The 288,358-nt window shown below is 39.1% G+C and overlaps 7 protein-coding genes and 5 long non-coding RNA genes across 31 annotated transcripts in view; 9 read left to right on the top strand and 3 right to left on the bottom strand.

The window, feature by feature from the left end:
* The window catches only part of LOC310734542, a 152,446-nt gene extending 139,492 nt beyond the window's left edge, over positions 1 to 12,954 (top strand). The window contains exon 3 of the long non-coding RNA XR_014536065.1: positions 12,934 to 12,954. This is a non-coding gene — a long non-coding RNA (uncharacterized lncRNA). The remainder of the gene's footprint in view (positions 1 to 12,933) is intronic.
* The window catches only part of rnf157 (ring finger protein 157), a 33,691-nt gene extending 7,067 nt beyond the window's left edge, over positions 1 to 26,624 (bottom strand). For 4 of the 5 annotated variants that reach the window (XR_014536042.1, XM_083556503.1, XM_083556505.1 and 1 more), the window contains exons 1-17: positions 25,344 to 25,948; positions 21,705 to 21,823; positions 14,630 to 14,718; positions 14,393 to 14,539; positions 13,730 to 13,847; positions 11,831 to 11,897; positions 11,693 to 11,736; positions 11,553 to 11,600; positions 11,173 to 11,244; positions 10,886 to 11,045; positions 10,130 to 10,242; positions 7,565 to 7,800; positions 7,172 to 7,289; positions 6,831 to 6,939; positions 6,558 to 6,739; positions 5,229 to 5,294; positions 5,082 to 5,130 (exon numbers count right to left, since the gene is read on the bottom strand). Coding sequence is in view for 4 of the 5 variants with exons in the window: in XM_083556503.1 (XP_083412629.1) it covers positions 5,082 to 5,130; positions 5,229 to 5,294; positions 6,558 to 6,739; positions 6,831 to 6,939; positions 7,172 to 7,289; positions 7,565 to 7,800; positions 10,130 to 10,242; positions 10,886 to 11,045; positions 11,173 to 11,244; positions 11,553 to 11,600; positions 11,693 to 11,736; positions 11,831 to 11,897; positions 13,730 to 13,847; positions 14,393 to 14,539; positions 14,630 to 14,718; positions 21,705 to 21,823; positions 25,344 to 25,431 (1,825 nt within the window). In the remaining variant the exon portion in view is untranslated. Of the gene's footprint in view, positions 1 to 5,081; positions 5,131 to 5,228; positions 5,295 to 6,557; positions 6,740 to 6,830; positions 6,940 to 7,171; positions 7,290 to 7,564; positions 7,801 to 10,129; positions 10,243 to 10,885; positions 11,046 to 11,172; positions 11,245 to 11,552; positions 11,601 to 11,692; positions 11,737 to 11,830; positions 11,898 to 13,729; positions 13,848 to 14,392; positions 14,540 to 14,629; positions 14,719 to 21,704; positions 21,824 to 25,343 lie in introns of all 5 variants that reach the window. The other variant, XM_083556502.1, reaches the window with a different exon arrangement.
* A 6,451-nt stretch (positions 26,625 to 33,075) lies between these two features.
* srsf2a (serine and arginine rich splicing factor 2a) lies at positions 33,076 to 36,443 on the top strand. Of its 4 annotated transcripts, none has more exons than XR_014536049.1 (4): positions 33,076 to 33,593; positions 34,198 to 34,510; positions 35,528 to 35,622; positions 36,129 to 36,443. XR_014536049.1 is itself a non-coding variant. In XM_083556655.1 (3 exons), the coding sequence occupies exons 1-2, from the start codon at positions 33,259 to 33,261 to the stop codon at positions 34,496 to 34,498; spliced, it is 636 nt and encodes a 211-aa protein (XP_083412781.1). In that variant the 5' UTR covers positions 33,076 to 33,258; the 3' UTR covers positions 34,499 to 34,510; positions 35,528 to 36,443. The 4 variants fall into 4 exon arrangements, 2 of the variants coding, with proteins under 2 accessions (XP_083412781.1, XP_083412780.1); XR_014536050.1 differs by having other exon boundaries at positions 33,078 to 33,614; XM_083556655.1 differs by having other exon boundaries at positions 35,528 to 36,443.
* Positions 36,444 to 39,902: 3,459 nt separating this feature from the next.
* On the top strand, positions 39,903 to 56,965 carry mxra7 (matrix-remodelling associated 7). Its single transcript, XM_083556663.1, has 4 exons — positions 39,903 to 40,362; positions 41,561 to 41,717; positions 54,726 to 54,834; positions 55,271 to 56,965. The coding sequence occupies exons 1-4, from the start codon at positions 40,186 to 40,188 to the stop codon at positions 55,383 to 55,385; spliced, it is 558 nt and encodes a 185-aa protein (XP_083412789.1). The 5' UTR covers positions 39,903 to 40,185; the 3' UTR covers positions 55,386 to 56,965.
* A 3,142-nt stretch (positions 56,966 to 60,107) lies between these two features.
* On the top strand, positions 60,108 to 73,467 carry LOC310734487 (alpha-N-acetylgalactosaminide alpha-2,6-sialyltransferase 2-like). Its single transcript, XM_083556605.1, has 9 exons — positions 60,108 to 60,247; positions 60,376 to 60,685; positions 60,880 to 61,042; positions 61,255 to 61,423; positions 61,572 to 61,710; positions 65,590 to 65,693; positions 65,899 to 65,982; positions 71,026 to 71,125; positions 72,666 to 73,467. Exons 1-9 carry the CDS (start codon positions 60,153 to 60,155, stop codon positions 72,855 to 72,857), a joined length of 1,356 nt encoding a protein of 451 aa, XP_083412731.1. The 5' UTR covers positions 60,108 to 60,152; the 3' UTR covers positions 72,858 to 73,467.
* A 4,850-nt stretch (positions 73,468 to 78,317) lies between these two features.
* On the top strand, positions 78,318 to 147,787 carry caskin2 (CASK interacting protein 2). 11 transcript variants are annotated; one of them, XM_083556436.1, is made up of 22 exons: positions 78,318 to 78,540; positions 79,631 to 79,956; positions 102,170 to 102,221; positions 105,118 to 105,215; positions 106,624 to 106,769; positions 107,895 to 107,990; positions 113,380 to 113,492; positions 121,736 to 121,844; positions 122,355 to 122,463; positions 124,480 to 124,571; positions 129,238 to 129,355; positions 132,025 to 132,195; positions 133,244 to 133,333; positions 134,365 to 134,498; positions 134,741 to 134,813; positions 136,998 to 137,086; positions 137,909 to 138,019; positions 138,209 to 138,310; positions 138,456 to 138,594; positions 139,794 to 141,359; positions 141,447 to 141,672; positions 143,800 to 147,787. In XM_083556436.1, exons 2-22 carry the CDS (start codon positions 79,863 to 79,865, stop codon positions 143,894 to 143,896), a joined length of 3,825 nt encoding a protein of 1,274 aa, XP_083412562.1. In that variant the 5' UTR covers positions 78,318 to 78,540; positions 79,631 to 79,862; the 3' UTR covers positions 143,897 to 147,787. The 11 variants fall into 11 exon arrangements, 10 of the variants coding, with proteins under 10 accessions (XP_083412562.1, XP_083412563.1, XP_083412559.1 ...); XM_083556437.1 differs by having other exon boundaries at positions 124,477 to 124,571; positions 141,450 to 141,672; XM_083556433.1 differs by having other exon boundaries at positions 124,477 to 124,571.
* A 148-nt stretch (positions 147,788 to 147,935) lies between these two features.
* On the bottom strand, positions 147,936 to 150,610 carry LOC310734555. Its single transcript, XR_014536078.1, has 2 exons — positions 150,366 to 150,610; positions 147,936 to 150,203 (listed from the first exon to the last, which is right to left on the bottom strand). It is a non-coding gene; the product is annotated as an uncharacterized lncRNA (long non-coding RNA).
* Positions 150,611 to 152,153: 1,543 nt separating this feature from the next.
* On the bottom strand, positions 152,154 to 199,973 carry LOC310734433 (NACHT, LRR and PYD domains-containing protein 3-like). 2 transcript variants are annotated; one of them, XM_083556453.1, is made up of 12 exons: positions 199,948 to 199,973; positions 172,517 to 172,662; positions 169,636 to 169,784; positions 169,455 to 169,562; positions 169,162 to 169,311; positions 165,061 to 166,971; positions 160,129 to 160,302; positions 156,292 to 156,465; positions 154,298 to 154,471; positions 153,765 to 153,811; positions 152,977 to 153,622; positions 152,154 to 152,221 (listed from the first exon to the last, which is right to left on the bottom strand). In XM_083556453.1, the coding sequence occupies exons 3-11, from the start codon at positions 169,704 to 169,706 to the stop codon at positions 153,096 to 153,098; spliced, it is 3,336 nt and encodes a 1,111-aa protein (XP_083412579.1). In that variant the 5' UTR covers positions 169,707 to 169,784; positions 172,517 to 172,662; positions 199,948 to 199,973; the 3' UTR covers positions 152,154 to 152,221; positions 152,977 to 153,095. The 2 variants fall into 2 exon arrangements, with proteins under 2 accessions (XP_083412579.1, XP_083412578.1); XM_083556452.1 differs by lacking the exon at positions 199,948 to 199,973 and adding an exon at positions 175,780 to 175,890.
* Positions 199,974 to 209,101: 9,128 nt separating this feature from the next.
* LOC310734512 (T-cell ecto-ADP-ribosyltransferase 1-like) lies at positions 209,102 to 211,942 on the top strand. The gene is given in 4 exon segments (XM_083556645.1): positions 209,102 to 209,256; positions 211,034 to 211,124; positions 211,220 to 211,738; positions 211,742 to 211,942. Coding segments are annotated over 4 exon segments (774 nt in total). The 5' UTR covers positions 209,102 to 209,200; the 3' UTR covers positions 211,850 to 211,942.
* Positions 211,943 to 244,088: 32,146 nt separating this feature from the next.
* On the top strand, positions 244,089 to 259,787 carry LOC310734540. Its single transcript, XR_014536063.1, has 3 exons — positions 244,089 to 244,265; positions 258,104 to 258,194; positions 258,280 to 259,787. It is a non-coding gene; the product is annotated as an uncharacterized lncRNA (long non-coding RNA).
* A 3,673-nt stretch (positions 259,788 to 263,460) lies between these two features.
* LOC310734394 lies at positions 263,461 to 265,932 on the top strand. Its single transcript, XR_014536037.1, has 3 exons — positions 263,461 to 263,621; positions 264,235 to 264,323; positions 264,412 to 265,932. It is a non-coding gene; the product is annotated as an uncharacterized lncRNA (long non-coding RNA).
* Positions 265,933 to 266,086: 154 nt separating this feature from the next.
* On the top strand, positions 266,087 to 272,198 carry LOC310734554. Of its 2 annotated transcripts, none has more exons than XR_014536076.1 (3): positions 266,087 to 266,155; positions 271,943 to 272,033; positions 272,122 to 272,198. It is a non-coding gene; the product is annotated as an uncharacterized lncRNA (long non-coding RNA). The 2 variants fall into 2 exon arrangements; XR_014536077.1 differs by lacking the exon at positions 266,087 to 266,155 and adding an exon at positions 271,215 to 271,305.
* Positions 272,199 to 288,358: the final 16,160 nt, after the last annotated feature.

The raw sequence follows: 288,358 nt of genomic DNA, 5'->3' as shown, positions 1-288,358 counted from the left end.
AAAGCAACAACATGCAGGATGCTCAGGGGAGACGCACTCATGGGTCTCTTGTATATAGGTCTCTAAAAATGTTTGAATCTCTAACAAGTGTTTGCCTTTTTCCAGCCTTAATATTAGGTTTTTCCCCCATTAAAGCACTTGTATTTAAAATGAGAAACACATCTTTATAACTATATAAGAAATATCTGGCAACCTAGGAGATGTTAAGAGCATGCAGACTATTTGCACAAGCTGAAATATAAGGGACTTGGGTACATATTGAAGCACCTTTTAGACTAAGCCACCATTTCTGAATACAGCCCTTGGAAACAATTTGGCTTCAGGTTGGGTGGGAACGTAAAACAATCCAAAGTAGGGACAAAATGGAATGCTTATCCAACTGACAATAAATCCTACACCATTGTACTGCATGCTTGTTGAGAAAGTGACTGAGCAGCATTCTTTGTAGTCGTCACCAGCACAATAATAAGCCATAAGATCTTGGCATTACATTTTATTTGCACTATTATAGCTCGCAAAATTTTATATTATATATTTTTACATCATTTAAAATATACACCGATCAGGCACAATATTATGACTATAACATTTTTAGCGATGACGTGATTAACACTGATTATCTCTTCATCATGGCACATGTTAGTGGGTGGATTTATTTATTAGGCAGCAAAAGAACATTTTGTCCTGAAAGTTGACATGTTAGAAGCAGGAAAAATGGGTGAGCGTAAGGATTTAAGCGAGTTTGAAAATGGGGTCAAATTGTGAGGTCTAGACATCTGGGTCAGAGCATCTCCAAAAATGCAGCTCTTTGTAGGATGTTTCTGGTCTGCAGTGCTCAGTATCTATCAAAAGTTCTCCAAGGAAGGAATAGTGGTGAACCAGCGACAGGGTCGTGAGCAGCCGAGGCTCATTGATGCATGTGGGGAGTGAAGGATGGTCGGTGTGGTCCGATCCAACAGACGAGTTCCTGTAGCTCAAACCGCTGAAGAAGTAAATTTTGGTCAGGACTGTTTGCAAAAGGGCACAATATAAGGCTGGTGGTCATAATATAATATAATAAAATACTACTACTGACGTATAAAGCACTTAACGGTCTCGCACCGCAGTATCTGAGTGAACTTCTGTACCAGTTTGATCCTCCACGCCTACTTAGATCAAAAGGTGCTGGCTATCTGTTGGTTCCTCAAATAACGAAGACTACAGCAGGGGGCAGATCTTTCTTTTATAAAGCCCCACAGTTATGGAACAGCCTTCCTATCAGTGTTCGGGACTCAGACACAGTGTCAGTGTTCAAGTCGAGGTTAAAAACGTATTTATTTAGTCAAGCCTTTGATCAGTAGATTTTTTTCTTAGGTAAAGGCTCAGATTTGGAGGGATCATGAATATAGAGTGTTTGGTGAACTGGGATATTTGTATGCTGTCGTCCCCTCACATTCACGCGTTCACTCAGGTTTGTTGATGGTGGTGTGGTGGGTCGTCTCTTATCCCAGAGATCCCTCATGTCTGTGTTACCTTCTGGTTCTCCCTTTTAGTTATGCTGCCATAGCCAGTCTTGCCGGAGTCCAAACTGCACAGTGACATTAACTTTCATACAACAATAAGGACACTTAATAATCCATATCCTTCTCTTCCTGTCACCCTCTCTTTCTCTCTCTCTCTCTATCTCTCTCTCTCTCTCTCTCTCTCTCTCTCTTGGTTGAGTTAAACATGCTCCTGAGGCTCCAGTGACCACTGTTCCTGCCCCTCTCCCCTCCGTGGATCTTCCCACTTCGTCCAGGCCTGCATCTGGATAGTGTTCTCTTCGACTGGAGGTCACTCTGTGCAGCTTGGGACGGTTTCTTATCAATGCCTTGGGTGGTTCCATGAAATTCCGTCGTAAGAACGGGCGCTTTGAGGATGGATTGGACTGTAGTTAATGTCAACAGTCTGCTACACTGACTCAGGATACAGTTTGCTTCTGATCATCATCACTGTACCCCGCAACATTGTATATCTGCTTTAAATGGACATTCGGTGCAACCCAGATGAGGATGGGTTCCCTCTTGAGTCTGGTTCATCTCAAGGTTTCTTCCTTATGCCATCTCGGGGAGTTTTTCCTTGCCACAGTTGCTCATCAGGGACAAACTTACTTACAAAGAACATATTTACTTTTAATCACCACATTATCTGTGTAAAGCTGCTTTGAGACAATGTTCATTGTTAAAAGCGCAATACAAATAAAAATAAATTGAATTGAATAATTTTATGCCTGATCGGTGTATAAACTAAATTATAATTTTTTTAAAAAGGAGGCAGATAATAAAAGATTAGATTAATACAGATAATAAATATTTACACTATATGGACAAAAGTATGTAGGACACCTGACTTTTCCATCCATATGTGGTTTTTCATCAAACCTACACCATAATGTTGGAAGCACACACTTAGTAACACCCTAGTAGCTGGAGTACAAATCTCTACAAGCTAAATCTAGTATCCAGTAAAGCATGGTGATGGTAGGATCATTTTAAATGACCTCTACACAATTATTAGCTGTAAGTTGCATAAATCATTAGAGCAACTCTATGCTTCATATTTAGTATCCACTCAGCCATTTGTTATCACTTCTTATATGTGTCAGTTCTTCAGGTAATAACTGAGTCATGCATTTATGACAAAACAGTGACCCTTTTAGTCTCGTTAGGCAACGATCTCATAATAAGTATGTAGTCGATTATATAATACAAATAAAGTATGTAAATACATTTGGGAAAAAAATCCCCACAGTCAGTTTGTTTGTGACCAGAAAATCAGAGTGCAAATGGGATACTCAAGCAATGACAATGCACATGCACACAATTAGAGACCATGATGTCACTCAGGCATGCATCCCTAAAAATCAGCATGCGAACAACGCTATTGCAGCAGGTGCAGGTCTTCAGGTGTCTCATAACAAATCAGATATCAATTTGGTGAAATCAGAATGTGACTTAGGCCACATCGTGTATTGGTCCATTATCTTAGTTCTCTACTAGTGCAACAGTAAAAATATTTTCCCTATAGGTAAGTCAGTGTGAGCTTGAAACCCTGTGGTCAACACAATCTATTGTGTCCAGGAAAGCAAATGAACATGTTCCTTTCTTTCCCATGTCAAAGCAACAGTCGCCAGTGGAATTTCTAATAGGCTACTTGATGTGGAAATGATGTCTGGGAGGATTACAAGGAGACAAAATTAACTGGAAGCTTATAAGCTGTCTATATTTATGAACAAAATCTGAGTGTTCTAGTACTGAAAACATCACAATTTCCACTATAGGATGATTATAAATGTACAGAAATTTCTTTCTGGGAACGAATCAGCTTGAGCACATCGTATTTGTAATGACCAATCACAGGCTTGGTCATGTAGTGTGTTTATTTACAAAGTTTACCCAGCTGTCCTGTGCAACATTTTTACAAATGAAGGCTCTGCATTTCCATTTGCACCACAGTTACATCAAACTATTGTCTGTGTAATTTTTAACAGATTGTTGCTTGTCAGACTGCATGAACATAATCCCTGTGTCACACTGTAGGATCTCAGTTGTCATAACGTCACTGTATTACAGTCGCACACAAGAAAAAGACTCAAAGTTTTACGTCATCAATCCGTGACACTTTCAGACACGCGTTCCTTCACTAATGGTAGCTAGCAGCAAACAATTTTGGACGTTAAGATGCCGTGTGTGGAGAAATTCTTGGCTGGGCAAAAGAGAACATTATGGACGTCCAATTCTACAGAGCGTCATTTTTCCCTGAATGGGTTTGAAGTTGTCAAGCTAAGTGGGTCATCAGGTCCGGCGCTCCTTTTGGTTCGTTGCTGGAGACGTCGCACTGCAAGAAAGTGTCTGAAATCTACTGACGTTGCAAGAATTTCATCGGAGAACAAAGAAATTACGCAGCGGAAATTAATCGGCTGTTGGTCAATAAATCTTTTAGGATTGTCTAAATTTGTCTCAAAATTTCAGTGTGCACATGGCTTAAGACGTTTGGAAGATACTTGGGTTAAAAAAGAACTGCCATGGTATATTATTCTAGTATCTTTAATAAAATGTATTTAGTACCTTATATGAGGACAAGGACAGTAATAGTGAGGAGAGCTAAGGGGCCGTCAACATATTACGATACGTTTAATTACATTCACAGCATTTTGCACCTTGTCTAGAGCGACTTACATTGCTCTCATTTATACAACTGAGCAGCTATAGGGGTTAAGGGCCTTACTCAGGGGCCCAGAAGTGGCAGCTTGGTGTGGCTGGGATTTGAATTCATGACTTTGGTATCCAAAGAACTATGCTGTAACCACTAAACTACCACCTCCCCTCAGTGTGTACCAGGCTTTAGATATTCAGTGCATGACAAGGTTATTAGTCTTTATTTTGGTTGGTAGGAATAACTATTAGATGGGAATGGATAATGATCACAGCTGGGAAAAGATACTTATGTTAAAAAAAATCTGCTACTGCAAATTTTTCTAGTACATTTTAAAAAATTGTGGTAATTTATATGAAGACAAGTAATAGTGGGAAGAGCTAAGGGGCCGTCTACAAATTACTATACGTTTTACATTACTCAATGTAAGGAACAGTACACTAGGAACGATTAGATCATTCATTCAATATTTGCATTGGTTATTACAAAGTATAGTATAATCTCAGGTGCACGGTTAATGCACACATAATTCTTCAGTTTGAACATGCTTTCTCTCCAAATATTTTCACACCAATCATGCGATTATTCATGATTGGTGTGATAGGCAACCACAGCACGGCCGCATTCTGAGCACACAATTCATCCCGTGTAACACACAAAACACCGCCAGCATGCGATAAAAACAAAAAAAATCATCAGCGCATGCTAAGGCAATGAACACATGCAGGGAATCACACAGAGAGGTGATTAAGCTCTTATCACAAGCCACGTCTAAATTTTCAGTGGGTGCTCACTAAATAATGTGTAAAAAGAATAATGTGCCATGAAAATAATGCTCTCTCTCTCTTTCTCTCTCTTTCTCTCCTTATCATGAATATAAATCAGTCTCAAGCAGTGCTCAGGTTTACCCTGGTCTTTAGTAGGAGATGCACAGTCCTCCTCAGTGACATCGTTTCCCTGAAGATGATAAAGATATCGTTAAACACAGAGCTGGTGATGAACTAAAAGTAAACTGCACGATCCAACTGGATGATTGGATTTAATTCGGGCCTCACCTCGGAATCCTGCTCTTCAACCACGGCTACCATGAAACTGTGGTCATGTGACTCACTGGGGGTTTTCTGGCGGTAAAATGGAAAGGAAATGATTTCAGTTTCATGATTTCTGAAACAACTACTAAAAGTTTCCTTTCCTCTTGAGGTTCAATACAGTCCCTGCAATCAGTATTAAAATGGCAAGACTAATGTTGTTTTTGCTAGACATTGAAGACATCTGGGTTTGAGATCATAAAATAAACTTGATACAAGAGCACACACACTTTACCGTCTGTTTGAACTCACCTGTTTTTCAAGTGATCAGAAATATTGGAACAAATATTGGGACTAAGAGGTGTTGCCTGGTTTGTTTATACAGGTAAAAGCTCTAAATATCCGCTCATGTTTTAAAGCCCAGGTTTCATGCATGAAGGCTGTATTTAGTATTACAATAAAGGGGAAACCAACAGAAAGACCAGTGAGCTGTCTAAAGGAGAAATATCCATGCTGAAGTTTGAAAAAGCGAGAAAATCCATCAGAGCCATTGTTGAACATCGAAAGCTGAAAATCTGATCCTGTCATCTCATATTCAATTCTTGATCTCAAAATGTTATGTGTTCAGTGTAAAACACACAAAACCTATTTAGCCAGATTAAAAAAAAAAAAAAAAAAAAAAAAATTAAAGACAGACAAACAAGTGGATAGATACATAAATAAAGAGAGAAAAAAATGGACAGATGGACAAAAAAGTAGATAGATAGATAGATAGAGAGAGAGAGAGAGAGAGAGAGAGAGAGAGAGAGAGAGACACATAGTAAAACGTGTAGCCAGACACACACACAAAAAAACCAAAAAAAAAACAGGCAAACAAATAGAGATAAACGGGTAGATCCATAAGTAATAGGAAAGAGAGATAAACAGACAGACAGACAGACAGACAGACAGACAGACAGACAGACAGACAGACAGACAGACAGGGTTAGGGTTAGACAGACACACAGACACACACACAGACAGACACACAGACAAATTGTACATAGCAAAACCTGTGTAGCCAAAAGAAAACAGAGTAGAAGAACATAAACAGATAGACAGACAAACAAGTGAATAGTTAGATAGACAGATCAATAGAAAGAAAAGAGACAGACAAAAGAGGCAGACAGTCAAAGGGTATACAGACAGACAAGCACAAAATCACAGAATCATCCTATATGAAGTGTGTAATGTTTAAAGTATTTGTTGTTGGCAGTGGTTTTATTGCCCTTCCACTGGGTGGTATTCCTCCTCAGTGTTGGCAAGTCTGCATATAATACATCAGTCTTCTGATAAATGAAGATTTAGCAGTCTCACCTCGCCCTCCTGCTGGGAAGCCGGTCGGCTCTCTGGTGTGTTCTGGTGGCGTTTGTCCCCCTCTGCCCCCGGCAGGTACGAGCCAGACATGGAGGAGAGTGTGTCAGTACTGATTCGTGAGTTCTGACTCTGTGAAGACGCCATGGACATGACAGACTGAGCCAAACTGCTGCTTACTGGATCTATGGGAGAAAGCAGAGGTGTGCTGAGGTTGAGTTTAGCGTGTGTGATGTTATTTAGTGTGTAGCAAATCTGAGTTGTGTTTGATCCTACCCTCAGGGGAGGTGATGGTGGAGGACAGCGGGGTGCCGCTACACGAGGACTGCTCTATCGCTCCGCATGAAGACAAGGTGAGATTGTCGCTATCAGGGGTCATGCCACACTGAAATGAAACAAATAATAGCTAGGCAAAATGTCAAGACAAAATGTAAACACTGATTTTCTGATTTGCTTCATTTGGAGTATGATTTGTTTTTATAGTGCAGCTGAATGTCATAGTTGTGATGCCTCTTGACATGAAGCGTTTTTTTCTCTTAACCCCCTCAACATCATGTTCATGTTTGCAAGCAAAGTAAACAGTGTCTCATTCCTCTTAAATCACAGCAGTTGTGTACCTCTTGCTGCTCCACAGGCAGTTTCCTCCTGCACACCTGAGCCTCTGACTCACTGCACGACTTCTCATCCTCCTCCTCAGGCAGCACCGATGAATTCTGGGAATTCTGGGAGAGAGACCTACAGGAGAAGCAGATTCATAAAAATAGATATACATATGGACCATGGACATAATAGATAGATAAAAATTAGATTAGACAGACAGATTGTAGAAAACAGACAGACAGACAGACAGACAGACAGACAGACAGACAGACAGACAGACAGACAGACAGACAGACAGACAGACAGACAGACAGACAGACAGACAGACAGACAGACAGACAGATAGATAGATAGATAGATAGATAGATAGATAGATAGATAGATAGATAGATAGATAGTACATGACTCACTTGGAGCTGCTCTTCTTGACCTTGAGGCCTTGGCTGGAGTTGATGGAGTGCTCCAAGTGAGAAAGCGAGTGTGTGACCGTGTGATGACTCGAGGTGCCGTACGCAGGCAGAGTTCCAGAGATGTGAGCTTTGGTCAGGCCGTGCAGTGCCGGAGCGCAGGGTGAGGGGTTCAGAGGGCCGTTCAGAGCCTCTAAAAGAGACACGGCCTCGAATCCCTGGGGAATGTTTTCAGCCGCCTGAAACAGAGGAGCAGCAGCTGTAACATACACAACATTAACCCCAGGTACTACACTTACTCTTCATTTTACAGTTTTTCTCAATTGCTTTGGAGCGTGGCTCAGATCAGAAATGAAATTCTCAAAACTACTTGTTCAACCTCCACATCATTTAGTCACTTGTGCACATCATAAAAGGCAATTTCTCATTAGTTTTATCAAATTGCGAATGCTTTGTTACCGTCACGCTTTGATGAAGGGTCGGAAACCAGAATACGAATAGGACATTTATTAGCCTTGGAAAACAAACAGAAGCTAGGAAGCAGCATGTACCGGAAAACAGGTATATTCCGAAACAAAGGTAGTCCAGGGATGATCGCCAGAATGAACCGTAGATCAGACGGTGAGTGAATGAGGAGGGGGACTTATAAGGGACGGTGAAGATTGGAGACAGGTGAAGGTGATTAGTATGAAGGCGAGGAGCTGCGAGTGTGCCGAATGCTGAGAGGGGGTCAGCCCAAAACATCTGGGCATCAGTTCATTGCATTTGTCATTGAATGCAAAATGGTTAAACCAGTTGTCATCATTTGTCATCTAAAATTTCTATTCAACTTTTTTTTTTTGTAAATGTGACTTGAATTGATAAATTGTGCAGATGAATCGCGAATGTCAGTAATGAAGGCAAGTGAACGGCAGCAGATCAACTAATAATCAACTAGTTCTCTAAACCAGGTCAAAGCTAAATCTCGTGAACAGACAGAGCAAAACACAGAATTACAGTTTCTAAAAATGGATGAACATTTAGGAAATTAACACCATTACAGTACAGTAAAAGTGTGAATCCTGTCCGGTCTTTAGCAATCAATATAAATCAAATATGCAATCAAATAAATACATTTGTGCTGATGAAATTCATAGATGCCACACAGAAGAAATTCAGCCCTGTGCATTTTCAATCACTGTGATCCAAAATGTAGTTTACCTCAGGAAATACTGAAACTGTGCCGTCATACTGACAACATGACCATGTTTGTGAACAATGACAAATTACATTTTCATTCTGATAGCAATGAGATGTTCATCGACACAAATACTTACTTTTGAGAGATAAACTAATGATTTTAAACTGCTGATTTTATTCATTAAGTGCTAGCAGTGATTCAGTGTAAGTGTTTAACCAGGTTGTTCAACAATATTTTGGAAGGTGAGAAGATGCCTGAGGAATGGAGAAGAAGTGTGCTGGTACTGATCTTTAAGAATAAGGGAGATGTGCAGACCTGCAGTAACTACAGGGGAATAAAGTTGATCAGTCACACCATGAAGTTATGGGAAAGAGTAGTGGAAGTCAGGCTGAGAGAAGAGGGGACCATCTGTGAGCAACAGACACATTATTTTCTTTGAGAATGTTGATGGAGAAGTATAGAGAAGGTCAAAAGGAGTTGCATTGTATGTTTGTGGATTTAGAGAAAGCATACGACAGGGTGGAGAGAGGAGTTGTGAAATTGTATGAGGAAGTCAGGTGTGTCAGTGTGCAGTACGGTTCAAGGTAGAGGTTTGACTGCATCAAGGATCGGCTCTGAGCCCTTTCCTGTTTGCAGTGGTGATGGACAGGTTGACGGATGAGGTCAGACAGGTGTCTCCGTGGACTATGATGTTTGCAGATGATATTGTGATTTGTGGTTAGAGTACTGAGCAGGTTAAGAAGAGCCTGGAGAGGTGGAGATATGGGCTGGAGAGACGGGGAATGAAAGTCAATAGGAGTAAAACAGAGTACATGTGTGTGAATGAGAGGGAGGGCAGTGGAGTGGTGTGGTTACAGGGAGAAGAGGTGGAAAAGGTGGAGAAGTTTAGGTACCTGGAGTCAACAGTGCAAAGTAATGGAGAGTGTGTTAGAGAAGTGAAGAAAAGAGTGCAGGCAGGGTGGAGTGGGGGGAGAAGAGTGATAGCAGGAGTGATTTGTGATAGAAGAGTATCTGTGAGTGTGAAAGGGAAAGTTTATAGGACTGTGGTGAGACCTGAGATGTTGTATGGTTTAGAGACAGTGGCATTAAGTCAGCGCATGTAGGATGTTTTTGGAGACAAGGTGAGGGAGGCGAGATTGAGATGGTTTGGACATGTGCAAAGGAGGGACATGGGGTATATATCGGTAGGAGAATGCTGAGGATGGAGCCACCTGGAAGGAGGAAAAGAGGAAGATCAAGGAGGAGGTTTATGAATGTGCTGAGGGAAGACATGCAGGTAGTTGGGTTAAAAGAGGCAGATGTAGAGGACAGGGGGGCATGTAGCGACCCCTAATGGGAGAAGCCGAAAGAAGAAGAAGAAGAAGAAGTGTGCAAAAAGATTTAATTACCGAATGTTCTTCAGAGTCTGAGGACTGGGAGGTGATAGTTGGGTTAAAGCCGGTAGTGGAGACGGGACTTAGCTTTCTTCTCAAGGCTCGGATCTGCAGCAGAGCTCGAAATGCTGCGGAAGGCAAAGAAGTACAAACTGCACAGAATCAATTCAGGTCAGTTATTGTTGCTCTGTTATTCTTACATGTTATGTCTATAAAGAAGGGTTAGTTTAGAGTTTAACAGTCTAAGAGGCACAGTTTCAGGCCAGACCACTCAGGTCAGTGGTTCTTGTGAAAATGCAAGAAATAGGTTAAAAAACATGCACGACATGCAAAGGTTTAATTAATAACTGCAAAGAAAAATCCATTATGTAAATCTGAAATACATTTTATCTCCTCAAAGAAGATAACCAATAGGAAAATATCCTCAAGGCAAAAAAACCCCCAAACAAACAGACTTCTGTGAAACTGGGTAACTAAAATACACCCAAGGTGTACACACAAGTAGTAGCAATAACACTAATAAAAGACAACGTGTGGTCAACCCCCAATAATTCGTGAATTTTTGGAACTCGTGTAAGGTCTTAGAACGTAACCGGGGGAGTTCCGGGGGACCCCTGTGTGTATATATATATATATATATATATATATATATATATATATATATATATATATATATATATATATATATATATATATAATGTCATACGAGGGGTTGAACGTCCCTCGTATATAAACGTAAACGTAAAGAAGACACAAAAGACACGTCCTTACGCAGACGGCAGATTGGACAGCAGTTGGCTTGGTAGCGCAGAGTGTCTGCGCAGGTGTTGCACAGGCACAGGTGTCTGCAAGGAAGGATGAGTGTGTCGCGTACATCAGACAGACACACCACACACTCCGCACTGTTGTCGCTGATCTCATCGTCAGCTACCTGTTGGACCATAGTCCACATTTTACCTTCTAACCAGTGGATAGATCTCTTGATATTCATGTGATACATAACATGACTAGAAAATATACTAATCCAAAGGATGTTTAACAAAAAAAAAAATACTTACTTTAGATTCCTGGCTGTTGTATTTGTTTTCTATGCCATAAATCTCCTGAAGTAGGTAGCTAACACCATCCACCTGAAATACCATCCAATACTATTAGAGAAGCGTTTTTTTTTTTTCACATAGTTTCAGATTTATGTGCAAAATGTAGAAATTCTTGTACAAGTTACATTCATGAGAGCATAGTTACGATGTTATTATTGACAATATCGAGCTGTTGAACAGAAACATTTACTTGTTAGGAAATGTTTCTATCTCGTAACAAATACGAAGCCAGGTTGCATTAGGCTAGTGAAGAAAATCGCAGTATATATGATGTCTGGCTGTATAATCTAAACAAAAGCTGTAGATGTGTAAGATAATTACACAGTCTGAGCTCTTACCACTTGCTTTTGCTTCAAAGGTTTCACACAGTAGCTGCCATCCGTGTGCTATAAAAAGAGGTACAAGTCATCGGATATGATTTGATTGTGTTTGACTTAAAATGAAATTTTTAGAACATTTAACATGAATCGTGAGATACCTTCTCGAAAGTGGCGAGGAGAATGTGAGCATGTCCTAAATGTTCTGTAGAAAAATGCATGAGCATCCAGAAGAATTCAGATCGGTGTGCAAATGTGAGGCTTTAATATAAAGATAATTAGTAGCAAACTTGACTTACCGTCTCCTTCATCCACCACCGCCTGCACCACCATGGGGAAAACCTCTTTATCCATGTCGAATAAAAGCTGAAAGATAGCACATCCCACACATCACATACACCACCTACGCCACACATATCATTGAACCAAATGCTTTGAGAATGGGATTCTAACAAAGGTTCAAAAAATAAATGCAAAGTTAACACCAGAAGGCACTCAGTCCTTCAAGCAAACTAATTGACTCTCAATAGTTTTGTAGCCAACTTCTTTAATCTCTATCTCATACTGAAAAAGAAAAAATAAATAAACAGAAAACAGTTTCCTGAACTGCATTTAACTACCACTGACTTGTGCAATAAGAATCATGTCATGAGTGCAAAGTCATAATCAAAATTATTATATGACTAACACTGTTACTATCACTGTAATGTTTTTTTTTTTTTTTATAAATTACAGCATTGTTGTAATCGTTTTCTATAGAAACAACTAATTCACAGAGAATTGAGTGAGGTATGAATGTTGAAGTATCATCTAAAACGAATTTTCTTTTAAATGTGCTGTTATTCAATGATAAAAAAAAAAAAAAAAAAAAAACGTTAGGTAACAGTAACTCAGTGGTCCTCATATTGTGAAATCCATTTTAAACGGCACTAATTTTATCAACACGCGATTACTGCACCAATCTTTTTGACCATTTTTATTAAAAATAAATAAATTTAAAAGCGGTGAAATTAAAACCATTTAGCGCAACACACGTTTTCACGATGTCCTTTCTTTACTCAGATATAAAAAAAATAAACTCCACCGAAAATGATTTTGAATCACTAAACATTTGTTTTACTGATGCGCCAAGTCTCAAATCAGCACATCCGGCAATTAAAACCGTCCGTGTGGAAACATAGCAAAAGTTCTGTTTTGTGTCCTGATGATTTACATAATTTAAAACACCATAATTTAAAACCTTTACAAGAGTATTTTTACGAGGTGCCCTGTCATCCGAAAATGTCTTGTGTAAGGAAATCGCTCAGTGCAAAGAAAGAGAAGTACATTTTTTTTTTCATGTGTCTAATAGACATAAACGAGTTATTTGAAAAACATCAATGACCTTTGAAAAATTGTCTAGATTTCATGCTCTATGTTGAGTTTCACTAATAATAAACATACTTTTGTATAAAGCATCCATATTTGTTCATATATATATATATATATATATATATATATATATATATATATATATATATATATATATATATATATATATATATATATATATATACATATACACACACACACACACACACACACACACACACACACACACACACACACACACACACACACAGTTTATGCAAATACATGAACTAGCACCTTTTCCACTGTTTGTTTTATGCCTTTGTTTATTTAAAACTAAAGTGTGCTACAATTTCTCTCAACAGAGTTTTAGGCTGATGGTATCCTAAGTCTGAAACCTAGTGAATCAGTTTTAATTTATCATTGATAAAGACTCAAAACACTTTTGTATGTTGCTCTGGATAAGAGCATCTACAAAATCCTTGAGAATTCTTAACAGCAAATGTAATGTCATCCCTGTCCTGCACCTTCTTTACACATTTACTGCCGAAAGCAAGGGAGGGTGTATTGGCCACCATCCAAACGCTGTAAACCTACACTAAATGTTGTTAAACATGGAAGGAGTCTCCAGTGTCAGGATATTAGAACAGTCAAGACATTTTCACAGTAGAGAGTAAACCACAAAGCATATACATACGGTGTATACACAGTTTATTTCATACACTCTATGACATGTAATGAATTCAATACAATTGTACATGGATTTTTGTGTGATAATGCCCTCCTTACATTGTGTGAAAATGTCCTCCTCACACCTTAAGGACAAGAAACCTTGATAAAAACCTTACCTCCTCGTCTGACCACTCGGACAAGTTGACAGAATGCGAGGGAAGGCAGAACTGCTGGCAGACGCCTCTCTTAAAATGCACCGTCTCCGATTTCAGAGAGCTGTCCTGTGGCAGGTATCTGTCAATATACAACAAAAGCAGATTCGACCATCAGCTTATTATTAGATTAAATCCTTACGAGAAAACAACACGAGAATTTTAAATTGCTGAAAATGTGTAAAATGTGCTTTTAGAATTTCTTGGGTCGATTAAAACTGCAGCTGATTACAGCATGCACTACCGCAACCTTGCTGTATCTGTACACACCATATCTGTTTCTTCTTTCTATACTTTTTTTAAGGTAAAGTTACTTGTCACATGTACATTACAGCACATTGAAATCCTTTCTTTGTTTATCCCAGAGATGTTAGGAAACTGGGGTCAGAATGCAGGGTCAGCCGTGGTACAGCGGCCCTGCAGCACAGAGAGTTAAGGGCAGCTTAGCAATTCTAGGGCTGGAACCTCTGACCTTCCGATCAATAACCCAGAGACTTAACCACTAAATCTATCCATCCATCCATTCATCCATCTATTCCCAGGTTATCATTGGTTCATATACTGAATAATTGTGCTGATGTTATTAAGGTCAACCATAATCTTTTACTCTCTACTCATTTTACTCACACTGGCACACCATTGTGGAATTCCTCAATAGCTTGGTAGTAAATAGTGATGGCAACTTGTGTATCAGCATCGAAGGTAAACTCAATGTTGTAGCAACTGCGACTCTTTCCAGCCTCCTGCCCGGGCAACTTCATGTCTTCGCTACATCTGTAAATGAAATCCCAGTGTTTTTAAATCACAAAAAGAGGACAAATTGATAATTAAATAAAAAAAACGCAATGTGGTTAGAAGTCTCACCTGACCAATCGGAGAGTATCTTTTCGTATGTTGACCAGACTTCGGAGGGTCTTTACTGGTTCGTGAGGCGGTGGGGCGGTGTATGGGAACTAAAGAGAGAAAAAATAATGAAACATAATAGATGCTGCTTAAACGGTCAAGAAAAGATAGTATCCAATGACCAGTCTCCTACTATCTCTTGTGTTCACAATAATGATGTCTAAGTATGGAAGTAAAAAAACAACAACCAAAGTTCCTTTAAGCCATCTTGTGCCTGTTCCCCTTAAAATGAAATCAAAATGGGATTTTTCATAGCTTAGTGGTTAAGACATTGAACTTTGGCTCTAATGGTTGTGAGTTCAACTCCCAGCCACACTAAGCTGCCACTCCTTGGCCCCTGAGGAAGGCCCTTAACCCCATAGCTGCTGCTCAGTTGTAAGAATGAGATAAATGTAAGTTGCTCTGGATAAGGGCCTCTCCTAAATGTCATAAATGTAAAGTCAAATAAAAATGTATAGTGAATTCTGTTATGAACAAAGCTACATAAAAGATCCCATAGATGAACATGGGAAGTGGTATCTTAATAATTACGATCAGGAGGTTGTGATTTCAAATCCCAGCACCACAAAATGGCCATTGCTGAGCCCTTGAGCAAAGCCCGTAAACTTCAAGTGCTCAGTAATATAAATGAGGCAATTATAAGTTGCTGTGGATAAGGCCATCCGCCAAATGGCATGAATGTAAACGCTGTAAAAACTTTAGTTGTCGAGTGCTATTAAGACTTGAGTCAAAAATGCCAGTTCAACTCTCTCGTAAAAAACACTGATGCGTACATTATTTTCCCTCCATCTCAGGAGGGCTGCTCACTGATCAATAAACATGTTAATGGACAGAAGCTTCCATTCTGTGCACTCTTAATTCGACAGATTCATCGAGCTTATCCATCCATGTCATCCAGAGAACTATCCAGATCATCCATTTTGTCACATTAACGCAAGGAATCTGATAGTGTGAGGGAAGATGCAAGTGCGGACCATGTATTAGAAGGGCAAATACACAAATCATTGAAAAAAAACGAAGTATGAAAGCAGGGAATGTAGACATAACAAGAAAAATAAAATCTGGTAAACAGTGGGAGGCCAAAAAATGAAATAACTGCAGTAAACTGTGAGCATGGATGGATGGATGGATGGATGGATGGATGGATGGATGGATGGATGAATGCATGGATAATATTAGGCAGGTGGTCATAATGTTATACCTAATCACTGTGTATATATTAGGGCTGTTAATTATTCAAATATTTAATTGTGATTCAAAAACATTTTTACTTGTTCTAAATGTACCTTAAATTAATACTAGTTTTTTAATACTCTATTAACAAGAGCATGAACAAATATGGATGCTTTCTGCAAATGTATGTTTATTATTAGTGAAACCAAAGTCAACATAGAGCATGAACACTAAATATTCTTGTAAATGTTTTAAGTGATTATGGTGTTTAAATTGACGAATCTTGTCAGGACACCAAACAGAACTTTTGCTTTGTTTCCACACGGACGGATTTAATTGCCGGTTGTGTGCATGATGGCGGATTTTGGAGCTTGATTTGTTACTTGGCGAATCAGTAAAACAAATGTTTAGTGATTAAAAATAATTTTCTAGTGGAGTGTATTTTTTTTTTATATATCTGGATAAAGAAAGGATGTGATGAATAAAAATTACTCTTTTCTCTATACTTATTTCTATTTTTTAATAAAAACACTCAATCAAATGTAAATTTACATTCATTCATTCATTCATTCATTTTCTCCCGCTTATCCGTAATTCAGGTCGCGGGGGCAGCAGTCTAAGCAGGCCCCCGCCTCCGACTGCTGCCGAATCCTCATAGCACCGTCCCAAATTTACAATAAATGTTAACGTGTTAATTTTGACAGCCCTACTATATATATATATATATATATATATATATATATATATCCATCCATCCATCCATTTTCTCCCGCTTATCCGTAATTCGGGTCGCGGGGGCAGCAGTCTAAGCAGGCCCCCGCCTTCGACTGCTGCCCAATCCTCACAGCACCGTCCCTTACGGTCCCTCCTGCAGGTGGTGAGCCCACGGGAAGTATATATATATATATATATATATATATATATATATATATATATATATATATATATATATATATATATATATATATATATATATATATATATTCTGTTTATAACTTCTTTTTTTTATTATAATTGTTATTATTTATTTATTTATTTATTTATTTATTTATTTATTTATTTATTTATTTATTTGTGTAAAGATATATATAGACAAAAGTATTGGGTCACCTGACATTTCCTGCTATATGTGGTTCTTTTCCAAACTGTTACCATAAAGCTGGAGGCATTTAAGTGTACAGGACGTCTTTAGATGCACTATAATACAATTTTGCATTCACTTGAACTTGGAAACCCAAACCTGTTCCAGCATGGTGATGCTCCTATGCACAAAGTGAGCTCCTTAAAGATCTGGTTTACATGCTTTGGAGAGGAAGATCTTGAGTGGCCTGCTATAGAGCTCTGATCTTATCCCTACTGAACATCTTTAGGATGAATGTGAACGCTGACTGCACCCCAGGTCTCCTCACCTACATCAGTACATCAGTTGTTCCAGGTCCTGCCTTTCATAACACCCTTGTGGCTGATGAACACAAATATCCATAAACACAATCCAAAATCTAGTGGAACATCTTCCCAGAAGAGTGGAGGGAATCATAAGAGTGAATTGGACTAAATGTGGAATGCAATGTTTAAAAATCACATACCGTACTTATGACAAGGTAATATATTTAAAAATATGACACATTTAAAGAACCTGGTAAAATATTTGTTTATAAAATTTGCATATATTATCTTTGCAGTGTGATTTTATGGTAATGCTTGGAGTTTTCATCAACATGTAACTAAAATAGCCTTTAAAGAATGGCTGTCAATTCATTTTTTATTTAACTATAACCTGTACTTTAACCCCTGCAAACTTTGTGTTACTGTTTGAAGGAGCAGTTTGTTCCCTTTTCCCAGAATAAAACATTAATTGAAATTGTGGGAAAAACCCATTTCTTATGATAGTTTGCTGTTGGATGAAGCTAATTGAGTGGAGCTTATCTATGTGCTAGTAAAATTTATATTTATATTCCTGACACTAGTCGATTCCTTTGTATGACTTTACTGTATGTCAGTTTTTTTTAAATGTTTGTTAGAAATTATACAAGTAATAGGTTTAATATAATAAAAATCAGCTAATTTATCAGCATATCACTTCTTTGAATCTGGCTCGAAATTTTCTTTACCTCTTGTTCCAGGTCCGTCTTGGCTACATGCCTGGATCTTGGCTAAAATGTCTGTCCTGTTATACTGTTAGTGCTCAAAGTATTTATTTAACATAAGGTTACTTTCTCATGTTCCTCATTTGCATAGCCTGTGTGACTCAGTTCTGTTTTTCCCATATTACAAAAGTTCTGTTGTTCTTTTTTTGTTTGCACAACTTTACATGCTTTCTTTGTATGTCGCAGTATTGACCTATAGTAGCCTGGGGGTTTAATATCATACACACATACACACATCGCTCGATGCATCTTCCCCATTTAAACAGAACAACTGACTAATATAGATCTGCTGAATACATTTCAGAATGGTTTTGTAGATTGGTTGGTTAGATTTAATGGTGCTGCAATGGGCTTTTGTGTTCCTTTACACACTATATGTACAAAAGTATTGGGACAGTCCGAAGTGGTTCTCCAAACTTAACACAGAATTAGTCACATGACTATATAGAATGGTTTTGGATGTGTTAGCATGAAATTGACAATTCACTTGAAATAGGAGACCCCAAGCATGACAATGCCCATGTGCTTAAACCCAGCTCCATGATGATTTACATGGGTTGGAGTGGAAGATCTCCTGCTATAGAGCTCTGATCTCAACCCTATCGAACATGGAATGAGATGTTCCAAAGCAGATACCAATATTATGGTCAGGTTTTTCCAAACTTTTACACACACAAAAAACAAACAAATTATATACGCTCACCGGCCACTTTATTAGGTACACTTTACTTGTACCGGGTTGGACCCTCTTTTGCCCTCAGAACTGCCTTAATCCTTCATGGCATAGATTCAACAAGGTACTGGAAATATTCCTCAGAGATTTTGGTCCATATTGACATGATAGAATCACGCAGTTGCTGCAGATTTGTCGGCTGCACATACATGATGCGAATCTCCCATTCCACCACATCCCAAAGGTGACATGGCGTGTTATCCTGCTGGAAGTAGCCATCAGAAGATGGGTACACTGTGGTCATAAAGGGATGGACATGGTCAGCAACAATACTCAGGTAGGCTATGGCGTTGACACGATGCTCAATTGGTACTAATGGGCCCAAAGTGTGCCAAGAAAATATCCCCCACACCATTACACCACCACCACCAGCCTGAACTGTTGATACAAGGCAGGATGGATCCATGCTTTCATGTTGTTGACGCCAAATTCTGACCCTACCATCCGAATGTCGCAGCAGAAATCGAGACTCATCAGACCAGGCAACGTTTTTCCAATCTTCTATTGTCCAATTTTGGTGAGCCTGTGTTTCCTCAGTTTCCTGTTCTTAGCTGTCAGGAGTGGCACCCGGTGTGGTCTTCTGCTGCTGTAGCCCATCCGCCTTAAGGTTCAACGTGTTGTGCATTCAGAGATGCTCTTCTGCATACCTCGGTTGTAACGAGTGGTTATTTCAGTTACTGTTGCCTTTCTATCAACTCGAACCAGTCTGGCCATTCTCCTCTGACCTGTGGCATCAACAAGGCATTTGTGCCCACAGAACTGCCACTCACTGGATATTTTCTCTTTTTCTGACTATTCTCTGTAAACCCTAGAGATGGTTGTGCATGAAAATCCCAGTAGATCAGCAGTTTCTGAAATACTCAGACCAGCCTGTCTGGCACCAACAACCATGCCAGGTTCGAAGTCACTTAAATCACCTTTCTTCCCTATTCTGACACTCGGTTTGAACTGCAGCAGATCGTCTTGACCATGTCTACATGCCTAAATGCATTAAGTTGCTGATTGGCTGATTAGACATTTGCGTTAACGAGCAGTTGGACAGGTGTACCTAACAAAGTGGCCGGTAAATGTATATAAAAAACAATCCACATTGTTTAGCTGCTGTCTTTAGACTTTTTATGAACCACTATATGGTGCTGGTTTCCCATATACTGAATAAGCTTATTCTTCAAATAAAAGGAAAGTTGAATAGTGAATCACTAGTGCCAATTTAATTTAAATGTAATCTTAATCCACAGCCTGGAAACTGTAACAGAGTAGCAGATATTTTTAGAGCTGGGTTGTGGAACTGATGAAATGATCACCTACTCATTTCATTTCAACACGCTAGTATTGTGGATAAAGTAGGATGTTGCTGTAATAGAGGTGAAAAAATTGGAATCTAGTTATTAAATATGAATTTAGTAGACGAAAAATCCCCTTTTTTACATTTCTACTTCAGTAGAAGTACAAAAGTACTTTTGTTGGGGAAGTTGTAGCTCAGTGGTTAATGCTGTGGGTTACTGATCGGTAGGTTGGGGGTTCAAGCCCCATTACTGCCAAGCTGCCACTGTTAGGCCCTTAATCCTCTTTGCTCCAAGGGTGATGTATCAGGGCTAACCCTGTGCTCTGACCTTAGCTCCCTAACAAGCTGGGATATACGAAGAAAGAATTTTAATGTGCTGTAGTGCACCCCAACTTTTTTTGCGCCACGGACCGGTTAAATGTCGGACAATATTTTCACGGACCGGCCTGTAAGGTGTGGCGAATAAATACCGGCATAAAAAGTGGTATTTTCTAAATGTAATAATAAACGTGAATCCACTGTGTTGATGTTTGTTTATTTTGCTCGCTTGGGGGTTTGAATTTAGTGGTAATGTATTATGTGTTAGCGGCCGGAGCAGCCCCTTTAAGAAGGTAGTGGATGGAGGTAAGACATGTGACCGAGTCATCATTACATTCATCAAGAGTGAGTCATAGTCAGATGTGGCGGAGAGAATCCAGTAATTTTCCAAAATAAAACATCGTTCAGAATCAGATAATAAATAAAACAGAAATAATGTAAGTTATGTATTCTTTCTGTGCGGCCCGGTACCTATTGACCCACGGACCGGTGCCAGTCCGCGGCCCTGGGTTGGGACCACTGATGTAGTGTACATCTATGTGACAAGTAGAAGTCTCATTCTTTCTTCCTTTTTATCAAATAGTCAAATATCAAAAGAAGTCATTTTGAGAAGTATATGCATTTTAAACATACAGTAAACAGAATATGGTTTTCTATAGTTACAGACACACAGTGAGGGAACACTTACACCATGCAAACTATCACACTAATTGTTGTGCTCAGTAGCTCCTGGTTCTATAACCACAAATGACTGTATAAGACTGTAGAAAGATCATTACTCATAATCTTACATTCCAGTGCTCATGTTAGTTCTCACTCTCCAGTGTTCTGTATTATTTAAAGACTATAATCACACTCTTGATGTCACGCAAATGAGGATGGGTTCCCCTTTTGAGTCTGGTTCCTCTCAAGGTTTCTTCCTCATAACATCTAAGGGAGTTTTTCCTTACCACAGTCAGTAGCAGCTCAGTTTGGTGGTGCTCATGACCTTCTAGCCCAAAGTCCAAACCCTTAACCTGTAAGTTACCACTTCCCATAGTAATCCCCAAGGATCTAGTATTCCCAATTCATTACACATGGCAGTGGGACTGTAATGTAAAACTCACAGTTCTGAACTTTATTCTTTTAATTTATAATCAGTACTGACTCACATTTCCACATTTACTGATATTCATAATAAAACATTGAAGCAACGATGTCCAGAAAAGCAGGCAATGAAATCCGGCACAATGCGAGGCCTTTTCCTTTCGCATGAATATGAAATAGAGAAACGGATTTAACCGTATTACACTCTTTATGTCCATTATTATTTTATTTCTTTAAATGAAATGAACCACCTGCTGTATTGCATCTCGGTTAGGTCATTATTGAGCGTCTTACTGTGACTGGTCTGTTTCCCAGGAAGTTGAGATCTGTATTCTCTCCAAACAAGTACCCCTCTGGGTGGGTCGAATCGAACTTTTCTCCTCCCATGATGAAATGGCTGGCAAAGTAGCTTCCTGAACACAAAAAAAAAAACAAAAAAAAAACACAGCAAACACACAATGAATAAAACCTCTTTAAATATAGGCAAATTTCCCACATCCAACAAAATACAGCAAGAGGCAATTTTCAAAAGAAATTCTTTTACCTACATTTTTATTTTAATATTTTAAGATACAATACAATCTTTTTTTTAACCTAGTTTTAAATGAACTCAACTGCAAATTGAATACATTTTTTTTGTTGCAACACGCTGGTGTATATAATAAAGGGTGTGATAAAAATCAGGAATGAATATTACAAATAATCCATTAGATATATTATCTGTATCTGTAATAGAGTAAAAGTTTGCGGACATCTGATTATAAGATTCGTATGAACATTCCACATTCCATCCATTCTTCTGGAAAGATGTTCCACTAGATTTTGTGGAGTCAGCATTCACATTCATGTTCAGTTGGGTTGAGGTCAGAGTTCTAAGATCAAGCCCCCTAGTTCTTCGTGGTAAGTCTGGAGAATCACATCAATACTTTTGTCTATAGAGTATGTATATGAATTAAATATAATACAAACCATTTACGAACAAATTAACAACACACACTATGACTTGCCGTTTCTGCAAATAAACAACAAGGTTTTCACTGACAAACTAATCAAATAGTAACACAGAACAGGTGAACACAAACAGATAAATGTGTTTTGTCTCTTAGCATATCTACATTTCAAACATTGTGACAGAAAACTCGATTAGAAATTTTGATATCAAAACAACTTTTTGATATCAAACTTTAATAATTTACTCTCCTCATTGCACTCATACCATATTTCAGCTCGTCTGACTAAACATTGGTTGATATATTGATATAGATGATATTGATTCATGTGCAAAATGCATAACTCTGAGGAAATGAGGACGACATATTTATTCGACATATTTATTGACACTGCAGGCTGGGCTTGTGTCTAGCCTTAATCTCTGTATGTCAGTATGTCCTAGAGAAACAAAACCATCCGTATGAGTTTTAAGGGAACGTAGTAATAGGATTATTAAGAGTTTAATTTCCGATTCACCATCTGCCACTACTGTGGTGGCTAATTTATCAGAAAAATATCAACTTTAGCAATAAGAATAAGATCCCCAAGTATGAAAAGTATTTTTCTACAGAAAAAAAGCTGTGAAGTCTTATTTTTTATATTTTTGCACCAACATTACCTTCCGAACCTTGTAACCTAATGGTGGCATGAGCTACCTCTACCTATCAAAAAAGAATTTCAATGGGATGTTTCTTGTGTTGAACTTACCAGTAATGAGAATAAGCACATGGGAACGGAATAGTAACTAAAAATAAAATGATTGAAATGTATTAATGTCAACTGTATTTCTGTTAATTTTATATTATAATTATTGTGCTTTGAACATACTTGGATTTACTATGGGAAGTTGTAGCCGACTGGAGAACATGTACGACTTCTGATCGGAAGATCACAGGTTCAAATCTCAGCACCATTAAGCTGCCATTGTTGGGCCCTTGAGCAGGGCCCTTAACCCTCAATTGCTCAGCTGTATAACTGAGATAACTGTAAATCGCTCTGGATAACGTCTGCAAAATGCCATAAAAAAAAAAGATGAAGGTACTTTTTACAGCACCAGCTTGGCGATACTGGGGCTTGAACTGGCAACTTTCCGGTCAGTAACCCGGAGCCTGAGCCTGAAAGATGGCAATGACTCATCCAGTGTATAAATAAGAATAATGTTGTGACTTGTGTTCACATTCCTCAATGGGGAACAAATACAATTGATTTTAAGATGTACGAGCACCATCCTGAGGAACAACAAAAATAGTAGATGTTCCTACATTTTCTCCAAATTTTTTTTTTTAGATGATAAATTTACATATAGATCTTCTTTAAAAAAATAAAAAGACAAATTCTTCAACTCAGACACAGATGAATAAGATGAAGAAATTGAGTGATGGGATACTGTAAATACAGGATAAAGAATGAGCTGCCATCGAGAAGAACAAAGAGACGGATGGATAAGCAGGTAAAATGCATCACACCCCAGTGGAATATGTCTGGTAGACACTAATTCACATCTTTTTATTATAAATATGACATTTAATGTCGGGTGTATACCTAGTAATCACTCCTTAGACTAGCTAACATGACAGATCCTTTGATTTTATTGATGTAAATCAGCAGTGTACTACAGCATGCAGAAACCATGCATGCTCTAGTAACATAGTCTACACACCAGCGTGATTCAGACATGACCTTCCGACCTTCATGTGCGCCGTGACACACTGCACTTCTGTGATAATTTTGAGTAATAGCGATGGCATGAAATCAGAAGTGGGGTGACCTTATCGTTTGTATGCGGAGTATTATACACCCACACCCCGCCACAGTGCGATGTGTTACTACTGAATATCTGCATGGTTTCTAAGTGAGAGAACGTTTCCTATTAAAGGCAACTGAAACGTGCCTTTCTGTCTCAATCCGAATAAGAGTGGTGAGGTACGGTGTGGTGTGATGTGATGCGGTGCGGTGCGGTGCGGTGCGGTACGGCGTGGTATGGTGGTAGCATGGGGAGGGGGTAGCAGGGCTGGTGGTGGGTGGATGTAGGGGTTGGGGGGGGGGGTATTGTCACAATATCAAACTTCCAAATGATTATTTCTGGTATGGAGCCTTTCAATATCATTCTTCTGGCTCTATCTTAATTTATTATTTTTATTTTTATTTTTATTTTTATTAATTTTTTTTATTATTATTATTATGATTATTATTACTAATAATTATCATTATATTATATAAATAAATAATATTAATAATTATGATGATTAGTAGTTGTAGTATATACATTTAGTTTAATAGTATTCTCATCATTAGTGTTTTTTAATTCATTTATTCTTAATTTAAAAAAAACATTGTCATTGAAAGCCAGTTCTGCCGAATACTATAATATAGAAATATGCATAATTTATTATCAATTATAAAATAATAATAATAATAATAATTTAAATGGCATTGTAGGTCAAAACGTAGTTATAATTTTAAATATAAATATATATTCTCCTATTACTAGTGTACTGATAATGAAAACATAATAATAATAATAATAATAATAATAATAATAATAATAATAATAATAATTGCTTTACACAAATTATATTTTTCTTTTGAAATATGTCTTCTTATATATGAGTGAAATGCAAAAAAAAAAAAAACTGAATGAAAAAAGTTCAAATAGAGTATAGAGATAATTGTTTACATAGAGAGGTTGCATATGTTTGCATATGTTAATCAAAATTATTTGAGACAATAAGAGGATAAAAAATTACAATAAGTGGACCTGAATTGATGAATTCATGAATGAAGAACAATGAATGATACCTGAAATGTTGTTTTCGTGTATATGTATAGATTATAAATATATAGATGTGTAAAAAAAAACCATGACATTTATACATTAGAATTTAAAAAATTACTTATTATTATAATAATAAATGGAAAATGCAATATATGTTTGCTCCTCACCACTTTTGGGTGGGTATCTGTAGACTGAGTTGGATGGGATATCCACCTCCTCCACTCCAGCATTCTGTCTGCTGGTTAGAGCTCCCATTTCTCAGCATTCAGATGGAAGCCCAGCCTCACTTCTCTTCTATCTTCTGCCTTCAGAAAGAAAGGCTACACCTCTGATGATTTATGAGATTCTGAAGTGTTCGTGGGACTGGAGGCGTCCTGAGCGCTTCCTCTGCGATCTTCAGTCCCTGGATCGAGTCCTGTCCCAAACTCCCTTGTCTCTGTCTCTTTTCGTCTCTTCGCTGTCCTTTAGCTATCTCTTGGTGTGCAAATGCATGGCTCAGTCCGGCTGCTGCGGCAGAACAAAAGCCGCTTCTCGTTAACGGGGATGGGATTCCTGGGATCAGCTGGTTCTTCTGTCCATGGTGATGCTGAGGCTTTTATCCGAGCGCTGTCTCCAAGCCCTAATGGCCGCTTCTTCTTCTTCTTCTTCTTCTTCTTATGACGTCACACCGTAGAGCCGACCTTCCCAAATCTGTAGAGCACTGCAGTGCAGCCAAGCCGCACACACACACACACACACACACACACGCGCGCTCACACGCACACACGCGCGCACATCCATTCATTATTACACTGTACCAATTTTCCATCTGTTCTTGACAGTTTTATCTCTTATACAGAGTTATTTCTAAAGGACACTGTATGAGCAAAAGTATGTGGAGAGTTGACCAGCACATCCAGATTGCTGAACATCCCATTCCAATATGGGATATGCTGTAAAAATAAGCTCCACTCTTCTGAGAAGGCTTCTTTAGAAGGTTTGGGGATATTTTTCAGAGGCTGTAAGGATTTGCAATCATTCAGCGACAAGACCAGGCAGTATTGTTGATTGAGGAGGTTTGAGGTGCAGTTCATTCCATTGGGGTTGATGGGCAGGATCTGGGCAGGAAACTTGAGTTCTTCCAGTCCAGCCCTAACACAGTGTGTGCATAGGGTTCATTTTCATGTTGGAACAGGTTTGGGCTCGGCTGTTAGGTCCAGCGGAGGGATGATCCAGCATACAAAAACCAAATCCGTCCATGTGGGTTTGATTTTCAGGTGTCCACTAACTTTTGACTTTTAAGTGTATATCTGCAAATATTCTTTTGTTCATTTGTAAGAGCCATGATGGATTTCAACAAGCTGGGCATCACTCGGCACAAAGAGAGAATACATATAAATAAATAAATAATTTAAATATATGCTTTATACACATGATACTGGTGATCTAGCAGGGTTTGGACGGGACCTCTGAAAATGTATAAAGTTGAATAATTTGTGTTTCTGAGCTAAAGGAGGATCATCAGGTTCATAAATTGGCCTGTGTTCAGTAAAGCATGAGCATGTAAATGAACTGCATTTATGCATATATGAAAGTAATGATATAAGCCATATAGTAAATAATATTACTCTGATATTTATTCTACTATATTAATATCAGAGGGTTTTTTTACGCAGTTTATTATTAGTAAAATTAGTAAACATCAACAGTTTACATTTTTTAAATAATTTTAAATAAAATGACTGCTTGGTTAAATAATATTTAAAAGAATATGTTAAAATATTTTATAAAAAATTTTATATAATTAATTAAATGGATGCGATACATTTTTTGATTACATTAATTAAATTGAATAATCAATTAAATTGGCACAAATTAAATTGTTTAAATAAAATGAAATAAATGTTATTAAATAATTTACAATTGTTAGACCCCGTTTGGGTGATACAGATGTGTATGTAAGTGTGTGTGTTTTACATTTAATATTTAATTTTCTAAAGATATGATCCACTTAAATGTACTACTTATTTCAGCAACTTTAACAAATGTCTTCATTCCTTCCATCCTTCATTCAATGACTCCCTGAAATTCCGGAAGGATCAATAGCGCAAGTTACCAGGAAGTGATCGATTTTAAAAATGTTTAATTATGCACACATAAAAAGGATTGCATTTGGTACAGTGCCACTCATCTCCCCTTCATTACCCAGGAATCATTATTTTTACATGATGCACCCACAATAAGTCATGTTCTATTAACTCTTAAATGTTTCTCTGTTTTTATTTATGATGGAGAGTACGAGGTCCTAAATTTGCCTGAAAATCTGAATAGGGGATGTCTATAGTAAACAATGATTTGATGATACGAATCAAATCTTGGCTGGCTCAGGCTTACCAGGGTGGGCAAAAAAAAAAAAGAGTCCGCACTGCAGTGTTTGTCAGTAGCAATGTCAAAAACAAGCGCTGAATTAAATGGAACCTGCTGTCCCACTTCACTGTAATGCTATTCATAATTTGATTCCACACAGCATCTTAATGAGCATAATGCTGTGAATGGGTAAAATGTATTTACTGAAAGCAGGGATACAGTACTAGCATTATGGTTACTCATGGGGATATTATAGCAGCTTTATTAATGGCAATATTAAATATGGGGAACTGGAAGCCCAGTGGTTAATGCTCTGGGTTACTAATTGTAAGGTCAAGGGTTTAAGCCCCAGTATTGTCAAGCTGTAATTGTTGGGCCCTAAAGCAAAGAACCCTTTGTATCATGGCTGACCCTGTGCTCTGACCCCAACTTCCTAACATTGCTATGACAAATAAAAAAAGGATTTATTTTTATACCTTTTGTAGCTCTAGTTCCCTTTTAGGAACTCGAGCTGCATCGAAAATGCTTTGGGAACGCCTCGCGTTTTTCGCGCTCTGAATCATGTGTAAAATCCGGCCAATAGGCAGTCGTGACGGGCAACGTCACGTAAACCAGGAAGCTACAAAATGGGTGAGCGATGGCAGCGACATTAGCTTCTGTTTGTTCAGGTAAGTGCTTTGTGTGTGAATCTGTGCAAGGAATGGCTAAGAAGCAGACAAACGTTCGCATGTGTGTCCCTCCTTGCCCCTGTTTTATTACTGGACACACACATGAGCATTGTGTTGTTTACTTGGGAGTAGAGCATGCTCAATCGGCTATTGAGAGAGACGATAGTCCTTGCTGTAGCCGCATGGCTATCCACACTCTACACTCCCGGAGATCACTCTTTGAGGAGAGTGATCTCCCTTGTGGCTCAGGTCCCACTCTTGCTTGAGGCGAAGCCCAAAAGCCCAAATCGAAGGGGTCAGCCAAGCTGAGGGTGGTCCTCTCCTCGAACAAACGGGCAGTGGTGCAGCAGCCCTGACAATCTAAGCGCCCTATTTCGGGAAGGGGCGGTTTACACCTCATTATACGGTACCTGTACCTCCTCAAAACCACCAGGAGGCCAGACTGTTAACTCTCTCACAAGAGGTGCCTCAGAGCGCAGTCTCCCTCCACCAGGTGACTCCTTCCATCCCCACCGGGGATGAAGGGGGCCCGGGCCTGCTCAGGAAGCATTCACGGCTGCAAGAGGGCCTGGTTCCCCGATCAGACTTCTTGGCAGATAGGGAGGCAAGGCTGTTAACTCTCCAACAAGATATGCCTCAGAGTGCAGCCTCCCTCCTGCAAGTGTCTCCCTCCATTTCTGCCCGAAAGATCGGTGCGAATGGAGGAGACCCGCCACCTCTAAGGAGGCCCCAACGGCTGTAGGGCAGTGCTCCAGCCGCTCTGGGAGGGTCAGAGACCAGACTCCAGAGGCTGGTTCCCCTAAGAGATTTCCTGGCAGCTTGGAAAGGCCTGCCAGACGTATCTCGGAGGGTCCTGCACACAGTAGAGAGTTATAGTTATCGACCTGTTATAGACCTGATGTCAATTAACTTGATTAGTTGCTAGATGTTCTTCCAGCTGAATATTTTCACAATTTCTAGCTTTTTTAGCCCTTTGTGCCCCTGTGTAGCAGGCATCAAATTTGAAATTAGCTCATTTTATCAAGTCAAGTCAAGTTTATTTCTATAGCGCTTTTCACAACAGACATTGTCTCAAAGCAGCTTTACAGAAATCAACAGTCAAGGTGAATGGTATGCATTTATTCCTGATGAGCAAGACTGTGCATAAAAGTGTAAAATTTCTCAGTTTTAAAAACATTTATTATGTTCTCGATGTTATATCGTGAATAATTTATTGATTTGAAAGTCTTTTAGTTTTCATTTTATTTAAATAAATAAAAACGTTTCCCAACATTTCTGGAATTCAGGTTGTATATCTTTTTACCTTTAATCTAGATTCACCCTCTATGTAAGTAATTAAACACTGAGGCACAACAGGTTGGTATGAGGCAGCTAAGCAAAATCACTCTAAAAGCCCATCCCCTGGTTATATATTACATTTTTATTTGTATAGACTTTTTAACAATGGACATTGTCTCAAAGCAGCTTTACACAAATAAATTGGTGACAAATATATTTAAATGTATGAATCAGTCTACAGAAGTTTATCCCTAATTAATGAGCCAGTGGTGACAGTGGCATGGAAAACTCCCTGAGATTGCATAAGGAAAAAACCTTGAAAAACCTCAAAAGTGAACCCATCTTTATCTGGGTGGCACAGAATGTTCATTTGTTACAGTTTCATCTTTGTTGAATGCTTGAAGGACAAAAACCTTTTATGGTGATTGTAGTCATAAGCCATTGTAACAGTCTGTTTATATTAATTACAGTCCAAATCCATATTTTTGGATCAGCGAGTGGTCTTCAATTAAAAAGCCCTTCATCCAGCAAGTAATGCATCGGGGATAAATCAGGCAGGTCCAGAAAGGGTAACAGGGTAAAAATGTTATCTATATGTATTTATAATCGCTTTCAATTTTGTGGAACATCTGGAAGTTTTAATCCACTTGTTATTTTAGAGCACATTTAACAATGGACAAAAACATGCACACATACTAATTTACACAGTTTTCTAAGCTAATCAGGTGGCAGCAGCGGCTGAAGTAATAAAATTATGCAGATACAGGACAAGAGCTTGAGGTAATGCTAAACACTTTCAAACACGTCTCTGGTGGTGCAGCCCCTCAAGCCAAAACTTCCAAGCAACACCCGGGGCCCAAACGCAGGTAGGCTTTCATGGGTTAGATAGCAGAGCAATGGCATTTTGGCCCAGAGATATTCTAGAGTTTACAGCCGCAAAGAAAAACTCTCTGAGATGATAAGTGCAAAATTTCTTGCGGCAATTGTAACCCGAAGCATAGCATTAACGTATTAATTTAATTTCAGTGTTTTTTCTAGCTGTCCATGTCCATGGAAACGTAGTAAATGGTTCTCAATTATTGAGATCTACATTAATCTCCATAAATCTGGTTGGATCAGGCAGGTCTGAGCAGAAGAGGTTCAGATCAACGAAAGTGCAGGCAAACACCGATTATTAGGCAAGTTAGTTCCTGTTATTACTACTACAGTAGTCAATTTGGTAAGACCAAAACCTACACTTGAAAGGTGTGGAAAACTCCTTCTATAATAAATAAGTAAATATCTCCTGCCAGAAAACATCACCATATTAACAATCATTTATTAAAACATTTTTTTTTTTTTTTTATCTCTTTACTTCAATGCAATGGTTTTGCTCATCGTCCACCATACAGTGGTGGACACTCCATACACCTCCATTTCAGATTAGATTAGATTAGATTAAGCTTTATTGTCATTGTACAGAACCAATTAAATGCAGTTTCTTACCAGAAGTGCATAAGTGGCCATTTATAATAAATAGCAGTAAGGTAAATAGGGTATGAGGTACACACACACACACACACACACATATATATATATATATATATATATATATATATATATATATATATATATATATATATTGCTGGTAAATCGTTGGGCAGTTTTTCACCACCCTCTGAAGGGCTTTATGGTTCTGAAGCAGTGCAGCTGCTGTACCACACTGAGAGGCAGTTAGTGAGGATGCTCTCAATGGCACAGTGGTAAAAGTTCTCCAGTATCCTGTAGCTCAGAAAAATACAGGCACTGTTGTGCCTTTCCGATCAGGATAGAAGAGTTTAGAGACCAGGTGAGATCCTCAGAAATGTGGACTCCAAGGAACTTGGGCTGGGTACATGCTCAACAGCAGCTCTGTTAAAGTGAATGGGAGCATTAGCGTGATTGCCAGCTCGTCTAAAATCCATAATGACCTCCTTTGTCTTCTTAGTGCTGAGTTCTAGGTTATTGTCCCCACATCATGCTACTAGGTGCTGGATCTCCTCCCTGTAAGCCGTCTCTTCGTTATCTGTGATCAGGCCTACCACCGTGGTGTCATCTGCGAAATTAACAATGCTGTTTGAGCCATAGTCATAGGAGAAAAGGGACAATAGAAGAGGAGACAATACACATCCCTGAGGAGCCCCAGTGCTGAGAGCCAGAATGCCATCCTTCTGCCATTTAACCCACAAAAAATGCTTTTGGACCCCGATGTTGCTTGGACATTCTACGCGAAGGGGCTGCATTTGTTTTCATCAGGGTACAGTTAACACTTCAACAACGTCACCTTTGTACATCATTGTGGATAAGGGCGTCTGCTAAATGCCATAAATGTAAATGCAAAAAGTAAATGAAAATATGATGAATGAATATTCTGTGTTTTGGATGATGATGTATTCCCTTTTGAGACTCGTCTCAGGGTTTCTTATTAATAATATCTTATCATATTATATCATCATATTATCCAACTCCACCACCATCAAGTTTGCTGACGACACTGTTGTGGTGGGCCTGATCTCCAACAACCACAAGACGGCCTAACTACAGGAGATTAAAAACCTGTAGAGATGGTGCGAGGAAAACAATCTTCTCCTGAACATCAGCAAGACTAACAAGTTGATAGTGGACTTCAGCACAAAGCAAGAGCGGTCATACCAACTGCTAAACATCAACAGGACCCCAGTGGAAAGAATGGACAGTTTCCGGTACCTAGGTGTCCACATCATCAGGACCTGTCTTAATCCTGTCACATCAACACCTTGATGAAGAGGGCCCAGCAGCGTCTGGAGCATCTGAGACGCTTAAGGGGCTTTAATCTACCCTCTCAGGTGCTAAGGAACATTTACACTTGCACTATATCCCACTAAATTACTTTAACCTGTACTCTGTCGATATCTGCCTTACTCATCCATCCCTTTCTGGAATTCATGTACATACATATCTTTTTCTATACTTCTATACTAATTATATACTATTCTTTTTTTTGTATTTAATAGTTTTTTTATCCTTATATTCAATTTCGTTTTTTTCACGTCTAAATGTTGTACATTCGAATAAAGCATTTCGCTGCATGTCGTACTCTGTATGAATGTGAATGTGACTAATAAAATTGGAATTTTAATTAATATCTCTTCCTTGCTGCCTTCATCTGTGAGACATTTTGGTTTTGCTTGGACATTTTACCCTGTGGGGCCGTGTGTATGAAGGTGTTCAGCAATCACCTCAAGATCTTGTCATAAATCAGCATGATTTTATGTATTATCCTGCTGCAGCCTGATTTTTTAAAAACTGCATAAAATATTTATAATGCACATATTCATGTCCATATTTAAATATCCATTCAATACTTAATTTAAGGTCAGTTCAATTAAAATATTTTTGAATGCATATGATTATAAAGATGGAATGAAATTAACAACAGAATTGTGCATTGAAAAAATATTTTTACACACAATTTTTAACAAAACCAAATTTCAATAGTAAAAAAAAAATTATAATACGACTATTTGTTTATTTATTTATAATACCTTTTAAAGATAGTAATTACGTCACTAGTAATACCGCCATAAAAAAGAAACCACTTCCGCTTACTGCTTAGCCTCGCCCCGGAAGTGTGTTTGCCGCCATTTTAGGTTTAGGCGGGCGGCGTGTTCAGATCGTTTGGTTTCGTCTTGAGGTCCGGGTGTTTTTTTCTTCCCTCCACGTCTTTGTTCTTTTCAATATAATTCTACTGCAGCCTTATTTTTTATTATATAGAATAATCTGAGCAGCGGAGATGAGTTACGGTAGACCTCCGCCTGACGTCGAGGGCATGACCTCGCTGAAAGTGGACAACCTGACCTACCGAACCTCGCCCGAGACTCTGCGGCGCGTCTTCGAGAAGTACGGCCGCGTCGGCGACGTCTACATCCCGCGCGACCGCTACACGAAGGAGAGCCGCGGCTTCGCCTTCGTGCGGTTCCACGACAAGCGCGACGCCGAGGACGCAATGGACGCCATGGACGGCGCGCTGCTCGACGGCCGCGAGCTCCGCGTGCAGATGGCGCGCTACGGACGCCCGCCGGACTCGCACTACGGCCGCCGCGGTGGACCGCCGCGCCGCTACAGCGGGTACGGGCGCAGGAGTCGCAGGTCGGTGCCTTTATTTAAAAAAAAAAAAACGCAATTAGCAGCCATCGTTGCGTGTCGCCTAATCACTAAATCCCGTACAACACAAATGGCCGCCTGTCGAACATGGCGTGTTAACATGAATCATATCCAAACCCCGACTTAATGTGCACAAAGTAACTTTTATACACGCGAAAACTAACTTATCTTGATCTTGTTATTTTGGTCACGGTTGCATATGTTTCGTGTGACGTGTTAAAAGACGGCCTAGTAAACAAACTCGAGCCTCGGGTTTTCCTGAGAACGCGGCCCCGCAACAGAGCGCTGTTCAGTCGGTGTTCGGGAAACTCCCAGCGCGGTGCTGCTGCGGCCTACAAGGCCGAACCAGACGCGATTTTTCTTGCAAAGCAGCTAATCATTAGCTAGCCTGGAGTCAGTGCTCGGCAATCACGTGTTTCAAAACGTGTATTAGCTTTATTTGTCACATTTTATAAAATATTTGTACCTTTTCAGGCTTGGAAGCAATATTCGCGGCATGTATTATACACGTATGTATTATTTCCCTCAGGGTTTTGAACATACTAACATGTTGGTTTGTTTTCTTCAGTCGCAGCCCACGACGCAGGAGGCACAGCCGTTCCCGCAGCAGGAGTCGCTCTCGCTCCAGAAGCAGATCCCGCTACAGCCGGTCCAGATCCAGGTCTTACTCTCGGTCTCGCTCCCGCTCTAAGACCCGCACACCCCGCAGGAGCAAATCCAAATCTCCCTCCAGGTCCAGATCTAAGACCAAGTCTCCTTCTAGGAGTCGCAGCCCCCACTCGAATAGAGCGTCCAAATCCAAGTCGAGGTCCCGGTCCAGGAGCAGACCCAAATCTCCAGAGGCTAATGGAACCACCCAGGAGTCGTGAACCCGAGTCCAGGTAAACATGCATGACCACTTGGTCTTTTTGTTGTGGGTGATAAATCCTGACCCGGATATTGCATTGGTTCGCTTGAGGTTTAACACTGCCACTAACTGTGTTCACTCATAAATCAAGTTTTTTGCACAAACCTGGGAAATTCAATTTTAGACCCAGATATGAAACTTGTAATGTATGGCCAATTTTATGTACCAACGTTTGTTTAAAAAAAAAAAACAGGCCATTAAAGGGACAATAACCTAATTTGCATATGCATATATATGCACATATGTTTGTGTATATATAAATAATATAAATAAATAAAGCTTTACAACCGGAACCCGGTTTCATCGCTTCGGGAGGCAAACGCCGTAAGTATTTCTATCATTTGCAAGCAATAGATTGTGGGTGGTAAAACGTTTTTACCTTAATGTGGAATTCTTTCCTCCAAGCTGCTGATTCCTGTATGCAAAAGAGGAGTTTGGGGGCAGTTTGAGAGCAGTTAGTGTGTGGTCCGACCGTTGGCTGCCTGCTGCTGCTTGGCGGTTGCTATGGAGCAGGTCGGTCTCATTGAGTGTTGAGGTGGTGTTGAGGTACGTTCGAAGGATGACGGACCGAGGCCTTTTTCCATCTTCCTTGTCACACGAAAGCAGGACAGAACAATAAAAAAAAAGAAGGCGGGATGCTTTCTCAAAGCCCGTTCAAGGTTTTTCCCTCTACAGTGAATACTTCTATTTGTTGACGTCTTTTTAAAGTTGCTTTCAGAAACGCATCCCCCTTCCTCCGTTGACGGAACGTCATTCCGTTGAGGTTGCTAAACACCAGTTTATGATTAACTTAAGTCGAGCAACTCCACACTGTTGCTCACTAGACAAGGTTTTTTTTAATTGAAGGTGGTCAAAAAGTGATTAGTCAGCATCTGCTGCTTTTTTTTTCCCCAGAAATAGTAGGAAGTATACAAGCTCCAATGTGCTTGTATACTGAATTATCATCTGCCCTGATTTTCTTGAAAGCTCACTCACTCTTTTCTTCTCCTAGATGATGTCAGATGAATGAGTCTTCATTCCGAGGATCACACCGAAAGGAAAAGTCCCATCTGAGGATTTCTAAATATCATCTTATCAGACCAAAAGGTTGTTGCAAACTCGGTCTACATCTTTTTAAAACTTTTTTTTTTTTCGCCGTTGTTCAGTTGACCAGAAATTTCTGTACCGTCTTTTCAAGTGTGTGTGCGTGATCCATTTAATTGAATATTTGCGCTCAAGTGAGATTCTTAGGTGGAAAGTTTTTTTTCCCTTCTCAATTTTTTTTTTTGCTAGTTTGTTTGCATTTGTTTAGTAACTTCATGTAAGTAATCTCCCAGCCAATAAAGTAAGTTCATTTTATTCAATTCATTACGTCTTTTTTTTTTCCTTTAACATGTCTGTAATGTAGCAAATTCTTTCATCTCTGTACACAAACTTTGGCCCCGCACATGTTTATCCCCAACACGTGTCTCATCCCAAAAAAAAAAATTGGACAAATGCTTAAAGCAAAATCCACCGAATTTGGATATCTTATTTCCTTTGTGTGTGTTGCCTACTAATTTGGCATATCTGTGATTTTTCTAATGCTCTCCCTTGTATCTTTTGTGCACTAGGCGCAGTTGCGCAGCAGTTGAGTATTGCTGGTTAGCTGTTAAGGTGGCGTGTTGCAGTGCAGAGTGCTTGGCTGTTTCCAGTATTCTCCTGATTGCTCCCGTGTAACGCCCTTGATTTGACGGTTTTAAGCGCTGCAGCAGAATGACCTGCGCGGGTCCTTCCTGCAAACCTTTCGTTCGATTAAATTACGCATTGGGAGGTAGTGCACCAACATTATCACGTTTTCAATAGCAGCATTTGTTCTCTGTGGATACGTACACAGCTGTAAGCTTCATGTGAATGCTAATAAACTTCTTTTTCTTTTTGTGCTAAAACTTTGTGCTTGTCATTTTTTTTCTCATTAATGCACAACTTCTGGATTCTGGTAAGTATATTGGATTGACTTCTGTATCGTTGAATGAAAGGTGTAGTAGGAAGTAATGGACAAAGTACACAAAGCAGGTACTGAATTTATTACAGCTATAGGGTTCCTGTTTTATCACAGGACATGCTGAACTCGGTTTATGTGAAAAAATTTAACTTGGCACACCGATCTATTAATAGAATGAGTTAAACACTGATATCTTAAATTATCATGAGCTCAAAACCTTTTCAACAACTTAAAATAGCGCAATGAGGCCACAGGTATTGTGGCAAGTTTGAGTCAGTACTTTCTCCCATCTTTTATTCTCAAAATGTTCTGCCCAATGCTGAACTGTGTTCGTGATGAGTAGATCCACCAAGCGCCAATGGCGGTTCCAGTCTGAATGATTCTGGAGGTGAACCAAACCATGACCCATCACCTCCCTCATTTATTAGTTACAGCTTTTAAATCCTCTTTGCTTCAGCTTCCATCACTGAATAAGAAACATTCTCAGAAGTCCACAAATCTCAGATCTCAATTTTTATGTAGAAATGTCTCAATGCGTTGGTTGCACAAGTGCCGTTTCGTGCGATTTTTATCCAGCTAATTGTAAGATACATCTATATTGTTATAATGACTTTTAAATGAGACTTTAAGCTGCACTGGAGCTTCTCCTCAGTGAATTTAATTTGGTATCTATTCAGTACAATCATAGAAAAACTTCACTTCAGTTAAAGGAAACCAAATCAATGTGCTGTTTAGGGTGTTTGATAGCATAACTACCTACTCATTGTCTTTTTCCTCTTGTGTGTTGATACATTGTTGTATATACTTTTGTTTCTACTTTTATACATTTGCACATTGCTGCTGTAACATATTTCCCCACTGTGGGATGAATAAAGGTTTATCTTTTAACCTAAGTGATGTACAGTTATTAGACTTTCATTAAATGCATTAGCTAATAAAAAAATGGGATGAGTGGAAGAGCTGTATACACACCTTTATCTTTTGCACTTCTTTCCTATATATTATTTTTTTTCTAAATTGGGCTCCTGAGGGTTTAGAATAAATTTTTTCATAATTGTAATTTGGATTCAGCTCTCCTTACTAATGTGACGTCACCCGAAACCCCGCCTCTACATTCTGGGTGTATGAGTGACCAACTTCATTCACAGTGACATGAGATACCAATTGGTTTTGCAAATGAGTGGTAATAAACAAAAATAAAAAATCACGATTGATTTTTTCTCTCTTCAAAGCCAGTTTAAAACCGCACACGCTCTACCCTGATTGGTGGATCGTTGCGTGTTTGACCAGTTATTTTTTTCCCGCTCATAAATAAATGAGGATCGAATTATTTTTGCAAAATTTAGTAGAGTAAAAAGTAAGATATTTGACTTTGAAATGTAGTGAAGTGAAAGCAAAAAACGAAATTACTTGAGTAAAGTACAGATACGTGTAAAAACTTATGTACATTAACGAAGTACATTTATTTTGTTATTGTCCACCATTAAGTAGTAGGTAAGAAGTTATCATGCAACATTGGGCTTTTTAGTTATGGAGGGTTAAATAAGTGATGTCTAGACTTGTAAAGTATTTATAAAATGACTGGCAGAAGGTGTAACCAATCACATGCGGTTCAGACCTAAAGTCATGTTTATGAAATTCTTAGCAATTTTTGGTGTGAGGGAAAATCTTTTACTTTTCGATGCACACAGTGTTAACATTCAGAAATTATTGCCCAATTTTCACTTTAATGGAAAACAAGTCTGTCAATGGGCTATATTGGTTTTATAATAAATGTAGAATAACTTGTTTTGTGTAATATTTCCACAGTGTAGAGGTGGCAAAAGTACACACATCCTTTACTTAAGTAGAAGTACAAATACTCATGTTTTAAGTACTGATTATTGTTTTTGTTTCTCAAGTAAAAGTAAAGACGTTTGGGCTCTGACATGAACTCAAGTAAAAGTAGTTATTACTTCTACCTGTTTTAGTGTCACGTTGGTAACTGGATCTCACGTCATATAAATATTGGGGCTGTCAATCGATTTAAATATTTAATCGCAACTTAATCGCACATATCTGTTTTCTATCTAAATGTACCATATATTAATACTTCATGTTTTCAATACTTTAAGCAACATGGAGAAATATGGACGCTTAATGCAAATGTTTGTTTATTATTACTGAATCCGAATTCAATATAAAGCATTAAAAAGTTTTTGTAAATATTTTATAGTAATAATGGTGATTTAAATGAGGTAAATCATCAGGACTCCAAACGGAACCTTTGCTATGTTTCCACACGGACAGTTAATGAGGTGATACCGATGAAACTGCAACTCTTCAAGTCAAGAAGCTTTTGTCATAATCATACCGATTTATGGTATAAATAATACTGATTTATGAAATCATACCGATTAAATAATCAGAATATTTTTATTTAATGTGAATGTGGTTTATTTAAAAAAGACATTTTAAGATTTATATACATATATTTATTATGTCTGTGAGGTAAATATTCACTGAGATTTATTTATTGAAAGTTGTATACAACACACACCATGCATCACACACTTTCAATGGTGTTCTGCCTGAATCAATCCACCTCTTAATACCATCATTTTTTAGATTAATACCACCAACCTCTACGGTTATAGAAACCATCAAGACTGTATGAATACAAAGTGTAAACAAAATAAATACAATTCAAGAAGTCTCCATTTTTCATCTGCACCGTCCAAATACATCATCTCTAGCAGAAGCATAAATATGAACCTTGGGTTTTTAGTGCATTTCTGTGCATTTTGGTTTTCCTGGGGATTTGACATGAAGGCAGATTGTGCGTGTTTGTACAAATTCTACAGGAAATAAATCGCAAAAGTATAAAAAGTTCATGCAAAAGCTTAACCACTGTTTTGAACTGTTTTGGCCGACCTTTTCTGACGATGTTCAGCTTTTCTTTAAAAAAGTATTGTATAAATCTCCTTTTAAGTGTATTTGTGACCAAATCAATTTCTCCAGGAAAGATGCAGCTCTACCTCTGCCATGTTAATCTGTATTCCATGTGACTCTCGAGAAACAATTTAGAGAGGGGAAATTTATCTACATCACAAATTTGTCACAAATTAATGGTCACTTTCTAAATAATTCAAGTACAACGCATCTACTATTAAATATATCTAAATAAATAGGGTTTTACAGATGCAAGTGTTCAGAAACAATGCATTGCTATACAAATTCCAACTTGTCATGCTTTTTTAAATCAATGCATCACACCGCTATCTTTTATGTCGATGCCCTGATGTAAATCTTAAAATAGCTAATGTATATAGGTTGGGTTTACAAATATATAATTATTATTATTGTTGTTGTTGTTGTTATGAAGGATGCAATGCAGCCTGCGCAGTAAGGCGCACATCCTGCGCAAGCGCCGCGCATTATTGAAGCACACAAGCGCCTGGTAGGATTTAGGATTACATCCCGAAGCTGTAGTTTACATTTGCAAGAAGGTAATCGAGCGAAAAACCTCTGTATATCACCATCAGGGGGTTCATCGTTTTCTTCTTTACAAGGACAAACATATAGACTTTCAAATGCCATATTTGCAATTCGTGGCCATCCATAGATCACTGATCTAAAAAGACAAAAACAAAGCCTTATACAACCCCAGGCTTCTCTCCAGCTGTAGAAGTTTCCTGGTGGATTTAATGGACGCCTCCATGGACATGTGGGTCATCCTGCTTTCTGTTTTTTCCACCATCATTGCTGGGTTTCTCACAGCTGTTTTATTTAAAGGAAATCAATCAGGGTGGGGAAAAACAAGATCAGGAGAGGCGTTTCCAGCTTGCAAAGAGAAACAGGAGACCACCACCACCATCTCCAAGGTAAGGTGACTTCAGCAAGTGTTTATAAAGTGCCTGTGCATCCAAAGTAGTCCTGTTTGCATGCTTAAGGTTTGAGAATGAATGTTGGAAAAGTGTTCTCCTGATGCATGCACTCTGTAGGGTTTTTTTTTTTTTTTTTTTTTTTACAAGCATCTTATAAAGATAAGGTCCCACCCTGGTTAATAACAAAACCCACTTCCTTTATTCTGGGACCTGTTTATCTACTCTAACCTGTAAAATGGCACACAAGGAGACAGAAATTCTGATTTAGACATTGAATAATTGTTTGTCCATGCCAAGGCAAAGTATCTTCATTTATAAGGTTTTTATTATTATTATTATTATTATTAATCATTTGCATACGAGCTTGTGCACTTTCAGATTAACTTCACCCATCTGTATTGATATTGAAGGTATTTACATTTCTGCTTCCTATAATCTCCAAAAAAGGATCCTCTTGGATGTCCATTTCTTAACCTATAATGTCCATCAAGATGATGTTTAAAACGTGCAATGCAATGCCTGGGTATTTTACTCCTATTGAACGTAGGGCCAAAAAAGATGCACTATTCCACAACACCAAGACACGATTTTAGTAAAAAAGCTGTTGATTTGTAAGGGTTTTATTTCCTAAAATACAAATCAAATTGTACACCCTGAACATTAACCTTCAACACAACGAGGTCTTCAACGCGCCAGAAGGAAACGAAGATCAAACAAGTCGGTTAACCAAAAAGATACGGAAAATAAAAGCGATCTTCAAAAACGAGTCTTTAGTTCAATTCAATTCAATTCGTCACAAAGTAGAAGAACAATTAGTATTCAATAGACAAATATAATTAAAATCCATCATTTTAGATAAAGTAATAATAAATATTTAGAGCTGTGATTTGATGGTTTATTTTTCAACAAATTTTTCTTCTCGAAGTTTTGAGGCCAGCGGTATTAAAAAGTTGTTCACAGCGATTACATAAATGATATTGGTAACATTCTTTGTCCATTAACATGTAGTGGATTAAAATAAGCATCTACTGTAGGTATGTAGTTGATTTTCGATACTCATTAAAACTCATTAAAAGTAGCCAAACAATGACTTTGCGTACAGTAACGAAGTACATTTACTCAAATGTTTATGCCACTAGTAGCCTTAATACAAGGTTTCCATGTTTTTGATCTATGAACACATGATGTGTGTTAGAAAGCACCCACAGGACATGGAATCTCCCGAGACGAATCCGATCGTGCAGCACAGACAAATGAAGACCTGCAGGATGAACCATGTGCAAGAGAGATGGTTGAGGCGGAATGCAATCAAACCGAGTCAAAGATGGACGAGTCTTTATATTATTCTGAAGGTAAATATGTCTCAAAGTCTAGAGGTGAATTAAATATGCATGAGACCTGAACCTTGGGGTAATCAGTTTCTGGAAGATAGGATCGTGAGGGACCCGAAAAGTGATTTTTATGCATTTTGGTTTTGTAGAAATTCTGAATTTTAAAGTTCTACAAGGCATCGCTCACAATCATACAATCGATAAAATAAAAACAAAAAGAAATTCTGAATTTTAAGATGCTGTAAGGCATCACTCGAAAATGGTTCCTCAATGTATACGAATGTAGCATATAAAAACATCCCCTCGACGTCCAACCAATAAAAAATAAAATGTACCAGGTGTCTATGAGAAAAAAATGGTATTTGTCAATATAATTTGCTGAACAGCTACAATACACTTTAATTCAGAAAAACACTTTAATTTACATGTACATGTAATGAATACACATACACACCTCCATTTTACGTAGTTCTGACTTGCGTCATGTTTGACTTTCGGCTTAGAATTTTTTTTACTTTTGACTGTCAATTCCTGAGGCTTTACATCAGTTATTATTATTAGTTTTATATATATATATATAAGTAGCTTAAAAACATAAAAAATAAAAACAATTATTCAACAATAAATGTTACGGTGTGTTACAAAGTAATGATTTGTAATGTAAAAAAAAACAAAAGATCATTAACAAGGTTAAAAAAAGTTAAAATAAATTAATAAAAACATCCCCATAGTTCGGGGAGTGGTGGCTCCAGCGGTTAAGGCGCTGGGTTGCCGATCGGAAGGTCGGGGGTTCGAGCCCCGGTATCGCTAAGCTGCCACTCTTGGGCCCTTGAGCAAGGCCCTTAACCCTCTATGCTCCAGGGGTCCCTTACGAGGGAACTATCAAGGTCCGTGACGTGGGGCCGCCTTCCCGTGGGCTCACCACCTGCAGGAGGGACCGTAAGGGACGGTGCTGTGAGGATTGGGCAGCAGTCGAAGGCGGGGGCCTGCTTAGACTGCTGCCCCCGCGACCCGGAATACGGATAAGCGGGAGAAAATGGATGGATGGATGGATGGATCCCCATAGTTCCTGTGTTGTGGTTAATGGCAGTTTATTCATTCTTGTGTTTCTGTAGTTATTCGTAACACATTCTGTTGCCTGTGTTAAATTTGTGACTTTAATGTTTATCCATAAGACTACGAAAAAAAGATTTCATACTGCTAATGGTTCATCATTCTAGCTCAATTAAAAAGTGTTTACGTTTATTGAAAATACGGTAAAAGTACACTTTTTGTTATCTCAAATCTGGGATTTAAACTCGTGACCATTGGAGATAAACTTCAATGCCTTAACCACTAAGATATCACCTGTGTTTGATTAAAATGGCTTAGTGTATTAGTGACATCAGGGTGAGTGTATTTGTAGTTCTTTTTTTTTTTTCCCATTCGATTAAATTCTAATAAAGAACGCAGGTGAAATCTGAGCCTGATTACGGCACGATCGTTAACGGCGGAGTGGTTCACGTATGTTGATCCTTTAGGATTTTCGCACGTGATGGTCTCAAGGTTACACAGCAGTGTAGAAAAACAAAAAAAAACAAATCGACAACGTGAGCAGCAGTTCGGAGGTCAAAGGAGGATAGCCAGACTGAGTCAGGCTGACAGGAAGACTTCAGTGACCACTTATTACGACTGATGCGATATGAAAAGCATCTTCCGAAGATGTTTAGGATATACTGATTTTAATATGTAGACCGATATAGTGGATGTGAAGAAGTGAAACTTCACGTAAAGTCGGTTGCTATGGTGAGTAATCCCTCACGGTTTTCTTCCTGCGAACATTTTCACACCTGAGAGACATCTGCATTTCTCACCTTTGCCACCCATCTCACTTTCTCATCCCCCCCCTGCTGATTAAAAGCACTTTTCTTATTGGTTGTTACTCTGAAACCTGACTGCTGCTTTTCAAACCTGATCCTATAAATAAATGAACAGTGTATATATATATATATATATATATATATATATATATATATATATATATATATATATATATATATATATATATATATATGTATATGTATATGTATGTGGGACTAACAACAGCGAGGTATTGAAAGTAGATGGTGCTGCAGCTCCATTTACACATTCCACACACTGGTCGTTGTGCAACACTTAGCAAGTAAAGAACTTTCACTGTCATGCTAATACAGCACACGCCTAGAAAAATGCAGCAAGACTTACAATGATTAGGTGTGTGAACGGTTAAATTGAGGACCTGTTTGAAAGTCTTACAGCTTTTTCTAAAGAAAAGAAAAAAACTATTCACTTGTTTCAAGGATTTGGCTCGAATACAAAACAAACCCCCTCCAGATTCATTCCTTGTGCACTGATGCATAGAGATGTTATTGGTGTTACAGGCACCGGCCTCTGTAACTTACTGGGTATTCTTCCTCGCCATCTGGGGTGTTTTCCTTTCCAGTCCAGTGCAGATACCATTAGAGGTTAGTGGAGTTCACAGATAGCTATCGTACTTGCCGATAACCAATTAATCAGCCGTTTTTTTAAAATGGATACTGAAATAAATAAAAAAATAATAACACAAAGAGTACTGAATCATGAATATGTTAATTATATTAATAAATATTGAGGGAAAAATTTATTAAACTGAAACAAAAAAGTAACACTCCAAATAAAAAAACAGTTCCATCCTAAAATAAATAATAATATTAATTAAAATACACGTTTAAACAGCACGTGGTGTCAGGGGTAATTGTGGAACGGGATGTTTTAAAAACCACACACCAATCTTATGGTCTTGTGTCTACAAACTGTAGTTTTACAGTCCAAGTTTTAATTGCCACACACTACATATTTACCCCGGACAAGAACATTGTGTATCCCAAAGGATAAAGATTGTAATTGGACAGGATTGGACCACAGAGGTTTAGGGGCCTTGCTCAAGGTCCCCAAGAGTGGCAGCTTGGTGATAATAGGACTTCAACACCTGACCTACTGATTAGTAATCCAGAGCCTTAACCAGTGAGCTACTTGATTGGCCTTTTCTTCTCTAGAATTCCCAACTCGGGTTTCTTTTGTTTTTGTTATAATGAAGTTTCAGTCATTTCTTTTTTTATCTGAGATAATTCTCTAATCGATAGTCGTCGTTTGGTTTCCTGACACAAGTGTAACACCAGAAGCGTAGTTCTCTGTAGTTATGGAGATGGGATGGTATGGATTCTTCAGCTTGAGAACCCGAAGTGAAGTGGATGAAGTGTTAAAGTAGAGATACAGTAGGAAAAATACGACTCCAGTAAAAGTGCTCCTTTTAAACTTTCACTTGAGTAACAAGACTCAGTTGATGTGAAAAGACTCTAATGTGACTCTCAGCACATTGATCTATTAATAGAATAAAATTAATGAGTCAAACACTGATTGATTTCTATTACAATTATCATGAGCCCAAAACCTTCTTTTGAACTTCTTAAAAAAAAAATCGCAAAAATGAGGCCACAGGTGTTGTGGCGAGTTCGAGTCTGGAGTTTCTTTCATTATTTATTCCTCTCAAAATGTTCTGCTTGGAATTAAACTGATGATGAATTGTATGTTCGACACTTTGATTGGTCGCTTGCTGCTTGTTTGACCAGTTACGTTTTAATTCGTTTATAAATAAAAAGGAACGGATGATTTAGCAAAATCTAGTTGAGTAAAACGTAAGATATCTGACTTTTTAAAATGTAGCGAATTTAAAGTAAAAGTCTCCCCAAATGGAAATACTTCAGTAAAGTACACATAAGCCACTTAAGTACAGAAACAAATGACGTTACTGTCCACCGCTGCTGATGTGTGAGCAGTTTGAGTATTTTAACACACCTATGATGTCTGACAAATCCACATCAGGAACAATTAGAAAACCCTACAAACCCTGACAATTTGACGTAAACATTGCATGTTGAATATTTAGGCTGTAAATATTTCCCATGTAAATAACGTAATTCCTGAGTAAAGGGATCTATGTGTGTTTTTTCTCCAAACCAATTGTTTTGTCTCACCTGGATGGATTTCTACAAAAAAAAAAAAACTGATGCTGGAATCATGAAGGAAACTGTTATACATTTTAGTTATTATAACCATATAACCAGTGTTCACTTGAATACATTTTTATAATCACATTATCTTGTGTGCTTTAGTGCTGAAATGATTCCTAGAGTAATTTGAATCCAAAAATGCATCATGGCGAATCAATTGCTTAAGTTATCTATAGAAACTGTGTTTCCCCACGGATCATTATTACTGACGGTGAAGTATTATTACACATAAATAAAAAAAAAAGAAATATAAATACTTTTGAAGAAATATTTTCCTCTCCAACAACTTTTTTTTTCCTGCTTTTTTGATAAGTGTTTAAGTTTTTGGGTTTGAGTTTCCTTTATGTACAGCATGCTTTTATTTGTATATATTAAATGTTTTTTTTGTCACAGACATACCCATTAGGGATGTTAAGATTCATCGATTCACATCGAATCGATGTGTTGCATCAATTTAAAAAGGTGTGCATGGGAAACAAGTTGGCATTTTTATCGCGGTGCATTGTTTTTAACATATTTGCATCAGTAAAACCAATTTATTTATATATAATTATTAGAAGAGGTGCTGTACTTTTATTATTTAGAAAGTGACCAATAATTTGTGACCAATATTTGATATTTTATATATATTATATGGACCAAGGCGTGTACAGAGAGTCCATACAATACAGATTTACATGGCAGAGGTAGAGGTGCAACTTCCCTGAACTGGAACATTTGAAAAAATCTGGTTTTATTGAATACATTTTTTGCACTACAAAGACCTGTTTGTGAAAGGGGTCATGAAAGCACTTAAGAAGATTGATGATTTGCTGTCTGTCTGAACCGAAGAAATAAAAGTAAACTATCTGTACCATATTACATTGCATAACATTATATTATATTTAATAATATTCAATGGAATGTGCAGTAGAAATGTATATAGAGTTTTATATATATATATATATATATATATATATATATATATATATATATATATATATATATATATATATATATAAAAATTTTTTATATATATATATATATAAACACCTTGTTTTTTTGCAAGTTCTCCCACTTAGAAATCATGGAGGGGTCTGAAATTGTCATCGTAGGTGCACGTCCACTGTGAGAGACATAATCTAAAAAAAAAGATCCAGAAATCACAATGTATGATTTTTAACTATTTATTTGTATGATACAGCTGCAAATAAGTATTTGAACACCTGAGAAAGTCAATGTTTAATATTTGGTACAGTAGCATTTGTTTGCAATTACAGAGGTCAAATGTTTCCTGTAGTTTTTCACCAGGTTTGCACACACTGCAGGAGGGATTATGGCCCACTGCTCCACACAGATCTTCTCTAGATCAGTCAGGTTTCTTGCCTGTCACTGAGAAACACGGAGTTTGAGCTCCCTCCAAAGATTCTCTATTGGGTTTAGGTCTGGAGACTGGCTAGGCCATGCCAGAACCTTGATATGCTTCTTACAGAAGTATGCTTCTTACTTTCCCCGTAGCCCTTTCCAGCCTTGTGGAGGTGTACAATTTTACTTGCAAAATAGCAGGGTGTTCAAATACTTATTTTCCTCACTGTAAATGCAGATTAACAAGAATGTCACAGTGTCCTGTGCAGTAAAATGTGTTTAAAGAGCTATAATGGCTGATTGCCATCTGTTGCAAAGTAACGCTTTTATGATTTCTATCTTCTAAAATAATTACTGTAATTTCCGGACTATTAAACGCACCCAAATATAAGCAGCACCCACCGAATTTTACAAGGATGTTTATTTTGAACATAAATAAGCCGCACCTGTCTATAAGCCGCATGTCTACACTGAAACTAATACATTTTACACAGGCTTTAATGAAAGACCGTGTCTGTTACGCGGCTTGTATCTAAACAGTAGCCTACCAAGAAAGTCATCATTCACTGTCTTCCTCCTTCCTTTCACAACTATTTCTCTCGAGAGTTTATCTTTTGGCATCGTCGTGCATTTAAAAATTACCATCGGTGAAGCTTTTCTCCCGATGCCGTGCAGCTCAGAACACAGGTGAAGTGCGTTTTCATGCCCGGTTGTTTTCGGCGTGACGAATGATTCGCATTTCCTGTAGACAGTCCGAGTGAGCGGCAGGTCAAACTTCAGAGGAACATCATCCATATTTATGATGTGGTGCGGCCCGATTCAGTGAAAGCGCATCTGATTTAATATAAAAGGGTTTCATTGGTTCACCTGAACCCGTTCGGCAATTTCATTGGTCTACTATTATTGGGGTTCAGTTTTTTTAGCTTGAAGTTTGTGAAAACAGGAAAATCCATAAATTAGCTGCTTCGTTGTTTTAGCCGTGGGGTTCAAAACGTGGGAAAAAAGTAGCGACTTATAGTCCGGAAAATACGGTAATTTGTCCTCTGGTCCTCAGATCGTACTTGCAAGTGCTCGTGTCTTACATTATTCAGGAAAACGTTGTCCTCTGTGTAAAATTATGGCCATAATATAAAAATTGGTATAGTAAATAATATGTTTAGCTTTGTGAACAAAGTCAACGCAAGGTCTAGATCAGACTAGTGAACTCCTGCTGACATATTGGACCGCGAGTTTTAATTTAACAAGCTGTAGACGAGCTGATCTACTATGTAGACGTGCTGATTACAAAGACGTTTGTAAAAACGTTTTTGAAAAAAATTCTTAGGGAATTTATTTCTAAGAAAAATCGTTTTGTTTTTATTATACATAACACGACAGTAGTGAGCGATACTGCCAAATTTTCTATTATTTTCCTCGCAATTCCGAGAGAAAAAAAGTCAAAAAGTCGGAATTGTGCATACTTTTTTGTTTATGTGGCAGAAACGGGCTTTAAATAGATTCTTCTTCTTTCGGCTTCTCACATTAGGGGGCGCCACAGTGGATCATCCGTCTCTATACCCCTGTCCTCTACATCTACCTCTTTCAAACCAACTACCTGCATGTCTTCCCTCACCACATAAACCGCCTCCTTGGCCTTCCTCTTTTCCTCCTTTCTGGTGGCTCCATCCTCAGCATTCTCCTACTGATATCACCCATGTCCCTCCTCTGCACATGTCCAAAGCATCTCAATCTCCAAAACGACCTACATGCACTGTCCCTCTAATAAACTAATTTCTCAACCTGTCCACTTTGTCCACGTCCAACGAAAACCTCAACATCTTAAGCTCTGCTACCTCCAGCTCCACCTCCAGTCTTTAACTCAATGCCACTGTCTCTAAACCATACAACATCTCAGGTCTCACCACAGTCCCTATAAACTTTCCCTTTCACTCTTGCAGATACTCTTCTATCACAAATCATTCCTGCTATCACTCTTCTCCACCCACTCCACCCTGCCTGCACTCTTTTCTTCACTTTTCTAACCCTCTCTCTTTATTGTACTGTGGAGCCCAGGTACCTAAACTTCTTCCATCTTCTCCACCTCTTCTCCCTGCAACAGCACCACTCCACTGCCCTCCCTCTCATTCACACACATGTACTCTGTCTGACTCCTACTGACTGTCCTTCCCCTTCTCTTCAGCAGATACCTCCACCTCTCCAGGCTCTTCTCAACCTGCTCCCTACTCTCACCACAAATCACAATATCATCCGCAAACATCATAGTCCATGGAGACTCCTGTCTGACCTCGTCCTTCAACCTGTCCATCACCACTACAAACAGGAAAGGGCTCAGACCGGATCCTTGATGCAGTCCAACCTCCATCTTAAACCAGTCTGTCATTTGTACTGCACACTTCACTGCTGTCACACTGTCCTCATACATGTCCTGCACCACCTTTACATACTTCTCTGACACTCCTGACTTCCTCATACAATACCACAACTCCTCTCTCCACCCTGTCATACGCTTTCTCTAAATCCACACACACACACACAATGCAACTCCTTCTGACCTTCTCTATACATCTCCATCAACATTCTCAAAGCAAATAATGCATCTGTGGTGCTCTTCCTCAGCATGAAACCACACTGCTGCTCACAGATGGTCACCTCTTCTCTCAGCTTGGCTTCCACTTCTCTTTCCCATAACTTCATGGTGTGACTGATCAACTTTATTCCACTGTACTGCACGTCTGCACATCTCCCTTATTCTTAAAGATCAGTACCAGCACACTCCTTCTCTATTCCTCAGGCATCTTCTCCCCTTCCAAAATCCTGTTAAACAATCTTGTTAAAAACTCCAAGGCCATCTCTTCTAAACATCTCCATGCCTCTACTGGTATGTCATCTGGTCCAGCCGACTTTCCACTCTTCATTCTCTTAATCGCTGCTCTCACTTCCTCCTTACTGATCCTATCCACTTCCTGCTTTACCATCTCCACACCATCCAACCTTCTCTCTCTCATTTTCCTTGTTCGTCAGCTGCTCAAAATACTCCCTCCATCTTCTTAACACACACTCCTCACTAGTCAACACATTTCCATCTCCATCCTTTATTGCTTTAACTTGCAGCACATCCACAGGTCCCTCTGCCTGGCCAATAATAATAAATCCTTTTCTCCTTCCTTAGTGTCCAACCTCTCATACATCTCTTCATATATATTTTCCTTGGCTTTCGCCACTTCACACACATCACATCACAGTCTTTCTCTTTCAGTTTCCACAATCTTATTCTTCTTTCAGTCCTCACTCTCCTCCTCTTCACCTCCAAAACCATCCTACAGACCACCATCCGATGCTGTCTAGCTACACTGTCACCTGCCAACACCTTACAGTCTCCAATCTCCTTCAGGTTGCATCTCCTACATAGAACGTAGTCCACCTGTGTGCACCCTTTCTCCACTCTTATACGTCACCCTATGATCCTTCTTCTTTAAATACGTATTCACCACTGCCATTTCCATCCTTTTAGCAAAAGCTACCACCATCTGCCTTTCCACATTCCTCTCCTTAAAACCATACCTACCCATCAACTCCTCATCACCTCTGTTACCTTCACCTATATGCCCATTGAAATTTAAAGGTAGGAGATGTAGGTAAGACATGTGACCGAGGGAGGCATTTTGACATGCATCAAGAGTGAGTCATAGACAGATGTAGCGGAGAGAATCCGGTAATTTTCCAAAATAAAACATTGCTCAGAATCAGATAATAAATAAAACGAAAATAATGTAAGTTATGTATTCTTTCTGTGCGACCCGGTACCTATTTTTACCATTGCATCTTATTGCATGGAATCGCATTGTGTTAAATCGAAACGGAATCGGATCGAACTGCATCCTATTGGGGTGTATCGCATCACATCGGTAATCACATATGTATCTTTTAATGTATCGTATCATTGGCTACGCATCGAGATGCGAATCGCTTCGGCCTCAGTTTGGAAGATATACACGTCCCAAATGACCGTAAACATTAAACCATGCAGTGAAATGCATTTTTATTTTAATAACGGAAAAATTTGAAGTTTATAAATAGAAACAAGGAATAAGGTAGAAAATAATGTGCAGTAAAAATATATTATAGAGTTATAAAAAATGGAAATCAAATACAGAGTAATTATAGCAGTATTGACAGTATTTTATCATTTTTTTTTATTTTTTTTTATTTTTTATTTTTTTTACTAATTGAATAAGAATGCAATTTTGAAATGTATTTGCTTTGGATTGGAAGGTCATGGGTTCAAATCCTTGCCACTGCTGGGTCCCTTAATCCTCTATTGTTCAGCTGTATAACTGAGATAACAAGAAGTCTCTCTGGATTAGAGCTTGTGCCAAATGTCCTAAATGTAAAAAAACGAACAAAAAAAAACAGTGTGACTTGCAGTTATCTCTGCTCAGAAATTGAGGGTTAAGGGCCTTGCTCAAGGGTCCAGAAGTGGCAGTTTGGTGGAAGTCTTACGCTCAACTCGATGTGTAATGGGATGTTAATCAAAGCGGATAAATGAACATTCATTGGACGGGTTCTCTTTTTGAGTCTGGATCCTCTCAGAGTTTCTTCCTCATGCCATCTCAGGGAGTTTTCCCACAGTCACCACTGGCTTACTCATTAGGGACATTCTTTATACAACTTTATAACCAATTTATAAATGCTTTCAGCTGATGTCCATTGGTAAAGCGCTCTACAAATAAAAATGTAGTGTAAATATATACAGCGACAATGGTGTAAAAGACGCCCAAAGGAACAGCTACAGTTGGCATCTGTTTATACATAAATGCAGATTAATGTCACCGTGTCCTGTGCAGTAAAATGTGTTTAAAGAGCTATAATGGCTGATTGCCATCTGTTGCAAAGTAACGCTATTATGATTTCTATCTTCCAAAATAAATACCCTAAATTCCGGACAGCTACAGTTGGCATCTGTTTATACATAAATGCAGATTAACAAGAATGTCACTGTGTTCTGTGCAGTAAAATGTGTTTAAAGAGCTATAATGGCTGATTGCCATCTGTTGCAAAGTAACGCTATTATGATTTCTATCTTCTAAAATAAATACCGTAAATTCCGGACTATTAAGCGCACCCAAATATAAGCCTGTTTTGAAATAAATATAAGCAAATATAAGTCTGTCACTGAATTTAACAAAGATTTTTATTTTGAACATAAACACGCCGCACCTGTTTATAAGCCGCAGGTGTCTACACTGAAACTAATGAACTTTACACAGGCTTTAATGAAAGACAGTGTTTGTTACACGGCTTGTATCTAAACAGTAGTCTACCAAGAAAGTCATTGTTCACTGTCTTCCTGCTTTCTTTCACAACTATTTTCTCGAGGGTTTTTCATTTGGCATCGTCGTGCATTTAAAAATCATCATCGGTGAAGTTTTTCTCCCGATGCCGTGCAGCTCAGAACACAGGTGAAGTGCGTTTTTTCATGCTCGGTTGTTTTCAGCGTGACGAATGATTCGCATTTCCTGTAGACAGTCCGAGTGAGCGGCAGGTCAAACGTCAGAGGAACATCATACATATTTATGATGTGGTGCGGCCCAATTCAGTGGGAGCGCATCTGATTCAATATAAAGAATTTCATTGGTTCACCTGAACCTGTTCGGCAATTTCATTGGTCTAATGTTATGGGTCTCAGTTTTTTTAGCTTGAAGTTTGTGAAACCGGGAAAAACCCAGGAAATATCCATAAATTAGCCGCTTCGTTGTTTAAGCCGTGGGGTTCAAAGTGTGGGAAAAAAGTAGCGACTTATAGTCCGGAAAATACGGTAAATGGTCCCCAATTTGTCCTCTGGTCCTCAGATCGTACTTGCAAGTGCTCGTGTCTTACATTATTCAGGAAAACGTTGTCCTCTGTGTGAAATTATGGCCATAATATAAAAATTGGTATAGTAAATAATATGTTTAGCTTTGTGAACAAAGTCAACACAAGGTCTAGATCAGACTAGTGAACTCCTGCTGACATATTGGACCGCGAGTTTTAATTTAACAAGCTGTAGACGACCGTGTCTGGTTAAGCGCATCATACAGGGCGTGTTGCTTCAAGTTGTTATAAAAAGAAACAAAAGAAAACCCAAAAAGCAAATACAACTTGCACAAACATCAGTGCAATTGGAACAGACAATTTTTTTTCGTGCTGATTACAGACGTTTGTAAAAAGGTTTTTGAAAAAAATTCTTAGGGAATTTATTTCTAAGAAAAATCATTTTGTTTTTATTATACATAACACGACAGTAGTGAGCGATACTGCCAAATCTTTTATATAAATAATGTTTATAAAATGTACAAATATTCAATTTATATACAATTTATTTATTTTCTTTAGCAATTCCTCAATATGATTTGTACGAACGTGAAAGATTTGATCGTTCGATGACATTAATCATCATTAATCGTCATAGGAGAATTTGCTTCCCGGAGAAAAGAAAGCATCTGCAAGAAGTAAATAGCAGTTAGAAAGAATTTTATTCTAAAAAAATATTCTGGGACTCCGGTAACTAAGTTACCGCAAAAATACCAAGAAATAGATGAAGGTTGGATTTAAACCTGAAATAGACATGGGCATCTATTTAAAATACTGACACGTGGGACGTGTTTTCCTTCAAGCCATGCCTGCATATTTAATATTTTTGTTTGTAACAGCCTGTGATGTGTGGTAATGAAATAAATAAATATTCAAAACCGCTAAGGACGAAAATTCTGTATTGTTTCCTGAATGATTTGTTTTTTTCTTCCTGGCTGTTTTTCAGGCTTCATATCTTACACATGATCTATTCATCAGTATTACAATTCATCCCAAAGGTTTTTAAAGGGGTTGAGGTCAGAGCCGTGTAGCAGGCTATTCATGATCTTCATGGAGCTGGCTTTGTGTACAGGGGTTTTGTCATGCTGGAACAGGTTTTGGTTCTAATTCAAATGAAGGGAAAATGTAATTCTATAGCAATTGTGTCAGCAATTTGGGGAGAAGTGAATCTTCCAAAATACTTCCAATTTACAATTATGGTGTTGTTGATCACGTAAATCATCAGGACACCAAACGGAACTTCTTCTGTGTTTCAACACGGACGTTTTTAATGCCGGATTTTGGTGCTGATTTGAGCCTCGGCGCGTCAGTAAATCAAACATTTAGCGATTAAAAATGAATTTATTTCTGTGGAGTTTATTTTTATATCCGAGTAAAGAAAGGACGTTGTGAATAAGCGTGATGCGTTGAAGGTTTGAATTTCGCCTCGTATATGTTTATTTATTTCTACATTTTATAAAAATTGTCAAACAGAAATAGTTATTAAAAATGAGTGCCGTTTAAATAAATTTATATTAAAGTGTTAACGCATTAATTTCGACAGCCTATATATATATATATATATTTTTTTTTTTTTTCCTTTTGGCACAGGCATGTTTTGCATTTCTTCAACCAAATTTAAACTGAACCGTGACAGAGATACGTACTGAACCATGAATTTTGTGTACCGTTACACCCCAATACATGTAAATAGGGTGACTACAACTAGTGTTTGTTCAACACACACCTTCCAGCTTAACAGAAATTGTGTGTGTGTGTTGTCTTACAGTAAACAGGATGGGTGATGAGGATCAAGCCCTAAGGTACATGCCTGGTATGTTGCGGACAAGCCAGCTGGAGAAGATGATGAGTAAAGAAGAACTGGAGGAAGAACAAAGGTGAATCTTTCTTTCTTTTTCTCTCTCCCATATTACCTGCTTCCAACATGTCAATCTTTCGAGAACTGATTTCACTTTCTTGCCACCTCTTCACAGGTGCCATTGTAGGCAGAGAATCAATGTTTGTTTGTTATGACTGATCAGAGAATTCTTTCATTCTATTCCAATTGTTCTATCTGAACTGCAATATTTCATAACCCTACCAACACACACCCCATGTCCCTATTCATTCAGCCCACATGATAGCCATGTACTGAATGTGCAAAAAAAAAAAAGGCCATGAAAACAAACCCCTTTTGTACGTCAGATTCTACTGTTAATGGCCCGCCGTTTGCACAGGTGAGAGTGTAAACAGTGTCAGCAGAAAACGCCACACTTGCTAGTTTCACCTCCGCCTCACATTTTCTCACACGTTTCTCCACTGTGTGCCTTTCAGAGTCCAGCGGGAGCAACTCTCCGCCATCCTCAAACTGCTCAAAGAAAACCAGGACACGTTTGGGGAGGTGACTGAGAAAGACATGGAGGAACAGCTGAAGCTTTACTCTATCTAAAATAAGAACTACACCGAACCCTAGTCTGTCATGGCGAAAATGGAAAGTTAAGAATGTTGCTTCAGTTGCAAATGCAAATAATTCTGATGGCCACCATAGGAGGATATGCTAATAAAGCTCAGTGTGTTTTAGACTTCAACTGTACACAATTTTTAACCTTGTTAGGAATATTATGAAGTAAATATTGGGTGTAGATACTTATTTGCGGGTTTATATACAGTATTTACATTGCAAGGTCCAATAAAGTCACCACATGGATTTGACTAATCAAACAGACAAGAGCCTATTGGATATGAACTATTATCTGATATTATACTAATTATCGTGTAATGGATAATCGTTATTGGATAATTACTGCAGCTACTAATATGTTTCAACTGCCACAAGTGATTTATCCCTTACTGATGCAATGAGTAGATTCTCATTTGTTAAACAACTATGTGTGAAGACATATCCTAAAATCATGGATAAAATCTTACTCTCTTTCATAAAGTCAAACAAAGAACTAAAGAGATTGTTTTAAATTTAGGTTAAGATCTGTCCTTCCAGTGATCCAGTGGTGATCCATCATCTTCAAGAAAGAAATACAGTCAGAGAAAAAAAATATTTTGTGATCGGCGATAACTTAAACATTTGGTGAAATCAAACTGCACAAAAAAAAAACACAACAGCAGAACTCACGGCTGTGTTTAATAGTGAAAGTAAGAGCTGATCTGAGAAAAGGCTTCGATTTGCTAGCGAGAATAACGATTGGACTCTGAGGCCTGATGGGTTCAGATTTACTCTTTTCCTGAGTGGATCCACCAGGATCAGAACAGAAGAGGAGGAAATGATGCACTCATCATGCTCATGCTTAGTGCTTACCATACATACTGTGGGGGCAGTGTAATGATCTGGGGTCACTTCGTTCAGCAACGTTATGTGGGCAAAAAAAACAGGGTCAGCTGACTACCTGAATATACCGAATGACCAGGTTTTTCAATCAGTGGATTTTTTTTTTTCTTCCCTGCTGCCACAGGCATGTTCCAGGATGACAAAACCGGGATTCCTAAATTGTGGTTCAAGAAATATGAGACGTTTTCACACAGATTTGCAACACACATGGATTTCCACAGAGACCAGATGTTCACCCTGTTGGGAATCTTTGGGATGTCCTGGAGAGGACTTCAGCATCGGTCCGAATCTCTGCTCATCAGTACAAGAACTTCCCAAGACATGAACGGAAATAACTATTGTTACATTGCATAAGCTTATCGAAACAAAAAAAAGGCGGTATATTAGCGTGTGCATTTTTTTTTTTCTCAGCCAGGTAGCATATACTCGCCATCCACTATGTTAGATACATCTGTAGATTTACGCAGTTATCGAATCAGCCAATCATGTTGAAGCAGCACAGGTCAAGAGATTCAATAAAACTTTAGAATGAAGAAACGGTGTGATCTCCTTGACGTTCATTGCGGTGTGAATGTTTGTACCAGGGTTGGTTTGAGTACAAATTTAGCATACAAAACAATTTTTAAATCCAATAAGGAGAATCTTCTGTCTGGACACTCCACATGCCATTAAAGCTGTGATTTTCAGAGTGTTGTGGTTAATGTTGTCTTCTTCTATCTCCAAACATCATCTCTGGAGGTTCTTTATCCTTTTTTTTTACCAAAACCCTTCTCTCTGGATAACTCGTTGTTCCAAAAATGTATTTTGTTTATGAACTATGGAGGTCACTTTGCTCTTAGAAACCATCCATGCAGCTAAAATAATAAATAAATAAATAATCACTCTTTGCAACCATGATGGATTGTTGTTTAACAGCAGTCGTCTTCTTTGGCAACCCGTGTGTCATTTGGTTTGTGGTATTGTGATGATATTCTCATTTCATTTCATTTCATCTTCTACCGCTTATCCGTAATTCGGGTCGCGGGGGCAGCAGTCTAAGCAGATTCCCCAGACACTTCTCCGTGTCCAGGGATCGGGCTGTCAAGGCCCCCGCCTTCGACTGCTGCCCAATCCTCTCAGCACCGGTCCCTTACAGTCCCTCCTGCAGGTGGTGAGCCCACGAGAAGGCGGCCCCACGTCGTTCGACGTCACGGTCCTTGATTTATTTTTCTCGTAAGGGTCCCCTGGAGCAGAGAGGGTTAAGGGCCTTGCTCAAGGGCCCAAGAGTGGCAGCTTGGCGATACCGGGGATTGAACCCCCGACCTTCCGATCGGTAACCCAGCGATAACCTTAACCGCTGGAGCCACCACTCCCCCCCCCCCCCCCCAATATTCTGATATTCTGATTGGTTATGTTTAATTTGCTCAAACGTGTTGTGAACAGTGTCATTGCGGTTTTGAATAAATACAAGCTCACGTATAATATTGATTGAGGGTGGAGTGAATGATAGCTTTCCATAGTAGTAAAATAAAGGATGTTTGTTGGGTGTGGTACAACTCAAAGTTGTTTATATTACAGTAATCTTATATACTGTACTGTTTATTTATCTTACCATAGAAAAATGTAAATGACTGGCAGCTGATTTAATCACAAGATTTTATCTTTTTATAGTCACATTCCCTGATATTACTCATACAAGGACAGATATAAACAATCGTTTCCAAAGCCAGGTTTTCCGATTCCAGCATTTAACCAGAAATGCATTGTAGCAGTGTACGATAATTTCATATATGTACAGGTTGTTAAGGCTATGATATATATATATATAAATATATATGATAGATATTAATAATGACAGATGAATGAACAATATAAATATAAATAAACACTTAAAAAAATATATATTCTGGCACAGATGAGTTTAGACACATTTACATTTCCCTTCATGTTATTTCCTCAAGCTTGAAAAAGCTTAATATTTACTGTTAGTTTCTTCAACATTTACTTCTAAACAATGCAAGAAAAACAGATTACTGACAATATGGAAGGACATAAGTAAGGCATGTACTGTAAGGTATGTACAGTGGAACCTCAGAGTTCCGAATTTTCGCAACCTTTTGATACGCCCCTTCCAACCCAGTAAAAACCCAAAGAACACTATACGTAATCAATTTAAATGAGTAAATAACACTATTTCACTCCATAACACTTAATTATTAGACTATTTTAACAATACTTTATGTAAATTAACAGCAATTACAATTACAATAAAAAAAAATAAGGTACAGGTACAGTAAGGTATGCAGTAGAGAAGTACAGTATAATAATACATAAAAATAGTTTTAAAGCATTTTTTAGACAATTTTAATGAGATAACCCTTGATTAGAAACGTTAAAACTAGCGTTTTGAGCAGCTCGCGGTTGCTCACGAGCCGATCTGAATGAGAGTCGCGGGTTGGAATGAAAGTCGCGAGCATGCGAGGTCGCGAGTGCTGAGGCCGCGAGCTCCGAGGTTCCACTGTACATGTATTTCTTTTACATACTTTCAGTTCTTTAACAGTAGCACTGTTGAATCTGTAATTGTTAAACATTGCTACACAAGCGAATTCCCCCCCCCCCCCCCATTAGTAGCAGAGTTCTTTTGGGTAATTTAGAATAATTGCATATATTAGGCCTAGTAGCAAAACACAGGCCTTTGCAACACGTGATAACCCTGTCAAGACATCGATACCTTCCAACACTATTACAGTCTCTAAGGGGTCGTTTCTGTGATGATTCTAAATGCATGCTGTGGCAATTCCTGCTGGTAAGATAGATAGATAGATAGATAGAGAGATAGAGAGATAGAGAGAGAGATAGAGAGAGAGAGAGAGAGAGAGAGAGAGAGAGAGAGAGAGAGAGAGAGAACCGACAGATGCACACAGAGCAATGAAATGCAGTTTGGCATCTACCAGAAGTGCAGATAAGTATGTAGCATATTTACTGCATGTAATATATATGTAAGCATATGTACAGTGAATAAATATAAAGTCTATTACAGTGCAGAGACGCGTGGACTTTATTAAGAAGTACAGAAAAGCTATGGCATTGAAGAGGAATGTGCAGAAGTTAAAGGTTATAAGATTATGGCATTTAAGAAATGTGCAAGCTGAATAAACAAGTCTACTATATGTGTATGTATGTATGTATATATATATATATATATATAGAGAGAGAGAGAGAGAGAGAGAGAGAGAGAGAGAGAGAGAGAGAGAAGAGAGAGAGAATGTGAAATACAAGATACATAAAGATACATATAGATAAAAAAAAATAGTGCAGCTGTAATGAGGAGTAAAAAGATATACTATGTAATATGTAGATGTATAGTACAGAGGTTATATACAGTGTTTTAAGATCCTTAAATAAAATAAAATAATTCCAAATTATAAAAAAAAAAAAAGAACAAAACTGATATAATACTATGTCTTAGACTCAATTAGAACTCACTTAACATGCATTCCAGATACTCACCTAATAATACCTGAAAATGAGATTTTTCAGTGTTCAAAGTTGCATATCAATAAACATCGAGTCACTTTTTACAGTGATACTGAAACAGTTTATCCAAGACAAACAATCATAATACATTTACCATTAATGAAACATTTCCATCCCCACCTTTTGTGATAAAATCTTATTAGGAAGTCATGACTTTTTATTAAGGGTATGGCTGTAAATAAACCCTTGACAAATTTGCTCAAGGAGATAAAAAAAAAAAAAAAAAACAGCACGTGTTCAAACCCAAAACGAGGAGACTTGAGCAATACGGTCATGTGCGTGTGACATTTCTAAAAGCCTCAGTCTCACACCCTTATTTTCAAACAAGACTTATGAAGGATAAGGTGATCCAGAACTATGCAGCCCCAAGTGGTTCATGTTTTAATGTTCCTGCTTTGCTGTAGTATAATTTATTTCGTAATTTGGACCAACGTGCCGGAAACATTGCACAGGTAAGAAGTTTGTTGTGGTTTTTTTTTTTTTTTTTTTTTTTGGGGGGGGAAAGATTTTGATACTAAAGCTGGAAATTGAGTGTATATTTATAAAAAAAAATATTTTTTCCAAAAAAAAAAAAAGTAAGTAAGGCAAAAAGTTCCCAACGGATCGATATTCTTGGAAGGAAAATCAATTCCTTTTTTTGTCAAAGTGGAGATGAAATCCCAGAGGAGCTTCTAAGAACCACTGTGGATGTTCCTTTGCTGAACTCGTCTCCACGCTCGCGGAACACAAACGGATTGCTGGAGAATCTCGTGCCTTCAAACGCGACAAAGATCAAACATCTTCTCCACCTGACACCCATTCCCATCCTCTACAAGAAGGATTTCAAAAAGATGCCCAAATGGGACTTCGAGGATGTTTATATGCGGAGCGGCGAAGCACCACGGCAGCAGGTCCGAGGTCTTTTTTTTTTTTTTTTTTTTTTTTTTTTACTTTTTGATCTTTTTTTTTATAAGTTTGGAATCGGTGTATCATGATCTCTTTTATCTAGAATTTGTATAATTAAAAAAACTTATATATTATTTAGTTTAATAGCTTGTTTATTGGCATCAGGTTTTGTCTAATATCCTTCCATTTTTGTTTCTAGGTCTGTTCAAAGTCTCTCCAGAACTCTAAAGACAGAGAGTTTCATGACGCTGTGCTGTGGAACATCCAGCTTTGGTTTTACAAAGACCTTCTCAATGTGAGCGAATGGAACCGACTGGCACACTTTAACAATCCGTTTGGGTTTATGGAATTTAATTATACTGGTGAGTAGTTGTGGTTTAAGAAGAAAAAAAAAAAAAAAAAGTAAAGGGAAAAATTTATTTTCAAGAAAATTTTCATAAAATTGTTTTTAATTAAGAGTTCACTATGAGAGTATTCGGGTGTCTGGATGCTGATATGTTTAAAAGAAAATAAAAAGTGCTTTAAGATAAGCTCAATAATATTTTATTAAGTAATAATTTATAATTCTCTAAAGACATTAAAAGATCAGTGGATTTGATCCCGACGCCTAAACACAATCAGCTTCTCCAAGTGCCAAATGGATCCACAGATGGATGTATCCGCTGTGCTGTGGTTGGCACCGGTGGCATTCTGTACGGCTCTAAAAGGGGCAAAGAAATCGACTCTCACGATTATGTCTTCAGGTCAGAGAAGTACCCGCAGCTCCTGCCTTGCTTTTCTCTCTCTCTCTCTCTGAAATCATTCTTCACCTGAGAGCGTTGCTCAGAAGCCTTTCTGACAGCGAGGACTCAGACATGAGGACTGAACCTCTTTAACATCTGTTTCGAACAGAGTGAACGGAGCTGTCACTAAAGGCTTCGAGGAAGATGTGGGAAATAAAACCTCTGTGTATGTGCACACGTCATTCTCCTTAACCCAGTCCAGTTTAATACTGAGGAATCATGGCTTCAACCGAGCTCCACGTGATGAGGTAGGTGTTTTGTTGATGAGTCACAGAAATATATTGACGTGCACGAGTGCCTGCCTGTGATTTTGGGAGTGATAAAGTACAAAAGGATTAAATGACTTGCTCCAGGGCAAGAGTCACAGCTTCCATTTATTTATTTATTTTATGTATAATGTCTTTCTTTCTTTCTTTCTTTCTTTCTTTCTTTCTTTCTTTCTTTCTTTCTTTCTTTCTTTCTTTCTTTCTTTCTTTCTTATGCTTGTTAATTTTCACTTTATATATGTATGTATACATAGTTTATTTATTTTTGCTATCTATCTATCTATCTATCTATCTATCTATCTATCTATCTATCTATCTATCTATCTGTCTGTCTGTCTGTCTGTCTGTCTGTCTGTCTGTCTGTCTGTCTGTCTGGTTTATATATTCATTTTATATATTCCTTGAATTGTACTCTAATATGTACAGAGAGAATTTCACTCTGCTGTAATGTATATGTAACAAGTAAAATCCTCTTTTGTTCTTTTCCTGTTGATTTATTGTTTTTCAGTGTGATTGACAAACGTTTAACCCAGCCATTAGGGGGGCACAAGCCAGTGCACTCTTAGTGCCGGTCCCAAGCCCGGGTAAATGGGGAGGGTTGCGTTAGGAAGGGCATCCAGCGTAAAACATGTGCCAAATCAAATATGCGGATCACAAATGAGAATTTCATACCGGATCGGTCGAGGCCCGGGTTAACAACGACCGCCACAGGTATCGTTAGCCGACAGGGTACCAGTGGAAATTGGGCTACTGTTGGCCGAAGGAGGAGAAGGAGAGGAGGAAGGCATCTACAGAGACGGCAGGAAAAGGAGCAGTGTAGGAGAGTAGAGGTTCGGGTTGGTACTTTAAATGTTGGTACTATGACGGGTAAAGGGAGAGAGATAGCTGATATGATGGAGAGGAGAAAGGTAGATGTGTTGTGTGTTCAGGAGACCAAGTGGAAAGGGAGTAAGGCCAGGAACATTGGAGGTGGGTTTAAACTGTTTTATCATGGTGTGGATGGGAAGAGAAATGGTGTAGGGGTGATTCTGAAGGAAGCGTACAGTAAGAGTGTAGTGGAGGTGAAGAGAGTTTCTGATAGGGTGATGATCGTGAAGGTGGAAGTTGAAGGGATGATGATAAATGTCATCAGTGCCTATGCTCCACAAGTTGGCTGTGAGATGGAGGAGAAAGAAAGATTCTGGAGTGAATTAGATGAAGTGGTAGATGGTGTACCTAGGAAAGAACGATTGGTGATTGGGGCAGACTTTAATGGGCATGTAGGTGAAGGGAACAGAGGTGATGAGGAGGTGATGGGTAGGTATGGTTTTAAGGAGAGGAATGTGGAAGGGCAGATGGTGGTAGATTTTGCTAAAAGGATGGAAATGGCAGTGGTGAACACGTATTTTAAGAAGAAGGAGGATCATAGGGTGACGTATAAGAGTGGAGGAAGGTGCACACAGGTGGATTATCTTCTGTGTAGGAGATGCAACCTGAAGGAGATTGGAGACTGTAAGGTGTTGGCGGGGGACAGTGTAGCTAGACAGCATCGGATGGTGGTCTGTAGGATGGTTTTGGAGGCGAAGAAGAAGAGGAGGAAAGTAAGGTTTGAAAGAAGAATAAGATGGTGGAAACTGAAGGAGGAAGAGTGTAGTGTGAGGATCAGGGAAGAGGTCAGACAGGGGCTCGGTGGTGGTGAAGAGGTGCCGGATGATTGGGCAACTACTGCAGGAGTGATGAGGGAGGCAGCTAGAAAAGTACTTGGTGTGACATCTGGAAATAGAAAGCAAGACAAGGAGACGTGGTGGTGGAATGAGGAAGTGCAGGAGAGCATTAGGGGAAAGAGGTTGGCAAAACAGAAGTGGGATCGACAGAGTGATGAGAAAAGTAGGCAGGAGTACAAGGAGATGCGGCAGCAGGTTAAAAGGGATGTGGTGAAAGCCAAGGAAAAGGCATATGAGGAGCTGTATGAGAGGTTGGACACTAAGGAAGGAGAAAAGGATTTATACCGATTGGCCAAGCAGAGGGACCGAGCTGGGAAGGATGTACTGCAAGTTAGAGCAATAAAGGATGGAGAGGGAAATGTGTTGGCTAGTGAGGAGAGTGTGTTGAGAAGATGGAGGGAGTATTTTGAGCAGCTGATGAATGAGGAAAATCAGAGAGAGAGAAGGTTGGAGGATGTGGAGTTGGTGAAGCAGGATGTAGATAGGATTAGTAAGGAGGAAGTGAGAGCAGCGATTAAGAGGATGAAGAATGGAAAGTCGGTTGGACCAGATGACATACCGGTAGAAGCGTGGAGATGTTTAGGAGAGATGGCAGTGGAGTTTTTAACCAGATTGTTTAACAGGATTCTGGAAGGGGAGAGGATGCCTGAGGAATGGAGAAGGAGTGTGCTGGTACCGATCTTTAAGCATAAGGGAGATGTGCAGACCTGCAGTAACTACAGGGGAATTAAGTTGATCAGTCACACCATGAAGTTATGGGAAAGAGTAGTGGAAGCCAGGTTGAGAGAAGAGGTGACCATCTGTGAGCAACAGTATGGTTTTATGCCGAGGAAGAGCACCACAGATGCCTTATTTGCTTTAAGGATGTTGATGGAGAAGTATAGAGAAGGACAGAAGGAGCTGCATTGTGTATTTGTGGATTTAGAGAAAGCGTATGACAGAGTGCCGAGAGAGGAGTTGTGGTATTGTATGAGGAAGTCAGGTGTGTCAGAGAAGTATGTGAGGGTGGTGCAGGACATGTATGAGGACAGTGTGACGGCAGTAAAGTGTGCAGTAGGTACGACAGACTGGTTCAGGGTGAAGGTTGGACTGCATCAAGGATCGGCCCTGAGCCCTTTCCTGTTTGCAGTGGTGATGGACAGGTTGACGGACGAGGTCAGACAGGAGTCTCCCTGGACTATGATGTTTGCAGATGATATTGTGATTTGTGGTGAGAGTAGAGAGCAGGTTGAGAAGAGCCTGGAGAGGTGGAGATATGCGGTGGAGAGAAGGGGAATGAAAGTCAGTAGGAGTAAGACAGAGTACATGTGTGTGAATGAGAGGGAGGGCAGTGGAGTGATGCGGTTGCAGGGATGAGAGGTGGAGAAGGTGGAGGAGTTCAGGTACCTGGGGTCAACAGTGCAAAGTAATGGAGAGTGTGTTAGGGAAGTAAAGAAAAGAGTGCAGGCAGGGTGGAGTGGGTGGAGAAGAGTGACAGGAGTGATTTGTGATAGAAGAGTATCTGCAAGAATGAAAGGGAAAGTTTATAGGACTGTGGTGAGACCTGCGATGTTGTATGGATTAGAGACAGTGGCATTGAGTAAAAGACAGGAGGTGGAGCTGGAGGTAGCAGAGCTGAAGATGTTGAGGTTTTCGTTGGGAGTGACGAGGATGGACAAGATTAGAAATGAGTTTATTAGAGGGACGGCACATGTAGGATGTTTTGGTGACAAGGTGAGGGAGGCGAGATTGAGATGGTTTGGACATGTGCAGAGAAGGGACATGAATTATATTGGTAGAAAAATGCTGAAGATGGAGCCACCAGGTAGGAGGAAAAGAGGCCAAGGAGGAAGTTCATGGATGTGGTGAGGGAAGACATGCAGGTAGTTGGTGTAAAAGAGGCAGATATAGAGGACAGGGTGGTATGGAGACGGATGATCCGCTGTGGCGACCCCTAATGGGAGCAGCCGAAAGAAGAAGAAGAAGAAGTGTGATTGACGAACGTTTGAGCAGTTATCCATTTCATTTTGTACTAAAATGGATGCAAAATTTTAACTCAACTCTATATATATTGAAGGAAATTAACAACAATAAAAACCTAATAATCAATGTTTGTGAACGTAAAAAAAAAAAAAAAGGTAATTTACATTAAAAGATAATCAGAATTTTTCCCCCAAAGGGGATTAAATATGTACTGATTCCGGAGGGTTTTCGAGATTTCTTGTGGCTGAAAGGCCTCCTGGAGAAAAAAAGGGTAACTAACGAAGAATACAGAGGTCACAGGTAAGATATCAGTCTTACATATGGCAATGTTTAAATGTCATAAAACCTACGAACAAATATTTACCAAGCTTATACGTTTTATTATATAGATGCTATCAACGAGACAGAGATATTGATTCAGTACTAAGTCATTGTGTAAATATGGCTGTAAAATTGTGCTGCAGTTGTAAAACATAAATAACCTGATAAACTTGATCTTACTCAGGCCCCATACCTACTACAGAGACCCGCTCCGAGAGGACCGATTTTACGTCCTTCATCCAGACTTCCTAAGATACATTCGCAACAGGTTTGATCTACAGTGCTTTCCACCAAGGATGGTAAATATGACCAAAGAAGTCTGTGAAAATTTGACTTAATTGTTTAACTTTTCGGATCTCTTGTTCAAGTCAAGTCAAGTGGATTTTATTGTCATTTCTGCTATACACAATGGTACACAGTACACAGTTAAAACGATACAACGTTCCTCCAGAAACCTGGTGCTACACTAAACTACACAACTAGAGCTACAACACACAACATAAAGCCAATAAAAGTGCATCGTGTGCAACCGAGTGCAGAAAAAAAAACAGGACAGACAGACAACACAAGACAGTGTGGGACAAATACACATAACACAAGATAGTAAACCTACTGTAAACTCTGAATATACAGTACTGTGCAAAGAGGACAATAAAGAGTATAAACAGATTATATGTAAAACAAATGCAATGCAGCGCAAAAACTGCATGTAAACGGAATAATATGGTTAAGTATAAATAATAAATAAATGGTGGTGGAATGGATTGAGATGAGTAATGAGTGTGTGTTGAGTTTCAGTTCAGTTCTGTGTGTTGAGAAACCTGATGGTTTGCGTGAAAAAGCTGTTGCACAGTTTGGATGTGACGGCCCAAATGCTTCGGAACCGCTTTCCTGATGAAAGGAGGGTAAAGAGTGTGTGTGTGAGGGGTGTGTGGGGTCGTCCATAATGCCGTTGGCTTTGCGGATGCAGCGTGTGGTGTAAATGTCCATGATGAAGGGGAGAGAGACTCCGATGATCTTCTCAGCCGTCCTCACGATCCTCTGTAGGGCCCTCAGGATGGGGGAAGGGAGATAAGCTTTCCTTGGCCTTCTGACAAAGTAGAGACGCTGCTATGTTTTCTTGCTGATGGATCCATCGATGATCAGTGGAGAATGGCCACTCTGTAAGTCCACAACCATCTCTTTGGTTTTGTCAACATTCAGAGACAGGTTGTTCGCTGCACACCAGGCTGTTAACTGTTGCACCTCCTCTCTGTATTCTGACTCGTCGTTTTTGCTGATTGGCGAACTTGACGATATGGGTCGAGCTGTGCATTGCTACACAGTTGTGAGTCAGCAGAGTGAACAGCAGTGGGCTGAGCACACAGCCCTGAGGAGCCCCAGTGCTCAGTGTGGTGGTGCTGGATATGCTGTTTCCGATCCAGACCAACTGAGGTCTCCCAGTCAGGAAGTCCAGGATCCAGTTACAGAGGGACTTGTCCAGGCAGAGTAGGCTCAGCTTCTCAATCAGGTGATTGAGAAGGGTTGATTGTGTTGAACGCTGAACTAAAGTCTATGAACAGCATTTGTACGTACAAAGAAACAAAACACAATTTTATCCAAAAAATAAATACAAAATCAATATTGTTAAATATGTGTAACAATTATTGGCACCCTTTCAGAGACAATTTATTTGGTTACTCAAAACATCTTCTTTTCAATGGCTTAAGAAAATACACTTCCAGGTTCATAACATTTAAAGTTGACTGGAACTTGTCTTGTCTTTGTGCAACTTGTTGTGCAATTGTCCTAAAAAAAGCACCACAACTGCATTCCTGACATACTGTATGTTTTACAGACGTCATAGTCAAACGATTTTTTGTCCCTAGTCACCCAAGTCTTCTTCTTCTTCTTCTTTCGGCTGCTCCCATTAGGGGTCGCCACAGCAGATCATCCGTCTCCATACCACCCTGTCCTCTACATCTGCCTCTTTTACACCAACTACCTGCATGTCTTCCCTCACCACATCTATGAACCTCCTCCTTGGCCTTCCTCTTTTCCTCCTACCTGGTGGCTCCATCCTCAGCATTCTTCTACCAATATAATTCATGTCCCTCCTCTGCACATGTCCAAACCATCTCAATCTCGCCTCCCTCACCTTGTCACCAAAACATCCTAAATTCGCTGTCCCTCTAATAAACTCATTTCTAATCTTATCCATCCTCGTCACTCAAACGAAAACCAAACGAAAACCTTAATTTTTGCAGATACCCTACTATCACAAATCACTCCTGTCACTCTTCTCCACCCACTCCACCCTGCCTCCACTCTTTTCTTCACTTCTCTAACACACTTTCCATTACTTTGCACTGTTGACCCCAGGTACCTGAATTCCTCCACCTTCTCCACCTCTTCTCCCTGCAACCGCACCCCTCCACTGCCCTCCCTCTCATTCACACACATGTATTCTGTCTTACTCCTACTGAGTTTCATTCCCCTTCTCTCCAGCGCATATCTCCATCTCTCCAGGCTCTTTTCAACCTGCTCCCTACTCTCACAACAAATCACAATATTATCTGCAAACATCATAGTCCAGGGAGACTCTGTCGTACCTACTGCACACTTCACTGCCATCACACTGTCCTCATACATGTCCTTCACCACCCTCACATACTTCTCTGACACACCTGACTTCCTCATACAATACCACAACTCCTCTCTTGGCACCCTGTCGTATGCCTTCTCTAAATCCACAAATACACAATGCAATTCCTTCTGTCCTTCTCTATACTTCTCCATCAACATTCTCAAAGCAAATAAGGCGTCTGTGGTGCTCTTCCTCGGCATGAAACCTCTTCTCTCAGCCTGGCTTCCACTACTCTTTCCCATAACTTCATGGTGTGACTGATCAACTTAATTCCCCTGTAGTTACTGCAAGACTGCACATCTCCTTTATGGTTAAAGATCGCTAAAGATCCCTAGTCACCCAAGTATATAAGAAAATATCTCTAGGGGTCGCACAGCGGATCATCTGTCTCCATACCATGTCCTTGGCCTTCCTCTTTTCCTCCTTTCTGGTGGCTAAATCCTGAGCATTCTCCTACCGATATACCACATGTCCCTCCTCTGCACATGTCCAAACCATCTCAATCTCATCTCCCACAACTCATTTCTAATACTGTCCATCCTTGTCACTTCCAACGAAAACCTCAACATCTTCAGCTCTGCTACCTCCAGCTGCGCCTCCTGTCTTTTACCATACAACATCACAGATCTCACCACAGTCATATAAACTTTCCCCTTTCACTCTTGCAAATACCCGTCTATCACAAATTACTCCTGCCATTTTTCTCCACCCAGTCTAACCTACGCTTTCCACTCTTCATCCTCTTAATCGCTGCTATAACTTCCTCCTTACTTATCCTATCCACTTCCTGCGTCACCATCTCAACACCATCTCTCTCTCTCGTTTTCCTCGTTCATCAGCTGCTCAAAATAATCCCTCCATCTGCTCAACACACTCTCCTCACTAGTCAACACATTTCCATCCTTTATTGCTCTAACTTGCAGCACATCCTTCCCAGCTCGGTCCCTCTGCCTGGCCAATCGCTACAAATCCTTTTCTCCTTCCTTAGTGTCCAACCTCTCATACAGCTCCTCATATGCCTTTTCTTTGGCTTTCGCCACATCCCTCTTTACCTGCTTCCGCATCTCCTTGTACTCCTGCCTACTTTTCTCATTACTCTGTCGATCCAAATTCTGTTTTGCCAACCTCTTTCTCCTTATGTTGTCCTGCACTTCCTCATTCCACCACCACGTCTCTTTGTCTTTCTTTCTATTTCCATATGTCACACCAAGTACCTTTCTACCTGTCTCCCTTATCACTTCTGCAGTAGTTTCCCAATCATTAAGCACTTCTTTATCACCACCGAGCCCCTGTCTGACCTCTTCCCTGAATCGCACACTACAGTCCTCCTTCTTCAGTTTCCACCATCTTATTCTTCTTTCAGTCCTCATTTTCCTCTTCTTCTTTACCTCCAAAACCATCCTACAGAGCACCATCCGATGGTGTCTAGCTAAACTGTCCCCTGCCAACACCTTACAGTCTCCAATCTCCTTCAGGTTGCATCTGCTACATAGAACATAGTCCACCTGTGTGCACCTTCCTCCACTCTTATACGTCACCCTATGATCCTCCTTCTTCTTTAAATAAGTGTTCACCATTGCCATTTCCATCCTTTTAGCGAAATCTACCACCATCTGCCCTTCTACATTCCTCTCCTTAAAGCCATACCTACCCATAACCTCCTCATCACCTCTGTTCCCTTCACCTACATGCCCAGTGAAGTCTGCCCGATTCACCAATCTTTCATTCCTAGGTACACCTTCTACCACTTCATCTAACTCAATCCAGAATTTTTCCCTCTCCTCCATCTCACAACCCACTTGTGGAGCATAAGCACTGATGACATTTATCATCACGCCTTCAACTTTCAGCTTCACATTCATCAGAAAGTCTCTTCACCTCCAATACACTCTTACTGTACTCTTCCTTCAGAATCACCCCTACACCATTTCTCTTTCCATCTACACCATGAAAGAACAGTTTAAACCTCCACCTCCAATGTTCATGGTTTCCACCGGTACCCTGTTGTCAAATTGGTTGGTAACTCGGGCCTCGACCGATCCGGTATGAAATTCTGATTCCTGATCCGCATATTTGATTTGGCTCATGTTTTACGCTGGATGTCCTTCATAACACAACCCTCACATTAGGAGTGACCTGCCTTGTGCAACCCTAATGGCTGGGTTACTTGTGTTATCTTTTACTAATATTTAAATTATTTTGATGAACTGAAACATTAAAGTGTAACAAACATGCAAACAAATCAGGAAGGGGGCAAATGCTTTTTCACACCACTGTATATTTGATAGAGATTAAAAAAAAAAATTAATAAAACTGTGTTTGTAAATTGTTTATATCCATAAATATAAAGCGTGTTTTAGTGAATGTTTTGAACAAAAGATCAAAAGATAAAGGCAATTTTTTTCACAGCCTTCTTTACTCAAATTTACTGACAGTACCAATTTTATTGAAGGGAACTTTCGGGGTGATTATGGCTTTATAATGTCATTTATGGGTGTTTCTTAGCAGTCTGAGAACAAACCAGATAACCCTGAATGTGTGTTAATCTTTAATCACAATCACACTTGTGTCACTGTAATAACTTTGAAAGGAGAAACTCCTGTATACATTTTAATATTAAAATCGACACAATTACATTTATTAATCTTTATTTTTATTTATTTATTTATTTTTTTGCTATTTCAGATTCATTCCATCCAGAACTCTGGATAATTCGCACTGGTTTATATACAGACCGACCAACGGAGCATTCGCATTGTTCTTAGCTCTTCACACATGCGATATCGTAAGTGTTCTCTCTGTGTTCATGTGTTGGGTATATTAATTTTGCTGAAACAACAAATTAATTGAGAAATTTAAATTGTATATATATATATATATATATATATATATATATATATATATATATATATATATATATATGGATTAGTTAACCAATGACTTATTATTGCTTTTTTGTTGTTGCTTCAGCATAATTAATTAAATGTATTATTGTTATTTAAATTATCTTCACAGTTGTAACAATATAAATACAAATAGAAATAAGAAACTTTTGAATAATATATATTATACATTTTATATAAAATAATATTTGTATTATTTTATATTATAATATAGTATAATATAACAAATTATTATATTATATTATATTATATTATATTATATTATATTATATTATATTATATTATATTATATTATATTATATTATTATAATATAATATAATATAAGATAAGATAAGATAAGATAAGATAAGATAAGATAAGATAAGATAATTATATTATATTGGGACACTGTGTTAAATGTAAAAAATGTAGAACGCAATAATTTGCACATTTTATAAGCCTATATTTTATTCACAGTAAAACATAGAAAACAATTCAAATGTTTAAACTGTGATTTATGCCAATTTAAAGAAAAAATAAGTTATGAGGTTTGACTGCAACAAAAGTCTGGAACAAACGAAGTGTTATTAAAATAGCAGATCAGTGAGCTGACCGGATATGAATAGTGTATCTTATCAAAGCTCTAAGAACTAAAGGTGGGCAAAGCTTTAGCAATCTGTGAAAAACTGTAACTACAAATTGAGCATATTATATAAAATATTACTGTTCTTATTACCAGTCTTGTTCTACTTCTCTTCGATGTTATTAGTATTATTATACTCCGATCAGGCAATACATTATGACCACCTGCCTAATATTGTGTTGGTCCCTCTTTTACTGTCAAAACAGTCTCGACTCATTGATCATTAACAGCATTAACTTCTTCAGCAGTTTGAGCTACAGGAGTTCGTCTGTTGGATGGTACCACACGAACCAGCCTTCGCTCCTCACGTGCATCAATGATCCTCGGCTGCTCACGACCCTGTCGCTGGTTCACCACTGTTACTTGGAGCACTTTTGATAGAATCTGACCACTGCAAACCAGGAACATCCCACAAGAGCTGCAGTTTTGGAGATGCTCTGACCCAGACGTCTAGACGTCACAATTTGTCAAACTCACTCAAATCCTTACACTCGCCCATTTTTCCTGCTTCTAACATCAACGTTTAGTACTAAATATTTATTTGCTGCCTAATAAATAAATCCACCCACTAACAGGTGCCATGATGAAGAGATCATCAGTGTTCTTCACTCTGAATGTCATAACGTCATAATGTTATGCCTGATCGGTTTATATAAGTCTTGCCATTTCTGCTTCTCTTCAATGTTATTAGTATTACTTTATGTTTATATAATAATATTGTACATTAAGAGTAATAATTATAGTGCTAGTTAATTATCTATGACTGAATGTAAAGCTCATTTCTTTTCTCGTAACTCAGGTGGATGTCTATGGATTCATCACTGCAAACCACAGCAAATACTCCAACTATTACTATGATAGAAACACGAAAACCAGTGTTGTTTTTTACATCAATCACGACTATAACCTGGAAATAAAAACATTGAAGAAGCTGCATAATGCTGGAATCATCAACCTTTACCAAAGAGAGGAAGAACTAAATCAGCCTTAATGTGCTTTCGCCACATCCCTCTTTACCTGCTGCCGCATCTCCTTGTACTCCTGCCTACTTTTTTCATCACTCTGTTGATCCCAATTCTGTTTCTTCAACCTCTTTCTCCTTATGCTTTCCTGCACTTCCTCATTTCACCACTATGTCTCTTTGTCTTCCTTTCTATTTACAGATGTATTTGATAACCAGGGCTTCATCCGATCCGCTATAAATTTCTGATTTGTGATCCGCATTTTTATTTGGTACATGTTTTTACGCTGGATGTCCTTCATAACACAACCCTCACATTTATCCGGGCTTGGGACCAGCACTAAGAGTGCACTGGGTTTATAATTTTTCTATAAATAATTTCTATATTACTGCAAGAATATTTACACACACACACACACACACACACACAGAAACTCAGGTAAATGCACCTATATGTCAAATGTACTGCTGTATAATTTGTTGTCTTTATGTAATATTGTAACATGTCTGTAATGTTTTGTAATGTTGCATTAGCTCTGTGTATGAGCAGTATATACCAAGTTTTTTTTATGTTTTTTGAGAGACACATGCATGCTAATTTTGTTTCTATGCAACAAACTGGGGTTATTTACATGTTGGAAGTTTTACTTTGACCAAATATTGCAAATATTGCAATGTCCAGATATTTTACTTTATTTTCATTGAAAAATCCTCCCTTAGCACAATCAGGGTCCGGACACTTGGTTTCTCCAAACATTCTGCTGAAATATTTTGTAGAGCTTGGCAAAGATGTTCTTCACTAGTTGGAGATTTTTTTGTTCATCCCAGAGAAGTTCAGGATTTAGGTCTGGTCATTCCATGACTCCAGACTACTGTTTGCTCTCTAAATAATGCTTACAGTACATACGCTTCAGTGATCCGCAGTCCAGACCGAATTGCATGGTGTTAAAATGTGGAATGGTTGCCACATTGGTTCAGTATTTCTTTCATTTTCTGGAACTTTCCCTGCTCCAAAGAAACCTATCAAGCTTCCACCTCCATGTTAGACTGTGGGGGTGAGGCAGTCTCCTAACATCATCAGCTGGAACCAAATTCCTTGTGTGTGTCAACACACTTGGCCAATAAACCTGATTCTGATTCTGATCTCTCCTGTTCTCAGTTCTTGTGGTTAAGCCAATAATATCCAATTTGGACTCTTCTGCCCACTTTCTTTCAGTCATTCACAATCCAATTGTCTTTTACCCAGTTTGAAACCAAAGGAACATACGTACAGTACAGACCAAAATTTTGGACACACCTTCTCATTCAAAGAGTTTTCTTTATTTTCATGACTATGAAAATTGTAGATTCACACTGAAGGCATCAAAACTATGAATGAACACATGTGGAATTATATATGGAATTATATACATAACAAAAAAGTGTGAAACAACTGAAAAATGTCATATTGGAGGTTCTTCAAAGTAGCCACCTTTTGCTTTGATTACTGCTTTGCACACTCTTGGCATTCTCTTAAAGAGCTTCAAGAGGTAGTCACCTGAAATGGTCTTCCAACAGTCTTGAAGGAGTTCCCCCGAGAGATGCTTGGCACTTGTTGGCCCTTTTGCCTTCACTCTGCGGTCCAGCTCACCCCTAAACCATCTCGATTGGGTTCAGGTCCGGTGACTGTGGAGGCCAGGTCATCTGGCGCAGCACCCCATCACTCTCCTTCTTGATCAAATAGCCCTTGATGCCTTCAGTGTGACTCTACATTTTTCATAGTCATGAAAATAAAGAAAACTCTTTGAATGAGAAGGTGTGTCCAAACTTTTGGTCTGTACTGTATGTCTCAAATCATAAAAGACAATGTGTTTCCAGTGTTTGACAGGCATTATTCTCACTTTATATGTATACAGTAAATCTATTTATATAAAGACTATTAAAATAAACTGTGTGTACTATGAATCCAATGTAGTTTAAGACCAGGGACACTGTGATTCGTCCTGTAATTTTTTGTGTTGAAATTGTGTAATTGCGCCTATTGGACAGCAGGTGGAAGCAGATATCATCTGAAGCAGATAATACAGCACGTGTGGAAGCATGCAAATGAGTTTGACCTGATAAAAACATCTGTCCAGGCAAATTATGAACTTCTGAACTTGATATATATATATATCTATCTTCTTTCTGGTTAAAAGTGAACTGATGTAGGTGAGGCGAGGAGGCCAGTGGTGCCGTTCCAATTCATTCCAAAGGTGTTCAACAGTGTTGAAATCCGAGCTCTATAGCAGGAGATCTTCCACTCCAAGCCATGTAAAGCATGTCTTTATGGAGATGACTTTGTGCTTTTCGTGCACGGCATGCTGAAACTGGTTCAGGTCTTCAAGTTCAAGTGAAGGAAAAATCCATCAGGTCCAATCCAGAAGATTGAAGAACCATCTGGTTTGCAGTGTAAGATCTCAATCTGATCGAGCATCTGTGTGACAGCACATCTTCCAGGATCTAGTGGAGTCCATGCCTTGACACGCCAGAGCTGTTTCAGTTTTATGGCTGACATGCTACGTAGGTGTAGATCTTCACATTCCTCCTTCGAATCTGCCTTCGAACCTTCCACATCATGCATTATCTTGCAGGAAGTAACCATTCTAAGAAACGTTTATTGTGCCCATGGAGGAGATCAAAAACACTAGATAGGCTTTGACGCTCACATGATGTCTGATTGATATTACCAGTTCCGGTGCAAGCCCAGAAAACATTACCCTCACCATTACACCACAACCACCAGTCCGTAAGATTAACACAAACTCCTGGATTCAATCGGATCAATTCGGCCAAATTCTGATCCGACATTCAGCAAAGCAGGAATTGAGATGTTTCAGATTCGTTTTTAACCTGTCTTGGTTTACTTGTACCTACTAAATGCTCGAATCCCAGTGGAAGCAGTGAAATCCACTTAAGTCGTTTTGTTGTTGAAGCATACACTCTGAGGATCTAAGATGCTTTTCTTCTCAACAGGGATGCAAAGAGTGGCTATTGGTTATAGCAATAAAGTGAAGGTGTAGCTCAGTGCTCAAAGTGCTGGGTTCCAGATCAGCAGGTTGGGGTTTCAAGCCTCAGTATTTCAAGCCAAGCTGCCACTCTTGGGCTCTTGAGCAAGCTCTTAACCTTCTGTCGCACTCCAGAGATGTATCATCGCTAACCCCAGCTTCTTAACAACACCAGGATATGTGAAGAAAGAATTTCACTGTGCTGTAATGTGTACGACAAGTATGAAGCTCTTTTTACCTTTATTTTTGTTCCTGCTGGTTTGAGCTAGTCTGGATGTTCTCCTCTGTGCTCTTCCATGAATAAGGAGATGTTTCTTGTGACAGAACTGACTTTCACAGTTTGTTGATGGATGGATTGTTGCTATAAAAGCTATAAAGAAACTTCTTCTTCTTCTTCTTCTTCTTCTTCTTCTTCTTCTTCTTCTTCTTCTTCTTCTTCTTCTTCTTCTTCTTCTTCCGGCTTCTCCCATTAGGGGGCGCCCGCAGCGGATCATCCGTCTTCATACCCTCTGTCCTCTACAGCTGCCTCTTTCAGACCAACTACTAGCAAGATAAAATAAAAAAGTAATAAATGAAGATAAAGACACTGTACAATGAGTGCAGGGGTGCACTTTAAAAGTGAAAAATCATTTTCCAAAATAAGTCCAAAGGTGCAGAGGTTAAATATGGTCGTCTTCATTGTTTGCGTTGATGTAACACAAATGTAATAAGAATGTTGGGTTCACGTTGATGTCTGGTTTAGTGTTTATGGAGGCAGATAAGAGATGATGGTGGGTCCATGGTGTTGCTGATGAGGTCAGTTGATGGTGGAAAGTTTTTCTGGTGTGAGGGTTTTGGTCCTGATGGACCAAAAAGAATAAAATCTCATTTAATAAGTAGGTATTAAGATCGAGTTCCAAAGATCCTAAAGTACCCAAGGATCAAGTTTCAAAAGTCTAATAGTCTGAAGATACAGTATTTTCTGAAGAAACAGACTATCGGTCACTTTAAGGACAATCACATAACTTTCTTCTCCTATTAGGGGGCGCCACAGCGGATCATCCGCATGTTTGATTTGGCACATGTTTTTACGCTGGATGCCCTTCCTAACGCAACCCTCCCCATTTATCCGGGCTTGGGCCTGGCACTAAGAGTGGCTGGGGTTGGTTCCCTGACCGGGGATCGAACCCGGGTTACAGCGGTGAGAGCGCCGCATCCTAACCACTAGACCACCAGGGGACTTTAAGGACAATCACATAAAAAAAATTTTTTTTTTTAATTGAGAGAGATATATATGAGAAAAAAAAGGTGTATGCTTGGTACGCTTATTACTCCAAAAAGTAAGGGGGTTAAGGACAATCACATCAACCACCTTAATTTTTTACTGATTTACTGTTTACTGTAATAAGCGTACCAAGCATACCTTGTGTATACACCTTTTTTCTCATATATATATCTCTCTATATATAATTTTTTATATAGTTTATACTTTATTTATCTACCTTCTTTTTCTTGTTTTTTTTTCCCCCATCCTATTCCCTCATACCGGACCGTCGTAAAGAGCATATCACTGCATGTCGTACCCTGTATGTACGTGTATGTGACAAATGAAATTAGATTTGATTTGATCTGATTTGATTTGAGATGAGGTAAAAAAGGGGGATCCCCATTCTAATTATCTTTTTGGGTTTGATATGTTTTTTTTTATTTCAAGAAATCTTATCTTGCCTTTTCATTTAGAAGAGAGTGAAAGGGAAAATTTATAGGACTGTGGTGAGACCTGAGATGTATGGTTTAGAGACAGTGGCATTGAGTAAAAGACAGGAGGTGGAGCTGGAGGTAGCAGAGCTGAAGATGTTGAGGACAGGATTAGAAATGAGTTTATTAGAGGGACAGCGCATGTAGGACGTTTTGGAGACAAGGTGAGGGAGGTGAGATTGAGATGGTTTGGACATGTGCAGAGGAGGGACATGGGGTATATCAGTAGGAGAATGCTGAGGATGGAGCCACCAGGAAGGAGGAAAAGAGGAAGACCAAAGAGGAGGTTCATGGATGTGGTGAAGGAAGACATGCAGGTAGTTGGTGTGACAGAGGCAGATGTAGAAGACAGGGGGGGGGGGAGCAGGTATGGAGACAGATGATCCGCTGTGGCGCCCCTTAATGGGAGAAGCCGAAAAAAGAAGAAGAATATCTTGAGCAGTGGCAGCAGCATAAACGATGGTGATAGAGTTAAAGGACGATGGTGAAGATGGAGCAACCATTGCTCAGTCGCAAACTTCCACCCATTCTGATGAAGCATTTTCACCTACATTATTTTTTTGCACCAGCTTTCGGCCAGATGTTTGGCTGAAACGAGTGAGCAGGTGTGCAGGTGTTCCTAATAAAGTGGACGGAGAGAAGAAAGGAAGTAACGAAGCTGAAGAGGAGAAGAGCGACAACCCACGTGTTGGAGTTGCAGCAGAAATGCGCCTGTGGGCGGAGCCAGTCGACAGGCACGGGAGCGCGCGCTTCTCCGCCTGACTCTCGAGCGCCCGGTGGCGTGTCAAACACGTTCACGCGCTACCGGAGTCCGCTTCCGTCTTCTGAATGAGGGACAGGACCAGGCGGAGATCATGGCGTCATGGTTTATTATAATTATAATCATTATTATTACAATTATTATTATTCTGCCGAGTGATTCTAAGACTGAAACAACTTCGTGTCGTGCGGTGAGTTCAGTGTGTGTGTGTGTGTATGTGTATGTGTGTGTGTGTGTTTGTATATGCGCCGCGCGCGTGCGTGTGTGCGTGCGTGCGTGTAAAACAACACATTAGATCCAGCCTGGATTCGAGTTTTTATAGTAAACTTTTAAAGTTATGCGTGATAAAAAAAAAAGTGCATTGCATTCAAAAGTCACTAAGGTCACGTGTGAAACTGACACGTGGCTTTTACACCTTGAAACATTTTTGCTCTTTTAAAATTTTTTTGCGTAATATTTCACCTGCATTTGTTGTGAAGTTTTTCCACGTGACGTATTTATTTTCACGTCAATGTTCCTTTTTTTTTTGTTTGTTTTTACACCTTAATATTTTCTATTTGTGTATATTTTCCCCACTTAAAAAAAAATGTCACGTCTCTGTTTCGCACGTGCTTTGGGGCACTTTTTTTTTATTTACTTTCCACACGTGGGAAACAGTTTTAAACATTTCACGCTTTTTTTGTGAAAAGAAATCAGTCGCGTGGAAAATCGCGCGTGTCGCGAGATAGCATGAAAAAAATAACGTGTGGATAACGAAAGTCTGACAATAAACTAATCTAAGGAGGAAATAAATAAATATAAAAAAGCGTGAAATGTTTACAAATGTTTCGCACGTGCTTTGGGGCAGTTTTTATGTTCAACACTTTTGTCTCGTGACGCACGTGAAGTTCAATTTTTGTTTAATTTCTTTTCCAATTGTTTCATTGTCCATGTTATTCCCCCCCCCCCCCCCCTATGATTTCTTTCCCATGACTGTTTAAACGTATATCACGTGACTGGGCATTGTATGCACATTGTGAATGACTTTTTTCTGAAGTCATCGATCCTGTCCTCAGGGACCTCCACTAAGACCTGTTTTGTTTTTTTGTCCTGATCTTGTTAATGAAAGGCCATGGACCTCTCACTTAGCTTTCTGATGTATAGTTGAGAGTCTTGGATCTCCAACCTTTTTCCCAGAGACCTACATCATTAAGTTATCTCACTAATGTTAGAAGAAACGTTGCAGAGATCGCAGGTTTGATGGCTCTCGTTATTTATTATTATTTTTTTTTTCCGGACAGGATCTTCAAGTTTCCGGCTGGAGAATGGCACTTAGTACAGATAAACAGGATGGCTTAAGCCAAACCTCTTGACGATTGAGACGTCTGAATAAGAAGAACCGGACTGTATAGCATCTGTTTGAGGAAATAACCACGTGATGCTTGGAAAGCGAAGAAATGCAGCATGTTGTGGAGAACTAAGATTAAGCCCGTCTGAAGTGAGACTATAACTCGTCAGGGTTGGAGAAAAGCCATGGGAAAAGAGCAGGACCTCCTGCTGGCTGTAAAGAATGGAGACGTTCTCGCTGCGAATAAACTCCTCGCCAAGATCAAGGCCAACCGAAATAGTAAGTGGGTGATGGCAAGTTCCATCTCAAACCATTTAATGTGATCAGTTTTGTGTACGTTCTCTAGATTTCTTTTGACGTTTTATACACTATAGAAGTTTTGAACATCGGACTAATCAGATTCATATGTACTTCTTTTTGAACAGCCGATTTTATTCAGTTTCCATTAACAGTTAGAATAACCTCCACTCTTCTGGGAAGATGTTCCACTAGAATTTGGTGTGTGCTTGTGGAGATTTATGCTTTAGACACTAAATGTACTTATTTAGGTGAGGTGAGAAGACCAGGGGTGCAGACAGCATTCCAATTCATACTAAAGGTGTTCAATAGCGTGGAAGCTCTAGAGCAGGAGATGTTCCACTCCAACTCATGGAGCCGGCTTTGTGCACAGGAGCATTGCCATGCTGGGACAGGTTTGCGTCTTCTAGTTCAAGTGAAGAGAAAATTCAATGCTTCCACCTCCAAAGACACCGTGTATAATAACTTTGTGGAAACAGTCTGGGGAGGAACTACATATGTCTGGAAAGGTGTCTATTACGTTTGTTCATATAGTGTAGCTTTATGGGTGTTTAGTGATGATATGTGATGTTTAGTGCTTATTTGCTGCTTCTACTGAAAGCTGATGTTCTCAGAGCTGTACTTTTGTTGTCACTAGTCAGAATTTGGCCACATGGCCCTTAAGGGAAGTACAGATCATCAAAAAAAAAAAAAGAGGAGCAGATGGTCGATGAACTCTGCTAATTAGTTTAGCTGTTGGTTAGTCACACACTTCACCTTGGAAGCTGTTCAGGTGATTTTCTTTTTTTTTATTTATTTTTTTGCAAAGGATGCAACAAAACATTAATTAATTAACGATTAAATGCCTGCAGGATCAAATGCTGTGTTCTTCCAAAGGTTCTTCGGAATTGTTGAGGTTTTTGTTCAGTGTGGTTCTCTCGAACGCTTCGTACGATTCGACAATATTGTCCCACGAAGAGGATGTGAAAATCTGCGTATTAGAGAGAGCTTCTCCAATACGGACAGATGTATTTAATATCGTGTCTGAATATTACCGAAGATTATTTTCCAGTTTTAGTTGTATATTATTTTAAAACAATGCACTTCGTCCCCAAGTGACTGTACAGAGATAAATCTTCTTCTCCCAGCTGCTCCTGTTAGGGATCATCCATCTCCATACCTCCCTCTGTCCTCTACATCTGCTTCTTTCACCCCCAACCTTCACCACATCCATAAACCTCCTCCTTGGTCTTCCTCTTTTCCTCCTTCCTGGTGGCTCCATCCTCAGCATTCTCCTACCGATATTCCCCATGTCCAAACCATCTCAATCTCACGTCCCTCACCTTGTTTTCAAAACGTCCTACATGTGCTGTCCCTCTAATAAACTCATTTATAAAACTTTGACAGAGATAAATAGGTTATAAATTTTTTGTTGGAAAGGAAAAACAACCTTAAATGGGATGAGGAAGAAACCTTGAGAGGAACCAGACTCAAAAGAGAAATGAAGCCATTCTAGTAGACTATTGATATTAATTAGATTGGATTAGATTAGATACAATTTTGTCATTTTGCAAGGTACATGTACGCAGCCAATGAAATGCATAAGTGGCCTATTTACAATAAATAATAACAATAAATAATTACAGTCCAGATCCGTCTTTAAAGTTCTTTTGGTTGCCCAGTAACGTCACGGATGTTGTAGAACCATCTGTAGCTGTACAGTGCTCTCTACAATTGAATTCTCCATCCAGAGGCAGGGTGTCCGGATAAATCAGGTGGATCCGAAGTGGTCACTAGTACTTTAGAAGGATCTTTAACTTGACAGAGAGATTGAGAGAAGGAGAGGAGAGGGTTAACGTTTTAATGCACCAGTGGGAACAGTCACACCAGAAATTATGAAATAAAACTCTTTATTCTTTCGGCTGCCCCCGTTAGGGGTCGCCACAGCGGATCATCCGTCTCCACACTACACTGTCCTCTACATCTGCCTCTTTCAAACCAACTACCTGCATATGTTCCCTCACCACAAACCCGTTTCCTGGAAAATGCACTCATATGCGAGTCCAAAGTCCAAAAGCTTTGTGTGAGGAAAAAAAAAAAGATATTGTCATTGCCATTACTGCATGTAGTTATGACTTGAAATAGAGAATTGTTATATATTTAAATATGTATCTAATTGATCAAATGAACCAGTGAACAGTGTACAGTATGATGTGCTACCATTATAAAGTGTATAATGGGATAAAAACTGAAAACGAAACCTCATTGCTCACAGCTGAATTGCAGTACAAAGTTCAACAACATGCTGGATAGAGTATCTACACATTCTTACAACATGTACACTGTAAAGATGTGGAGATCTGAAGATTACACCTGTGTGTACTTGTTGAACATTGCGTTCTTACTTTGTCCTTCTTTGCGATTTACTAAAAAATCTCCACTCTTCTGGAAGGCTTTCTACTGGATTTCGGGGGATTTGTGTGCAGTAGATGCTTATATTGGGTGTTTCATTGTTTTAGTTCATCCCAAAGGTGTTTGGTGGGGTTGAGGTCACACCACCGAGCAGGAGTTTTCCCACTCTAACTTCATAACGTTGTCATGCTCAAGCTGGTTTCAAAGAGAAATTGTAATACTACACCATTTATCGCCATTCTAGATCATTCTGTGCTTCTAACTTTGTAGGAGAAACACATAGGTGTGATGGTCAGATGTCCACATATTTTTGGCCATTCCATTTATATCACTTTGCTAAATACTGACCTATCATAAGGAGGAAAGAAGGCCTAGTGTGAAAAGACATCACTCAGTCTCTTGTGCATGTTTTTTATATATATATATCATGCACAAACCTTTTTTTTTTTTTTTTTTTGTGGAAAATTCCACACTCTTCTGAGAAGACGTTCTACTAGATGTTGGGAGTGTGCTAGTGGAGATTTGTGCTCATCCAGACGCATAAAGCCGGGTACTGACGTAGATGAGAAGGTGAGGAGGTCTGGGGTGCAGTCAGCGTTCACATTCATTCCAAAGGTGTTCAATATGGTCGATATGAGCTCTGTAGAAGGAGATCTTCCGCTCCAACCCTCATATAGCATATCTTCATGGAGCTGGCCTAGTTCATGTGAAGGAAAAATGTAATGCTAATGAATCTAATGACATCCTATACAATTGTCTGGAAATGTCAGGAGTCCCAACTGTAGTCCGTTTTGTGTAGTAATTTTTTTTTCCAGGCATGTAATAATTTATAATAGACTGAATCCTGGCTAATGTATTTCTAAATTCACGATCACAATTTTTTGTACATATTCGTTTACACACGGGGCGTCCCCACTCCTACTGCGGTCTACTTGTGATTACTATCACAACGAACCGAGCTAATTCGGTTTACTTAGCTCGTCCCGGCTCGTTCCCGTCACCTAACATATTAATACACCAGTGTTCTACTCAGCTTAAACGATCAGCGACGTTGGATCAAAGCCTTTTTCCTTTTTGTGCGTCGAAACGCCTCCCAGTTAGAAGCATGTGGTTCCCTGCAACAGTTACCCGTTTTAAATCCTGATCCCATTCCTTACCGAGCAGATGGACGAGCCGCTAAAGGAACCTCCTCAGTGAGTCATTCCAGGGCTTTGTTCCAGCGCTGTCTTTAACACACCATTATCAACTTCCTCTTTCCATGTAACCCTGGGTGAAAATCCCGATCACTTTGTGTCAACATTAGGGTAGAGCCCAGGAGCTGAAATCTGCTGCAGAAGAAAGCATTGTTTATGAAGGTAAACAGGAACACCGAACCATTTACCCCTTTCGCATTTAGAACAGGCTAATTTTGCAAGATATCTGGATTTTTGACAAGAACTTCACCAGCGAATGTTCTGCTTTCATAGTAGGAGACAATTAGACTGACAGGGCTGATGACTAAGTACAGGTTTTACCACTTTGCTATGTAAATGTCATCAGCGTTTCCTGCTGAAAAGAAGCACAAGCATGTTTCTGTGCACAAAGCCAGCTCCATGAAGATGACCTTCACATGGGTTCAGCGTGGAAGATCTCCTGCTATAGAGCTGTTGAACTTAAGCCTTTTGAACATCTTTAGGATCGATTGGAACGCACCCCAGGCCTTCTCACCTACATCAGGAGCTGATTTGATGACCAAATGAGCACAAATCTCCACAGGAACACTCCACAGGAACACTCCACAGGAACACTCCACAGGAACACTCCACAGGAACACTCCACAGGAACACTCCACAGGAACACTCCACAGGAACACTCCACAGGAACACTCCACAGGAACACTCCACAGGAACACTCCACAAGAACACTCCACAGGAACACTCCACAGGAACACTCCACAGGAACACTCCACAGGAACACTCCACAGGAACATTCCACAAGAACACTCCACAATCTTGTGGAACATTTTCCCAGAAGAATGGAGAAGTAATTTGAGACATGGCCTAGCCTACCCAGAAGTCTTAAACAATGATCAGTATGAGGTAGTGTACTGTAATTTGTAAAATTATCACATAATTTAGCAAAACAGAGCAATTTACAAATGTTGATTTGTGATCAATATTTGAACAGTGTACATTTTTAAACATTTTTAAATAACATTTCTGCGTGGTTAAATAATGTATAAAATAAGTGGTATATTTTATAAAAAATAAAATGGAATAAATCAAATGAATGCAATACACTTTTATTATATTGATTTAAATTGAGTAAATAAAATCAATGAAAAAAAAATTTAGACTTTAAATTTAGAATTTAAACCTTAGCTGACAATAAAAGTGAGTACACCCTCAGTGAACGTCAAAACTGTGTCCGAAGTGTGAATATTTGGTGTGAGTACCATTTGTTCTCTATCACTGCCTTAATCTCTCTCTCTCTCTCTCTCTCTCTCTCTCTCTCTCTCTCTCTCTCTCTCTCTCTCTCTCTCTCTCTCTCTCTCTCTCTCTTTCTCTCCTATTTGTATCATAGTATAATCGCTCTCAAATTCCCATATCACTGCAAAGTCTGCTTAAAATATTAATACATTTTTCGACCCAGTGCACGTTCTCATGCACATATTTGATTCGTTTGGCCTCATTTCAAGCCGCTGTCTTATTAGAGATACGAATACGAGCCTCGGTGCACCTTGTAGGCTAATTTGACTCGGGATAACTGCACAGGATTTTCCTTCGTCTCCGTTCTTGTAGAAACGTGTTATTTGGAGTCTGGTCTGAGTCCTGTGGGAACCGCAGTGTTGGTGTAATGAATATGCGCACGAAGTCTGCTTTTGTTGTTGAACTGCTCAATATCTTTGATCCTCGTCAGCCTTTGAGCCTCATTTTCCTCCTGCGTTTTTGCAAAACGAGGCACTGAATAGAGGCTCTGCCACATCTATACGCATCCTTCTATTGTGTCTGTTATGTAACCAGGTGAACATAAGTAGGCCATGGGAAAAAAAAACAACAATGAACAAAAACAGAGAGTATATGTGCTCAGAGGTATATTTCAAGCCCTTAATAATCATCCGAGTACAGAATTGTGTTGTGTCTGTAATATGTTAAGTAAGCAAAGCAAACTTTGAAAGTGACCTAATAGATTATTAGATTGCAGATATAAATTTTGGTCATAAATTCGTAACTGTAAGTTTGCCACTAATGAGTGCGCCATTGTTGATAACAAGGAAAAACCGCCTGAGATTGTAGGAAGAAGAAACCATTCATTATAGTTCCATCATTGTTGAGGTTATCGACTGTTTACTTGCTTGAGTGCAAAACTGTTAATTGTAGTCCTACAGTTGCTTTAAAAAGTAATTGGAAGTTGTAGCTCAGTGCTTAAAAATCCCAGCACTACCAAGCTGCCACCGATGGGCCCTTGAGCAAGGCCCTCAATTGCTTAGATATATAAAATAATAATTGCATAAGGGCTTTTAAAAAGGGCTGCTCAAAAAGTGGTATCAAAAAGTTTCGAGACTTTGGCAGGACAACACTGCACGCACATTCACAGGGAGCACCGACCTTCATAATTCAGTGTGCAAACAGACCGGTGTACATCAGGGGCTGTGCAGCTAGTGCTATACTGACCCTGTGCGCTACCATGTCTGCTAGTCTGACCACTGTCACCCGAGCTCTCCACACACGTGAGTTTCTCGCCGGAAGAAACATGATCTTACTTCAACACCCACCCTTCCCACCAGATTTGGCTCCTGGGGACTTTACCCTCTTTCAGAAGATGAAGATCCAGCTCAAAGGTCACCGTTTTGACACCATTGTGAAGATCCAGCGCAAATCATATAGTCACATCTGTATCATCTCAGTAAAAATCCACATGTTCCTGGAATGTTCCAGCATTAATGGAAGAACATACCTAAACATCCATCATCAGGAACGCACAGCTGATATCCAATACCCAGGGCCTAATCCTGGGAACGTTTTCACTCAGGGTTTGGTTCTAAAATATCCTAAACTTTGAAAGTCAGGCACTTGTATTTTGTACAACTGTAAAGAATATGGCAGAACCACTGTTCCTCCTAATGGAGAACAACCATCAAAGGTTAATGACCAGATATAGAGGACATTAGTCAGAGTAGCAACAAGGAGAACATGAGGTGACCTGGAGAGAGCCATAGCTCACTAGTTTGACAGCTTCAGCTCTTTTTTGCTGTTGCTTTATATGTTCCCAGGACTAGCTCTTTCCGGGTTCCCTGTTTGGATGTCGAATACTGACGACTGCCACCTGCTGGTATGGGAGAGTTGTTCTCTTATGCAAGCGCAGAACATACACACACGGTTTGGCGTTTCAGATGCGCCTGCCTAATATCGACCTAATTGGTAGTACAATCGGCTGAAACTGGGGACATAAGTTCACCTTTGAGCAGGAAAAAGTTATATTGGAGTGATATAAACCCAAGAATCTTGGAGAGTTCTACAGACAAGCTGAAAAAAGAAATAATGCTCTCCACCCAATCCCATGTTGTAACATTTTAAAAAAGAAAAAATAAATTTTACTTTAAACCAATAAAACTTGTCGTTCTCTGAAACGTCCCTAAACCCTCAAACGTCCATTTCTTTCCTTGCCATCAATACGTAGCCAGAGGACTTATCATTTTCTTTCTAGATTGCGTTTCCTTCTCTTTGTTTCCTTTCTTTGAAGCTTTTCACTTCCTGCTGCGATCGTACCACGTCAGAGGCATTGGTCAGGGAGAGTTCGCCGTGTTTACATTAGCCTGCGAGCTTCATACAGCACCGTGGCCATTATGCATATACGCCATCTGGGCCTGGCAGAACAAACATCTCTTCATCCTGTGCTAAAATACAGGAGGTGGAAAGGTTCAACAATTCACAACAAGTTGTTAAAAAGATGAATTGCTTCGTTCTGCCGTGGCGGGAATGCACAAACGTTATTTCGGGCACGTTAAATGAACACAAACTCCTTTGATGGTCCAGTTCGCCAATTTTTAAAAATGTTTTTACATCCAGACTTTATCGTCTTCGACGTTCGAAATTGCAGTGCGTTACTGTTTGCCTAATGTTTTTGGTAGAGTATAGGTCTTAAATCAGTCACTTCAAATCAAAGCAAAGTGAAGGAAAATTTGAGTTTCCTCTTAAGCAGTGCTTTTCATCATGGCCCAAATGGCTTGGGTAAGAAATCCATTGTTTTAGGCTGAGGAAAGAATAATAACACTTTCCTGTTTGGCTGGAGATAATGTCATGAGAAAGCACACTGTTGAAGCCGACGGATGAACACTGTTGTCCTTTAGGTCTTTTGACAACAGAGACTTCTGACTTTTTAATGTCTTCTTAAACCAGTGGTGGATGAGATGCACAACAAAATATTACTCCAGTAAAAGTAAAAGCTCAACTGCAAAAGTGTTTGCCTTCAAATGTACTTAAGTATCCAAAGTACGATGATATATTACCACTATAATGTTCCTAATATCATTTTTGTCACAAGACTCTTTGCTTATTCAACTCAGTTCATGTGAGAAGACTCTTGGTTAATCTTAACACACCGACTTGATCTAAATGATATTAATGAGTCAAACACTGATTAAAATGATCATGAGCTCAAAACCTTCTTTTCAACTATTTCAGAAATCAGAAGTCTGGAGTTTGTTCATCATTTATTCCTCTCTAAATGATCTGCTTGCTGTTGATTTGATGCTGAACTGTATGTTGGTGATCAGAAGATACACCAATCAAAATGAGTTTAAAACAGAGCTTGTGCTCGAACCCTGATTGGTGGCTTACTGCGTGTTTGACCAGTTACATTTTTATCCTCATAAATAAAAAGGAACGACTGATTTCACTGAATGAATTTGAGTAACAAGTTAAATATTTGACTTTGAAATGTAATGAAGTTACAGTAAAAGTCTCACCAAATAGAAATACTTTAAATTAAATGTACTTGGTTACTGTGCACCATTCTCCTAAAACGATTCTGGTCTACTGTCTGATTATACTGCATTATCTCTGCTGTCTGTGGGTCAGCCCGAGGAAGCTGGTTCAGATGTTGCTTTTGTGTTTGGCAGGGAATGTTAACCTTGTACTGCTTTTGTCAAATTGTCACACCCTTACAGGAAGTGAATGATAGGCAAAGGAAGGAAGTGTAGATTTTTGACCCAGCCAAAAGATTCTGGGTCAACTTTGAGGAGGTTCAGGTTTATAAAATCCCTTGCTCTGGATTAGCAGTAGTAGATCTCTCCTTTCAGTGGTCGCTTTTGGAGGTGGAGCTTCATGTTGCCACTTTTAACAAGCTCGCAAACTCTCAACACAGTGATTTGGAATGTAAAGTAAACAAATGCGCCTCTGTATTCTTATAAGGTCACTAATAAATCATATGTAATTCCCACACTGGGGCTGGACTGGTTTTCAAAAGCAATAACTTTTTGACACCAAATACAGTAATCTCAGTATGGATCAAAATCTGGTTTCCTGAAAAGTTCCTTTGGTTGCTATTCTTGTGTTTAAGTAGGAAGTGTGAGTGGTGAAGTAAGTCGCAGTATTTATTGAGATGGTTATAATCACACAGCCACACATTCTCATAGATTTAGTTGCTGCTGTGGGAAGAAAGCCAGCACTGACACTTAGCTGGCTATGTATGGATAAGGAAATGTCTCACTTCAGATTCCTGAACTGCAGATGCGGAATCCAAACCAGCTGATCAGCATTTCATGGTGTAAAGTAGCTGAGTGGTTGTAGTTAAAATGCATTTTGGGAATGAAAGATTAAATCTCAGGGCTGCTACTGTGAGCAGAATGTTTTATTTTTTTTTGTCTGCAGATGATTTTTGAGCTGCCGCTGTGGATTTGCATGTAATGTCCGCATGTCGAGAGACATTTCAAACCTTCTCGCTCCTTCCCATAATAGTATAACTTCCAACTTGTTTGTGGATGGGTACTAGAACACACATACAGCACAGGTGATTATCTGAGTGACTGACTAAATAATTATCCGCCTGACTATATAACAAACTAACTGACTGGCTCACTGACTTACTAAGGACCTCGAGAATTCAGGCGACAGGGAAAGAGAAATGATCATTATTAAGTATCCTTATTGTTAAATAAAAGTTAAACACCATACAGTGTGGTCAGGGTGTATGTAGGGACTTCGGCAGAACTAGCAATAGCAGCGTAGCTAAAAGATAACACAGATATAAGGGATCTCTGGGATAAGAGACGGCCCACCCTTATCGCTAATCGGTAATTAACTACTTGTCTGACTGACTGTATAACTAACTTACATTTACATTTGTGGCATTTAGCAGACGCCCGTGTATAGAGCGACGTACAAAAGTGCTGTCTAGCAATGAATAAATCTACACTGATACGCAAGATTACAAACTTAAGATAAATCAGACTACAACTCTTAAATTTGCACTTTCCAGTTTGCTTTGTAAAAACCAAGTGTTTCAGGAAGAGATAGCTCTTCAACCGTCGCTTGAAGGTCCGAGCTTTGGAGTCTATCAGACCAATTTATTAAAAGGCTACATAACCAACTGGCTACTTGCCTTACTAAGTGTCTGACTGACTCAATGAATCTCAAATAATTACATTCAAATTTATGGCATTTGGCAGATGCCAGTATCCAGAGCTATTTACAACTGAGCAGGGGAGCATGAAGGAACTTGTTTAAGGGCGCAGCAGTGGCAGCTTGGTGGTGCTGGGATTTGAACTCATGACCTTCCGATCCAAAATCCGAAGCCTTAATCACTAACTGTCTGACTGACTGGATAACAAACTTAACCATCTATCTGTCCAATTTACTCGTTAAAGGCTAACTAACTGCGTGACCTAATAAATAGGTAAATAAACAATTAAATAATTAACTGGGTAAGTGATTGGATAATTAATTACCAGGCTGACCCACTCACAGATGTATTATATTACTAATGAACTAACTGATTAATGGACTAGATAGCTAACTAACTGACTGGGTTACAGACTACCTGATTACAAGGCTAAAAAACTAACCAGATTATTGAATAACTGTTTTTCTGTACAATGTAGTGATCAAATGGCAGACTGGCTAAAGAACTACCTAAATAATAATGACTAGATACTAATATTTCTATTGATTAATATTAACATTCAGACACAAGGTAAGGGAAAAATAAGTCCACCCTGTGATTCAATAACATGTAGAAACACCTTTGTTTACTTGCACACTATTTGGCAGATGCCCTTATCCGGAGCGACTTACAATTATTTATACAACTGAACAGGTAAGGTATAAGGGCCTTGCTCAAGGGCCGATGTGAAGTTCAACATCTTACCAGTGGTGGATGAAGTACACAATGTACTTGAGTTAAAGTATATGACTCCAGTAAATGTATCTTTAAACATTCACTTGAGTAAAAATACAAAAGTATTTGCCTTCAAATGTACTCAAGTATCTGAAGTACTATAATTTATTATGGCTGTAATGTTTCTATTATAATTTTTGTCACAAGAGTTTCAGATGTCAGGAGCTTCTTCCATCATTTATTCCTTTTAAAATGTTCTGCTTGCTGCTGAACTGACGCTGAACTTTGTCGGTGTAAGCAGATACCATCAAGCGGCAATCAAAACAAAGCTCGCGCTCCCCTGATTGGTGGTTTGCTGCATGTTTGACCAGTTACGTTTTTTTATAAGGTCAAAAAAAAAAAAGGAACGACTGATTTCGCAAAAAGTAGTTGAGGAGTAAAAAGTAAAATATTTGACTTTGAAATGTAGTGAAGTTAAAGTTAAAGTCTCCAGAAATGGAAATACTTCAGTAAATTTCAGATAAGAGGAAAAAAATAAAGTACAGTACCAAATTACAATTACTTCCTTACTTTCCACCACTTCATCTAACCCACTGAGCTACTTTTCCCCCAAATCCCATGTCGGAATTAGTCTCTGAGATGGATTTGTTGAAATTTTGCCTCACAATAGAAGATTATAGAGAGTACTGAGGTCCACACAACTGCTATTAGGCTCTTATTAATGAAAACATACACTTGCTGTACTTTATTATTTTCACATCACTGATCTTTCAGCTGGCTAGCTGCCTAAATGGCTAACTACCTAGCTAGTTATTTGCCAAGCTAGCTGCTTAAATGGCTAACTGCCTAGCTAGTTATTTGCCAAGCTAGCTGCTTAAATGGCTAACCAACTAGCTAGTTATTTGCCCAGCTAGCTGGCTAGCTGCTTAAATGGCTAACTACCTAGTTAGTTATTTGCCAAGCTAGCTGCTTAAATGGCTAACTACCTAGCTAGTTATTTGCCAAGCTAACTAGCTCATATAGCACTGACTAGCTAATAGCGTAGTTTAAAGCAGCTGTTTCAATTCATGCACACTATTTATTTATCTTTTGCTTGTTGTAGATATGGGAGAGTGTTTAGGCATCACCTTGGTATTTAACACCCCTTCAGTAGGAAGTTAAACGGTTGGTATTAGGTTTAGGCCACCCCATTATTATCATCTTCATCATCATGTTCATTGTGTGTCTCAAGTGAACTCTGTTAATTGACTGCGGACCATTTCACTGAGAGATGCCCACATATGATAGAGCGCACCATTCCCGAGAGAAAAGACCACTGTTGATTGATACAAAGACAGTTTGTGTTAAAGTGTGTGTGTGTGTGTGTGTGTGTGTGTGTGTGTGTGTGTGTGTGTGTGTGTGTGTGTGTGTGTGTGTGTGTGTGTGTGTGTGTGTGTAAAGGAGAGAGAGACACAGGGTGGGTGAGCAATGTCTGGAATGTTGGATCGTGTTGAAACTTGAACTTTTTTTTTTTTTTTTTAAATAAAGGCCCACAGCGGCCGTTTCAGTGCCATGTCTTTTTTTCCTCCATCGCCTTCTGTAATATGTAAAGTTCAGGCAGGCGTCTGTAGTTGGAGTGCCCACTGCCCGCTGGCCATATCATTCAGATTTAAAGGGAGTCTCTGTCGAAGCACAACAGCCTCTGTTCAGACCTTCATGAGTGGGACGTGGTGGAAAGCGTGCCCGAAATCTGCTGTCCATCTGTCCGAGGTCATCGCACGTCCATCAGTGTTGGTTGTTATAGCATGGATCCCTTTGGATATGTTATGAACTATTCAGAGATGCATTTAAATGCTTTTGTGCCCCACGTCTAATTTGCATATGTGTTTTATGGGGTCTCAACAAATGTAAATCCAAGGCAAAAAAGATTAATTAACGATTAAACACAGGAAAAGTGTAAGAGTGAAGAGGTTGTTTTGATTGAATAGGTATAAAGTTTATTAGAGAATCTTGCGTGTATATGTATATATATATATAAAACATTAATCACTTTGATATTTATTTGAGTACGTATTTTCCAGACTATAAGCCACTACTTTTTCCCCACGCTTTGAACCCCGCGGCTTAAACAACGAAGCGGCTAATTTATGGATTTTTCCTGGGTTTTTCCTGGTTTCACAAATTTCAAGCCAAAAAAATGAGCCCCATAACAATTGACCAATGAAATTGCGAACGGGTTCAGGTGAACCAATTAAACTCTTTTATATTAAATCAGATGCGCTCCCACTGAATCGGGCCGCACCACATCATAAATATGTATGATGTTCCTCTGACGTTTGACCTGCCGCTCACTCGGACTGTCTACAGGAAATGCGAAAAATTCGTCACGCTGAAAACAACCGGGCATGAAAAAATTTCACCTGTTCTGAGCTGCACGGCATCGGGAGAAAAGATTCACCGATGGTGATTTTTAAACGCACGACGATGACAAAAGAAAAACTCTCGAGAGAAATAGTTGTAAAAGGAAGGAGGAAGACAGTGAACAATGACTTTCTTGGTAGGCTACTGTTTAGATACAAGCCGTGTAACAGACACTGTCTTTCATTAAAGCCTGTGTAAAGTTCATTAGTTTCAGTGTAGACAGCTTATAGACAGGTGCGGCTTATTTATGTTCAAAATAAAAATCTTTGTTAAATGCACAGGTGCCGCTTATATTTTGATGCGCTTAATAGTCCGGAAATTACGGTAGTCAGTGTGCAGCTTGTATAACACTACAGCCATCATTGTCTAAATAATTGGCAACAAAATAAGTACACCCTAATTAACCGTGACAAAATATTTTGTGTGAGCACCATTATGTATTCCTCCTGGGCATGGAATTGAAACTGTTTGACGCCTTTCCGGTTAGCAGCTTCAGTAAAGGGTTTCCTTGTGGATCGACGGCTGGCGAACAGACTTGATCCCGTCTTAGAAAACCTCTGTATGACCCTGGTCACTGTACTGTAGCTCAGTTTCAGGGTGATACTGATCTTCTTATCACCTCGGCATCTTTGTGGAGAGCAACAATTTTACTTCTTAAATCCTCAGAGAGTCTTTACCCTGAGGTGCCATGTTGAACATCCAGTGGTCTGTATGAGAGAAATGTACTCAAAGCGTATAATGTGTGTGTGTGTGTGTGTGTATATGTATATGTATATGTATATGTATATATATATATATATATATATATATATATATATATATATATATATATATGTATATATATATATATATATAAAATGTTGTCCCACTTTGTTTCAGCTCATCTAACAAATTTATATATTAGTAGAAGATATATAATATCGTGCGCATTTTTATTACCACTATCCAAATCTAAAAAATTCTTCAGAGTTTCCAGGGGTTCTTTGCTTTCCTTCCTCCTTCTCAGAACATGTGAATGAGTAGGTGAATGAGTATGTGTCGTACTTTTGTCTCATCCAGGGTGTGTTTCTGCTCATGGCCAGTAAATGAATTACTAATCAGATTACAACAGGATTGAGGGATAAAATCTTTTGAGCTGATTCATAGTTCATGAAGATTTTCTTTTTTACATTTCTTAATGAATATCACACACAAACACATTTACTGTCTCTCTCTCTCTCTCTCTCTCTCTCTCTCTCTCTCTCTCTCGCTCTCTCTCTCTCTTTTCTTTTATCTTATTAAATCTTATCTGATTTTCTGCTGGCATTTCATGTTTTATATCATTGAAAATTTATTATATTTTACTACAGTATAATTTTGATATTTCTGCTTTTGTACCAAATGAAAATACTTTGAACATGTCAAGGTCCCTGTTGGATTTCTTAAACAAACAAATGTTGTCAGATTCAGCTCCAATAAATGGATCATGGCAGTGAATGTAATGATTGTACTTCAGTATGATATATACAGTATTATTTTCAATATAGGCAGGCTGTTTTCCTTGATCGAGTCTGTTTTTTCCAGCTTTCTGATTTCGCTTGTTGCAGAAATTCAGGTCTGTACAGGATTGACCTCGTCATTACGGAATGATATGAAGATTTCATCTAACCATATGAGTCACACCCACAGGTTAACATTGTACCGCTATTGCATAAATATAGGCTTATCCATAAATGTTATTTATACTCCGTCATGTTTACATTCCTACCTGAAGCCACAATATGCAATCAGGGACAATGATTTGGAGCCCAGATTAAAGCTTTTCACTGCAAAATTATGATTCGACGCACACCCATAATTCAACAGAAGCTGTGCTATTCAAGCAGAAACATGCGTCAGGGAAAAAAAAAAAAAACTCGATATTGACAAGTTCATACCCTTAGGTTAAATCGAAGAACTGAAGTAAATTGAATTTGTATAAGTATGACGAGTAACAAAATTGTGCAGTTCAGGTTCATCTTTTCACATATTTGTAGTGTTATTCGATTCACATGATCACCATATAAAAACACTCGTTCCTCAAGCAACCTAGAGCCAGGTAGATATCTGAATGAACAATAACACATGGAAGTGGTAGCTCAGTGTTTAACATATTGGCCTTCTGATTGGAAGGTTGTGAGTTCAAATCCCAGCTCCAGCAAGCTGTCATTGCTGGGCCTTTGAGCAAGATATGTTGTGGGCTACACAAGCCTTATGAAGTATGTGGTAGCTAAGTAGTTAAGGTTTTTGGTTACTGATCGGAAAGTCGGGGTTTCAAGCCTCGTATCGCCAAGCTGCCACTTTTTGGCCACTGAGCAAGGCTCTTAACCCTCTGTGCTCCAGGGGTGCTGTGTAGTGGCTGATCCTGTGCTCTGACCGTAGCTTCCTAACGTTGCTGGGATTTGTCTGTGTATATGTGTAAAGCTGCTTTGAGACAATGTTCATTGTTAAAAGCGCAATAGAAATAAAAATGAATGAAGAACAAATTTCACTCCGCTCTAAAGTGCATGTGAAATATAAAGCACTCTTTGTTCTTCTGTTCTTTCGTTCTTTCTTCTTAAACAAGTTCGGAGCAAATTTCTGGAGAATGCTCAAATACAGTTTTTGGTCAAATAGAGTTTTATTTATATACATATAAATTGTAAACTTTGAACATTCTGCATTAAATCCGTTTATGAGGCTAATGAAACTCCTAACATGAACCACCACCACCACCACCACCATGCTTCACTATTAACAGTATCGGACAGGACGGTGTTTTTCATTTACCATCTCATATCTGCTTATTCAGCCACAAGTGCATTGGGAAAGTTCTGTACTGAGGAGGTGCAGTCATTGTTGCAGTCCATCCCAGCAGTGTTTAATAGGGTTGAGGTCAGAGCTCTATAGCAAGAGATCTTCCACTCCAACACATGTAAAGTTGGTTTGTGCACAGGGGCATTATAACGCTGAAACAGGTTTTGGGTCTTCTAGTTCAAGTGAAGAGAAAATTCAATGTTACTGCATCCACTGTAAATTTGTGTGCCGCCAATTTTGTGTTTCAGGAAGAAGCACATATGGATACAAAAGTCAGGCAGCGAGTACTTTTTGTTCATGTTGTGTGTGTGTGTGTGTGTGTGTGTGTGTGTGTGTGTGTGTGTGTGTGTGTGTGTGTGTGTGTGTGTGTGTGTGTGTGTGTGTGTGTGAGTGATATATGTCAGTTTTATAAGGTTCTCTGTGGCCTGTAAAGATTAGCAGAATGAGCGAACCCTGTAACACAATACCAGGATGAAGAGGGTCTTCTCTTCGTGTTATCTTTTGCTTTTAAATTGTCAACTTGTTTTAGGGCACACTTATTTTTCTTTTATCTTATTTATTTATTTATTTATTTATTTATTTATTTATTTATTTTTTAATGATTCAGTGTATTTCTATAGCACTTTTAACAATGGATATTTTCTCATAGCAGCTTTGCAGATTGTATGAATTATAGAACAAAATCAAACAAAGTTCCCTTATATTTAAATGTAGATGTTATTTATCCTGGATGATGAAACCTTGGCTGACTTCAGCAAGGAAGACCTTACCTAGATGGCATGGGCAAGAAACCTTGAGAGGAACCAGATTTAAAAGAGGAACTCCTCCTCATTTGGGCGACACAAAGAGTGCGATAATAAATCGTTAAAACATCACAAGAACCGGAGTATTGAGAAATATGTGTGAGTGAGCAATTTTTGTAAAATAGAGATGCAATTTTCATCTTTCCAAACTCTAAAAAGAAGTTACAATGGTGCAATTTCTAGAGGGAAACAAAGCCGGGTTAGTTTATGCCTCACAGTGCGGAGAGATGTATTCGTGATAAACTGTATGCCAATCAGTGTGGGGTGGAAGAATTTGCTGCGTTTCGGATATTTACTCCCACCAAAATTTGGGAGGAAGAAATTATTAGGATGTAGAGGCCCAGTGGTTCTTCAGTGTGCGTGAGGACAAGGGAAGTGGAAAGCTGGATTTGGAGAGTGAATATTTGAAGGCAGGACAGGGAAGTATTTGAGCATGTGTGGATCTGAGAAGGTGAAGGTGGTGAGGGGGGTATTTGATGACTGGAGTAAGTGAATGACTGACTGAGGCCTTGGAGTAGACAGGATGGGGCAGGTGGCTGTGTGTGTACTGACTGGTGAGTAAATGCACAGCTATGTGTTCAGCCTGATGTTAAAGTTTCGCGTTTCAACTCCCAATTACCCAAAGCAAGTCTGAGCCTATTAAATCACTAATATATATATATATATATATATATATATATATATATATATATATATATATATATATATATATATATATATATATATAATTTCTTTTTTCCACTAGAGTGCCTGGCTGATCATGTTCCGCTTCTATACTTGCATCAATCGTGTCCTATAGCTTAACATACGCTGGAGTTTTATAGCCACTTTTATGAGAACGTCTATCGGTGTGTCTGGGATGAAAGACGTTCGCAGATAAGAGAGTTAAGGATCTTTTGTGTGGAACGTACGAAGTCTTTTCATGATCCGAGCTCGAGAGCTCCGCGACGAAGGGACTCCAGTGCTGCGTTCAAGCGCTGACAGTTTTGACACGTCTCTTGTTCAGCATCTTTTCACTGCGTGACCTAGATAGTGTTTCACGCTCTTTTAGGAGTCACTCGCGTGCAGGCTGCTTCTGTTCACTTGTTTTTTTATACAGAACATAGCAGCGGATAATTAAAGGAAACATGCTTTATTAACTTTCTGTTATTAATATTCAACCCCGCTTCACTGACAGTACATTTACTAGATCAAAGCAATGCAAGAAAGATATATTTACGTTTATAGCATTTGGCAGACGCCTTTATTCTGACTGATTCAGAACTGAGCAGTGTATGGGTGCTCGAGGGTCCAGCAGTGGCAGCTGGGTAGTGCTTGGAGTTGAACTCGTGACCTTCCAATTCCAATGCCTTAACCTCTGAGCTAACACCTCCCATTAAATGGTGTTTAATCATAGCAAATTTGGTGTAGTAAATTGTTTAATTTGTTCAGCATTGAGAAGTTGATCAATCTGGATTATCTACAAGAAGTGAAGTAGGTGAACCAGAGGTGGGATCATTAACGTGTAGCCACATATGTTCGGGTTTGCAGCTCCTCCTTGGTCTCGTTCAAGGTTGACAAGGCTTAAATGCCACTCTCTCTCTCTTTCTATAGCGCTTTTCACAATGGGCATCGTCTCAAAGCCGCTTTGAAAAAAGAAAAAAAAAAAAAAATTTTAAATATGTGAATTATCTGTTTGTCTCGGATAAAAAGCCTGAGGCAACTATGGGCACAGAAACGGTCCCTTTAGAATAGTATTAGGAAGAACCCTTGAGAAGAACCTAAAAGAACTCTAAAGGGGAACTCGTCCTCATTTGGCTGACACCAAGAGTGTGATTATAATCATAAAAACGTTAAACACCGGAGAGTGAGAAACATCAAGACCACCGGCATGAGTGATTTCTGAGTAATGTCCTTACTACAGCCTTATACAGTCGTCAGTTGTGGAACATTTGAGATTATCTGAGCTCATAATAAAATATTAAACATTATTAAGCATCATTGTTGCTTACGATTTAAACATATATACAACAGGAGGCAATACATGTCTTTAACATTAGTTGAGGTGAGGAGACCTGGGGGTGCAGTCAGCGTTCCAATTCATCCCAAAGGTGTTCAGTACGGATGAGATCAGAGCTCTATAGCAGGCCACTCAAGATCTTCCTCTCCGCCCCATGTAAAGCATATGTTCATGGAGCTGGCTTCGTGCACAGGAGCATTGTGATGCTGGAACAGGTTCGGGTCTAGTTAAAGTAAAGGGAAAATGTAATGCTTCTGCATCCAAAGACAACGTTGTGGTAACAGTTTTGGGAAGAAGAACATATGGCTAGAAAAGTCAGTGTCCCAATACTTTTGTTCATGAAGCGTATCTCCATGCAGCTCACACGGAACCATCCTCCGCACAGACCGATAAAAATCCATAAGTAGGCCGTATGGATAGATCGGTAGGTCCAGAAAGATCAAGGGTGGCATGATCTGGTACCTCAGGAGCTCGATAGATAATGGTGAGCACTTCAGTAACGGAGTTCGTTATATTGCAACAAAACACTGAAATACATTGTTTTTACGTGGAAAAGTAAGAGGAAAAAACTGAACGTCTAATTTTGTCAACATATGATACATTCATGGCATAAATGCAAAATGAAACCAAAACTATGCTCTTGCTGCGAAAATAACAGGGTTTCCAAAGAGATCGGGCCTGAAAATTACAGAGAAGATAAGAATCTTGGCATTTATTATTTTTTTCCTTCCTCACAGAAAAACAAACTGTAACTAAATATAACCGAGTCGTTGGATTTCCTTCAGTCTCCGCGGTCTCTTTGTGGTTTAGAAAGCAGGCTATTCATAGCTGATCGTTCACGGAGTCGAAACATACTTTACTAGTCGCAGCAATAACAGCCGCATCAGTCTCGAGGCTCTTGTAAAGGGAAAGCACTCCTAATTTGGTTAGTTACGCGCAGACATGGTCGCGGAGGCAGCATTGTTTGGACGGTGTACAGCAGCGAGGCTATGTGCAAGCCCTGGCTTATCTCTCTGATGACACCGATATTGAGTTTCCGATTCTTATTCCCAGCATTCCTTTAGCATTTATTCATCGGGCAGATATTCTAAAGCCGAATCAATTGCACACAATCCGGACCAAACACAATGGCAGCGCTGTTACAGGCAACAGTTACAAAACTGAGCATTGTTGTCAAATTAAATGTACAAAAAAAAAAAAAAAGAAATACTTGCGTAATACTGACAGCATGGCTTTAATTCTCTGCCCCGTCATTTGGGCGGAAACCCCGAAGCGTCGTACATGTGAAACAAGTGCGTTCATGATGTGGAAAGATCATGAATCATATTTTCTTTAGCAGGAATCAGAGATAATGGATCCGTTGTATACACTGTATGGATTGGTATGTGATTATTGATCATTAGTCCCCATTTGAAGGTCCTCCACTCTTCTGTGAAGATGTTCCACCAGATTTTAGTGTGTGCTTTTGGAGATTTGTGCTTATTCATCCAGTAAAATCAGGTACTGTAGTTCAGTGAGGAGGCCTGGGGTGCACTCAGCGTTCACATTCTTCCCAAAGGTGTTTAATAAGGATGGAGCTCTCTAGAAGGAGATTAGGGCTGGGCGATAAATCGGTTTTATCGATTAACTCGAATGTGTAGTTTACATCGATCTCTTTTAATAAAAATCGGGTTTCGCTTTAATGTCCGCCGACGCTCCCCTCTGGGCTTCCATAGTTTTGAACGAACTCAGCCCTCCCCCCCGCGCGTTTGCCATAGAGATACACAAACAACATGGCAGCGAGCAGAGAAGAGCTCGTTCCCAGGAAAGGCACAGTGTCGTCTGTAATTTGGAATTGGTTTGGTTTTGCTGCGTCAGACGCAACACAAACAACACCCCGCTGCAAAGTGTGCTGTCGAGAGGGGAGAGATGTAGGGCCCTACGAAATGAACAAGACAGCGGCAGCACAAGACTGCGGTTAAGCAGCCACATCTTGAAAATACACGGTTAAGCAGCCGCACTTTGTTTAGTGTTGCGCGTCTAATCGTACACTTACGGTATGGGTGGTGGGAGCGGTCAAAATACATGCAAAGACAAACAGAAAAATCAGAGCATTTGAATTACCATATTCAAACACTCATAAAACATTTTTTTGAGGTTTGCTCAATCTTTTAAATAATTCTTATTTAGAATCTCCCTGTCTTTTATATTCTTATTTCAAATTTCAACTTATTTTACTGTGGAGTTTTAAAAAAAAGTAAAGGCAAAATCACTCCAAACATCACTGCATTTTTAACCATGTTCAACATTCAAACACTCATAAAACATTTTCCTTTATAGGTTTGCTCAATCTTTCAAATTATTTTTATTTACAGTGTCTCTGTCTATTACTAAACTTTATCTCATTTTTGGTTTCGGAGAAAAGTAAAGTCAAAATCACTCCAAACCTCAAACCCCAATCATGTTCCACATTAAAACACTCATAAAAACATTTTTCTTTGTAGGTTTGCTTATTTTATGTTATGTTACGTTCTATTTTTACAATTTACAAAGGCAGGGCCGCCATCTTGTATTTTTGGCTTGTTGTTTCTGATTGCACTTTAACCAAAGTGGGTTATACTCCCAGAAGGGTAAATACACTTTATTTAATAAAGTTTAAACTTTTTTGAACATTTTCTTTGTCATATGCAGATTGATTTTAAGCAGGGGAAAAAAAATCTATTTAAATCGCACATTTTTTGTGAAAAAATCTGGGATTTTTTTTTAGGCCATATCGCCCAGCCCTACAGGAGATCTTAAACTTTAAAACCATGTAAACCATATCTGTGTTGAGCTGGCTTTGTGCACTGGAGCATTGGCATGCTGGAGTAGTTTTGGGTCTCCTATTTCAAACGAAGGGAAAATGTAATTTCCAAAGGTAACGGTTTGAAGAAGGTCCACGTACAACGATCAGACATAATGTTATGACCACTGACCGGTAAAGTGATTAGCACTGATTATCTCTTCATCATGGCACCTCTTAATGGGTGAGATATATTTATTAGGAGTGAGTTTGAGAAGGGCTAAATTGTAACGTCTAGACGTCTGGGTCAGAGCATCTCCAAAACTGCAGCTCTTGTGGGATGTTCCTGGTCTGAAGTGGTCAGAATCTATCAAAAGTGCTCCAAGGAAGGAACAGTGGTTAACCGGCGACAGGGTCACGAGCGGTCGAGGCAAACTGATTTACGTAAGGAGCGAAGGCTGTTCCCTGTGGTCCGATCCAACAGACCAACTCCTGTAGCTCAAACTGCTGAAGAATTTAATGCTGGTAATGATCGATGGGTCACGACTGTTTTCGCAGCAAAAGGGGACCAACATAAAAGGGGACAGGTGGTCATAATGTAATGCCTGATCGGTCTATGTGTCCTAATACTTTTGTCTAAATGGCATTGCGTGTGTATCATATATTCAGTGATCTGACTTTCTTCCCTCCTTCTTCATTTTGTGTTTGCAGAGTTACTGAGTTCGACAAAGAAGCTGAACATCAACTACCAGGACACAGACGGGTAAGCGACAGGACGTGTTCCGTATGAAAAGCTTTTGGATTTGTCACCTTATCGATTTCTCAGCTGCGACAGAAAATTAGAACAAAACACTTCCGTTGAATGTAGTGTCCTGCTACGAGTCACGTTCACGCTGGATGTCATTATGTGAAATGGCACAAAAGCTCAAATGGAGAAAGGGTTAAAAAAAAAAAACGAAATAAATAAATAAAATTAAAACAGGAAAAACAAGTACAATTCTCTGCCAATGCAGAAAGATAATTACACCAGGTAAGATTTCTGGAAAAACATATCTAGGCTTTAGAACAAAAGAAAAAGACAAAGTAAGCATCGATACACTTTTAATTTTTATTTTTCAGTTCGCTTTTTTTTTTATTTGTGTGGAAAGATCTTAAATCGAGAGCTACTAAACAAGAAATTGTCAAAAATTATTGATTCAAATGACGACTTGTAATGTCTTGTAACACACCCTAGTTAAAATCAACACTCGCTGCTTCTCTGAAAACTTATTACAACGTAACACATTGAATGTATTTTGTCATTAATGAACACTGAAAGATATTCAGCATGAGAAACTGAAATCAAACTACAGAACAACTCGGTACAAAGCCATAGGCACTACGCATATTTAATCAAAGTGTAAGAAGGCAAACTCAATAAGAGATACAAAGATTCCCTTTTCCTGATCCCACCAGGTACTCGTAGGGTTCCTTAGACCCTGGGTTACAAACCCGTGAAGTACAGGAAGTTCTTGTTCATCAAATAAGAGTGAGGCAGAGGAGACGAGGGAGCGGGAGTGGTGTTAATTTAAGCTCTAATTTGTAATTTCATGAGCGGAGTTGAGGAAAAGTTTCCTGAGGGAGCAGCAGGAAGAACATTTTATTATTCATTACTGCTACTGGAGCTGTGCAGCTCTTTTTTTTTTTTTACCCTCCCCTCTCTTCCTGGTGCTCTGCTCATAGTTTGCTTTTCTTCTTGGCTTTTCCCTCTGCAATTATTGAATCCGTTAATTGTGTGTGTGTGTGTGTGTGTGTGTGGGGGGGGTGGGGGGTGTCTTACTGGAAAATGAGATCTAGTGTACATGAGCTAATGACACACACACACACACACACACACACACTTTTCACACTCATATTATTCATTATACTCCGAAATTTAAATCGACTTGCAAAAAGGTGTAAAGTATGTGAATGTGTGTTTGACAATGTGTGTTTGTGTTATTGTTTCTTTGTGTGTGTGTGTGTGTGTGAAATTTTCAGGTCCCTATTAACAAAAAAAAAAAAGGTCAATTAAAAACTCTCACAAGAAAAATAAGACAAACGTGTGTGTGTTTGTGTGTGTCTCTGTATGTGTGCGTTTGTTCCATTTTTATCTCTTATTAAGAGATAATTATTAAGAGATATTATCAGTCTCAGGTTTCCTCAGAATTGCCCGGTCCTCAAAAAACCGTCTTTTTTTTTTGGAAGTGCGAGCTCAACATGTGTGTACATGCTGCATCACTTTATCAAAGATGTATGACAGGAGAAGAGTGTAAAATACGGGCTACAACAAAACTGTGTGTCTGTCTGTGTGTGTGTGTGTGTCACCCTGCTGTTTGGTCTAAAAGAAAAACTGTCTGTGAAATGAACAGGATGTTTTACAGCCCACATACCCACACACACACACACACACACACACACACACACAAGTAAGATAAATGTATATGAAACTCATGATTATTCAGCCAAAATCAAAGCAAACTGTGTATAAAATTCGCTCTTCCCTCCTGACTCACACACACAGTCGGAGAAGGCGTTTATCTTCCAGACAAATGGAGGATCAGATGCTTTTATTGAGCCGGAGTTGAAAAAGAAAATTCCTGAACATTGCAAAGTGTTGCGTCGTCTTATAACCACAACAAAGCCTGAGTCCTCGCTTGTAAATATCTCCCGTCACTCCCAATCCTGGAGTCCTTTAATCACTCATGCCTGTATTTATTGCAACACGGTGAAAGTCTGAAATGTTGCAATTAGAAAAACATTCCAATGTTAAAATCATCAGTGAGGTCATTTAGGTTCATCATTTAAACTAGCACATTATTTATTTATATATATATATATATATTTTTAATTTATATATATATTTTTACAATACATATATATATATATAGTATGCATATTAGAGAGAGAGATTTGTGATATTTTATGTGATAACAGGGACATTGAATGTAAACAAAATGTAAAAAGTTCGATGTTCTTGTTTTAAAATAAGAATTGTGTTTATTGGTATTTCTGACATTGGCAATTCCTATAATATAAGAGGAACAAACATTTTTGGACTTGTTGAAATTGTTGTTGATTGTTACACGTTTTATTCCTTATATAGACATTAAGTGTCCCAATTTCTGCAATTCCTTGTATAAAAACATTAAGCGAAGAAATATTCATAAAAGCAGTCTTTTCTTTTTGAGAATTGAGCGAGCACATGCGAAATTCAGTTTTCCTTATTTATATCTAAATACTGTATGGCCAAAAGTTTGTGGACACCTCATTGTAAGATTAGCATGTGCTGTTTAAACATCTCATGTCACATTTGCTCTGTGATAACTTCTACTCTTCTGGAAAGATGTTCCATTAGATTTTGGAGATTTGTGCTCATGTTGCCACAAAGTCAGCTTCTGATATAGGTGAGGTGAGGAGGTCTGGGGTGCAGTTATGGTTCCAATTCATCCCAAATGTGTTCAGTAGTTTTGGAGCTCTGTAGAAGGAGATCTTCTACTCCAACCCATGTAAAAGATATCATCATGGGGCTGGTTTGTGTAGAGGGGCATGTTCATGCTGGAACACGTTTAGGTTGGATTACAGCACTGATTATGTGAATTATGAGTTTGGCTCCTCATAACTCTTTCTTCATCGTTCAGGTTTTCGGCTCTGCATCATGCGGCTCTCACGGGCACCACAGACCTGCTGTCTCTTCTTTTGGAAGCTCAGGCTACAGTGGACATCAAGGACCGCAATGGTGATCAACTTTTCCAATAACAATGTTTTAGTTGTTTATGCAGGACTAATCGCACGTTTAATTAAAAACATAAATGCTTGCACTTAAAGACACTTCAAAATTAAATTCTGCATCTGCAAATTCTTGAGGCTATACAGTAAAACTCAAATGTTTAACAGCTTAACCCAGTAAATGCAAGTTTGTGGGAGGAAAATGTACTTATTAAAATAAAAACAAATTCTTTTTAACTTGGATCCGATTGTATATGCTGGCATTATCACCAATTACGTTTGTTTTAGACAGATGTGTACCTGAAAATCTTTAAGTAATACTTATAGTAATAGTAATACTTGAGTAAACGTATAGATTTCTCACTGCAAAACTAACTCCATTACTACTTGTCCATAATTCCAATATGACTTGAGTAAAAGTCTTCTGATTTGACCTCTTCAGCATGCCAGAACGAAACAAAGATCAAACAAGTCGGTCTTAAGAGGAGACAAAGTAGTAAAGCAGTTTGAACGGTATCGTCAAGTAACGAATAAAATTATAGCATCGGGTCACGAAGTAAATAAAAATAAAGGAGATTTTTTTTTTTTTACAATAAACCAAAACCAACTATTCAGAGCTGAATGTGATTTGATGCACCTCAGTCTCAGAGAGGCGCAATATTTGTATTTAACTTCAACAAAAGTTGCTTCTCAAAATCTTGGAAATTGATTCGAGTTCTTTGAACTAAAAGCATGGACAGCATTTCGAAGTCGCTCATTAGCGGCTAGTGGAGTGTTGAGGTTTAATGACCTTTTAACAGAGGTGCAAAATGTAATTAGTAATGGTGATTGTCAATTAAAATGCTGTGGATTAAAAAGTACTATCTATATAAATTTAGTTGAGTGGAGCGTAAAAGTATATTTTTGATACTCAGTAAAACTCTGAAGTAGCCAAAATAATTCCTTGCGTACAGTAATGAAGTACATTAAAACATTTATTTATTTTTTTTAATATACCTTTATCAAGTGTTCTGGGGCATGCACAGTCTTTGGAGGAAGTGAACAAGTATAAAGTGTGTGATTTAATTAGTGAAATTTACTACGATACTAAAACTAATCAAGTAGGGACGTAGAACAGGTGAACACAGTAGGGTAGTTATGCTGTGATGGAACAGTGGGGTGTGGGGGTGGGGGGCATGACTAAATCAGAAGCAAAAACACAAAGAACCTTTTTTAATTCATCTTTTTAAACAGTAGTAATCAGGATAACATCTGAACATCGCTAAATGTCTGGTATAACATGCCTTCACTTAACAGCAGAAGCTTGTACAGAGTCAAGATTAGTATCAGATATGTGTCACATATTGTTTGATACCCAGGTCTATTGACACCAGGTTAAATTTGGGATCGGTTTATCGAACTCTGCGTTCCTGTTGTAGGAATGCGACCCCTCCACTATGCTGCCTGGCAGGGAAAAGTCGACTCCGTACTGATGTTGCTGAGAGCTGGAGCTTCTGTTAACGGAACCTCACAGGATGGACAAATCCCTCTGCATCTGGCTGCTCAATATGGACACTACGATGTGGTGAGGACTGCACTCATTGTATCCGTGGTATTAACAGTCTAGAAGGGGTGACTTGGTGTTTTTCCAAACCTTTCATAAGCATCGTCTATATACACTCTTGACAAAAGTATTGGGCCACTTGACACCCCCCCCCCCCCCCCAAGTGTATGGGATTCTGTTACACACAACTGTATACACACAACTGTATAGGACGTCACTGGATGCGCTAGTATTCAATTTTTCCTTTACTTGACCTAGGAGACCCAAACCTGTTGACAATGTTCTTGTGCACAATGTCCATGATGTATTTGTTGGAGTGGAAGATCTCCTTCTATAGAGCTCTGACGTCAACCTTATTGAACCTCTGGGATGATTGTGAACGCTGACTGAACCCCAGACCTTCTCAACTTACTTACATCAGTACCTGTCTTTACTAACACCCTTGTGGGTGAATAAGCACAAATCTCCACAAACACACTCCAAAATCTAGTGGAACATCTTCCAAGATTCATGATGAAGAAGGTCATCATGTATAAGCATGTCGCCTTCCGACTAATGTGTAAACAATATGTAATTTTGTCTACCTATAAAAAGAACACCTTGCTATTTATGCACTGTTTTTCCTCCTTCTCTTGAAAATAAATCATAGTAAGAATAAAGATGTAGAATAGTAGATGTGGTGATGTAGTCAGTGGCCTAAAGCTGGTTGTTATAGCCTTTGGTGAAAGAGGAAACAAAAACAAAATTGAAAAACGAGACGTCCTCACATTAAGAAAAGTCCTAGGTCCCGTTGGCATTACTCTGCTGGTCATTGTTTCTGAACAATGTCTTTTTGAGCTAGCACCCAAACCTAGGTGTACAGTAGCTGCGTCACGTACAAACCATCCAGGGTGTTCGCTTTCCTCCGAGTCCCAGGCTTTCTCACAACACACAACACAAGTAAGAGGATACGGTGATCACTGCATGTCGTCATACATCTCTCAAACAATCTGACGGTGCTCTTGTATTTTTATGTCCTGGCCTACAAGCCAGGGACTTTTCATGCTTGACCTCTTTCATCCTGTGATTGTAGAAACCTGATGAAAGCAGTGACGGTTCCTACTGAGTGTGTGTTTATTTATTTTTTATTTTTTCTTGTCTGTCTAGTCTGAAATGCTTCTCCAGCACCAGTCCAATGTGTGTACGGTCAACAAGGCCAAGAAGACCCCACTGGACCTGGCCTGTGAGTTTGGCAGGCTAAAGGTAAGTTAATTGCCTTGTGGTACTAAAGGTTATTATAAGAACCATTTAAAGTTTCAATCTGCAAATACCCTTATGTAAGAGTTTCCCTTTCTGAATGGACTTCTATGTTGAACTCTATGTTGAAGCATTCAGAAACTAAAAATGGAGAACTTGTAATAGCTATTAAAACCATTCAACAATGTTTCCCTTTATTTAATGACATTCTGAAAGCAAATTAAAAAAGCATACCTACAGGGAATCTCTTTGGTATTCTGTTACGAAATCTCACTGGTATTATGGCTATGCTCTATATAGATCCTTTTAAGCTTGCTTTGAAGGAACAGAATACAAAAGGACCCCGTATGGCTCTAGAGTTACTGCTGCTCGTCAGAATGTACACTCCTGGGTAAAAAAAAAAAAAAAAAAAAAGCGCCAAAATGGGAAAATAGGAAGCTTTTATTAATCAAACAACAAAATATTGGTCAGAAATGCGCATGGAATAATGCACTCACTCCTTTGACTTTCCTGTGCCATCATTTCATTTACGTTTGCTGCATGGAACTTTTAGTGGAGCTAGAAATGCGTGTGAAGTCATTTCTATTGTTTAATGTAAAATTTCATTAACATTGTCCACTGTCCAAAAGCTGCTTTACAGAATTAAATTATTACAAATATATATTTTAATGTCAGAATTCTGTCCTAATAAGATTATTCCTGATGAGTGATCCTGTGGTGGCAAGCAAAAGCTTAAGCGGAAACAGACTCAAAAGTACATCTTCATCTGGGTGGCAATGAATGCCCATTTGTTATAGTTCCAATGAATTATTGTTGAGGTTGTTGTTAAATGGGAGAAGTGGAGTCTTAATGGTGGTTGGAGTTGGTAGCTCAGAGGTTGAGGCTCTTGATTACTGATTAGAAGGTCAGGGGTTCAAGTCCCAGTATCAACAAGCTGCCATTCTTGAGGCTCTTGAGCAAGGCCTTTAACCCTCTACCCTCAAGAGGCACTGTTTCATGGCTGACCATATGTGACAAGTATAAAGCACATTTCTTGTTTTTTTTTTTTTTTACCATTCTAGTGGCGGCCATGTTTAAAGGCAGCAGGAAATGGAATTGAATCATGCTGTGTCATGACTGTTGTCTCATTTACTTGCTGCTAACATAAACTTTGGTTTAGGATGGAGATTATTGACCATACATTTTGAAGTTCAGTGATTACATCTAGTCAAGTCAAGTCAAGTTTATTTGTATAGCGCTTTTCACAACAGACATTGTCTCAAAGCAGCTTTACAGAAAACAACAGTGAAGGTGAATGGTGTGCGTTTGTCCCTGATGAGCAAGCCGTGGCGACAGTGGCAAGGAAAAACTCCCTTAGATGATATGAGGAAGAAACCTTGAGAGGAACCAGACTCAAAGGGGAACCCATCCTCATATGGGTGACATCAAGAGTTTGGTCATAAATCTTTCAACAATACAGAACATCTAGCTCTGAGAAATTAGTTTGATCCCATAGTCAATGGAAGTCTGAAAATACAGAGAACTGAGCAGATTACAAGCTTTAAGATCCTTAGGCTTTAGGCCAGAAAAGTGTAGAACATTACATCAGGTGTTTTGTGTTCATTGTATGGAGAATCAGTGGCTCCTGTTTTCACGTGTCCTACACACTGAAGACTCTTAAAACCTTGTTCCGCTTTAATCTTCAAAGCAGAAAGTCATGTTCGATGATGAGACGTGATTTAATCTTTTTTTTTTTTTTTATCTTTTAACCAAATAGTTCTTTTTTTATCTCGTATTCATCAGCACTGCTTGTTCTGGGATACATTTAGTTTTTCGGTTTTTATCTCCTGAAAGAACACAAACGCTCCGTTTGCTGTTATAATAACCTCCACTCTTCTGGGAAGATGTTCCACTAGATTTTGTAGTGTGCTTGTGGAGATTTGTGCTCATTCAGCCACATAGTAAAGTCAGGTATTGATGTAGGTGAGGTGAGGAGGCCTGGGGTGCAGTCTGCCTTCCAATTAATCTCAAAGGTGTTCAGTAGGGTTGAGTTTGGAGCTCTATAGCAGTTGAGCTCTATAGCATATATTCATGAAGGTGTCTGCGCAAAGGGGCATTGTCATGCTGGAACAGTTTTGGGTCTCCCAGTTTTTCCTTTTTATTTGTATTGCACTTTTAAAAATAGACATTGTTTTAAAGCAGCTTTACAGATATGGAGGTTATACAGTTGTATAAATGTATTCCCTATAATTGTAAGTTTATCCCTCATGAGTAAACCAGTGGCGAGAAAAAACTCCCTGAGATGGTGTGAGCAAGAAACCTTGAGGAGAACCAGTCCTCATCTGAGTGGCATCAAATGTTTATTAATTAAATTTCCTTTAATGTTGAGTTTTACTGTTTAGTGATTTGGCGCTGAAATGCTAAACTTGCTGAACTGTTCATGCAAACTGCGTACCTGAGCCATTGTAGCAGACAGTTGATATTAATTATAGTCCAAATTAATTACAGTTGATATTAATTACAGTCCAATCCACCCAAGTTTTTAAGTAGTTCATGTGAAAGGGAAAGTTCATGCCACCGCATCCGAAGATGCCATATACACGTGTGTGCCTCCATTTTTGTGGTAATAGTTTGGGGAAGAACCACATATGGAGTTTTTTTCCACATATTATATTTTGTTAAGTATATTTTGTATTTGTATTGGACTTTAGTGGAAAGTTTTTCGATATTGATACAAATTCTTCTCATTTTTGTTTATTTTGTGTACAGGAAGTACACACCCTTTTTTTTTTTTTTTATAATTTTTTTTTTAATTGGCTATTTCTATAAAAAGTTTAAAGATATTCTCCTCCTTATCTGGTATAACGTTAGCAGTGTGAGTATCGCAATATTTTATGATGATATATACACATCTCAGACACAAAATGAAGCCTGAACACGTTGCCTGTGTGATATTTCAGTACAGAGCCACTGCGTTGTGTAATACGAGGTCGGCAAGTTTCAGTTAAGTGCCTTAAACAGCTGTCTGCCGAGGCCCGTCGGTGTGTGAAAGGTTTTTGACTCAGGGCTTTTCTGGTGCGTAAGCCGCAGTTTGAAGTCTTTATTTCATTCGCCTGGGTAGGCTGTTTCTATTTCTGTTTAATCTTTCGCTCGCGAGAATAAACACACCACGCAGAGGCAGCCTGAGTCGAAGCCGTCTATTTTTGCACCCTGCTGCCGATTTGGCCTCGGATTGACGCTTTGTACCGGCTGAAACATGACATCACGTAGGCGAACTGAAAAGCCTTTGAGGGTCGGGGTCATGCCATTGTCTGCTCTCAGAAATGTACAACCCGATTGGTTTTATTCTTTTAAGGGGATTGTAAAAGGTCCCAGGTTCACGACACCTAAAACAAAAGGGTACCGAGTAGAAATAAGAGGCAGAGAAATGTTTCAAATGAACTCTTCTAGAAACCTTCTGGTATGAAGGTTTCCAAGTGAAGATCTAGCTAGAAAATACAAGCAATAATGAGTTTGAAGCAGTGATGGTCAGTAGAGAATGAAATGAATTATTGTACTTAAGTAGCTTTTTTTCATATGTGTCCTTCACTGAAGTGTTTCCATTTGGGGAAACTTTTATTTTAACTTTACTGCATTTCAAAGTCAGATTTTTTTTCTTCAGATATTATTTATATATTCCTGTTTATTTATGAGGATAAACACTTAACTGGTCAAAACGCAGCCATTGACCAATCAGGGTTTTGATTGGTGCTTGGTGTATCTACTGATCACCAACATACAGTTCAGCATCAGTTCAACAGAACATTTAGAGAGGAATTTGATTTTTTTTTCTTTTCTCATGATCATTGTAATAGAAATCAATCGGTGTTGGAGTCATTAATATCATTTTATTAATAGATCAGTGTGAGAGTCACATTAGAGTCTTTACTCATAAAATGAGTTGATTAAGTAAAGAGACTTGTGATAACTTGTGTGGGACCCTTACGAGAAAAATAAACCAAGGACCGTGACGTCTGAGTGACGTGGGGCCGCCTTCCCGTGGGCTCACCACCTGCAGGAGGGACCGTAAGGGACCGGTGCTGAGAGGATTGGGCAGCAGTCGAAGGCGGGGGCCTTGACAGCCCGATCTCTGGACACGGAGAAGTGTCTGGGGAATCTGCTTAGACTGCTGCCCCCGCGACCCGAATTACGGATAAGCGGGAGAAGATGAAAAAAAAAACTTGTGATAAAAATGATAATGGGAAAATTATATCCGTAATAAATCATAGTACTTTGGACACTTAAGTACAATTGAAGGCAAACACTTTTGTACTTTTACTCAAGTGAACGTTTAAAGAGACACTTTTACTGCAGTAATATTTTACCTCTACTTCAACTCAAGTGCCGTGTTTGTGTTCTTCGTCCACCACTGGTTTGTAGCACACTTGTAACATTTGGTTCTTCTGGAGAGTTCTATAAGGGTTAAATGGAACCCTTTCTGAAAACATGTTGTTAAAGGTTTCTATATAAAAAGCTTCAAGGCTTCTATAAACTTTCAAATTTGAACACTAAGAACGTATAAAAACACCACAAGACCATGGGCGTGTGTTCCACTGGTTGTGTTACCTATAAAGCTGTCGTTTGAATGCAGTCGAGTTGATTGTTGACGAAATCTGAAGTAAGCAATGCTTCAGTAGTGCTGATACTCAGTGCAGTTTTCTCTTAGTAGGTTTTGGTTGCTTAGCGACATAACAAGGAAGTATATTCTGTGGACAATCGTTGCTTTGGGTCAATTATTGGGTTAAAAACTTCACATTATTTTGGTGTGTGTGTGTAGACAGAAATCTTATTTATTTATTTATTTATTTATTTATTTACAATTGTGGCTCAGACAATTTCAGAATTTCTTTTTTAATAGTAAATTGATTCACAAAATTGTTGAAAAAAAGGTGGGTTTTTACGACGATATGCGAGATCATGCACCCAAAAAAAGTCACTATATGGCCAAAAGTTTGTGGACACCCGACTATAAGCTTTTTGAAAAAAATCCCATTCCACATTTCCTGCTATAATAACCTCCACTCTTGTGAGATGTTCCACTAGATCCTGTGCATGTGGAAATTTGTGTGAGATTTCATTCAGCCATAAGGGTGTTAGTAAAGTCAGGTAGGTGAGACGGTGAGGAGGCCTGAGATGCAGTCACTGTTCACATTCATCCCAAAGCTCTATAGCAGGAGATCTTCCACTCCAGCGCATGTAAATCGTTTCTTCATGGAGCTGGTTTCAGCTGCATTCAGCAACATTCTATACAAAGTTTGAGGGAACCACGTACGGATGGAAAAGTCCCAATACTTTTGTCCATATAGTGTATATTAAATGGTATTTTCTAGTTGTGATGTTATGTAACATAATGGTTTCTTCTGTGTGTGTGCGTCAGGTGGTGCAGCTGTTGTTGAGCAGTAACATGGTTGCGGCTCAACTGGAGGGCAACGGGAGAGACAACACCCCCCTGCACCTCGCCGCCCGCAACGGTCACAAGGACATCATCAGGTTTCTTTACCTCTTTTTTTTTTCTTCTGCATCATTCTTCAACAATTTCTTTATCCATTCTCTGTGTGTCTTGTCATCTTTTCCGTTTGGTTCATAGGCATCTCTGTGTGTGTGTGTGTGTGTGTGTGTGTGTGTGTGTGTGTGTGTGTTTAAAGCAGGTGTGTCTGTAGGTATAGGCTCTTGTTCATATGTTTGTTTAGGAAGTGAGGCATGGAGACAGAGCAGTGTTGATTGAGCACATGTTTGACTAAATTAATTCTATGTGTGTATAGAAGTGTGTGTGTGTGTGTGTGTGTGTGTGTGTGTGTGTGTGTGTGTGTGTGTGTGTGTGTGTGTGTGTGTGTGTGTGTGTGTGTGTGTGTGTGTGTGTGTGTGTGTGTGATGGACTGTTCTCATCAGCACTCTGTGGGATGTGTCTATGCCGAGTGTTGACACGGTGTAGGAGTGAAGACAGATTGGTTTTCTCCAGCCAGTCAGCTGCTCAGCCGTCACACTACTCCACTACTTTCCATTCAGGAAACCTCATTCCAGCATTCCCAAGCATGCGTATTATCCCTCCCCCCCTCCACACTCCTGACTTTCTTAGGGTTCGAGCACTTTGCTGATGTTAACAGATCTATTGAAGCTGGAACAACAATTGGCAAGAAGATTCTTAACCATCTGAATGAGTTTTTCCAACACCAGTACGAATTAAAACATTTGAGGAAATGCTAATTTAGGACATGCTAATAACAATAGAGGGTTGAAATGCGATAGATTCAGATTGGATCAGATTCAATTACTGTCCCTACCACCTTGAAGTTGGTTATTTATCAATAACGACACACCTTCAAGCGTTTTATTCCTTTCATTTGCCAGTGTTTGCAATGCTTTTAATCCAATTATAGTCAGTTCCTACAGCAAGCAGAACATTTCGAGAGGAATAAATGATGGAAGAAACTCCTGACTCTAACAGCACCCGTGGTCTTAGCTGCACGATTTCATTTTATTTTTTATTTTTTTTAAGTAGTTGATAAGAAGGTTTTGGGCTCATAATAATAGATTTCAATCAGTGTTTGAGTCATTAACATCATTTTGTTAATAGATTGGTGCGCTGAGTAACAGAGTTAAATTGAGTTGATTAAGCAAAGAGTCTTGCAATTATCACAAAAATGATAATAGGAACATTATAGCCGTAATCAATTACAGTAGATTGGATACTTAATTAAATTTGGAGGCAAATACTTTAGTACTTTTATTCAAGTGAAAGTTTAAAGGGACACTTTTAGTTTTACTGGAGTCATATTTTACCTTCTGTATATCTTTTACTCAAGTACATGGTTTGTGTACTTCATCCACCACTGGTCATAGTTCCATCCAATATTGTAGAACGTCTGCCAAACATGTAAATTTGTCAAACCTGAAGGACTAAGACTTTCCAGTGCCCTTAAGAAGTTTCTTAGACGGAAAACCCGAAGACTGTTAACAGTACCGACAACGGAGACCCCTTTCTCAATTTGTTTTTGTTTTGTACAAATTACAGACTGCAGTGAAATTGTTAGGGAAAAAAAACATGCTTAAATGACAGCAATTTGTCAATGCTAACAATGGCGTGTTGTAGTTTGTTTGTTTATACAGTAGCTGTGTTTATGCAGATGTGTAAATAAATATTTTATTATACGGTGCCTGTCAAAAATATAGAAACTGTTTTTTTTTTTTTTTTTTTTTTTTTTTTTTGAGACCCATGTCGGTTCCTTTAGTTTCAATGCTACAAAACTGGGTAAAAGGCAAAAACACATAAGAATTAGACAGTGAATGAGTGGAAGAACGTTCTGTGGAAGTCCATATCTGTCACTAACAGAAGAACATGTGTAAGACAGAGGACAGGAGAGAGGTTAGCAGACTGCCTCACCACCACCGTCACAAATGGGGCAGAAGCTTATTGGTTTGGGCTTGTTTTGGAGAAGGGACTCGCCTTATTCAGGAAAGGTAAAGAAATCCTGAATCAACATGGCAACCTTTTCATACTTCAACACCATGAAATTCCGTCTGGACTGCGGCTCATTAGAACCGACTTCAACAAGCCCGAGTCCGGAGTGATATCTATCATGGAGCGACCTGTCCAGTCACCGCACCTAAATACTATTGAACTGCTCTGGGATGAACTGGAAGTTTTACAAGAGTAGTGTGTAAAGCTGTTCTACATGCTAAGGGGGATTTTTTTCAATGAAAATAAAGTTCAAGATCTGGATATTCATACATTAGTTTGGTCAAAGTAAAAATTCATACTGTTACCTAGTTTGTTGCATAGAAGCAAAAGGAACATGCAAAAACACTGTGATTCCAAAATGTTGACAGCAACTTTATCAGCTGTAAATAGTTGTAACTGCTCTATTGCAATACTGATAGCGGTCATGGATAAATAATGACTCATATCAGCTTTGTTTTTCTCCATATCAAGCCACTTTACATATGAAATGATAGAGCGGAGTATCTGAGAAGGGGAGAAAATTTAGCAAGTAATCCTGAAGTATTTTATTTATTTATTTCTAACCACCATATAAAGTTGGGTTCCCCCCCCCCCCCAAGATGATCAGAATGTCTTTAATCCGTTTAAAAAGCCGAGCAAAGTTTGAGAGCAGGCTCTGGTTTAGAAAGCTTATGTATTAAAGCGTTATACTGATTCAGCAGAGCTCCGCTTAGGGAACTACACGCTTAGATTTGCATTACATTTCTTCTTAGAAGAGATTGGGGACATAATCAGGGTGCTGTTACTTCAAACTGACGGCTTTAAGGTTTTTTCTCGGGAGTTCACGGGTGTTTTGCTTCACTTCTGGCACCCGTGCTTTTCCATTGGTATTATACAGTACCAGAAATTCAGATTTTCCAATGGTTTTTGTCAGGTGTACCTTGTCTGACTTTTTTAAAGACCTTGTCAATGCCCTGCTCAAAGATTTCAGCCCTGACAGGAAGTGCATGGGTTAGGACCTGGGGTTAAAATCATTGTTTATTACTGGTTCAGTAAACCCTCCCTGTGATACTATACTGTTTGAGCAAACAAGCCGTGACTCTTTGATCACATACGATGTTGAATTTTGCGTGTTAATGAAAATTTACAATGTTTTAAGTTTTTTCACTGGGTTCAAGCCAAAATCATAATTTTTTCAATACAATCATTAGATTTTATTATCCAACCTAGCAAATAGAGAAGCTCACAAATGGTGTTTTATCCCAAGTTTTTCTTCTATGGTTGGATGATCTTACACATTAATTTAATGGTTGAAGGCAATTTAAATTTTGGATGTTTAGGGAGTAGAATCAGTTTGATCTCTAACTCGTTTTTTAGAACTATTCTTTGAAAATTTCTCTTCGTAGGCTCGGCAAAAACAGAGATACTTGGTAAACAATTTAGAATCCTTAAAATACTTGTATGTCTACTTTTGTATGAGCCATCAACCATTACTGCTGAGTCTGACATGATAAATACATTTAGTGCTGAACAAGGACACCCACAAAACAGGCAAAAATAGTTGACTGTGGTCAAAAGGGTTGGAGAAGAAAAAAACTCAACTTTCGCCTTCATGTTACTGGAATGATATGTGCAGATTTGATTAGGACTCACCAATAACATTTGACTTCTACTGTATTGACTTCTCCGTTTTTGCTTTTTGTTAGTAACAAATCTTATCTAGCCATCAAATTGTAATTTTTATGTCATGCTTGTGGAAAGAAACCGTTACACAGTGACTACACAGTGGTTATGAGGCATCGAATATTTCTTTACCGAAATGAAAACACAATGCCATGATTTGCAAATTTGATAAACCCAGATTTTATTCACAATAGAACATAGAAAATATATCAAATGTTGAAACTGAGAAAGTGAACCATTTTATGGAAGAAATAAGGTCATTTTGAATTTAATGGCTGCAACACGTCTCGAAAACGGTGAGACAGGAGCAAGAAAATGCTGGAATAAGTGAGCGTTACCAAATAGAAACAGCAATAGGAACATATTGCAACCTATTAGATTATTGTCAACAAGACATTTTTCCCAAATGTTTTGGAATTGGTGGTTGTAAAAGGAAATGCATGTTTTCTCATCTGTTTTTCAGTACAGGTTGCAGATTGATTAAATATTTCATCACCTAATTTTAAAAAGGAATCTACTCAATATCACACAAGCCTAATCATCACGTGTTTTTTCTCCTGCTGCAAAATGTTGAGATTTCTGTGTGTGTGTGTGTGTGTGTGTGTGTGTGTGTGTGTGTGTGTGTGTGTGTGTGTGTGTGTGTGTGTGTGTATGTATATATATATATGTATATATATATATATATATATATATATATATATACATACATACATACAGTGAGGAAAATAAGTATTTGAACACTCTGCTGTTTTGCAAGTTCTCCCACTTAGAAATCATGGAGGGGTCTGAAATTGTCATCGTAGGTGCATGTCCACTGTGAGAGACATAATCTAAAAAAAAAATAATATATCCAGAAATCACAATGTATGATTTTTTTTACTATTTATTTGTATGATACAGCTGCAAATAAGTATTTGAACACCTGAGAAAGTCAATGTTAATATTTGGTACAGTAGCCTTTGTTTGCAATTACAGAGGTCAAACGTTTCCTGTAGTTTTTCACCAGGTTTCCACACACTGCAGGAGGGATTTTGGCCCTCTCCTCCACACAGATCTTCTCTAGATCAGTCAGGTTTCTGGCCTGTCGCTGAGAAACACGGAGTTTGAGCTCCCTCCAAAGATTCTCTATTGGGTTTAGGTCTGGAGACTGGCTAGGCCACGCCAGAACCTTGATATGCTTCTTACAGAGCCACTCCTTGGTTATCCTGGCTGTGTGCTTCGGGTCATTGTCATGTTGGAAGACCCAGCCTCGACCCATCTTCAATGCTCTAACTGAGGAAAGGAGGTTGTTCCCCAAAATCTCGCAATACATGGCCCCGGTCATCCTCTCCTTAATACAGTGCAGTCGCCCTGTCCCATGTGCAGAAAAACACCCCCAAAGCATGATGCTACCACCCCCATGCTTCACAGTAGGGATGGTGTTCTTGGGATGGTACTCATCATTTTTCTTCCTCCAAACACGTTTAGTGGAATTATGACCCAAAAGTTCTATTTTGGTCTCATTTGACCACATAACTTTCTCCCATGACTCCTCTCGATCATGCAAATGGTCACTGGCAAACTTAAGACGTGCCTGGACATGTGCTGGTTTAAGCAGGGGAATCTTCCGTGCCATGCATGATTTCCAACCATGACGTCTTAGTGTATTACCAACAGTAACCTTGGAAACGGTGGTCCCAGCTCTTTTCAGGTCATTGACCAGCTCCTCCCGTGTAGTTCTGGGCTGATTTCTCACCTTCCTTAGGATCATTGAGACCCCACGAGGTGAGATCTTGCATGGAGCCCCAGTCCGAGGGAGATTGACAGTCATGTTTAGCTTACAGTGGACCTTTTTTCACCAAGTTGCTTGGCAATTTCCCCGTAGCCCTTTCCAGCCTTGTGGAGGTGTACAATTTTGTTTCTAGTGTCTTTGGACAGCTCTTTGGTCTTGCCCATGTTAGTAGTTGGATTCTTACTGATTGTATGGGGTGGACAGGTGTCTTTATGCAGCTAACGACCTCAAACAGGTGCATCTAATTTAGGATAATAAATGTAGTGGAGGTGGACATTTTAAAGGCAGACTAACAGGTCTTTGTGGGTCAGAATTCTAGCTGATAGACAGGTGTTCAAATACTTATTTGCAGCTGTATCATACAAATAAATAGTTTAAAAATCATATATTGTGATTTCTGGATTTTTTTTTTTAGATTATGTCTCTCACAGTGGACATGCACCTACGATGACAATTTCAGACCCCTCGATGATTTCTAAGTGGGAGAACTTGCAAAAGAGCAGGGTGTTCAAATACTTATTTTCCTCACTGTATATATATATATATATATATATATATATATATATATATATATATATATATATATATATATATATATATATATATATATATATATATATATACAGTGAGGAAAATAAGTATTTGAACACCCTGCTATTTTGCAAGTTCTCCCACTTAGAAATCATGGAGGGGTCTGAAATTGTCATCGTAGGTGCATGTCCACTGTGAGAGACATAATCTAAAAAAAAAAAATCCAGAAATCACAATGTATGATTTTTTAACTATTTATTTGTATGATACAGCTGCAAATAAGTATTTGAACACCTGTCTATCAGCTAGAATTCTGAACCTCAAAGACCTGTTAGTCTGCCTTTAAAATGTCCACCTCCACTACATTTATTATCCTAAATTAGATGCACCTGTTTGAGGTCGTTAGCTGCATAAAGACACCTGTCCACCCCATACAATCAGTAAGAATCCAACTACTAACATGGCCAAGACCAAAGAGCTGTCCAAAGACACTAGAGACAAAATTGTACACCTCCACAAGGCTGGAAAGGGCTACGGGGAAATTGCCAAGCAGCTTGGTGAAAAAAGATCCACTGTTGGAGCAATCATTAGAAAATGGAAGAAGCTAAACATGACTGTCAATCTCCCTCGGACTGGGGCTTCATGCAAGATCTCACCTCGTGGGGTCTCAATGATCCTAAGGAAGGTGAGAAATCAGCCCAGAACTACACGGGAGGAGCTGGTCAATGACCTGAAATGAGCTGGGACCACCGTTTCCAAGGTTACTGTTGGTAATACACTAAGACGTCATGGTTTGAAATCATGCATGGCACGGAAGGTTCCCCTGCTTAAACCAGCACATGTCCAGGCACGTCTTAAGTTTGCCAATGACCATTTGGATGATCCAGAGGAGTCATGGGAGAAAGTCATGTGGTCAGATGAGACCAAAATAGAACTTTTGGGTCATAATTCCACTAAATGTGTTTGGAGGAAGAAGAATGATGAGTACCATCCCAAGAACACCATCCCTACTGTAAAGCATGGGGGTGGTAGCATCATGCTTTGGGGGTGTTTTTCTGCACATGGGACAGGGCGACTGCACTGTATTTAGGAGAGGATGACCGGGGCCATGTATTGCGAGATTTTGGGGAACAACCTCCTTCCCTCAGTTAGAGCATTGAAGATGGGTCGAGGCTGGGTCTTCCAACATGACAATGACCCGAAGCACACAGCCACGATAACCAAGGAGTGGCTCTGTAAGAAGCATATCAAGGTTCTGGCGTGGCCTAGCCAGTCTCCAGACCTAAACCCAATAGAGAATCTTTGGAGGGAGCTCAAACTCCGTGTTTCTCAGCGACAGGCCAGAAACCTGACTGATCTAGAGAAGATCTGTGTGGAGGAGTGGGCAAAAATCCCTCCTGCAGTGTGTGCAAACTTGGTGAAAAACTACAGGAAACGTTTGACCTCTGTAATTGCAAACAAAGGCTACTGTACCAAATATTAACATTGACTTTCTCAGGTGTTCAAATACTTATTTGCAGCTGTATCATACAAATAAATAGTTTAAAAATCATACATTGTGATTTCTGGATTTTTTTTTTTTAGATTATGTCTCTCACAGTGGACATGCACCTACGATGACAATTTCAGACCCCTCCATGATTTCTAAGTGGGAGAACTTGCAAAATAGCAGGGTGTTCAAATACTTATTTTCCTCACTGTATATATATACACAAGCCATTTTGTTAGAACACATGCATTATATTTAAAGACTTAAATATTATATGGATGTAAACTATTAAGTTTTCTTAAAGCACACTGGGTTACCAGCTGATTAGCAGCTGTGTGCCTGGAAGCTGCGTATCTAATGCCATAGATGAACACAGCTGGAATGTTTGGTGCAGAGTGGTACTCCTCTGGATTAGGAGCATATTTGCGAGTGTGGGAGTTTTCTTTTTTTTTTTCTTGGAAATTTCTTTTTTGTTTCTTCACACACTCTGAACCGTCCCCATTACCTGAGACCTGTATAAAATGTAATTCTGTCTATTAGTACCTTGATGTGTGTGTGTGTGTGTTTGTGTGTTCCCTTGTTTTTGCTGGTCCTCAGCTGTTTATCTGGAATGAAAGTAAGAAAGACATTGAAGACCGTGGATACGTGTCCGAACCCATAACAGACATCATTAGTGATAAACAAGGCGTACTTCCTTTTTTACAAATATTCTAAGCTTGACTCATTTCCAGGACAAACAAGCTCTCACATTACGCAAGACATTATGCCAAAAGCATGAACAATTGTGTTCTAAGCAGATTTTTATCTTGTTTAACTCTCAGGCTGCTCCTGAAAGCCGGAATCGATATCAACAGAACCACCAAAGCCGGGACGGCCCTTCACGAGGCCGCGCTCTACGGCAAAACCGACGTCGTCAAGCTGCTGTTGGAAGTAAGCAAAAAACAACAAAAACCCCCCCAATAAATAATAATCCAAATTGAGACGAATAAAGCACCCAAAGATGTTCCGGGAATCAGAAATGTAAAATAAAGTGTATGGGCAAAAGTTTGTGGACACCTGACCATGGGATTCCAATGTACTTTTTAAACATCCTATTCCACATTTAGTCCCCATTTGCTGGTATAATAACCTGAGATGATGTTCCACTAGAACTATTTTTGTAATGTGATGAACCCATGTAAAGCATATCTTCATAGAGCTGGTTTTGTTCACATTGTCATGCTGGAACAGGTTTGAGTCTCCTAGTTCAAGTGAAAGGAAAATTTCATTCTACCCCATTCAAAGACCTCTTGTACAATTGTGTGCCTCTATTCTTGTGATTACAATTTAAAAAGGAGACACATTTGGCTGGAAAAGTTATGTGTCCCAATGTTTTGTCCATAAAGTGTTTAAACACAAGAAGAATTGTACCTCTATAGCTATGTTATGTTATTTATATAGGCAGGGATCGATGTGAATATCCGGAACACGTATAACCAAACGGCGCTGGACATCGTGAACCAGTTTACCACGTCCCATGCTAGCAAAGACATCAAACAACTGCTCCGAGGTGAGAGTCTCCACATTTAAAGGTTTCTTTTTCCTGTTTCCTTATCTTCATGCAGCGTTTTAGCTTATACAACTACGTCTGGTTCCTCTCAAGGTTTCTTCCCTCACACTTTTTAAGGGTTTTTCTTTATCATCATCAGTCATCACTCACCACCGGCTCACTCATTAGGTATAAACGTTGGAGGCATTTATTTATGAATTAAAATTTTTTTTCTATTTATTTCTGTAAATCTGCTTTTTGGATATGAACTTTTCTGCCACAGCGTGAACTCGCAACCATCAACTCGTTACCTCAAAACTTTTGTTTAAAGTATTCAATTTACAGCCCCAATTCCAAAAACAGTTGGAACTCTGTGTAAAAATAAAGTTAAAAACAGAATGCAATGATTTTGCAAATATCATAAATCCACATTTTATTCAGAATAGAATATAGAAAAACAATTGATTAAAGTGAGGAAATGTACCATTTTAAGGAAAAAAGTTGAATCTAATGGCTGCAACACGTCTCAAAAAGATTGTGACTGGGCAACAAAAGTGTTATTAAAATAAAACAGTTGGAGAAACATTTAGCAACTAATGAGGTTAATTGACAACAGGTCAGCAATATTGGTATAATATATGATTGGGTATAAAAATTTCAGAATGATGTTCAAATTAATGTTGATGAAGCAAAATATCATCTAAAGATTCAAAGTATCTGGAGAAGAACATTATTGAAGGCTCGTGATCTTCGGGCCCCTTCGGCACTGCATTTAAACCAGTCATGATTCTGTAATGGAAAAAACTGCATAAACTTATCAACAAAAGATATGATTGTCTGTTAACAGTTTGCCGTGTCATCCACAAATCCGGGTTAAATCTGTCATGCAAAGAAGGCATGCGTGAACATGATCCAGAAACGCCACCATCCTCTCCAGGCCAAAGCTCATTAAAAATGTACTGAGGCACAGTGGAAAACTGTATTTTAATAAAACCATGGACACCATGTCCTCCAGACTAAAGAGGAGAAGGACTATCTTGCATGTTATCAGGGATCGGTTCAAAAAGCCGCATATTTGATCGTATGGTAGTGCAATAGTGCCTGTGGAATTGGCAGCTTGTACATTTGGAAAGTCTCCATTAATGCTGAAAGGTGTATATACAGGCTTTAGAGCAATCAGTTCTTCCATCCAGAAAATGTCCTTTTCAAAGAAGGCCTTCCATACTTTAGCAAGCCAATGCTAACTGCATACTGCATCTATTACAATAGCAATATTTTGTAGTAGAAGAGTCCGGGTGCTGAACTGGTCATTTAAAAAACATGGTGCATGATGAAATGAAAAATGCAACAAAGAATACCCAGAACTGTTGTAGCTAGATTTCTGTATCAAACACATTTGGGACAACGTTCCTTTCCTCGGTTCTGGTCTCCTCAGTTCCTAGATGTATACAGACAGAAGATGTGATGCTACACAGTGGTAAACATGGCCCCGTTCCAACTTTTTTAAAACCTGTTGCAGCAATCAAATTTAAATTGCCTTTTGTTTAAATGGCAAATATTCTCTGTTTATACATTTAATATATTGTAAATAGAATATGGATTTATGAGATTTTCAAATCATTGCATTCTGGTTTTATTTACATTTTGCACAGCGTCCCACCTTTTATTTTTTTTCAATCGTGGTGGTAGAATAGGAAGGACCTTTATTTCAAAACCTTCAATGAGTTGCAGCAACCCGAATAATTTGCCTCCTGGCATTCAGGTAGTGTGTGATAGAAGCTCCTAATTAACACACTCCACACCATTCTGTGTATCTGTTCAAAGCCCCTTTTTATGGAGCAGCATTTAAAAGCCCCAGGTGACAAACACTTACTGTGTTGAAATATTGGTGGTGAAGTGACAAGACAACAAGACGTGTGCCGGGAAACTACGAGGTTTGCCAGCAGATAAGAATGTTACGACTGTGGAAGCCGTTAATAGCTGTTCATATTTGTCTTATAGGCTTTGTTAATGTAATGTGTGCCTGTGTGTTAGAAGCTTCGGGAACTATGCAGGTGCGAGCACTTAAGGACTACTGGAACCTTCACGACCCTACAGCTCTGAACATACGTGCTGGAGATGTCATCACGGTAAGCACAGAGTACACATTTTTCTATCAATCCTGTTTCTTTTTTTTCCTTCTGCTGTTTGTGTCTTGCAAAAAAACTTTTTTTTTTGCTTCTCAACGTGTTTCAGTAGAACTTGGTGTATTTATATGGGAGTGTGCCGTGTTGGGGAACTAATTCCAAACAGGGTGGAGTGATGAAGCCGAGTACACCCTGCATGTCCTAACAGCATTTCTTGAACTGTTTTTGTTTGTTTTTCTTTTTTTTCTTTTTTTTTTGGTTAAGTGATTCACTATATATACAAAAGTATTGGGACACCTGACCTTTCCTGCTATATGTGGTTCTTCACCAAACTGTTAGCACACAATTGTATTGGATACAATTAGGCATTCACTTGAACTTGTGAGCTCCATGATAATCTGGTTTACATGGTTTGGAGAGGAAGATCTTGAGTGGCCTGCTATAGAGCTTTGATCTCAACTCTACTGAACATCTTTGGGATGAATGTGAAAATGTTCTGCACCCCTGGTCACCTCACCTCATCTACAACAGAACCACATTCACTAATACCCTTGTGGCTAATGAACACAAATGTCCAAAAGCCCACTCCATCATCTAGTGGAACAGCTTTGGGGACAGCAGATTTGGGGACTAAATGTGGAATGCGATGCTCAAAAAGCACATACCATATAACACATATGACCAGGTGTCCCATAATAACGTGCAACAGCGACCCCTTAAACAAGCCATGTGATTGACGACGGTGTGTATTTTAGTTCTGAGCTTCTCTACACACCCTCTTTACATGCTGGAGGTTATTGAGAAGCGCAGCAGCTGTGTGTGTGTTAAAGATCTGTGCTCCCGCATGCTGCAACAGGCTCCCCTAAATCACTCAGTGACGGGGCAAGTCGAGCGATCACGTCTTGCCGAGCACCATAGAGCAGACACGCTGTCGTGCTTACTTGTTTTCTTTCTCTGCGGAAATGTTTTTCTTTTCTCTCTCTCTCTCTCTCTCTCTCTCTCTCTCTCTCTCCCTCTCTCTCTCTCTCTCTCTCTCTCTCTCTCTCTCTCCTCCCTCTTTCTCTCAGCCCTCTGGCTTGTTTTGTACCTCATGAGCTGCATTGAAAATGTGTGGCCTGGGGCACTGCACTAAACACATGGCAGGCTGTGGGTGATCTTTATGCCTTCTAGCCGTCATTTAATGTGATTTCTTTTTAGACCAGAGCTACAAAACAAAGGAAAATCGCTTCCATACATCTTTTGTATTCATTTTGGTAGTTCTCTGAGCAGTTCTTAGGACTTTATTTATATATCAGTGTTGTATATATTTGCATTTGTGTAAAATTACTAATAAATTATATTATTAGAATATTTCTTTTTTACATTTCTACTTGAGTAAAAGTACTAAAGGTTTTTGCTTTGTAATGGACTCGAGTATGAAAAAGGAAATGTAGTGGTAGACTTCGGTGTCATCCAGATGAGGGTTTCCTTTTGAGTCTGGTGTCCCTCAAGGTTTCTTCCTCGTACCATCTCAAGCGCTTAAATACAGTGATAGGAGCTTTACATGGGTTTGGAGTGGAACGTCTTCCCAGAAGAGTGGATGCTGTTATAAATAGGGACTAAATGTGGAATTAGATAATGAGATGTTTAAAAGCATGTTTGTGTGTATGTACAGTGGTGTGAAAATGTGTCCTGATTTCTTTTCTTTTTTTTTGCATGTTTGTTATACTTTTAATGTTTCAGATCATCAAACTAATTTAAATATTTGGTAAAAGATAACACAAGTGAACACAACATTCAGTTTTTAAATGAAGGTTTTTATTATTGAGGGAAATCAAAATCCAAAACGACATGGCCCTGTGTGAAAAAGTGTTTGCCCCCCCCCCCCCCCCCCCAACCCTTTTAAAACTGTGGTTTATCACACCATCATGCTGAGATCCAAAGAAATTCAGAAACAAATGAAAAAGAAAGTACTTGAGATCCATCAGTCTGGAAAAGGTTATTAAGACATTTCTAAAGCTTTGGGACTCCAGTGAACCACAGTGAGAGCACTTATTCACAAATGGCAAAAACATGGAACAGTGGAGAACCTTCCCAGGAGTGACCGGCCGACCTAAATTACCCCAAGAGCACAGCGATGACTCATCCAAGAGGTCACAAAAGACCCCACAACAACATCCAAAGAACTGCAGGCCTCACTTGCCTCAGTTAAGGTCAGTGTTCATGACTCCACCATAAGAAAGAGACGGCAAAAACGGTCTGCATGGCCGTTCCAAAAGGAAAACCTATGCCGAGCAGAAAGGACATAAACGTCTCAGTTTTGCCAGAAAACATCTTGATGATCCCCAACACTTTTGGGAAAGTACTCTGTGGACTGACGAGACAAAAGTTGAACTTTTTGTAAGATGTGTCCCATTACGTCTGTTGTAAAAGTAACACCGCATTTCAGAAAAGGAACATCATACCAACAGTAAAATATGGTGGAGGTAGTGTGATGGTCTGAGGCTGTTTTGCTGCTTCAGGACCTGGAAGACTTGCTGTGATAAATGGAACCATGAATTCTGTTGTTTACCAAAAAATCCTGAAGGAGAATGTCCGGCCATCTGTTCCTGACTTCAAGCTGAAGTGAACTTGGGTTCTGTAGCAGGACAATGATCCAAAACACACCAGCAAGTTCACCTCTGAATGGCTGAAGAAAAACAAAATGAAGACTTTGTAGTGGCCTAGTCAAAGTCCTGACCTGAATCCTATTGAGATGCTGTGGCGTGACCTTAAAAAGGCGGTTCATGCTGGAAAAACCTCCAATGTGGCTGAATTACAACAATTCTGCATAGATGAGTGACCAAAGTTCCTCCACAGCGTAGTAACAGACTCATTACAAGTTATCACAAACGCTTGATTGCAGTTGTTGCTGCTGAGGACGGCCCAACCAGTTATTAGGTTTAGAGGGCAAACACTTTTTCAAACAGGGTCATGTAGTTTTGGATTTAGTTTTCCCTCAATAATAAAAACCTTCATTTAAAAACTGCATGTTGTGTTCACTTGTTATATTTTTTTTACTAATATTTAAACTAGTTTGATGATCCGAAACAAAGTGTGAAAAACAGGCAAAAAAAATCAGACAATCAGGCAAACTTTTTTTTTTACACCACAGTGTGTATATGTGTGTGTGTGTGTGTGTGTGTGTGTGTGTGTGTGTGTGTGTGTGTGTGTGTGTGTGTGTGTGTGTGTGTGTGTGTGTGTGTATGTATGTAATATATATATATATATATAATACACACACACACACACACACACACACACACACACACACACACGCTGGAGATTGTGTTAGAGAAATTCGAGAACAATTTATAAACAATTGAACAATTCTGAAATAATGTCATCTTCACTGCTCAACAGTTGAAGGGGTTTTAGTCCTGTCTATACCGTGCTACCAGAACACCTTTTCCACAAAATAAATATAATATATAATATAATATAATATGAAATCAGGGGTGTAATGATGCACAAAATTTACAGTTCGGTACGTCCCTCGGTTTTTAAGTAATGGTTTGGTTATGAGGAAGAATTGCAATAAGGTAAATTGCTTTTTGCTTTTTATTAACACGGTTTATTATTTTTAACTGATTTGTGATCAACATTTAAAGAGTTTACATTTAAATTTTGTAATAAAAGTCCTGCATGAATAAATAATATATAAAATATAATTGTATAATACTTTATAAAAATAAAATGGAATAAATAATGCAATACACTTTTTACTATATTGATTAAATAAATTAAATTAAATTGGCACAAATTATATAAAATTAAGTGAATGGAAAAATTTTATTAAATTGTTTACATTTTTTTAGACCCCATTTGTGTAATACAGATATGTAAGTGTGTGTGTTTATTTAATTTTCTTAAGATAGATAGAAAAATGGAAGGAATGAAAACATTTGTTACAGTGTGCTGAAATGAGCAGAGCGCACACACACACACACACACACACTTACGTACATATCTGTATCACTCAAACGGGGTCTAAATAGTGTAAACAATTAAATTAAAATTTTGTAATTAATTTTATGTATTAAATTAAATTTGTGCCAATTTAATTATTTACTCAGTTTAATCAATATAATAAAAAGTGTAAAGCTGCTTTGAGACATTTGTGAAAAACGCTATAGAAATAAACTTCATTTGATTTATTCAATTTTATTTGTATACAATATTATAAAATATTTTATATATTATTTAACCAAGCAGGAACCGAACCATTACTTAGTGTATTCAAAAATAATAAACATAACTATTTAATTATTGACTTCACTTCACTACGAGTAAAAGACTGTACCCCGGATGGCATTTTTCCACCCAGGCTACGTATCTGTCCACCCCCACATTAGTTTGATGGCTATAGGCACGTTCTCCGCTAAAATTTAACCCTGTGTAGCGGCTGTGGAATGCTAATAGGGGCTCGTTTGCTCAGAGTGCTGTGCTAAATCCGGACTGGAACACGAGAGGTTAAGCTTTAAGAGGTTAGAAAGGGTGTAGTGACAGAGTCGTGTTCTGAATATTTTATGTGCGAGAGAGAACTTAATACGAGTTAGCGAGAAGAAATCGCATTAACAAAGTGTCGTTAAAACCTTTGGTGCTAGCTTTGTGTGTTTGTGTGTAAACAAGGTCCCTGTTGTGTTTTTAGGTTTTGGAGCAGCACGTGGACGGACGATGGAAAGGACACATCCACGACATTCAGAGAGGAATGGACCGTGTGGGATACTTTCCTCCGTCCATCGTGGAGGTCATAACTCGGAGATCAGGTAACTAACCTAAAACTGGAGATCTTTCTTGAGTGTGAAGAAGAAACGAGAGAGTGCTCTGGATGCAGAGCTTTGCAACAGTGTCACCTTGTGGTCAGCCAGTGTATATACATCAGGGATGTGCATCGCTGTAACTGAGGCCGAAGCGATTCATATCTCGATACATAGCCAACGATACATGTGAAGTAGCTACCAATACGATGTGATACGATTCACCTCTATTATGAAGCGATTCGATTTGATTTGATTTAATACAATGCGACTCAATGCAATATGATACAACGATAAAAAAAATGCCTTTTCTGAATTCTGAAAACTGTTGTGTCTCCAGGAAGATGCACCTCTACCTCTGCCATGTTAATCTATATTCTATGTGACTCTCAGTACAATTTCTTTGATTAAATGGCAAATGGTAGAAGAAACGTGTTTTAAATACACAAACTTCGATGCAGCTAATTAAAATTCACAGTTTGATTATCAGCATCAACCTCATCAGTCTGATCACCTGAGATTAAAACTTTTTTTCCCCTAATTTCCAGTGTTTAACTTTAAAAATTCAAACAAACAAACATTTTGTTTAATCGAAAGTGTGACATTACAGTGTGAGGAAATCAAACGTTCTGGCTTTTAGATCTTTGCAGTAAGTATCTTTGTGACTTTAAAGTGTATTATAGACAGAAAAACTAACAATTTGACCAAAATCATAATTTCTTTGGCTATTTTGCAGAATGCTTAATGCCGACATTGCAATATCTGATAGCGTTCACCCAGACTGCTGCATGTACACACACACACACACACACACACACACACACACACACACACACACACACACACTTTGACTGTAATAGGATTAACAAGGATATAATCAGCTGTCGGCGGAACTGAGCTGCAAAGGGCTGAGAAGAAAATTGGAGCTGAAATGAAGAGTTGTTGACATTTTGTCCTCTATATGTGTGCATTGTGTGTGTGTGTGTGTGTGTGTGTGTGTGTGTGTGTGTGTGTGAGAGAGAGAGAGAGAGAGATGCTAATTGGCAGAATCAGCGGTCTGTCATGTTTTATTGTCAGCGTAAAGTAAGCAGCTTCTTCAGTGTTGCTGAATCATGCGGCGTCCTGTCTTTTTCCTATTCTTTCTTTTGTACCAACAACCACTTTAACACCACAAACTACACCTGACCAACAAAAGCTAGAGCTACAGCTAGACGAAAATCGGAAGACTATACACTCCAAACTAAAAACAAAACAGGAATCCTGTTACATTAACGAGTGAATAATAAAACATGAAGCACGAAGCGCTAAAATGTTTGCGTATCATTTTTCTTTCCTAAAATGTAAAGTATTTAAAATACACATCATTTACAGTTTCTTGCCATCTCATAACCTTCAGTGATCTGGGTTTGTGGGTTTCTTGAACAACGCAGATGTAAAAGAACTGATCAACCATCAGCACACAATCTATCAGTGGCTTCACCCAACATTCATTCCGAGAAGTTCATACGGATTATTATGTGCTTTTCAAAAGCATCAAGAGAGCGACAGGAAATGGAAGTCTCACACGTCCTCTTCTTGTATACCGTGAACAAAATTGCAGAAAATCCTAAATATCCCTGTTCTTCCCTCTCTGAATATGTTGGAGAAGAGGTATCTCTGTGGTTACGATTAGACTTCGACCCATTCATCGGTTTTGCCGATTGATTGCTGCAACTACCTGCTATTGGCAAAAACACATACCGATAGTTTTTCCGTGGCGCGTCTGATGCTGGAGCGCCTGAAAAGGCCCTTGTCATTATGAGAGCGGCCTCTAGAGGCGAATCACTGATGCCATGTGCTGTTTGTTTTTACATGTAAGACTGCACGGAGAACGCTATATTATCTTTATTATTTATAATAATTATTTATTTATCTAATTAATATTCATAATTATTTCCTGTAGCACATTTTAATGATTTAGTTGATTAATTGGTTATTGGCAATACAATCCAACCTAGTTATCGATTTAAGGGAATATCCACTAAGATTTTGGACTTCTAATCAGAAGGTTGTAAGTTTAATTTCTACCACCACTAAACTGCTACGGCTGGGCCCTCGACTAAGGCCCTTAACCCTCAACTGCTCAGTTGTATGACTGAGATAATTGTCACTCTGTATAAGGGCTTCTGCCAAATGCTGTAAATGTAATTGTTTATAATTTACAAACAGCTCCAAAGTGGATATTTCTTCCTAGGGAAAAAATTTGATTAGATTGGATGTTGGATTGGAATTTAGATTGGAAAATATTGTGTGTTTCAGGTCTTCACGTTTGCTATTGAGATGGCAATCGCTACATAGTGTGTAATTAAACGAATATAGAAAATGAATGTCCTTTTTTCTGTTTGTTCTTTTTTTTTCTGCTTTCGATATGAGATAAAAAATGTACAGTGGCATTGTTTTTCACATTGTGTGGTTTAATCACGTAAAAAACAAAAACAAATGAATGTAATGTACATGAACCTCAAAAATAAACATTAAACACTAAAAATTATATATTAAAAACTAAATGGTGAAAGTGAAACAGTAAATCTAAGACTTTCACCATGTTAAAAAAAAAAAGATAGATAGATAGATAGATAGATAGATAGATAGATCGATCGATCTATCATAACTCATCACTCCATGTGTTATGTCTACAGGGGTCTTCCTCTCACGCCAGGCCTCGTTGCCCCACCAAAGACAACCCACCTTAGCCAGAGCTCCGCCCCCCTCCAGCCCTCACTCCGCCCCCCACACTGACGACTCATACACTCTGTACTCACCCACTCATCCCAACTCGCCACACCAAAACGGCGTGAACCAGCACCCAGGTACTGTGTTCTTCTGCTCACATACTCATCAATATGTTTAAAAGACCTTCCCACACTTTCTGGTTTTAGATTCATCTTCAGGGTTTCAGCTTAAAAATGCTGTCGGTTCTATAAAAGGTTCTACATAAAAGGTGTCGCAGAATCCACCACTCATAAACCGTATGATATCTGATAAAAGTCCAACCTTTTGTAGACCACGACCGGTTTTGAGTGTGAGTCAGGGGAGGAGGGATGGATAAAATGGTTCTTAGCTCTTTGAATATCGATTGGAGAAACCGTTGGTTCTTAGGGTTTCCACCACAATAAACAACTGAAATTACCATATGTGGTTCTCCAAACTGTTACCACAAAGTTGGAGGTGCACAATTTTATACAAGATGCCTATGGATGCAGCAGGATTCAATTATCCCTCAACTTGAACTAGGAGACCCAAACCTGTTCCAGCATGCCAAAGCTCCTGTGCACAAAGCCAGCTCCTGCCATGAAGATATGCTTTATATGGGTTGGTATAGTAGATCTTCTTCTATAGAACCTCCACCCTATTGGACATGAATGAACTGGAATACTAATTGCACCCCAGGCCTCCTCAGCCTCACCTAGAACAGTACTTGACTTTACAAACACCCTTGTGTCTGAATGAAATCTCCACAAGCACATTCCAAAATCAAGAACATCTTGTCGGAAGAGCGGAGAATATTATACTGGTAAATGGGGACTAAATGTGGAATGGGATGTTAAAATATATCTTCTGGTCAGGTGCCCACAAACGTTAGTACATGTAGTGCAAATTCTTTAAAGAAGTATTTGAGTAGATTCGAGTTTGAACCTTTCCCGTTTTTGTTCGGACCCCCTGATTTATGATCCTGCTGTGATGAACATCTCTAGCCACATCTTTACCAGTTCCTGACCCCTTTCCAGTTCAGGAAATTTAATAACCAATGACCCCACATTCCACACAATTTAACACACTTTTTTTTTCTCGACCAGCTGGTTGTCCCCTGAGCCCACAAACCCTCACAGAACCCTTTGAAGTGTTTGTGTTTGCTAGGTTCTTCTTCAGACAGTCCCAGTGCCTTGTGTATTCCAGCTAGTACCAAAGAGCCAGAGGATATTTGGGTCCTCAGGAGCTCTTTGACTGGTAAGAGCCACCATCAGCTGTCCTGTCTGTCCCGGTGTTCCCCCCAACCTGCTATGTTCCCAATGTCCTCTCCGGCTGGTTCTTATGTCAGAGTCTCGAGGCTGATGAATATCGAGCACTAACCACACCACACTAACTACAGTGAACATAATGATATCTTGGAGAGCAGGTGTTTTGGTGTTCACCCAGTTCCCAGAGTCTCCTGTGATCTTCAGTGTACTCACTCATTAATTAGTGCCCTGCCTTCCTCTTCTCTCCCTCTATAATTTGAGTAGAGCATTTTGTCCCTGCCGACTTTTGTCTCTCTTTCTGTCATTATTTTTGTCTTACTGTATTTCTATATGTCTCTTTTGGGCTATCTATGTCTAAATGTCTATTTGTATGTCTGTCTGTCTCTCTGTCCTTCTGTCTCTCAGTATGTCTCTTTATATCTCTTACTTAGTGTCTATTAGTTTGTCTTTCAGTCTTTCTCTCTGTCTCTATCTTTCTTTGTCTGTATGTCATTGTTTCTTTAAATGTATGTCTGTCTTTTTCTATGTCCATGTGTCTCTCTGTATCTCTGTCATTGTCTAATACTGTCTAATTGTATGTCTGTCAGTCTCTCTATATGTCCATCTGTGTCTATCTCTCTCTATCTTTCGCTCTTGTCCTCTTTATCACTGTTTCTTTATACGTCTGTTTGTCCCGCTATGTTCATCTGTCTTTCTGTATGTGTCTCACTTGACTCTATATTCATTTCACTGTCCCTCTATAGGTCTGACTGTCTATTTGTATATCTCTCGGTCTCGCTCTACATAAATCTGTCTCTCTGTGCATCTATGTGTCTCTTTCACATCTCTGTCGTATTTTTTTGTATTAATATTTGTCTCTCTGTATGTCCTTCTCTGTATATCTGTTCGTCCTTGCAGGTGACACTCTGTCTCACTACTCATCTCTATGTCTCTCTGCCTCACAAACACACTGTTTCAAACTCTTTATCTCTCTCTCTCTCTCTCTCTCTCTCTCTCTCTCTCTCTCTCTCTCTCTCTCAGGAGACAGGAACAGTGTTGGGAGCGCGGGCAGCGTAGGGAGCAGTCGTAGCGCAGGCAGCGGACAGAGCACCGAGGGCAACTTTACCCACAATGCACAGCATCAGACCAGCAGCACTGCGCAGGATATCCACAAGGTATCGTCTGTGATTCATCAGAAATGCTGATTGATTTCCCAAAACAAATTATGGGTTTATATGAACACACCCGTCTACGTCTAATACAGAGTCTGATATCGAATTCTCTACATAAACTGCTTACAAAATGTGTAATTGGGAAGTTTTCTGAGGGGATGTTTAACACTTTTGGAAGGAGCCTCCACTATCTTTCAAATGCCTCAGTGATTTTTCTCAGGTACTTAGCCGGTGTTTTTGTGCAGGCCTCACCCTCTGGTGGTGAACTGGGAGAACAACATGGCCTGCCTTTGGACGTCTTTAACTCCGAGCCTTCAGGTCAGCTCCTATCTTATACACTGAAATGTGTTTTTTTTTTTTTTTCTTTTCATATTATCTTGGTTTAATACAAACTATATTGAGCACAAACCTGAGCAGAGGAGGATCACCATTGTATCTCAGTGGCATTCCTGGAATGTGGAAGGAAAACACGATTTATTTTCTCACCAAAGTAATAAAAAAGCAATAAAACCACAGAAAGACACTGGGAGTCACGTTGGATTTGCAGTCCTGCCTAAGCTACTCCAAGCACTGTGGGATTCCTGCATGGGAGGAGAAATGAGAGAGAAGGGGCTGAGAGTCATATAGATCTTGACAATACTGATACGAATAAAAATAACACACACGGACGTTGTATGGTTGTTTTCGAGGATCTGAAGTTTAGTCATGAGCTTGAGAAACATTCTGAAATTGGGTGTTCTATACAAAGGTAGGAGGCAATATTTCTATTAAGACAGAGGTAATGATTATCAGTCCGCAACATCGAATTAATAAAACTGGCTTTCCAATCTTAAAAGTGGAAGGATCTGTTTCATCGTTTTAGTCAAAACAAAAATAATTCGGGGGTAAATTTTGACTTAGCATTTGACTCTCACGTACAGAGTACAGTTAAAACCTTGTATTTTTTTATCAAAAAAATATGACAAGATTGTGCCTCATGTTTTCTTTTTCTCTTGCTGAAAAATGTATCATTGTTTTTGGTTTTTTTTGCACATCAACTACTGTAATTCTTTGCTTTCTGGGGTTTCAAAATCTACTTTAAACAAATTGCAGGTTGTTTAAAATTTAGTTGTTTGGATTCTAACAAAGTCCCGGTTTCTCCAGTTTGGAGTCATTGCATTACATTCCTGCTGTATTGCCGATCGTTTTTTTTTTTATTCTGCATACATGCTATGGTTCTTTTAGTTGTTCCTCTCACCCTTTTTGCGTTACTGCACCAAAACTTACGTTTTCAGCAAAGCTTTTGAGGTATTTTTTATATATATTATTATTAATTTTTATTCCTGCATGTAAAGTGTGAGATGTATAAAATCAAGATTATTATCATATTATTTAATTCCTTGACTAGTGTTTTGAGCAGACCTGAGAAAGTGACTGCATGGAGATATTAGTGTGATCACACTACAGTAAGCTGCTTATTGAAACTCGAACCACTTGTCTTTTTCTGGAGAACGGTTTTAGAACGGATTTTATTACACGGTACGACATGCATGAAGTTTTTTTTTTTTTTTTCTCTGTTGCATCAAATGGAATGGAAAATGGATGAAGTACTGGGCACATGCACGTTCCTTTTGTTTTTTTATGCAAAAAAACCACAAAATTTGGACGGTAAATGCCCAAAGAAAGTTTTGTAGAAGACCAAATTAGAAGAGGCACAGCTAATCACACTCAGCTGAATGTTTGAAGAAACGAACCGTCCGGATGCCGAGAGTGTGTAAAGCTGGTAGGATTTTTTAAAAGAAAAATTTAAATAAAATCTGTACATTTATGTATATTTTTTGGTCAAAGTAAATCTTTATATTGTTAATTGACTTAGTTGGTTGCATAGGAACATGCATGTGTCTCTCAAAAAGCTTAAAAGACGTTTTGTACAACAATAATAGGCGGTGTAAATATTTATCTGTGCCAATTGGAGCTCTTGTGTCAATGTTTATGTTCGGTCTAATGAAAAAAGCTGAACCAAATGCAGGAATCTGTCTACAATGAACAGTGAGAGTACGGCATTTACGTTTATGGCATTTGGCAGATGCCCTTATCCAGATCGAATTAGAACTGAGCGGTTCAGGGTTACGGTTCTTGCTCAAGGGCCCAGCAGTGGCAACTTATTGGTGGTGGGATTTGAGCTCACAACCTTCTGATGAGAATCCTGGCATCTTAACAACTGAGCTTCAGCTGCCACCAAATTAGCAACCAATTCGGTTCAGAAATTAAGTTTGCTGGTGCAATGTAAACACTTGCTTGGTTTCGATGTTCGATTGGGTTGATTTTTGTAGATGTGGCAACCCGACTAATAATAAAATGCTGTTAAATTGCATCATATAAAGTTCTCTGGCAGGAAACTTGATGCAGATTGTGGGTCATGTATCATGATGTGCATGTGCTGTGTGAACAAAAAAAAAAAATTATTTAATGCTTAAAACAAGCACTAAATCTACATTAAAACTCTGTGTGTGATTCCGTCAGGTCGCAGGCCGGATCAGTCCAGCTCCAGAGCCGGGGAACAAGCTGCCAGGCCGCATGTTATCCGCCCAGAGCAGTTGCTGGAGGGCAGGGTTTGTGCATTTTAAATATTAGTTATTATTTCCAGGCAATTAATCTTCCATCATACAGTCCTATTTATTGTAAAGGAATTACCTGATTAAAGTGTGCAAACTTAGTGTCATTTCCCATAGCTTAAAATGACATGAGAAAATATTGCATGTTAAACCTAATAAACACTAAATGAAGAATCAGCAATGTATGTCCATGATGAATTCAAAAATACTAATCAATTCAGGACAGAGGTACAGCTGTAGATAAGAGAGCAATACTAAGACAGGACCAAAACAGCTTTCAAAGAATGTGATAAAATGTTATCAGGTTATGATCTGATAAATATGAAGTACTGTAGATCATCTTGTCACAAAATTAAGACAGATTATAGCGTAAAGAACACTTTACCCACAGTGTAGCATGGTGGGGGAAGCATAGTGCTATGAGGCCTCTTCTATTCAGTTTGGACTGGGCCTCTAGTCAAGATTGAAGACATTTTATTTGTACTTATAGGGAGAAATATATAGGCAATAAACTCCAACATTCCAATTGTATAATCTTTTTATTTCTGTAAAACTCTTTTGGGACTATGTCTATTGTTAAAAACGCTACAAAATAACACTGAATTGAATAAATAGTCCAGTCAAAGGCTAGAACCAAAGCCTATTGAAATCCTGTCAAATAACTTCTTGAACTTCTTGGAAATCATCTTGAAGGGTGCTGTATTACAAGTGAAGAGTGGTCTTTAAGTATTAGTTAACAGGTATGCACACTATAGACAGCCAGACTATTGTAGATTTTTTCTGTCTACTCGTGGTGTAACGTGTCTCTTTATGCCTCAGGATGCCGACGCCATCTACCAATGGCTTTGTGAGTTTCATCTGGAGCAGTACACTACAAACTTCCTTACTGCTGGTTACGATGTGCCTACCATTAGCAGAATGACTCCCGAGGTGACCCATTTTTACCTCATCGTAATTTTATCACCCTCTGGGTGTATTATTTTAGTTATTTTTTAGATTAATTTTCAGTAATAATTCTAAAGTCAGTGTGAACTGATAAAATGACACGAACAGCAATTATTTGCTTAACTATATAACGTTTCCAATTCTCGATTTATATTCATATTTATATCATACTAGGATCTCACAGCCATTGGTGTGACTAAGCCAGGCCATCGCAAAAAGATCTCCACCGAGATCAGCAAACTGAACATCCCAGAGTGGCTACCAGACTACATTCCAGTATGTTGTTATCAATTAGTCTTACAAGCTTTCAGTTTCATTAATAGATAATGTTGATTATACTGAAATATCGATTGATAGTTTATTATATAATCAACAGTTTATGTACAGATACTATTCTAATGCCTCGGTCTTTGTGTTTCAGGCTGACATCGGTGAATGGCTTAGTGCCATCGGACTCACTCAGTACCAGAAAAGACTAGCAGAGAATGGGTACGACTCGGTTAACATTGTGCGAGATATTACATGGGAGGATCTGCAGGAAATTGGAATCAATAAGCTGGGTATGTGGAGATTAATCAAAGATCATAGGAATAACAGAAATACCAGTGTATGTGCGCATATATATATATATATATATATATGTATATATATGTATGTATATATATATATGTGTATGTATGTATATATATATTTAAAAACACACACATATACACGTATGTGTGTGTGTGTATGTGTGTATGTATGTATGTGTATATATATATGTGTGTGTGTGTGTGTGTGTGTGTATGTATGTGTGTATATATGTGTGTGTGTGTGTGTGTGTGTGTGTGTGTTTATACAGTATCTTCAGCAACCATTTTAGTATAATCTTCTCAAGGGACAATACTATAGAAATTAATCTTGGATATACTTTAGAGTGGTCAATGTGCAGCTCGTATAGAAGTACAGATTTACTGTTCTCTAAAAATAACTTAACATACAGCCATTATTGTCCAAATAACTGGAAACAAAAGTGAGTACACCCTAGGTAAACATGTGAGATACTGTGTATATACAGTATATGAGGGATGGTAAGATTACATGAATTGGCATAAAAGATAAAGATGTGACGTATTCGATACACACTTTTTAAATCGATGCAAGTTGGCATTTGTATCGCGATGCATCGTTTTAAACATATTACATCATTAAAAATGAGTTTTTTTCCTTTTTTTTTTTTTTTTTTTTTGTTGCACAATAAAGGCCTGTGTGTGAAAGGGTCATGCGTTAGAAGTCAGAAGGGACTTCAGTAAATGTATTATTTGCTGTCTGTCGAAACCAAAGGAACAAAAGCGAACTATCTGCACCATATTGAATTGCATAGCATCATATTTTTTCCATTAAATCGAATCGCATTGAATCTCATTCCATTGAATCGACTCGAAATCAGATCGCACTGCATTGTAATACGGGTGAATTGTATCGCGTCGGTAGCTGCTTAATATGCATCTTTAATGTATACTTTGGCTGTGCATTAAGGTGCGAATCTCATCAAACTCAGTTATGGAGCTGCACATTTCTAATATATATAATGCTACTGGTATTGTTTCTTGGTCTTGCATCACGCTATTTTAGTCCAGTACTTGTACTCATACTCGGTCTAAAAAATGGTACTGATTGTGATTATTTCTTGTGATTATTTTTTATATATTTACTTAGGTCAAATTACTGACCAATTTAATTGAATGTGCGCTCTTTGTTCCTATGTTTGGTTCAATAGGCCACCAGAAAAAGATGATGCTTGCAGTAAAGAAAATTGGCGATTTGCAAAAGGCTTTAAGGAACCAAGCAGAGGGCAATGGGACCCTGCAGAGAAGACGACACCCCACTACGCTGGAACTGGTGACTATTGAGCCGGCTGAAGGTACCGATGGCCCTTCCTCACCACTCTCACCCAAGATGCTCACCTTTCAGGATAGCGAACTAAGCACCGAGCTGCAGAATGCTATGATTCAGAGTGGCTATAGTGGCTGCCAGGATGAGTTTGGTGCTATGCTAAGTGGAACAACAAATGTATCTCTGAGTCAAGAGAGTATTAGTACACGCTCAAGGGGCACTGGGCACTCGCAGGAGTGGCCTCTGACTTCTGTAACTTCCCACAGCCTTTCAAATGAGAGTTTGGGCAGGCCGGACTGTAGTGCTCTCAAGGATTGCCCAGTTCTGTCTGCCAAGATGGCACCACCTTTACCTCTCAAGAAGCAACAGTCTACGTGTGGCAGCTCGCCGATCACACCAAGCAAGACGACTCGGTTAGCAACACAGTCTAACCCTGGAATCTTAGCAAAACCGGACGGTTCATCAGTCCAGAGAGGATTTAACTACCTCCAAAGCATCAATTATGATCAGACTTGCGCTGCTGCTCAGTCCAAACCCATTGGTGAGAAGCACCACCCAAAGAAGCGCACGCAAAGCCTGTCACGGTATGCCCTCTCTGATGGGGAAGGAGATGAAACTGAAACTCCTGTATTACCACCCAACTTGGTCTCGTATGCTACACTCACACGCAGACCTGGCCGTGGCCAAACAATTGCTTCTGCCAGTGACAGGCAGGTGAGTCGGACTCAATCCTTTGTAATACGTGCCAAGAAGAAGGGGCCTCCCCCACCTCCTCCCAAGCGTCTGAGCTCTGCCTCAAGTGCAGGACAGAGTGGTGGGGTGGAAATCGAGAGTGTTGGTAGTGTTCGAATCATTGCAGCCAGGTTGGAAAAGACTGGGGAAAGCCCAATTAAGAATCCCAGTAGACCTACTTTCAAATCTCCCTCGCCTGACAAAACTATAAGCATTCAACAAGAGGCAACCAGTGAGGTCTTTCTGTGTGAAACTAGTCCTGCAGAGCTCAGTGAAGTAAAACCTGAGGAGCAAGATATGACTCTTCAGTCAAGCCAAGAGCACACATCATCTTTGTCTCTTCAGGGAACTTTGTGTGAAACCATTCCATTTGCTCAGGAAGGCAAAGGGACCATTAAGCAACGGCCCAGAATGGAGGTGACTAAAATGGACAGTGAGGTCAACTTCCAACCCTTGAAACCTGCTCAGATGCCTACATCATCCCTAAAATTACCAGAGTTTAATCTGAAGGAGTCTGACACTGTAAAGAGGAGGCATAAACCCAAAGAAAAGGACCTGGAGACCACCGATCAGGACACACTTCAATTAATGAGGAGTAACCCAGAAACTGAGAAAATCTCATTCTGCATTGCAAATGGTGGACCAATAGGGAATTATTCTTCACAGAAACCTCCAACTCCCTGTAAACCAGCACGGCATTATGCTGCATCTCCGTTGGGTGAGGCGCTTTCTGTGCCACATTCCTATTTTAGTGTTGATTATTGTAAAATTGTTTGCTAATTAAATGTCTCCATTCATCCTGTAGTAGTAGGTGGACCTTCTCATGTTGTGCCAACCAGGTTGGGGCAGGGGCAGGACATTGCTTTTACCGTCTCCTCTCCAATAAGAAGAGAGTGTCCAACTATCAGTGGATCCCAGGACCAAAAACAAGATGAGTTTGTCCACATGCGAATAGAGCAGACCAACACTTCCCTGGTGGCAGCCCTTGAAGTGGTGGAGAGAAATTTAGCTCAGACGGATCAGACTGACAGGTAGTAGGCATTCTGATTGTCATTAAATATACTGCTGAATGAAGTACACAAACCCTGTACTTGAGTTAAAGTAGAGATACAGTAGGTAAAATATGACTCCAGTAAAAGTGTCCATTGAAACTTTCACTTAAGTAAAAATACAAAAGTATTTGCCTTCAAATGTACTTAACTATACAAAGTACTATGATTAATATGGTTATAATGTGTACATTAATATGCTTTAATGTCTTATTATAATCTTTGTCACAATTCTCTTTGCTGAAGCAACTCAGTTTATGTGAAAAGAGTGAAGTTTAAAAGAGAGCATTTGCTCTAATCTGATTGGTGGCTTGCTGTCTGCTTGACCAGTTACAGTTTTACTCAGTTGCTTTGGAGCATTTCTTGAATCATATTTAACATTTGCAGACCAGAAAGTGCATTTCTCAAAACAATAAGTACAAATAGGACAACACATTGGATTTCTTGCAAAAGCCTGTACTTTTCTCAAAATCCTTAGTTCATCTCTCAAAAGTAAGTGTTTGTGTCAATGAACATCTCATTTCCAATAGAATGAAAAGTCCTTTTGTCATTGTTTATAAACAAGATCATCAAAATGTTTAGTCATGTTGTCAAACAGTTTCAGTGATTTCCTGATATAAACCACGGTTTTGATTACAGTGATTAAAAAGGCACAGGGTTGAATTTCTGTTGTTTGACATCTATGGATTTCAGCAGCACAAATTAATTCATTTGATTGCATTTTTGATATTGATTGTGAAAGACCGGACGGGATTCACCCTTTTACTGTACTATACAAGCTTTCGTTCATTTCCTGGTTGGTCATCCATTTACAGAAATTGTTTTGCTTTCGCCAATTGAATGTTCAGAATATTCACCTTTAACCTGTTTTAGAGAACTAGTTGATTATTGGTTGATCTGATGCCGTTTACTCGTCTTCATGACATTTAAGATTAATCTGCACAATTCATCAATTCAACACATTTCCAAAATAAATGTAATAGAAATGTAAGCTTCACAGATGATGACAACTGGTTTAACTATTTTGCATTCAATGACTTGTACAATAAAGTGATGCCGAGATTGGGGTTTTGGGGGTTGAGACTATTCAGGTGAAACCAGTATAATATAAACATGATCTAAACAACTGATGTAGGAAACAGCAGACACTTGTACACATTCAATTAAAGGAAAGGTTCGATCTCCGGTCAGGGAACCAACCCCAGCTATTAGGGTTGCACAAGCCTTAGTGCCGGTCCCAAGCCCGGATAAATGGGGAGGGTTGCGTTTGGAAAGGCATCCAGCGTAAAAACATGCCAAATCAAACATGCGGATGGTCTGCTGTGGCGACCCCTAATAGAAGAAGCCGAAAGAAAAAAAACAAAGCATTCGCCAGTTGGATCAAAGCAACGAGGAATGTTTTTAATGATGTGCACAAGTGACACCATGATGTGGAGGTTGAACAAGAAGTTTTAGGAATTTTATTTCTGATCTAAGAAACGCTCAAAAGCAACTGAGAAAAGCTTTTTTTTAATCCACTCAGAAATAAAAAAGGAGCGACTGATTTCACAAAATGTAGTTGAGTAAAAAGTAAGATATTTGTCTTTGAAATGGAGTGAAGTTAAAGTCTCCCCAAATGTAAATACCTCAGTAAAGTAAAGGTAAACGGAAAAGCTTCTTAAGTACAGTAACAAATTACATTTACTTCCTAACTGTTCACCACTGCTGAATTGTAAGATGTTCACTTATTGCTTAAATTTTTCAACAGGATGGAAATAATTTGTTAATGAACACAAGAAAAGGTAAAAACTGTAAAACTAGGCATCAAACACAATGGAGAACTAAGGACTAGGAGATACAAAGTAAATAGGAAAAATAACTATTAAGTCAGTTACCAAGATGATTCATCCATCTTGGTTTTAAGCTAAAATGTGAGGGAATTAAATGCTGACCATTATTGGAGTAGAAGTACAGAAGACAATAGAAGCACATAGAGACAGAGAAATGTAATAAGCTGAGCTACTGTCAATGTACAATGGACCATTGACTAAATAATTTCAGCAATGAAGTATATATTCATGAATAAATATCACACATCTGACTGATTTCTTTCTTGTTTTCTGGTCACAGTGGAGTCCACACCATGATCTCAGCGGGTAACATTCTGGACGACATCGGGAACATGTTCGACGATCTTGCCGACCAGTTGGAGGCCATGCTGGATTGACCTCCTCTAGTACTTTTTGTGCATCATCTTCAGGGGGACAACGTCTTTTTGGCACACTGTAAGAGTGTAAGATCTCTGGTCAAGCTCCAGGTCCCTTCAATTACTTCTTCTGAGTCATGCTTTCTGTCTGAATGGCTGAAAAAACTTGCTCGATTCACGGTGCTGTGCAGCTATAGACTGCGGAGTTTCAACTGGAGAAGTAAGAATGAGACGAGGCACCCATATGAGGTGGGCTTATATGCTCTGTTGGCTCAGTAAGACAGAGTGGTCAGTTAACTCCTGCCAGGACTTCAAAGCACTTGCTGTTTACTGTGGAGAACATTTTTTTTCCCATTTCCTGTTGCACACAGGGAAAACTGCTAGTGTCTCATTTCTGCTTTGTTCAGTACCTAGAGTGCACATGACCACATATACTTTATAACAGCATGATAGCTACGACTTTTGTGTCTGAGATGATTGTGAAGTCTCTCTCTTTTTTTATTTTTTTTTTTAATCTAAGTATCATATCTTCCAGACAATAATTTGCTTCTGCTATAGAATACTACCATGCTCAACAAACTAATACATTACATAGCAGTGTTTATGAAAATTGTTTTTGCATTAAGCAGCTTTTGTTTGTCTAATCACTGCTGATATGATAATATTTATCGTCTTTAACATTGCTATGTGATTTTCAGTGTTATGTTGCTGGTAAACTAAAGACAGTGTGGCTTCCGATATTCATCCATAACCACTGTAAAAACAAACTGACATTGTTGGAATTGCATTTATATTTATCTGAAGATATAGATATAAAAAAAAAATAATCAACACAGCTGTAAAATATAAGCAAAAAAATCATGAAGCATGCCAGAAAATTCTCAGGTGTTACTTTTACAGCAAAAACCTACAAACAAAAAGGCAAATAGTCATAATTGCTCGGTAACCTTCCTGCCAAATAAATATTTATGCCTGTTATACAAACCTTAAACTAATAGGAATCAATATCTTGCTACATTATATAGACAAAACTTCTCCAGCCATATTTGGTTCTTCCCCAAACTGTTACCAAAAAGAGGCACAAAATTGTATAGGATGTGGTAGAATTACATTTTTCCTTCACTTGAACTTAGACACCCAAACCCCTGTGCATAAAGCCAGCTCCATGAAGATCTGCTTTACATGGGTTGGAGTGCTACAGAACTCTGACCTTAAGCTTATTGAACAGTTCTCTACACCACAAGCACATGCCAAAAAAGTGGAAAGAATCCAGAAAAGTGCAGGTTATTATAACAGAAAATGGGGACTAAATGTGGAATTTGTATATAAAAAAAGCACATGTGAATGTGGTCGGGTGTCCACAAACATTTGTCCATATAGTGTACAATGGAAAAACTACTATAAGTGCTGGATTAAGTTCTACTACCCTAAAAACTCGAACAAATAGTCAACTAATGGATTATCCTACCAGATAACCACAAGAAACCACTACGGGTAGCAATACCCTCTACAGTAATATGCCTAGTTCATGATTCACAACTGCTTTTAGAGAACATCGATCATTATAACACCAGCAAATTTCCATACCTGCTAGAGAAGCATTTCTACCATAAAAACACTAAATAAATAAATAAAATATACCAAATAAAACCCCACCAAAATGGCCAAACTACTGTAAACGCTGTCCATGGTACCAAGACAGTGTACCATGTCTAACTAAAAACACTAAAAAAAAAAAAAAAAAAAAAGAAAAAAAAAAAAGGGAAAACTACAAAACAGTAATTGCACTGACTGTCATTTTAAATACATTTGAAAGCCTGCCTTACGTACAAATCCATGTCCATTTAAAATAATACAATTTTTGTACCCGTTTGAAGAAAAATTCTTTAAAATAGGGCGAGAATCAAAACCCAGGATCTGGTAAAATTCGTGGAGAGTGAGTAATGATCCATTCTGAGATTCCTCACAGCGCATAAACTCAATGGACCAAATTAGTCAGATATTCACTGCAGAATTGGGACCAATGCTTTATTTGCACAATCTTTGGTAACATTTGGTAAGAAAAGTGAATTGCGGTGTGTTTATAACATAATACATATAATCAATGATTGCTTATAATGCCAACAGTTGATAGATAACATTAGTAATGGGTACAATTCCCCAAGCAGACTCACTTTTTCTCTCTTTTGAAGTTAATTTGTAGTATATAGTGGAAAGTGGTAGCTTAGTGAATGAGGTGTTGAATTTTGGGTTTAAAGGTCAGAATATGGGGAGTTTAAATCCCAGTACCACCAATCCTCCACTACTGGGCCCTTGGACCTTTAACCTTCAACGTCTGTGCTTAAATGGCATAATTGTAAGTCGCTCTGGATGAGAAAAGCCTTTCAAATGCCGTAAAATATAAGCTTGCAAGTTGGTCATGTTAATGATAAACCGGAAGTCTTGAAGACTTTCCTGTGGTGGAAAACCTCCCGCATGTTACGAATCCCTGACACTGGAGACTCCTTCCATACATTTCCAAAAACAGATTCTCATCACATCCACATCTACTGTTGATCCACATTTTAAGCCTTAAATTACATGGAGCATCTGCCATTCAACGCCCTGTGGATGAGCTGTTACTATAGAAACAATCCCATATTAGAATATAGATCATTATTGCATATAACTTTACCCTTTTACAAATGTATGGTTGGCATTATAAGGTATCATGTATGCTGTATAACATTTCTTTAAATAACTACATTATTGATCATGATTCAATTGTTACCCAAAAATCTATATAAATAAAAAAATATTTTAAATATAATACAAGCAACAAACAGCACAGTCATGTGACCCCTCAGATTCCCCGTATAAATTGTTAATAGTGTAATATAAAGTAGTCGTATTTTTTTATGTAGAAAGAGAAAGTATTGAGTGAAATGAATGCATGTGTAGTGTTCTTCTCTTCACATCCTTCAACTGTAAAGCTGATTAGGGGGAAAGCTTAAGTGTAGTTTACTAGATCCTACTCGTACAGGGCCGTATTCAGAGCATCAGAGCAAAATGTTTACATTTATGGCATTTGCCATAAATCCCTTAAATGTAAACGTTTTCTTTTTCAGTCAGCATTTTCTCGCCCCCCTTTTTTTTTTTTTTTTTTTTTAATAAGGAAAGCACTTATATGTATAGACTGTTCTAGATGTTATAGAAAATCCCTGTCATGGATGAAATTTGTCAGGCTCAGGTCCCATGCAAGCGATTTCCATAAATAGACAGAAAAGCGACGTAATCGGGTGAAAAACCCGACTCTGAATTCCAGGAATGTTCCCCGTGTTTCGAACGTATGTGACCAACTCTGAATACGGCGCACCATTCTGAACTGAAATCATGACCACAGAAAAAAAGTACAAAAAGTTAATTCATTCAATTACTTTACCATTAAATGATGAATAACAGTTAATCAATTATGCTTACAAATTGTATTTTGCTAATTGTGTTGCTCTTGCCCTTGCACTGTATATCTACTGTATGCACTATACTGTATTTATATTTTATTTTGGATTATTGTATACTCTGCATGTACAGTACAAACTGGCGTAACATTACCTGACTGAAAAGCAAAAAGATTTATATTTCTGTAATGTTTAGAAAAAACAAGTCATCTGAGTTAAATATACAGTACATCTGATTGCAAGAGGAATAAAGCTTCCTAACCTTGCATGTCGGTTTTTTTGTTGTTGTATGTATAAAAATGTCAGGTTATAGATTTTATATATTTTCATTTGCAATCAGATTCACACACACACAGATGCTTGGATGATTTAGGTTAATGTATAAACGCTGTGTGCTGCTCTGTAAGTTGTTGACAGTCGACTTCAAAATTATTGGCACCCAGTGGCTCTTACGAGAATGCTTTATTTTTTTGGTTAGATGATAAAAAACGTTAATTTGAACGCTAAAATTGTACTCTTAATGGGTGCCAATAATTTTAGACCTGGCTGTGAATCCTGTAGTGGTGCTGGCATGCATGTGTCAGTATTAAGGCAAATGCAGAATTAGCATTAGTGTTTGTTTGTTTGTTTTTTTTCTCTCCTCTCAATTTTTTTTGTGTAACAATGTGAGACTGTATTACTGACTGCTATTTGAAACAGAAAGTGGTTTAAGCACTATTTAATAAAAAAAATGTATAATAATGAGAGAATGCCTTGTTTTTGGAAAATAATTTAATTGATAAATTAAGCTCACATTTACACGAAGCAACAAAAAAAAGAAAAAAAAAAGAAAAAACTTTCTATTTTTTCCACAAGGGGGCACATTTGAGCATAAACCGCAAAACCATAAACTCAGCTACAAACAAAATATGCTAACGATATAATTGATCATTATTGATCATTAACAAGCAAAAGATCTGATGCTGTATTTATAACTCATGACCATTACTTTTATATTTGCAAATACAAATGACAAATATGATGCCCCAACCCTTCAATCCTGAATATTCTTTTGTTATTTTCTCGACACCCCAAAAAGTGAACATCCCATTTACAGATTTAGTTCCTGTTATAATCATCTGCACTTTTCCAGAAAGGCTTTTTTGGGGGTGTGGCTGTGGGATTTGTAGTTTTTCAACTAATGAGATCAGGCTGATGGTCTGATATTGGGTGTGGAGGTCTGGGGTTCAGTCAGCGCTCCAGTTTACTCCTAAGGTGTTTAGTGGGGTTGGGGATGGGGATCTGTGCGGCTTGAGTTCCATTTTAAAAGACATCATCTTTACACCAGGTTTCTGTGGGATTTGGTGGCGTAGTGGTAAAAAGCCTTGAGGTTGCTGGCCTCAAACATTCTTGTCCCATTGAATGATGTTGGTGGTGGTGGTGATGGATAAAGAAAGCGTGTGGGTGCTTAGAGAAATGGTGGCTGAATAATGTGCACTATAGCGGGAGTGCTAAAAAACACCTTTTTAAGATCCAACATGCCTCTGTTCATATTACTGGACTTTGAGAAGGGGGAAGCTTCCCCTCAATCACTGGTAACATCTCCAGATATACTATACCTTCCACAGCTTTTATCCCACCAATACCAGACCATCTATGCTCATAGCATGGAGACCCAGCTAGGGTTTGAACCAGCAACCTCTTAACCTAGAGGTAATGTTCTTACAATTTTCTTACAAATGATCCATAGGATCTCGTGCATGTAGCTTTTTATTATTTCCGAGACACTGTCCATTGTTAAAATTGCTATACAAATAAAAATGTATTAAATTGATTGAATCTTATATTGAAGTAAATTTAAGACTCAAACTTGAGCCAGGAACGTTATACAGAGCAGTGTTCATGACTCCAAACACTACACCACCAAGGTGCAGGAACATCTTTGTCCTTATTGGACCTTTGGCCTAATAACTGGCTTAATCTTATGAGTCAAGCATAGGAACACACGATGAATTGTCCAGTAAAGATGATGTTTCGGTCCAGCTTTCTTTTCTCAGTTCATTACTTCCCATTTTGTCTTAGAGCCTGGAAACCTCAAGTGTAGCTAGGATTACACAACAAATGAACACATCCATCAGATTGATGTGTGCACCTTATGGGGGACTGTTCATCACTTTTTATTGTTAAACGAAGTGGTAGAGGGCATAATTATTTTTTACAAACTGTTTTAAAATGCTACTCTGAACTTGGGAGCCACTTGCGGCTTCTTCGTTTGGTCCTGAATAAAAAGTTGCTAACTATCGAGGTCGCGAGTATCGAGGTTCCACTGTATATAAGACATGACATTGCAGTTTGGGAATCTTTAGCTAATTTAGAGCATTAATATCAGTTACTCATATGCCAATGTACCACTGCCACCAATATCACACAATCCCAAAGTCTGGTGTATAGTATTTTAGGACATGACATCATAAAAGGAAAGGGATGTAATCTGATTTAAGACTCGATTAAAGCATTTACAACACAGTGTAAAAACCTCAATGCTTTCTATTCGGTTTTGTAATCAACCACGGTTCATCCCAACTGCCCACAGGAAAGAAGTTAGTAATTCGTCTAAAGGCATAGTCACTGGATGAGCTCACTTGTAGTCAGCTCTGATCCTGTGACCATGACACTGTTCCCTCAGCCCACATCCTCAGACCAAAGCAGAGTAAAATGTCAGTCATAAGCTGAACTGGGAAAGAGGTGGTGGCAAACTGGTTAAGGCTCTGAGTTACTGATCAGAAGGTCACAGGGTTTAAGCACCAGCACACCCAAGGTGCTGCAGTTGGGCCCTTGAGTAAGGCCCCTTAATGTGCTTTACTCCACAAATGCTGTTTAAAAGCTGATCCTGTGCTCTAATCCCCGGCTTCCTAACACAGGGTTTCTGCTGTTTTCATCAAGTCAAATGCAAGACTTTTTCATACCTTTTTAAAGTCATTTGTCTCATTTGTAGTTGTGAAACAGCCGATTATATTTGGACCTGCGAAAGAACTAACAAACAAAACATTCTATAGTCGTTTTATAACGAGCACTAAAGGCAGCTTTACATGGACATCGAAAAATTAAAAGACATTTACAATTTTTAAGACCAAAGACAGCGAACTAAAGACTTTTTAATGCCTAAACTTTTTATTTTTTACATTTTTAAGACATTCTAAGACCCTGTACAATCTGGAATATGCGAAGAAAATGTCACTGTGTTATAATGTATATATAATCAATTGAAAGGGCTTGTTAAAAGAGATGCTTATCCCACACATCATTAATACACAATTGTGTATTCCCAGCCATACCAAGCTGCCACTCTTGGTTTCTGAGCATGGCCTTTAAAAGCCCCATAGCTGCTCAGTTATATGAATAAAACAAAAGGATGGTTCTGGATAAGGGCATCTAGCAAATGGCATAAATGTGAAACATACAAACACAGTATATACTTACTGTACTGTAAGAATGTGTCTGTTACAGATAAAGTCAGGGATGAAAATCAAGGCCTTGATCCTTTTGTGTCACCCAAATGAGGATGGGTTCCCTTTTGAATCTGATTCCGCTCAAGGTTTCTTCCTCGTACCATCTCGGTGCGTTTTTTTCTATTAACTGTTACCACTGGCTCACTTTTGAGGGATAAACCTATCGGCATTAACATGTAAATTTAGACTGTATAAGCTATTTATCTTTATAAAGTTGCTTTGGGACAATGTCCATTGTTAAATGTGCTATTTAAATAAAATGGATTTGAATTTTATCATTTATATTACATATATTACATATATTATATACACACACACACACACACACGGTACATCCAAAAGAATAAACTTTTTTACATTATACATTCCAACTGCAGGTCGAAAGACGGAGACAATAACAAAAAGAATGATGTAACAAACTCAAGCAAGACAAGTCATATGAATCAGATAGGATTGGTGCGTATCTGAAACATTAAACAATGTTTTTGAGACGCTTCAGTGCTTAAGAGGAGCACTGAAGCGTCTCAAAATAATCATATATTATATAACAATATTGATACAAGTAACACGGATGATGAAAGTGATTAGATGATTCACAGCAAACAGATACGCTGACACACATCACACTCAGGGGGAAGCCCTGGGGAAAGTCCAGTGACCACACATATTACCACAGACACTAAAACAACATCAAACTTGCAAAAGTAAAAAGAAGTAAAAGTGCTAAAAAAAAAAAAAATGTAAAATTAAAAAACCCTGAAACCTCCCCGAAAAAAAAAAAAGCAGCACAGAACTGTAAACAACTGTAAATAATTTAATATATCAGTGTGTTGAATATATGAAGTATAAATATTCCATAATACATATCTGAATATATGATGAATATATTGTAGTAGAATGCTGAAAATAATGCGACAGATTTTTTGCCATGCACAAAATAGTCTGATTTATAACTACAAATTTCTTACTTGCTTCTGAGCTCCACATTTCGAACGGCCAGATCGCATTTGGGTTGCCTTTTCAGTCAGATTTGATCATTTATATGCCAACAAATATTGCCAAAAACATACAAATGCTGCTCGAAGGAAAAAGCTCTGACCCTTTGCACGAACGATTAGTTTTTTCTCTGTTGCTTTAGAGCATTTCTCGAATCATTCTTAACATTTGCAAACCAGTGAGTTCTCAAAACAAACAGTACAAACAGCACAACACAATGGAGATTTCGCAAAAGCCTTCACTTTCCTGGAAATCCTTAGTTCATCTTTCAAAATTTAAGTATTTGTGTCACTAAACATCTGATTGCAAAAATAATTAATTGGTGCTTTTTGTCATTGCTTACAAAATCTTTAGTCATGTTTTAGTCATGAACACGCTTTCACTATTTCCTAAACTGCTTTTTTTTTTGGATTACAATGATTGAAAATGCACAAGGATCAATTTCTTCTGTAATTTCAGCAGCACAAATGTACACATTACTGTATGTGGGATACTGATTGCAGGAGACCGAAACAGAATTCACACTTTTACTGTACTAGAGTTCGTTCCTTGTTTCCCGGTTGTTCGTCAATTTTCAGAAATTGTAATTCTGTGTTTTGTCACCAATTGGAGATTCTTGAGATTCACCTTTGACCTGTTTTAGAGAACTAGTGGATCATCGGTTGATCTGATGCCGTTCGCTCGCCTTCGTTAGTGAAATTCGAGATTCATCTGCACAATTCTTCAAATTCGACACGTTTCCGAAAAGAAAAAAACGGATAGACATGTGAAGGAGATAAGCTTGACATACGTATAATGACGACTGATTTAACCGTTTTGCATTCAGTGACATGCAACGAATTGATGCCGAGATGTTTTGGGGGTTAAGACTCTGCAGGTGAGAACCAGTATAATATATTTTGGACTGACGTGACAAACAACTGAGTGTGAAAATGTTCGCAATTTTATTTCTGGTCTGAGAAACGCTCGGAAGCAGCTGAGACAAACCTGTAAAACAACAAAAAAAATTATACAAAACGATTTCCTTAAATAAACCTTGAACACTGAACAGTTTCAAGCATTCCATACACGTCCCTTTTACAGCACTTGTATAAAAAGAAGCATATTATATATTGATAATATTGATAATATTATCATATTATCAAACGGGTGCATAAATATATAAAACGTATAAGCCAAACTGACAATTTCGGAACAATCGGATTGCAGAATTGTTTGACTCATTCGGTGTTAAAGTGCAATGAAGAATAAATACAAATAAATATATATTTTTTTCCGTGTGCTCAGTATGATCTCATGTCAAAACACACTTATAGACGAGTCGCAGTCGACCCAGAATCCTGCGAAGAGCGGCTCTGTGAACGTGGCCTGGTAAGTGTGTAGGTGTGTGTGTTTGTCAGAGGAGACGCTGTAGAAAGACAGAGAACCCTCCTGCCAGTCCAGATACACTCCTACCCTGTTGGAGCAGGACGGAGGGGCGGGTATGTCCGTTCTCTTCTTGTTGTGCCAGGCGGTGTAACTGTTACTCGAGCAGTCCAGCTTCCAGCTCTTATCTGTGGATCCGAACACGCAGTCGCCCCTGCCTCCTTTCCGACGTATTCCTTTGTAACTCATGGAGATCACGGCTTCCCCCCCAGCCCACTCGGCCTCCCAGTAACAGCGTCTGCGCAACTCCTCTCTACACATCACCTGCTTCCAGTGATCGAACCTCTCCGGGTGCTCGGGGTACGGCTGGTCATCTAGCGCATGTGTCACCTTTCTGGTCCCATCAGACAGGGCGAGACGAGTGTGTGCTGTGTTGGGATCAAGAGTGAGCTCACAGGCATCTGAAAGCAGGGAGAGAAAGTAGATTGGAGATCATTTAGGGCACACTTATAGTGTGTGTGTGTGTGTGTGTGTGTGTGTGTGTGTGTGTGTGTGTGTGTGTGTGTGTGGGCGCGCACGCTACTTTAAAGACAATGAACTTACATTTTCTTAAACCGTGTGTAAGCCTCATCTCTCCTGCATACTCCAACCTAAAGAACAAACAAAACACACACACACACACACACACACACACACACACACACACACACACACACACACACACACACACACACACACACACACACACTGACGTGATGTGATTTGATTCAACTCAATGTTAAAACTTCTTTTTCTATAGCAAGTGGTTAAGGCTCTGATCAGAAGGTCGAGGGTTCAATCCCCGGGTATCTCCAAGCTGGCCCTCAACCCCTTTGTACACAAAGAGTGCTTTATTTACCTCATGACCCGAATAACCAGAATTGCTTGTGTTGCTGCCACGGCAACAAAATCAATCTACGGCCAGAGATAATATAATATTGCCTTTTGTAAGTACTGTACAATTAACACACACACACACACACACACACACACACACACACACACACACACACACACACACACACACACACACACACACACACACACACACACACACACACACACACACACACACACACACACACACACACACACACCTAAGTGTCTCTAGATTGCAGCGTGGATCATTCAGCCTAACAGAGAGCAGCTCCACTCCTGAGTCTCCAGGATGGTTGTAGCTCAGGTCCAGCTCTCTCAGATGTGTCGGGTTCGAGCTCAGTGCGGAATCCAGAGCAGCACAGCCTTCACTTGTGATTAAACATCCAGATAATCTGCAGAAAAAAGGGAATAAATTTGAAAAATGTGACATTTTCATCACTGTACCTATAACATACTCTCACTTCATCTATCTCTCCATCACTGCACCTATAACACTCTCACTTCATCTATCTCTCCATCACTGCACCTATAACACTCTCACTTCATCTATCTCTCCATCACTGCACCTATAACACTCTCACTTCATCTATCTCTCCATCACTGTATCTATAACACACTCTCACTTCATCTATCTCTCCATCACTGCACCTATAACACACTCTCACTTCATCTAACTCTCCATCACTGTATCTATAACACACTCTCACTTCATCCATCTCTCCATCACTGTATCTATAACACACTCTCACTTCATCCATCTCTCCATCACTGTACCTATAACACACTCTCACTTCATCTATCTCTCCATCACTGCACCTATAACACTCTCACTTTATCTATCTCTCCATCACTGCACCTATAACACTCTCACTTCATCTATTTCTCCATCACTGTATCTATAACACACTCTCACTTCATCTATCTCTCTATCACTGTATCTATAACACACTCTCACTTCATCCATCTCTCCATCACTGTACCTATAACACACTCTCACTTCATCTATCTCTCCATCACTGTATCTATAACACACTCTCACTTCATCTATCTCTCCATCACTGTATCTATAACACACTCTCACTTCATCCATCTCTCCATCACTGTACCTATAACACACTCTCACTTCATCTATCTCTCCATCACTGTATCTATAACACACTCTCACTTCATCTATCTCTCCATCACTGTATCTATAACACACTCTCACTTCATCCATCTCTCCATCACTGTACCTATAACACACTCTCACTTCATCTATCTCTCCATCACTGTACCTAAAACACACTCTCACTTCGTCTATCTCTCTATCACTGTATCTATAACACACTCTCACTTCATCTATCTCTCTATCACTGTATCTATAACACACTCTCACTTTATCTATCTCTCTATCACTGTATCTATAACACACTCTCACTTCATCTATCTCTCTATCACTGTATCTATAACACACTCTCACTTTATCTATCTCTCTATCACTGTATCTATAACACACTCTCACTTCATCTATCTCTCTATCACTGTATCTATAACACACTCTCACTTCCTATACACCGATCAGGCAGGACATTCAGAGCCGTGAAGTGAAGAACACTGATGATCTCTTCATCATGGCACCTGTTCGTGGGTGGATTTATTTATTAGGCAGCAAGTGAAAATTTTGTACCCAAAGTTGATGTTAGAAGCAGAAACAAATGGGCGAGCGTAAGGATTTGAGCGAGTTGGACAAATTGTGACGTCTAGACGTCTGGGTCAGAGTATCTCCAAAACTGCAGCTCTTGTTGGATGTTCCTGGTCTGCAGTGGTCAGATTCTATCAAAAGTGCTCCAAGGAAGGAACAGTGGTGAACCGGCGACAGGGTCACAGGCGGCCGAGAATCATTGATGCACGTGAGGAGCGAAGGGTGATCCCTGTGGTACCATTCAACAGACGAGCTCCTATAGCTCAAACTGCTGAAGAAGTTAATGCTGTTGATGCTGGACAGGTCACGACTGTTTTGGCAGTAAAAGGGGGACCAACACAATATCAGGCAGGTGGTCATAATGTTATGGCTGATCGGAGTATAACAGCTTAAAACGTTTAATGAAAGTCAATGGGAATTTGGGCCTGTTTAAATTTCTGTGTTTTAACTTCCTGTTTCTTAAATGAACACAGCAAAACCACTTCCCCTTTTTCTTTCTTTGGTTCATAAAGGAGCTGAATAATAGCTCACCGCAGTAGCTCCAGTGTACAGTATTCGCTCTTCAGTCCATCAGAGAGCAGCTTCACTCCCGAGTCCTGCAAGTCGTTGTTACTGAGATCCAGCACTCTGAGGGTCGAGTAAGGCGACATGAGAGCTGATCCCAAATACTCACAAGCCTTTTCTCCGAGGTTACAAATAGCTAATCTGTGTAGAGAGAAAGAAAAAAAAAAGGTTAGAGTGGGCTGCAAATAAGCTCCGCCTCTAAATGAAAGTTTCCAAAATTGGCACATATCTGACTTGCTAGTTTACATTAAAATGTCAATTAAAATTTATGGATTTTTTTTTGTCAAATAGAAATAGAAATGTGGAAATATAGAATACTTTAACCTAAAAGGGCACATTCTTTTAAAATTTCACAACCCCTGACAAATACAAACTGCTGCTACTGGTTTTCCCTCATATCATATAAGAAATAATACATGAACAGCAATGTAGTGTGAAGAGATACTCATACTGTGTGTTTTATTTTTTTCTTATATTACACACAATGCTTTTTAACCATTTTAACTTTTACTACTCTTTCACTACAACCAGTTGTACTTTCACTTCTCTCACTTGTTTCTTAGAGTTAATAGAACTAAAAAAAAAAGCAGCTTGTCATGTTATGGATATATAAATGGTAAACACAGACAGCAGGACTTCTGCAGGTTTTACAGTCAAATTTTGTAAATTTGACTATAAAAAAATTACATTTATGACCTATATCAAGGCATCAAAAATACACACAAATACGGTGTTATGGTCATATTTGTAGTCGTAATACAGCAAATTATATTTGAAGTAACGAAAGGGAGAACTACATCATGATGGAAACAAACAAACAAAAAAAAAACATTAGTGCTAAAATGCTGCATGAGCATTTCAATGCACATTAGAGGTGGCATTATATGGACATAAGAAAAATGAAGACCTGTTTATAATAATTGAAGATTTAGAACAGCAAATTTAATATAAAAAAATTAATATATTTTTTAAAGCCTAAAATATTTATTTTTAAATTTGAGATTTTTTTAGACCCATTTAACCATTTATAGTTACTCTTATTGTTGTAGAACTGTAGATTTACTGGTATCATGTCACTCTAACCAGTGTTCTTTCACTTCTCTCATTCGTTTCCTAGAGTTAATAAGACAAATAAAATGCAGCTTATCATGTTATGGACATATGAAAGAAGAAGCAGAAACCCAACTGTCTTAAAAGATTTCTGACACTGGAGATAAACAGAAAGCTTCATTTTATCAATGATCACGATTTTGGTTTTTAAATACACTATTTGTACAAAGGTTTGTAGACACCTAACCATAAGACCAGGATAGTGGATGCTTAATGGTAAAGGCATTGAACTTTTGATTCGAAGGGTCATGAGATCAAATCCCAACCACACCTAGCTGCCACTCCTGGGCCCCTAAGCAAGGGCCTAAACCCTAAAGCTGCTTATTTGTATGAATGAGAATAATGTAAGTCGCTTTAGATAAGGGTGTCTGCCAAATGCCCTAAATGTAATTGTATGTGCTTCTTTTTGAAAATCCCATTCCACCAGAGGTGGGCAATAATGAAGTACAAATACTTTGTTACTGTACTTAAGTAGATTTTTCAGTATTTTACTTCACTATTTATTTTTTTGGACAACTTTTTATTTTCATTCATTACATTTTTACACAAATATCTGTACTTTCTACTTATATTTTCAAACCAGACTCGTTACTTTAGTTTTTATCTATTTGGTGACATGATCAATATTTTTCCTTCTTATTGCACCGTTTTTAGTCCATCAACCCGTTTTTTTTGTCATTGCGCTGCTATTTCAATCCACTGGTGTGGAATTCTGATTCTCACGCACCCCAGACGTAGACTAGTTTACGAAGCTCACAACCAGCATGGCAGAAGGCAGTAAGAAGTCTGGGGTTAATGTGGACGAGACAGAGGGAGTCAGTGATGGAAACATGAATGAGAACAGAGACATTCCTGATCATCATCATCTTTTCTTTGCTTGTGTTCTATATGGTCGAGGTTATGGCTGGATACATTTATTAGGTACCAACATTTGTATCAAAATTGTTTTGTTTTAAAATATATTAATATGATGTGAGGTTTAGTTACCAGAGTGACACTAAAACAGGTAGTAGTAATGACTATTTTTTACTTACTGTAATTTCCGGACTATAAAGCGCACCCATATATAAGCCGCCACTGAATTTGATTTTATTTTGAACATAAATAAGCCACACCTGTCTATAAGCCACAGGTGTCTACATTGAAACTAATGAACTTAACACAGGCTTTAACGAAAAGGCAGTGTCTGTTACACGGTGTAACAGGTGAAATATGTTGTGGCTCCTTTAAGAGCAGAGCGGCATTTTGGGAATAGTCTGCCGCCGCATTTTTACAGTATTACTGCATGTGTGCAAGACCGAGGAATATGTCCTTATTATTTTCTGATGCTCATTTCCAAGTTTGACTAACCCGTAACGCTGTTATCAAGAAAAATAAAAAAGCACGAGTTTTGGAAACCTGTCTGTGCTGTGATTTCTGTTGTAACTGGAGTTAGTGAGCTCTCCCTTCACCCAGATTTAACGCGCTACAATGGCTTGTATCTAAACAGTAGCCGAACAAGAAAGTCATTGTTTACTGTCTTCCTCCTTCCTTTCACAACAATTTCTCTCGGGAGTTTTTCTTTTGGCATCGTCGTGGGTTTAAAAAAAAAAAGTTTTTTCTCCCGATGCAGTGCAACTCAGAACACAGGTGAGGTGCATTTTTTCATTTCCGTTCGGAAATTTCATTGGTCTAATGTTATGGGGTTCAGTTTTTTCGCTTGAAGTTTGTGAAAGCAGGAAAAACCCAGAAAAAATTCATTAATTAGCCGCTTCGTTGTTTAATCCGCGGGGTTCAAAATGTGGGAAAAAAGTAGCGGCTTATAGTCCGAAAAAAACCCACTAAGTACATGTCAGAACTTTTACCTTTTACGAGTCTTTTAAAACATGAGTATCTGTACTTCAACTTGAGTGAAGCATGTGTGTACATTTCTTATCTCTGCATTCTATAAAAAGTCTACAATTTGCTGTTATAATACCCTCCACTCTTCTGGGAAGATGTTCCACTAGATTTTGGAGTGTGCTTGTGGAGATTTGTGTGAGATTCATTCAGCTACAAGGGTGTTAGTAAAGTCGGGTAGTGAATGTAGGTGAGGTGAGAAGGCCTGGGGTGCAGTCAGAATTCACATTCATCTCAAAGGTGTTCAGTAATGTTCAGGTTCAGAGCTCTATAGCAGGAGATCTTCCACTAATTCTACATTTACACTTATGGCATTTGGCAGACGCCCTTATCCACATTAACTTACATTATCTTATTCTTACAGCTGAGCAGTTATTAGGTTAAGAGCCTCAATAAAGAGGCCCAGGAGTGGCAGATTAGTGTAACTGGGATTTAAACTGGTGACCTTCGAATCCAAAATCCAGTGCCAGGTTTGGATCTGCAAGTTGAATTGAAGAGAAAGTTTAATGCTTCTGCATCAAAAAGACGTGCTGTACAATTGTGTGCCTCCAGTTTTGGAAATAACCACATATGGTTGGAAAAGTCAGGTGTTCCATTACTTTTGTCCATATACTGTTTAATTTGTTTATTACTATTATTGCATTGATTATGTAGATTCACGCCCGTGCCAATGCAATGTGAATGAGCTGCTACAATATAAACAAGAATGCATTCGAACGAGCGCAGTAGCCATATAAACCTTTCTATATAATTACAACTGGAGATACTCAAAAAAGCACCTTTAAACCAATCAGATTTGAGTATTCAGCAGCTCACCGGAGTATCTCCAGTGTACAGTTTGTACTCTTCAGTCCCTCAGAGAGCAGCTTCACTCCTGAATCCTGCAGGTCATTATTCATGAGGTCCAGTTCTCTCAGAGGTGACTTTTCCAACTGCAGAGCTGCCGTGAAGATTTTACAGGAACTGGCAGTGAGATGACAACCTGCTAGTCTGTAAAAAAAAAAAAAAAACAGAAGAATATTAACACAAGAGACGTGCCATGGAGTCACATGAGTCACTGTATATATATTTATATTACTACATGTGGAATGAACATGCCCACTTCTGCTTTAAGCTTCTTGCGTCTGCAAAGACGCCATATCTTAAGCCAATCTTAAAAAAAGATGAAAATTAATAGTTTTTCTCTTTCACCTTCTGGACCATTTGTGCAGTTTCTAAATACCGATCAGCCTATAATGCATGTTTTTTGGACTGGCAGGAGGAAACCAAGTGTCACTACGCCAGTCTAAATAATTTCAAGTGAGATATGTGCATACAATCCACGGCTATGCGTGTACATGCATGTATATGGTGATTATAATGCACAGTGTGTAGGAGGTCGGTGCAAATACACCTCACACTGCACACAGCTGTCTATTATCCCACCTATTCCCTTGTAATTTACCAGTACTGACATGTCAAAATCACCATCATTGATGTTTGCAAACCGAAAATCGAAAGCCTCCGTTTTCACAGTCGAAAACGTGATGCAAAAACGTTTTCAAATGTATCCACTTTGGAGAACGTTTTCAAAAAGCTTTATCTACATTGACTGAAAAAGCGAAAACAGAGAAAAAGATGCGTTTGCAAATGAAAATGTATAAGTGTGGACATGGCCCCAGTTTATTAGGAAGCTGGGGTCAATCGTTTAAAACGATTAATCGCACAATTCAACATAAGTTAACTCGTGATTAATCGCAACTTGATCACACATCTGTTCTAATTGTACCTTAAATTAATTCTTTTCAACTTTTTAATAGTCTAATTTACACAGGCATGGACTCAACATAGAGCATAAGGATAAAATATTCCTGTTAATGGTTAAAAGTAATTATGGTGTTTTAAATGACGTGAATCATCCGGACACCAAACAGAACTTTTGCCATGTTTCCACACGAACGGTTTTAATTGACGGATTTAATTGTGCATCATGGCGGATTTTGGTGCTTGTACTGAGACTTGGCGCATCAGTAAAACGTTTAGTTTAGTGATTAAAAATTATTTTCTGCTGTATAAAAGGAATTTGTGGTAACGCATTTTTAATACCTTAATAATTTTAACAGCGCAAAAATAAAATTTAAAACATACATATATAATAAAATATAATAATAATTCTTTTTTTTTTTAAATGTATATAATTTTTTTTTACATTATCTTCTTCACTTCAAGAGCAAAATCCCTATATTTGCCATTTCAAGTTAAACCACATGCAAAAAAATTCTATTTAGCCCAGTAAGGTCTTCTTCTTCTTCTTCTTCTTCTTCTTTCGGCTGCTCCCATTAGGGGTCGCCACAGCGGATCATCCGTCTCCATACCACCCTGTCCTCTATATCTGCCTCTTTCACACCAACTACCTGCATGTCTTCCCTCACCACATCCATGAACCTCCTCCTTGGCCTTCCTCTTTTCCTCCTACCTGGCGGCTCCATCTTCAGCATTTTTCTACCAATATATATATATAATATAATTCATGTCCCTTCTCTGCACATGTCCAAACCATCTCAATCTCGCCTCCCTCACCTTGTCACCAAAACATCCTACATGTGCTGTCCCTCTAATAAACTCATTTCAAATCTTGTCCATCCTCGTCACTCCCAACGAAAACCTCAACATCTTCAGCTCTGCTACCTCCAGCTCCACCTCCTGTCTTTTACTCAATGCCACTGTCTCTAATCCATACAACATCGCAGGTCTCACCACAGTCCTATAAACTTTCCCTTTCATTCTTGCAGATACTCTTCTATCACAAATCACTCCTGTCACTATTCTCCACCCACTCCACCCTGCCTGCACTCTTTTCTTTACTTCTCTAACACACTCTCCATTACTTTGCACTGTTGACCCCAGGTACCTGAACTCCTCCACCTTCTCCACCTCTTCTCCCTGCAACCGCATCACTCCACTGCTCTTCCTCTCATTCACACACATGTACTCTGTCTTACTCCTACTGACTTTCATTCCCCTTCTCTCCAGCGCATATCTCCACCTCTCCAGGCTCTTCTCAACCTGCTCTCTACTCTCACCACAAATCACAATATCATCTGCAAACATCATAGTCCAGGGAGACTCCTGTCTGACCTCGTCCGTCAACCTGTCCATCACCACTGCAAACAGGAAAGGGCTCAGGGCCGATCCTTGATGCAGTCCAACCTTCACCCTGAACCAGTCTGTCTTACCTACTGCACACTTTACTGCCGTCACACTGTCCTCATACATGTCCTGCACCACCCTCACATACTTCTCTGACACACCTGACTTCCTCATACAATACCACAACTCCTCTCTCGGCACCCTGTCGTACGCTTTCTCTAAATCCACAAATACACAATGCAGCTCCTTCTGTCCTTCTCTATACTTCACCTCTTCTCTCAGCCTGGCTCCCACTACTCTTTCCCATAACTTCATGGTGTGATTGATCAACTTAATTCCCCTGTAGTTACTGCAGGTCTGCACATCTCCCTTATGCTTAAAGATCGGTACCAGCACACTCCTTCTCCATTCCTCAGGCATCCTGTCCCCTTCCAGAATCCTGTTAAACAATCTGGTTAAAAACTCCACTGCCATCTCTCCTAAACATCTCCACGCTTCTACCGGTATGTCATCTGGTCCAACCGACTTTCCATTCTTCATCCTCTTAATCGCTGCTCTCACTTCCTCCTTACTAATCCTATCTACATCCTGCTTCACCAACTCCACATCCTCCAACCTTCTCTCTCTCTGATTTTCCTCATTCATCAGCTGCTCAAAATACTCCCTCCATCTTCTCAACACACTCTCCTCACTAGTCAACACATTTCCCTCTCCATCCTTTATTGCTCTAACTTGCAGTACATCCTTCCCAGCTCGGTCCCTCTGCCTGGCCAATCGGTATAAATCCTTTTCTCCTTCCTTAGTGTCCAACCTCTTATACAGTTCCTCATATGCCTTTTCCTTGGCTTTCACCACATCCCTTTTTACATGCTGCCGCATCTCCTTGTACTCCTGCTTACTTTTCTCATCACTCTGTCGATCCCACTTCTGTTTTGCCAATCTCTTTCCCCTAATGCTCTCCTGCACTTCCTCATTCCACCACCACGTCTCCTTGTCTTGCTTTCTATTTCCAGATGTCACACCAAGTACTTTTCTAGCTGCCTCCCTCATCACTCCTGCAGTAGTTGCCCAATCATCCGGCACCTCTTCACCACCACCAAGCCCCTGTCTGACCTCTTGCCTGAACCTCACACTACACTCTTCCTCCTTCAGTTTCCACCATCTTATTCTTCTTTCAAACCTTACTTTCCCCCTCTTCTTCTTCGCCTCCAAGACCATCCTACAGACCACCATCCGATGCTGTCTAGCTACACTGTCCCCCGCCAACACCTTACAGTCTCCAATCTCCTTCAGGTTGCATCTCCTACACAGAAGATAATCCACCTGTGTGCACCTTCCTCCACTCTTATACGTCACCCTATGATCCTCCTTCTTCTTAAAATACGTGTTCACCACTGCCATTTCCATCCTTTTAGCAAAATCTACCACCATCTGCCCTTCCACATTCCTTTCCTTAAAACCATACCTACCCATCACCTCCTCATCACCTCTGGTTCCTTCACCTACATGCCCATTAAAGTCTGCCCCAATCACCAATCGTTCTTTCCTAGGTACACCATCTACCACTTCATCTAATTCACTCCAGAATCTTTCCTTCACCTCCATCTCACAGCCAACTTGTGGAGCATAGGCACTGATGACATTTATCATCATACCTTCAACTTCCACCTTTACGATCATCACCCTATCAGAAACTCTCTTCACCTCCACTACACTCTTACTGTACTCTTCCTTCAGAATCACCCCTACACCATTTCTCTTCCCATCCACACCATGATAAAACAGTTTAAACCCACCTCCAATGTTCCTGGCCTTACTCCCTTTCCACTTGGTCTCCTGAACACACAACATATCTACCTTTCTCCTCTCCATCATATCAGCTATCTCTCTCCCTTTACCCGTCATAGTACCAACATTTAAAGTACCAACCCGAACCTCTACTCTCCTACACTGCTCCTTTTCCTGCCGTCTCTGTAGACGCCTTCCTCCTCTCCTTCTCCTCCTTCGGCCAACAGTAGCCCAATTTCCACCGGTACCCTGTCGGCTAACGATACCTGTGGCGGTCGTTGTTAACCCGGGCCTCGACCGATCCGGTATAAAATTCTCATTTGTGATCCGCATATTTGATTTGGCACATGTTTTACGCTGGATGCCCTTCCTAACGCAACCCTCCCCATTTACCCGGGCTTGGGACCGGCACTAAGAGTACACTGGCTTGTGCCCCCCTAATGGCTGGGTTTATTTAGCCCAGTAAGGTAATTATGAAATATTTAATAACTGCTGTCTCACTCTGGAACTGCAGCTGTATGCTATAAGGCAGTGCATTTGTTTAAAACGTTGATTAGACCGAACACAAGCTGCCTGCATTCAACAATTAGAACTCGCACATTCCAGCCAATCAGAATCTAGTATTCGGCCAGACAATGATATAACAGGAATTAACTTACATTCGTTGTGCAAAATACAATACTACAAAAAGCTGTATTTATGAAAGTTCAAAAGTGTTACAAATATAATACGTTATGAATAAAAAAATTAATCATTGGAAAAAAAAAACACTTGAATCTTGTAGTTATTAGAAATAAACACGTTTCATTGTGTATTTGAAAAAAGCCTTACTGAGCCTTTCTGCAGTTGCTCACAGCAGGGATTAACCTCCTACATCCCTCCTCAGATGCGTTATAATTCTTAACGTCCAGCTCCTCCAAGACATCGTCGGACATCTGCAGCATGTACGCGATCGCCGTGCAGTGCGCAGCTGAGAGCTTCTTCTTGGATTGCTTCTCTGTCTTCAGGAACTCCTGAATCTCTTTCAAGAGCGACTGATCCTTCATTTCGGTCAGACACAGGAACAAGTTGATTGCCCTGTCTGTAGGAAGGTCTTCGGTTTGAATCTGCCATTTGATGTACTGAACCGTAGTCTTGATGATCTCCGAGCTGCCATGTGTGTGCATCAGTAGGCCTTGGAGAAGCATCTGATTGGCCTCCAGTGACAGGCCAAGCAGGAACCGGAGGAAAAGATCTAAGTGTCCGTTTTCAGTGTGTAAGGCTTTATCAACTGCAGCTTTTAATAACTCGTCCAAAGGAAGATCCTCTCCCCACTCTTTGTATGGTGGCGTGAAAACCTGGAGCGCCTCCATTTGCTTTGTCATGTAGCAGTAAAACACATAGAGAGCGGCAAAAAACTCCTGAAAACTCAGATGCACGAAGCAGTAGACCTTCTTCTGGTACAGTACAGACTCCTCTTTGAAGATCTCAGTGCAAATCCCAGAGTACACCAAAGCCTCTGTGATATCGATCCCACACTCTCTTAGATCTTCTTCATAAAACATCACGTTGCCCTTCATTAGCTGCTTGAAAGCCAGCTCCGCTAGTTTTAAAATCGTGCCTCGGTTCGTTTCCAGGAGTTTCTCAGGATCGTGCTCGTCTGCTTCTTCGTACTTCTCATTTTTCATGTTCGTCTGAATGAGCAGGAAGTGAGCATAGATCTCAGCTAGAGTTTTTGGAGCTTCTGTAGGATTATTTTGTTTCATAATTCGCTGAAGCACCGTGGCTAATATCCAACAAAACACCGGGATATGGCACATGATATAAAGACTCCTTGTTCTCCTGACATGCGAAACGATTTTCTCCGCGTGGTCTTGATCTGCGATTTTCTTTTTGAAATACTTCTCCTTCTGCGCGTCGTTGAATCCCTGAATCTCCGTTACGCGATCGACATACGTCCGAGGGATCTGATTGGCCGCCGCTGGTCTGGAGGTAATCCAGATGAGAGCAGATGGAAGCAGGTCACCTTTGATCAGGTTCAACATCAGGGCGCTTACCGATGATGTCGCCGCTACATCGGATAATTTCGTACCGTTTAAAAAGTTGAGCGGAAGTCTGCTTTCATCCAGGCCATCAAAGATGAAGATTATTCTGCACGTGTGGTAAAAGCGTGCGTCAAGAAGTTTTAGCTCGGGATAAAAGTCGCACAAGAGTTTATGTAGGCTGTAGTGGTCATCTTTGATTAAATTCAACTCACGGAACGGAAGCACGAACATGAAATCAACGTCCTGGTTGGCTTTTCCTTCGGCCCAATCCAGAATAAATTTCTGCACGGACACGGTTTTCCCAATTCCAGCGATTCCTTTAGTCAACACAATTCGCAGCTTTTGTCCGTTTTCGAAGTTCCTATTCCTAATATTTTCTTCATTGTAATCTCGTTCAGGGTTAAATATATCTAAGCAGTCGATTGCCGTGTCGTGGAAGCGCTGTCTTTTTGACTGTTTCTCCATCTGTAGCACTTCGTGTTCGTTATTCACACCTTCGCTCTCACCCTCGATGATGTACAGCTGGATGTACATAGTGTTCAGTGGGGTTTGGTTTCCATGCACTTTAATGCCTTCGAATAAACTCTGGTGCTTGTTGCGCATGCTGGTTTTGTGAGTCTGTAAGGCTTTGGACAGAACGTCGTGAACTGGTTGGGAACAATCTCGCTGGGAGTCTGTAGTTATTCCAAGATCCTGGAGAGCTTCGCATTTGATGCATCTGGAAAACAAAGATAAAATGAAAGAACAAAAATATATAATAATTAAATATAAAATATAGTTAAATATATATATACACACATAAACACACACACACATTTGGAACAATTAATAAAACTAATTAGTCTCTGATTTCTGAAAAGCCAACCAGGACGTTGATTTCATGTTCGTGCTTCAACTACTCAATCTTTAGATATTGTGAAATCGGGCATCATGGAATTACGGACGGATGAATGAAAAAACAGGCGGACACCTGAACAACCTGAAGATATAACGCATCCACTGTGTAGTTGTAAAGGTACAAACCTGTTTAAAAACGAATGTTTTCATTTCTGATTTAATTCAACGTGCAACATGGGTCTGTGATTCCACTGATGTGTCCACACATGATGTTGGTTACAATAATCTGTAGCTGAGAATTTGTCTAACTTTTTGACCTGGTACAACAGCCCAATTACGTGCTGTCTCAGGCGAAAGATGGCCAACAATCTATGCAATTTCTTTGGTTGGAGTACCTAATGGAGTTTCTCATGGTGGTCCCGGGAGAAAAGTTAAAAGACAGACATTTTAGTTGTGCTACAGAGTCTTGCAACCAAAAATTTCCTTTTAGGATAGCCATCTCACAGTCCCTTTTTCGCGATGTCCCACATCTACTGACTAGCCAACAAAAATGCAAAATGAAATGATGAACATTCAAAAGTCCTCCAATAAACACACAAGGCTTGACTTTTCTTGTATTTTACTGAAGCTGTTTCCTCTTGTTGTTTTGTTTTGTAAAACTGAACATTACAAAATTAGAATATAAATCAGTACACAAAACATGAACATATGCTTACATATAACTATGTTACTGCAAAATTCCTATCAAAGTGTAAAACAAGCACTGAAGCCTACTAGATACAAGCAATGTAGCCTACAGTATGAAAACACAGTTCACCTACAAGCCACAAAGCAATTAAAAAACAAAGCTAGCTACAGCTGTACTACTAGCTAACAGAGCACATGTTTTACAAAACATAAAAGCGTTTCTAACATGACATTCCTTACCAATGCAAGTGATTGAAAATGATTTACACATTACTTACAGGCACATAGTCTCCAAGGCAGAAGCGTATCAGAAATAAATTTAGCAACATGAATCCAGCACTGACTTTCTTGCCTGAAAGATTTCTACTGAAGAGAGTGCTTCACTGAATTATTAACTCTGACCAGTAGAGGCCAGCACACAGCATGAACTCCTGATATTTAACTTAATGTATTTAATGTTTTAACTTTTCCAACGAATAACTTATTTAACCTATTCACTTAACTTTAAAGACAGCACACTGATAAAATGTTATTCTTGTACATTAACTTGCGTTATAGTCTGCGATTTAATGTGTCATTATCATACAGTCTACATACATGTCATACCTAAGATTATTAGATTCCTGTCGAGTGATTTGCAATGATCTTATACGATTGCTGAAATCGATACCATACCTTGCTTTTTCTTTTGGGGCAGAAAACATTGGAATCTTATTCTGGGTGAAAAGTAAAACTCAACCAACGTGGCTACCATTCCATCTCTCAACACCTTGCATTTCCTGGACTCGTCTGGATTGAGTCTCATTGGAACCCACTTCACCATACAACAAGACGATGAGCCGAATCATACGTCCGAACTCTAAGTGTTATTTACAGAGCAAAAAGTCGTCTGGAGTGATATCAATCCTGGAATGGCCTGCCACGTCACTGCACCAAAATCCTACTGAACTGCTCTGGGATAAACTGTTTGCAAGTTCTCTCCAACTAGTATAGAACATCTTTGGCAAGTTTTACCATAGGAATCCCAAAGTATTTCAGATGAATGTTCGGAGAAACTAACTGTCCGGAAGCTGAGTGTGTGTAAAGCTGTTCTTCGTGCTAAGGGAGGATTTTTTTTATGAAAATAAAGTTCAACATTTGTAGTTTTATACATTTGTTTGGTCAAAATAAATCTTCATACTGTTACATTACACAGTTTGTTGCATATAATCAAAAGGAACATGCCTGTGTCTCTAAAAAACCATGAATGACTTCGTGTTTTTGAACATTTTACATCCAGAGAACTACATCTACTACATCTGGATGGAACTGAAATATAGATAGGAAACATCAAACAAACATTACTGAAGCCCTCATAAGTTTGTGGCAATCCTTTTGAACTCACCTTGGATCAGTGGTGATATCTTCTCCAGCCAGGCTTACAGGCTTTTCCATAGATTGGTCACTTTTTATAGACCAGCTGGGTACAGCAGACATTTCACTTGGACTATTGAATCTGGGAACATTATCTCTGGGAGAAAGATCTTTTTGAAGCCTATAAAGTATTTTGGATAATACGTGTGGAAAAACAGTGAGTTTGCAGCAGCCTGATTTAATGACAAAATTTTGGGAATTTTGAATAATCCATAATGATGTAGTGAAATTCTGCAGTGTGAAATCATACTAATTTGAACTTACCTGCTTTCAGGGATAACATCCTCACCAGCCAGGCTTGGAGGCTTCTCTATGGACCGGTCACTCTTCATAGACACACAGCTGGGTGCTGGAGATGGTGTTTTCATCAACCTGTGAGAAGTTCACCAGTGTCATAAATTTTTTTTTTTTTTATAAAGTTTTATGCTAATATATGGCTACTCACGTTGTTTCAGGGGTTTCTTTTTCATTACTGGTGTAAAAAAGCGCCATCATGAAGTTAACCCCTGTGAACATGACGACGATGATGATGGTGCTGCCCTTCAGTCAATGTTAATGTTACATCAACAACTGTCACGCTAATCCTGGAACATCCTGATTCAAAATAATTCCAAAAAAAATCCTGTTAGAGTTCTCTGAGTGTCTTGAGAATCAGTCATTACAATAAAAGACTATTATTTTACACACACACACAAAAAAAATCTTATATGAAACGCAACAAAGAAAACTGTACCTGAAAGTTATGCAAAGTGAAGCTTGTGTGGTAGGGAAGTATGACAGTGGTGCACAAGCACGTGAGAAGAAAATACACTGGTGTCACGGATAAAGGTAATACATCAGCACGGTGAGCAAAAACTGCATAATCCTCATCGTGTGAAAATGGCATAGTTTAATGAAGTGCTATCGTGTAAAACTGTTTGTATGCTAACTCAGGACAGTCGCACTACATCTGTCTCACGAGCATCAGGTTGAGCAATCAGCTCGCTCACGACATAGTGATGGTATTCACTTTCTGGATATGCGGAATTGTCAGGAATTTCTCCTTTTAAGAGAAATTCTTAAAGCTGTACATAAAACGTAAAAAATAATTCATATCGCTAAACTGTTGTAAAAACCACATGACCACATGCACAGTACAAATCGTGTTTCTGGTACGGATCGAATATTGACAGTGACATTGCGTTTAAAGTGTGAGGCAGAGACTAAACAAATTTGTAGTTCACAACTTAATATGTTTGTGAGGGAACTCGTAAAACAAGGATTGCACCGAAAGCCCTGTACCGAAACCATCTGATACAAACTCGAGTAGCGTTTCACCCCTAATGCATATGTAGATTGTGTAATTATATCCAGAATTTATTAATTATGTATGATATATTGTTAATAGTCATTTAAAAGACTTACATTTTTCTCATTTATACACTAAACAGTTTTGGGTTAAAGGCCATACTCAAAAGCCCAGCACCAGCAGCTTCGTAAACTCAAGACCTTCGATTCATACGGAACCCAACATCTTAACCACTAAGCTAGCACTTTCTAATTTATCTATTTTATTAGGTTTAAAGCCTGGGACTTTACTGTGCATGGTTTAATGTAATGTTCGATTCAATGTGTCTACATTGATTTCCTATTTTGTGATTCCATTTTTCCTTTTTTAAACTGATATCTATAGTCCTATAATCTAAAATTGTTATTGCTTTAGTAAGGAGGTCTCTTGAGTTTGTTAATGTGCTTAGCTTGCTTACTGTGAGGAGCATCACCTGTCCTCCTTCTGTTTGTGTGAGGTTCTTTAATTTCCTCCCACTTTTCAATAACATGCAATGTGAAGGACTGGCTACTTTTATCGTACTTTAAACTTGGTATAAAAGTGAATGTATATCCCTTTAAGAATAGGCTAAAAAACCCGATCATTTCCTGAATGCCTGGACCCCTAACACTGTATTGTCCAGTCAAGAAGCTTTTATTGTCATTTCAAGTATATATGGCTGACGCAGTACACCGTGAAATGAAATAAATTTCGTCCAGAATTCTGGTGCTACATAGACAACATAAAGCTACATGACAGAAAACAGAGCTGAGGACTAAGGACTAAAAGAATTAAAAGAATAAATGAATGGTGAATTTTAAATACTCCACGAGGTTTAAAAGTGACCATGGTTTTAGTGCTTTGGGCAGTGTTTAACAGGTTTACATTTTTAAATGATGCAATTCAGCATCTGTATTACTAAGCCTTTAAAAAAGCCTTTAAAAAAAAAAAAAAAAAAAAAGAGAAAACATTCGCTCAAAATCACAAGACATGATGTATGAAAAGCTTTGGAGAAGTGAAAGTGCAGCCTGCCCAGCACCAATGTGTGCATCTTCAATGCAGAATCTGATTTTTTTTTTTTATCTGTTATTAACATAATAAAATATTCCATTCACAACCACTATATTGGACATTCAGTACTGCTATATAATATGGCTGAATTCAAGACCATGTCCCTTATCAAAAGTGACAAAAGTGCTTTAAAGTAATAAATACATTCTGCTACTGGTTCATTAGGACTGAGTACTATCAGTATAAATCTCTTTTGGGAGAGAAAATAGTTAGAAAGGCTAGTTTTTTAAATAGTGTTCATTAAAGTGTTACTGAAATAACCTTTAAACGCTGTTTGAAGACTGCAAGTGGTTCAGCTGCTCAGACTTCAAGTGGAACCACCCAAGTGTTCTGCAGTGTCCACAAACTTTTATACACTTTTAATTGTATTAAAATGTTCTATATACATATATATACATATATATATACATATACAACGTAATTACAATCTGAGTTCTTTTACAAACGTTTTAAGTGGCGGACCACAAGTTTGTTTGGTCTCCGACTCACGCAGTGTCGCTGTTTTTTCTTTTTCTTTTTGATGATTATTATTACTTGAAATTATAACTTGAAAACATACACAAAAATGCAGGTTAGCGCAGGGTCAATGTGGCTGCTCGCTCCGTACTGGAAATATGATTTTTAGTGCGTTCTAAAATCTTTGTTTTGCACATGAGCAAAATGGGTCTAACACATACATACATACATTATATATACATACATACATTATATATATATATATATATATATATATATATATATATATATATATATATATATATATATATATATATATATATATATATATATAGTGTGTTGGGGTTATTGATTGAAGTTTCAATTCAAGTGCAGTTCCTTCACAATCACAGAATGAATTATTTTTCTTATTTCAGAATGAATTGATATTATTATTATTTGACAATGAATATTCAATTGAATGCCTATGATCGAATAAAAAACAAAAACTCACAATTCCCTTGTCATTGGCATTTCATCTTCTTTCGGACATCATCACTGCCAAATGAATGAAGGCCACTTGCCCGGTCACCAGTTTTATTTGTAGAGACTGAGTGGCATCCAGGACTTGCGGCATTTTCAGTTCTGTGTGCCGTAACCCTGTGACATTAATCTATAATGTCATATGATTTTAGTCATACAGCATTACTGTATTCGTAACTTCCTCAAAAGACAGCAATAAAAATTAAAAAAAGAAAAAATATTGCCCCAAATTACAAAAAACATTTTTTTTTTTTTTAATTTCCAAAATATTTCCAAATAAATAGCCTTTTATATGTCCAAAGGTTTGTGGACACCTGACCATAAGATTTGCATGTGCTTCTTTTTGCACATCCTGTTAAGTCCCCATTTCCTGTTCTTAAAACCTCCACTATTCTGGGAAAATGTTCCAGATGTTCTAGTGTCCTTGTGGAGATTTGTGCTCCTTTAGCCACAAGAGTGTTAGTAAAGTCAGGTACTGATGAAGGTCAGGTGAGGAGGCCTGGGGTACAGTCAGCAGTCACATTCATCCAATATGTTCAATAGCATTGAGGGTCTAAGCTTCATAGCTGGAGATCTTCCACTCTTGGTTTTGTGCACAGGTGTAATGCTGGAACAAGTTGGGGTCTCCTTGCTCAATTAAAGGGAAAATTACTACAGCATTCTAAGACATTCTGTACATTTGTGTGCCTTCCATTTTGTGGTGTTTGGAGCTCTACTGCAGGAGGTCTTCCACCCCAAAACATGTAAACCATATCCTCATGGAGCTTGTGTACAAGGGCACTGTGCATATATGACTGGAAAAGTCAGGTGTCCCAATACTTTGGTCCATAAAGTGTCTAATGAGTGATGACCAAAAACAAAAGACGTTTGTCCTGAACAGTTAAGTTACGTTATCTTTATTACAATGAGTCACAGCAGTGAAGCCTGAATAAAAATCCACCAACGTCAAACTTTCCATTACATATTTAAACCAACAATGTCATTTAAAACCTGCTAAACACATACACTATAACCCCAAAAGTATGTGCATGCCTGAGGATCACACCCTTTTACAAACTGCCTCACTCAGTTGGAAGAACACAGTTGTATCAAGCGTCTCTTTATTTGAATTCCTTTTCCTTTCTTTACACACACAAATAAATAAATAAATAAATAAATAAATAAAACATACAAAAAAAAACCCCTGAAAACTGAGTAAACTTTAGTTTTTTTTCAGGGCCTGATCTTACTAAAGCTCTTCTACTTCACACTCCAAAAATCCAAAAGACTTTCCAGAAGATTGGAAATTGAAGTAAAAAAGTTCAACAAGCATCTACACATGTGATAGTCAACTTTTAAATCTATAATTATGCAGTATGTTGAACTACTGGCTATAATGTGGATTTTTACCTTTTCCAGAAGCACTTTAGATTGACCAATTTCTGGTATAACATTGATTCACTAGGGGGATCTTCTTCTTCTTCTTTCGGCTTCTCCCATTAGGGGTCGCCACAGCGGATCATCCGTCTCCATACCACCCTGTCCTCTATATCTGCCTCTGATTCACTAGGGGGATAAAAAGGGGTAAAGGGGGCTTTTTACTTGTCACATGTACCTTACAGGTCAGTTTTTGCATATCCCAGCGATGTTAGAGTGCAGTGTCAGCCATGATACAGCACCCCTTCAGCATAAAGGGTTAAGGGCCTTGCTCAAGGGCCCAACAGTGGCAGCTTAGCATTGCTGGTGCTTGAACCCCTGACCTTATGCTCAGTAACCCAGAGTCTTAACCACCGAACCAACACTGCCCTAATTAACATATTAATATTAAGTTAACTGTAACATTTAGGAGATGGTAGTTCAGTAGTTAAAACATTAGACTTTGGATCCGAAGATCGTGAGTTCAAATCCCAGCCACATCAAGCTGACACTTCTGGGGCCCTGAGAAAGGCCCTTGACCCCGTAGCTGCTCGGCTGTATAAATAAGATAAATGTAAGTCGCTGTGGATGAGGGCATCCACCAAATGTTGTAAATGTTATTAATAATTAACATAACTGTAAAGTTGGTACAAATGGTGTTTGACTTCGATTTGCTTCGGTCTTGCATCAGTTCTACTTCCTCACAGGAAAATAATTAAAGGAAACAGTACGAGAAATTGAGGAGACAAATTCGAAAAATGGAAGCATTTGCCTTCATTCGCTTGCCACCAAAAGCATGTTCAGTGAAAATAAAAAGTTATGCACTGAATACTTGACAGAAATACTGCTGATTGTCCAATCATACAACACAAACAAACAATAGAAACAAAGAATCCAAGAAATTCTGATGGTTGCCACTACAGTTGAAATCAACACCTTACTGGTGTCCAGTTGTTACACCAACCAACACAAACATTAGATCTACAAGGTGTCAATTATGGTATTTAAATATTTTATTGCTGTATGTGGTTCCTCCCACAAACTGTTAACACAATCGTACAAAATGTCTTTGGATGCAGTAATTTTGTTTTCTTCACTTGAACTAGGACTTCCAAACCTGTTCCAGCATGACATTTGTGCACCAAGTGGAAGATCTCTAGCTATAAATCTCTGACCCTCAAACCTACTGAACTTGGGATGAATGTAAACATTGATCGCACCCCAGGCCTCCTCACCAACATCAGTACATGACTCATCTCTGAATGAGCACAAATCTCCACAAGCACACTCCAAAATCTAGTGGAACATCTTCCCAGAAGAGCAGAGGTTATTGTAACAACAAATAGGGACTCAATGTGGATTGGGATGTCTAAAAAGCACATTGAATAATCATATAATCAGGTGTCCGCAAACTTTTGTCCATATGGTATATCTTCAACAGAAGGCCATGCAGAACCAGTAGAGGCCCCCTAGCGACCATTAGAGTTTCCATTAAAACCAGTAAGAATCACATTTAAACCATTCAAATCGCAAATGTACATGTATCTGTACCATTCATGTATGTTTATTTTCGCACACATATAATATTAATTCCACCAGGTGATGTTTCTTTATCCTCAGTTGTGTTCGCTAAGTTGTTTTGAAGTCAGCCATTTTTATTATGAGACATTTAACAATTGCGTGAAATAAAAACATGCACAACACACACACACACACACACACACACACACACACACACACACACACACACACACACACACACACACACACACACACACACACACACACGCGCGCGTGTAAAACTGATACAATGACTAATATCTTCTTCGGTTCACTTACCGGTCGATTATCAAACCGCTTCCTCGATGTTGTTTTTATGGTTTCATTTACTTTCGGTTTCAGCAACAACGTGTCTCATGAACGCGCGCATGAACGCGCGCACGAACGCGCGAGTGTTTTGACGTCACTAAAGTGGGTCGGGGGCGTGGAGGAGGGGTGAAATGCCAAAATTGCCCTAATGGGGCAAAATGTTTTAATAAATAATGTATTCAGCAAAATGTTGTTGGATGTATTAATAATAATAATAATAACAACAACAACAACAACAACAACAATAATAATAATAATAATAGTATAGTTTAGTGTAATTATTAATATAAGATTAATTAGTTAGATATTAGATACTGTATAAAAATTTTGTTATAAAATAAATAAGATTGTGATGCTATGAATAAACTTTTTAAATAAAAATAGAGTGGCCCCTGCTGGCCAGCTTGTTGGTTTGTAAAAGAAAAGTAATGCAGCCACACTGCAAAATCTTATTCTGACCTAAAGTCCCGAGGAGCTATTAGATTTAGTGACCCATGCCGAGCCATGCTTCAGATAGATACTAATAAAAAAAGAGGGGAAAAAAAAGAAAATTAATGGCCAGCCAGTCAGCAGTCAGCAGAAGCAACCTCCATCAATGCCTCCATGCCAGGGTCTGCTCCTTTTTGTTTTTGGACCTTCACCGAGGTGTCCAGGTCTTGGGCGAAGGCTTATTCGGCCCGCCCCTATCCACCGGGTTGTAGAGATGCCGGTCCATAGCCACTCTTGTGTATACTGAAAGGCACCTGGTATCCCCCACGTCGCACTCGTGGGGCTGTGCCTTCGGCTCTAGGTATAACAGAGGTCAGTCTCGAGAGACTTATAAGAGAGGATCTAGCAACCTGGAGGTTCTGCTGTAGATGTGTCTCGGTGGGTCCTGCGCACTGTAGACAGAGGTTAGTCGATTCAGTTTGGGTCTTAACTGCCCTGACTCAATGGGGTGTGCCCCACCCTGGTGGGGCCCGAGCAGGCTCTGGTTATAGAACAGGAATTAGATACTCTTTTAAGAAAGGAGGCGGAGGTGATCCCTCCGTTAGACAGAGAGCCCCGGTTCCACAGCCAGTACTTCATAGTTTCCAAAATGGACGGAGGGTTGTGTCCTATACTGGACCTGCGTCAGCTGAACCGCTCACTTTGAGACTCAGGTTCAAGGTCACGCGGCGAGTCCGTTCCTGTCACAGGCCATGTGTAACGCTTAAGACAGATGCGCCCCTCGTGGGCTGGGAAGCGGTCTTTAACTCGGTCACAAGGTCTCTGGGGAAGGCCCTATCACACATGGCATATCAACTCCCTAAAGATGCTGGCCATACTTCAAGCATTGAAGCATTTCCTTCCAGCCATGGCCCGGGGAATGGGTGGTGGTAAAGCAAATTTTGCGGGAGATTTTACAGAGCTCAGGTGGATCTGCTACTTGAGAGACATCGCACTGTCCCTTCTGGTTCTCCATCAGACTGATGTGATTCAGAGCATGGACAACTCAAAAGTGCTTCCAAAGCGTTGTTGACACAGCGTCTCATTCCCTCAGGGAACCAAGGTTACATACATAACATAGAGACGTTTTTCATTACGTTTTTAGTATTCACTGAAATAGCTACTCTCAATTGGCAAGTGCATAGTGCACGTCAGTGTATACCACAGAGTAGGTGATGTAGGTGTCACAATTCACAAGGCCATAAAGCGGAAGAAGAAATTCTGAGTCAATTGTGGTCAGTTTACTTCAGGCTAAAAATCATACTCACCTTATAGACATTCATCAATATGATAATAATGTTCAACAATAGTGGTGTAAAGTATTTGAGTAAATATATTATGTTACTGCATTTAAGCATTTTTTGGCGACTTTTATTTTTACTTTTTTTTTATTTTAGTATCAAAGATAGGGGGAGTGGTGGCTCCAGCGGTTAAGGCAGGTCTGGGGTTCAAGCCCCGGTATCGCCAAGCTGCCACTCTTGGGCCCTTGAGCAAGGCCCTTAACCCTCTGTGCTCCGGGGGTCCCTTACGAGGGAAATATCAAGGTCCGTGACATGGGGCCGCCTTGCCGTGGGCTCACCACCTGCAGGAGGGACCGTAAGGGACGGTGCTGTGAGGATTGGGCAGCAGTCGAAGGCGGGGGCCTGCTTAGACTGCTGCCCCCGCGACCCGAATTACGGATAAGCGGGAGAAAATGGATGTATGAATAGTATCAAAGATATAGGCTCTTTACTCTCTATTAAACTACATTTATGATTCGATATATATGTTCTTTTTACTTTTACATTACATCTTTTACATTGCACGACAGCTTTATTTGCCATGGCTTATTTATTCTGCAGGAAAGCCGATATTTCCAACACTAATTTATTTTTTACTCGAATTTGCAAAAATATCAAACCTCCTCATTATCTCCAAGATTTTAAAAAAGGTTGTAGCACAGCAGTTCTGCTCACATCTACTTAGGAATAACATTTGTGAAATGTATCAGTTAGGAATTAGGTCTCATCATAGCACAGAGACGGCGCTAGTTAAGGTGGTAAAAGACCTGTTATTGGCCTCTGTTCAGGGTTTTGTCTCTTTACTTGTTTTGCTCGACCTTAGTATAGCTTTTGACACCATTGATCATAATATCCTGCTCGCTAGACTTGAGAACATTGTTGGAATAAAGAGAACAGCTCTCTCCTGGCTTAAGTCTTATTTGACTTAAAGCTATCAGTTTATTGAAGTAAATAGTGAGCTCTCCACACTCTCTGAGGTAAAGTTTGGTGTTCTGCAAGGATCTGTCTTAGGCCCACTGCTTTTATCTTTATGCACCTTCTTTGGGAAATTATCCAAAAACTTGTTTTGTGCTTTTATTGCTATGCTGATAATACACAGCTTTATATTTCAACAAAGCCAGATGGAGGGATCAGCTTAACAATGTTTATGAATGTGTAAAGGACATTAGACAGTGGATGCTTGATAACTTCCTATTGCTCAACTCGGATAAGATGGAAATACCTCTACTAGGACCACAAGCAGCTAGATGTAAACTTTCTGATTACATCTCTGGATGGTGTTTCTGTCTCAGTGTGTACAGCAGTCAAAGACCTTTGTGTGATTATTGACCCTAGTCTTTCCTTTGAGGCTCACGTGGATAATATTACCAGGATCGCCTTCTTTTACCTTAGAAATATTGCTAAAATTACAAATATGATGTCATTAAAAGATGCAGAAAAAATAGTTCATTCTTTTGTTACATCTAGATTAGACAACTGTAATGCTTTACTGTCCGGGTGTTCAAGTAAGTGCATAATTAAGCTTCAGTTAGTTCAGAATGCAACAGCAAGGGTCCTTAGTAGATCTAGAAAATATGACCTCATCACCCCTGTTTTAAACAGTCTACACTGTCCATCCATCCATCTTCTCCCGCTTATCCGAGGCCGGGTCGCGGGGGCAGCAGTCCAGATGCCCAGACTTCCCTCTCCCTAGCCACTTCATAGTCATAGACATAGTCTCTCCAGCGTGTCCTAGGTCTTCCCCGGGGTCTCCTCCCAGTGGGACGCGCCTGGAACACCTTCCCAGGAAGGCGTCCAGGAGGCATCCGGAACAGATGCCCGAGCCACCTCAGCTGACCCCTCTCGATGTGGAGGAGCAGCGGATCTACTCTGAGCTCCTCCCAAGTGACCGAGCTTCTCACCCTATCTCTAAGGGATTGCCCAGCCACCCTGCGGAGAAAGCTCATTTCGGCCGCCTGTATCCGGGATCTTGTCCTTTCGGTCATGACCCAGAGCTCATGACCATAGGTGAGAGTAGGAACGTAGATTGACCGGTAAATCGAGAGTTTCACCTTGCGGCTCAGCTCTTTCTTCACCACGACAGACCGGTACATCGACCGCATTACTGCAGAAGCGGCACCGATCCGTCTGTCAATCTCCCGTTCCACCCTTCCCTCACTCGTGAACAAAACCCCAAGATACTTAAAATCCTCCACTTGCGGCAGGAACTCCCCACCAACCTGAAGTGGGCAAGCCACCCTTTTCCGACTGAGGACCATGGCCTCGGATTTGGAGGTGCTGATTCTCATCCCAGCCGCTTCACACTCGGCTGCAAACCGTCCCAGTGCATGCTGAAGGTCCTGGTCTGATAAAGCCAACACGACAACATCATCTGCAAAGAGCAGAGACGAAATCGTGTCGTCACCAAACCGGACACCCTCCGGCCCCTGGCTGTGCCTAGAAATTCTGTCCATAAAAATTATGAACAGAACCGGTGACAAAGGGCAGCCCTGCCGGAGTCCAACATGCACCGGGAACAAGTCTGACTTACTGCCGGCAATGCGAACCAAGCTCCTGCTTTGGTCGTACAGGGACCGGACAGCTCTTAGTAAAGGGCCCCGGACCCCATACTCCCGGAGCACCCTCCACAGGCCGCCGCGAGGGACACAGTCGAATGCCTTTTCCAAATCCACAAAACACATGTGGACTGGTTGGGCAAACTTCCAGCACCCTGTAGAGGGTATAGAGCTGGTACAGTGTTCCACGGCCTGGACGAAAACCACACTGTTCCTCCTGAATCCGAGGTTCTACTATCGGCCGTATTCTCCTCTCCAGTACCCTGGCATAGACTTTCCCAGGTAGGCTGAGAAGTGTGATCCCCCTATAGTTGGAACACACCCTCCGGTCCCCCTTCTTAAAAAGAGGGACCACCACCCCGGTCTGCCATTCCACGTGAGCATTGAAGTCTCCTAGTAGAACGACGGAGTCCCTAGTCGGAGCACTATCCAGCACCCCTCCCAGAGACCCCAAGAAGGCCGGGTACTCTATACTGCCGTTTGGCCCGTAGGCACACACGACAGTGAGAGACCTATCCCCGACCCGTAGGCGCAGGGAAACGACCCTCTCATTCACCGGGGTAAACTCCAACACATGGCGGCTGAGCTGGGGGGCTATAAGCAAACCCACACCAGCCCGACGCCTTTTACCATGGGCAACTCCAGAGTGGTGAAGAGTCCATCCTCTCTCGAGGAGTGTGGTTCCAGAGCCCAGGCCGTGCGTAGAGGTGATCCCGACTATCTCTAGTCGGAACCTCTCAACCTCACGCACAATCTCAGGCTCCTTCCCCGCCAGCGAGGTGACATTCCACGTCCCTAGAGCTAGCTTCCGTGTCCAGGGATCGGGTTGTCGAGGCCCCCGCCTTCGACTGCTGCCCGATCCTCTCAGCACCGGCCCCTTACGGTCCCTCCTGCAGGTGGTGAGCCCACTGGAAGGCGGCCCCACGTCGCTCCTTCGGGGTGAGCCCGGCTCGCATACGAGCCCCAACCCCGGGCCTGGCTCCAGGGTGGGGCCCCAGCTGCGCCATACCGGGTGACGTCACGGTCCTTGGTCTACCATTTCTCATAAGGGGTTTTGAACCGCTCTTAGTCTGACCTGTCGCCTAGGACCTGTTTGCCTTGGGAGACCCTACCAGGGGCATATAGCCCCGGACAACATAGCTCCTAGGGTCATTCGTGTACTCAAACCCCTCCACCACGTTAAGGTGGCAGTTCAAGGAGGGGCAGTCTACACTGCTCCCAATTAAATCTCACATTGATTATAAAAAACTGCTACTGACGTATAAAGCACTTAACGGTCTCGCAACGCAGTATCTGGGTGAACTTCTGTACCAGTATGATCCATCTACTTAGATCAAAAGGTGCAGGCTGTTTGTTGGTACTTCAAATAATGAAGACTACAGCAGGGGGCAGATCTTTCTCTTATAAAGCCCCACAGTTATGGAACAGCCTACAAACCAATGTTCGGGACTCAGACACAGTCTCAGTGTTCAAGTCGAGGTTGAAAACATATTTATTTAGTCAAGTCTTTTATCAGTAGATTTTTCTTAGGTAAATGAGCAGATCTGAAGGGATCTGGATATTGAGTGTTTGGTGAATTCACTGGGATATTTGTATGCTGACGTCCCCTCACTTTCACAGGTTCATTCAGGTTTGTTGACGGTGGTGAGCTTTGGTTGACATTGGATCACCATCACTGTACCCCGCAACATCGTTTAACTCTAATGAATAAACATGCTGTGCCACCAAGATGAGGATGGGTTCCCTCTTGAGTCTGGTTCCTTTCAAAGTTTCTTCCTTATGCCATCTCAGGGAGTTTTTCCTTGCCACAGTCGCCACTGGCTCACTCATCAGGGACAAACTCAAAAATGAATGTTTTTATATCACCATATTATCTGTGTAAAGCTGCTTTTTGACAATGTTCATTGTTAAAAGCACTGTACAAATAAAAATGAATTAAATTGAATTAAAATTCTGAAAAGAATCAGATGGAAAAACAAACTAACTATTAACAAATGAAGAATTAACAATTAGCTAACAAATAGAAAAAGCAAGAAAAAAGAACAAAAAAGATAATGAAGAAAATGTATGTGTGCACGTGTGTGTGTGTGTGTGTGTGTGTGTGTGTGTGTGTGTGTGTGTGTGTGTGTGTGTGTGTGTTCACAAAGAGACTTCTTGACACAATGTGTTTTTTACCAGAAGCTGCTCTGCTTGCTGAGTGTTAAAACAACTGTTAACACATATGCACCATAACATGCATGGAGCTTAATCTTTTACTTATCTACATACTGCATGTCTGTGTGTACCACAGAGTAGGTGATGTAGGTGTCACAATTTAAAAGGCAATAAAACGGAGGAAGAAATTCTGACTTAGCAAGAAAAGCAGGTGGTGTCACATGTCATAAATCTATTTATCTATCTGTCTATTTGTCTGTCTGTCTGTCTGTCTTCAATGTAATGTAAAATAATTCAGGTTTGTAAATCATCTTATTTGAAAAGAGATATTGTGTACTGTTTATTTACATTTTTTTTAAATAAAGGTTAAACATGCTAAAATAAATTCATCCTTTTTTAATGTGCAAACTTTTATTTTTTAGAACAGTGTGGTTTTCAACACGAGCTGCTCTGCTTTCTGAGTGTTAAAACTATTTTTAACATATTGGCACCATAGCATACATGGAACTTAATCTTTTACTTGTCTCACTGAGCTAGATACAATAACCGGTGGCTTTCCACAAGCTTTTCATTAATTAGAAGCGTTTTATTATTACATTTTTAGCATGCACCGAACTGGCTACTCTTACAGTTTTTCTCAGTTGCTTTGAAGCATTTCTCGAATCATTCTTAAGATTTGCAAATCAGTAAGTGCATTCTCAAAACAATGTGTACAAACAGCACAATACATTGGATTTAATACATTGAACTGATGCCTAAATGTTTTGGGGGTTAAGACCATTTTGGTGAAACTAATATAATACATGTTGATCAACATGACATGAACAACTGATAATGTAGGAAACAGCAGACACTTGTACACAATCGATTAAATGATGTACCAAAGCATTCGCAATTTGATCAAAGCAACAAGAAATGTTCTTATGATGAGCACATATGACTAAATGATGTGGAGGTTGAACAAGTAGTTTTGAGAATTTCATTTCTGATCTAAGAAATGCTCCGAAGCAACTGAGAAAACTGTAATTGGTGAGTGTTTGCATACTGCACATCAGTTTGTACCACAGAGTAGTACTAGGTGTCACAATTCACAAGACCATAAAGCGGAGGAAGCAATTCTGACTGAGCAAGAAAAGCAGGGGAGTGTTAGCTTATTGGTTAAGGTGGTGTGTTTCTAATAAGAAGGTCTGGGGTTCAAGCCCCAGTATTGCCAAGCTGCCACTTTTGAGCAAGGCCCTTAACCCTCTGTCCTGTATCATGGCAGACCCGGTGCTCTGACCCCAGCTTCTAAACAAGCTGGGATATGCAAAGAACAATTTCACTGTGCTATAATGTGTATGTGACAAATAAAGGCTATTCAATTCTTCTTCTGAAAGGTGGTGGTCAGTTTGGTTCAGGCTAGAAATCATACATCTCTCTGTCTGTCCTTTAATGCAATGTAAAATAATTCAGGTTTGCAAATCTAATTTGTTTTTAAACGTGTTTTTAAACACTGCTTATTTACAATTTTTTTTTTAATAAAAGGTTGAACATGCTAAAATAAATTAATCATTTTTTTTCACTGTGTACAACAGTTTTAGCGCACATACAATCACACCTTAAAACTGTTAACCAACCTCATACCTTGGTCAGAAAATAAAATTTACCATTTATGGTAATGAGTTAAGACAGGAGTTGTGAATAAATAGTGTTAATTAGGCAAGAAGAGTGGATGAATGTCAGAGGTGATAGTTTGAGCAGGTCCTTGTTATAAAAAAAAACAAGGTCCTTGTTTTGTGTCTTTTTAGTATAAATTGAGAAGCTTGAAAGCAACGGAGTATTATGATATGTTTTTATAGTATGGCAAGTTGTGCATTGAACAGGATTTTTAATCACTATTTTTGTACAAGTAACATTTATTTCCTCATTTGTTTAATAGAAATTATCCTGGACTTTAGATTCTGACAGTAGACTAGACATGGCACCAAATTGTCGATGATCATATGATTATATATAAGATTCTACCTAAAGAGTTAAATTTAGATGTAGATTTTAATAAAGCTTGGAACAGTTACAATAACATTATGTATTATTTTAAAAGGATAATAAAAGGCTACATGTATGGAAAGGGGTCTTATCAAAATCTCAGTAATGCTTTGAGCTGAGGCAGGCTGAGATGTAAAGATGATTTTAAGTTTAAAGCCTACCATTTCTTCCTAACACCCGCTATACAAATGTATCAATTGGAGAAATGCACTGATGTTTTCCGTAGGACCAAAATTTCTTAATTTAGCTGTTCCTGGTCAGGAAATCAGATTTGGCAGGTTTGCATCAGCTTCGTTTAGATACAAACGTGGACAAAATTGTTGGTACCCTTCAGTCAATGAAAGAAAAACTTGGTAACAATGGTCACAGAAAAAACTTTAATCTGACAAAAGTAATAATAAATAAAAATTCTATGAATGTTAACCAATGAAAGTCAGACATTGCTTTTCAACCATGCTTCAACGGAATTATGCTCTAGTTGTTTCCGGTTTGAAGGGTGTCTTTTCCAGACGGCATGTTTCAGCTCCTTCCAAAGATGCTCAATAGGATTGATGTCAGGGCTCATAAAAGGCCACTTTAGAATAGTCCAATGTTTTCCTCTTAGTCATTCTTGGGTGTTTTAGCTGTGTGTTTTGGGTCATTGTCTTGTTGCAAGACCCATGACCTATGACTGAGACCAAGCTTTCTGACACTGGCCAGCACATTTCTCTCTATAATCCCTTGATAGGTTTCAGATTTAATTTTACCCTGCATAGATTCTAGACACCCTAGGCAAGATGCAGCAAAGCAGCCCCAGAACATAACAGAGCCTCCTCCATGTTTTACAGTAGGGACAGTGTTCTTTTCTTGATATGCTTCATTTTTCCGTCTGTGAACATAGAGCTGATGTGCCTTGGCAAAAAGTTAAATTTTTAGCCCTATATATACTGTATATAGGCCTACTGACTGATTACAAGATTGTAACAGGTTAGACTGTAGTCTACACTTCAGCCAAAATTCATTCATTTAAAAAAAGTAACGGATAACTCACCATACGGTAACGGTAATGCGTTGCAGTATTAGTTACTGTCAAAAGTAACTGCGTTACAGTAACGAGTTACTAATAACGCATTACTGCCCAACACTGATTATATATATAATCAGTGCTTGGTAAGGTGACTCTATAATGTCTATTTAATTTTTACAAAGTTTAAGTTATTTTGTGTCAACAATTAACTTTTAAAAAAATGCATTTGTCTGTTAATTTCTGCTGTCAACTTCAAAATACTCATTATATTATTGTTATATTAATCTTATACTCATCCTTATTTTATTGTCACAGTCGATCTTTGTGGGTTTTTTTCTGATCCCACACAATTTAATTCACTGTAAATTTCCAAATGTACTTTAATCCTATGACTACTGGCCATTTGGTAGGTAGCAGGTTTTAACCTGAGCTAGTTTGGATGTAGAATGCGGTCATTTACACCAACTTATGTAACAGTTGTCAATCCCTGTATTTTAACTTGAACATTTCTCATCAGACACTTTGTTCAACAAACAAGGCTGCCTTGGACCCCAACTCTATTATAATAATGCTGTAAATAGAAACGTGTAAAGAAAGAAGATAATGTCTGGGATTTTCTGTAAAAGTATATTCTTTTTGTGTTTATTCTGAAATTTTTTGTTTTGTTTCTCGGGATTCGATTTTGCATTGTACTTCGCGCAGGCGATTTAGCCGATTTAATTTGAGATGCCGACATGTGAAATGCAAATCCTGTCTGCAGTGTGACATTTCTGCACTTATTTACTGGCAAGTGGATCCACGGCCACTTTCAGGACAACGGAGACACCCGCCGCATGTGCAAGGGCATCCATGTAATGACAAACTACAAGACAACTTCAGCCGCTTGTGACCATGACGCCTCCCTCCCAGATGCGCTGAACGACTTCTACGCCCAGTTTGAGGTGCAGAACAACATGGCCGTCCCTCCCCCCAGTGACTAGGTGCTCTGTCTATCCAAGGCTGAAGTGAGAAAAACTCTTAACCCACAGAAGTCTGCTGGAACAGAGAACGTTGACATTGTGCAGAACAGCTAGTTTACCCTGAGCAGCACCCTTGTTCCTACGTGCCTCAAGACAGAAAAAGTCTACAGTCTCATGCCTCAATGACTATCGTCCCGTCAAAATCACACGTATCATGATGACACATCAAGACCCAGCTTCCACCCACACAGGACACCATGCACTTTGCGTATCATTCAAACTGTTTTACAGACAATGCCATCACCACGAACCTCCATCTGGCCCTCACCCAACTGGACAATAAAGACACTTATGTACGAATGCTGTTTATAGACTTCAGTTCAGCATTTAACACAATCATCCCTCAGCATCTGATTGAGAAGCTGAGTCTACTGGGCATGAACACCTCCCTCTGCACCTGGGTCCTGCACTTCCTGACTGGGAGACCTCAGAAAGTCCGGATCGGGAACAACCTCTCCAGCACCAGTGGAGATCTGCTGTCCACTCTGCTGACTCAAGACTAAATAGCAATGCACAGCTCAAACCACATCGTCAAGTTCGCTGATGACATGGCCGTGGTGGGTTTTATCAGCAACAATGATGAGTCAGCAAACAAAGAAGAGGTGAAACAGTTAACGGCCTGGTGTGGAGTGAACAGCCTGTCTCTGAACTTTAACAAAACCAAAGGGTGGTTGTTGACTTTAGGGGAGCAGCCATTTTCCACTGATCATCGATGGATCTTCAGTGGAGATCGTCAAGAGCACCAAATTTCTTGGTGTTTATCTGGTGGAGAATTTCACCTGGTCACTCAATCACCAAGAAAGCCCAGCAGCACCTCTAGTTCCTAAGAAGGCTGAGGAAAGCCCATCTTTCCTCAGCCTTCCTTAGTCTTTCCCCATCCTAACCATGTTCTAACGAGGGACCATGGGGAGCATCCTGAGCAGCTGCATCACTGCATGTTTTGGGAACTGCACCGTCTTGTATTATACTGTGTATCGTATTATATTGTGTTTTTTATATTTGATTGTCTATTTTTTACTTTACTGGAAAGCGCCTTGTGCTCCTTTTGGTGGTTTAATGCGCTTTATAAATAAAATTTGATTAATTGATTGATTGTTTACATGCTGTTTTTGCACAACATTGTGTTTATGTTTACAAATACTCTCTTGTTTATAGTCCTTCTTGTTTATAGTCCTCTTTTGCACATTACCGTATAATCAGAGTATACTGCAGGTTTACTTGTGGCACTATTTTGTGTTTTGTGTATTTGTCCCACACTGTCTTGTGTTGTCTGTTTGCACTGTTTTTAGTCTGCACTATTTACACTCGGTTGCACACGATGCACTTTATGTGGCAAAGAGACTTACTGTAGTCCTTGCTCTGTGTTCTGTTATGCAGCTTTATGTTGTGTGTTGTAGTTTTATGTTGTTTAATGTAGCACCAGGGTTCTGGAGGAACATTGTCTCATTTTCACTGTGTAGTGCTTCAGCTATATATGGTAGAAATCACAATAAAAGCTTCTTGACTTGACATGATCTATCTATCTATCTATCTATCTATCTATCTATCTATCTATCTATCTATCTATCTATCTATCTATCTATCTATCTATCTATCTATCTATCTATCTATCTGTTTGTCTGTTCTTCAATGTAGTGTAAAAAATTCAGGTTTGTAAATCATCTAATTTGTTATTGATCGTATGAACTGATCATTTACACTATTTTGTTTTTATAAATGTTGAACATGCTAAAATAAATTCTTCCTTTTTGCACTGTGTAAACTTTTATTTTTAACCACTTAAACACTATTTTGGTTTCTTGATATTGCATTACTCGCTATTCAACATTTCTCACTAACTCATCCAACCCAAGGCTAAAGTAAGTTTGAACAACAGAGCAACAGTTTTACAGCATATACAATCACACCTCAAAAACTGTTAACCAACCACATACCAAGGTCTGAAATTAAAATCCATTTATGGTAATGAGTTAAGACAGGAGTTGTGTATAAATAGTGCTGAGATGAAGCTTTGGCAAGAGTGCTTTTTATTAGGCGAGAAGTTCAGCGGTTTCAGTAAATAAACAATCTTTTTACAATTATTACCTGTAGGCAAAAAGACTGGATGAATGTCAGAGGTGATAGTTTAAACAGGTCCTTGTTATAAACAAACTTGTGTCTTTTTATTACAAATTGAGAAGCCTTGAAAGCATCAGAGCTGTGAGTATTATGATCACATCACACCGTATATGTTATGTAACTTCTATCGGATTCGGTTTAATCAGATAAAAAAACATTAATCTTCAATCTAACGATCTTACAATCTAATCCTCAAGCATTGTTTTTTATACTTAAGACATGTTTCTTCATTGTTCATGGTATAACAAGACTTTTATCCTCTTTGCAACAGGAATTATTCATGCTGGTTTGTTTAATTTCATTCATTGTGTTTTCAATATTCTTGTGTTGGTGATTTTACAGTACGCACTGTGTCATTGTGCAAGATGAGAAATTGATTTCTCGACAGGCTGAATTCATAATTAGATGCTCATTGTGAGGAGGATATAACTATTGAACACAACTGTTTTCACAACTCACTTATTCCTGCAGATTTTAGCACCATATTGATGGTCAAACTAATGTTAAAATAAAATGAATGTTAAAATACTCAAATAAAATTTGATGTGCCACATACACATACAGAGTATAATAGTAGTAAAATGCTTTTATAAAACAGTTGAATACTAAATAAATGTAAATAGAAATATAATAAAAAAAAAGATGTATAGAAGTATTGAGTATGAAGTATAAAATATACTAATGCTATATATATATATATATATATATGCACACACAGAAAGGGATTGTATGGATATGGCAGAGACATTGACAGTAGTAAACTAAGATAAGATCTATTATTCGTCCCACAGTGGGGAAATTTCTGAAAGGTTTACGCAAATCTCAGCTTGTCTGCAAGCTGGGGTCAGAGCGCAGGGTCAGCCATGGTGTGGCGGAGCAGATTGGGTTAAGCGGCTTGTTTAAGGTCTCAACAGTGGCAGCTTGAACCTGCAACCTTATGATCAGTAACCCAGAGCCTTAACCACTGGAATACCACTGCTCTAATGCACAGTGTTGAGTTTTCAGTCTATCCTCAATGTTACAAAATTACAGTCTAAAATCCAACTAAATTTATTTTATTAAATGTTATTTTACATTTAATTCATATACCATTTTTCTATAAAAACTTTGGCAACACCTAGTGTTTTATGATTTATGGTTTATGGTTTAGACACAGTCATGTTCCTGTATATCTACAACAAACTCAGTAAAAACACACAGACTGGAAGAAATGTCTGTGGAAAGATCAGTCCAAATTTGACAGGAGAGATGATGTTTGCAGACTGCCTCACACCCACAATCAGACATGGAGGCAATGGTGGGAAGTAACAAAGCACAAATACTTTATTACAGTACTTAAGTAGATTTTTCTGGTGTCAGCATTTTACTATTTATTTTTACATTTTTACTTTCATGCTTTACATTTTTACACAAATATCTGTACTCTCTACTTAATACATTTTCAAACCAGGCTAATTACTTTAGTTTTAGTGAAATGTCAATATTTTTTCTTCTCATTGAGCGCTATCAACCTATTTCCTGTCTTTGTTGGGCTTTTTCAATCTATCACTGGTGTATTATTTCCTGGCTCTCACACACCACAGATGTAGATTAGTCAGCAAGACAGAAGTATGTGATTATTGTGATGAGAAAGATTCTTTTAAATTAAAATTATTTTGTATTAATATATTAATTAATGCTGTAAAAAATTAATGTATTAATAACGTTATTGCAAATTCATTTTAATGGCACTTATTTTATACCGTACTTATGACCAGGTGACCCAATACTTTTGGATATATATATATATATATATATATATATATATATATATATATATATATATATATATATATATATATATATATACTTATTATTTTTGCATTTTCCATTATATTTTTCTATCCCTGTCCCCTCGGAGCGCTTCCGATCGGCGCCCCTTGCATGGTGTGCGTGGTGGCCACTTTCTACTAGCCATGTGTGTAAATGAGAGAGAGGGCAGTGAAGTGGTGCGGTTGCAGGGAGAAGATGTGAGGAAGGAGGAGGAGTTCAGGTACCTGGAGTCAACAGTGCAAAGTAATGGAGAGTGTTAGAGAAGTGAAGAAAAGTGTGCAGGCAGGGTGGAGTGGGTGAGGAAAAGTGATAGCAGGAGTGATTTGTGAGAAATATGAGTATTTGCATATTTTTTTTCTTTTAAATTCAACACAGTTTGATAATATATGTATACACATACTTTATGTAAACTTAAGCACTTAAAAAAAATAAAGAATAAAAAAACATTTGACAGAACAACACGAGGAAGAATGGTGACATCTGACAAAAAGTAGACATACATGTGGAATGTGCTTCTCTTTTTAGATTAACAATGACGACAGCTGTGATGTTCTCCAGCCCCAGCAACAACATCGTCCCTGCACTCCTCATTATTTTGACTGTTTGCTGCCCAGTGGTGAGTTTCTATGTCCAGTTGAACTGAACAGACTTTTTTATCACTAGTTTTGCACAAACAATGTTTTTTCCCCATTTGTTTAATAGAAACTGTCCCGGACATCAAACTCTGGATATAAACTGGACATGGCAAAAGATTCTGTCGATGATCAATTCATAGGCTGCGAGTATGACCTGTACTGCCTGATTAAAGACAAGATTCTACCTAGAGAGTTCGAATTTGATGTAAATTTTACTACAATATGGAATAAAACTGACAATATTCATGATTATTTTAAAAGGATAATAAAAGTCTACACGTCCCCTTCTGGGTCTTATTCAAAGCTCAATGATGCTGTGAGCACAGGAAGGCGAAATTATATAGCACATTTCAATTATAAAGCCTACCATTTCTTGCTAACACTCGCCATACAAACATATCAATTGAAAAAATGCACTTATGTTTACCGTAAAACTACCACTAGTTTTGATTTAGCTGTTCGTGGTCAGGAAATGCGATTTGGCAGGTTTGCATCAACTTCGCTTAATAAGAATTTGCGTGGATTTGGTAACACCACCTGTTTCAAGATTAAGACGTGCTTTGGTGCAGACATATCCAGTATGTCTTCTGTGCCTTATGAGAAAGAGGTGCTAATCCCACCTTATGAAAAATTCCAAATAAAAAAAATTCAGAAAAACAAGAAGAAATGTAATGTCCGTTACACGATAGAGAGCGTTGGCAGATTTAGTAATATGAACTGTGTGCTGCAACCCAATTCACACCTGTAAGTAAATCCACATTTCCTCAGAAAAAAGTTGTTTTACCCACTTGTTGACTAACTGGTGTCATTGTTGGTCACCCCCACCCCATCAACACACACACACACACACACACACACACACACACACACACACACACACACACACACACACACACACAATTTGACTTGACTATTATTCAACTATGTAAATGGTTAGTCAGGGATCGTCTGGGCTCACGGCACTCACTTCCGGTTCCATTTTCCAGTTTTCATATTTCGTTTTACAGCACACACACACACACACACACACACACACACACACACACACACACATATACACATTATATATATATATATATATATATATATATATATATATATATATATATATATATATATATATATATATATATATATATATAGCACCTTCTGCAATTCGCACTCCTTTTGTTACCCTCTTCTCTTGGTGGAGTTAAACATGCTCCTGAGGCTCCAGTGACCACTGTTCCTGCCCCTCTCCCCTCCGTGGATCTTTCCACTTCGTCCAGGCCTGCTTCTGCAACGCAGATTAGGATGGGTTCCCTCTTGAGTCTGGTTCCTCTCAAGGTTTCTTCCTTATGCCATCTTGGGGAGTTTTTCCTTGCCACAGTCGCCACCGGCTTGCTCATCAGGGACAAACTTACTTATAAAGAACATCTTCACATTTAATCACCACATTATCTGTGTAAAGCTGCTTTGAGACAATGTTTATTGTTAAAAGCGCTATACAAATAAAAATTAATTGAATTGAATTGAAGTGAGATCATGTTGTTCTAACTTGCTGTCCATGATGAAATCGCAGACATGGTAACACACGTACACAGGACAATGTCTTTTGGCACACTTACTTGTGAATGTCAGTGCTCCCTGTGACTAGTCTCAAATCTTTTTGATACCAACTTGTATTTGAAATGACGAACTTAGAAAGAAGGATCATGTATGAGGATAATTGCAAAGACTTTGATGTGAATGACTTGCAAGCCTACATTAGGGTTCTCATTTTTACGGGTGTGTACAAGTCAAAAGCAGAAGCAACAGCAAGTCTTTGAAATGCTGACACTGGAAGGTCAATGAGATAACCGATGATCGAGATAAACGAAAACCGGCAATATATTAACGTGCTTAAAATTTCTTTATGTACATGATGTGCGTTAATAAATGAGAATGTACATGCAAGTGTGAGGTTTTTTTTAACACATTAGCGTTGCGGCGATTTAGTTAATAAAGGCATGCTATAAAAATGTACATACATGTTTGCTCACAACAAAATGCATATGTGCACCAACTAACAGCAGAGATTTACCAGTATACAATACAAACCACCGTCAATTCTCGATACAAACTTTTATTATATTCTCCAACATTGCAAACACAAGATCGCTCACAAAATCACAAAAAAAGTGCAGGGTGTAGTTAGTTTTTACAAAAAGCTAACCAGTGTCAAATTGGCGAGTGATTTCACTCTGACACAGCTCTGAAAACTATCCTCCACTGCCTCCTCTTCCAACATAGCATCTGTAAGGCTTGATTTTTCCGCCACTTCCGCGAGTTCTTCTGCGGCTGTGCGGCACTGTGCCTGAAACTCATCATTGGAAATAAGTGGCAAATTTGCCCCCCCCTTGTGCTCGCCACCAAGCCAAATATTGAATTCATACAAAGAAATCAGAACATTTAAGTATACAGGTTGAGTCATAATAAATAAAGTGACACAGGGAATAAGTATTGAACAAATAAAGATAACAAGGTGCAAAATGGCATAGAAAGCCAGGAGATCACCTGAAATCTGTCAGTATTGAGAGAGAAACCCTGCCCCCTATCATTACTAATTGATATCAGCTGCTTTAGTCCTAATTGATGGCCTATAAAGGCTTCCCATTGCCCAGGATGCACACAGGAAAGACTTCATGATGGGTAAAAGCTAAGAACTCTCGCAAGATCTTTGTAATCTTATCGTTGAAAAGCATTTTGATGGGAATGGTTATAGGCGCATTTCCAGAATGCGGAATGTGCCTGTGAGCACTGTGGAGGCCATTATGGAAATGGAAAGAGCATCAGTTCACCATAAACCGGCCACAATCAGGTTCTTCAAGTAAGATTCCTGTCCGAGGAGTCCAAAGAATAATCAGGAGAGTTCGCCAAGAGCCAAAAGCCAAGAACCAGGAAGATCTTGCATCAGCAGGTACTGTTGTTTCAAGGAAAACTGTAAGCAATGCACTGAACCGCCATGGCATCTATGCACGATCACCATGCAAGACTCCATTGCTAAACAAAAAACATGGTGAAGCTTGGTTAAAGTTTGCAAAAGAACATTTGGAGAAGCCTGTGGATTATTGGGAGACTATAGTATGGTCAGATGAAATCAAAATTGAACTTTTTGGCATTCATTCTACATACCATGTTTGGAGAAGAAACGGCACTGCCCACCACCCCAAGAACACCATACCAACAGTTAAGTTTGGGGGTGGAAGCATCATGGTTTGGGGCTGCTTTTCAGCAAGGGGTACTGGCAGACTTCATATTATTGAAGGCAGGATGAATGGAGTAATGTACCAGGACATTCTGGATAAAAATCTGCTGCCATCTACCAGAAAGCTAAAAATGAAAAGAGGGTGGACATTTCAGCAAGACAATGATCCCAAACACAAGGCCAAGGAAACAATGAAGTGGTTTTAAAGAAAGAAAATCAAGTTGCTTGAATGGCCCAATCAATCACCTGACCTAAATACCATAGAAAATCTATGGAGAGAACTGAAGATTATCAAAGTTAATAAAAAAGGCCCAAGGAACCTTTAAGATTTAAAGACCATTTGTGTGGAAGAATGGGCCAGAATCACTCCTGAGCAATGCCGACGACTGGTCTCTCCATACAAGAGGCATCTAGAACCTGTATTTACCAACAAAGGCTTTTCTACAAAGTATTAAATAAAGTGTGTTTAATACTTATTCCTTGTCATTTCAATTTATTTATTATGACTCAACTTGTATACTTAAATCTTCTGATTTCTTTGTATGAATTCAATATTTGGCTTGATTGCTACATCTGGTGGAAATTTTGTGTCAATAGCCCACTTAGATATCCCCTTACTGATAAAAATGCTGATGTGTCAAATACTTGTTTTCCCAGCTGTGTATATATGTATATGCTTTGGAAACGCCCCACGTTGTCCACGCTCTGAATCACGTCTAAAATCCATTACATATCTGCACACCAAAGTGTCCAGATGTTGGGAGACCCTATATACGGCCCATTCTTTCTCCTCGCAAATGTATGCTGACATAGTTGGGTTTAAGGAGCTATGGGGAGATGCCCAGGGTCCAGGAGACGCTAGCTGGCTATTTCTCCCCAGGTGTGGCGTCGCTAAAGGCTCCAGTATTGCCTACTAGGCTGTTGAAAGCCACTTCAGCCTTAGTGGGTAAGGCTTATGCAGCAGTAGGCCAGGCCGCAGGCTGCCTCCACACTATGAATGTGTCGCACGCATACCAGGCCGACCTGCTGCGAGAGTTGGACAAGGGTTTCAGTTATTAATATACTGTCGAATATAAGGAGTCGCGTCGTGGTGGGACACAAGCAGGCTTTGGTCCTGGAACAGAAAGTGTGCACCCTCCCTTCAGCGGATGTCTCCCTCCATTCCCACCTGAGAGATCCCTGCAGATAGGGGAAACCCGCCATCTCTCCAGAGGTTCTGACGGCTGCAGGGCACTGCTCCAGCCGCTCTGGAAGGGTGAGAGGCCAGCCTCGAGAGGTTGGTTCCCCTGAGAGATTTCCTGGCAGCCTGGGAAGAGCTGTCAGACGTATCTCCATGGGTCCTGCATACCATAGAGGTGGGCTACTCGATTCAATTCGGGTCTCCTGTTCAATGGGTTGTGTCCCACTCACCCTCCTAAGGGGCCATCGAGGTGGTTCGCCCCTTGGTCAGAGAGTCAGGTTACTACAGCCAGTACTTAGTTGTTCCAAAGAAGGGCGGCAGATCGAGGCTGATCTTAGATCTACGCTCCTTGAACTGCTCACTCATGAGGTTTAGGATCAGGATGCTTACCCTCAAGAAGGTCGTGTTCAGATCAAGTCAAAAGACTGTTTTGTCATGATAGATCTAAGGGACACCTATTTCCACATAGCCATCCTTCCTGCTCACAGGAGGTTCCTTGAGGTTTGCTTTCGGGAGTGAAGCTTACCAATATCGGGTACTTCCCTTTGGCCTAGCACTTTTGCCCCGCACCTTCACAAAGTGCATGAATGTGGCTCTAGCCCCGCTAGTTGGTATTAACTCGATCAGAGCTTTAGGCTGTCCGGCATCAAGATGTCGTTCTTGCCTGCATGTAGAAGCTGGGGTTAAGACTGTGCGCAGGAAGAGTGTGCTTTCTCCGTTGCAGAGAACCACCTTCTTGGGCATGGTATGGGACTCGACCTTGATGTGGGCAGTATTGTCTCCTGCCCGGATTGCAGCCATTCTCACAGAAGTCGAGAAAGTGAGAGAAGGACAACCACTCACTGTAAAGCAGTTCCAGAGGCTGCTGGGTCTCATGGTGGTGGCATCCAACATGATTCCGCTTGGGCTCCTCTATATGAGGCCCCTCCAGTGGTAGCTCAGAGACATTCTTTAGATTGACCCTGGTATTGAATTGACCCAGGAGATAAAAGGGGTTCTAAAAACAATTCAGAAATAAAATTTTACTTTATAACCCCTTTAACATATTGTCTTCATATCAATATTAAACAATGTAGATTACATATATTGTTAATGTTTGCAATCAATCTCTACTAGATCACATTCAACAATGGAAGTGTGATTAATTTTTTGTCACAAGGTTATAATTTATGTTAAAAATCCACTCTACTCAAGACTTGGGTGTTATAAACGATGCTCATCTTGGAAAAAAATGTGAGGCAATTTTTTTTTTAACATTTATTATTTTGATGCAAACTCTCAATAGATGAACTTGAACTTAAACACTCAAATCACTTTTTATCTTACTGTAATAAAACGAAATACAGAAGAGCTGAGACATGCAAGACACTTCCATGTCGACTTCTAAAAATCGACATCCCCCAATGTGCATATATGAAGAATATTGTCCTGAAAGGTTATGATTACCACTGCACGACTCTTTTACTCAACCAGTAATCCAAGGATGTGTCTTTTCCCTAAAACACATAACACATCATGTCACATTCAGTTGAAACCAGATATTTACAAACACTTCAGAAAAAAACACAAAAACTTTTATTTCATGTCATACATTAAATCAGAGTAAACTTTTTCTGTTTTAAATCAATAAATATTAACATATTTTTTGCATTTGTTAAATGTCAGAATCGAGTGAGGTAGAATTTGTATGTTTTTTATTATCACTTTCATCAAAGTCAGAAGTATACATTTTATCGTGCCTTTAAACAAAATAAAAAACCTCCAGATGATTCCATTCTTAGCTTAAGAAGCCTCTGATAGGTTCATTGATTCCTTTTGAGTTTATTGGTGGCACACCTGTGGATGCATATAAAGGCACACCTCAAACACAGAGCCTCTTTCTTTCACATCATGGGAAAATCAAGAGAAATCCACCAAGACATCAGAAAAAGAATTGTTGACCTCCGCAAGTATGGCTCATCCTTAGGTGCAATTTCCAGATGCCTGAAGGTCCCACGTTCATCCGTTCAGACAATAATACGCAATTTTAAAAAACATGGGAATGTACAACCATCATACCGCTCAGGAAGGAGACGGATTCTGAGTCCCTGAGAGGAATGTTTTTTGTTGCGAAATGTGCAAATCAACCCCAGGACAACAGCAAAAGATCTTGTGAAGATGCTGGCTAAAACTGGTAAAACAGTGTCATTATCCACAGTAAAACGAATACCATGAGCTGAAAGGTTACTCTGGGAGGAGAAAGCCATTACTTCAAAACCACCATAAAAAAGCCAGACTACAGTTTGCAACTGCACATGAGGGAAAAAATCTTAATTTCTGGAGACATGTTGTGTGGTCTGACGAAACAAAAATTGAATGATAAACGGTATATTTGAATGAAAAAGGGTGAAGCTTTGAAGCCTCAGAACACCATCCCAACTGTCAAGTATGCGGGTGGTAGTATAATGTTGTGGGGCTGCTTTGCTGCAGAAGGGACTGGTGCACTTTACAAAATAGATGGCATCATGAGAAAAGAAAATTATGTGGATATATTAAAGCAACATCTGAAGACATTAGCCAGGAAGTTAAAGCTTTTGCGCAAATGGGTCTTCCAAATGGATAATGACCCCAAGCATACCTCCAAATTAGTTACAAAGTGGCTTAAGGACAACAAAGTCAAGGTATTGGAGTGGCCATCACAAAGCCCTGATCTCAATCCCATAGAAAATTTGTGGGCGGCACTGAAAACGCGAGTGCGAGCTAGAAGGCCTACAAACCTGACCCAGTTACACCAGTTCTGTCAAGGGTTAGGGTTAGGGTTAGGAGGAGTGGGCCAAAATTCCAGCAAACTATTGCAGAAAGCTTGTGGAAGGATACCCAAAACGTTTGGCCCAAGTGAAACGGGGCAATTCCACCAAATACTAAGGAAGTGTATGTATACTTCTGACTTTGATAAAAGTGATAAATAAAAAATCATAAAAATTCTACCTAGCTCGATTCTGACATTTAACAAATGCAAAAAATATGTTAATATTTATTGATTTAATACAGAAAAAGTTTACTCTGATTTAATGTATGACAGTAAAGAAATAAACGTTTTTGTGTTTTTTTCTGAAGTGTATGTAAATATCTGGTTTCAACTGTATCATAACCTTAAGCTACAATACATCTGATCACAAAAATATTATGGACCTTCAAAGAGTAGATGCTGACCCGACAAACATCACAAACCATTTTGATTTGTACCAGCGCCCTTTGGATCCCACTTCATGTAGAGTGTTGACATTGGACTACTTTGGGTTCCACAGCATCAACTGACTGTATAAGACTATAGAAAAGACATTACTCATAATCACAGACTCCGGTGCTCATGGTAGTTCTCACTCTCTGGTGTTTCGTATTCTTTGGAGTCACACTCTTGATATCACCCAAATGTGTATGGGTTCCCCTTTTGAGTCTGGTTCCACTCAGGTTTCTTCCTCAGACCATCTAAGGTTTTAGGTAGTATTTCCTTTCCACAGTTCACCCCAGACTGCTCATCAGGGATAAAAACACACATAATTAAATTATATTACATTTTTTTTTATATTAAATAATTCTTACATTTGTAAAGCAAAAAACAATGTCTATTGTGAAAAGTACTATAAAATTAAACTTAAACTTGATTCACAGAATTTGGCAGTATGTGTACCACAGATTTACTTTTTGCAGTTTCTGCATGTGGTTTGTGTCCTTGTGACCTTTTGATGGTCCATATGCCTTGCAGTGCTTCCACTTTCCACTAGCTGCAACTGAATTTAATGAAAAGACTGTTAGTTCAGGATTCCTTTTATTTCCCTCTATATACATGTGAATCTCAATAAATTAGAATATCATTCAAAGGTTTATTAATTTCAGTAATTCAATTTAAAAAACAAAACTCTTTATATAGAATTATTAAACACAGACTGATATATTTCAAGTGTTTATTTTTATTTTATTTTGATGATTATGGCTTATAGCTAATAAAAAAAAAAATTCAGGATCTCAGAAAATTAGAATATTACTAAAGATGAATAAAAACAGACAGTGAGTCAGGGATTGTGGAGCCATGTCATCTTATGGTGTTGGTCCACTGTGTTTTATCAGATCCAAGGTCAGCGCAGCCGTCTAACAGGACGCTTTAGAGCATGTTATGCTTCCCTCTGCTGACCAGCTTTGTGGAGATGCTGATTTCATTTTCCAGCAGGACTTGACACTTTCCCACAGTGCCAAAAGTACTAATACCTGGTTTATGGTATCCCTGTGCTTGATTGGCCAGCAAACCTGACCCAAACGGTATTATGAAGAGAACGATGCAAGGCACCAGACCCAACAATGCAGTAGAGCAACCTTGGCTTCCATAACAGCAGCAGCACAGACTGATTGCCTCCATGCCATGCTGCATTGCTGCAGTAACTCATGCAAAAAGAGAGCCCTGACCAAGTACTGAGTGATGTACATGTTCATACTTTTCAGTAGTCAAACATTTCTTAAATGTTAAAAATCTTTTTAAGTAATATTAAAACATTTCCTGAATTTTGGGTTTTCATTAGCTGTAAGCCATGATCATCAAATATACTGCAATATATCAGTAATGAATCTATATCTAAATCTATATAATAAATACTAATGACTAATATCTTCTTCGGTAATAACTCACGGTTCGATTATTAAACCGCATCCTCGATGTTGTTTTTATGGTCTCCAGTTACTTTCGGTTTTAGCAACAACGTGTCTCATTAACGCGCTCACGAAAGAACGAACGAATGCATGCACGAGTGTTTTAACTTTAATAAATTGAGTCTTTGAGGAGGGAACACTGTAGTGTGAGGTTCAGGGAAGAGGTCAGACAGGGACTCAGTGGTGGTGAAGAGGTGTTGGATGACTGGGCAACTACTGCAGAAGTGATAAGGGAGACAGCTAGAAAGGTACTTGGTGTGACATCTGGAAAGATGGAATACAAAGACATGTGGTGGTAAAATGAGGAAGTGCAGAAGAGCATAAGGAGAAAGAGGTTGGCAAAACAGAATTGTGATCAGAAAAGTAGGCGGAAGTACAAGAGATGCAGCAGCAGGTGAAGAGGGATGTGGCTAAAGCAAAGGAAAAGGCTTATGAGGAGTTGGATGTGAAGTTAACCACTAAGGAAGGAGAAAAGGATTTATACTGATTGGCCAGGCAGAGGGAGCAAGGATGTGCTGCAAGTTGGAGCAATAAAGGATGGAGATGTAAATGTGTCGACTAGTGAGGAGAGTGTGTTGAGAAGATGGAGGGAGTATTTTAAGCAGCTGCTGAATGAGGAAAATGAGAGAGAGATAAGGTTGGATGGTGTGGAGATGGTGAAGCAGAAAGTGGATAGAATTAGTAAGGAGGAGTTGAGAGCAGCGATTAAGAGGATGAAGAGTGGAAAGTCGGTTGGACAAGATGCCATACCATTTACATTTGCGGCATTTAGCAGACACCCTTGTCATAGAAGAAGGCAAGGTGATTAGCAGTTAGGGAGGATGGAGCAGATGTGGCAGGGGGGTTGAGTAGTGAAGAGAAGATGTTGTGATCGAGTTGTGATTTTTTCCACTTCCTCTCTGCTGATCTGAGTTCTCGTCGATTGCTGCGCAAAACTTTTACAGCCAGGGTGTGGGACAAGAAGTCTTCTTGGTTTTTTTTTGTCAAGAGGCAGAGGAAAGAAATGAGAGGACAGAGTCAGTAGCAAAGTCCAGGGGCAGAAAGGAATAGAGTCAGGAAGAGATGAAAGATTACAGGAAGCTACATAGGAGGGAGAGATGGAGTGATGTTTAGGATGGATAAGAGAGACATGTAAATTGTTCTTTAGTAGAATAGGAAGTGTGATTGAAAAGGAAACCAGGTGATGATCAGAAATTGGAAGTGGAGTGGCAGTCATATCTGTAGCTGGGGTAGGGCAAGTGAAAACCAGGTCCAGGACATTTTCTCCCTTGTGTGTTGGAGGGCAGCTGTTAAATGTCAAGGATAAGGTATTCAGAAAAGTCAGAATTCAAGATGACTGAAGTTTGTCAGATGGGAGGTTGAAGTCACCAAGAACTGTTAGAGGAGTGCTGTCAGAAGGGAATGAAAGGATGCCTGAGGAATGGAGAAGGAGTGTGCTTGTACCAATTTTTTGAATAAAGGAGATGTGCAGACCTGCTGTAACTACAGGGGAATACAGTCGATCGGTCACACCCTGAAGTTAAGTGTAGTAGAAACCAGGCTGAGAGAAGAGGTGACCATCTGTGAGCAACGGTATGGTTTCATGCCGAGGAAGAGCACAACAGATGCATTATTTGATTTGAGAATGTTGATGGAAAAGTATAGAGAAGGTCAGAAGGAGTTGCCTTGTGTGTTTGTGGATTAAGAGAAAGCATATGACAGGAAGGAGAGAGGAGTTGTGGTATTGTATAAGGAAGTCTGGTGTGTCAGAGAAGTATGTTAGGGTGGTGCAGGACATGTATGAGGACAGTGTGACAGCAGTGAAGTGTGCAGTAGGAATGACAGACTGGTTCAAGGTGGAGGTAGGACTGCATCAAGGATTGGCACTGAGCCCTTTCCTGTTTGCAGTGGTGATGGAGAGGTTGATGGATGAAGACAGAGAGGAGTATCAGTGGACTATGATGTGTGCGGATGATATTGTGATTTGTGGTGAGAGTAGGGAGCAGGTTGAGAAGAGCCTGGAGAGGTGAAGGTATGTGCTGGAGAGAAGGGGAATGAAAGTCAATAGGAGTAAGACAGAGTACATGTGTGTGAATGAGAGGGAGGGCAGTGGAGTGGTAGAGTTGCAGGGAGAAAAGGTGGTGAAGGTGGATGAGTTTAGGCACCTGGGATCAATAGTGAAAAGTAATGTAGAGCGTGTTAGAGAAGTGAAGAAAAGAGTGCAGGCAGGGTGGAGTGGGTGGAGAAGAGTGATAGCAGAAGTGATTTGCGATAGAACGGTATCTGCAAGAGTGAACGGGAAAGTTTATAGGACTGTGGTGCGACCTCCAGAAGAAGAAGAAACTTTGTTACTATCTTTTAAGTATTTTAGGCTTTTATTTTTAATGAGTATTAAAGATATAGGCAACCTTTTTTCTCTATTTAACTACATTTATGATTCAATATGTTATTTTTACCCTATATATTATATTTTGCACCACAACTTTATCTGCTGTGGCTTATTTGCTCTGCAGGAACACCGATATTGCCAAAACCATTTCATTTGTCCATTGAATACCAATGGTTCTTCTAATTATTGACATTATACTGTAATTTCATTTGTTATTTCAAAATAAACATTTGAAGGATATTTTTACTACTTTGTCTATTTTTTAGCATATCAATTTACCTCAAAGGTGTTCAGTGGCACTGACCTGGATGGAGGTCAGAGCACCATAGCAGGCCACTCAAGATCTTCCAGGCCAGCCCATGTAAAGCATATTTACATGGAGCTGGCTTTATGCAAAGGGACACTGACATGCTGGAACAGGTTTGGGTCTTCTAGTTCAAGTGAAGGGAAAATAACCCAGCCATTAGGGGGGCACACGCCAGTGTACTCTTAGTGCCGGTCCCAAGCCCGGGTAAATGGGGAGGGTTGCGTTAGGAAGGGCATCCAGCATAAAACATGTGCCAAATCAAATATGCGGATCACAAATGAGAATTTCATACCGGATCGGTCGAGGCCCGGGTTAACAACGACCGCCACAGGTATCGTTAGCCGACAGGGTACCGGTGGAAATTGGGCTACTGTTGGCCGAAGGAGGAGAAGGAGAGGAGGAAGGCGTCTACAGAGACGGCAGGAAAAGGAGCAGTGTAGGAGAGTAGAGGTTCGGGTTGGTACTTTAAATGTTGGTACTATGACGGGTAAAGGGAGAGAGATAGCTGATATGATGGAGAGGAGAAAGGTAGATGTGTTGTGTGTTCAGGAGACCAAGTGGAAAGGGAGTAAGGCCAGGAACATTGGAGGTGGGTTTAAACTGTTTTATCATGGTGTGGATGGGAAGAGAAATGGTGTAGGGGTGATTCTGAAGGAAGCGTACAGTAAGAGTGTAGTGGAGGTGAAGAGAGTTTCTGATAGGGTGATGATCGTGAAGGTGGAAGTTGAAGGGATGATGATAAATGTCATCAGTGCCTATGCTCCACAAGTTGGCTGTGAGATGGAGGAGAAAGAAAGATTCTGGAGTGAATTAGATGAAGTGGTAGATGGTGTACCTAGGAAAGAACGATTGGTGATTGGGGCAGACTTTAATGGGCATGTAGGTGAAGGGAACAGAGGTGATGAGGAGGTGATGGGTAGGTATGGTTTTAAGGAGAGGAATGTGGAAGGTCAGATGGTGGTAGATTTTGCTAAAAGGATGGAAATGGCAGTGGTGAACACGTATTTTAAGAAGAAGGAGGATCATAGGGTGACGTATAAGAGTGGAGGAAGGTGCACACAGGTGGATTATCTTCTGTGTAGGAGATGCAACCTGAAGGAGATTGGAGACTGTAAGGTGTTGGCGGGGGACAGTGTAGCTAGACAGCATCGGATGGTGGTCTGTAGGATGGTTTTGGAGGCGAAGAAGAAGAGGAGGAAAGTAAGGTTTGAAAGAAGAATAAGATGGTGGAAACTAAAGGAGGAAGAGTGTAGTGTGAGGTTCAGGGAAGAGGTCAGACAGGGGCTCGGTGGAGGTGAAGAGGTGCTGGATGATTGGGCAACTACTGCAGGAGTGATGAGGGAGGCAGCTAGAAAAGTACTTGGTGTGACATCTGGAAATAGAAAGCAAGACAAGGAGACGTGGTGGTGGAATGAGGAAGTGCAGGAGAGCATTAGGGGGAAGAGGTTGGCAAAACAGAAGTGGGATCGACAGAGTGATGAGAAAAGTAGGCAGGAGTACAAGGAGATGCGGCAGCAGGTTAAAAGGGATGTGGCGAAAGCCAAGGAAAAGGCATATGAGGAACTGTATAAGAGGTTGGACACTAAGGAAGGAGAAAAGGATTTATACCGATTGGCCAAGCAGAGGGACCGAGCTGGGAAGGATGTACTGCAAGTTAGAGCAATAAAGGATGGAGAGGGAAATGTGTTGACTAGTGAGGAGAGTGTGTTGAGAAGATGGAGGGAGTATTTTGAGCAGCTGATGAATGAGGAAAATCAGAGAGAGAGAAGGTTGGAGGATGTGGAGTTAGTAAAGCAGGATGTAGATAGGATTAGTAAGGAGGAAGTGAGAGCAGCGATTAAGAGGATGAAGAATGGAAAGTCGGTTGGACCAGATGACATACCGGTAGAAGCGTGGAGATGTTTAGGAGAGATGGCAGTGGAGTTTTTAACCAGATTGTTTAACAGGATTCTGGAAGGGGAGAGGATGCCTGAGGAATGGAGAAGGAGTGTGCTGGTACCGATCTTTAAGCATAAGGGAGATGTGCAGACCTGCAGTAACTACAGGGGAATTAAGTTGATCAGTCACACCATGAAGTTATGGAAAAGAGTAGTGGAAGCCAGGTTGAGAGAAGAGGTGACCATCTGTGAGCAACAGTATGGTTTCATGCCGAGGAAGAGCACCACAGATGCCTTATTTGCTTTAAGGATGTTGATGGAGAAGTATAGAGAAGGACAGAAGGAGCTGCATTGTGTATTTGTGGATTTAGAGAAAGCGTACGACAGGGTGCCGAGAGAGGAGTTGTGGTATTGTATGAGGAAGTCAGGTGTGTCAGAGAAGTATGTGAGGGTGGTGCAGGACATGTATGAGGACAGTGTGACGGCAGTAAAGTGTGCAGTAGGTACGACAGACTGGTTCAGGGTGAAGGTTGGACTGCATCAAGGATCGGCCCTGAGCCCTTTCCTGTTTGCAGTGGTGATGGACAGGTTGACGGACGAGGTCAGACAGGAGTCTCCCTGGACTATGATGTTTGCAGATGATATTGTGATTTGTGGTGAGAGTAGAGAGCAGGTTGAGAAGAGCCTGGAGAGGTGGAGATATGCGCTGGAGAGAAGGGGAATGAAAGTCAGTAGGTGTAAGACAGAGTACATGTGTGTGAATGAGAGGGAGGGCAGTGGAGTGATGCGGTTGCAGGGAGAAGAGGTGGAGAAGGTGGAGGAGTTCAAGTACCTGGGGTCAACAGTGCAAAGTAATGGAGAGTGTGTTAGGGAAGTAAAGAAAAGAGTGCAGGCAGGGTGGAGTGGGTGGAGAAGAGTGACAGGAGTGATTTGTGATAGAAGAGTATCTGCAAGAATGAAAGGGAAAGTTTATAGGACTGTGGTGAGACCTGCGATGTTGTATGGATTAGAGACAGTGGCATTGAGTAAAAGACAGGAGGTGGAGCTGGAGGTAGCAGAGCTGAAGATGTTGAGGTTTTCGTTGGGAGTGACGAGGATGGACAAGATTAGAAATGAGTTTATTAGAGGGACAGCACATGTAGGATGTTTTGGTGACAAGGTGAGGGAGGCGAGATTGAGATGGTTTGGACATGTGCAGAGAAGGGACATGAATTATATTGGTAGAAAAATGCTGAAGATGGAGCCACCAGGTAGGAGGAAAAGAGGAAGGCCAAGGAGGAGGTTCATGGATGTGGTGAGGGAAGACATGCAGGTAGTTGGTGTAAAAGAGGCAGATATAGAGGACAGGGTGGTATGGAGACGGATGATCCGCTGTGGCGACCCCTAATGGGAGCAGCCGAAAGAAGAAGAAGAAGTTCAAGTGAAGGGAAAATGTCATTCTACTACATCCAATTGTGTGCCTTCAACTTTATGGTTGGAAACATCTCTGTTATGCTAATTTCAGCATACAGACCGCTCATCAGATGATCTAAACCGGATTTAAAACAGGTAAAATCGTGGCCAGCAGGACTGTCTCTGCTCTTCAGCACTGACTGGGACATGTTTAGATAGACTGCAACCAACGGCGATTCCAACAACTTGGAGAAAAACACATCATCAGTGACCAGCTACATCAACAAGTGTGTTGACGATATGACCATCTCCAAGACATCACTACACGCTCCAACCAGAAGCCGTGGATGACCGCAACAGTGCGTGCGCTACTGATAAAAATCGATGACAAGACGGCCTTAAGAACAGCATGGGCCAAACTGTCCCGTGCCATCAGAGGGGCGAAGTGCACAGATGACAAGCAAATCCACAGCCACTTCCAGGACAGTGGAGACACCCGCGTGTGTGACAGGGCATCCAGGCAATAACAAAATACATGACAACTTCACCTGTTTTGCCTCCCTCCAAGATGCGTTGAATGACTTCTACGCCCGGTTTGAAGTGCAGAACAACGAGGAGGCAAGGAAGACCACTCCTCCCAGGGACCAGGTGCTCTGTCTAACCACAGCTGAAGTGAGGGAAAACTCTATGCAGAGTTAACACACAGAACCCACCTGCTGGACCAGACAACGTTCCTGAGTGCTCAGGGAATGTGCAGAACAGCTAGCGGTTGTCTTCACTGTCATCTTCAACATCTCCCTAAGTAGCACCATTGTTCCTATGTGCTTCACGACAATGACCACTGTCCCCATGCCAAAGAGGTCTACAGTCTCCTGCCTCAATGACTATTGTGTGTTTTGAGAGGCTTAGTCCTGATGCACATCATGACCCAGCTTCTATGCTCACTGGACCCCATGCAGTTTGCCTATCGTCCAAACCATTCCACGGACGATGCCATCTCTATGACCCTCCAGGCTTCCTGACTAGGGGACCTCAATCAGTCCGGATCGGGAACAGCATCTCCAGCACCACCACACTGAGCACTGGGGCCCCTCAGGGCTGTGTGCCGAGCTCTCTGCTGTTCACTCTGCTGACTCACGACTGTGTAGCAATGCACAGCTCGGATCACATTATCAAGTTTACCGATTACACGACCGTGGTGGATCTTATCAGCAAGAAAGACGAGTCAGCATACAGAGAGGAGGTAAAACAGTTAACAGCCTGGTGTAGAGCCAACAACCAGTCTCTGAACATTGACAAAACAAAAGAGATGTTTGTTGACTTCAGGAGAGCAAAGAGCGGCTATTCTCCACTGATTATCAATGGATATGGCGGAGAATTTCACTTGGTCACTCAATCACCAATAAAACATAGTAGCGTCTCTACTTCCTCAGAAGGCTGAGGAAAGCTCATCTCCTTCCCCCCATCAAAACCATGTTCTACAGAGGGACCATTGAGAGCATCCTGAGCAGCTGCATCAATGCCTGGTTTGGGAACTGCACCATCTTAGATTGCAAGACCCTTCAGAAGATAATGAGGATGGCTGAGAAGATCATTGAAGTCTCTCTTTTCTCCATCATAGACATGTACACTACACGCCGCATCGGCAAAGCCAACAGCATTGTGGATGACCCAACACACTCCTCACACACACTCTTCACATACCCCTCTCACACACTCTTCCTCCTCCTGCTCTCAGGAAAGAGGTTCTGAAAGAGCGGCTCAACACACAGACCTGAACTGAAACACACACACACACACACACACACACACACACACACACACACACACACACACACACACACACACGCGCACACACACACACACACACACACACACACACACACACGCACACACACTCACTCACTCACTCACTCAGCTGTGTTACTGAACTGTACAACCTGAACTCAACACACACTCATTACTCATCTCAATCCATTCAAGTCAAGTCAAGTCAAGTCAAGTCAAGTTTATTTGTATAGCGCTTTTCACAACAGACATTGTCTCAAAGCAGCTTTACAGAAAACAACAGTGAAGGTGAATGGTGTGCGTTTGTCCCTGATGAGCAGCCGTGGCGACAGTGGCAAGGAAAAACTCCCTTAGATGATATGAGGAAGAAACCTTGAGAGGAACCAGACTCAAAGGGGAACCCATCCTCATATGGGTGACATCAAAAGTTTGGTCATAAATCTTTCAACAATACAGAACAATTTGTGATCATCATAGATCCAGCATCAGCTTCTCCATGCCAGGGCCTTTAAACACTCGGCATCTACTTCTCCATGATCATCCATAGGTCCATAATTCTTCTCTGAGTCTGGTTCCTCTCAAGGTTTCTTCCTCATATCATCTAAGGGAGTTTTTCCTTGCCACTGTCGCCACGGCTGCTCATCAGGGACAAACGCACACCATTCACCTTCACTGTTGTTTTCTGTAAAGCTGCTTTGAGACAATGTCTGTTGTGAAAAGCGCTATACAAATAAACTTGACTTGACTTGACTTGACTTGACTTGAAACCCCATTTATTATTTATTATAATAATAAGTCTGTTTGCACTGTTTTTAGTCTGCACTATTTACACTTGGTTGCACACAATGCACTTTAAGTGGCAAAGACACTTACTTTAGTCCTTGCTCTGTGTTCTGCTATGCAGCTTTATGTTGTGTGATGTAGCTCTATGTTGTTTAATGTAGCACCAGGGTTCTGGAGAAATGTTGGCTCATTTCACTGTGTAGTGCGTCAGACTTGACTTGACATGTTTACACTGTCTTTCTGTTCTTCAATGCATTATGAAATAATTCAGGTTTGTAAATCCTCTAATTTTGTTATTGATCATGTGAACTGCTCATTTACACTATTTTTTAATAAAGGTTGAACATGCATAATATAAGTTCATCCTTTTTTTCACTGTGTAAACTTTTATTTCGAACCACTTAAACACTATATTGGTTTCTTGATATTGCATTACTCGCTATTAGTATTTCTCACTAACTTATCCAACCCAGGGCTAAAGTAAGCAACAACAGAAAGCAACAGTTTTACTGCACATACAATCACACCTCAAAAACTGTTAAACTGCAACCAGAAGTTGTGTATAAATAGTGCTGAGATGAAGCTTTGGCAAGAGTGCTTTTTTTATTAGACAAGAACTTCAGCTGTTTTAGTAAATAAACAATCTTTTTACAATTATTACCTGTAGGCAAAAAGACTGGATGAATGTCAGAGGTGATAGTTTGAGCAGGTCCTTGTTATGAACAAACTTGTGTCTTTTTATTACAAATTGAGAAGCTTGAAAGCATCAGAGCTGTGAGTATTATGATCACATCACACCGAATATGTTATGTAGCTTCTATCGGATTCGGTTTAATCAGATAAAAAACATTAATCTTCAATCTAACGATCTAACAATCTAATCCTCAAGCAATCGTTTTTTTATACTTATGACATGTTTCTTCATTGTTCATGATATAATAAGACTTTTATTCCCTTTACAACATGATTTTATAATATGCACTGTGTCATTGCACTGGGTGAGAACCAAAAAAGATTTGATGTTTCCAAACTTATTAGATTCTATACATATGCATGCATGCTTTAACCCAGTTAAAACATAATATGTAAATCAATCCATTTGTTTTGAGTCATGTGTACCACTATTATTTTCTATGTAGAATATGCAAAAATAGAAACTTTTTTTTTTGCGTTTTTTATTTTAAATAAATTTGCAAAGATTAGGAACAAACTTCATTATGGGGTATTGTTTGTAGAATTTTTAGGAAAATAATGAATTTAATCCATTTTGGAATAACAAATATTGTATCTTAGAGAGCATCTATTATAGCAGCATGACTTCATAGCAGACGGGTCTACGTGCTGAACCTTTCCTGCCTGCAGTCTAGACCTTTCAACATTTGATGCATCATGAAATTAAAAATACAACAAAGGACACCCAGAACTCTTAAGCAGCTAGAATATATATCCCTGTCCCAACTTTTTTGAGACATGTTGCAGCCATCAAATTGAAAATGACCTTGTTTTTTCCCAAAAAATGGTAGAAATTCTTAATTCAAACATTTGAAAGTTTTTTGTTTAACTGTGAATAGAATATTATAATAATAATATAATATGTGGATTTATAAGATTAATCAAATCAAATCAAATCAAATCAAATCAAATTTTATTTGTCACATCCACATACATATAGGGTCCGACAGTCCGGCATGAGGGAATAGGATGAGGAGAAAAATAAAACAGAGAAAAAGAAGGCAGATAAATAAAGTATAAAAACTATATAAAATATAAGCGTATATAAATATATATATATATATATATATATATATATATATATATATATATATATATATATATATATATATATATATATATATATATATATGAGAAAAAATATATATATACAAAATATGCTTCTGGCAGTAAGCAGTAACACAGTAAACAGTTTAAGGTGGTTTTGTCCATTAGCAAAAAAAAATGCATTCTGTTTTTATTTACATTTTGCACATTGCCCCAACTTTTTTAGGTTTGGGGTTGTATATAAACATTGTATTATGCGATAATAATTAAAAAATATTTATGGTCTTAATTAAAGACCAATCTAAAAGAATTCATAACTGTCATTGAACAATGCCACTTTAATATATATATAGATTAATTAATTTGGTTTAAACTAGTCTTAATTATGGGCCAAATGAAATATGGGTATCAGCATAATTTTTTCTCCAAACATAACAGTGATAACAGTATAAAATACATAAGAAATAAAAAATAAATAAAATAAATAAAAATGAAAAACTGACAGAACAACATGGGGAAGAATGGGGACATCTAGTAGACACAACACACAACCGAAACACAAAATAAACATGTCATGTATCAGGATTACTGTGGTTGTTACCAGTATCCGTAGTTAGAGGGTGCTGTAACAGAGGAGAGAAATAGTTATGTTGTTGGTGAAGAAAGGAAGTAAAAGGTGCTTGGAAAATGCACAGGTGTGTGTGTGTGTGTGTGGTTATTTTAATATAGGCAGAAATGTTACAATACATGTGAAATTTGCTTATTGTTTCAGATTAACAATGAAAAGAGCTGTGAAGTTCTCCAGCACCGGCAACAACACTGTCGCTGCACTCCTCATTATTTTGATTGTTTGCTACATGGTGGTGAGTTTTTACCGTATGGCAAGTTGTGCATTGAACAGGCTTTTTTTAATCACTAGTTTTCTAAATGTAATATTTTTTCCTCATTTGTTTAATAGAAATTATCCTGGACTTCAGATTCTGGCAGTACACTGGACATGGCACCAAATTCTGTCGATGATCAATTCATAGGCTGCGAGAATGACACGTACAACAAGATTATAAATGAGACTCTACCTAAAGAGTTACATTTAGATGTAAATTTTAATAAAGCTTGGAAAAGATACAATAAAATTAAGAATTATTTTGAAAGGATAATAAAAGTCTACACATCTAGTACTGGGTCTTATCAAAATCTCAATAATGCTGTGAGCTCAGGCAGGCTGAGATATAAAGATGATTTTAGGTTTAAAGCCTACCATTTCTTCCTAACACGTGCCATACAAATGTTTCAAGTAAAGAAATGCACTGATGTTTTCCGTAGGACCAACATCTCTTTTAATTCAGCTGTTCCTGGTCAGGAAATCAGATTTGGCAGGTTTGCATCAGCTTCGTTTATTTATAACTTGACTCATTTTGGTGGAATCTCCTGTTTTAAGATTAGGACATGCTTTGGTGCAGACATATCCACAATGTCTTAGCTCACTAATGAGAAAGAGGTGCTAATCCCACCTTATGAAAAATTCAAAATCACAAATATTAGGAAAAATGAGATGGAAAATGAGACTGTAAGATTATTTACACTCTAAAGAGTGCTGGAAATTTTAGTAATATGAACTGTGAGCTGACAAATCGAAATGTAAGTAAAACACAGATTGTTTGAAATGCTCCTTATACATTAGAAAAACTCTAGATTGTTTTATTATTATTACTATAATTATATTATTATCATTAGCTCCAATGAAGTAATTAGAAAAATATAAAAAAATAAAATAGGTGCATGTTTTTAAACTATTTATTTGTATGATACAGCTGCAAATAAGTATTTGAGGTGTTTATCAGCTAAAATTCTGACCCTCAAAGACCTGTTAGTCTGCCTTTAAAATGTCCACCTCCACTACATTTATTATCCTAAATTAGATGCTCCTGTTTGAGGTCGTTAGCTGCATAAAGACACCTGTCCATCCCATACAATCAGTAACATGGGCAAGACCAAAGAGCTGTCCAAAGACACTAGAGACAAAATTGTACACCTCCACAAGGCTGGAAAGTGCTACGGGAAAATTGCCAAGCAGCTTGGTGAAAAAAGGTCCACTGTTAGAGCAATCATTAGAAAATGGAAGAAGCTAAACATGACTGTCAATCGCCGTCGGACTGGGGCTCCATGCAAGATCTCACCTCGTGGGGTCTCAATGATCCTAAGGAAGGTGAGAAATCAGCCCAGAACTATACGGGAAGAGCTGGGCAATGACCTGAAAAGAGCTGGGACCACCGTTTCCAAGGTTACTGTTGGTAATACACTAAGACGTCAAGGTTTGAAATCATGCATGGCACGGAAGGTTCCCCTGCTTAAACCAGCACATGTCCAGGCACGTCTTAAGTTTGCCAATGACCATTTGGATGATCCAGAGGAGTCATGGGAGAAAGTCATGTGGTCAGATGAGACCAAAATAGAACTTTTGGGTCATAATTCCACTAAACGTGTTTGGAGGAAGAGGAATGATGAGTACCATCCCAAGAACACCATCCCTACTGTGAAGCATGGGGGTGGTTGCATCATGCTTTGGGGGTGTTTTTCTGCACATGGGACAGGGCGACTGCACTGTATTAAGGAGAGGATGACCGGGGCCATGCATTGCGAAATTTTGGGGAACAACCTCCTTCCCTCAGTTAGAGCATTGAAGATGGGTCGAGGCTGGGTCTTCCAACATGACAATGACCCAAAGCACACAGCCAGGATAACCAAGGAGTGGCTCTGTAAGAAGCATATCAAGGTTCTGGCGTGGCCTAGCCAGTCTTCAGTCCTAAACCCAATAGAGGTTTTGGAGGGAGCTCAAACTCCGTGTTTCTCAGCGACAGGCCAGAAACCTGACTGATCTAGAGAAGATCTGTGTGGAGGAGTGGGCCAAAATCCCTCCTGCAGTGTGTGCAAACCTGGTGAAAAACTACAGGAAACGTTTGACCTCTGTAATTGCAAACAAAGGCTACTGTACCAAATATTAACATTGACTTTCTCAGGTGTTCAAATACTTATTTGCAGCTGTATCATACAAATAAATAGTTTAAAAATCATACATTGTGATTTCTGGATTTTTTTTTTTTAGATTATGTCTCTCACAGTGGACATGCACCTACGATGACAATTTCAGACCCCTCCATGATTTCTAAGGGGAAGAACTTGCAAAATAGCAGCGTGTTCAAATACTTATTTTCCTCACTGTATAATCAGTGCTTGGTGAGGTGACTGTCTAAAATGTTATTTTGTCTCAGCAATTTTATTTTTTTTATGTATTTGTCTGCTGTCACAGTCGATCTTTGTGTTTTTTTTTCTGATCCTACGCAATTTAATTCTTTGTAAATTTCCAAATTTATTTTAATCCTATGACTACTGGCCATTTGGTAGGTAGCAGGTATTACCCTGAGCTAGTTTGGATGTAGCATGCAGTCATTTACACAAATCTATGTAACAGTTGTCAATCCCTGTATTTTAACTTGAATATTTCTTATCAGACACTTTGTTCATTAAACATGGCTGCCTTGGACCCCAACTCTATTATGACAATGCTGTAAAGAAAAATGTGGATTCCATCCATCCATCCATCTTCTCCCGCTTATCCGATGCCGGGTCGCGGGGGCAGCAGTCTAAGCAAAGATGCCCAGACTTCCCTCTCCCTAGACACTTCTTCCAGCTCTTCCGGGGGGGACACCAAGGCGTTCCCAGGCCAGCCGGGAGACATTGTCTCTCCAGCGTGTCCTAGGTCTACCCCGGGGTCTCCTCCCAGTGGGACGCGCCCGGAACACCTTCCCAGGAAGGCGTCCAGGAGGCATCCGGAACAGATGCCCGAGCCACCTCAGCTGACCCCTCTCGATGTGGAGGAGCAGCGGATCTACTCTGAGCTCCTCCCGAGTGACTGAGCTTCTCACCCTATCTCTATGGGATCGCCCAGCCACCCTGCGGAGGAAGCACATTTCGGCCGCCTGTATCCGGGATCTTGTCCTTTCGGTCATGACCCAGAGCTCATGACCATAGGTGAGAGTAGGAACGTAGATTGACCGGTAAATCGAAAGTTTCGCCTTGCGGCTCAGCTCCTTCTTCACCAAGACAGACCGGTACATCGACCGCATTACTGCAGAAGCTGCACCGATCCGTCTGTCAATCTCCCGTTTCACCCTTCCCTCACTCGTGAACAAAACCCCAAGATACTTAAACTCCTCCACTTGCGGCAGGAACTCCCCACCAACCTGAAGTGGGCAAGCCACCCTTTTACGACTGAGGACCATGGCCTCGGATTTGGAGGTGCTGAATCTCATCCCAGCCGCTTCACACTCGGCTGCAAACCGTCCCAGTGCATGCTGAAGGTCCTGGTCTGATGAAGCCAACACGACAACATCATCTGCAAAGAGCAAAGACGAAATCGTGTCGTCACCAAACCGGACACCCTCCGACCCCTGGCTGCGCCTAGAAATTCTGTCCATAAAAATTACGAACAGAACCGGTGACAAAGGGCAGCCCTGCCGGAGTCCAACATGCACCGGGAACAAGTCTGACTTACTGCCGGCAATGCGAACCAAGCTCCTGCTTCGGTCATACAGGGACCGGACAGCCCTTAGTAAAGGGCCCCCGACCCCATGCTCCCGGAGCACCCTCCACAGGCCGCCACGAGGGACACAGTCGAATGCCTTTTCCAAATCCACAAAGCACATGTGGACTGGTTGGGCAAACTCCCATGAACCCTCTAGCACCCTGTAGAGGGTATAGAGCTGGTCCAGTGTTCCACGGCCTGGACGAAAACCACATTGTTCCTCCTGAATCCGAGGTTCTACTATCGGCCGTATTCTCCTCTCCAGTACCCTGGCATAGACTTTCCCAGGTAGGCTGAGAAGTGTGATCCCCCTATAGTTGGAACACACCCTCCGGTCCCCCTTCTTAAAAAGAGGGACCACCACCCCGGTCTGCCATTCCAGAGGCACTGTCCCCGACCGCCACGCGATGCTGCAGAGGCGTGTCAGCCAAAACAGCCCCACAACATCCAGAGACTTGAGGTACTCAGGGCGGATCTCATCCACCCCCGGTGCCCTGCCACCGAGGAGTTTCTTTACTACCTCGGTGACTTCAGCTTGGGTGATGGACGAGTCCGCCTCTGAGCCCTCAGCCTCTGCTTCCTTAATGGAAGACGTGACGGCGGGATTGAGGAGATCCTCGAAGTATTCCTTCCACCGTCCAACGACATCCCCAGTTGAGGTCAACAGCTCCCCACCTCTACTGTAAACAGCATTGGTGGGGCACTGCTTTCCCCTCCTGAGGCGCCGGGCGGTTTGCCAGAATCTCTTCGAGGCCGGCCGATAGTCCTTCTCCATGGCCTCACCGAACTCCTCTCAGGCCCGAGTTTTTGCCTCGATAACCACCCGGGCTGCAGTTTGCTTGGCCTGCCGGTACCCGTCAGCTGCCTCAGGAGTCCCACAAGCCAACCAGGCCAGGTAGGACTCCTTCTTCAGCTTGACGGCATCCCTTACTTCCGGTTTCCACCACCGGGTTCGGGGATTGCCGCCTTGACAGGCACCGGAGACCTTACTGCCACAGCTCCGAGCGGCCGCTTCGACAATGGAGGTGGAGAACATGGTCCACTCGGACTCAATATCTCCGGCCTCCCTCAGGATCTGGTCAAAGCTCCGCCGGAGGTGGGAGTTAAAGATCTCTCTGACAGGAGGCTCGGCCAAACGTTCCCAGCAGACCCTCACAGTACGCTTGGGTCTGCCGAGTCTGTCCAGCTTCCTCCCCCGCCATCGGATCCAACTCACCACCAGGTGGTGATCAGTTGACAGCTCCGCCCCTCTCTTTACCCGAGTGTCCAAGACATACGGCCGCAGGTCAGATGAAACGACCACAAAGTCGATCATCGACCTACGGCCTAGGGTGTCCTGGTGCCACGTGTACTGATGGACACCCTTATGCTTGAACATGGTGTTCGTTATGGACAAACTGTAACTAGCACAGAAGTCCAATAACTGAACACCGCTCGGGTTCAGATCAGGGTGGCCGTTCCTCCCAATCACGCCCCTCCAGGTGTCACTGTCGCTGCCCACGTGTGCATTGAAGTTTCCTAGTAGAACGACGGAGTCCCCAGTCGGAGAACTGTCCAGCACCCCTCCCAGAGACCCCAAGAAGGCCGGGTACTCTATACTGCCGTTTGGCCCGTAGGCACACACGACAGTGAGAGACCTATCCCCGACCCGTAGGCGCAGGGAAACGACCCTCTCGTTCACCGGGGTAAACTCCAACACATGGCGGCTGAGCTGGGGGGCTATAAGCAAACCCACACCAGCCCGACGCCTTTCACCATGGGCAGCTCCAGAGTTGTAAAGAGTCCATCCTCTCTCGAGGAGTGTGGTTCCAGAGCCCAGGCCGTGCGTAGAGGTGATCCCGACTATCTCTAGTCGGAACCTCTCAACCTCACGCACAATCTCAGGCTCCTTCCCTGCCAGCGAGGTGACATTCCACGTCCCTAGAGCTAGCTTCCGTGTCCAGGGATCGGGTTGTCGAGGCCTCCACCTTCGACTGCTGCCCGATCCTCTTAGCACCGGCCCCTTACGGTCCCTCCTGCAGGTGGTGAGCCCACTGGAAGGCGGCCCCACGTCGCTCCTTTGGGCTGAGCCCGGCCGGACCCTGTGGGGGAAGGCCCGGCCACCAGGCGCTCGCATACGAGCCCCAACCCGGGCCTGGCTCCAGGGTGGGGCCCCGGCTGCGCCATACCGGGCGACGTCACGGTCCCTGATGTAGTATCTCTCATAAGGGGGTTTGAACCGCTTATTTTGAATTAAAAATGTGGATTGAAAGAAGATAAAAATGTCTGGGATATTCGGTAAAAGTATATTCTTTTTGTGTTTTATTCTTATTTTTTATTTATTTTATTTTTTTATTTGATGTTGCATTGTACTTTGCGCAGGCGACTTAACCGATTTAATTTGAGATGCCGACATGTGAAATTTGTTATTATTCTGGTTTAATGATCCAAACTGTTTTTATACATTTTCTTCTGTATCTTTGTGTGATATTCTGTACATCATGGCTTTAAAATCTTTTACGAATGTTTATACAAATTGCCTTTCATTTTAACTTTAGTTAAGTACTTAAGTAGTTTTGATCGCTTTATTAGAAAGCTGTTTCTGTGTGCTGTGTGTGAAAGAAAATAAAAGTTGTTTTACCCACTTGTTCTTTTTTTTTAATGGTCTACATTAACAAGTATTAAGTGATCTTTCTTGTGGCATAATACCACTTTATTGTTTATTCTATAAATTATATCATTATATTTTAATATATTTAATATAATTATTGAATATTATATCAACTATTCTAATAATCAATACATTCCTTAAGTTTTAATTGTTTTTAATTAATTAATTAATTTTATTTGTAGATACATTTAAAATAATTAATATTTGTAATGGCACAATACCCCCTTTTTTAATTGAAAAAAAGATTTCACACAAAATCACTTACATTATATATTAAATCAATCGTTAATAAAGATACACTATATGGGCAAAAGTATCTGTAATCTGCAAGTATATCCCTGTAGCAATGCCACTGACACTATTATCACTCAGAGATTAAAGAAAATTGTAATATGTTCAATAATCTTGATTTCACACTGAAAAAGTCTGACAGAAGGATAAGGATAGATATTGTGAATTTATGTTAATGTATTTGATGTATTACAGTGCTTGCTAAAAAACAACCACCATTAGAGCTGAGCTCTGACCTAACCGCCATGCAATAAAACATTTCAGGACCAGAACTTGAACCATCGTCAATTGTGACACTCTCATAGTGAGCCACAACTCTTGTCCACCAGATGTCGCCATTATTTCTCCATGTTGTTCATCCCATGTGTGTTAATCAATTTTTAATGGTTTCTATGTCTAGCTGTACGGTGAACTACGGAAGCGCGTTGCATTCACAAAGAAAAAAGAATCATAAAAAGGATCTCAGAATTATGACTTACTATCTTATTATTATTGCTTACTATCTCATAATTTTACTTGCTAACTCATAATTATAACTTACTATTTCATATGTTCCCCTGCCACAGACTGCCCCAACTTATTCTTTGTTCGGAAAAGTTTCATTGCATACCATGGAGCTGTAGCAGATAATTTAGCTTGATGACTGTGTAATAGTTTAATTAGCTACTTGACATTTCCTTGCTGACCTGCCCCTCCTGCTAAATAATTTAGTTACGGTATGTCTTGCTTCATTTAATAGATACAGGTATTAACCATTATTATTATTGTTGTTAATAATAATAATAATAATAATAATAATAATAATAATAATATTATATTTCAACATTGACTACTAATAAGTGTTACATATTCTGACTGTCCACTTGATAAAACGAACTTTTATCAAGTGAACAGTGGACAGTCAGAACATCTCACTTAGAGCCGGATTCTTCTATCTCTGGTCAATACACTGTTTGAGAATTTGAAAGCAGTGCGTGGAGGACATTCCCACCAGAACTACGAACACACACTACATTAACCACATTAAGGTACGTAATTTCTCTGCTATGGCGAACATCCAGTTCATTCAGTGTGTGAAGTGTGACATGTTTAGTCAGTCTTCCTCCGTTGTTAGCGATAATTTTATCTGTAAGAAGTGTAAGCTAGTTTGCTCTTTGACGGAGAAGATCTTAGCATTAGAGGAGCGCATCCAGAGTCTAGAGAGAAGTAGTGAGTGCGAGAGCAGTCCAGGTTCTGCAGGGGAAAGTCTGGATGCCCTAGGTGAAGTTAATATTCCCCCGACTCCGGCATTAGAGCCCTCGCAGCGGGGCGAATGGGTGATGACTCGGTGGCATACTCGCAAAGCCAAAGCTAACGCTAAGGCTCGCCCACGGGAGCACCATTCCTCTCCACTTCACGTGTCCAACAGGTTTGCTCTCCTCAGTGAAGCACCCGCTGAGAAACCTGAAAGAGCTCTGGTTTTAGGAGACTCCATTCTGAGGCACGTGAAATTAGCCAGACCTTTAGGGGCACCAGCAGCACAGGTTATGTGTATACCGGGAGCCAGGGCGCCGGACATAGCAGGTCAGCTTAGATTCTTAGGAAAGCACAGGTTCTCTAAGATAGTTTTTCACATAGGAGCTAATGATATACGCCTTCGACAGTCAAAGGTTACTAAGAGAAATATTATAGAGGTGTGTAAATTAGCGAAGGCAATGTCCGATGCAGTAACATGCTCTGGCCCCATCCCAATGCGACGTGGCGATGTAGCCTACAGCAGGTTATGGTCGCTGAACTGCTGAATGTCCGAGTGGTGCTCCAAAAACAATGTGGGCTTCATTAATAATTGGAGCATTTTTGAGGGCAAGGCTGGCCTGTTAGGGCGGGACGGTGTCCATCCCACTCAGGAAGGTGCTGCTCTCATTTCTTGTAGTATAGGTCATAGTCTCAGAACAGCACTAGTTAACAAGTGACTGTCTAGAGCCAAGGCCAGGGAGCAGACAGACAGGCTAAACCGACCGTCTGCTAGCTGCACATAGTCGTCACTGAGGATCCATCAAATTGAGACTGTGTCTGTCCCCCGAGCGAAACCAAAATATAGTAATTCTCAGAAAGTCTGTTTTAGTAACCTGATTAACATTAAATTAAATTGGACTGAACACACAGCCAGCACCTCTGATCTAAAAATAGGATTGCTGAATATTAGATCTCTCACGTCTAAAGCGCTTACTATAAACGAAATTATCACCGACCAGGAGTTTAAAATAATGTGTTTAACAGAAACATGGATTAAACCGAATGAATATTTAGCATTAAATGAAGCAAGACCTCCTGGGTATATTTACATACACCAACCCCGTCTAAATGGCAGAGGAGGTGGAGTCGCAGCTATTTATAATAATAATCTAAGCGTCACACAAAAGACTAAACACAAATGTAAAACATTTGAAGTTCTTTACACCAGCATAAAATATTCAGTGTCTGAAAGCAGGTCCAGTTAGTCAATTCCACTAATTATTATTTATAGACCCCCAGTGCCCTACTCTGATTTTCTCATAGAATTTGCAGATTTCATCACAAATTTAGCTACTTCTTTGGACAAAGCATTAATTGTTGGTGATTTTAACATTCATTTTGATAATCAGGAAGACACCTTAAGAGCAGCTGTTGTGTCCATTCTAGATTCAGTTGGAATTAATCAGAATGTTATAGGACCCACTTATAGTTGTGGACACACTCTCGATTTATTGTTAACATTTGGATAAAAAAAAAAAAAAACGTAGTCATAATTCCACAGTCTGAAGCTATTTCAGACCATTATCTCATCTTTTTTTAAATCTGCCTCAGTGATTGCATTACTACTTCACCACGTTATCGTGTTAAGCGTACTTTCACGTCAGCTACAGCAGCGCGTTTTATTAACAATCTTCCAGAAATTACGATATTAGATAGATCTCCGTCTGACCCTGCAGAGCTCGACTGGGCCACTGAATACCTAAAATCAACATTACATTATACCCTAGATGATGTAGCTCTCCTTAAGACCAAAATGATCAGGGAGAAAAAATTAGCACAGTGGTATAATGATCATACACGCACCTTAAAACAGACCACTCGAAAATTAGAACGTAAATGGCGTCAAACAAAATTAACAGTATTTCAAATAGCATGGAAGGAGAGCCTCCTAATTTATAGAAAATCTCTTAGTGCTGCTAGATCATCATATTTCTCGACCCTCATAGAAAATAACAAGCATAATCCTAGATTTCTATTCAGCACGGTAGCAAAATTAACAGGGAATAAAAGCACTGCACTCACATGCACACCATCAATAGGTAGTAATGATTTCATGAACTTTTTTAATAATAAAATTGAAAACATCAGGCAAAAAATCTAGACGGTTAATATAAATCCAAATTATTTTACAAGTAACCCTGTAGACAGCAGTGTAATTATAACAATCAATTACAAAGTTTTACTCCTATTCATGAGAATGACTTAATTTCATCAAAATCATCAACCTGCATTCTCGATTCCTTGCCTACAAGTTTCTTTAAACAGATAATTCCAGAGGTAATTGAACCTGTTTTAAAAATATTAAACTCTTCCATTAGCACTGGTTTTGTACCAAAATCGTTCAAACTGGCAGTTATCCACCCCCTAATTAAGAAACCTGACCTTGACCCATGTCAGCTGTCCAACTACAAACCAATATAAAATCTCCCCTTCATATCCAAAATTTTAGAAAAGGTTGTAGCACAGCAGTTATGCTCACACCTACTCATGAATAACATTTTTGAAATGTATCAGTAAGGATTTCGGCCTCATTATAGCACAGAGACGGCGCTAGTTAAGGTGGTAAATGACCTGTTATTGGCCTCTGATCAGGGTTTTTTCTCCTTACTTGTTTTGCTCGACCTTAGTGCAGCTTTTGACACCATTGATCACACTATACTACTTGCTAGACTTGAGAACGTTGTTGGAATAAAGGGAACAGCTCTCTCTTGGCTCAGGCCTCATTTGACTGATCACTATCAGTTTGTTGATGTAAATGGTGAGTTCTCCACACTCTCTGAGGTAAAGTTTGGTATTCCTCAAGGATCTGTCTTAGGCCCTCTGCTTTTCTCTTTATATATGCTGCCTCTTGGAGAAATTATTCATAAACATTGTATTAGATTCCATTGCTATGCTGATAATACACAGCTGTATATTTCAGCAAAGCCAGATGAGAGAGATCAGCTTAACAATGTTGAAAAATGTGTAAAGGACATTAGACAGTGGATGCTCGATAACTTTCTTCTGCTAAACTCAGATAAGACGGAAGTACTTTTACTAGGACCACATGCAGCTAGAAGCAAACTTTCCGATTACGTAGCATCTCTGGATGGTGTTTCTGTTTCAGCGTGTACGGCTGTCAAAGACCTTGGTGTGATTATTGACCAGAGTCTTTCCTTTAAGGCTCACGTGAATAATATTACCAGGATCACCTTCTTTCACCTTAGAAATATTGCTAAAATTAGAAACATGATGTCGTTACAGGATGCAGAAAAACTAGTTCATGCTTTTGTTACTTCTAGATTAAAATACTGTAACGCTTTACTGTCTGGATGTGCGAGTAAGTGCATAAATAAGCTTCAGTTAGTTCAGAATGCAGCAGCAAGAGTCCTCACTAGATCTAGGAAATATGACCACATCACCCCTGTATTAATCAGTCTACACTGGCTCCCAATCAAATCTTGCATTGATTATAAAATACTACTACTGACGTATAAAGCACTTAACGGTCTCGCACCGCAGTATCTGAGTGAACTTCTGTACCAGTATGATCCTCCACGCCTACTTAGATCAAAAGTTGCTGGCAATCTGTTGGTTCCTCCAATAATGAAGATTACAGCAGGGGGCAGATCTTTCTCTTATAAAGCCCCGCAGTTATGGAACAGCCTTCCTATCAGTGTTCAGAACTCAGAAACAGTCTCAGTGTTTAAGTCGAGGTTGAAAACATATTTATTCAGTCAAGCCTTTATTCAGTAGATTTTTTTCTCAGGTAAAGGCTCAGATCTGGAGGGAACATTGATATAGAGTGTTTGGTGAACTGGGATATTTGTATGCTGTCGTCTCCTCACATTCACACGTTCACTCAGGTTTGTTGATGGTGGTGTGGTGGGTCGTCTCTTATCCCAGAGATCCCTCATGTCTGTGTTGCCTTCTGGTTCTCCCTTTTAGTTATGCTGCCATAGCGAGTCTTGCCGGAGTCCAAACTGCACAGTGACTTTAACTCTCATGCCACAATAGGTACACTTAATAATCCATATCCTTCTCTTCCTGTCACCCTCTTCTCTCTCTCTCTCTCTCTCTCTCTCTCTCTCTCTCTCTCTCTCTCTCTCTCTCTCTCTCTCTCGGTTGAGTTAAACATGCTCCTGAGGCTCCAGTGACCACTGACCCTGCCCCTCTCCCCTCCGTGGATCTTCCCACTTCGTCCAGGCCTGCCTCTGGATAGTGTTCTCTTTGACTGGAGGCCACTCTGTGCAGCTGGGGAAGGTTTGTCATCAACGCCTTGGGTGGTTCCATGAAATTCCGGGGTAAGAACGGGAGCTTTGAGGATGGATTGGACTGTAGTTGATGTCAACAGTCTCCTACACTGACTCAGGAATACAGTTCGCTTTTGAGCATCATCACTGTACCCCGCAACATTGTAAACCTGCCACAAATGGACATTCGGTGTAACCCAGATGAGGATGGGTTCCCTCTTGAGTCTGGTTCCTCTCAAGGTTTCTTCCTTATGCCATCTCGGGGAGTTTTTCCTTGCCACAGTCGCCACTGGCTTGCTCATCAGGGACAAACTTACTCATAAAGAACATATTCATTTTTAATCACCACATTATCTGTGTAAAGCTGCTTTGAGACAATGTTCATTGTTAAAAGCGCTATACAATTAAAAATGAATTGAATTGAATTGAATTATATGTGCAACACTGCTTCTTAGCAAACAAAAAAACAACCCACACCTTATCGCACCTTACATTCCCACAGGGAACTAGGGTTACAAACATGACTTAGAGACGGTTCCTTTCGGGGAACTCGCGCTGCATCACAACGCTTTGGGAAGTAGTGTCCAATCACGGCAGACTGACCAGTTTCTGAAAAGCGTGTATATAGCTAGGTCATAAGACGGAGGGGCCAGGTCAGCGGGGTGGACCAGCCTGCAGCATTGCAGATTGACATTCCAAAGGACCAAGCCTTAGAGGCTGCCAGAATGGAGCGAGGAGACCAGAGGACTCATAAGAGGATGCAATGGCATCAATGATCCATCTGCTCAGGGTGTGCTTATTTAGCCCTCCAGGGACCCATCCTGTGGACGTAAGTCAGTGCTTGCCCTGGGCACAGCCAGTTCACCTGGTCTGGGGCCTGAAACGGAGGAGGGTAGAAAGCCTGTAACCTCATGGGTCGTGGGATGACTGAGGGCACCTCTCACTCACTCTGTCCTGGCAAACTCTCTCCAGAACTCCCGGAAGCAGCACATTGGGGGGGAAGGCGAACCTCGACCACTGCTTTGACAGGGTGTCTGCTGCTCTCACAGAGAGGAGTTTTTCTTGGGCCCACAGAAGGATCTGTTGTGTCATAGCCGAAATAGTGAGCACCAGTGCAGAAATCCTTGATGGTTGCTGTACAAGACCACCGAGATGTTGTCCACATGGATCATAATAATCATATAAATATAAAATCCAAGAAAAAAAGACCCCAAAATATTTATTTTAGTTGAATAATACATAATGGAGAATATATATGTGTGTGTGTGTGTGTGTGTGTGTGTGTGTTCACAAAGAGACTTTAGAGGTCTTGGCACAATGTGGTTGTCACCACAAACTGCTCTGCTTGCTGAGTGTTAAAATGATTTTTCACACATTTGCAGCATACCATGCATGGAGCTTAATTTTTTACTTGTCTCACTGAGTTAGATACAATAATTTGTGGCTTTTTTTCATTATATTTTTAGCATGCACCGAACTGGCTACTCTCAACTGGCAAGTGTTTGCATACTCCACGTCAGTGTGTACCACACAGTCGGTGATGTACAGTAGGTTTCACAGTTCACAAGGCCATAAAGCGGAGGAAGAAATTCTGAATGAGCAAGAAAAGCAGGTGGTAGTCAGTTTAGTCCAGGCTAGAAATTATACTCACCTTATATATATTTATCAGTAAACCTTTGATGATGATGTTCAACAACAGTGGTGTAAAGTATTTAATTAAAGTTACTTTGTTACTGTATTTAAGTATTTTTTGGCCACTTTCATTATTAAAGATACAGGCAACATTTACTCTCTATTTAACTACATTCATGATTCAATATATGTTCTTTTTACTCCACTATATTTTAAATGGCAATGACCATTACTAATTACATTTTGCACCACAGCTTTATCTGCTGTGGCTTATTTATTCTGCAGGAAAGCCGATATTGTCAATGCCATTTCATTTGTCCATTGAATACCAACGCTTCTTCTAATTATAGACATGATACTGTATTTTAATTTGGTAATTAAAAAAACCTTTTTGAAAAATTTTATTACTGCTTTGTCTATTTTTTTAGCATTCCAATTCATCTTAAATGTGTTCAGTAGGATGGAGGTCAGAGCTCCATAGCAGGCCACTCAAGTTCTTCCAGTCAAACCAATGAAAAGAAATCTGCATGGAGCTGGCTTTGTGCACAGGGGCAATGACATGATGGAACATGTTTGGGTCTAAGTGAAGGTAAAATTTCATGCTACTACATCCAATTGTGTGCCTTTAACTTTATGGTTGGAATCCTCTGTTATGCTAATTCCAGCATACAGACCGTTTGTCAGACGCTTTAAACCGGTTCTAAAACAGTTGAAATCCTGGCCAACAGGAGCCGCCTCTGTTTTTTTTTAGGGGTGTTTAAAATCCAGTAGTTGGGTCATGTTTAGGGAGACTGCAACCAACAGCGATTCCTTCAACTTAGAGGAGTACACATCATCAGTGACCAGCTACATCAAAAAGTGTGTTAATGATGTGACCATCTCAAAGACCATCACTACATGCTCCAAGCAGCAACCGTTATTTACTGCAAAAGTGCGTGCGCGGCTAAAAAAAAAGCAGGGTGATGCATTCAGAGCAGGGTACAAGATGACCTAAGAACAGCAAGGGCCAAACTGTCCCGTGCCATCAGAGAGGTGAAGTGCACACATGGCAAGTGGATCCACGGGCACTTCCGGGACAGCGGCGCATGTGCAAGGGCATCCATGCGATCACAAACTACAAGACAACTTCCACTGATTGTCAATGGATTCTCCGTGGAGATCGTCAAGAGCACCAAATTTCCTGGTGTTTATCTGGTGGAGAATTTCACCTGGTCACTCAATCACCAAGAAAGCCTTTACCTCCTGAGAAAGCTGAGGAAAGCCCATCTTTCCTCAGACTTTCTCAGTCTTTACCCATCCTAACCATGTTCTACAGAGGGACCATTGAGAGCATCCTGAGCAGCTGCATCACTGCCTGTTTTTTGAACTGCACTATTGCAAGACCCTACAGAGGATAGTGAGGACAGCTGAGAAGAAAATTGGAGTTTCTCTTCCTTCCATCACGGAAATTTACCCCACACAAAACTGAAACTGAAACTCACACCCACACTCACTCAACTGTGTTTTACTGAACCGTACAACCTGATCTCAACACACTCATTACTCATCTCAATACATTGCACCACCATTTATTATTTATATTTAACCATATTATACATTGTGTTTATGTTTACAATTACTCTCTTGTTTATAGTCCTCTTTTGCACATTACTGTATAATCAGAGTATACTGCAGGTTTACTGGTTGGCACTATTTTGTCTTTTGTGTATTTGTCCCACACTGTCTTGTGTTGTCTGTTTGCACTGTTTTTAGTCTGCACTATTCACACTCGGTTGCACACGAAGCACTTTATATGGTGAGGACACTTACTGTAGTCCTTGCTCTGTGTGCTGTTATGCAGCTTTATGTTGTTTATTTTAGCTGTAGTGTGTCAGCTATATACGGTAGAAATCTATCTATCTATCTATCTATCTATCTATCTATCTATCTATCTATCTATCTATCTATCTATCTATCTATCTGTCTGTCTGTCTGTCTGTCTGTCTGTCTGTCTGTCTGTCTGTCTGTCTGTCTGTCTGTCTGTTCTTCAATGTAGTGTAAAAAATTCAGGTTTGTAAATCATCTAATTTGTTATTGATCATGTGAACTGATCATTTACACTATTTTGTTTTTTTTATAAATGTTGAACATGCTAAAATAAATACATCCTTTTTCACTGTGTAAACTTTTATTTTTAACCACTTAAACACTATTTTGTTTTCTTGATATTGCATTACTCGCTATTCAACATTTCTCACTAACTCATCCAACCCAAGGCTAAAGTAAGTTCGAACAACAGAGCAACAGTTTTACTGCACATACAATCACACCTCAAAAACTGTTAACCAACCACATACCGTGGTCTGAAATTAAAATCCATTTATGGTAATGAGTTAAGACAGAAGTTGTGTATAAATAGTGTTGAGGTGAAGCTGTGGCAAGAGTGCTTTTTATTAGGTGAGAACTTCAGCTGTTTCAGTAAATAAACAATCTTTTTACAACTATTACCTGTAGGCAAGAAGACTGGATGTATGTCAGAGGTGATAGTTTGAGCAGGTCCTTGTTATAAACAAACTTGTGTCTTTTTATTACAAATTGAGAAGCTTGATAGCATCAGAGCTGTGAGTATTATGATCACATCACACCAATTATTTGTTATTTAACTTCTATCGGATTTGGTTTAATCTAGTCATCTATCTAATCTAATCATCTAATAATCAAGCATTGTTTTTATACTTAAGACATGTTCTTTATTGAATTATTCATGCTGGGATGTTTAATATTCATTGTGCTTTCAATACTGATGTGTTGTTGATTTTATAATATGCACTGTGTCATTGCACTGGGTGAGAACCATAAAAGATTAGATGTTACCAACTTTTTAGATGCTATACATATGCATGCATGCTTTAACCCAGTTTAAACATAATATGTAATTTATCACATTTGTTTTGAATCATGTGTACTACTATTATTTTCTAAGTTGAATGTGCTAAAATATAAACTTCTTTTCTTTTTTTCTTTTTTTTTTTTTTATAAATTTGCAAAAAGTTCTGTTTGTAGAATTTTGAGGAAAATAATGAATTTAATCTATTTTGGAATAAGGTTGTAACATAACAAAATGTGTAAAAATGCGGATGCAGTGTAAATAGTGTATCTTAGAGAGCATCTATTACAGCAGCATGACTTTATTGTAGAAGGGTCTGGGTGCTGAACCTTTCCGGCCTGCAGTCTAGACCTTTCAACATTTAAAAACATTTGGTGCATCATAAAATAAAAGCATCATGAAATAAAAAATACAACAAAGGACACCCAGAACTCTTAAGCAGCTAAAATCCTGTATCAGACACATATGGGTCAAAATTCCTCTCCAAAAGCTTGTCCTGTCATTTCCTATATGTATATAGACAAAAGACATGATGCTACACAGTGGTGCTACACATTATAAATCCCTGTCCCAACTTTTTTGAGACATTCAAAATTCAAAATGACCTTGTTTTTTCCCTTAAAATGGTATCAATTCTCAATGCAAACATTTGAAAGTTTTTTGTTTATTTGTGAATAGAATAATATAATATAATATAATATAATATAATATAATATAATATAATATAATATAATATAATATAATATAATATATGGATTTATGAGATTTGCAAAAAAAAGATGCATTCTGTTTTTATTTATATTTTGCACAGTATCCCAACTTTTTTAGGTTTGGAGTTGTATATAAAAATTGTATTATATGATAATAATGAAAAATTATTTATGGTCTTAATTGAAGACCAATCTAAAGGAATTCATAACTGTGACGGAACAATGCCACTTTATTAAATAAATAATTAATTTGGTTTAAACTAGTCTTCATTATGGGCAACATGAAATATGAGTATCAGCATAAATATTTCTCTAAAAACAACAGTGATAACAGTATAAAATACATAAAGAATAAAAATAAATAAAATAAATAAAAACGAAAAACTGACGGAAGAACGTGGGGAAGAATGGGGACATCTAGTGGACACAATACACAACCGAAACACAAAATAAACATACATGTCATGTTTCAGGATTACTGTGGTTGTTACCAGTATCCGTCGTTAGAGGGTGCTGTAACAGAGGAGAAAAAAACAGTTATCTTGTAGATAAAAAAATGAAGTAAAAGGTGCTTGGAAAATGCACAGGTGTGTGTGTGTGTGGTTATTTTAATATAGGCAGAAATGTTACAATACATGTGGAATTTGCTTATTGTTTCAGATTAACAATGAAAAGAGCTGTGAAGTTCTCCAGCACCGGCAACAACACTGTCGCTGCACTCCTCATTATTTTGATTGTTTGCTACATGGTGGTGAGTTTTTACAGTATGGCAAGTTGTGCATTGAACAGGCTTTTTTTAATCACTAGTTTTGTAAAAGTAATTTTTTCCTCATTTGTTTAATAGAAAGTATCCTGGACTTTAGATTCTGGCAGTACACTGGACATGGCACCAAATTCTGTCGATGATCAATTCATAGGCTGCGAGAATGACACGTACAACAAGATTATAAATGAGACTCTACCTAAAGAGTTAAATTTAGATGTAGATTTTAATAGAACTTGGAAAAGATACAATAACATTACAAATTATTTTCGAAGGATAATAAAAGTCTACACAGATCCAAGGGGGTCTTATCAAAAACTCAATAATGCTGTGAGCTCAGGCAGGCTGAGATATAATGATGATTTTAACTATACAGCCTACCATTTCTTCCTAACACGTGCCATACAAATGTATCAAGTAGAGAATTGCACTAATGTTTTCCGTAGGACCAAAATCCCTTTCGATTCAGCTGTTCGTGGTCAGGAAATCAGATTTGGCAGGTTTGCATCAGCTTCGTTTTTTTATAACTTGACTCATTTTGGTGGAATCTCCTGTTTTAATATTACAACATGCCTTGGTGCAGACATATCCACAAAGTCTACGGTCTCTCATGAGAAAGAGGTGCTAATCCCACCTTATGAAAAATTCAAAATCACAAATATTGTGGAAAATGAGATGGAAAATGAGATGGACTGTAAGATTATTTACACTCTAAAGAGTGTCGGAAATTTTAGTAATATGAACTGTGTGCTGGAAAAGAGATATGTAAGTAAAACACAGATTGTTTAAAATGCTCCTTATACATTAGAAAAACTCTAGATAGTTTTATTATTATTACTATAATTATATTATCATTAGCTCCAATGAAGTAATTAGAAAAATATTATAAAAAAAATATATATATAATATAATATATATAATATATATAATATAAAATATAATATAATATAATATATAGAAATTCAAAATGTCTATTGAATTTCTTCATAGTTTTAGTTATTTTGTGTCAACAATTTTTTTTTATGTTTTTGTCTGCTGCCAATTTCACAATACTCATTCTTATTTTATTGTCACAGTCGATCTTTGTGTTTTTTCTGATCCCACACAATTTAATTCATTGTAACTTTCCAAATGTATTTTAATCCTATGACTACTGGCCATTTGGTAGGTAGCAGGTATTAACCTGAGCTAGTTTGGATGTAGCATGCATTCATTTACACCAACTTATGTAACAGTTGTCAATCCCTGTGTTTTAAATGAAACATTTCTCATCAGACACTTTGTTCATTAAACATGGCTGCCTTGGACCCCAACTCTATTATAATAATGCTGTAAATAAAAATGTAAAAAGAAAGAAAATAACAATGTCTGGGATATTCTGTAAAAGTATATTCTTTTTGTGTTTTATTCCAAATGTTTTTTATTGTTTTTCCGATATCAATGTTGCATTGTACCGATTTAATTTGAGATGCTGACATGTGAAATGCAAATCCTGTCTGCAGTGTGACATTTCTGCACTTATTTACTGTATTTGTTATTATTCTCGTTTAATAATCCAAACTGTTTTTGTACATTTTTGTGTGATATTCTGTACATCATGGTTTTAAACTCTTTTACGAATGTTTATCCAAATTGCCTTTCATTTTAACTTTAGTTAAGTACCTAAGTAGTTTTGATCGCTTTATTAGAAAGCTGTTTCTGTGTGCTGTGTGTGAAAGAAAATAAAAGTTGTTTTACCCACTTGTTCTTTTTTTATGGTCTTCATTAACAAGTATTAAGTGATATTTTTTTTTGTGGCATAATACCACTTTATTGTTTATTCTATAAATTATATCATTATATTTTAATATATTTAATATAATAATTGAATATTATATCACTTCCGTAAGGACCGTAAGGGACGGTGCGGTGAGGATTGGGCAGCAGTCGAAGGCGGGGACCTGCTTAGACTGCTGCCCCCGCGACCCGAATTACGGATAAGCGGGAGAAAATGGATGAATGAATGAATATTATATCAACTATTCTATTATTGAATACATTCCTTGACTTACTTTTAATTGATTAATTTCTTTTAATTATAGGTACATTTAAAATGATTTGTAATGGCAAAATACCCCCTTTTAAATTAAAAAAAGATTTCACACAAAATGCACGGACATTATATATTTGATTAATTGTTAATAAAGATACACTATATGGCCAAAAGTATCTATAAGTATATCCCTGTTGCAATGCCACTCACACTATTATCACTCAGAGATTAAAGAAAATTGTAATATGTTCAATAATCTTGATTTCACACTGAAAAAGTCTGACAGTAGAATAATGATAGATATTGTGAACTTGCTCCGTTAATGTATTTGATGTATTACAGCTTATTAAAAACCAACCACTATTAGAGCTGAGCAGCTCTGACCTAACCGCCATGCAATAAAACAATTTCAGTACCAGAACTTAAACCAACGTCAATTATACACTCTCATAGTGAGCCACAACTTTTGTCCACTAGATGTCACCATTGTTCCTCCATGTTGTTCATCCCATGTGTGTTTTTAATGGTTTCTATGACTAGCTGTACGGTGAAATACGGAAACGCATTGCATTCACAAAGAAAAAAAAAAAACACAAAAAGGATCTCATAATTATGACTTACTATCTCATAAATATTGCTTACTATCTCATAATTATTACTTGCTAACTCATAATTATGACTTAGTGTTTCATATGCTCCCCTGCCACAGACTGCCCCAACTTATTCTTTGTTCGGAAGAGCCTCATTGTGTAACCATGGAGCTGTAGCAGATATCATATAATTTAGCTTGATGACTATATTAGTTTAATTAGCTAGTGTACATTTCCTTGCTGACCTGCCCCTTCTGCTAATTAATTTAGTTCAAATCAAATCAAATCAAATCAAATCAAATCAAATCAAATTTAATTTGTCACATACACATACATACAGGGTACGTGAAATGCTTAGTGCGACGGTCCGGCATGAGGGAATAGGATGGTGAGAAAAATAATACAAAGAAAATGAAGGCAGATAACTAAAGTATAAAAACTATATAAAATAAAATATAAGAATATATAAGGATATAAAGATATTTATATGTGAGAGAAAAAGATGTATATACAAAAAATGCTTATGGCAGTTAACAGTGAAACAGTAAAACAGTAAACAATAGACAATTTAAGGTGGTTTAGATTGTCCATAAAGTGTCTGTGTGCGGTATGGTGTGGTGTAAAGTGTCCGTGTGCAGAATGGCTTGGTGTAAAGTGTCCATAAAGTGTCCGTGTGTGGAATGGTGTGGTGTAAAGTGTCCGTGTGCGGTATGGTGTGGTATAAAATAAAATATAAAGTGCACTGTGCTGTGCGAGTCCAGAGTTTAAGGTGTCGTGGTGCAAAAGGTGAGATATGTACAGAGAAAAAGTGTGATGATGGAGAGAGTGGGCCGGTTTTTAGATCCTGGGTGTTTCCTGGTTTAAACTCCGAATAGCCTGCGGGAAGCTCCACCTCATTCTCTCTGTGTTTGCTTTTAGGGGGTAAAAGCGTTTCCTTGAACGCAACAAGGAAAAGAGTCCACTATTGGGATGGCTGAGGTCCGTCACAATCTTCCTAGCGCTGGTCCTGCACCGCGTGCTGTAGATGTCCTGCAGGTCAGGGAGCTTGATGTGGATGGTATGTTTAGCGGAACGCACCACCCTCTGGAGGGCTCGTCTGTCCTGTATGGTGCTGTTCCCGAACCAGGAAGTGATGCTACCCGTCAGAACGCTCTCAATGGTGCTGGTGTAAAAAGTCTTTAGCACCTGAGAGGGAAGTTTAAAGTCCCTTAAGCATCTCAGATGGTACAGACCTTGCCGGGCCTTCTTCACCAGGGTGTTGGTGTGACAGGACCAAGACAGGTCCTGTGTGATGTGAACACCTAGGTACCAGAAACTGTCCACTCTCTCCACTGGGGTCCCACTGATGTTTAGCGGTTTGTATGACCGCTCCTGCTTTGTGCTGAAGTCCACGATCAACTCCTCAGTCTTTTTGACTTTCAGGAGAAGGTTGTTCTCCTGGCACCATCTCTCCAGGTATTTAACCTCCTGTAGGTAGGCCGTCTCGTCGTTGTTGGAGATCAGGCCCACCACAACAGTGTCGGTGGTGGAGTTGGAAGTGGCCACACAGTCATATGTGTACAGTGAGTATAGCAGGGGGCTCAGAACACAACCCTGGGGAGCTCCAGTGCTGAGGTTGAAGGTGGATGAAGTGCGTTTTCCCAACCGTTTGGCTTGTGGTCTGTCAGTCAGGAAGTCAGAGATCCAATGACACAGCAGGAGGCTGAGTCCCAGGACCTCCAACTTAGAGGTGAGTGTGGAGGGAATTATGGTGGTAAATGCTATACTGTAGTCCACAAACAGCATCTTTGTATAATTCCCATTTCTTTGGTCCAGGTGGCTCATTGTGGTGTGGAGGAGATGAGCAATGGTGTCCTTAGTAGAACGGTTCTGACGGTATGTGAACTGTAGTGGGTCCAGTGTGTCTGGTAGTGATACGGTGATGAAGTCTCTGACCAGTCTTTCGAAGCACTTCATCACTACTGAGATCAAGGCTACAGGACGATAGTCGTTTAGGCAGGTGGGCTGGGGTTACCGTAATTTCGTTACGGTAAGTCTTGCTTCAGTTAATAGATACAGGCATTAACCATTATTATTATTATTATTATTATTATTATAATTATTATTATTATTATTATTATTATTATTATTATCATTATTATTATTATTATATTTTAACATTGACTACTAATATTTATTATATATTCTGACTGTCCACTTGATAAAACAAACTTTTATTAAGTGAACAGTGGACAGTCAGAACGTCTATCCACTGCTCACTTAGTTTGAGCTGGATTATTCTATTTCTGGTCAGTACACTGTTCAATACCACAAAAAAACAAATCAGAAACATCACTGCTTCTTAGCAAATGACCTAACAAGGAAAAAAAACCACACCTTATCGCACCTTACGTTCCCACAGGGAACTAGGGTTACATACGTGACCTAGAGAAGTTCCCTTTCAAGAACTCAAGCTGCGTCGCAACGCTTTGGGAACTAGTGTCCAATCACGGCAGACTGACCAGTTTCTGAAAAGCGTGTATATAGGTAGGCCATAAGACGGACAGACCAGGAGTGGCACTGAGGTCATGGTTTAAAATCCGAACAAAGGTCAGCGGGGTGAACCAGCCTGAAGCATTGCAGATTGACATTCCAAAGGACCAAGCCTTAGAGGCTGCCACATTCTGGGTCGAGTAAGCTCTGACCCAGAATGGAGCAAGGAGACCAGAGGACTCAAAAGAGGATGCAAGGGCATCAATGATCCATCTGCTCAGGGTCTGCTTATTTAGCAGAGGGCTGAGCAGTTGGTCAGCTTCCTCCAGGGACCCATCTTGTGGACGTAAGTCAGTGCTCAAACCGGGCACAGCCGGTTCACCTGGTCTGGTGCCTGAAACAGAGGAGGGTAGAAAGCCTGTAACCTCATGGGTAATGGGATGACTGAGGGCACCTTGGGGATGTAATCCATCCTAGGGTTCAAAAAAGGCACTGGCCATACCTGGAGTAACTCCAGAAAGGAGTGGGCCACAAAAAGGGCCTGCAGATCTCCAACTCTCTTGAGAGAGCAAATGGACAATAAGAACCACTGTCTTAATAGAGAGGTGCCTCCAAAATGCCTTAGCCAGAGGTTTGAAGGGGGCTCAGGCAGAGCCTCCAACATGACGGCCAGGTCCCACCCAGGCACTCTAGGTCTCACCAGGGGCCTGAGCCAACGGCTGCTGTAGATTAAACACGTCATAAGTGGGTCTCTGCTCAGGGGGGCATGATACGCCGAAATGGCGGACACATAGACTCTAGAGTGGATGGAGCCAAACCTTTGGCGAACTGTCCTGGAGGAATTCCAGCACTGAACCAACCGGGCAGTGGACTGGATCCACTGGTAGTGCTCACACCATGTGCAGAACAGGTGCCATCTTGTGGCATACGACCTCCTCATGGAGGGAGCTCTGGAGTGGAGAGTGGTCTTTACCACCTTGGTGAAAAGACTGGAACCTCGGAGCTGTGCCCCCTTAGGGGTCACAGCCACAGCCTCCACAAATCCGGGCAAGGGTGATCTATGGCGCCCCCGGCCTGGGAGAGGAGATGCCTGCTCAGAGGAATCTCCCAGGGAGGGTGCTCAAGGAGGGCTACCAGGTCCACGAACCATGGTTTGCCCAGCCATCTCGGAGCCACCAGGAGGAGACAGACTCTCTCCAGAACTCCCGGAAGCAGCGCGATGGGGGGAAGGCGTACCTCGACCACTGCCTCGACAGGGTGTCTGCTGCTTCGTTCACCTGGCCCGGGTTGTAAGCTGCTTTTACGGAGAGGAGTTTCCCTTGGGCCCACAGAAGGATCTGGTGTGCCAGCCTAAATAGGACGCGCAAGTGCAGACCTCCTTGATGGTTGATGTACGAGACCACCGAGGTGTTGTCCACATGAATCAGCATGTAGTGATCTCTGAGGTCTGGGAGAGAATGCTTCAGTGCTAGAAGCATGGCCAGCATCTCTAGGCAAATGATGTGCCACAGTAGATGGGGCCCTTGCCATAAACCTTGGGCGTTAGTGTTACACGATGACCAGGGACTCCTAACACAGGGACCTGAGATAGGAACCCGGGCTTTCCACACCTCTACGTAGGCATCGCCGCATGACCTTGATTGTACCGAGGGGTTGCTTTTCCATGAGAACCCGTGTGGGACAGGCACAGAGAAAAGTGGTGCTACACGTCCTCCGGCCACCCCCGAGAATATCCTGTCAGGACCTTTTGGTCAAAGCCCTCTTATTGGTGATGACAGGCTTCAGATCTCTCACCTCACAGGGCTTCAGACCCAAGCGCCATGCTGGATCCCCTTACAGTGGGAGATCGTATCCCAACACTTCGTTTCTGCACCTCCCGATGGTTAATATGATAACCCTATCAGACACTATCTTCACCTCCACTACACTCTTACTAAACTCTTCCTTCAGTATCACCCCTACACCATTTCTCTTTCCATCCACACCATGATAAAACAGTTTAACCCCCCCCCTCCAATGTTACTGGTCTTACTCCCTTTCTACTTGGTCTCCTGAACACACAACATGTTTACCTTTCACCTCTTTATCATATCAGCTACCTCTCTCCCTTTACCAGTCATAGTACCAACATTTAAAGTTCCAACCCAAACCTCCACTCTTTTACACTTCTCCTTTCCCTGCTGTCCCTGTGGATGTCTTCCTCCTCTCCTTCTCCTCCTTCGGCCAACAGTAGCCCAATTTCCACCAGTACCCTTTTGGCTAACTATACCTGTGGCGGTCAACGGTAGCCTGGCCTTGTACAACCCTAATGGCGGGGTTTTTACAATGCTGTGATTAAGCTTGTTAAATAAAAATAGAGTTCCTTCTGCTGGCAAGCTTGTCGGTTTGTAAAAGAAAATTAATGAAGCCGCACTGCAAAATCTTATTTTGAGAGGAATTAGACCAGAAGAGGGCAGATGTCAGAAATATGATGTCATTACAGGATGCAGAAAAACTAGTTCATGCTTTTGTTACTTCTAGATTAGACTACTGTAATGCTTTACTGTCTGGGTGTGTAAATAAGTGCATAAATTAGCTTTAGTTAGTTCAGAATGCGGCAGCAAGAGTCCTTACTAGATCTAGGACTGAACTTCTGTACCAGTATGATCCTCCATGCCTACTTAGATCAAAAGGTGCAGGCTATCTGTTAGTTCCTCAAATAACGAAGACTACAGTAGGGGGCAGATCTTTCTCTTATAAAGCCCCCAGTTATGGAACAGCCTTCCAACCAGTGTTCGGGATTCAGACACAGTCTCAGTGTTCAAGTTAAGGTTGAAAACACATTTATTTATTCAAGCATTTGATCAGTAGATTTTTTTCTTAGGTAAAGGCTCAGATATGGAGGGAAAATTAATATAGTGTGTTTGGTAAACTGGGATATTTGTATGATGTCGTCTCCTCACATTCACACGTTCACTCAGGTTTGTTGATGGTGGTGTGGTGGGTCGTCTCTTATCCCAGAGATCCCTCATGTCTGTGTTACCTTCTGGTTCTCCCTTTTAGTTATGCTGCCATAGCGAGTCTTGCCGGAGTCCAAACTCCACAGTGACATTATCTTTCATACAACAATAAGGACACTGAATAATCCATATCCTTCTCTTCCTGTCACCCTCTCTTTCTCTCTCTCTCTCTCTCTCTCTCTCTCTCTCTCTCTCTCTCTCTCTCTCTCTCTCTCTCTCTCGGTCGAGTTAAACATGCTCCTGAGGGTCCAGTGACCACTGTTCCTGCCCCTTTCCCCTCCGTGGATCTTCCAGGTCTGCCTCTGGATAGGGTTCTCTTCGACTGGAGGCCACTCTGTGCAGCTTGAACATATTTAAAGAACATATTTACTTTTAATCACCACATTATCTGTGTTAAGCTCCTTTGAGACAATGTTCATTGTTAAAAGCGCTATACTAATAAAATATTCTGAGTGGAATTAAACTGGAAAAGTTAATATTCCAACTGGTATCAAAGAAGAAGAGAAAAGAATTCATATTCTGCCTGAAATCAGTCCAGAAGAGAAAAGAGTTAATATTCGGACCGAAATCAAACCAGTAGAGATCAAATTCTGAAAGGAATCAGATATATGAAGACATAATCTGACTTGAAAAAAGGACATCTCACACCACAGTTATATTATAATGTCTTTACTGTTTGTGCATGATAAATTGTGTGTGGTTCTGTAAACCTATAATACAAACATTAATGTGCATAGAAAGAACACAAGGCAATATAATTATTTGGAAAAAAGACTAATCAATGGAAAGGCAAGTAAACTTACAGTAACTAATATAAATGGGCTGGAAATGTAGACAACTTGAACAATGAAAACAAATTCAAAGCACTTGTGCACTACCTGAGCTGCTACCATATTTCAGTGTTGAAACAATGACTCTTAATTAACAGACATTTATTTTCTTTTTGTAGTTTATTGGAACACATACAAGTCAGGATTGTAAGGGTACCTCCTGGCCTGCGTCTGGATGGTGTTCTCTTCGATTGGAGGTCACTTTGTACAGCTGGGGAGGGTTTCTCATCAAGTCCCTGGGGAGTTGAAATTCCTGAGTAAGAACGGGAGCTTTGAGGATGGATTTGGACTGTAGTTAATGTTAACAGTCTGCTACACTGACTCAGGAGTACAGTTTGCTTCTGATCACCATCACTGCACACCTCAACATTGTTTATCTGTAAGAAATTGACATTCAGTGCAACCCAGATGAGGATGAGGTTCCCTCTTGAGTCTGGTTCCTCTCAATGTTTCTTCCTTATGCCATCTCAGGGAGTTTTCCTTGCCGCAGTCGCCACCGACTTGCATTTCAGGGACAAACTTACACTTATTCATTTTTTTTTTACCACATTATCTGTGTAAAGCTGCTTTAAGACAATGTTCATTGCACAAAAAAAATATATATACAAATAAAAATTTATTGAATTAAATTGTAATCTGTGTCCTCGAAAACATTTGTACATTCATACTACAACAGGAAAAAAGTTGAACCAACTAATAGCAACACATAAGTTAGATCTTACAATCAGTAATAATTATTTCGATTTACAAAAGTAATAGTAAAAAAAAAACATTTAAAATCTAAAAACAAATATTTAAACTAAAAAAAAAAATATCCAATTTCTTTTGGTTAGATAATGGAGAAAATGTATGTGTGCACATGTGTGTTCACAAAAGAGACTTTAGAGGTCTTGGCCCAATGTAGTTGTCACCACAAGCGGCTTTGCTTGCTGAGTGTTAAAATGATTTTTTCACACATTTGCAGAATACCATGCATGGAGCTTAATTTTTTATTTAGTAGGATGGAGGTGAGGGCTCCATAGCAGACCACTCAAGTTCTTCCAGTCAAACCAATGTAAAGCATATCTTCATGGAGCTGGATTTGTTCACAGGGGCACTGACATGATGAAACATGTTTTGGCCTCCTAGTTTAAGTGAAGGGAAAATTTCATGCTACTACATCCAATTGTGTGCCTTTAACTTTATGGTTGGAATCCTCTGTTATGCTAATTTCAGCATACAGACCGCTTGTCAGACACTTTAAACCGGTTCTAAAACATGTGAAAATCTGGCTAACAGGAGCCGCCTCTGTTTTTTTTAGGGCTGTTTTGAATCCAGTGATTGGGACATGTTTAGGGAGACTGCAACCAACGGCGATTTCTTCAACTTGGAGAAGTACGCATCATCAGTGACCAGCAAGTGTGTTGATGATGTGACCATCTCAAAGACCATCACTACATGCTCCAACCAGGAGCTGTTATTTACCGCAAAAGTGCGTGCGCTGCTAAAAAAAGAGACACTGTCTTCAGAGCAGGGGACAAGACGGCCCTAAGAACAGCAAGGGCCAAACTGTCCCATGCCATCAGAGAGGTGAAGTGCACACATGGCAAGTGAATCTATTTGATTGGAGGCCACTCTGTGCAGCTGGGGATGGTTTCTCATCAATGCCCCGGAGATCCATGAAATTACAGAGTAATAACATGAGCTTTGAGGATGGATTTGGACTGAAGTTATTGTGAACAGTCTGCTTCACTGATTCAGGACTACAGTTTGCTTTTGATCACAATCACTGCACACCTCAACATTGTTTATCTATAATAAATGGACATTAGGTGCTCCCCAGATGAGGATAGGTTTCCACTTGAGTCTGGATCCTCTTAATGTTTCTTCCTCGTTTCTTCATCTTGGGGAGTTTTTCCTTGCCACAGCTCGCTCACCAGGGACAAACTACATTTATAAAGAACATAATTTTTATCACCACATTATCTGTGTAAGACTGCTTTGAGACAATTTTCATTGTTAAAAGTGCTATACATATTAATATTAATTAAATTTATTTGAATTGTAATCTGTGTCCTCAAAAACATAAAAAATGCAAGAAAAAAAAGCCAAAATAAGATTTTTTTTTCCTTTGAATATAAGATAATGAAGAACATTTGTGTGTGTGTGTGTGTGTGTGTGTGTGTGTGTGTGTGTGTGTGTGTGTGTGTGTTCACAAAGAGACTTTAGAGGTCTTGGCACAATGTGGTTGTCACCACAAGCTGCTCTGCTTGCTGAGTGTTAAAATGATTTTTTACACATTTGCACCAAAACATGCATGGAGCTTAATTTTTTACTTGTCTCACTGAGCTAGATACAATAACCTGTGGCTTTCCACATGCCTTTTATTAATTAGAAGGGCTTTTTCATTAAATTTTTAGCATGCACTAAACTGGCTACTCTTATTTGGCAAGTGTTTGCATACTGCACATCAGTGTGTACCACAGAGCAAGTGATGTACAGTAGATTTCACAGTTCACAGGGCCATTAAGCGGAGGATGTTCTGACTGAGAAAGAAAAGCAGGTGGTAGTCAGTTTAGTTCAGACTAGAAATCATACTCACCTTATAGATATTCATCAGTAAACCTTTGATGATGATGTTCAACATCAGTGGTGTAAAGTATTTAAGTAAATATACTTTGCAACTGTATTTGAGTATTTTTGGCCACTTTCATTATTAAAGATATAGGCAACATTTACTCTCTATTTAACTACATCTATGATTCAATATATGTTCTTTTTACTCCACTACATTTTAATTGGCAATGACCATTACCAATAACATTTTGCAGCACAGCTTTATCTGCTGTGGCTTATTTATTCTGCAGGAAAGACGATATTGCCAACGCCATTTCATTTGTCCATTGAATACCAATGGTTCTTCTAATTATTGACATGATACTGTAATTTTTTTGTTATTTAAAAATACCTTTTTGAAAGATTTCTTTACTGCTTTGTCTATTTTTTAGCATTCCAATTCATCTCAAAGGTGTTCAGTAGGATGGAGGTGAGAGCTCCATAGCAGACCACTCAAGTTCTTCCAGTCAAACCAATGTAAAGCATATCTTTATGGAGCTGGATTTGTGCACAGGGGCACTGACATGATGGAACATGTTTTGGCCTCCTAGTTTAAGTGAAGGGAAAATTTCATGCTACTACATCCAATTGTGTGCCTTCAACTTTATGGTTGGAATCCTCTGTTATGCTAATTCCAGCATACAAACCGGTCGTCAGACGCTTTAAACTGGTTCTAAAACAGGTTAAAATCTGGCCAACAGGAGCGCCTCTGTTTTTTAGGGCTGTTTTGAATCCAGTGACTGGGACATGCAACCAGACTGAGACTGCAACCAACGGCGATTCCATCAACTTGGACTCCCCATACACCCCTTTACACACACTCTTCACACACCCCTCACACACACTCTTCAAACACACTCCTCTGACACACTCTTCACTCTCCTGCCATCAGGAAAGCGGTTCTAAAGCATTCGGGCCTCAGCACACAGACCTGAACTGAAACTGAAACACACACATGGCTGAAGTGAGGAAAACTCTTAACCCACAGAAGTCTGCTGGAACAGACAACTTTGACAATGTGCAGAACAGCTAGTTCACTTCACTGACATCTTCAACATCTCCCTGAGCAGCACCATTGTTCCTACGTGCCTTAAGACAGAAAATTCTACAGTCTCCTGCCTAAATGACTATCGTCCCATCGAAATCACACGCATCATGATGAGGCACATCAAGACCCAGCTTCCACCCAGACAGGATGCCATGCAGTTTGCGTATCATCCGAACTGTTTCACAGACAATGCCATCACTCTGACCCTCCATCTGGCCCCCACCTACCTGGACAATAAGAATACTTACGTATGAATGCCGCTCATAGACTTCAGTTCAGCATTCAACACAATCATCCCTCATAATCTGATTAAGAAGCTGAGCCTACTGGGCATGAACACCTCCCTCTGCACCTGGGTCCTGGACATCCTGACTGGGAGACCTTAGTAAATCCGGATCGGGAACAGCATCTCCAGCACCACTAGAGATCTGCTGTTCACTCTGCTGACTCATGACTAAATAGCAACAGGTTATTAGGCACAGGTCAAACCACATCATCAAGTTCGCCGATGACATGACCGTGGTGGGTCTCATCAGCAAGAATGATGAGTCAGCAAACAGAGAGGAGGTGAAACAGTTAACATTCTGGTGTGGAACGAACAACCTGTCTCTGAACTTTGACAAAACCAAATAGATAGTTGTTGATTTCAGGGAAGCAGCCATTTTCCACTGATCATCAATGGATCCTCTGTGGAGATCATCAAGAGCAACAAATTTCTTGGTATTTATTTGGTGGAGAATTTCACCTGGTCACTCAATCACCAAGAAAGCCCAGCAGCGCCTCTACCTCCTGAGAAGGCTGAGGAAAGCCCATCTTTCCTCAGACTTCCTCAGTCTTTACCCATCCTAACCATGTTCTACAGAGGGACCATTGAGATCTTCCTGAGCAGCTGCATCACTGCCTGTTTTGAGAACTGCACCATCGCAAGACCCTACAGAGGATAGTGAGGACAGCGAATATTTACACCACACTCTGCATTCGCAAAGCCAATAGCATTGTGGACAACCCCGTACACCCACACACACCTTTCACACACCCCTCACACACACTCTTCATACACACCACTCTCACACACTCTTCACCCTCCTGCCATCAGGAAAGCGGTTCTAAAGCATTCAGCCTCACCACACAGACCTGAACTGAAACTGAAACACACACACACTCTCACTCAACTGTCTTTTACTTTAAAACCTGAACTAAACACACACTCATTACTTATCTCAATATATTGCACCACTATTTATTATTTATATTTAATTATATTATACTGTTTACCTGCTGTTTTTGCACAACATTGTGTTTATGTTTACAAATACTCTCTTGTTTATAGTCCTTCTTGTTTATAGTCCTCTTTTGCACATTATTGTATAATCAGAGTATACTGCAGGTTTACTGGTGGCAATATTTTGTGTTTTGTGTATTTGTCCCACACTGTCTTGTGTATTTGTCCCACACTGTCTTGTGTTGTCTGTTTGCACTGTTTTTAGTCTGCACTATTCACACTCGCTTGCACACGAAGCACTTTATGTGGTGTGGACACTTACTGTAGTCCTTGCTCTGTGTTCTGTTATGCAGCTTTATGTTGTGTGTTGTAGCTCTATGTTGTTTAATGTAGCACCAGGGTTCTGGAGGAACATTGTATCATTTTCACTGAGTAGTGCGTCAGCTATATATGGTAGAAATCACAATAAAAGCTTCTTGACTTGACATCTATCTATCTATCTATCTATCTATCTATCTATCTATCTATCTATCTATCTATCTATCTATCTATCTGTCTGTCTGTCTGTCTGTCTGTCTGTCTGTCTGTCTGTCTGTCTGTCTGTCTGTCTGTCTGTCTGTCTGTCTGTTCTTCTGTTCTTCAATGTAGTGTAAAAAATTCAGGTTTGTAAATCATCTAATTTGTTATTGATCGTGTGAACTGATTATTTACACTATTTTGTTTTTTTTTATAAAGGTTAAACATGCTAAAATAAATTCATCCTTTTTTCAATGTGTAAACGTTTATTTTTAACCACTTAAACACTATTTTGGTTACTTGATATTGCATTACTCGCTATTCAACATTTCTCACTAACTCATCCAACCCAAGGCTAAAGTAAGTTCGAACAACAGAGCAACAGTTTTACTGCACATACAATCACACCTCAAAAACTGTTAACCAACCACATAATGTGGTCTGAAATTAAAATCCATTTATGGTAATGAGTTAAGACAGGAGTTGTGTATAAATAGTGCTGAGGTGAAGCTTTGGCAAGAGTGCTTTTTATTAGGTGAGAACTTCAGCTGTTTCAGTAAATAAACAATCTTTTTACAACTATTACCTGTAGGCAAGAAGACTGGATGTATGTCAGAGGTGATAGTTTGAGCAGGCCCTTGTTATAAACAAACTTGTGTCTTTTTATTACAAATTGAGAAGCTTGAAAGCATCAGAGCTGTGAGTATTATGATCACATCACACCGATTATTTGTTATGTATCTTCAACGTCATCTATCTAATCTAATAATCTAATCAGCAAGCATTGTTTTTATACTTAAGACATGTTCTTTAATGAATTATTCATGCTGGGATGTTTAATATTCATTGTGATTCTGTTGTGTTGTTGATTTTACAATATGCACTGTGTCATTGCACTGGGTGAGACCCTAAAAAGATTAAAAGATTTGGATGTTTTCAAACTTTTTAGATGCTCTACATATGCATGCATGTTTTTAACCAGTTTAAACATAATATATACAGCGGGAAAAATAAGTATTCGAAACATCAGCATTTTTAATCAGTTAGGGGATTTCTAAGTTGGCTATTGACACAAAATTTCCACCAGATGTAGCCATCAAGCCAAATATTTAATTCATACAAAGAAATCAGAACATTTAAGTATACAAGTTGAGTCATAATAAATAAAGTGAAATGACACAGGGAATAAGTATTGAACACACTTTATTTAATACTTTGTAGAAAAGCCTTTGTTAGTGATTACAGCTTCTAGATGCCTCTTATATGGAGAGACCAGTTGTCTGCATTGCTCAGGAGTGATTTTGGCCCATTCTGTAGTTGGTTGACTTGCTCTCCTTTGGCTCACTATAAGAGTGTCATACAATTGACGCTGGTTCAAGTCCTGGTCCTAACTGTTCTGATTTCTTTGTATGAATTCAATATTTGGCTTGATGGCTACATCTGGTGGAAATTTTGTGTCAATAGCCCACTTAGAAACCCCCTTACTGATAAAAATGCTGATATGTCAAATACTCATTTCTGTTTGTAGAATTTTGTGGAAAATGATGAATTTAATCTATTTTGGAATAAGGTTGTAACATAACAAAATGTGTAAAAATGCGGATGCAGTGAAAATAGTGTATCTTTAATAGCATCTATTACAGCAGCATGACTTCATAGTAGAAGGGTCTGTGTGCTTAACCTTTCCTGCCTGCAGTCTAGACCTTTTAACATTTAAAAACATTTAGTGCATCATGAAATAAAAAATACAACAAAGGACACCCAGAACTCTTAAGCAGCTAAAATCCTGTATCAGACACATATGGGTCAAAATTCCTCTCCCAAAGTTTGTCCTGTCATTTCCTATATGTATATAAAGAGAAGACATGATGCTACACAGTGGTGCTACACATTATAAATCCCTGTCCCAACTTTTTTGAGACATGTTGCAGCCATCAAATTCAAAATGACCTTGTTTTTTCCCCTAAAATGGTATCAATTCTCAATGCAAACATTTAAAAGTTTTTTGTTTAATTGTGAATAGAATATTATAATATAATATAATATAATATAATATAATATAATATAATATAATATAATATAATATAATATAATATAATATAATATATGGATTTATGAGATTAGCAAAAAAAAAATGCATTTTGTTTTTATTTACATTTTGCACAGTGTCCCAACTTTTTTAGGTTTGGGGTTGTATATAAAAATTGTATTATATAATAATAATGAAAAAATATTTATGGTCTTAAATAAAGACCAATCTAAAGGAATTCATAACTGTGATGGAACAATGCCATTTTATTATTTAAATAGTAATTAATTAATTTCGTTTAAACTAATCTTAATTATGGGCAAAATGAAATATGAGTATCAGCATACATTTTTCTCTAAAAATAACAGTGATAACAGTATAAAATACATAAAGAATTAAAATAAAAATAAATAAATAAAATAAATGGGGACATATAGTGGACACAACACACAACCGAAACACAAAATAAACATATATGTTTATTACATGTATCAGGATTACTGTGGTTGTTACCAGTATCCGTAATTAGAGGGTGCTGGAACAGAGGAAAAAAAACGTTATGTTGTAGGTAAAAAATGAAGTAAAAGGTGCTTGGAAAATGCACAGGTGTGTGTGTGTGTGGTTATTTTAATATAGGCAGAAATGTTACAATACATGTGGAATTTGCTTATTGTTTCAGATTAACAATGAAAAGAGCTGTGAAGTTCTCCAGCACCGGCAACAACACTGTCGCTGCACTCCTCATTATTTTGATTGTTTGCTACATGGTGGTGAGTTTTTACAGTATGGCAAGTTGTGCATTGAACAGGCTTTTTTTAATCACTAGTTTTGTAAAAGTAATTTTTTTTTCCTCATTTGTTTAATAGAAAGTATCCTGGACTTTAGATTCTGGCAGTACACTGGACATGGCACCAAATTCTGTCGATGATCAATTCATAGGCTGCGAGAATGACACGTACAAACTGATTATAAATAAGATTCTACCTAAAGAGTTAAATTTAGATGTAGATTTTAATAAAGCTTGGAAAAGATACAATAAGTTTAAAAATTATTTTGAAAGGATAATAAAAGTCTACACGTATGGAAAGGGGTCTTATCAAAATCTCAATAATGCTGTGAGCTCAGGCAGGGTGAGATATGAAGATGATTTTAGGTTTAAAGCCTACCATTTCTTCCTAACACGTGCCATACAAATGTTTCAAGTAAAGAAATGCACTGATGTTTTCCGTAGGACCAACATCTCTTTTAATTCAGCTGTTCGTGGTCAGGAAATCAGATTTGGCAGGTTTACATCAGCTTCGTTTACATATAACTTGACTCATTTTGGTAGAATATCCTGTTTTAAGATTAAGACATGCTTTGGTGCAGACATATCCACAATGTCTACGCTCTCTCGTGAGAAAGAGGTGCTAATCCCACCTTATGAAAAATTCAAAATCACAGATATTATGGAAAATGAGAGGGCAAATAAGATGGACTGTGAGATTGTTTACACTCTAAAGAGTGCTGGCACATGTAGTAATATGAACTGTGAGCTGTTAAAAAATAAAATGTAAGTAAAACACAGATTGTTTGAAATGCTCCTTATACATTAGAAAATCTCCTGATTGTTTTATCATATTACTATAATTATATTATTATTATGTATAATCAATCAATTTAGTTCATTGTAAATTTCCAAATGTACTTTAATCCTATGACTACTGGCCATTTGGTAGGTAGCAGGTATTAACCTGAGCTAGTTTGGATGCAGCATGCGGTCATTTACACCAACTTATGTAACAGTTGTCAATCCCTGTATTTTAACTTAAACATTTTTTATCAGACACTTTGTTCATCAAACATGGCTTCCTTGGACCCCAACTCTAATATGATAATGCTGTAAATAAAAATGTGAAATGAAAGAAGATATCAATGTCTGGGATATTCTGTAAAAGTATATTCTTTTTGTGTTTATTCTTGTTATTATTCTGGTTTAATGATCCAAACTGTTTTTATCCATTTTCTTCTGTATCTTTGTGTGATATTCTGTACATCATGGCTTTAAAATCTTTTACGAATGTTTATCCAAATTGCCTTTCATTTTAACTTTAGTTAAATTACTTAAGTAGTTTTGATCGCTTTATTAGAAAGCTGTTTCTGTGTGCTGTGTGTGAAAGAAAATAAAAGATGTTTGACCCACTTGTTCTTCTTTTTTGATGGTATAAATTGATATTTTTTTGGGGCATAATACCACTTTATTGTTTATTCTATAAATTATATCATTATATTTAAATATATTTAATATAATAATTAATTATTATATTAATATAATAATTATTATAATAATTAATACATTGCTTGACTTACTTTCAATTGTTTTTAATTAATTTATTTCTTTTAATTCTAGATACACTTTAAAATAATTTAGATTTGTGATGTCACAATGCCCCCTTTTTAATTAAAAAAAGATTTCACACAAAATCACGTACATTATATATTTAAACAATTGTTAATAAAGATACACTATATGGCTAATAGTATCTGTAATCTGTAAGTATATGCCTGTAGAAATGCCACTGACACCATTATCACTCATAGATTTAAGAAAATTGTAATATGTTCAATAATCTTGATCTCACACTGAAAAAGTCTGACAGAAGGATAAGGTAATGTATTTGATGTATTACAGATTGTTAAAAAAACAACCTTACAAACCTTACCGCCATGCAATAAAACATTTCAGGACCAGGACTTGAATCAGCGTCAATTGTCTGACACGCTCATAGTGAGCCACAACTTTTGTCCACCAGATGTCGCCATTATTCCTCCATGCTTAAGGAGACCAGAAGACTCATAAAAGAATGCAGTGGCAGCAATAATCCATCAGCTCAGGGTCTGCTTATTTAGCATTTACCTTGATGGGAAGGACTCTGTCGAAATGGGGCCTCGAAAGAGGCGGCTAGTCCTCCTGGTCCACAACGATGCCGGGCGCAAACCGTCCTGAAGCACATTTCGTGGCAAGGTTAACCAACCAGGTCCAAAAGGGGGCCAGCGTGGGACATGCACCAAGAAAAGAGGTGCCCTCCAGAATGTCCTGTCAGGACCTTTTGGTCAAAGCCCTCTAATCAAAAAATGACAGGCCTCAGATCTCTCACCTCACAGGGCTTCAGACCCAAGCGGCGTGCTGTATCTACTTACAGGGGGAGAGCGTGTCACGATGCTTCGTTTCTGCACCTCCCGATGATTGTGTTTGGGGCTGCGCCTGCCTAACAGCCACCCTTCTAGAATAGGGTGCAACACACCGTCCTATTTGAAAACTATGAAGTACGGGCTGTAGAACCCCATCCATAACCCTATCAGAAACCCTCTTCACCTCCACTACACTCTTAATAAATTCTTCCTTCAGGATCACCCTTACACCATTTTTCTTTCCATCCACACCATGATAGAACAGTTTAACCACCCCTCCAATGTTACTGGTCTTACTCCCTTTCTACTTGGTCTTCTAAACACACACCATGTTCACATTTCACCCCTTCATCATATCAGCTACCTCTCTTCATTTACCAGTCATAGTACCAACATTTAAAGTACCAACCCGAACCTCCACTCTCCTACACTTCTCCTTTCCCTGCTGTCTCTGTAGACGTCTTCCTCTTCTCCTTCACATCCTTCAGCCAACAGTAGCCCAATTTCCACCGGTACCCTGTTGGCTAACGATACCTGTGGCGGTCAATGGTAACCCGGCCCTTGACCGATCCAGTATAAATTTCTGATTTGTGACACGCATATTTGATTTGGCTGATTTGTGCTGGATTTCCTTCCTAACGCAACCCTCCCCACTTATCCGGGCTTTGGACTGGCACTAATGGTGCACTGGCTTGTGCAACCCTAATGGTGGGGTTATTACAATGCTATGATTAAGCTTCATAAATAAAAATAGAGTGCCCCTGCTGGCAAGCCTGTTGGTTTGTAAAAGAAAATTAGAGAAGCCGCAATGTAAAATCTTATTTTGAGACGAATCAGACCAGAAGAGGGCAGATGTCATATTTTGACTTGAATCAGACGGGAAGAGGTTATATTCTTACTGTATTCAGATTGGAAAAGGTCATTTTCTGACAGAAATCAGACGGGAAGAAGTTAAATTCTGACTGGAATCTGACCTAATAGGTCATATTCTGACCGGAATCAGACAAAAGATTTAATATTCTGATTGGTATTAAGTGGTAATACGATATATTCGGACCATACTCAGACCGTGGAAGGTTATATTCTGACTAGTATCAAAGAAGAAGAGGGAAGAGTTCATATTCTGACAGGAATCAGATGGAAGAGGTCATATTCTGCCTGAAATCAGACCAGAAGAGAAGAGATTTCATATTCTGACTAAAAACAGACCAGAAGTGAAAGGAGTTAATATTCGGACGGGAATCAAACCAGTAGAGATCAAATTCTGAAAGGAATCAGATATATGAAGACATAATCTGACTTGAAAAAAGGACATCTCACACCACAGTTATATTATAATATCTTTATTGTTGATAAATGTCTTTAGTGCATGATAAATTGTGTGTGGTTCTGCAAACATATAATACAAACATTGATGTGCATATAAATAACACAAGGCAATATAATTATTTGGACAAAAGACTAATCAATGGAAAGGCAAGTAAACTTACAGTAACTAATATAAATGGGCTGGAAATGTAGAAAACTTGAACAATGAAGACAACTTCAAAGCACTTGTGCACTACCTGAGCTGCTATAGATTATTGGAACACATACAAGTCAGGATTGCATGCCTTTGGATGGTGTTCTCTTCGATAAGAGGTCACTCTGTGTAGCTGGGGATGGTTTCTCATCAATTCCATGGGGATTCATGAAATTCCTCAGTAAGAATGGGAGCTTTGAGGATGGATTTGGACTGTAGTTAATGTTAACAGTCTGCTACACTGACTCAAGAGTACAGTTTGCTTCTGATCATCATCAATGCACACCTCAACATTGTTTATCTGTAATAAATTGACATTCCATGTATCCAGATGAGGATGGGTTACCTCTTGAGTCTGGTTCCTCTCAATGTTTTTTTTTCTTATGCCATCTCAGGGAGTTTTTCCTTGCCGTAGTCGCCCGTCAAGGACAAACTTACACATTTTTTTCACCACATTATCTGTGTAAAGCTGCTTTAAGACAATGTTCATTGTAAAAAAAAAATGAAAATAAAAATTTATTGAATTGAATTATAATCTGTTCATATTCATTACTACATACTACATGCATAATTCATACATAATTCATACTACAACAGGAAAAAAGTTGAACCAACTAATAGCAACACATAAATTAAGTTAGATCTTACAATCAGTAATAATTATTTAGATCGACAAAAGTAATAGTAAAAAAACAAACATTTAAACTCTAAAACCAAATATTTTAACTAAAAATGAAAAATCCAAGAAAAAAAATATATTTATTTTGGTTAAATAATAGATAATGGAGAAAATGTATGTGTGTGCACATGTGTGTTCACAAAAGAGACTTTAGAGGTCTTGGCACAATGTGGTTGTCACCACAAGCTGCTCTGCTTGCTGAGTGTTAAAATAATTTTTCACACATTTGCAGCATACCATGCATGGAGCTTAATTTTTTACTTGTCTCACTGAGTTAGATACAATAACCTGTGGCTTTCCACAAGCCTATTATTAATTCTTTCATGTCATTTTTAGCATGCACTGAACTGGCTACTCACAATTGGCAAGTGTTTGCATACTGCACATCAGTGTGTACCACAGAGTAAGTGATGTACAGTAATTTCACTTTTTACAAGGCCATAAAGTGGAGGAAGAAATTCTGACTGAGCAAGAAAAGCAGGTGGTAGTCAGTTTAGTCCAGGCTAGAAATCATACTCACCTTATAGATTTTTATCAGTAAACTTTTCATGATGATGTTCAACAACAGTGGTGTAAAGTATTTGAGTAAATATACGTTGTTACTGTATTTAGGTATTATTTGGCCACTTTCATTATTAAAGATATAGGCAAAATTTACTTTCTATTTAACTACATTTATCATTCAATATATGTTCTTTTTACTGCACTATATTTTAATTGGCAATGCACATTACAAATAACATTTTGCAGCACAGCTTTCTTTGCTGTGGCTTATTTTTTCTGCAGGAAAGCTGATATTGCCAACGCCATTTCATTTGTCCATTAAATACCAATGGTTCTTCAAATTATTGACGTGATACTGTAATTTTATTTGTTAATTAAAAATACCTTTTTGAAAGATATCCTTACTGCTTTGTCTATTTTTTAGCATTCCAATTCCACTCAAAGGTGTTCAGTAGGATGGAAATCAGAGCTGCATATCAGGCCACTCAAGATCTCACAGTCAAACTAATGTAAAGCATATCTTTATGGACTGACATGATGGAACATGTTTGGGTCTCCTGGTTTAAGTGAAGGGATAATTTCATGCTACTACAATTGTGTGCCTTTAACTTTATGGTTGGAATTCCTTTGTTATGCTAATTCCAGCATACAGACCGCTCTTCAGATGCTTGGCTAGCATGAGCCACCTCTGCTCTTCAGGGCTGTTTTGAGTGCACCCTGTTTAGGGAGACTGCAACAAACAGCGATTCCTTCAACTTGGAGACCCTACAGAGGATAGTGAGGACAGCTGAGAAGATAATTGGAGTCTCTCTCACTTCCATCGCAAACATTTACAGCACACACAGCATCCGCAAAGCCAAGAGCATTGTGGACGACCCCATTCACCCCTCACACACACTCTTCAAACACACCCCTCTCACACACTCTTCACCCTCCTGCCATCAGGAAAGCAGTTCTAAAGCATTCGGGCCTCACATCCAGACTGTGCAACAGTTTTTCCCCTTAAGCAATCACACTCCTCATCACACAGACCTGACCTGAAACTGAAACTCACACACACCCACACTCACTCAACTGTGTTTTACTGAACTGTACAACCTGAACTAAACACACACTCATTACTTATCTCAATATATTGCACCACCATTTATTATTTATATTTAACCATATTATACTGTTTACATGCTGTTTTTTGCAAAACATTGTGTTTATGTTTACAAATACTCTCTTATTTATAGTCCTCTTTTGCACATTACTGTATAATCAGAGTATACTGCAGGTTTACTGGTTTGGCAGTATTTTGTGTTTTGTGTATCTGTTCCACACTGTCTTGTGTTGTCTGTCTGCATCTATCTATCTATCTATCTATCTATCTATCTATCTATCTATCTATCTATCTATCTATCTATCTATCTATCTATCTATCTATCTGTCTGTCTGTCTGTCTGTCTGTCTGTCTGTCGGTCTGTCGGTCTGTCGGTCTGTGTCTCTGTCTGTTCTTTAATGTAGTTGAATTCAGGGTTGTAAATCATATAATTTGTTAGGGGTAATTTAAACTGCTCATTTACACTATTTAAAAAAAACCATGCTAAAATAAATTCATCCCTTTTTTCACTGTCTAAACTATATTTTTTAACCACTTATACACTATTTTGGTTTCTTGATATTGCATTATTTGCTATTCAACATTCTCACTAACTTATCCAAACCTAGGCTAAAGTAAGTGTGAATAACAGAGAGCAACAGTTTTACTGCACATACAATCACACCTCAAAAACTGTTAACCAACCACATAATGTGGTCTGACTGAGTTAAGACAGGAGTTGTGTATAAATAGTGTCAATTATTACCTGTAGGCAGGAAGACTGGCTGAATGTCCGAGGTGATAGTTTGAGCAGGTCCTTGTTATAAACCAACTTGTGTCTTTTTTTTTTTTTTACAAATTGAGAAGCCTTGAAATCATCAGAGCTGTGAGTATTATGATCAAATCATACCGAATGTTATGTAACTTTTATCAGATTCTGTTTAATCAGATAAAAACCATTAATCTTAATCCTTAAGACATGTTTCTTCATTGTTCATGGTATAACAAGACTTAATTCATGCTAAAATGTATAATATAATTCATTGTGCTTTAAATATTGTTGTGTTGTTGATTTTACAGTATGCACTGTGTCATTGCACTGCGTGAAAAATAGATTTCTTGATAGGCTGAAAGTTACATGCTCATTGTGAGGAGGTTATAACAATTTCACACAATGGTTTTCACAACTCACTTGTTTCTGCAGATTTTTTTGCACCATATGAACTGTCACACTAATGTTAAAACAAAATGAATGTTAAAATACTCAAATCAAAAGGACATTTTATTTGGTCACATACACATACAGAGTATAATATGTAGTAAAATGCTTTTATACAACAGTTACAGTTTTATATATATATATATATATATATACATACATACATACAGGTAGTCTTCTACTTACAATGGAGATACGTTACGACGACCCCATCGTGAGTCAAAGATATCGACTGTGACAGCCTGATTTATAATTTTATGATTTTTTAACTATTCATTTGTGTGATACAGCTGCAAATAAGTATTTGAACACCTGAGAAAGTCAATTTTAATATTTGGTACAGTAGCCTTTGTTTGCAATTACAGAGGTCAAACGTTTCCTGTAGTTTTTCACCAGGTTTGCACACACTGCAGGAGGGATTTTGGCCCACTCCTCCACACAGATCTTCTCTAGATCAGTCAGGTTTCTGGCCTGTCGCTGAGAAACACGGAGTTTGAGCTTCCTCCAAAGATTCTCTATTGGGTTTAGGTCTGGAGACTGGCTAGGCCACGCCAGAACCTTGATATGCTTCTTACAGAGCCACTCCTTGGTTATCCTGGCTGTGTGCTTCGGGTCATTGTCATGTTGGATGACAGTGTCTGTTACACGGCTTGTATCTAAACAGTAGCCGACCATGAAAGTCATTGTTCACTGTCTTCCTCCTTTCTTTTACAACAATTTCTCTCGAGAGTTTATCTTTTGGCATCGTTGTGCATTTAAAAATCACCATCGGTGAAGCTTTTCTCCCGATGCTGTGCAGCTCAGAACACAGGTGAAGTGTGTGTTTACATGCCCGGTTGTTTTCAGCGTGACGAATGATTCACATTTCCTGTTGACAGTCCGAGTGAGTGGAAGGTCAAACTTCAGAGGAACCTCATCCATATTTATGATGTTGTGCGGCCCGATTCAGTACGAGCGCATCTTATTTAATATAAAGAATTTCATTGGTTCACCCTAAACCGTTCGGCAATTTTATTGGTCTAATATTATGGGGCTCAGTTTTTGGCTTGAAGCTTGTGAAACCGGGAAAAACCCAGGAAAAATCCATTAATTAGCCGCTTCATTTTTTAAGCCGCGGGGTTAAAAGAGTGGGAAAAAGCGGGTAATAGTCCGGAAAGTACGGTACTTACATACAGGTAGTCTTCTACTTAGAATGGATATACGTTAAGACAACCCCATCGTGAGTCAAAAATATCAACTGTGACAGCCTGATTTATAATTTTTATTTTCTGCTGTAAAATGATGGCTTTCCTCTTCTTTTTTTCACTACCAGGAGACTAAAATTGCTGTTTGAAAATAATACACACTGAGGCAACTTTACCTGTCGACAGCTATCAAAAGTGGGGCAACTCAGCCACCTCCATCTCCTGTCTTTTAGTCAATGCCACTAAAAGTCAGTAGGCTACTTTGCAATGTTACCACATAGCATGGCGGATTTTGGTGCTTGATCTGAGACTTCAGTACAACAAATGTTTAATGATTATTAAAAAAGAAATTTCAGTGGAGTTTATTTGTTTCATTTATATCCAAACAAAGAAAAGATGCAGTTCAGACATATCAGTTAAGTGGCTTAATACTTAAATTAGTTTTAGCTATTGACTGATTAATTACCAATAAGTTCCACAACTTTTAATAATTCACAAATTAAATTAAGACATCTTCCAGTCACAAATGAGATGGAGCAAATCAGTTTTATTGCAATCAATTTACCCCTGTCCCATAGAGCCCTCAGGAGAAAACAATATTGACAGCAATGGCACCTGCCAACTTTCGCATGCAAGTGCAAAATTAATATTAAATAATCCTTAAATTTTTTTTTATCTCACACCTAGTAAAATATTTCTATTTTCTCTAATATCTCGTCTCTAACAATTTACATAGACCAATAATTTTATGAGGGCTTGCATACTACATCCATTTCTTTAGCACATTCTGGTAAATAATTCCTCTTTCCTGGAAGTCTCTTTTACCTCCATACTATTCTAATTTACATGTACAAAAAATATCTCTTGATAGTGAACTTTAAAAAAGAAATCCCCTGATCGTGCACTTTTGCAAATAACAATGCAACAGATCATCCCCTGCAATATTCACACCTTTTCTTAAAATCTCATCTGGGTTTTTTCTCTGTCTGCAAATCATCCTTTGATTTGTTTACACCTTGTCTAGAAACGTGTTATTTTTTATAATAGCACTTTTCTCTAAATGCTTTTCTTATTTTTTTATTGCTCTTGTCTTTTACTTAGTTCTTCATGATGTGTGTGATGATGTGATGTGTTGTGCCTGTTATTTTATTACTCTTCTCATTTTTTATTAAGTTTCTTTAAATTTTATACTTGTACTTTAAATATATATGCATATATGCTGTTTGAGTATATTAATACATGTTGCCTGCGTGCTGCTTGCTTATTTTATTTTTATTTCCCGTTATATTTTTCTATCTCTGTCACCCTTACTCACCCTACTCAGTATTATACTATATTAATGCTGAATAATGGTTACCTGTATTAAGCTTGGATTTAAACAAATATAAGCAATGTTATATGTTATCTAAAGCCTTCTTATTAAATGAGATTATTTTTACTTATTAAAAGCTGAAGCTGGCCTAAACTAAGTTATATGGGTGAACTTTATCGACCCTATTATGCAAGATAAGTCAAGACGTCATGCAGTCTCAGTTTTCTTCACACAGCCAAGGTGTTTAACCACAGAGGCAGCAGACATGTATCAAAATCTTTGTCTGACATTTACGTACCATCATATGGACTCAGTGTTTTTCTGTTTGGGACATTTTCTGACTTTTACTATCCTGCTCTCTGACTGCATTTTGCACTGCGCACGCAAAACGCAAGGGTAGAGGCTCCACCCCGAGGTAATGGAACTGACATGGCGGAGGTTTTACAGAGCACAAGTGGATTTGTTTGCAACTCAAGAGGCATCGCACTGTCTCCTCTGGTTTTCCCTCACTCACCCAGCCCTCCTGGGGCTGGACACCATGGTACAGAGGTGGCCAAAGCTGTGCCTGTACGCCTTCTCCGATTGCACTGCCAAAAGTGCCTGTGTGTTACTTGGTTCACTCCTGGCATGACCAGTGCCTTTCTTTACTTTGGTCCCACTCCAGGAGATTAGCAACACTGTGGGCTGGTTAACCCCACTGACCTTCATCAGGTTCTATAACTTTGACATTAGAGCCACTCCTGGCTATCTGTTCCGCACTCTTGCTGTGCCCATACACACTAGGCAGGGACAGGTCAATGTGGCGTGATTGGACACTCGTTCCCAAAGCATTGTTGATGCAGCTTGAGTTCCTGAAAGGGAACGTCTCCAGGTTACGTATGTAACCCTAGTTCCCTGAGGGAAGTGACCCTTCCTGGTCTGGTTCCTGGCGTCTCTCCATTGGCTGGATTACACACTTGATTCAAAGTGTGGACAACGCGGTAGTGTTCCCAAACCGTTGTTGACGCAGCGTCTCATTCCCTCAGGGAACTAGGGTTACATATGTAACCTAGAAATGTTTTGGTACCTGTGGTCAACAGTGCAAAGCAATGGAGAGTTTGTTAGAGAAGTGAAAAAAAGAGTGCAGGCAGGGTGTAGCGGGTGGAGAAGCTGTAAGTCATAATCATCAAAATTAAAAGAAATAAACAATTGAAATATATTAGTCTGTGTGTAATGAATCTATATAATATGAGTTACACTATTTTAAATGAATTACTGAAATAAATCAACTTTCCAGTGATATTCCAATTTATTAAGATGCACCTGAATATCTCTAAAATCACACACACAGTAGTTTAAAAATTGTTTGAAAGAGGCAGATGTAGAGGACAGAGTAGTATAGAGACAGATGATCCACTGTGGCGACCCCTAGTGGGAGCAGCCGAAGGAAGAAGAAGAAGAAAATTTAATAATAAATAAATATTTATGGTCTGAATTAAAGACAAATCTATAAAAATTTACATTTGTGTTGGCACATACAACTTTATTTTATAAATTATAATAATTCAATTATTAAATAATTATTAAACTAATCTTAATTATGGGCAAAATGAGTATTAGCATTTTCTTTTCTTGAATATATATATACACATACTGTATGTACACTGAAGCACTTAAAAAAAAGAGAATTAAGGCAAAAATTAGTGATAATAGTATAAAATCTGTAAAGAATAAAAAAGAAATAAAAAAAGACAGAACAACATGGGGAAGAATGGTGACATCTGTTGGATACAACACACGGCCAAAACACTGACACAAAATAGACATACATGTGGAATTTGCTTCTCTTTTTAGATTAAAAATGAAGACAGCTGTGAAGTTCTCCAGCACCGGCAACAACATCGTCCCTGCACTCCTCATTATTTTTACTGTTTGCTGCCCGGTGGTGAGTTTCTATGTCCAGTTAAACTAACCAGAATTTTATATCACTAGTGTTGCACAAACATTGTTTTTTCCCCATTTTTTAATAGAAACTGTCCCGGACATCACACTCTGGATATAAACTGGACATGGCAAAAGATTCTGTTGATGATCAATTCAAAGGCTGCGAGAATAAAATGTTCCAGCTGATTAAAGACAAGATTCTACCTAAAGAATTCAAATTTGATGTCAATTTTACTACAACTTGGAACGAATACAAAAACATTCAGAATTATTTTAAAAGGATAATAAAAGTCTACACGTCCCCTTCTGGGTCTTATTCAAAGCTCAATAATGCTGTGAGCACAGGAAGACCAAAATATAAAACACATTTCAATTATAAAGCCTACCATTTCTTGCTAACACACGCCATACAAACATATCAATTAAAAAAATGCACTGATGTTTATCGTAAGACCCCCGCTACTTTTGATTTAGCTGTTCGTGGTCAGGAAATGCGATTCGGCAGGTTTACCTCAACTTCGCTTAAAAATAATTTTCCTGGATTTGGTAACGCCACCTGTTTCAAGATAAAGACGTGCTTTGGTGCAGACATATCCAGTATGTCTTCTGTGCCTTATGAGAAAGAGGTGCTAATCCCACCTTATGAAAAATTCAAAATAAAAAAAATTCAGAAAAACAAGAACAAATGTAATGTCTGTTACACGCTAGAGAGCGCTGGCAGATTTAGTAATATGAACTGTGTGCTGCAACCCAATTCACACCTGTAAGTAAATCCACATTTCCTCAGTGCTTGGTGAAGTGACGTTAAAAGTCAAAACTCTTTATCAAATTTCTATCAAATATTTGATATTTTGTGTCAACAACTTTTTAAATGCATTTGTCCATCACATTTTCAGATTTTCTGCTGTAAACTTCAGCATACTCATCCTCATTTTATTGTCAATATTCGTCCTTTCTGTATCCCATAGTTGAATTTTCTTAAATTTCTTTTTCTTAAAAAAAATCATTATCCAGATTTAGTTGAATTCTATGACTGCTGGCAATTTGACAGATCGCAGGTATCAACCTGAGCTAGTTTGGATGTAGCATGCTGTATTTTGAATTGATTTCTCATCACACACTCTGATCATCAAACATGGCTGCCTTGGACCCCAACTCTATTATGATAATGCTGTAAATAAAAATTTTAAAAGAAAGAAGCTAACAATGTCTGGGATATTCTATAAAAAAATTATATCCTGTAAATTACTTTTTAATTAAATCTAGATTTGCCAACATGTGAAATGCAAATCCTGTCTGCAGTGTGGCATTTCTGCACTTATTTACTGTATTTTTGTATTTTTTTTTTTGTTTATTGATCCAAACCGTTTCTATACATTTTCATTTATATATTTGTGTGATATTCTGTACATCATGGCTTTAAAATGTTATGAGGATTCGTTTTACGAATGTTTATCCACACCGCCTTTCATTTTAACTTTGACAATGCCTTTCATATCTTTTTAGTTTTTTCTAGCACTTGACAGGTAGTTTTGGTCGCTTTATTAGAAAGTTGTTTCTTTGTGTGAAAGAAAATAAAAGTTGTTTTACTCAATTGTTGACTTCCTGGTGACATTGTTGTTCACCCCCACCCCACATCCATCAACAAACACACACACACACACACACACACACACACACACACACACACACACACACACACACACACACACACACACACACACAAACACTTTGACTACTATATATATATATTTGTATGGTCTACATAAAGTTTAATAATAATTATTCATTGATTTCTTGTGGCATAATACCACTTTATTATTTATTATATAAATGATAATAAATATCATAAATATTATACTTATCTACATTTCTTGATTTGCTATTACTTGTTTTTAATTAATTAATTAATTAATTAATAATTTGTGTCAGCAAAAAAAACCCTTTTAAATTTAAACCTTTGTGTGAAATCTGTATCTTTAAGTGTTTCAGGTTCAAATATGTTCATATAAAGTCACGTACTTTATATATCCAATCAATCGTTAATAAAGATACACTATATGGCGAAAGTATCTGTAATCTGTAAGTATATCCCTGTTGCAATGCCACTGACACTATTATCACTCAGAGATTAAAGAAAATTGTAATATTTTCAATAATCTTGATTTCACACTGAAAAAGTCTGACAGAAGGATAAGGATAGATATTGTAAACTTGCTTTGTTAATGTATTTGATGTATTACAGCTTATTAAAACACAACCATAATATGAGCTGAGCAGCTCTGACCTAACCGTCATGCAATAAAAAATTTCAGGACCAGGACTTGTATCAGCATCAATTGTATGACACTCTTATAGTGAGCCACAGGAGAGCAGGTCAACCAACTACAGAATTAAAAAATACTTTTGTTCACCAGATGTCGTCATTATTCCTCCAAGTCGTTCATCCCATGTGTGTTTATCAATTTTTAATCACCACTTGTGTTCAATTTCCTTTTTCCTATCTATCTATCTATCTATCTATCTATCTATCTATCTATCTATCTATCTATCTATCTATCTATCTATCTATCTATCTATCTATCTATCTATCTATCTATCTATCCATCCATCCATCCATCCATCCATCCATCCATCCATCCATCCATCCATCCATCCATCCATCCATCCATCCATCCATCCATCCATCCATCCATCTATCTATCTATCTATCTATCTATCTATCTATCTATCTATCTATCTATCTATCTATCTATCTATCTATCTATCTATCTATCTATCTATCTATCTATCTTTGCATATTGTGTCATATTAACAATGAAAGCAGCCATGGAGTTTTCCCATCCGTCAGCAACATAGTTGCTGCAATCCTTAATATTTTGATTGTTTGCTACACAGTGGTGAGTTTCTTTCTTAATTTAATGGAGACAATTCAGTAAGTATAAAATATACATGATACTTTTTCAATGTCTTCTACACATTTTATATCATAAGTGTTCTTTTTATTAGTGTAAATTTTTAGCTCAGCTTTTTTCAACTGTATAAAACAAGAAATTCAACAATCTACACACATTTGTTTGGGTTGTTTTAAGTGATATTGAGGTCAGGTGGATCTAGATAAACCGCTGAAGATCCCTAGCAGAATAACATCTACACAACTTTGTCTCAGATTCCACCAAGCAATTGATTTTATTGGAGCTCAATGTGCACTGGGAAGAGGCCAACGAGAGAGTTAGTTGAAGAGTGTAGAAAGCAGGGCTGGAAAACTCGTAGTGAGCCGTTGAAGGTGGGCTGTAAAGATTTTGCAGGGCGTTCACTCTGTAAAGTACTTACTCAACTAGGCAGCACTGAGGAGGCAAAGAGGAAGGCGATTAGAACCGCAACTGAAGCCACAGAAAAAGCCACTATCATGTTGTTAACTTGCTGTCCATGATGAAATTTTGCAGATGTGGTAACGCACGTACCCAGGACGATGTCTTTTGGCACAAACATAGTCTAAAAACCTTTTTGATACCACCTTGTACTTGAAATGACAAACTTAGAGAGAAGGAAAATAAGACCCAAAGGGGGACAATTGTAAAGACTTGATGTGACTGACTTGCAAGCCTACATTGGCTTTCTCATTTTACCAGGAGTGTGCAAGTCAAAAGGAGAAACAGCAAGTCTTTTAAATGCTGAAAAGAAGGGGAATGAAAAGTCAGTAGGAGTAAGACAGAGTAGATGTGTGTGAATGAGAGGGAGGGCAGTGGAGTGGTGTGGTTGCAGGAAGAAGAAGTGGTGAAGGTGGAGGCGTTCAGGTACCTGGGGTCAACAATGCAAAGTAATGGAGAGAGTGATAGACAAGTTAAGAAAAAAGTGCAGGCAGGAGTGATTTGTGATAGAAGGGTCTCTGCAAGAGTGAAAGGGAAAGTTTATAGGACTGTGGTGAGACCTGAGATGTTGTATGGTTTAGAGACAGTGGCATTGACTTAAAGACAGGAGGCAGCTGGAGGTAGCAGAGCTGAAGATGTTGAGATTTTCATTGGGAGTGATGACGATGGACAGAACTAGAAACGAGTTTATGAGGGACTGCGCATTGTGCACAGTGTTGGCTGTGACCAAAAAAAGTTGGAGGAATGGACTGGCCTTTTCTTCACAGTTAGAATCTCAGACGGGAGCTCTCTCTTATTTTTCTTGATTGTTTGAACCATTGTTATCTTTCTTTAGAGACGCTGTTTTAGGCTGTATGGCATGAAAAAAATTGTCACTGGTAATGTTGTGGCCACTGAGACCTGTGTCCCCTGGTTTCTTTCAGAAGCTCCTCCATCTGGCATCCCTGTATAAATGAGCTTGTTTCATGCATTAGATTGTAGAATGATCCTTAAGAATACTTTGATGCTCTTAAAAGACATTGTGGCTCTAAACATTGCTCTCCTGATCTCAGCATTTCCACACACTTTCAGACAACTCACCTTTTGACCTATAGACACCAGCAAGAATGGGTTAGGGCTAAAGTTAGGCATGCAGATTCATGTTGTTCATCTTTTTTCACTGGTCACTGAAAACTCTCCTCAAGATTGATCATATCCAAAATAATTTTCTAAATTGTTAGAAATCAGCGGCTCAAAGGATGACCATGACTCACAGCAAATTGTGTGGGTCCTTGTACCATCCGTGTCATGTTAGCACCTGAGCGTTAGGGATCTCTTATTCAAGATAATTCAATATGCCGTTCTAAGACAAATAAGTCTGTGGGGCTGCTCCACTGGCTGATTGTGGGGCTTTTGTAGTGGCTGGCTCTTGGGCTGCTCCAGCAGCCATTTGTGGAGCTCCTTGTGGTGCATATTCTGAGTGAAGCCAATCTAAGAATTTACTTCCATAATTTAAATACTCTGAATTAATTTTTTTACTATCCTCATATTCTGAGACACCTTTCTCTTCCACATCACTATGTGCCTGACTCTTTTTGAATATGAGCTCTAAAGCCCTCTGAATTGGTGTGTGTACTCAATTATCTGTCACAAAAAATAAGCCAAGGCCATTAAATATCAGGTAAAAAAAAAAACAGTATTAGTACTATGTGAAAATGTAAAACAGGTCAATTCAACCCAAATAACATAAAAGGGTTAATGTAACTGTGAGAAACACAGTGTAAAAAGTTTACTACTACACACAATGACACTTTAAATCTTTTAACCAATCTTGTACTGTCATCTGAAAACAACTCCATTTATGGTATTAGGATTAAACAAAGTTGTGTATAAATAATGGTGAGATGTGGCTTTAACAACTTCAGCTGTATCAGGAAACCTGTAGGCAAACTATCACCTATAGGCAAAAAGATTGGACAAATCTCAGGGGTGATTGATTGAGCATGTTTTCTTTACACACAATAACTTAGAGCTTAAAGGGAAACTAATATAGAAGAAGTCTTGAAAGCACCAGAGCTGTGAGTATTATGATCACATCACACCAGAAATATTATAGTATCTGATTTTTAATTTTTTTCTCTTTCAAGAATTCTACATTTAAAACAAAATTCTGCATTATTTGTGACACTTGTTAGTGGGTGGAATATATTTATTAATCAGCAAATTAACATTTTGCCTCCAAAGTCAATGTGTTGGAAGCAGGAAAAATGGGCAGGTGTAAGGATTTGTGCGAGTTGATCAAGGACCAAAATTTTTCTAGCTACTGTATCTCACATTGCTAAAGAAATTAATGCTGTTAATGCTTGATGGATCACGACTGTTTTGGCAGCAAAACAGGAACCAAAATATTAGGCAGGTGCTCATAATGTAGTTTGCCTCGGTCGTCTAGACATCACAATTTGGCCCTTGTCAAACTCCCTTAAATGCTTACGCTTGCCTGATTCAAACACATCAAGATTGAGGAGAAAATGTTTACTTGTTGCCTACTATATCCCACCCACTAACAGGTGCCATAATGAATGATAGTTCATTATTCTAATGTCATAATGTTTGCTTAAATATATATAATCCATATAACTGAAGCAACTGTAGCACAAAGTAGACATACATGTGAAATTGATCTTTTTTTAGTAAAAGAAATGACAGCTGTGAAGTTCTCCAGCACCGGCAACAACATCGTCGCTGCACTCCTCATTATTTTTACTGTTTGCTGCCAAGTGGTAAGTTTTTGTCTCCATTTGGAAGTGAACAGACTTTTTTAATCACTAGTTTTGCACAAACCATGTTTTTTCATTATTTGTTTAATAGAAACTGTCCCGGACATCACACTCTGGATATAAACTGGACATGGCACAAGATTCTGTTGATGATCAATTCATAGGCTGTGAGAAAAACATGTTCTACCAGATTAAACAACAGATTCTACCTAAAGAGTTCAAATTTGATGTAGATTTTACTACAACTTGGAACGAATACAAGAACATTAAGAATGATTTTAAAAGGATAATAAAAGTCTACACGTCTCCTTTTGGGTCTTATTCAAAGCTCAATAATGCTGTGGGCTCAGGAAGGCCAAAATATAAAACACATTTCAAATATAAAGCCTACCATTTCTTGCTAACACGTGCCATACAAACGTATCAATTGAAGAAATGCACTAATGTTTTCCGGTGGACCAACGTTAATTTTGATTCCGCTTTTCGTGGTCAGCAGATGAGATTCGGCAGGTTTGCGTCAACTTCACTTAAATCTACCTTGCCTGGATTTGGTACAAACACCTGTTTTAAAATTAGGACCTGCTTTGGTGCACGCATATCCAGTATGTCTGTGATCCCTAGTGAGAAAGAGGTGCTAATCCCACCTTATGAAAAATTCATAATCACAAATGTTATGTATAACACAATGAATTGCAGGATCGTTTACACTCTACAGAGCACTGGCAAATTTAGTAATATGAACTGTGCGCTGCTAAAAAATTATTAAAATCTGAATAAAACACATTTATAAAACAGCTTGTTTGAAATGCTCCTTGCTAATTAGAAGAACTCGATTTTTGTATCATTAATATTATTATTATTATATTTTTATCATTAGCTTTAATGAAGTAAGTTTAAAAATATAAAATATTATATTATGTAAATCCACATTTCCTTAGTGCTCTGTGAGGTGATTTTTTTTTGTTACTGAAATTTCTATTAATTTCTATTCAATATTAGATATTTTGTATCAACAATTAACTTTTTAAAATGTATCTGTTCGTCACTTATTCAGCTTTTCTGAAGTCAAAGTCAACATACTCATCCTCATTTTATTGTTAAGGTTGTCCTTTGTGTTTTTCCTGATCCCACAGAATTTCATTAATTGTAAATGTCCAAGATTCTATGACTACTGGCCATTTTGCAGGTAGCGCATATCAACCTGAGCTGGTTTGGGTGTAGCATGCGGTCATTTAAACCAATTTGAGTTACAGGTGTTGAATTGAACTCCTTCAAACATTTTGCCTTGGATCAGCACAAGCTTACATGGAGCCTATTGTGATAATACATATGAAAAAAAAGCTAACAATGTCTAATTCTGCAAATCAACATTCAATTGTTTTTGTTGTATGCAAATCTTGTGGCCTTTCTGCAGTTATTGATTTGTTATTTTTTGTTTGTTGATCTGAAATGTTTTTATACATTTTCTTTTCATTTTAATTTCAACTTAAAAAAGATTTTAAAAAAAAAGTCATTGTCTCTTTCGTCTATCATTTGACAGGCAGTTTTGGTTGCTTTATTAGAAAGTGCTTTCTGTGTGCTGAGTGAGAAAGAAAATAAATGTTGTCTTTGTCAGCCTGGCTTCCACTACTCTTTCCCATAACTTCATGGTGTGACTGATCAACTTAATTCCCCTGTAGTTACTGCAGGTCTACACATCTCCCTTATTCTTAACGATCAGTAGCAGCACACTCCTTCTCCATTCCTTAGGCATTCTCTTACCTTCCAGAATCTTGTTAAACAATCTGGTTAAAAACTCCACTGCATCTCTCCTAAACATCTCCATGCTTCTACCGGTATGTCATCTGTTAATGACTGAAAAACACAATTGTATAGAAAATACTCTGTACAATGTTTTCTTTTAATAAGCTCCTTACTGAAACTGATTAGTCATTTCAAATATTGTGAAATTTAACTGCCATTCCGTTGACAAGTACTAATGATGAAATACATCCCGAATTGTTGTGGAAATGTTGCAACATTATTTCAATTTGATTGAAATAAAAACGTAAAGACTTTCATATTACATAAGACAATATTTTATTCACAATAGAACATAGAGAACATAACAAATGTTTAAACTGAGAAATTTTACACTTTATGCACAAAATAAGCTCATTTCAAATGTGATGCCTGCAACAGGCAATAAGTTGTCACGGGGGGCAACAAAGGGCTGAAAAACCCAGAAATTTTGAAAATATGCAGCTGGAAGAACATCTAGCAACTAATCTAAGTTAATTGACACCAGGTTTAAACATTTGTTATGTTCTCTTTATTCTATTGTAAATAAAATATTGGCTCTTCCAGAATTTGGGTTGTAGTAAATGGTAGTAATGCATTTATAGTTAAAGTACAAATACTCAAATGCTAATCAGAAAATGTTAGTATATGTAACTTAAAAATACACTAACAACTTTGGAAAAACAATGTAGACCTCACTTTAATTTTGTAATATTGAAATAAAAAAATAAACTGTATTCAATCAAAAGTACACATTTTATGTAAAATTGTCCAATCTCTTACCATGTTGTTTCAGTTTACCTGGCTGACTTTCTGGAGGACTGTATACAGTCTTTGCCAGTGTGCCAGGAACTAGTAGCACCTAATCCCCTGCTTGGCCACGTCTAACAGTCGTTGTGGTCTTCTCCCAAATAGGAGCGTGAACGGGGTGAAATCTGTGAAAGCTTGGGGGATCTCTCTTGCAGCAAACAGAACATCCAAAGTTTCCTTCCTGGGTAACCTGGTGGAGCACAGTTAAGACTGGGTTAGTGAAAACATTTGACTTACATTTGGCGCCGGTGTCATTGTTTTCCGCTTACCATGCCATAAGCGCTGTTTGTGATTGTGTTTTTTTATGTAGATGCATTTGACTTTGCCTGGTGCCTTGGGCCTTTCTTACAGGGACTACATCTGCCAGGAACCCTGGTCAGTCTCTCCCTATGAGTAGAAGGACAGGTAAATTGGTTATGAGCCCAACCAGAAGTCTGCCTGTCAGTCTGCCTGTCAGTCTCTCCCTATGAGTAGAAGGACAGGTAAATTGGTTATGAGCCCAACCAGAAGTGACCACTTGCCTTTATTGCTTCCCACCCACACTTTGGCTTTGGGAAAATCATGTATGTCCCCATGTATGCAGATGACTGGGATCGCACCTTTGCAGTCCCTGGCAGCATGGCTTCCCGTGCTAGAGTAATGGTGCTTCTTGTGTATAACAGCATGTGGGTTTGGTTGCCATTTATTTTTAATGCTTTTTTGCGGTTCTGACTGAGTGGGCATGGGCTTGTCTTGAGGAAAGGTATAGTGCGAGGTGGTGGAATATTCCAATGCCACCTGTTCAGTTATCTCTTTTGTTGTAACCACCTCTTTACCACCTTTTTAGGCATGTGAAAGGGGGGCATGTGTGTGGGTGAAGGCACCAAGGTGTGGCCAGTGGCAAAGCCGTGCAGTGCCAATTCGGTGGTGGAGTGCAGCGCTAAACAACTTTGGTCCAATAGGAAGTCAGGAGAACCTGCCGAGATGCCATGGATGGGGCTTTTCGTGACAAGCCAGGAGTTGCACAGGGAGGGAATCTTTGTCCTCTCTGATGCTGCTGCTGCCTGGAAGAAAAGCAACACATGGCATTAATGTAGTCCAAATCCCGATCCCCTCTGCTGCAGGTGCAAAGCCTTATTGTACTATTTTTTCTTCTCTAGGACAGTGTTCCATTTCTCTGCCCTGCCATTTTACCTTTTACTATGGTATATTGTTAAGCCTGAATAAATAAACACAGCTGTACATCTAATCATAATTGCGTAAGGTATCACACTTATGCATAACCCGTGTGAGTAACCACACTACTCTGAAAAACCGCTTCTTATGCAACTTGTCTTTTTTGAATATATTCTGCAATTCTGCACTACCTTGTGGTCTGTATGCAATTATCATGGCCATAAACACACATATCACAATGTGCATATTTCATTTGCGGTTGGGGTAGTTCCCATTTTGCAGCTTGTGTTTTTTTAAAAGCAAAAGCGAGTCTGTGTGTGTAAATGTGTGCGCTTATATATATATATATATATATATATATATATATATATATATATATATATATATATATATATATATATATATATATATATATATATATATATATTAAAAAAAAAAAAAAAAACTACTTTTAGTGGTTTGGTTTTACTCTATAGAATCTGTTCCAATATGAAAATTTATCTGAGGAAACTTCGGTGGCTGGGCTAAATACTTAAAATTTTGGTTGCCCCTTGCCATGTAAAGCTGTGATTTTACAGCTGACATTATATAGATATGTATAAGTATGAATTTATGAATATACAGAATAAATATGGGTGGAATAACCAGTAGTGCAATGATAAACCTGTTATCGATGAAGCAAAAATGCATAGTGGTTAAAGCAGTGCAAAATACACAGAAAGTGACAGTGCAGTAGTGTGTTGTTAGCATTGTATGACGATCAGCTGTTCAGTGCAGTAACAGCTGCAGGAAAAAAGCTATTCTTCACTCTGCCCGATGGGAGACGGGTAAATAGTCCATGGTCGGGGTGAGAGGTAACTTTGATGATTCCCCTCACCCTTTGCAGGCAGCATTTATTGTAAATGTTCTCCAAGGTGGGTAGATGAGTGCTGGTGATTCGTTGGGTAGTTTTCACCACCCTCTGAAGGGCTTTTATGGTCCGAACAGTGTAGCTGCTGTGCCACACTGAGATGCAGTTTGTTAGGATGCTCTCAATGGCACAACTGTAAAAGTTCTCCAGAGTCCTGTAGCACAGACGGCTCTTTTTAGGTCTCCTCAGGAAATACCAGAGGTGGCAAAAGTACACACATCCTTCACTCAAGGAGAAGAACAGATACTCATGTATTAAAAGACTCTGGTAAAAGTTGAAGTACTGAATACACTTTTTCACTCAATTTAAAGTAAAGAAGTTTGGGGTCTATTTAAAAAAAATGTAGCCATTATTACTACCTGTTTTAGTGTCACGCTGGTAACTGGACCTCACGTCATATTAACATATTAATACACAACAAATTCCACATTTTGTTATTTAATGAATGTATCCAGACTGAAAAAAAAAACACCATATAGAACACAAGCAGAGAAAGGTGACGTCTCTGTTCTCAGTCATGTTTATATTACTGACTCCCTCTGTCTCATCCACGTTAACACCAGACTTCTTGTTGCCTTCTGCTGCGCTCATTGTTAGCTTCGTAAAACTAGTCTACGTCTGTGGTAGCAGCCTGCATTCCCCCACAGGACCTGATGCAAATGAGTGCAGCTCGGGACCAGATTTAATTGGTGAATGCAGGGGCGGGCGATAAAATACTCGTGTGTGCAAGTTGCGGGACAATAAAATTATTCACGGGACTCCTGTAGAATGATCTTAAAAATATAAAAAAAATATTTAATTACTAAACACAAATAAACTGGTATGTATCTATTGCACAAAAGCAACAATGGCAACTGAAATAAAATAAAACAACACAGGCACAAGGCAAGCGAACTCTCAAAAAAGATGCATCATTAGTTTCTTCTAGCACTTGACAGACAGTTTTGATCGCTTTATTAGAAAGTTGTTTGTGTGTGAAAGAAAATAAAAGTTGTTTTACCCACTTGATTTTTGTTCTGTTGTAACCCTTTATGGTTACCCATAACAAGTTTACTGCACACACAATTACACTTAAAAAACTGCTAACCAACCTTTTTCCATCAGCTGAAAACAACTACATTTATTTATTATTTATTTATTTTTTTGTTGTTTTTTGTTTTGGTGCTCACGATTACTCTTGTAATTCTCAGAAATCATCAAATAGAAAAATATCTAACACAGTTTATTTGCTTTTAGTTTGGCAAAAATATGTTGTAAAAAGGGATGTAAATTATATAATTTATTAACTAATTAAAGAACTAGAATGTTACTGACTCTAAGACAAATACTAGTCTTTTCCCCATTACGTCATCCGTCTCCACACCCCCCTGTCCTCTACATCCGCCTCTTTCAAACCATCTACCTGCATGTCTTCCTTCACCACATCCATAAACCTCCTCCTTCATCTTCCTATTTTCCACCTTCCTGGTGGCTCCATCCTCAGTATTCTCCTACTGATATACCCCATGTCCCTCCTCTGCACATGTCCAAACCATCTCCATCACACCTCACCTTGTCTCCAAAACGTCCTACATGTGCTGTCCCTCTAATAAACTCATTTCCAATCCTGTCCATCGTCGTCACTCTCAACGAACATCTCAACATCTTCAGCTCTGCTACCTCCAGCTCCACCTCCTGTCTTTTACTCAATGCCACTGTCTCTAATCCATACAACATCGCAGCTCTCACCACAGTCCTATAAACTTTCCCTTTCACTCTCACAGATACTCTTCTATCACAAATCACTCCTATCACTCTTTTCCACCCACTCCACCTTGCCTGCACTCTTTTCTTCACTTCTCTAACACACTCTCCATTACTTTGCACTGTTGACCCCAGGTACCTGAACTCCTCCACCTTCTCCACCTCTTCTCCCTGCAACCGCAACACTCCACTGCCCTCCCTCTCATTCACACACATGTACTCTGTCTTACTTTTACTGACTTTCATTCTTTCATTTCATTTTCATCTATCTAACACACATTTGAGAAACACAGTGTAACAAGTTTACTGCACACACAGTCACACTTTAAAACTGTTAAACAACTTCGTACCGTCAGCTGAAAACAACTCTGTTTTTGCACTGGGGTTAAAAAGCGTTGTATGTAAATAATGCTGAAATGGTGCTTTTATTAGACAAGAACAACTTCAGCTGAATTCGCTACAAAGATTAACTGTATGTAAAAAGATAGTAAGAATTCCAGAGGTGATTGTTTGAGCACGTCCTCGTAACACACGATAACTTAGAGCCTAAAGGGAAACTAATATTTAAGTCTTGAAAGCATCGGAGCTGTGAGTATTCTGATCACATTACATATTACGTTACAAATCGTTATAGTATCAGATTCAGTTTAATCACTTATAAATATATTGTTGTTGTTTACAACTGAAAATATTAATGGTAGAATGTGTTAGATTCTTGATTGTGAATCTTTTAATATTCTTCATGTTTATTTTATAGATCCAATTGTGCTATTGCCTCAGATACGCAAAAGATCAGGACAAAATTTTTAAAGAAATAATTTTCCTTACAGGTTAAATTGTAAGAGTAGATATTGGTTTTTAACAGCTGTTGTTTTTGCCAACTTAATTTATAATTGTGATGATGCACAATACTTCTTTATTATATCAATTCAAATATTTATCAAAATATGAATTCATTAATTTGATTTAAACTGGTCTCAATTTTGGACAAAAGGAATCATCATGAAGCATCAGCTACAAATGTTTTTTTTAAAACCAACAAAGCTTGTATATTTAAACCGAAGCAAAAAAATAAAAAAAATACAACAACAAACAACAATGCAATGAGTGACAACACTATATCGAATAGAAAATAATAAGAAATGAAAACATCTGTTGGATACAACACACGATCAAAACACTGACACAAAATAGACATACATGTGGAATTTGCTTCTCTTTTTAGATTAAAAATGACGACAGCTGTGAAGTTCTCCAGCACCGGCAACAACATCGTCCCTGCACTTCTCATTATTTTTACTGTTTGCTGCCCGGTGGTGAGTTTCTATGTCCAGTTAAACTAACCAGACATTTTTTAATCACTAGTTTTGCACAAAAAATGTTTCTTCTTTATTTGTTTAATAGAAACTGTCCCGGACATCAGACTCTGGATATAAACTGGACATGGCACCAGATTCTGTCGATGATCAATTCATAGGCTGTGACAATAAAATGTTCATACGGATTACAAATAAAACTCTACCTGAAGAGTTAAAATTTGATGTAAATTTGAATACAACTTGAAACACATACATGAACATTACGGATTATTTTGAAAGGATAATAAAAGTCTACACATCCCCTACTGGGTCCTATTCAAAGCTCAATGATGCTGTGAGCTCAGGAAGGCCAAAATATAAAACACATTTCAATTATAAAGCCTACCATTTTTTGCTAACACGCGCCATACAAAAGTATCAAGTGAAAAAATGCACTGATGTTTACCGTAAGACCAACATTTCTTTTGATTTAGCTGAAAGTGGTCAGGAAATTAGATTTGGCAGGTTCGCATCAACTTCACTTACAAATAATTTGACTGCCTTTGGTAATGGCACCTGTTTTAAGATAAAGACCTGCTTTGGTGCAAACATAGCCGATAAGTCTTTTTTGCGTTACGAGAAAGAGGTGCTAATCCCACCTTATGAAAAATTCTAAATCACAAATATTGCAAAAAACAAGATGAAATGTGGTGTCCTTTACACATTACAGAGCGACGGGGTTTGTAGTAATATGCACTGTGAGCTACTGAATAAATAAAATCTAAATAGAAAACATACAGATTGTTTGAAATGCACCTCTCAAATGAGAAGAACTCGATTGTTTTGTCAATAATATTATTATCATTATATTATTATCATTCATATTATTATTATTATTAGCTCCAATGAAGTATTAAATACATCATATACGATATACAATATCTCTCTTTGGACAAACTGTGAGTAAATCCGAATTCTATGTCTAAAATTTCTATTACATTTCTATCAAATTTTTTATATTATGTTACATTTTTAGCTTTTCTGCTGTCAACTTACTCATCCTCATTTTATTGTCAAGGTCTTGTCTTTGTTTTTCCTGATCCCCCAAAATTTCCAAATGTACTTTAATTCTATGACTACTGGCCATTTTGCAGGTAACAGGTATTAACCTGAGCTAGTTTTGGTGTAGCATGCGGCCATTTAAACCAAGTCATATATCTGTTCTGAAGCCTTGTATTTTGACTTGAGCTCCATTTCTCATCAGACACTGTGTCCTTCAACCATGTCTGTCTTAGACCCCAACTCCGAGCACATGCATGCATACAGACTCATATTATAATGCTCTAAAAAAAAAATGTGAAAAGAAAGAAACTAACAATTTTTGTAATATTCTGTAAATTAATTTTAAATTCTTTTTTTTTTTTTGGGTAACGATGATGCGCTGTACACGGAGCGTGCTCGCACAGGCAATTTAGCCGATTTAATTTCAGATGCCGACATGTGAAATGCAAATTCTGTCTGCAGCGTGGCATTTCTGCACTTATTTACTGTATTTGATTTTTTTTTTTGGTTTATTGATCCGAACTGATTCTATATATTATTTTTATTTCTTTGTGTGATATTGTACATTGTGGCTTTAAAATGTTCTGAGGAATTGTTTTACAAATGTTTATCCACATTGATTTCATATTTAAACCCCTTTTAAAGAATAAAAAGATAGATAGATAGATAGATAGATAGATAGATAGATAGATAGATAGATAGATAGATAGATAGATAGATAGATAGATAGATAGATAGATAGATAGATACAACTTTATTGTCATTGCATAATACAGGTATATAGCAACAAAATGCAGTTTGGCATCTACCAGAAGTGCAAAATGTAGCAGTCGTGCAAAAGTGCAAATAAATATATGGCATATTTACAGCAAGTTATAGTGATAATATGTAAACATATATACTAGATATACATATATACAAGATATACTATGTAATATGTACATGTATAGTACAGAGGTTATATACAGTGTTTTGTTTTGTTTTGTGTTTGTTTTGTGGTGATTTAGCGGTGTAGTGTAGCGTTCAGTAGTGTGATGGTGGATGGAAAAAAGCTGTCCCTGAACCTGCTGGTTCTGGTGCGCAAGTTCCTGTATCTCCTTCGTGATGGAAGGAGGTTAAACAGTTTGTGACTGGGATGTGAAGAGTCCCTGATAATGTTGTGAGCTCTGCGCAGACATCTGCTGTGGTGAAGGTGCTCAATGGCAGGTAGTTGGGTGCCAGTGATGTGTTGGGCGGTTTTGACCACCCTTTGCAGGGCTTTTCGTTCACTCACAGTAGAGCCTCCGTACCATACGGTGATGGAGTTGGTCAGGATGCTCTCAATGATGCAGTCGTAGAAGCTCGTTAAAATCCCAGGGGACAGATGAGACTTCTCAAGAAGTACATCTGCTGCCATGTCAAATCCTTGGAGATGTGATCTTTTTTTTTAGGAACTTAAAGCTGGAGACTCGTTCTACCTCAGTTCCATTGATGCTGACAGGTAGATGTCTCCTGCTGTTGGATTTCCGAAAGTCCACAATGAGCTCTTTGGTCTTTGTGGCGTTGAGAGCCAGGTTGTTGTTGGCACACCACGCTGCTAGATTGCGGATCTCTTCCCTGTAGGCCAATTCGTTGTTGTTGTCGATATGGCTGACCATGGTGGTGTCATCTGCATACTTGATGAAGATGTTGGATTTATACAGAGAAGCACAATCATGGGTGAACAGGGAGTAGAGCAGTGGGCTCAGAACACAGCCCTGCGGGATGCCAGTGTTCAGAATGAGGGTTGAGGATACCTGGTTACCCAACCTGACAGATTGAGGTCTGTTGGTGAGAATCCATCTGCAAGTGGAGGTGCAGATACCCAGTTCACTGAGCTTAGTGATCAGTACAGTGGGGAGGACTGTATTGAACGCAGAGCTAAAGTCAATGAACAGCATTCTGATGTACGTGTTGCTTTTATCCAGGTGGGTAAGGGCTGAATGAAGAGCTGTGGAAACTGCATCCTCTGTTGGCCTGTTCGGGCGATAGGGAAACTGGTGTGGGTCCAGTGTAGGTGGTAGGCCCGCAGTGAGGTGATTCAGGATCAGTTTCTCAAAGCACTTCATAGCGATAGGGGTGAGTGCAACTGGTCGAAAGTCATTCAGGCATTCAGCAGCTGAGTGCATAGGCACTGGTATAATGGTAGTGGTCTTCAGGCATGTAGGTACGGTGGCTTGGGCCAATGACAAGTTGAAAATGTCAGTAAAAACCTGTGCCAGTTGTCCAGCGCATGCTCTGAGAACACGTCCCGGTATGCCATCTGGGCCAGCTGCCTTTAGTGCATCCACACTGCTAAACACTGAATAGACGTCCGTTGTCTGGAGTGAAAGTGGGCTGTAAGCAGAAGAGTCCGTTGTTGTTGTGAAATGTTCTGTGCATTGGTCAAAACAAGCAAAAAAGTGATTGAGCTCGTCCGGTTGGAAGGCACTGCTGGTTGGTTGAGCTGTGCGTTTGTAGTCTGTGATGGACTGGATGCCTTTCCACATGCGTCTGGGGTCAGAGTTGTGGAAGTGCTCTTCTATGTGGAGTTTGTATGTGAGTTTTGCTTTCCTGATGCCTCTTTTCAGGTTGGCCCTGGCTCTGTTGTAGTCCTCTGCCCTGCCAGATTTAAAGGCAGCATCTCTTGCTTTCAACAGGAGACGGACTTCAGAGTTCATCCATGGTTTCTTATTAGGAAAGCATTTCACGTGTTTGACAGTAGTGACATTGTCAATGCATGTGTTAATATGGTCCAAAACAGATGAAGTGTAAATGTCCATGTCTGTGTGAGAGTCCAGTGTGGCCTGTGAGGCAAACATGTTCCAGTCAGTATCCAAAAAAAGGCATTGTCAGTTTCTTCTAGCGCTTGACAAGTAGTTTTAAACGCTTTATTAGAAAGTTGTTTCTGTGTGATGTGTGTGAAAAATTTTTTTATTTTCTCACTTGTTTACTAACGGGTGTTGTTTTTGCCCCCCAATACACACACACACACACACACACACACACACACACACACACACACACACACACACACACACACACACACACACACACACACATCACACAAAAGTACATACATCCTTTATTTAAGTAGAAGTACATATACCCATGTTTGAAAAATACTCGGGTAAAAGTTAAAGTTCTGACAATTTTTTTTTACTCAAGTAAAGTAAAGAAGTTTGGGCTCTGGCATGTACTGAAGTAAATCATAGACATTACTGAATGATTGGGCAGAAAGGTAGTTGGTGTGACATCTGAAAATAGAAAGGGAGACAAAGAAATGTGGAGCTAGAATAAGGAAGTGCACCAAAGCATAAAGAAAAAGAGGTTAGAGAAACAGAATTGGGATTGTCAGAGATGAGAAAAGTGGGCAGGAGTACTAGGAAATGTGGCTAAAGCAGAGGAAAAGGCATATGAGGAGCTGTATGAGAGTTTGGACACTAAGGAAGGAGAAAAGGATTTGTAGAGTAGGATTTGGCCAGGCAAAGAGACCGAGCTGGGAAGGATGTTCTGCAAGTAAGAGCAATATAGGATGGAGATGGAAATGTGTTGACTAGTGAGGAAAGTGTGATGGAGAGAGTATTTTGAGCAGCTGATGAATGAGAAAAATGAGAGAGAGAAGGTTGGATAATGTTGAGATGGTGCAGGAGGTGGATAGGATTAGTAAGAAGGAAGTGAGAGCAGTGATTGAGAGGATGAAGAGTGGAAAGTCGGTAGGACCAGATGACATACCAGTAGAAGCATGGAGATGCTTAGGAGAGATGGCAGTAAAGCTTTTAAACAGATAATTCAACAAGATTTTGAAGAGTGGGAGGATGCCTGAGGAATGGAGAAGGAGTGTGCTGGTACCGATCTTTTATAAATAAGGGAGATGTGCAGATCTGCAGTAACTACAGAGGAATAAAGTTGATCAGTCACACCATGAAGTTATGGGAAAGAGTAGTGGAAGCCAGGCTGAGAAAAGAGGAGATCTTCTGTGAGCAACAGTATGGTTTCATGCTGAGGAAGAGCACCACAGATGCATTATTTGCTTTGAGAATGTTGATGGAGAAGCATAGTCAGAAGAAGTTGCATTGTGGATTTAGAGAAAGTGTACGACAGAGTGGTATTGGAGTTGTGGTATTGTATGAGGTAGTCAGGTCTGTCAGAGAAGTATGGGAGGGTGGTGCAGGACATGTATGAGGACAGTGAGACAGCAGTGAAGTGTGCAGTAGGAATGACAGGTTCAAGATGGAGGTGGAACTGCATCAAGGATCAGCTCTGATTTACTGTTTCAAACCTTTCCTGTTTGCAGTGGTGATGGACAGGTTGAAGGACAAGGTCAGAGAGGAGTCTCCATTGACTATGATGTTTGCCAATGACACTGTCCAGATATAATATTATGGCCCCTGGTTAGGCATTAACATTATGACCACCTGCCTAAAATTGTCCTGCCAAAACAGTCCTGGCCACTATTCCTTTCTTGGACCACTTTTGATAGATACTGAAGAAAAAGTAAAAATTTTAAAGTTTAGGGATACGTAGTGTGCAGGAGTGATAGTAAAAAAAAAAACGAGTTTTCCCTCCTCCGCTTATCGCCTCTACCAGCCCCCCTCCGCACACTCTCACACACACACACACACTCACACACACACACACTCACACACACACACACACACACACACACACACACACACACACACACACACACACACACACACACACACACGTTTTCGTTAGCTCACGTCGTCTCCTCTCCAAGGAAAATACACTGAATAAAACCTTATAATATCTTTACATTCTCTTTTATTATGTTTTTAAACAATAATTGTCATTTATAAATAAATTTTTCTTATTTAAAAACACGTAACAAAAACAACTGGGATGGCATTTTGGGGGCTGGAACGGATTAATGGCATTTCAATTAATTTCAATGGGGAAATTTGCTTTAAAATACGAGCAATTTGACATACGAGCAAGGTTACGGAACGAATCAAACTCGAATGTCGAGGTACCACTGTATATATATATATATTGAATGAGCTAGTCTCTAGATGGTTCAGGATGTTTACGAGTTCGGCATCTACTTCTATAAAGTCCATAATCTTCACGAGGTGGGAGGTGACTGGAGCTGGCCAAACCTCAGGATGCCTCGGGATGGGGAGAGAAAGAGAAGCAGTAGAGAGAAATTAGCGTAGCTGCTGTTCATGATATTAACAGCACAAGTTGATAATGTGCATGTGATCAGATGTTCTGGAGCACAAGGTTATGATGTGATGTGTGTGATGTGTAGGCTTTGCTGAAAAGATATGTTTTTAATCTGCACTTAAACTGGGTGAGTGTGTCTGAGCCCCGAACACTGTCAGGAAGACTATTCCAGAGTTTAGGAGCTAAATGTAAAAATGCTCTACCACCTTTAGTGAACTTTGCTATTCTAGGAACTACTAGAAGCCCAGAGTTTTGAGATCTCAGGGAGCGTGACGGATTGTAGCGTTTTTAAAAGACTGGAGAGATAAATGGGAGCCAAACCATTTAATGCCTAATAAGTAAGAAGTAGTAGTTTGTAGTCTATTCGAAACTTAACAGGAAGCCAGTGTAGAGACAATAAGATTGGGGTTATGTAATCATATTTTCTTGACCTTGTAAGAACTTTTGCTGCCGCATTCTGAACTAACTGAAGCTTATTAATGATGCAGGACATCCACCTAGTAATACATGACAATAGTCTATACTGGAGGTCATGAACGCATGGACGAGCTTCTCTGCATCGGATATAGACAACATATTTCTTAGCTTAGAAATATTTCTAAGGTGAAAGAAGGCTGTTTTTGTAACTTGATTGATATGATTTTTAAAAGATTAGTTGCTGTCTAAAATAACTCCCAGGTCTTTTACCGTTGAACTAGTGGTTACAGAAGATCCGTCTAAATGCAGGTTGAGATGCTGGAGCTTCTGTATACTAGTTTTTGCGCCGATGAGCAAAATCTCAGTCTTATCAGAATTTAAAAGTAGAAAGTTGTGGGTCATCCAATCTCTTATTTCCTTAACACACTCAGTTATTCGAGCTAATTGAGCTGTATCGCCTGGTTTAGATGAGATATATAGCTGGGTATCATCAGCATAACAATGGAAGCTAATTCCATGCCTTCTAATAATATTTCCTAATGGAAGCATGTATATTGTGAAGAGCAGGGGTCCTAGAACTGAACCTTGTGGCACACCATAATTCACTAGCATTAGCCAAGATAGCTCTCCATTTAAATCTACGAAATGGTACCGTTCGGACAGGTAGGATTTAAACCAGCTTAATGCCTGTCCCTGAATGCCGATGTAATTCTGTAAGCGATCTAGGAGAAGATCATGATCTATAGTGTCGAACGCAGAGATCTAGTAAAACTAACTAGATGAAGCCTTGGTCTGAAGCTAAAAACAGGTCATTAGTGATTTTAACTAGGGCAGTTTCTGTGCTATGTTGGGGCCTAAAACCTGACTGAAACTCTTCAAAGATATTGTTCTCTTGTAAGTGGGAACATAACTGGGCAGCGACAATCTTTTCTAAAATCTTGGACATAAATGAGAGATTTGAAATGGGTCTGTAATTCGATAGCGTGTTTGGATCCAGATTAGGTTTTTTAATGAGGGGCTTAATAACTGCTAACTTGAGGGATTTAGGGACGTGACCTAAAGATAGTAAGGAGTTCATAATATTGAGAAGAGGCTCACCAGCTGTATATAACACTTCCTTCAGTAGATTTGTTGGAATGGGATCTAACTGACATTTTGTTGATTTATCTTTGATAATAACATCATACAGCTCTTCCTGTCCTGTACATGTAAAACAGTGGAGTTGTAGAAGAGATAATGTCAGGAGATGCTGTCAGAGGTTGAACTGCCACAATTGTTTTTCTAATGTTATCTATTTTTTCAGTGAAGAAATTCATAAAGTCTTCAATACTAAACTGTGATGGAACACATTTTTCAGATCGCTGATTTGTAGTTAGTTTAGCTACTGTACTGAAAAGGAACCTGGGGTTGTTTTTGTTATTTTCTATGAGTTTGCTCAGGTGTTCAGCTCTAGCAGCTTTTAGCGCCTGTCTGTAGCTGAGCATACTGTCTTTATACGCAATTCTAAATACCTCCAATTTTGTTTTCCTCCATTTTCTCTCCAGATGTTCTCTTGAGGGCAATGCTATGACTATTATTATACCAAGGTACACTACATGTGTGGAGTTTTGACATTGGACCTCCTGGAGTGTTTAAAGGCGCTGGCATGAAGAAGCTGTTGCTGGATCTGTAATGATCATAAATGTTGAGCTCAGTAGCTCCTACTGTTATACCAAAGACTGTAGAAAGAACATTTACTTATAATCTTATACTCCAGTGCTCATGTTAGTTCTCACTCTCCAGTGTTCTGTATTGTTGAAAGATTTATGATCAAACTCTTGATGTCACCCAAATGAGTCTGGTTCCTCTCAAGGTTTCTTCCTCATAACATCTAAGGGAGTTTTTCCTTGCCACAGTCACCACGGCTGCTCATCAGGGACAAATGCACACCATTCACCTTAACTGTTGATTTGTGTAAAGCTGCTTTGAGACAATGTCTGTTGTGAAAAGCGCTATACAAATAAACTTGACTTGACTTGACTTGATATACTGTGACAAAAGACTACAAATTTGAAAGGAAAAAGGCAAGAAACAAAAGATTAATAACGCAGTCCAAAGTCCATTTTATATATATAATATATATATATATATATATATATATATATATATATATATATATATATATATATATATATATATATATATATATATATATATATATATATATATATATATATATACACATACATATATATACACACACACACACACAAGAAGGGAAATTATACATAGATGGTAATTAAAAATGTATAATTAAACATAAATGGGATGAACAGAAGAACATGAAGGAACAATTGCGACATCTGGTGGACACAAAGTAAAACAACAGACAACTCGAGACCAGAACTGACAATATATATATATATATATATATATATATATATATATATATATATATATATATATATATATATATATATATATATATACATATATATACACGTGAAATTTTCCCAACTTGATAAAAAGTGCAGAAAATAAAACAGTAGGAAAAATTGTAATTGAGGTGAGCTTTGCTGCATCTTCTGGGGTGTTTCTTTGCTGATGGAGAGGTTCCTTCTGAAAACTTCGTGGAACACACTGACTGACTGCAATTAAAACAAGTTTGCTCCACATCTGAAAGATTCTTCATTTTGGTAATGTTAAAGTGTTAATATTAAGCAGGTGTGAAGAAAATGTGATGAGATCGGTTAAGCAATTAATTTTCTTACTCTTTTACTATTTGGAATTAAAACTTTAATAGTATTGATATAAATACTTACTAAAATAACTAAACAAATCTAAACAATTATTTGTTAATTCTAAATATTTGTGAAAACAATTTACAATAATATTTATTAATTAAATTATGATTTGAGCCACAAAGAAAAGAGAAGCATGAGCCACCCTGTGAATGTGTCTACTTGGAGATGGACTCAGAGTTCTGACATATTTTATTGGCGAGTCAGCCAGGAGCTCAGCAGGTCAGCAAAGTTCACCAAAACCCAAACCGGGACCGTCCACCCTTAAGGCTGCAGGCACCAGCATGTAGTTAAAGGTAAGTAGACACCTGTTATACTCAAAAGTCTGTTAGTTGATCTGTGGCCTTCTAAGCTAAGAAATATGTTATCTATATCTGATGCAGAGAAGCTCGTCCATGCGTTTATGACCTCTAGAATAGACTACTGTAATGCATTACTAGGTGGATGTCCTGCATCATTAATAAACAAGCTTCAGTTAGTTCAGAATGCCGCAGCAAGAGTTCTTACTAGGTCAAGAAAATACGATCATATAACCCCAATCTTATCGTCCCTACATTGGCTTCCTATTAAGTTTCGAATAGACTACAAACTACTGCTACTCACTTATAAAGCACTAAATGGTTTGGCTCCCATGTATCTATCCAGTCTTTTAACACGCTACAATCCGTCACGCTCCCTGAGATCTCAAAACTCTGGGCTTCTAGTAGTTCCTAGAATAGCAAAGTCCACTAAAGGCGGTAGAGCATTTTCACATTTAGCTCCTAAACTCTGGAATAGTCTTCCTGACAGTGTTCGGGGTTCAGATACACTCTCCCAGTTTAAGTGTAGATTAAAAACATATCTTTTTAGCAAAGCCTACACATAACACACATCACATCATAACCTTGTGCTCCAGGGCATCTGATCACATCACATTATCGACTTGTGCTGTTAATATCATGAACAGCAGCTACGCTAATTCCTCTCCACTGCTTCTCTTTCTCTCCCCATCCCGAGGCATCCTGAGGTTTGGCCAGCTCCAGTCACATCCCACCTCGTGAAGATTATGGACCTATGGATGATCATGGAGAAGTAGATGCCGAGTGTTTAAAGGCCCTGGCATGGAGAAGCTGATGCTGGATCTATGATGATCACAAATTGTTCTTTATTGTTGAAAGATTTATGACCAAACTTTTGATGTCACCCATATGAGGATGGGTTCCCCTTTGAGTCTGGTTCCTCTCAAGGTTTCTTCCTCATATCATCTAAGGGAGTTTTTCCTTGCCACTGTCGCCACGGCTTGCTCATCAGGGACAAACGCACACCATTCACCTTCACTGTTGTTTTCTGTAAAGCTGCTTTGAGACAATGTCTGTTGTGAAAAGCGCTATACAAATAAACTTGACTTGACTTGACTTGACTTGGCCTGAAGGGAAAGTCAGTCTTGGGTAGGGAGGAAGTTAGCTGGCCTTGATCTAAAGAATCGTAAGGGTTGAATGAGAAGCAGCAAATGTTAAGTACCTCCTGCCAGTAACTTAGCAAGACTTCCTATGGGCTTCCCACACACAAGAATTAGACGATGAATGAAATATGTTAGCAGACTTTCTCACCCCAACAGTCAAACACTGAGGTGATAAATTAATGATACGTGGTTGTTTTGTTGAGCAGGAAATGTCAGAGACTTATTCCGGAAAGTGAAAGGAATCCTGAACCAACATGGCTCCTATTCCATACTTCAACACCATGCATTTCCATCTGGACTGCAGCTCAGTGAAACCAACTTCACCATACAACAAGACGATGACACGAAGTGTACGTCCGAGCTCCGATTTAAAAATTAAACAGTCGTCTGGAGTGTTATCTAATATGGAATGGCCTGCCCAGTCACCACACCTTAATCCTATTGAACTTCTTTGGGATGAACTGGATGATGAGGTCAGAAGGAAATCTTCCACTTGTAAAGAACACCTTTGGTGAATTTTACAAGAGCTGAATTTACATTACAGCTGAATGTTTGGAGAAATGAACTTTCATATATATTAACATTTATATATTTGTTTGGTCAAATTAAATCTTCATACTGTTACATTACCTACTGTATTACATATAACCGAAGGAAACATGCATGTGTCTTTCAAAAAAGATAAATTTGAAATAATTCATAGTTGTAATAATACCCCCTTTTTTTTATAGTTTTTTTACTTAAACCCTCATATGAATATAAGCTACTTTTATTTGAACTGGAAGCACTTTGGATACATTGGAAAAAAATAAACTTCGACAGGTTTCACACAAAATCACATACATTGCATATACAATCAATCTTTATTAAAATAATACAATAAAACATAATAAGATGTAATTAAATAAAACAATCCCACCCTTCTGCAACACAATATGTAAGTATATCCCTGTTGCAATTCCAGTGCAATGAGACTATTATCACTCCAACATTATATTAATAATATGATCAATAATCTTGATTTCTCACTGAAAAAGACTGACAGAAGGATAAGTATATATACTGTGAAAAAAGTCTAAAAATGTTAAAGGAAAAGGGGCAAGAAACAAAGATTAATAAAGTCTATTAAGGCAAAAAATATATATCAACTATCCACGGATAACACAAAAACAGACCATAAACAGGGCAACATTTTACAAATGGTTTGATTCTGGACACAGGGGATAACACACACACACACACACACACACACACACACACACACACACACACACACACACACACACACACACACACACACACACACACACATATATACACAAGAGGGGAAATTATACACAGATGGTGATAATAAAAAAATTATAATTAAACACAAATGGGATGAACAGCATCGAGGAACAATGGCGGCATCTGGTGGACAAAAAGTAAAACAACAGACACATTGAGACTAAATCACCGAAACAAAATATATATACACGTGACATTTGCTTATCGTTTTAGATTAACAATGAAAACAGCTATGAAGTAAGCAACAACATCATTGCTGCACTCATGATTATTTTTAATGATTGTTTGATTGATTGACTGTGGGGAATTTCTATTAGATTAGATTAGATTCAACTTTATTGTCATTGTGCAAGGTACATGTACAGAGCCAATAAAATACACTTAGCATCTAAAAAGAAGTGCATACACTGCCTATTTACAATAAACAGCAGTATGTTATATAAGGGTATGGGGTCCATTAGTACAGGGGTGAGGGTGACTAATGTACAAAAGTTGCAGTAGGTAATAATGTATGGAGCATATACAGTAACATGTATATCTCAAAAATTGTGCATAGGATAGACATGCCAGAAGATAACATGCTCAAATGACATTATATAAATATGTACAAGTATGAATTTATGTATATACAGAATAAATATGGGTGGAATATACAAACCCGATTCCAAAAAAGTTGGGACACTCTACAAATTGTGAATAAAAACAGAATGCATTGATGTGGAAGTTTCAAATTTCAATATTTTATTCAGAATACAACATAGATGACATATCAAATGTTTAAACTGAGAAAATTTATAATTTTAAATGAAAAATAAGTTGATTTTCAATTTCATGGCATCAACACATCTCAGAAAAGTTGGGACAAGGCCATGTTTACCACTGTGTGGCGTCCCCTCTTCTTTTTATAACAGTCTGCAAACGTCTGGGGACTGAAGAGACAAGTTGCTCAAGTTTAGGAATAGGAATGTTGTCCCATTCTTGTGTAATACAGGCTTCTAGTTGCTCAACTGTCTTAGGTCTTCTTTGTCGCATTTTCCTCTTTATGATGCGCCAAATGTTTTCTATGGGTGAAAGATCTGGAATTCAGGCTGGCCATTTCAGTACCCGGATCCTTCTTCTACGCAGCCATGATGTTGTAATTGATGCAGTATGTGGTCTGGCATTCTCATGTTGGAAAATGCAAGGTCTTCCCTGAAAGAGACGGCATCTGGATGGGAGCAAATGTTGTTCTGGAACTTGTATATACCTTTCAGCATTGATGCTGCCTTTCCAGATGTGTAAGCTGCCCATGCCACACGCACTCATGCAAACCCATACCATCAGAGATGCAGGCTTCTGAACTGAGCGCTGATAACAACTTGGGTTGTCCTTATCCTCTTTAGTCCGGATGACATGGCGTCCCAGTTTTCCCTAAAATAACTTTTGATTCGTCTGGCCACAGAACAGTTTTCCACTTTTTTGTGTTTTCCACACAGACTCTCTGAATCTTTGGATGATATTATGCAATGTAGTTGATGATAACTTCAAACTCTTTGCAATTTTTCTCTGAGAAACTCCTTTCTGATATTGCATCAGTATTTTTCACCGCAGCATTGGGGGAATTGGTGATCCTCTGCCCATCTTGACTTCTGAGAGACACTGCCACTCTGAGAGGCTCTTTTTATACTCAATCATGTTGCCAATTCACCTAATAAGTCACAAATTGGTCATCCAGCTGTTTCCTTATGTGTACATTTAACTTTTCCGGCCTTTTTTGGAATGTGTATCTCTCATGAAATCCAAAATGAGCAAATTTTTGGCATGACATTTCAAAATGTATCACTTTCAACATTTGATATGTTATCTATATTCTATTGTGAATAAAATATACGTTTATGAGATTTGTAAATTATCGCATTCCATTTTTTATTCACAATTTGTACAGTGTCCCAACTTTTTTGGAATCGGGTTTTTACATTAGTGCAGTGATAAACCTGTTAACGATGGTGCAAAAATGTATAGTGGATAAAGCAGTGCAAAATACACAGTAGTGTGTTGTTAGCATTGTATGACGATCAGCTGTTGAGTGCAGTAACAGCTGTAGGAAAAAAAGCTATTGTTCACTCTGCCTGATGGGAGAAGGGTAAAAGAGGTATCTTTGATGATTCCCCTCGCCCTTTCCAGACAGCATTTATTGTAAATGTTCTCCAAGGTGGGTAGATGAGTGCTGGTGATTCTTTGGGCAGTTTTCATCACCCTCTGAAGGGCTTTAAGGTCCGAACAGTGCAGCTGCTGTACCACACTGAGAGGCAGTTTGTTAGGATGCTCTCAATGGCACAGAGGTAAAAGTTCTCCAGTGTCCTGTAGCACAGACGGCTCTTTTTAAGTCTCCTCAGGAAATACCAGAGGTGGCAAAAGTACACACATCCTTCACATTAAGTAAAAGAACAGATACTCATGTATTAAAAGTCTCTGGTAAAAGTTGAACCACTGAATACACTTTTTCACTCAAGTTAAAGTAAAGTATATTTTGGGGTGAAAAGGCTGAAAAACCACCATATAGAACACAAGCAGAGAAAAGAAGATGATGATCAGGTGATCTGGGATGTCTCTGTTCTCAGTCATGTTTATATCACTGACTCCCTCTGTCTCATCCATGTTAACCCCAGACTTCTTGTTGCCTTCTGCTCTACTCATTGTTAGCTCGGTAAAAATAGCCTACGTCTGTGGTAGCAGCCTGCATTCCCCCACAGGACCTGATGCAAATGAGTGCGGCTCGGGACCAGATTTAATTGGTGAATGCAGGGGCGGGCGATAAAATACTCGTGTGTGCAAGTTGCGGGACAATAAAATTATTCACGGGACTCCCGCAGAATGATCTTAAAAATAGTAAAAAAATAGTAAATTTCTAAAAACAAATAAACTGGTATGTATCTATTGCACAAAAGCAACAATGGCAACTAAAATAAAATAACATTTATAACATTTACAGGCACAAGGTAGTCAGCGAACTCTCAAATGGTACATGAGCGGTAAATATTAGACCACACCAAAGCACAACATCTGAAGCGCAGGACAGCGGAGAATCTCTGAATTCTACAGATATCACTTCATTATTAAAGAAAGAATCAAAAAACATAACAAAACCATTTTTTTTATTATTTTTATCATTTCAGTTGATGTTCTACTGTATGTTCTGAAAAGTTCCTTGTTCATGTCCATGTTCATCATTTACACAAAAAGTCAAACTCAAATGAAACGCAACGTTTGTTAATTTTGTGTTTCTTTTTATTTATATTCAAAAGGGAAGCGAGTGAAACAAAAAACAAACAAACAAAAAAAAAAGCAGAGTAGCAGGAAGAAGCAGGTTTTTTTTTTTTTTTTGCAGGAGCAGGACAGAAAAACCCGTCCTGCACAGGTCTCCAGTCTGTGGTGTGTGAGAGCCAGAAAAATCACCAATGGTAGGTTAAAAAAGCTGTGCAATGACAGGAAATCGGTTGATGGGCTGAAAACGGTATCCAATTAAAGGAAAAATATTGTTTGTCACCAAATAGATTAAAACTAAAGTAACGAGTTTGGTTTGAAAATGTAAGAAGTGGAAAGGAAAGATATTTGTGTAAAAAATGTAATGAGTGAAAGTAAAAAGTTGTTTGAAAAATAAATAGTGAACAAAGTACAAAAAAAACATATAATACATATCCAGTATGTCTGTAAACCTCTAAAAGGAAGAGGTGCTAATCCCACCTAATAAAAAATTCAAAATCACAAATTTTACGAAAAACAATATGAAATGTGCTGTCTTTTACACATATTGTTTAACAATAGAAGAATTCTTGATTGTTTTATCATTATTATTATTATCATCATTAAATTATTATCATTAGCTCAAATGAAGTAAGGTAAAAATAATATTTATTAACTCTTTTTGGACAAACTGTGAGTAAATCCACATTTCCTCAGTCCTCGCTGAAGTGACTTTCTATGTCTATCATTTTTATTGAATTTCTATTAATTTTTTGATATTATGTGTCAACAATTATCTTTTTCAAATATATTTGTCCATCACATTTTTAGCTTTTCTGCTGTCAACTTACTCATCCTCATTTTACTCTCAATGTCGTCCTTTGTATTTTTCCTGATCCCTCAGAATTTCAATATGTTCTATGACTACTGGCCATTTTGCAGCTAAC

This window comes from Silurus aristotelis (genome assembly GCF_946808225.1).
Source record: "Silurus aristotelis genome assembly, chromosome: 12".
NCBI lineage: Eukaryota > Metazoa > Chordata > Actinopteri > Siluriformes > Siluridae > Silurus > Silurus aristotelis.
Note: the sequence above shows the minus strand (reverse complement) of the source record. Positions and strands in the feature narration are given on the sequence as shown.

Bases quoted from the DNA above. Each gene is read 5' to 3' on its own strand.
- mxra7 (XM_083556663.1), top strand. From the start codon at position 40,186: ATGGACGCCTCCATGGACATGTGGGTCATCCTGCTTTCTGTTTTTTCC. The intron at 40,363-41,560 runs GTAAGGTGACTT...GATGTGTGTTAG, and splicing joins CCACCACCACCATCTCCAAG to AAAGCACCCACAGGACATGG. The intron at 54,835-55,270 runs GTGAATCTTTCT...TGTGCCTTTCAG, and splicing joins GAACTGGAGGAAGAACAAAG to AGTCCAGCGGGAGCAACTCT.
- LOC310734433 (XM_083556453.1), bottom strand. From the start codon at position 169,706: ATGTTCACAGGGGTTAACTTCATGATGGCGCTTTTTTACACCAGTAAT. The intron at 169,563-169,635 runs GTGAGTAGCCAT...AACTTCTCACAG, and splicing joins AAAGAAACCCCTGAAACAAC to GTTGATGAAAACACCATCTC. The intron at 156,466-160,128 runs GTGAGCTGCTGA...CTCTCTACACAG, and splicing joins TGTACACTGGAGATACTCCG to ATTAGCTATTTGTAACCTCG.
- srsf2a (XM_083556654.1), top strand. From the start codon at position 33,259: ATGAGTTACGGTAGACCTCCGCCTGACGTCGAGGGCATGACCTCGCTG. The intron at 33,615-34,197 runs GTCGGTGCCTTT...TGTTTTCTTCAG, and splicing joins TACGGGCGCAGGAGTCGCAG to TCGCAGCCCACGACGCAGGA.
- caskin2 (XM_083556433.1), top strand. From the start codon at position 79,863: ATGGGAAAAGAGCAGGACCTCCTGCTGGCTGTAAAGAATGGAGACGTT. The intron at 79,957-102,169 runs GTAAGTGGGTGA...TTGTGTTTGCAG, and splicing joins GATCAAGGCCAACCGAAATA to AGTTACTGAGTTCGACAAAG. The intron at 122,464-124,476 runs GTGAGAGTCTCC...CCTGTGTGTTAG, and splicing joins CATCAAACAACTGCTCCGAG to AAGCTTCGGGAACTATGCAG.
- LOC310734487 (XM_083556605.1), top strand. From the start codon at position 60,153: ATGCAGCCCCAAGTGGTTCATGTTTTAATGTTCCTGCTTTGCTGTAGT. The intron at 61,711-65,589 runs GTAGGTGTTTTG...TTTCCCCCAAAG, and splicing joins ACCGAGCTCCACGTGATGAG to GGGATTAAATATGTACTGAT. The intron at 65,694-65,898 runs GTAAGATATCAG...GATCTTACTCAG, and splicing joins GAAGAATACAGAGGTCACAG to GCCCCATACCTACTACAGAG.